The 256,605-nt window shown below is 39.0% G+C and overlaps 2 protein-coding genes across 3 annotated transcripts; one reads left to right on the top strand and one right to left on the bottom strand.

Moving 5' to 3' along the window:
- Positions 1-14,288: 14,288 nt before the first annotated feature.
- On the bottom strand, positions 14,289-197,485 carry LOC136858094 (sec1 family domain-containing protein 2). Of its 2 annotated transcripts, XM_067137367.2 has the most exons (12): positions 197,044-197,485; positions 196,420-196,659; positions 193,687-193,833; positions 184,332-184,541; positions 131,228-131,400; positions 112,860-112,932; positions 74,460-74,648; positions 48,837-48,965; positions 34,427-34,604; positions 34,121-34,223; positions 19,307-19,462; positions 14,289-14,546 (listed from the first exon to the last, which is right to left on the bottom strand). In XM_067137367.2, exons 1-12 carry the CDS (start codon positions 197,218-197,220, stop codon positions 14,333-14,335), a joined length of 1,989 nt encoding a protein of 662 aa, XP_066993468.2. In that variant the 5' UTR covers positions 197,221-197,485; the 3' UTR covers positions 14,289-14,332. The 2 variants fall into 2 exon arrangements, with proteins under 2 accessions (XP_066993468.2, XP_066993469.2); XM_067137368.2 differs by lacking the exons at positions 112,860-112,932; positions 131,228-131,400.
- A 140-nt stretch (positions 197,486-197,625) lies between these two features.
- RpS23 (ribosomal protein S23) lies at positions 197,626-226,404 on the top strand. The gene is made up of 4 exons (XM_067137366.2): positions 197,626-197,710; positions 197,948-198,107; positions 210,274-210,458; positions 226,270-226,404. Exons 1-4 carry the CDS (start codon positions 197,707-197,709, stop codon positions 226,350-226,352), a joined length of 432 nt encoding a protein of 143 aa, XP_066993467.1. The 5' UTR covers positions 197,626-197,706; the 3' UTR covers positions 226,353-226,404.
- The last annotated feature ends 30,201 nt before the right edge of the window (positions 226,405-256,605 follow it).

Here is a 256,605-nt window from a genome sequence, read left to right as displayed (position 1 = left end):
ATATGAGTGAGCTAGAGCTTTGGATGTACAAATTCCCATGTGAGAAACATGAATATCTTTTAGAACCTTATTCCTTAAAGTGGAAGGTATTGTAACCCTGTACCCCCAAAATAGTATCTCCTTTTCAGCATGTAGCTCATCTTTCATTCTAAAATATGGTAAAAGGTCACTTGATTTTAAAGGCCATCCTATCATAAGATACGTCTTTACCTTTTGGATGATCTTATCTTTTCTCGTATGAATTAAAACATCTTTATACATTAAGGGTAATGCTTCAATTTCCATGAAAACATAGTGAACAACAAGATCAGTATCGTCATCGACTTGACTATGACATGGAAGTGGAACGCGAGACAACCAGTCTGCAAAATTTTGTTTGGTACTAACCCATTCAACATCATAACTGTCATTAGACATGAATAATGCTCAACATTGTAATCTATTAGCAGCACAAATTGGAATACCATTTTTCGGTCCGTGCATTGCAACCAATGGATGATTATCATTAACTAAAATAGATTTACGTCCATATAAATAAAAATACAATTTCTTAACAACAAAGATTAATGTAGCTGCATCTTTATGAAGCTGTAAGTAACCTTCCTCTGCCTTAGTCAGTGTAAAACTAGCAAAAGCTAATGGTTTTCCATCTCCATTTATTTTCTGCGTAATTACTCCTCCTAATCTGCAATCATCACAACACATCATACATAACCATTAACCAAGCTCAAGGGAGATAAGGTCACTGTCCCTATCCTTCACTTGAGTAATTCTCGTCTGGTGCATCCACGTTGCGGGGGTGGGTATCCTCCACATCAGTAGGCAGGTGTGAAGGAAAGCTAAGTTCAGGCAGGGACCCAGTCACACAGAGTATAACGTGGAACCCATGCCCAGGGTTACGGGTGAAAACCTTAAGAGCATCTTATGCAGAGGAGGAGACCTATGGAATGGTGAAGATGGTGGATGAGGCAACCCATCCTCTCTGGGAAAAATTAGAAGAGAAAACCACTGCCTTGTGGAGAAGAGGGATCTTCAAAGGCTAAGGGAGTAAACCCCGAAAGAAAATCCTCAGATGCATTAGGCTTAGCAGGTCAGTAGATGAGTAAATTTATACTTGCTTTCAACTATAATACAAGCCTTGGATGGAAATTTAAAAATGGAATTGACAAGTCTCTGGCTACAGTTGCACAGTATGATGGTAATGCTGATGTTCCTGCAAGTGTTAGATCAGAGAACAAAACCCGATATTGAACAATAAATATTTTAACAATGAATGGGAAGGAAAATGAATTGATTGACCTAATGGAGAGACAAAAACTTGACATCCTGGGATTAAGTGAAGTAAAATGGAAAGGGAAAAGAATGAAGAAACTAAGAAAGGGGTACACCTTGTACTGGATGGGTAACAGTAAAGAGAAAAGAAATGGAGTGGGATTTGTAGTGAATCAGAATATTGAACCAATTGCTGAAGTTGAGTAGGTAAATGAAAGAATTATAATAATGCACACACATGTAAACAAGGAACTACTAAGATAGTACAGGTGTATGCTGCACAGACAGGGTGTAGCATGGAAGAAAAAGAAGAGTTCCTCAATGAACTGGAAACACATATTGTTGGAGATGGGATCATGATAATGGAAGATCTGAATGCTCATGTGGGAACTGATAGAATGGGATATGAGAATGTTCTGGGTCCACATGGGTATGGCAATAGAAATGAAGATGGAGAGAAACTGTTGGACTTCTGTATCAGAAATAATCTGCTAATAAAGAGCACATGGTTTATGAAGAGGAATAGCCATAAGATCAGCTGATATAGTTGGAATGGACAGTATGGAGCACTCATCAATTTTATAATAACAGACAGAGAATGGGGAAGATACATCATGAATACAAAGATAATCCCCAGTGAAAGTATGGAGGGTGATCATAGATTATTAATTGTGGAATGAAAACAAGTAAATATCCCTAAAATTGTATTGAAGAAACCAAAGATCAGGATTTGGGAATTGGAGGAAGAGGATAAAAGAATGGAATTCCAAGATAGTAGTGATTGGGCAACGCTCTCGCTCGAGACTGACGTCGCAGATCTCGAGTGTCTCGTGAGAATTTCGGGACTGATTCTCCTGTAGTGCGAGCTGTGCAACGTACCAGTAATTATGACTACAAACTTATATCAGCAGTTATTGCATGAAATAACGTTCTCATATGGAAGTGTGTGAGCCAATACATTTTGTCTAAAGCCTGGAAAAGTACTGCATGTTCAACTTTAAACCACTTGATACCATTAACGAAAGTGAAAACAGAATGTCAGTATCTTAAACTGTTCAAGACTTGTTTGGGGTGGATATCTTAGCTGAATAACCCTGCATCATTTGTGAATAACTGTAGATAGAATGTACACTTACTTGGATACTAGTGGCATACATTATTCGCACTTGAGACGGGGAAAGATGTGCTTTGCTATATATGCAACCACCATTACACATGAGTGGAACATGTAATCTAAAGAGTTTGCTCCAATTCTTTCGACACGGGTGATGGGCAACGCTCTCGAGACCGATTCTCGTGTGCTGCGAGCTGTGCCCAGTAACTACGAGTGTAAGCTTCATAGTATATCAGTAGCAGTTCTCATATGGAAACGTGTGTGACTATAAATTTTGTCAAAAGGCTAGGAAAGCACTGCATGTTGAACTATGAGCCCCTTAATACCATTAATGAAAATGAAAACAGAATGTCAGTATCTTAAACTGTTCATGAGTTATTTCAGGTGGACTTAGCTGAATAACCTGTATAATTTGTTAATGACTATAGATAGGATGTACATCTACCTGGATTCTTCGCAATCGACAGGGTAGCTTCTTGTGATGCAGACCGAGCCGGAGGTATTCTGTGACGATTCCTCTTCATTGATATTATGCGTTTTTAAGTGCTAGATCATCCCAGAAGTATTTCTGCCAACGTATTTTACTTCTTTTGAACAAGCAACACAGCGAGATGTGCTATGTGACATCTCTTCAAAATAACCGATATCCACGACTTACGCTGAGTTTTGGACATCGTCTTCAAGTTGTTGTGTACAACTAGACACAATTATACATTGCACCATCATATATCGAAATACCTAATTATGACATGAATACTCTATAACATTGTAAGGAATTATTTCCTTTGTCACCAAAATATCGGTAAGCACAAGCAGGGGTCATGTGATATTGAAGGTGGGGTCTGATAATGATGTACACCTACCTTCACAACTAAGTATTTTTTTGCTTAAGGCAGCTTAGTGTATTGACAAGGTGGAAAATAAAAAATACTCAGTTGTGAAGCTGTCTAAGTGCGATACGGACCATGAACCCGATTTTATGTAGTACACCTGCCTGTCGAAAGAATTGGAGCAAACTCAAGCATTTTAGATTACACATTCCACCCATGTGTAATGGTGGTTGCATATGCAGCAAGGCGCATTTTGTCTCGTCTCGAGTTCGAATAGTCCATGCCTCTAGTAACAAGGTATGTGCACCTACAGCAGCCGTCATTTTCCTGTACTTAGCCTATTCATTCTTGTACCTACTAATGCATACAATGCCAGAATTGCCTATCCTTTGTAATTATGTTATAACGTGTCAAAATAGACCTTGGTAGAAATGAACGCCTTAGTCGCTTGTTGACACACATTTACAGAATGGAGAAGGCGCGTGATTTGCTATTCGCACATTCAGCATAAACAGCATTCAGCTGCGACTACCTGTAGGCCTACGACACGCTGCTCCCCATAAAATTCAGGGCAACGCTCTCGAGATCTCTTGAAATTTCTCACGAGAAATAGTACCTGCGCTAGTCTTGAGAAATTTCGAGAAATCTTGAGACCTCGTCTCAAACTGCCCATCACTACAAGATAGTATAAAAAAGAAATTGCCTAACACGGAAATACAAAGTGGAGAAGAAGAGTGGGACAATTTAAGACAGACATTTGTGGAAGCAGCAATTCAGGTATGTGGAAAAACAAAAGCAAAGGTTAAGGGAAAGGAGACACGATGGTGGACAGACAAAATAAAACAAAAAAAAGCAATTTAGAAAGGAACAAGGTGAAGAAAGAAATGGATGGGGAAATGCAAAAAACGTATCGGAGGGATGAGGAAATGTTACATGTGGAATACAAAAGATTGAAACTACAAGTAAAGAGGAGTATCAAGGAAGAAAAGGAGAAATGTTGGGGAGAGTTCACCAACAAAATTGAGCAAGATAGTTGAGAAAATCAGAAACTATTATACAGAGTAATAAAATCAAAAGGAATAAATGAAGAAAAAAATCAAAGCATTAGAGAGAGAGACATGACAAAAAGGGTCTTCAGAAGGTGATGGCAAAGTATTTTGAAAAACTCTATAAAGAGGATGAATGCTCGGAGGAAGAAGGAGATTAGAAAATGGAAATAATAGATGGAGAAAAAAGAAGAGAAGTGACTTTTATCTTTTCCTTAGACTGTCCCCATGTAAATATGTTAATATAACCTTTGTAAGTACATACCCTAAAATTTTGATTCTGTTATCCTTCACAACTAGTAATTTACAGCCAACGGCTGATATGTTGGGATGTAGGATATCCAGTAATTTTACGCATTGGTGCCGACTATTTAGTCTATAAACTTATATTGTCAACTATCACCATTGTACAAGTGTTTCTCGCACTTAATTTTCCCATTGTGATGTATATTAATGTGTGCATGTTAAATACTAATCAGGTACCTGATTTTTGCCTTGAGGAGGTGATTTGACTGATGATACCCTCAATGAAGGGCGAAACATGTCTCAAGTGGAATTAATAATAAATTCCTAAATGTAAAAATTTATATGTATTGAATAGGTGACAAATAAACCATTTTAGCATCCTACGTTCAGTATCTTCAATACGGATTAACTATGACTTTTATCACTTGATATGTTGGTATCCATATTATTACTGAAAATTGTTTTTCTTAATGACACTCCCTACTGTAATATGTCAATAATATTTCTTAGTAATTATAATTTAATTACAAATCAGGTACCTGATTTATGCCTTGAGGTAGTATTGTGACTGATGATGCCTTTAACGAAAGGCAAAACATGTCTCATGTGGAAATAAAGATAAATTCCTAATTGTTTAAAAATTTTAATGTATTGAATAGGTGATATTATAAACTAATGAGCATCCTACATACAGTGGCTTTACCAAGCCCTCAATGTGCTATATCTGAAGATTGGCAATGGGGAAGCATTGCACCATTGTTCAAAAAAGGAAATGGGAAGAAATGTGAAAATTATAAAAATTATAAAGGTATAACCCTATTATCACATGGGCTAAAAATAATGGAGAAAGTCATGGGCAAAAGTCTGAGGGATATAATAAAAACACAGTTAGAGGAAGAACAATATGGCTTTAGACCGAATAGATCAACAATAGACTTGATATTTACACTGCGAACAATAATGGAAAAACATCTGGAAAAGAACAAGGAAATCATCTTCATATTTTTGAATTTGGAAAAAGCTTACGATACAGCTTTTATTTGTTCGGGTGTCGACCTATGAAGATCTTTTGCCCCTTATGATCCAGTTAAGAGAAAACATGTATGGGAATGCCTGCTGAAAAGGAATGTACCAAAATCATTAATTAACAAGATAAAAATGTTGTATCATGAGAGTAAAAGCAGTGTACAAGTGGGGAGTGGTGACTGAAACATTTTATATAAAAAAATGTCTCAAGCAAGGAAGTGCACTGTTACCATTATTATTTATTATATTTGATGGATGAAATCATAAAACGTGTAAAACAGAGTATCAGTAGTGATGAAGTGAATACTTTGGTATTTGCAGATGATGTGGTGATTTGGGGAAAGGGAGGAAAGGAAGTACAAAGGAGACTGGACGTTTAGAATGGAAATCTGAAGGGAGTTTGGAATGGTAATTAGTAAAAAGAAAACTGTAGTCATTCACTGTGGAAAAGAGAAAAAGGGAAGCCAAGTGAACATAAACGAGGAACGGTTAGAGAATGTAGAACAGTTTCCATATGTGGGTAGCATTATTAATGGAAGTAATGAAATCAACCCTGAAATTAATAACAGACTAAGTAAAGGTACACCATTTTATCATCAACTCAGAGAGCTTTTATGGGATGACAAAGTACCCAAGAGAACAAAATCTACTACTTCTACTACTTGAAAGATTTAAGGTTATGTTCTCAAAGAGAAAAGAGTAGAGGTATTGAGAGTAGCAATGTTAAATTCAGAGGGGTTGAGATAGATGTAGAAAACCAAGGCCTGCCACAAGCGGGAGAGCTTAGCGGTGCGAAGCGGGCGGTGGCCATAGGTACTATGTCGGGTGAGGAGCTGGACGTAACCATGGAACTACAGAGTACGAAGACTACAAACCAAAGAGTAGGATTAGAGGGGATGCAACTAGAAATTGAGAAGTTAGTCAAGTACAGTGAAGACTTATTAGCATTAGTTAAGATGACTCATAATACCAAAGGTTAGGAGTGATTTGGTGATGTTGCGACACAGGCGCAATTCAGTAACAGAGTGCTAGATATAGAGACTCTCTTGGAAGCTACATGCTTTGAAGATTTTGCGGAGCTCTTGGATAAGGAATGGTCCGACTGTGTTTACAGTAACACGTACGTCATCTCTGGAAATATAGGGAAATTGACTGATTGGGATATATCAATGGTGGTAAATCCCGAACACCTTACAGAGGAGGATGAAATTGTGAGAAGCATGAAGAATATGCATTCAGAAATCTCTGACTTGCTGAATGCTGACCTGGAGGAAAGTAAGATGGAATTCCTGTGCACTGTTATGCAAACCTACACGAGTCGAGGAGGAGAGCAGGAGAAGCTGCGATATTTGTATGTAATATACCATATTCATTTAATCAGGATGGGGTAAATGACCTGCAGAGCCTGTATTCATGTCTCATCCACTGGAGGGGGATAATTGAGAGTCATGCAAGAAGGAAGGTGCTGGCTGACAACTATCCCAGATAGTCTTGACTGGAATTAAAGAAGGAAAATTTTGGAATGGATGTTTTGTAAGAGTGACATTGAAATAGGGTGCTTGGAGCTGGGTAAAACACAGACAAAATAGGCTGCTTCTGCAGAGTTACCATTGAAAAAGAAACCCTTAAATAATAATATTCAGGAAACAGTTATGTGCAAAGCTGCTGGTAAAACATATGCTGAATTGCTTAAAACAGTAAAGGAAGGAGTGAACATAGAAAAAATTTGTGTTAAAATAAAATGAATAAGAAAAACAGCAAAGGATGATCTTTTACTTACTGTAGAAGGCAAAGGAACGGCTGCTGCATTACAACGTAAGATAACTGAAAATGTCGAGGAAATGGAGGTTTCAACAAAGAGGAAGGAGACAACAATTTTAGTGTACGGTATGGATCCGGATTTAAATTATCTTAGAGCAGCACTCTCTTTAGAAGCTGCTGTTGAAGATTCACAGATCAATATTACATTTGTAAGACCGGGGAGGTTTGGAAAGCTGAATGCTACCGTAATCTTGCCAATGGAACCATCGAAGATACTGTTAAAGAAAAAGAAAATACATGTGGGATGGGCAACCTGTCTAGTGAAGGGAAGAGTTACAGTTGCAAGGTGTTTTAAATGTCTTGGATTTGGAAATAAAGCACCATAGTGAGACGTTAAAGATGACCGGTCATGGAGCTGTCTAAATTGTGGACAAGAATGCAATTTGGTAAAGGAGTGTGGGAACAATTCGTTTTGCACCATGAGCCAAGTAGAAGGTCACTACTCAGATCAAATTAAATGTCCTCCTTACAGTAAGTTAATATTAGAGGCAAGAAAGTTGAATTTAAACGGCCAATAATGGACATACTTCAGGCGAATCTCATGAGGAAACCTGACAGTCATGATATTATGTATGCAACAGCCTTGGAAAAGAAAGTAGAGGGTATGTCAATAGAAAAGAGAAATGTGGGTAACTGAAAAATATGATTTGGCCAAGTCAGTCACCAGACTTAAATCCCATTGAACTGTTATGGGATGAACTTGACAGGGAGGTCCGAAAACTGAGGTCAACTAATGTTGAAGAGCTATGGAATAATTTACAGAGCTGTTGGACTGCAATATCTAAACAAACACTACAAAATCTTATTTCCAGAATGTCAAGAGTTTGTGCAGCTGTTTGGAGGGCAAAGGGTGGATACTTTGAAGAGGCTAAAATATAAACCATACTGTATTCTACTTAATAGAAAATAACGATGTGTTTGCACATTGAAATAACGTATCTAGTTTTGGGCATACGTGATTGAAAATGAATGTGTGTGTGTGTGTACAATGGGCAGAAATAGATCTTCGTCGGAAATTTATTTTATTTTCTTTGGTTATTATGATGTCATTGCCTTGAAACATATCTTCATCTACTTGTCAGGGCAGGCCGGTGCTGGATTGTGTTACGGCAAAGGTTAGTGGGTCAGTTATATTGTGTATTTAAATACTAGTGGTGGTGTACTGTAGAGTAGCCCAACTGGGACACCCTCTCTGTAGGTGTTATAAATATGGAGAGCCTTAACTCAGGGTTGCGAAGACCTCAGTGGCTTACACAATAGTGACCACCTTCAGAAAAATGAATGGAAGAGAAGGGGAAAAAAACACATGTCTTCAGTTAACAGTCACAAAGAATGCCTGTAGTTCATGTTAGAAGTGGGTCCAATTCCGCTACATACTGTAATAACTCTAAAATGCTTGGTGACAGGCTGTGTGATGAGTGGATATGAAAACATATTGTCACATCATATGGATATGAAAACATGTGGTCACATCATCATATAATACTCCCTAAATGATATTAGTCAAAAGCTACAACATCCCCAATGAATGCACTCATCACCAAGGTCTGGGCGATGTTATAAATGCGCAAGGATTACGGTAGCATAGGTGTTAAACAAGCTAACCTCTACATATTGTCTATTGTCAACATCAGCACTACGACTGGACAATACAATGCACTGGTGAAGATGTTTCCGAAGAGACACATCGACACCTGTGCATTGCAGGAAACTCATTAAAGCAGAAAGAAACCATATTAAAACTAAGAAACAATGTTAGGTTTTGGTCCACCCAATCAATACACATCACTTTACAAGTGAAAAACGAATATATTAATATGTTTTTCAATTAAATATACATCACTTCACAAGTGAAAAACTAATATGTTAATATGTTTTTAAAACAGTTTTTCACTTGTAAAGTGACGTGTATTGATTGGGTGGACCAAAACCTAACTGTATCAATACGGATCTATACAATGAAGTTTGAAAATTGTACTAAGGAACCATATGCCATCAGATGCAGTTATAATCTGAAATACAGAGGTACTAATGGAACAACAAACAGCATCAGTACTGCTAAATCAAAGTTCGACGTCCAGCTCCATAGCCAACTGGTTAGCATGGTGGCCTTTGGTCTGAGGGGTCTCAAGTTTGATTTATGGCTGGGTTAGGGATTTTAATCTTGATTGGTTAATTCCTATGCCTGGGGTCTGGAGTGTGCGCCATCTTCAACATTAGAATTCATTCTACGTAGGGCTCCATCCTCACAGATGCTGAGGTCACCCAAGGGCAACAACTCCAAAGACTTGCACAAGGCCTTTCGAGAGGCCCAATGCTATTATTACAGAAGTTTGATAGTTTGTCTCAGAAGTATGGTGGTATGTTTACTGTCTGATGAGGATGGGTCTACAATGCAAATGGAAGAAAAAGTCACTGGCCCTGCAAACAAGTCTCTCTGCACTGACCACAGGAGTCTTTTGGGAAAAGTTCGAGGAGAAGACCTTTGAAATGTCTCCACAAGACTACCTCATTGTCTCCATGATCTCAATGGGCATATTGGATATAGGAAGAAAAATCAAGCAGCCTACAGCAGACATAGATGCAAAGAGAATGACTGTGGCCAGTGAATCCTCAGGTACAAAGAAACTCAGGATCCGGTTAACACCAACACATGGTTCAAAAAAGTGTTGTCTACAGTTAGTTACATGCACAATTAAAAAAAAATTACGGGAACATGTTTTTGAATGTATGCCATGCTCCACAAAACAATACCTCACACCCAGGTATATTACCAAGTAAACCTTTATTCTTTACCGTTGAAGTATACAAAAGAACATCGATGGATTCGCGTTCCTACATTACACCTATGATTCACGTTCCTTTTCAGAACACAAACGGAAATGTCCAAATAGGGACGAAAACTAAGTGATAACAGTCCTCCAGGGTGGATTTTTATCACAGTTGGAGAGCTTTATTATGGTGTATGCCTCCATGAGCATTTATCACAACTTGGCAACTACGCGGCATGCTCCGTATAAGTCGACGGAGGTTACGTTGCAGTATCAGGTCCCATTAACCCCTCAGCGTCGCAGCCGTTTAAAGAGCTTCCTACCCCGCGGCCGGATGAGATTTCAACTACGCGCGACTGAAATACATTGATTCACTTAAAGCGTTACTACTAGTATAAGAGTAGCCCGATATTCACGAAATTTGGAATTCCTTATGGTAGAACTATGTACATGAAGATAATTACATAATTGTTTCACATTTCCTTAGTAATTTAGTTCCGTGTGATAGAGTTCGAAGCACTCTTCGAGACAGAGATCCAAGGCACACTCCTGGCAGCAGTACACCGATGTCTTCTTTTCACCGTGTTTTGAACACGCGATACAACGTCTCTGAGGTTTGGATTTCTCACTCTTGGGTGCTAATTTCCTGATAAAACGTATTTCCTGCAACCTTGGAACTGTATTATCTGATGCGCGCCGGCCTTGAATATTTCGTTTCCCGCCCGAGAAGCGTATTTTGTACTACGTAAACAAACCTTCCATCAGCTGAAACTGATAAGATAACTGCCGAATGTTTGTCCACTGTGACTTGTCTAAATATTATTGGAGAATCTAGGAATCATAATTCACTGTTGAAAACTTCCCTTTGACCTGTATGCGTATCTATAGTCTCCTACACAAAATTTCCAAGTACTGGTTCCTCCTCATCGTCACTCTCATCATTTACCACTGCATCGGCCACAGCCACATCATCTATTTCATTATCACAACTGCTAATACTGCCACTACTACTTCCGACTAAACTTTCATTTGAATTATACAACATTTCAAGCACGTTACTCTCAGCAGGAGCTATCCATTGAACGCGGTGCGTCACACAAGCTGATGAAGCTGCAGCGGGACCGAAAGCGGCAGGACGAAACTGAATGAGGGGAATAACATTTATGACGAATCAAACCAACTCGATACATATTTCAGATTAAAAGGTCGATACATCGTCTTTCAAACGAGATATATACCATGCACAACTGCTTCTCGTGTCGTATGACAGAAAGCAGCACTAACTGATGCCTAGACAGAGCACTCGTGGAGAGTTACGAAAAGACTTACAAGCTGAGAAATAAAGACAAATATAATAAATAAACCGCACTCTTAATACAAAATTAGAGCAAAGAACATCACACGAAAAGACAAACTTCTCAGATCATCACTTCTTTATTTTATTCTGTGGGAAAGAATGAAGCAAACGGATTATTAAAAAAGAAGGGATTGGTGCTCAGACATAATTGACAAATACTTATCCTTGCTAAAGCAACTACACTTTAACGATTTTCAATTCTTATTTAGAACACTGATAAACCCGAAAATGTCTTCTTGGAAACAAAACAATTTGCATATCCATAACACCAAAACTCTTCGCGCTATAGCCGTAAATGCGAAACAATGTATGGGTCTATACCACGTATAGGGGTCGGCGGCTATGGAAGAAAAGGGGGTCTATACCACGTATAGAGGTTGGCGCTGAGGGGTTAATCAATGAAAGCCTGTTTGAGGTCTTGGAGAGACTGTGGTGGAACTGGATGCCCACGAACACTTCTGTCAAGCCTATTCCACATATGCTCGATGTGATTAAGGTTGGGACTCACTGCTGGCCATTCTATCTCTTGAATGTCCAATTCTCGCAAGACAGCTCTGGTGATGCACGCTACATGAGCCGTGGCATTGTCATGCACGAGTAAAATTCAGGGCCAACACCGTATGTAGCAACCAATACATGCTGTAGCAGTATCTGCTCGATGAACCCCTCAATGGTAAGATTACCATGGACGACAAGATCCGTACGGCCATCAATACTGATGCCACTCCACACCATCACAGAACCTTTTTGGAATCGGTCGCCTTCCTGGACAACATTCGGCATGTACTGCTCACCACGGCGTCTCCATACACGTTGACGTCCATCTCGCTGTGTCAGGGGAAATCTGGACTCGTCTGTGAAAACACAGGTCTCCATTGGTGAAGTTGCCAGTTGACGTGGGTACAGGCAAACAGAAGGCAAGCTGCACGACGTTGCTGCGTTAAACAGGGCACTCAAACAGGATGCCTGGGTCGTAAGGACACTTCTCTTAACCTGTTCCTTACTGTCTGCTCAGACATCGTGACTTCAGTGAGCCTCCTGAGGTCTTGTTGTAGTTCTCTGGTAGTTGCTGAACGACGCCGCAACGCACAGATGGTCAGATATCGGTCATCCTGTGGGGCTGTCGTGTGTCCACGACCTTGTCCAGCCCTCCTTGTGAACTGGCCTGTCTCACTGTAGCGATTCCACAAGCGATGAATAACTGACGGAGAGACATTGAGATCCACAGCAACACGACGAAAAGTCCATCCTTCCTGGATCAAAAAAGTGACGGCCCTTGCAACTTGAACCTTACATGTTATAATTCTCATGTTTAGGTCCGTATTGAAATGTACAATGAAGTCAAATAAATATTAAAGTTTATTTATTCCTTGTTAAGATGTCTCATGGGATGTGCTGGTTTACATACAACGTGCTCAAATGACCGCAGTAGTCTGTGTACCTCACGATGACACACGGACGCACCGTTATTCACTTTGTTTTGAAGGGTCACCTGACAGTTTAATGTATGGCTACGCCTACAGATGGAGTAAACTTCGATTTGACATACCCTTAGTAGCTAAGGTCTCAAGGTACGCTGTATGACCATTGGAACCCCACCTACCAAATTAACATTCACATACCAGACATTACATAACAGGTTCCCCTAATTTTTTTTAACTGTGTACTGTATTATATTGGCACAAAGGCAACTAAAACTGACTACATCTTCATCAGGTGCCCATACTTCAGAGATGTGCTGTATTCAAAAGTTATACCATAGGAAATAGCCATGATGCAACATTGATCACCAAGTTACATGTAGCATGAAAAGGACTAGCCAAAATCAAATGGCAGAGGGAAAGAGACTGATATATTAGCTCAGCTCAAATGACACATTGCTGACCGCTCTGAACCAAAAGAGGTCAGGAAAAGTCACTGGTGCTGCCATGCAAGCAGCTCTAGGAGCTTCGAAAAACTCATTTGGCATCTACTAAGACTCAGCTGTATCACCACTTCTGTTCGTTCTTGTGATAGGCATTTTTACGGCAAAGCTGCACTAATTGATATGCTGGACCTTTCACTATGCTGACAATGTCATGCCAACAAGCTGAAAACAAGCTTGATCTCCTACGTCAAACTGAAAAGTGGAAAGATCGATTGATGTAATATAGGCTCAACTCAACTAAGAAAAATCTGAATACATGACATAACACCCACAAGAAATCAGAACAATCTATGCTGATGGACACACCTGCCATGAAAAAGTTTAAATATCTGATGATGGCCAAGTAATGAAAGAGGTGAATATGAGGATTAATGCAACCTGGATAAGCTGGCGAATGACAACAGGTATCACTTGTGATTGCCACAGGAAAAGTCAACTCAAATTGAAGGTTTATCGCACTGTTGTCATTCCTGTCGCACTCTATGGTACCAAATGTCAGCCAATTAAGACTAAGTGTCGTGGAGATGAAGATATACAGATGGTCAGACAGCATCACTAGATAGAATCAAATTTCCAATGTAGACATATGGAAGTATTATGATTCGGGAGAAAATTCATGGGAGTCAATAATGACGGTTTGCTGTGAACAAGAGTAGATATAATTGCAAAGATGAACTACATGCTACGAGTCACTGAAAAGAGACTCAAAGGTCGACCTGAGCAATGAAGGAGTGGCACGCTACAGAAAGACATGAAGAGTGTAAATCTGCACCCCAACCTAGTCCACAGTGGAATAAAACAGACAGTGAAGCAAATTTGGCAGACTCTGCCCACTACAAAGGGTAACGCTAATGAATACGATGATGAACTTGTTTGCATTTTCTTTTCTTTCATTATTTATTGAAAAATTCCATACATCTCATTAAATACCCTCTTGCATAAGCGAGTCTTTTACAAATACAGAATCAACAATATCTTCTGCTGTAATCAGGCTAGTTCCTCCAACCAAAATCTGAGTACCAGGCACCAGTTCCTGTATTAAACGAACTTCTTGTGCAGTCACACCACCAACTACATACACCAGCACCAGGGGATTCTCCAGGGGATGTTGCTGCCGGGGTCGATTCAACAAGATGCTGCAAATTATATCAATAACAATATGTAATTTGTTGAAAGATTCAATTGTCATAATAAACACTAATTTAAACTATGTTTGTATACTTTACACTGAATACATGTTATACAGTTTTTTGGTATAGAGATAACATGATAAAACTTGAGATCCAACTAGGGACCTCTTTCTATCCAAGAAATTACAGTAACTGCTGAGCTACCATGGCATACCATCCTGCTCTGGTGGCTAACTAAATACCGTATTTACGCGAATAATCCCCACATATTTTTTAAAAAGGTTTGAGGCATGAAGCGGGTGCAGGTTTTATTTGCATCAATGTTGGCAACATGCTCCTGGCTCACCTAGTTTTCAATATTGGGTGTACATTCATACTTTGTGTAACCGCAGATGGAAGAAAACAGCCGCCACGTCATATTTAACACGTTCGCGGCCGCTCGGATATCGGCAACCATTACCGTGGTACCGTAATACTTTTTTTGTTTAAAGGACTTCATTTCCGTGTCCTTATGCATTTTAGATTATTATTTTAATTATTTCAATATTATTTATGTGCATACGAGCCATGATGCACACGCTGCATCAGCGGCACTACCGATGAGTTTTTCGCCTTCGGTGCCATTTGACGCAGCATGTGCGTCATGACTGGTAATGAAGTGAAACGAGGAAAATAATGTTTTGTTCGAATATAGAACTTCTTTACAACAGAAAAATAAGTTTTTGAACATCTCACACAAAGATAATGTGCAGTAGAATCTAATTATTGCTGTGTGAACAATGTATAGGCCTATTTACATTAGGCCTACTCCATAAGCTGTACAATGTAACTAGTCAAAACAGTGTGCTACATTTCAATGACATTTCCTCGCAAAAATAACTCTTCTGCAAATGCGTTACATTCAGTAACAATGTTATTCAGCAAGTTAGCAAGCGAAAATCAATGAGTTTCGCGTCACTTGGCAGTGGAACCTTCATTCCCGGCCGACCCATAAAGTTTATTTGTTTCATTGAGGACAAATCTGAACTCCAAGAAATAACCCCTGAAATATTGCCCATGTTATTTGGCGGGAGATTTGGAGATGAGATATTGCTTACGTCTTCCTCATCTTCTGTAATGTGAGAATTGGGAACTCGACACACACATCCGTGATAAAGATTCTCACTCAGGTGGCTACAGTCACTTTTCACACTGTCATCACCATCGTCACTATCAATAACTGTCAATCACTGTTACTGGCGTTCAGGAGAGCTTCCAGACTATCATCATTGCCTGTTTATCCCGCTAAGACGGGGTTTCTTCCAGAGAGAAGGTCCTGAAACTTCACTGTTCTCCCTTGGCATCGCAGAAACATATGCCGACTTGTATTGGCTACAGGGACTGTAACTAACAATTGATCTGATGCCCGGATGGCGCATACATTTAATAACACCATAACGATGCACAGATAAGAGGTCTGTTTGTTTACATACATATTGGCGGAAATACGAGCTTTAATATTTGGCGCGGAGTGTGACGCACGTGTGTCGTCATCGGCACCGAATGAAAGTGTCGTCATCGGCCGCGAACGTGTTAAAAGGAAAACAATTCAGACATTTAATTTAAAAACTGCCTTTACATTACAAAAAAAAACCATAGTATTTTACACAGTAATTTAAATTCAAAATTTCTCCGTGTCAGTATAGAATGCATCTTCTGGATAGTGCAGGGGTAGCCTTCCGCACTTTCACTTACTTTGGTATGTTGGCAGTTTGTTTAATAGCTGCTAAGTTCGAGTGAAATCGTAATATTTTTTTGTATTCAGAGTTTTAAGGAACGCCACAGTATCACGTAACAGGCAGCGTGCGAAGAACCAGAATCCGAGAACACTGGCAATTATCTTTCGCGATGCCGACAGTTGGTGAAAAAGCGTGGCTCATAATTATAATCAATTTGAACGCAACAAACAATATTGTCAATGCCAATGAAACTGCATTGGCTTTTTTATATGCCTAGCCCAAGTGGACTTTTTAAAAGGAGATTGGGTCACTGTACTGCGTTGCAATGCAGACAGAAGCAAAAGACTTCTTCCACTCGTCAGAGGAAAGTTCGATAAGCCACGATGTTTTAAGGGCATTGGGTACTTACCGTGCAAATACAAGGCATCTCAAAATCCATACAATACAGTAATCCAATGAATAAAGTCCATGCACAGGGAAGCAAGCATAGACTTCTCGTCTTTGAATATTTTTTTTTTCTTTTGTTGCGCGAGGTTACTGTACATACTTTTATGTAGAAACACTCATAACTAAGCATGTGTCTACTTCTTTTATAATGTTAAACATGGCTACAAAGCCTTCATAAACATAACCCTACTGTTCAGACAAATATGTTACTAAAAGCTGATTATTATACTTCACTTTCAATACTTTCTCCTTTTTTAACTAAAATACTAAGGTGTACACCTTATAAAAACAATCTTTTATCGCACTGACTGTCAGCTTATATATGTACATACTTTTAATTATATTCATGTTTATATTCAATACTATTAATGTAATATTACTGTAGGAGTCACGATTAATGTAATATATCTTTGTATAGTTGTCCTGGCTGATGATGACATCAAACATTGTCGAAACCGGTACCAAATGTAAATAAACGTGATGTTTTAAATGTAAACCTTCACGTAATATATTGTATTGAAAAGGTGGATATTAACTTTCCCATTTCTCTATTGTGAGGTTATGTTTGTCAATGAGTTATCCAAGTGCATTATTTGAATGTAAATGTACCTTGTTGGTTACATTCTGGAAATAGTTCTTTCCCACTGCATTTGAAATGTTTAAACTGTGAATCAATGTTAACTGCATGCAGTAACGGATCTAAGAATACTTTTGATGTAGCAAGGGTTAGCATTTCTAAAGTACGAGTTGGCGATTAAAAAGAATTATCCACCATCGGTTGTGTTAATATCTGCTTAAAGAAAAGACCGCATGTGAAAAGTGTTTTAGACGTGGTGTGTAACAAATTTATAAGTAATTTAGGAGAGGATCCTGGCGATGCGAAAGACAACAAATCTATCGGATCTACAGGGAATCAAGCCTTGTGCAAGTTTAGATTAATGAAATACTTGATAATTTTCATGACAAATATATTTTATAGCAGTGATAATGTATTTCTCAAATATGTTTAGGCAAAGCAGCTATATCTTTAAATTTACATGTTCATAATTGCGTAAAGAACATGTGGACCTCGCAGAGTGATATGAAATGTTTGTTTATGCATATGTTACTCTTTCAATGGAAGGAATTTTAGTTCATTTAATTTTTTTCAGAATGAGCCTTCCCAAAATTAGGGTGCGGGGCTTATTCGAGCAAATACGGTATTTGTATGGTATATACTTAATGTACACTTCAGGATCTAACAAATGAAAAATCTAACTTGATGTTCACTATTTAATTCTATGTTATTACATTACATTGCAAAATTAGGGTATTAGGTTTGCAAGGCCCTTGTACCCTTCCTGATGTTTCTTAGATACTTTCCTTTCTCGAAGGATTGGACCTCTTCCGTTTTAATTTCTGAATCGAATTATGAGATGACGGTTGTCTAGCTGCACTTTTCCTTAAAACAATAATTTTTAAAAAACTGCTTTATGTCGCTCTGACACAGAGAGGACTTATAGTGATGATGGGATAGGAGTGGGAAGGGAACAGCCATGGCCTTAATTAAGATATAGTCCCAGCATTTGTCTGATGTGAAAATGGAAAACTGCCAATAGTTGGAATCAAACCCAATATCGCTCAAATGCAAACTCAGCTGTGCGCCCTGAATCTAATGGCAAACTTGCTTGGTAAAAAAACAATAATCACCACCATCCCCTTCAGCTCTGTTCAATATTACTCCTGTTTTATCTTTTTTTATTTAACAAGTTGCTTTACATCGCACTGACACAAATAGTTCTTATGGTGACGATGGGATAGCAAAAGGCTAGGAGTGGGAAGGAAGTGGCCGGGCCTTAATTAAGGTACCTGTAACTGCCTGGTGTAAAAATGGGAAACCATGGAAAACCATCTTCAGGGCTGCTGACAGTGGGGTTCAAACCCACTATCTCCCGAATACTGGATACTTGCCGCAATGGACTGCAGCTATCGAGCTCGGTCCTCTCATCTTCAAACAGACAGGTTCTCCCCTTTTGAATCCTAGTTTGTCTACTTTTTTCTTGCCAGTGGTTTAACGTTGCACTAACACATCGAAGGTTTTCAGCAATGCAAGGATGGGAACAGGCCAGATTCAGGATGGCTGTGGCTTTAATTAAGGGATATGAACCCACCATTACCAGAAAGGAAGCTCACAGCTATGTGACCCTACCCATGCAGCCAAAGCGCTCTATCAATTCTTTTAGATCCATTTCTTCTCAGGCTCTGATGAGCTTTTTTCTGCTTTGCAGTATCATCAGATGGATAGGCATCAATAATACTCGAGGGGCTGTCTTAGCATATCTCCACCTTAATGAGGGAAGTGGAGGATAAGAAGAAAGTTTGATACGGACAAGAAAGAGGAAGAGATAAAAGGTAAAAATGAATACAAGTAGTAAAAGAATAAGAACACAAAATAAACACTGAAGGAGAAAAGAACGCCAATGGATCAATATAAGTACTGGAAAGGAACAAAAAATTTTCCTTTTCAGTACTTATATTTTTCTTTTTCATACATTTCTCCTTTCAAGTCCTACTTTTGTTGCTTTCATCGTGGTCAGTCACAGTGTAGAAAATGTTACTGACCTGAAACCAGACTTGAGTAGTTCTTTGAGACCCGCAGATCGACAAGCAAGGTCAGGTATATCAGGTCTAGAAGAGTCTATTAAATCAGTTGCCAATCTCTGCACAAGTCCACAGGGAGTTGCAGTCTGTTTGTCTCCATGGAGATTCAATAGTGATCTATAAATAATAATAATAATAATAATAATAATAATAATAATAATAATAATAATAATAATAATAATAATAATAATAATACATATTACTTGGAAAACACACAAGGCATTAATAAGAGAAGTTGCAGTGACTGCCTTGAAATATTCAATCCAGATCCTGAAGAATTATATCTCCCAAACATTTTAATTAAACCACAGATGTCAAAAATACTAACCAACCATTATAATCAACTCCTCACAATTACTTTTAAAATGTATCTTGTTTTACTGTAAAATTTGTCCTCAGGGGGCACTCTCCAGGTGGGGAAAGTCAAAATAAATAACACAGCATCACCCAGGAACACACCAGGTCTCTCACCGAAGAGTCGCCAGGCACAGCTTCCCTGGTCGTGCTGCTTTGTAGTGCGCCCATACAGCAGAGAAATTAGTTAGTTAGCATTTATTGAACAAAACAGGCCTTCGCCCCATACAGTGTTCAACATCTTAATAAGCATGAGCAAAATGTATAAATTCCCCCCTTTAAAAGCAATGACCGAGTAACCATATAGTATTTAGAAACAAGAGACCTACGGTCAACTCACTGCCAGAGAGTCGTTGGCCTTTGGAGTAAACCAAATCTACCTTTATAGACAATGACAAGTGTAGTATAGTGGGCGCTGCATGCAGTGATCATTGCTCAGTGTAGCCTATAGATGGCGAAGCTACTCACCTTAATAATAAATAAAAATTAAAAAACACCGTGCATATGAGTGTAGTGATTACCAGATGTTAAATGATGCCAGGTGGCACGAGGTTTCTCACGTTACTATTATATAACAGGGATGATAATAATAAAAGCTCCTCCCAGTAGTGCTAACCGCTGGATGGAATCTGATGCTAACCAGAGAAATAAGAAGTAAGAAAGGTTGCGCATCCTGTTGAGGTTACGCAGCATGTAGCGGTAAACTACACTAATGAAAACTGCACTGCCTGCCATATCTGGCCCTGACCCACATTAAGGTTGCCTCAGTTAACTAGTCTGGAATTTCAATACCACTACCAGCAAACTTTGACTTTGCTGGGTGTATTCTTTTTTCTGCTGCCTCAGGTCCATCCTCAATACAGTTTAAATTCCTTTCCACTTGTGTGTTTACATGCTCACTATCACATGCTGACTTCACTTTTCTTTCACAAAGTTCCAACACAGCACATAGGAATGATTTCAGATTACCCTTGCTGTTCCACTCTTTGGAGATCCATGCAATGATTTTTGGTTTATCACCAATTCTACATAATTCTTGCTGTTTAACACCTAGGAACTTATTCCTCAACTTTTCTGTCTCTACACATTCACCAACTAGGTGTAATTCATCCGTCCTGTTCCCACATAGAATACACAGCGTTTTGTCATTTCTCCTTGTCCATCCCTTGCTCTTATGTAACCCTAAGATCCACCTCTTTTCCACCTTCTCTCTTCAAATCTTATGCTAATATTGGAGACCTGGACTACCTCATAAAATAGACTCAAATATGTTTTTTTTCTACATTCCTCCATCTCATCGTTGCCTCTGAATATCTTTTATTCTAGTCATCAGCACTCTCTGAGTTCTGCTCCCTTTCCCTTTCCCTTTCCCTTTCCGAGTCTCGAACCTGATATAACCCATACCTATATTTTCAAGATAGTTTTTGATTTCTGCTTGCCAACTTTCTTTATACATGTGTTTTTCTTGCTGTTTAAATGCCTCCTGAACTACTCTTCCTCCTTCTCCCTGTTTCAATCTGGACCAGTAATTTATCACTCTTCTGACACACTCTATTTCTATGAATTCTCCACATAATAGCAACACCCCCATGTTGGCTGTGCATAGAGAGAGGTAAACCCATAATAATCTTACTAAACTTATGGATAATTTGGTTTAATGTGTCCTTTTTCCGATCGAGTCCCCATAATTCGGCCCCATATAATGCTCTGCTTATGACTAGTGATCTTAGTACCATCCTCAGAATTTTACAATCTATCCCCAGGAATTTAGCTACCAATGTCTTGACCGCAGCTAGTGCTGCGATACCTCTCCATTTTGCCCTCTTGATATGGTCTTCCCACCCTCCTCTTCTATTTAACAGGACTCCTAAATACTCTATTTTATCTACTACTTCTATTCTTTCACCCTGGATCAACCAGTACATCTGTTTATTTCTCAATCTTTTCTTTTGAATAGCTGTCGCTTTCGACTTTTTGCTGTTAATTTTTAAGGCCCATTTCTCCGCAAACTCCGACAACTCATTCAGACTTTTTTGAAGACCCCCTCCTGTTAAGGCCATAAGAATGACGTCATCCGCGAAAATCATTCCTGGGATCTCTAACTTCGGTACTATCGGTACTGCCCATTTTGTTCCTCCGTATCCTTCCAAGATATCATTTATAAATAACAGAAATAATAACGGTGAAAGTTTGCATCCTTGTTTCAGACCAATCTTACGATCTATTGGCTCACTGATTACATTTTTTCCTATCTTAATACAACAGTATACCTTGCCGCCCGTATCATCTTCCTGGAGACTCCCACTCTACCTAATTTCCCAAACAGTGCCTCCCTACTGACCATATCTAATGCTTTCTCGAAGTCTATGGCAGGTACACACAGCCTTTTCCCCTTCTTAAGTATTTATCAATAATCGTCTTCACCGTCATAATATTGTCTGTAGTCCATCTTCCTTTTCAGAACCCTCCCTGTAGTATTGATATTATTTTGTGTTCTTCTGCCCAAGTCGTTAACCTTTTTGCCAAAACCCCTGTATATATCTTACTCGGTGAGTTCAGTAATGTTATCCCTCGATAGTTTCCTGGCAGATTTTTGTTTCCTTTTTTCTTATATATTGGGGAGATGATCCCACCTTCCCACCCTTTGGGTATTTCATCACCATTAAATATCCTATTAAACAGTTTTGAAATTCCCTCCCTTATCTGTCTGTATTTACCAATTTCCTTCCATACCTTGTTATTTATACCGTTCAAACCCCCCCGCAGATTTACTCTTAAGTTTGTTCAGTACATCCTGGACTTCCTCTATGTCAATCTCTTTGTCGAGTTCATAAATACCGACCTCTAGGTTTCCCCCTGGTCTCCTTATCCCCTCTTTCAACTTCCAGCTGTCCTTTCCCCCTAATAAACCACTGAAGTATATCACCCATTGGTCATAATCAATCCTGGCTTGGACCCCCCTATTCCCTCCTTTGTTAATTTTATTTATTCTTTCCCAAATTCTTTCCTCCTGGTTTAACCTGCATTCTTTATTAATTAAGCTTTCATTTTCTGCCACTCTTCACTTCATTCTTGCACTCCCCTCCAGCATTACTCTCTTTCACTACCAGCACGCTCGTCCCAGCACGTCTATGCTTGTAACTTGTTCATGCTCGACTGTGAGCGCGCCCATAAAGCAAGCCTCACTTAGCGACTACGGGAAATACTAACTATTCCTCTTGTTGTGTTGTCAGCATCAATAAATATACTTGAACGGAATATCGCAACAGGCTAATCTGAGGCTGTTCTATCAATTGGGTGCATAAAATTACACTTTAAACAACATTTTGTTTGCAGTGAGAAGCTAAATGACATTTTCTGTTGACACTGGATGTCGCATGACATATCTGATGAGCAGTCTTTGTTCAGGCTGACTCTACCCACAGATTACAAAAACAAAATCTTCTTAAACACCAAAGAAAAGGTGCCTCAAGACTCTTAGGTGAGACACCTCGTATATCACTAACAACTTTTTCTACATATGTGACTGAGAACACTTTGAACATAGTGTGCAAACAAGGGTTAGACCATTTGTAGACAGGCAGGGCTATTAATATGTAACCATTTAGTTGAATAAATTAATTGCTGGTCATTGTTAACTACTCAAGATATACCTAACCATAATGGTGTATTTCTTTTGCTAGTGGTTTAACGTCGCACTTAACACAGAAAGGTTTCCAATAAGGGTGGGAGAGGGAATAGACCCACCTTGTTTAGGCTTCTTTCTGAAGACAGAAGGTTAATATTTTTCTATTTTGTGTTGTTCCTAATGTAATGTACTCTTTCGTGTCCTTGCCTAAGTAAGTAATTCTTTCTCTCTCTACTTTCCTTATCTTTTACATTCTCTAAATACAATTTCTCGACACTATGATGAAGTATACAACATGAGGAAATGTAAACAGTTATCAAACATGATAGAAGGGTTGTAGCATCAAGTAGAAGTTTGAAGTTTCTCACATCCCTACATGTGACCTCTGGGTGGTGCTAAGCAAACAACAGTGATATGGCAGCCAGACTTGTCTTCTTAGTAAAGGCCTTCTGGTTACAATATACAAGCAATCAAACTTACATCTAAATGTCTCTTTTCAGAGATGCAAGACACAGAATATTGGACCTAACCTCTGCATTTTCCAGCTCAACATAGAAGAATAAAGCAGATCAAAACATGAGATACTCTCAGAGATTCTAACAGAAAAGAATATTGACATTGCTGTAATCCAAAAAACTCATTCTTAGATCAAGAGGCAGAATACCACTATATGAAGTACTTGGCATAGCATATCATATGAATCGATTATTTCAGAAACCAGTCAAGCACCAAGTCCGTCATTTTTGGGAAAATGAAAAAAAAAAAACCTGTCTAGCATCAGATAAAATGTTTTGGTAGGGGTTTTAATATTTTAGCTTGAAAGTATTATATCTTTTAATACTTTCTTTCTAAGGAAAAATATTTTGTGCTTATTAACTTTGCTGTAAAAAAATCCGAAAAAATTTCCACTTGACTGGTTTCTGAAATAAACTAGTGTTACAAACATATTTTTGAGATAATTCTGGAATTTTAAAAGGATTTTGTTATAAAACCCATATTTGTGGAAATAGAAATTATTTGAATAGGTTTAGACTACATTGCTGATACAAATATAATTAGTAAAAGGATGAAATCAGTAATGCCTGCTCATTGTGACTGGAGGTAATCAACCCTCATAAACAAACTCCACAGCACATTCTGTCTCTGTAGTAGGCCTTTGTAAAATGCTGTCATAAAAGGGTTCATCTCTCATCAGGTAAGGTTTTTAGGTATTTAGGTCACGTATATTATAGATATTGATGGGCACCTAAATCAAACAATAACAAAGCGTAATGTAGGGCTCAGGCCAATTACTTCCTTGCCTGAGTAAGAAATACAACCTTCTCCTTTTATCCTTACATTCCGAATAATATTACACGTGTGAGTTTGTTTGTCTACCACTCCTCGTTTCCTTTTAGATACAGGTTCGTCTTCTGAACTTTCAGACGTATCACTACAATTATAAAAACACTGCACTAAAAAAGAGAAACACTTTTTCAATTAGTTGTTCACAAAACTATGTACATGCGATTCCGGAATCACAACAATGACAATAAAAACAGCTGAACAGCTGGCTATTCTGGATTCATAGCAGCAGTGCCAACCAGCAAGGTGCGGTACATCACAAAATGTACCAGCAGTATACTGCAGAAACCAGCCAAGTGATGTCACTTAACTGGTTTCTGAAATAAATACGAAATTCAACGTAATACCCGACCATTATAGGAGGACATTTCTTGACTGTTTCAGTTGGAAAATGTGCGTATACTCTCTTAGTAACATATTCTGCAAATAACTCATTTTTTCATTTTTTGGCAGTTGACTGCTTTCTGAAATAATCTAGACAATACTTCTTGGTTGAGGCTCTGGTCATGGGGGATTCCAGTGTTAGACATGTGGGGAAAGTGTGTAGAGGAAAGGGAACCAAGGTAGTGTTATCCAGGAATTAGGTTGAGACAGATGCTGAGGAAAGTAGAAAAGAACGAGGAGGGAAAGGTGAAGGTGGTAGTGTTTAACGTTGGTACTAACAACGTAAGACAAGCAGGAGTAAGTACCACAATAATTGGGGATGTGTGGGATCTGGTAAATGCAGCACGGGTAAAGTTTAAGGAAGCAGGGATTGTTATCAGTGCAATACTGTGTAGGAGGGATACTGACTGGAAGGTTATTGGGGATTTAAATGAGACTATGGAGTGGGTATGTGGGAAACTGGGAGTGAGATTTCTAGATCCTAATGGGTGGGTAGGAGATGGGGATCTGCGCTCAGATGGCCTTCACTTAAACTGCAGTGGTACATGTAAGTTAGGAAATTTGTTTTGAAGGGTTATAGGGAGGTACATTCAGGGAAACGGGGTGACCTAGGGAGGGGTGATAAAAGTACAGGGAACTGGAAGTCAAGTAGGGATGACATAAAAATGATAGCGCTCAACTGTAGAAGTATTGTAAGGAAAGGAATCGAATTAAGTACAGTGAAACCTCGGAATGTGAGTGAGGTTCCGCAATACAAGCGTCACGTGTACCTACATTTTCTCCTCACCTGTGCCTTTGTTGAATGGATGAACGAGGTCTTTGGTCCTGTAGTGAAGAAATACCTTTCAGGAAAAATCTGCAGCTCAAAGTCTTGCTGGTTATGGACAATGCTCCTGCTCATCCTCCAGGCCTTGAGGACGACTTACTGGAGGAATTCAACTTCGTTAAGGGTAAGTTTCTTCCTCCCAACACTACTCCAGCCTATGGACCAGCAAGTCATTTTGAATTTCAAGAAGCTATACACCAAAGAACGATTTCAGTGATGCTTCGAAGTGACCGAAGGAAGAAACCTTACCCTCCGTAAGTTTGGGAGAAATCATGTCCCCATCGTGAACTGCCTAAAGATCATCGATAAAGTCTGGGATGGAGTCACCAATAGAACTCTCACTTCCGCTTGGGGAAAGCTGCGGCCTGACTGTCCTCTTGGACATGAGTTTGAGGGGATTGTTGGTGACAATGAGCCAACGATCGCTGATGAAATTGTGTCTTTAGGGAAGACTATGAGGCTGGAGGTGAATAATGTGGACATTCAAGAGCTGGTAGAAGAACATAGCCACGGACTTACCACCAACGAACTGATGGACCTGCATCGCGAACAACAGGAGGAGGTTATTGAGGAGATCTTGTCCGGGGAAGAGCAGGAGGAAAAGTCAATGGAATCTCTAACTTCAACTGAGATTCAGGAGAAGTGCAAAATGTGGGAAATGGTGCAAAATTTTGTAGAGAAACACCACCCGAATAAGGCTGTAGCAGTGCGAACGATGAATCAGTTCAATGACAATGCAATGCCACATTTTCGTGAAATACTCAAAAAGAGGCAAAAGCAACAGTCATTGGACAGGTTCCTCGTTAAAGTTGCACGAAAATGAAACAATTCCAGTGAGCCAACAGATAGCAGTGATTCCGTTTATGAAATTCGTGCTACACAGTAACTCTTCTCATGTCATCTCTTGTCTCCCTCACACCAACAATGATTCTATGGTAAGGTAAAGTGCACTTTAATTTGTTTTACGTTATATTTTGTTTTAGAAATGGTATACGAATAAGTATTTTTGTGTTGTGGATGAATCATCCGCGTTTCAATTGTTTCTTATGGGAAAAATTGCTTTGATATACGAGCGCTTTGGATTACAAGCATGTTGCCGGAACGAATTATGCTCGCAATCCAAGGTTCCACTCTATTTTAATAGATATATACTTACCAGATATTGTATTAGAAGTTGAATCATGGCTGAGAAATGATATAATGAATGCAGAAATATTCTCATGGAACTGGAGTGTGTATCGTAGAGATAGGATAGGAATGGTAAGAGGGGGAGTATTCATTCTGGTGAAGAAAGAATTTGTAAGCTACGAAAAAGTTGAAGATGACAAACATGAAATTCTAGGTGTAAGGCTCATTTCTAAAGATAATAGGCAACTTGATGTCTTTGGAGTGTACAGACCGGGAAAGGGTTGCGCTGACGCATATTCAGAATTATTGGATAACTTAATCAGCTATGTTGAAAACGATATGGAAAGGAATGTGATAGTAGCAGGTGATCTTAATTTACCAAATGTCAATTGGGAAGGTAATGCGAACGACAAGAAGCATGACCAACAAATGGCAAATAAGTTAATATGGGAAGGGCAGCTGACTCAGGAAGTGATGGAACCAACTAGAGGGAACAATATTCTGGATGTGGTGCTGGTAACATCAGATGAGCTCTATAGAGAAACTGAAGTAATAGATGGTATTAGTGATCATGAAGATGTTTTTGTTGTAGTTAAAAATAAATCTGAAAGATAGGAAGGTATTAAAATTAGGACTATTAGGCAGTACCATATAGCTGATAAAACAGGCTTGAGGAAGTTTTTAAAAAAGTAACTATGATCGGTGGAAAACTGTAAATAAAAATGTAAACAGACTCTGGGATGAGTTTAAAGCAATTGTTAAGGAATGTGAAAATAGGTTTGTACCTTTAAAGGTGGTAAGAAATGGTGAAGATCCACTTTATTATATCAGATAAATAAAGAGACTAAGAAGGAGGTGCAGCTTGGAAAGAAATAGAGTTAGAAATGGCTGTGGAAGTGAGGAGAAATTGTAAGAACTTACTGGGAAATAGAATCTAGCAAAGAAATCAGCTAAGGATAACAAGATGGCAAGCATAATGGGCGGTCATACAAATTTTAGTGAAAAATGGAAAAGTATGTACAGGTACTTTAAGGCAGTTAAAGGTTCCAAGATGGACATTCCAGGAATCATTAATGAACAAGGGGAGTGTTCATGCGAGGATCTTCGAAAGGCAGAAGTATTCAGTCAGCAGTATGTACAGATTGTTGGTTACAAGGATAATGTCCAGATAGAGGAGGTGACTAATACTAAAGAAGTATTCAAATTTACGTAAGATAACAATGACATTTACAGTAAGATACAAAAGTTGAAAACTAGAAAACAGCTGGAATTGATAAGATTTCTGGAGATATACTAAAGGCAATGGGTTGGGATATAGTACCATATCTAACGTACTTATTTGATAATTGTTTACATGAAGGAGCTATACCAAATGAATGTAGAGTTGCTATAGTAGCCCCTGTGTATAAAGGAAAGGGTAATAGACATAAAGCTGAAAATTACAGGCTAGTCAGTTTGACATGCATTGCATATAAGCTTTGGGAAAGTATTCTTTCTGATTATAATAGACATGTTTGTGAAATTAGTAACTGGTTTGATAGAAGGCAGTTTGGATGTAGGAAAGGTTATTCTACTGAAGCTCAACTTGTAGGATTCCAGCAAGATATAGCAGATATCCTGGATTCAGGAGGCCAAATGGACTGTATCATGACTGATCTATCTAAGGCATTTGATAGGGTAGATCATGGGAGATTACTGGCAAAAAATGAGTGCAACTGGACTAGACAAAAGAGTGACTGAATAGGTGGCTATATTTCTAGAAAATAGAACTCAGATTATTAGAGTAGGTGAAGCTTTATCTGTCCCTGTAATAATGAAGAGGGGAATTCCTCAAGGCAGTATTATTGGACCTTTATGTTTTCTTATGTGTGTATATATATCAATGATATGTGTAAAGAAGTGGAATCAGAGATAAGGCTGTTTGCAGGTGATGTTATTCTGTACAGAGTAATAAATAAGTTACAAGATTGTGAGCAACTGCAAAATGACCTTGATAATGTTGTGAGATGGACAGTAGGCAATGGTGTGATGATAAATGGGGTTAAAAGTCAGGTTGTGAGTTTCACAAATAGGAAAAGTCCTCTCAGTTTTAATTACTGCATTGATGGGGTGAAAGTTCCTTTTGGTGATCATTGTAAATACCTAGGTGTTAATATAAGGAAAGATCTTCATTAAGGTAATCACATAAATATGATTGTTAATAAAAGGTACAGATCTCTGCACATGGTTATGAGGGTATTTAGGGGCTGTTGTAAGGATGAACAGGAGAGGGCATATAAGTCTCTGGTAAGACCTCATCTAGAGTATGGTTCCAGCATATGGAACCCTCATCAGGATTATTTGATTCAAGAACTGGAAAAAATCCAAAGGAAAGCAGTTTGATTTGTTCTGGGTGATTTCCGACAAAAGAGTAGCATTACAAAAATGTTGCAGATATGGGCTGGGAAGACTTGGGAGAAAGGAGGCGAGTTTCTCGTGTAAGTGGTGTATTTGGTTAAATTAATAAACTTCATTGTTTGACCGTATTGAACCAAGATTACAACTTTTTATTATAATTTTGGGTCCACCTTATTCATTTCATAAAAATTGTTGCGTAGATGTAATTACAACATATAGTTTTCAATCAGTACTAGTTTCCGACGCCCCATGCATCATCATCAGCTGATAGAATTTTGTAGAAAAACTGACAATCATATAAGTTTATCAACGTCAAATTCATCACAATTTAAAACCATATTAACAACATGAAATTGTGTAAAAAATATACTAAGTTCATATTTTCAACAAGTCAAAGACTTGTGAGTCTTATGCCTTAAACTGATAAAAACATATGCAAACCGGTTTTGCTTACTTATGATATAAAGTGGATTTAAAAAAGAACAACAAATTATAAAATAGTTGCACTTCTTAAAACTTCACGTAGTATCGTAGTAGAAATAATTCAATACAAACTACAGTGGCCCTTTAATAGAGCAATCCTAATGAGTTGGAAAACGAGCACTAAGTCCTTTGAGATGTTATCAGGAAATTTTTTTTAAAAAGAGTATTTTAAACGAATCAGGTGCATTCCCACCAGCACAACATACAACAAAAATGTAAAAGATTTTGTTTAAAAACTGAGTTAAAATTTCTTTATAAGAAAAAAACCTTTCAGAATTAGCAATTATATGAGGCTCACCTCAGGTCCGCTGCCTTGCTTAGTAAAGCGCAATGGAACATTTTTCAGGACTCAGTTGAGATCAAATTAAATAACTTGCTTCCTGCTAAACAGACAATATTGGATAAAAAACTAGAAATACTAAAGAAAGAACTGACATCAAGTAAACCCATCTTAAGAACCAAACATTTTTCTAATAAAGATCTAATCGGGAGTTTTCATACACCAGTAATCAACCTTTCCAAGACCAGCTTGAATGAGAATGAAAGGCAAATTTTTTCTAAAGGCCCAAAACATAACTGGCCTAATTTCAACCTGGCCAAAAAGACCACAAAACTTGATGTTGAATCGGAAGTTGCAATTAGTAAATTACCACATGAGGTACAGGAGGAAGTTAGATTAGATCTAAAAAGAAAGTTGCAGAATAGTTCAGTTACTAATAATAAAGAGATTTCCGCTTGCAGTTCCAAGGACGTCAATATTGATCAAAAGAGTATTTTAGAACTTAAAAAAGCAGGTTAAAGATAAGGTGTTTTTTTTTATTTTTTATTTTTTGCTAGTTGCTTTACGTCGCACCGACACAGATAGGTCTTATGGCGACGATGGGACAGGAAATGGCTAGGAGTGGGAAGGAAGCGGCCGTGGCCTTCATTAAGGTACAGCCCCAGCATTTGCCTGGTGTAAAAATGGAAAACCATTTTCAGGGCTGCCGATAGTGGGGATCGAACCTACTATCTCCCGAATACTGGATACCGGCCGCAATTAAATGACTGCAGCTATCGAGCTTGGTTAAAGATAAGGAACTCATTATCACTAAAGCAGATAAGGATACAAAAACAAAAGATTTGAGTGTTTGATGACGTTTTTGACTCATTATGCCGAAGAAGGTGATGGCATGTTCAGTCAGAACGTAACAGGAGACGAAACATGGGTTTCGCATATCACGCTCGAATCAAAGTAACAGAGCATGGAACGGAGATACACACATTCACTTGTACAGGTGAAGGCCAAACAGACTCTGCCCCAGCACAAGATCTCTTGGTTATCGGAACAGGCGGCAAGTGTCTATGAAGAGGGTATTCAAAACTTAGTTGTAAGGTATGATAAGTGTTTAAACAAACTTGGTGGCTATGTTGAAAAATAGAGTACAGTATGTAGAATCTGCAAATAAATGTGGTGTTGGAAAATCGTCTTTCGTTGTGTAGTTATTTTCAAATGGCCCTTACTTAAAAAACATGCCTCATATATGATGTGCCCAAAGTACAGAATGAAGTAAAACAAACAGTACTGAAATGCCATATTTTGAACATCAAGATACGTCTTTTTTTTTTTTTCCAGTGGCTTTACGTCGCACCGACAAAGACATGTCTTATGGCATATGTCATCTTATCATGCAAGGCGACATGTATCTAACAGTGTCAGTACAGCACGTGTACAAAATGTTCACACTCACATCTCATGGATTGTTTGTTCATATTGTTCATAAGAGATCTGTATATTTCCAAACATGATTATGAACAAACGTTACCTATGTGTATTCACTTTTAAGGGTCCCAGGCATTCATTTTTCTCTAACTTGCCTCACATTTTCTTTTGCTGCATGGCCGCCTTAACAGGCAGCATGATAGTAAGTATCCTATACATTATTTTTTTTTTTTGCTAGCGGCTTTACGTCGCACCGACACAGATAGGTCTTATGGCGACGATGGGATAGGAAAGGCCTAGGAGTTGGAAGGAAGCGGCCGTGGCCTTAATTAAGGTACATCCCCAGCATTTGCCTGGTGTGAAAATGGGAAACCACGGAAAACCATCTTCAGGGCTGCCGATAGTGGGATTCGAACCTACTATCTCCCGGATGCAAGCTCACAGCCGCGCGCCTCTACGCGCACGGCCAACTCGCCCGGTATACATTATTTATTCCTGGTCATAATCATAGGTGAAATTTAATCCACAAACATTAAAACACATGTTCACATTTATATTAGTAGGGATTCATTTTTTAACAACAGTAAATTAAAGGGTAGAGAAGGGTCCACATATTCAATTACAGATGACGTGCAAATTTATTAGAAAACACTTTATAATATTGCCTGTATATTAAATTGCACCCCAGCCATGGGAGTAGATTGTACAGCCAATGACACAACGACTCTCCCAAGTGGCCAATAGCTTTGAGTACAGGAACTCCTTCAGGTAGGTGCTGGTTCCCTAGTGGAGGAAATGCCACTGAAATTCAAAATGCAATGTCTGTTCTCCTGGTTAAGGGCCATTGCAAAAGGTATCTGTTCTACAGGTTGGGTGAGACCTTACTGAAACCTAGTAGTTAGGTATAGATTGTCTTTGGATGTGACAAGCCCACTGTAATAATACCCTATGAAGGTCAATCAGTATAAACAGGATGTTTGTTCCTGAACATCAGCAGTTGGTAGGACTGGCCCCGCACTTCTGCTATGCTTAGATGAGACCGTTAGGAATGGGGAGAGCGTGTTGTTAGATATTTCCCACCGTTTTGTCAGTAACGCTCATGATATCAGAGCAACAGGTGCACCCCTCCACTGCGCAACGCATAATTATAAAATTTCTTGTTCGTGAAGGAGTTACAGCGGCGGAAATTTGCCAGAGATTGGCTGCACAGTTCGGTGATCAAACACTGTCAAGGACACATGTGTTTGCCTGGCATAAAAAGTTCAAGGAAGGACGAGAACGTGTGGAAAATCAGCAACATGATTGCCGTCCTTGGAGCAGCATTACAGCCAAAAACATTTGTGCGGTTAAAGACATTATTGACGACAATCGACGGACATGAGCGATGCACAATCAATGCTGCTTACTACTGCGAGCTGTTGAATAAGGTGAGGGTTACATATTGCCGCAAAAGACGAGACCAACCGATTCAACAAGTCATCCTCCTCCACGACAATGCGTGGCCCCATACTGCATCTCTGTCTCCAAGCTACAGGAACACTGGACTACACTTGATCATCCTCCTTACAGCCCAAACTTATTGCCCTGCGATTTCCATTCGTTCGAACTGCTTAAAGAAGCTACAGGAGGGCAACGATTTGAAGATGACGAGAGTGTGGAAGACTTCATGCGCAAATGACTGGTGACACGACCCTGTTCTTTTTATGATGAGGACATCAAAAAATCTGGCCATACGCTGGGACAAATACATTTCCAAAGGAAGAAACTATGTGGAAAAATAAATTGTAAGTGCCTTGTGTTTTTCAATAAATGAATTTATATAAAAAATAAAATCTCATTTATATTTGATTCCTCCTCATATATGCAGCATCAAAGTGGATCAGGGATGGAGGCTGATGATTCACTGTCCAACCTAGGAACTCCTGGACAAGGGTGAATGAGGAGGAGGAGGAGAGAAGAAGAAGACATTGGACAGAATTGCACATATTTATTTATGTCCCGCCAGCAGCTCATCAATGATATCGAACACCCTCACAAGAGATAACATTTGTAGTAGTTTGATATATCCTTCATTTTGCAGTAAAGGTGGAAAAGGAAGAGTAACTTATCTGGGGTTTTGTTTCATGTTATCATTCAGAATGGAAGAAAAGTTTGGTTTAAGCAATTTTGTATGGCTATTACAGCTTGGTGGAGTCCTTGTAAGTCAGGCACTCATAGGAATGTCAGCAGCATCTGTCATGGTAAACAGTGTGTTAATGTAGTGCATGGTGTGAGATATGCAGTAATGTTTTTGACATAACAAATACTCAGTCTCTGAGCCATAGCAACTGACCATCCGTGGTTAAAATCCCACAAGTTGGCCAGGAAACGAACCTGGATTACCATGGTCTGACAATAAGAATGTTGACCATTCTGGTACAGAGCTGAGGGGATTAGAGAGGGGGTGGGGGCGAGACTGACTGACTGCTGTGAAGATACATCAAATGTGCATTCTTATACAATACATAATATCTCCTAACAGCTACCAACCTGTACTTTGTGAGGTCATTTCTTGCACGTCCAATGCTGTGAAGTCTGTCCATGATTCTGACAACTTTCTCTTCTACTATGTCATCACTAGCAAATTCTGGCACTAAAAAAAAAAAATCACTATCATATGTTAGGAACTATAGTAGTTTGAATAACAAACATAGTATTAAAGTTTCAAACATAACAAGCTATAACAATGACATGAGAAAATAATTTGCATTAGTTTTTCCCTATGCTCATGTAAATTACTTCACTTACAACTTTCTAGAGTACTAGAGAACACAACACATCATTTCAACTACTTACATAATGAGTCATCTCTGTCTTGGATAATTCCCCATCGCAGGGCATCATGAAGCTGACGCTCTTCTGTTTCAGAGAATTTTAGAGTTGTTCCAGCAAGGGAATACACGTGAATCAGTAGTGACAGTAACTGACGTAATGTTAACTGACGCTCGTGACGAGTCTGTATCAACTTGCGTAGCTATAAATAATGGTTAACACAGTTCAATATTAATATTATGCTTCATTCAAATATACATCAGGCAGTGTTCCAGGGAATAAGCACAGCAACGAAAACAATGAAGCACAATTCAAAGAGAAAAAAGCAAACCATTGTAGGAATGTACTGGCATACTGAAGTATCTTCAGTATCTTCAAACACTTTTCTGTGTGAACGTTCTACAAACACTAGAGAACATGCTGACATTTGTAATATATCCTTTTACCAAGAAAAGAGATCTGTAATATGCCAATAAATCTACTAAAATTCCCTTTTATTTAAGCACTTTTAAGAACTGACTATGATGTAATTTCATCCTGCAACTATATGCACAGGAGGTAAGTGCTTAACCAACTGCACTACTCAACTGGCAACCATAGAACTATATTACTGCTTGTTCATCACTGTAGTCTCCATGTTACACAACTTCTAAATGAACCATCTGCTACACACAGTACCTGAAACTTCTGTCAATACACTGTGTTGTTCCACATGGTTGCTCTCGTGAAAAAATTAAAAAAAATATAAAGAAATAAAACAATCAATTAATCAATCATTGATATGCATTTACGATGCTGCTCAGGTACCAGAGCCCCTATCAAATGTTTACCTAGTTTTTTCAACGGGAGGTCATAAGCCATTTTGGGTTGAAAATACCCATTTTTAGATATTTTAATGATTTTGATAGCTGGAGGTTCATTTTATAATATGCATGGGGTTTTTTTGTTGAAAAAGTACCCCAACGCCACTTAACATCCATTTAGATACCATGTGACATAAGAGAGCCACACCTTTCTAGACATTTTCCTCCAGGCTTGAGAACTGCAGTATTTTATGTTTTGGTATTATTTCATATTTCTTTGGGAGGTTTGTGTGTTCTAGGGGAGTTTCGTGTTTTTTGGTCAGCCTGATAAAACAGACACTATGCTGCATTCTCTTGTTTGTTTGGCAGTTACATGTGCTGGTCAAAATTTGTGTTTATCCTAATGGTTGTGTGATTTGTATGTAATGCATTATTATGTCTATACCAGCAAGAATTTTCAAGTAAAGGAAAGTTCCAAAAATGGTATTTGTTTGGTACCAGACACTAATTCTAGATGTTAATGGTACAGTATTGACATTCAATAAGGGAAATTCTGGCATGTTCAAGAGCTGCAGCAGCTAAGTATTCAACCAGGAAGGAATGCACTGAAGATTTTCCAATATCTCAACAGGATGTGGGTTATTAAATGCAGAAAAGCTGGCAAAGAGGGCCAAAAAGATCCGGAGGTCCAGGAAGGGAGCCCAAAATGATAAGAACAACAGTGAAAATCCAGAATATGGGAGTGGCATGTATTAAATGTTCTGACAATTTAAAATCAACGCTTCTCAAAATGTTGTCATGGTAATATATTATTGCTTTTTTTTTTTTCCCCAAGAAGTTCTTTACCTTTATGTGTGATTTTTTTTTTTTTTTACAGTTATTCTATACTTAGTTGTAGTGTTAAACTGACTATTTATTTTCGTTTTGTATCTAATTTAATCATGGAGGGGAGGAAATTTATTGTAAGCCTACTATTTAAAAATATAGAATATAAACTTTTTTTTTTTTCAATCAATCAGTACTGATCTGCATTTAGGGCAGTCACCCAGGTGGCAGATTCCCTATCTGTTGTTTTTCTAGTCTTTTCTTAAATGATTTCAAAGAAATTAGGAATTTATTGAACATCTCCCTTGGGGTAAGTTATTGCAATCCCTAACTCCCCTTCCTATAAATGAATATTTGCCCCAATTTGTCCTCTTGAATTACAACTTTATCTTCATATTGTAATCTTTCCTACTTTTAAAGACGCTACTATCAGTTCTTCCCAGCCCAAACTTTGCAACATTTTTGTAACGCTACTCTTTTGTCAATATTTAAAAATTAAGAGTGTTCCTCCTATTCAATACAAAGATATTTATTAATGCGAAAGAATCACATATCGTTCAAATGAGGTACTAGTTTCGGCACCAGATATGTGCCATCATCAGCCACAAAGTCAAATCGGGCAAACACAATAAAACCCTAAAACAACTTTATACACACTATAACATCTGCATGGATGAATATGAAATATAACTTTAAAACAACTTTAAAAACACATTATAACATTTGCACAGATGAATATAAAATAAAATATGGTAGATGAAGTTGCATTCCATTTTAAAATCCGTTAAAATGATGACTCCGTTGTTGTACACCCATGGCGGTTTGTCCAGCTTATATATAACTTTAGTTTTCTAAAACTGTTAAATTATGCTGCGAGGTTTATTGTCATATGAAGTTGACACTATGTGTGTTCTGTAGTTTGGTTCCGGAAAATAAACGTAAACATGAACTTGGTAAGATCCAAAGAATTAATTCCCACTTCAATATGGGTTGAGGAACCTTGAGCAGCCTGAGTGATCGGCGGATCATGAAATTTCTAAATATTAATAACTCTTTTGTCGGAAATCACCCAGAACAAATCAAGCTGCTTTCCTTTGGATTTTTTCCAGTTCTTTAATGAATTATCCTGATGAGGGTCCCATACACTGGAACCATACTCTAGTTGGAGTCTCACCAGAGACAAATATTCCCTCTCCCTTACATCCTTACTACAACCCCTAAACACCCTCATAACCATGTGCGGAGATCTGTACCCTTTATTTACTATTCCATTTATGTGATTACCCCAATGAAGATCTTTCCTTTATACGAGGTGTGTTCAAAAAAAGACCGAACTGTGGCTAGAAAAACTTTATTATGTAGCTTACATCATTTCACAGACTGTCCCCTTCAAAATAGTCCCCTGCACTATCAACAGCGTGTTGCCAACGTTTCTTCCACTTTTGGAATGCTTCCTGGAATGCACTTTCTTTGATGGCGCGAAGTTGCCTCGTCGCATTCTCCTTGATTTCTTCAATGTCTTGGAAACGATGTCCTTTCAAGGTGGTTTTCAATTTGGGGAATAAGAAAAAGTCTGCTGGCGCCAAGTCGGGAGAATAGGGCGGATGGGGCACAACAGGAATTTGGTGTTTTGCCAGATAACTGCGGACCGAGAGAGCGGCATGTGCTGGCGCATTGTCATGGTGCAACATCCAGGATTTGTTTTCCCACAGTTCAGGCCTCTTCCTGCGCACAGCATCTCTCAAATGCGTTAAAACATTCTGGTACAGTTCTTTGTTCACTGTCTGGCCTCGGGGTACAAACTCGTGATGGACAATGCCTTTCCAATCAAAAAACACAATCAGCATCACCTTGATGTTTGAACGACTCATTCCTGCTTTTTTCGGTCGAGGAGAACCTTTCCCCACCCACTGTGATGATTGCCTTTTGGTTTCGACATCGTAACCGTACACCCACGTCTCATTTCCAGTGATGATGTTCTTCAGGAATTTGTCATCAGCATCTGCGTTAGCAAGCATTTCCTGACTGATGCTGACTCGGTTCTCTTTTTGATCGTCAGTCAGCAAACGAGGGACAAATTTAGCACTGACGCGCGCCGCATCTGAAGTTTTTCAGTTAAAATTGCATGACATGATCCTACGCTGATGCACACCTGATCAGCAACCTCTCGGACTGTCAAACGACGATTTCCACGAATCACTTCACAAACTCTCTCGACATGGCGGTCGTCTGTTGATGTGGAAGGTCGCCCAGGCCTAGGATCTTCAGTGACAGACGTTCTACCGTCTTTGAAACGTTTAAATCACTCGTAGCATTGTGTACGACTCATGCATTCCTCCCCGTATGCTAGCTTCAACATTTCAAATGTTTCCACAAACGTTTTCCCAACTTTGAAGCAGAACTTCACGCACACGCGTTGTTCCTCAAGCTGTTTCATTATAGAATTCGACGAACATGTGACACACGCAATCACTTCAGAGGCTCTAACTCAACTGATAATGCAGACAATGGAATTAGGAAAGCAGCGGTCTGTTGTCAGAAGTTGCCGCTAGGCGCCGCCACAGTCACAACTCGCTCAATGTTGCGGTTTGCGCGCAATTTACAAAGTTCGGTCTTTTTTTGAACACACTTTGTATTAACACCTAGGCACTTACAATGATCCCCAAAAGGAAATTTCACACCATCAAAGCAGTAATTAAAACTGAGAGGACTTTTCCCATTTGTGAAACTCACAACCTGACTTTTAACCCTGTTTATCAACATACCATTGCCTACTGTCCATCTCACAACATTATCGAGGTCACGTTGCAGTTGCTCACAATCGTGTAACTTATTTATTACTCTATACAGAATAACAACATCCACAAAAAGCCTTACCTCTGATTCCACTTGTTTACTCATATCATTTATATATATAAGAAAACATAAAGGTCCAATAATACTGCCTTGAGGAACTCCCCTCTTAATTATTACAGGGTCAGATAAAGCTTTGCCTACTCTAATTCTCTGAGATCTATTTTTTAGAAATATAGTAACCCATTCAGTCACTCTTTTGTCTAGTCCAATTGCACTCATTTTTGCGAGTAGTCTCCCATGATCCACCCTATCAAATGCTTTAGACAGGTCAATCGCGATATAGTCCATTTGACCTCCTGAATCCTAGATATTTGCTATATCTTGCTGGAATCCTACAAGTTCAGCTTCAGTGGAATAATCTTTCCTAAAACTGAACTGCCTTCTATCGACCCAGTTATTAATTTTGCAAACATGTCTAATATAATCAGAAAGAAAGCTTTCCCAAAACTTACATGCAACGCATGTCAAACTTACTGGCTTGTAATTTTCGGCTTTATGTCTATCACCCTTTCCTTTATATTCAGGTGCTACTATAGCAACTCCCCATTCATTTGGTAGCCTATAGCTCCTTCAACCAAACAATAATCAAATAAGTACTTCAGATATGGTACTATATTCCAACCCATTGTCTTTAGTATATCCCCAGAAATCTTATCAATTCCAGCTGCTTTTCAAGTTTTCACTTTTGTATCATATTGTAAATGTCACTGTTATCATATGTAAATTTTAATACTTCTTTAGTATTAGTCACCTCCTCTATGTGGACATTATCCTTGTAACCAACAATCTTTACATACTGCTGACTGAGTATTTCTGCCTTTTGAAGATCCTCACATACACACTCCCCTTGTTCATTCATTATTCCTGGAATGTCCTTCTTGGAACCTGTTTCTGCCTTAAAATACCTATACATACCCTTCCATTTTGCACTAAAATTTGTATGGCCGTCAATTATGCTTGCCATCATGTTATCCTCAGCTGCCTTCTTTGCTTTATTCAATTTCCTAGTAAGTTCCTTCAATTTCCCCTTACTTCCACAGCCATTTCTAACTATTTCTTTCCAATCTGCACCTCCTTCTTAGTCTCTTTATTTCTCTATTATAATAAGGTGGGTCTTTACCATTCCTTACCAACTTTAAAGGTGCAAACCTGTTTTCACATTCCTCAACAATTGCTTTAAACCTGTCCCAGAGTCTGTTTACATTTTTATTTACCATTTTCCACCGATCCACTTTTTAGAAACTGCCTCATGCCTGCTTTATCAGCCATATGGTACTGCCCAACAGTCCTACTTTTAAGACCTACCTCTCACATTTATTTTTAACTACAACAAAAACAGCTTCATGATCACTAATACCATCTATTACTTCGGTTTCTCTATAGAGCTCATCTGGTTTTACCAGCACCACATCCAGAATATTCTTCCCTCTAGTTGATTCCATCACTTGCTAAATCAGCTGTCCTTCCCATATTAGCTTATTTGCCATTTGTTGGTCATGCTTCCTGTCATTCGCATTTCCTTCTCAATTAACATCTGGTAAATTCAGATCTCCCGCTACAATCACATTTCTTTCCATGTCGTTTCCCACATAGATGATTATCTTATAAAATAATTCTGAATCCGTGTCACCGCTACCCTTTCCCATTCTGTACACTCCAAAGACATCAAGTTGCCTATTACCTTTATAAATGAGCCTTACACCTAGAATTCAATGTTTCTCATCTTCAACTTTTTCGCAGCTTACAAATTCTTCTTTCACCAGAATTAATACTCCCCCTCCCACCATTCCTATCCTATCTCTACGATACACTCTCCAGTTCCGTGAGAAAATTTCTGCATCCATTATATCATTTCTCAGCCATGATTCAATTCCTATGTCAATATTTGGTAAATATATATCTATTAAATTTCTTAATTCTATTTCTTTCTTTACAATACTTCTACAGTTCAACACTAAATTTTTTATGTCATCCCTACTTGACTTCCAGATATCTGTACTCTTATCACCACTCCCTAGACAACCCCGTTTCTCTGAATGTACCTCCCTATTACCCTTCCAAACAAATTTCCTAACTTATACGTACCACTGCGGTTTAAGTGACGGCCATCTGTGCGCAGATCGCTATCTCCTACCCACCCATTAGGATCTACAAATTTCACTCCCAGTTTCTCACATACCCACTCCATAGTCTCATTTAAATCCCCAATCACCCTCCAGTCAGTATCCCTCCTACACAGTATTCCACTGATAACAATTTCCGCTTCCTTAAAATTCACCCGTGCAGCATTTACCAGATCCCACACATCCCCAACTATGTTGGTACTTATATCAGCTTGCCTTACATTGTTGGTACCAACATGAAACACTACCACCTTCTCCTTCCCCTACTCCCTCTCTTCTACTTTCCTCAACATCTGCCTCAACCTAATTCCTGGATAACACTCTTCCCTGGTTCCCTTTCCTCCACACACTTTCCCCACATGTCTAACAATGGAATCCCCCATGACCGGAGCCTCAACCCTATCCACCTCATTTGATCCCCTCCCCCTCCTGGTCAGCCCTATCTTTCCTGATAGCTGCAGATACTACTTCGTCCTCCCTTTTCTCCTTCCCATGACCCTGTTCCACCTGTCTTTTCCTATCATCTACTCTACATTTCCCTTTCCTACCTTTTCCCCTCCTCCTACTTCTATACATCTCAGCAACAGTTCCCTGTTCCTCATCTTTCCTCTGTTGTTCTACCTGGAGTGATTTGTACCGATTTCGCACAGACACCTGTCCTTTATTCTGATCCTGAATAGAGCCTTTAGCCTGCAATCTACTTCCCCTTAGAACATTAGACCACCTGACTTCTACAACTCCCCCCCCCCCCCCCCGTTTCCTTCCTCTCCCTCTTCTACACCTACTGTGACCTGTACATTGTTTGAGGGAGGCCTATCTTCCTTCGTGTCTTCTGTGAGAATCCTAATTATCTCCCTCAAACTCTCCAACTCCTCCCTCATACCCCTCAATGCCTCGCCACACTCACATTTCCTATACTTGCGCTCCTTAGACATTCTTTATGGGAAAAAAATGAAAAGAAAAGGAAAAATAAAATAACTTATGTGCAAAAACAGAAACGGAGTTATATATCGTGTGGGATAGTACTCAAAGATCACACGACAATAAGGTAATTAATATACGACTACACTACAATACTACTTAGTCGAACTCTACTTTTATCCTACAACACCCTAACAGGATAAAAACTGCTGTTAATTACTGAATACCGAAAGGAATACACAAGAGTTACACAATTATAAACTGCAATTAAGCCTATCCTAATTACAACAACAGAATTTTTGTAAGAGAGTTTTTATGGATAACTCTACTATACTGGTACTACACAAATATTTTACAATAATAAAATATGAATGAAAATCCACAGCCTGTTTCCAGTCATTCGACCAGGTCAGGAATGAAATGAATGCCCCCATCTAGCGGCGAGGATATGAAGTGTGCCGGCTGTCGAAGCCTGTCGCACTCCTCTGGGGCAATGATTAATGACTGACAAATGAAATAATATTGGAGAGTGTTGCTAGAATGAAAGATGACAGGGAAAACCGGAGTACCCGGAGAAAATCCTGTCCGCATCCGCTTTGTCCAGCACAAATCTCACATGGAGTGATCGGAATATGAACCACAGAACCCAGCGGTGAGAAACCGATGCACTGCCGCCTGAGCCACGGAGGCTTTAATAATAAAATAAACACGCTAAATTCTAATGAGATATTACTTGTATACTACTGTACAGTACACTAATATAATTTAAAATGTTCAGACGTATCATAATTACAATACCAGTACCGTATGTCATTACTAAGCACAAACAGAAATGAAAATTGCAATTTTGAACTTTGAACTGTACTCAAAGATTACCAACAAAGCTAAATGCTTAGACAGGTTATTATTAGTACTATGCTCTAATAGATACACACAAAAGATACACACGAATATAGCATATCTAAATATACTGTATCTACACTACAATTCTCAGCTGAAATGTGGTTATATGAATATTTACCGCTGGTGGATTACTATTATTTTCCTTACTACGAGGGGCGGAGAATAAAAGTGTCCTTAAATGCTGAAAATTAAGAGGTTGTCTACAATAATTTCTGTCAAAACTACGCTGGGGGCTTGAACTGCAATATTATTGGGATATAGGAATTTGATTATTAACTTTTACCCGATGAATAAACGAAGGTGGAAAGTACAAAGTATGCAGGGAACTAAGACTACAAATTATCAGAATAAATTAATCAGATGATTTTGTATTTATTTACACAACTACCATGCGCATGTAGCAACAATCGTCAACAATTCTAATAGAATTCTAACAGAATCGTCAACAATCCTAAAACTGTTAAGTACCGTAATTATCCAGTGAAATTACCGTGTATTCTCTTTAACTTATTTTTAAGTTTACAGATATATCATGTTATTTAATTTAATAAATTATTACCTTCGTGATAGTCTGAACGGATATCTATACGAAATATCGGAAAAGTTGCAGTGGTAGTTACAATGAGTTACAACTCCTTATAATAATCTGCCTATGTAAGTATTATACGAACGAACCTACAGATATTTAAAAATATTGCTTTAAAATTGAATATTATTACCTAAAGTATTTTCTAAACCTAAATTTGAAACAAGGTACACCTAGCTAGCCTACTTAATCTAGAAAACGTAATCTACCCAACACCAACTGAATTCCTTGTTATAAAATTCAAATAAATATCACTACTCCCAATTTCTACCAACAAGCACTAAACACCAATATATAAATAGCACTAAATGGAACATACACACACAAAATTTTAACAATTCCAATAGGTTTTAACTACTTTAATTACTTTAGGTATGTTTTCTTAAAATTGATACTATTACGTATAAAATGTTACTTACTAACAGCGTCTGGCCAGAAATCACAATTGTAGACAGGTAATAAAGCAAATAAAACCTCGCATACAGACAATACAGAACTACGCTTATTAGTCGTGCAAGGAGGAAACATTCGGGCTCAGACAACTGTCTCAAAAATGTCCCTTCCCTGCCACAGAAGATATGCTACAATGACGAATTCCACAATGGCTGAATACAAATGAATGAAGAGGAAGGTATAGGGGTGCACAGTTTCGCCAGTTGAATGTAAAGAATTCCATTGTGTGAAGTATAACAGGCCTGGAGGAAATCTCCGTAAGCTACTAAGTGAGAGTTAATGCCATCGCTTTGTTTTTGTTCCTTTCTTCCCCCCATTTCCTTTGATATTTCATAATTGTATTTTAAATTAGTGAAGACAGTGATAAAAAATTATGAGGATGTTTCTGGATGCACTGGCAAGGCCATAAATAAAAATGCAGAAAGTTTAAAACAAAAATGTAGGATATGCAATAATGTGCTCCATATCCAGGTTTTGTCTGAAGAACAACTGTTATATGAGGTAGGGGATGACAATGATTTAATGACCAGTGATACTGTGTTGTTTTAAGTATGCCCAAATTAATTGTATCAATTAATGTAGAAACAACATTTTATACAGTACATATAAGACTCAATCAACTGGCAGTCATCCGAGTTTCAGTTTTGGAAACTTATATAAAGTGTTAATTGTATAGGTACTGCAACTCAGTAAGTGAAAATTACAGAACTAATTGCTGGAAACTACAGCAATGAAAATAATTTCTGTGCAATCATTTATATAAAAATGATTCAAAATTAAATAAATGATGGAGTGTACAGTCGCCTGCACTGGTACCTGAATTCAATTAAGTATATGATAATTATTAGTCTAAATCAGGGCCTCTCAGGGTGCATGTGCCTGGTGCATGCGCTGTGCAGGGTGCAAAAGACGACTTTGCTTGGTTGCCCAGAGTGCAGACCCCGACTCCTCGATTTGGAGCAATAGCGCTGTCTCTCTCTTTCCCCCTGTCTCCCTCTTCCACACTTGCTCTGTAGAGCTCCAAATCCGAGCCGAGTTGAGCCGATCTTAGCCAAGTAGCCCAGAGACGAAGCGCTGGTCCGAGCTGAGCCGAGTGGAACCGATGCACAGTGCACGGAGCTCTTGCGCCTCGATTTGCACGCGTGAGATTTTGGGCATTTGAGAAGCCCTGGTCTAAATAATAAAACATTCAAAACATTTTTCCAAATATTCTTTCTAGGTAATTATTTGTAATTTTAAGGCATTTTTGAAGAAGTTTCCAGTCATATATGCCTTATCTATATGGCATTTTTTGATATTCTATAGGTCATCAAAATCCTACCCTAGTTATCACTTGGACATGACAAGACCAACATGAACTCCACTGAATGTCAAGTTGCTCTATTAATAGATATATTCCTCTCTTCGTTGCCATCATCATCATAATCATAATCATCATCATCATCATCATCATCATCATCATCATCTTGAACCAGCTCCAGTTTCCTGGGCGCAATGAATGAATGAATGAGTGTTCTCCACTTACTTATTTCTGTCCATGTACATGTCTTCTTCCATAAGATGTTGCAAATCTAGACCTCGCCCAGGTAGATCATTTCTAATCTGATCAGTTCCTCTCTTCCTTGGTCAACCTCTTGATCTTTTGTCTTTGAGTTCGTTCTCAAACCACACTCTAGCTGTTCTTTGTGGGTCCATTCTTTTGAGATGACCAAACCATTTCAGCCTGGCTTCAATACAGATCCTACTAAGAGCTTGTTTCATTTGTACAAGATGGCATTTCTTATTTTCTCCCTCCTTGTTTTCTGAATCATAGTTCATGAGAACTTCATTTTCACTGTTTGCAGTTTGCTGATATTTCTGTTGGTTTGGATGCAGGTTTCTAGATTGTATGTGGTAACTAGTACAAAGATGGTTTTGTAGAGTATTAATTTTGATCTTAATGGAACTTGCTCATCCCAAAGAAGTTTTCTCACAAGATAATAAAACTGTGCCCGAATCTGTACTCTACTAGTGATCCAGAAGGTGATAGGCTATGTGTTATTATTACACTGCCAAGATAGTGGAACTGATGTACTTGTTGTAACTTTCATGCATCCAGAGTTACGTTGGTACAGATGTTCTGTCGACTAACAGACAACATTACCATTTTGGACTTGATTATATTGAGACCACTGCTTGAATATACCATTCCAGTCATTCAGCTTCTATTGAACTTTGGCCTTATTATCATTCCACATCACATCATCATCATCTGCAAAGTCAAGAGCTTTAAACTCAGAGTTGTTGTTGAGTATCTCAACTCTTTTCATTATTTCATCCATTACAGTGATGAATAAAAGTGGTGATAGTATGCTGCCTTGTACACCCTGCCTAGTCTCAAACCACTCTGAATATGCATCGCCTATTTGGACACAATTCTGGCAACGTTCATACAGCATTTTGACTTTATTAATTAAAGCACATGGTATAGATGCATTCAAGGCATTTCCAGATTTGCTGTATCTGTACACTGTTGTAAGCCTTCTCAATATCTGTGAAAATGACTCCTTTTTACCTTTTTTCCAGTGCTTCTCCAGAATCATCCTTACAGAAAATATCAGATCTGTTGTTGCCCTATTCCTTCTAAAACCATACTGCTCCTCTTCAAGCTGTGGTTCAATGATGGTTCTTAATCTCTGTTCTATTATTTTATTCGTTCCATTATTCCGAGTCCATGAGATAGAAGAGTAGTGCCCCTGCAGTTGTTGAGTTTCAGTCTGTGTCCTTTCTTAAATAAAAGAACGATGACTCCTTTAGTCCAGCTTTGGGTAGATTTTCTTCTTTCTAAATGGTGTTTAGAACTCTAAACGTCCACTATAATACTTGCACTCCAGTAGTCTTGATACTGTCAGTGCTTACCTCATCTATACCTGTTGCCTTGGCTTTACTCACGTTTTGTACGGCATTACCCACTTCCATCCACGTTACAGAGGACTCTACCATTTTGAACATTTTCTTTTGTTGAGGTCTCCTGTTGTTTGATAATTAACTTTTCACCATTATATAATTTTTCAAAATACTGTCCCATCTCTTCTCTTATTTCTTTACAACCTGCTTTACGTTGCACCGACATAGATAGGTCTTATGGTGACAATGGGATAGGAAAGCGCTAGGAGTGGGAAGGTATCGGCCGTAGTCTTAATTAAGGTACAGCTCCAGCATTTGCATGGTGTGAAAATGGGAAACCACGGAAAACCATCTTCAGGGCTGCCGACAGTGGGGCTCGAACCCACTATCTCCCGGATGCAAGCTCACAGCTGCGCACCCCTAACCACACGGCCAAATCGCCCGGTCGCTTATTTCTTTTTCATTCCAAGTGATGTTTCCATTTTCTTCCTCCAGTGCCTCTATTCCTTCATAGTTGTTTTACTTACTTCTCACCACTTGATATAGCAGTTTCTTGTTGTTCTTGCTGTCCTCTTCTAGTTTCTGTGCAAATTCAGTCCAGGTTTTCTCTTTCTCATTAAAAATGATTCTTTTCATTTTAAGCTTCAGGTCTTTTTGCAACTGACTGAGTAGTTCTTACTTCTCTTCATTCTTTGCCATGCCTTTCTGACATTCTCTTAGTTTTCTAATTTCATTTCTCTTCGTTATAGCTGTTCGGACAGTTTCATTCCACCATGGGGTTTCTTTCTCTCTTACTCTGCTACTTGTTTTGCCAACAATATTGACTGCAGTGTCCACCAGGGTTTTCTTATATTCAAGCTATTCTTTTTCAATTGTTCCTATTTCACATTTGGACAGCTGGTTCTAATTTTCATCTGGTATTCAAACTTTTCACGTTTTTCAAATTCATCTCTTCGTCCCTTAAGTAATAAGATAATGGAATTCCCTTCATATCCATTTAGAGTAATCAATTATAAATTGAGAATCCACATTACACAGTCTATATAGCACAATACTCACATAGTCTATACTATATTTGTTGACATTACTGGAAGTAATGATCTACTGTCAAAATGTATTAAAATATTCACATTGTAAGGACTGCAGAGCACATTAAATGAATATGAGTCACAATATATTTTTTGTGGTGTCAGAGATTAAGTTTATACTTGGAGGTATTGAAAGGAAAGTAATTTTAAGAATAGTACACAAAGAATATGATCAATGCCTGGGCATTGTTAATTTTTCTTCTTTTGCTATGAGCTTACTGTAGCATGTTTCGTGGATAGGCTTTTAGCAATGATGGGGTGGGAAAGGGCCAGGATAGGTAGGGAAGCAGTCATGGTCTTAATGAAGGTACAGCCCAGCATTTCCAGAAGTGAAAATGGGAAACCATAGAAAACTGTCAATGGTAGGGTCTGAACTCATATCTCCTGAATGCTAGTTTATATCTGTATGACCCATACTCAGTAGCCAACTTGTCTGGTAGCTGAAGATTAGTTAGCGATTAATTCAAGTAGTGAAGTTTGACTATATTTGGACATATAATGATGAGCATTTAGTAGAGATAGCTGCCGTTATGGCAAAATGGCGATATAGTCAGGCTGGTGAATGTAATGGTACAGTATGACACCTGACTGTGATGTCATCACACCTCATACTGGTCATGCAAGCAACAGTCGAACACAGGATGGGTAGGACATGAGATTTCAGCACCTTTGATTGTTGTTGTTATTATTATTATTATTATTATTATTATTATTATTATTATTATTATTATTATTATTATTATTATGAAAAGTGGATATAAAATACTTATGAGCTAAGTCATCAGCATGAGCATACAGCTTGTCTTCATCTTCTATATCAGCCACAAATCATCATTATGTTACAGGTGCACCGACTCCAACTTACATATTCTAAGATTAGGGTCAAGATGTTGGAATCAGGAATTTAAAAAAATTAAAAATTAAAAATTCTTAGGATGGTAAATGAAGGAGTACAGAAAAGCAATTAATAAATAATGAGCAAACTTGTACCTGCTCCTGCACATTTTTCATGTTCTTATCAGAGTTAAGGTTGAGAAACAGCAACTTCTCAAGGCTTAGAAGCTGATCAAGATGTGCAGTACGAGGAGATTTGAGCGCCTGGACCACAGCCAGAGCTTGCTAGAAGAAGAAGAAGAAGTACATTTCATTTAAGAAAAAATAGCATACTGATTTAAGTAATATATGTCAGAACATAAAAAGTGGAATAACACTATTTCTGCCACATATTTCAGTAAAGAGCTAATCAGTTCAATATCATACTTTTTATAGAGGTTAATTTTTACACCTGAGCTCTAGCACAAACATATTTGGAACGCACAGCAATATCTTATATTTGAAGAATTTTACAATCTCTAACAAGGATAATAATAAACACAAAAATACACTACTGGAATAGAGAAAGTCTTACAGACAGAAAATTATGTCACAGGAAGAAAATATGTTGCCCGTGGGAGGTATGTACTTTATCTTAGCAACAAATCAATGACGTGAAGGGAGCACAAGACATGGGCAGTAAGGGCACAGCTGACCCTATCAAGTCTGTGAAGCCAGAGGATGCCATGCTATGCCATAGACAGCAAGCATTATATCAGCATTTGGATCTATTTGAATCGGGCTGTATAACAGACCCACAGAAGGGCATTCAGTTGAACTCATTAGTAGCCCATTATGTAGGCTAAAAGTGACATGGTATATTCCAAAATGGCAACGTTTTGGAACCTATCGCCACACCATACACAGGGTATACAGACACATTAGGCAAGCAACAATGAATTCGCGTACCAAATTCATACAGATCAAGCGAACCATGAGACCGGTGCTAGTATCACCAATGTCTCAACAAGATGAATGAATAAAGGTGGAATACAGTCATGACATTCTCTGTACAGATAACCATTGACATCAATCCTGTATCCACTATGTCTTCTGTGGTGCAAGAGCACTGCCTTTTAATCAAGGCTAGTGACTTCTGTCTGGCACTGTACAGCAATTTTATGACTATCTATCTATCTACTAAATTTATTTATTTCAGTCATATTAGTAGTTTTCGAAATGGTTTCACTAGCAAAAGTTATTTCAGGCCGTGTGAATGTTCTATAATGTCTTAATTTTTCTGCTATCAATAAGCTTTTTTTAATTTATGTAGTCTTGATAATATAATTTGCTTTGTTCAATTTATATATTCTATTATGCCAAGCTGGTTTCTCACTAAGATTATAAGTTGTAATTTCTCCTTAACCCTTTTTCTCCCAGATATTTTGACAGGGTATGTGCAAGAAATCCCAGACCCTTTTCTTGCTTTACTGTAGTATTTTACTAAAATATGCATATTTCACTTATTTATTGTCCAAATTGAATATTTTAATGTTTTATTTGCAAACACATATTCTAAAAGATACTAAATGCAAAAATTAGGTAGTCATGCAAGAAGATGTATAATTTTCTAAAATCTACTGACATCAGAAAGTTTTTTTTCACATTTCTTCAAAATTTCAAAAAGAAAACATAGCTGGCCTCAAACTATCCATATCACTTAAAAGAACATTTAAAAGTGAATAAAACCACTAAATTTTAGAACTACATAATAGAACTACAAACAACAACGTTCACTTCCCTCCAACAACGTAGTCAGCTGGCGCACAAGGTCAATGCCTTCTAGCTTTTGCTCGCTTCTTTCGGCACTGTATACTATACTAAAGTTTGTTTAAGCAGTTGATACGAGTAGAACATTTCTTCCCGATTAATTTGGTGTATGTTACACGTATATTTGAGAGCGTATTATATTTTCAAAAAATTATTTACAAAATGTCCGTATATGCGGACATTGGGATTTCTTGCACATACCACCGACGTCCTTATATACGGATGTTGGAAGCGAAAGGGTTAATACTTAAATTTATCAACAATTCTGAATTCTAGTCCAACAACTGTTATTTTATTTACCGGTGGTGGATCAATAAACATCTCAGTTTTTTTCAAAGGATATCCTAAGACCTGTTTTAACACTAGAACAGCAGACCCACCTTCAATTTTTCTTTAATAACGTGCGCACTCTTGTGTAATTTCTCTTCAAATATCTTGACTTTTCATCGTTTTTCGTCCCGTTCATGATGCTGTATCGCGCCCAGCAAAATATTTACAATTTCATTGATTTCTGATACGGCATACCCTGGACAGTGGGAGGGGTCATTTTGACACTTGTACAATATTCCTTATTACAGCAGTTTGCATTGTCAGACAACAGTGTGTACCCGGCCATTATTAATTACTGAGCTCTTACTGTCAGATGAGTGTTCCAGTTAGCAGAATTATTGTATTCATCTCATCATTTAGAAAGTGTTCTTATAGACATTTCGTGCTACGGTCGTCTTTCTACTGACGAGGTGTCTTGTATGCTAGAAAATTCAGACAATGAGTCTGAAAGTGATCTATCCAATTCAGATGGTGATTTTTGCTTGAGACAAGCAAGAAGAATGAGGATGAATATCATAATGAGACAGAGGATGAATTATATGCAGGAGAAGTCGAAAATGCTGATCTGCCTCCAAACTCGCCCTAAAGGTCTCAATCTCATTTAGGTGTTTCATCAGTGAAGATGGTCGCCCGAGACAGAACAGAGTTGGAGGTCTTGGATTCAAACTCTTCATCTGGAAGGCAGGCTTCGGTGAATGTCCTGAGGGAGTGGAAAGGTCCCATAACACATTCTTACCAGCAAGTTGACAGCTCTGTCATTAGTGCCTTTCGTCTCCTCTTTGATAAATCGATGCTTCGTCTAATGAAACGACATACCGAATCAAACACTCAGAAAGAACTTCAGAACACAGACTGGACCGTATTGCTCGAGGAGTTGGAGGCTATGATTGCCATCATGTATACCCATGGACTTGCGTCTAGCCGCTGACAAGTGTGGTGCCTGCATCGTTGAAAATTGGCTATATTCGGTCACACTCATTACTGGCCTCGCCCACTCTATTGTACGAGCAACATCAGGAGCGGACATACGCGAGCAACGTGGCATTTGAAAGGCAGGCAGGAGCGGGAAAGATTTCAGATATTTAAATGTGAAATAACATTATTGTACTCACCAAAATACTGAAGTTGTTCAAGGCTTACGGATATATTTTCACGGTAGAATACACCGTTATTCAAAACACAGTTTAGGCACCACTTTTTCATGGGATACACTATCAATTAGTCACTTAAGAAATGAGAACGGTCTCCCAACACACTAATTAACACATAATATTACAGTAAAATCACAGTTTGGTCACTTGATTCTCACGGTAGAATACTGTACACCTACAGTCAGTCACTCAAGGAAAGAGAACAGTCTCGTAACGCACTAAATTAAACGTAGGCTATTATTAAAAATGTTCCACTTCAGAAATTACACATTATTACGTTAAAACTCACACATTTTAGTCACTTCATTCTCACGGCAGAGTACAGCAACTGTCAGGGAAGAAAAGAGAGCAGTCTTGTAACGCACTAAATTAAACGTAATATTAAAAAACAGTTCCACTTCAGAAATAAAACGGTACATATTAAAAAGTAACCTTAACACAATAATGTTAGTAACATGTAACTGTAAAATGTTTCGTGATTAAAGATTTACACCAACGTTCGACTGAATTTCCAGAAGTATCAACAACTATGCTGCAATATTATCCTGTTCATCGTTTGTAGGTCTGGAAAGAGATAAACATGTCTTCTTTTGAACTTTTTTGTTGAAAATAGCCTCCTTTGAGATTCAAATTTAGTGATTTTTGCTGCTGTAGACTCTGGTGTAGATAGAAATGTTAATTTTGATTTTCGGGCCTGAGAAGTTGGAATAATGGGCTTAATTTGTCTCTGAATAATATCTATGTCTTCTTCGCAGTCGGCTTGATCGAGAATTTCTTTGAAAGCATGTAGTAGAAGTTTTGCCTTACTTTGCTCTATGTTTGCACATTTTCTCGTGACATCTGTAGTTTGTAACTGTCTAAGAATAATATATTGCTCCTCAATGTGTGGCTGTTCTTGAATAATTAGGCTACTTTCTGAAAACTCGTCTCCTCCCTCTGTAGTTGTTGGTATCATTCTGCAGACAAGGTGAATATGTTTACACATATTAAATTTAATAGATGGATCAAGACAGCTGCAGGTGTATTGATGAACACATGCTTTGCATTCAGTACATTGTAAACTACAGCTGCAGCTCGGTTTGTCCGTCTTCCTCACTTCGTAAATTTTGTTCCTGTTTCATGATGAAACCCTCCATATTTCTCCCTTGCAGACAGCACTTTCCTCAGACAGCAGTAGTGAGCTTTGGTGCCGTTGTTGGATTGCCGACAATTTGCTGGTAATTTTACCTTTGTGTATGTGAATCAGTCTATCATAGAGTTTATCTCTCACAAAAGTCATAAGCGTATTAATTGCTATATCCAACCTCTTAGGATTTTTTCCACCCGTGTAAATGTGTTTCAATACACCATGCATTCGTTCAAGATGCATATTTGTGTTCAGTCCTGAATGCAGGCGGTGACAGTAGGCCCAATTCGAAACACATGGTTTGTACTCATTTTCGAAATACAAACCAAAAGCCTTGGTGCTTGGGTCTTTTTTCAACATGATTAAAACTTCCCTATCATTTTAGAAAATGCTATCTCGTCCCTCTCTTCTAGTAAAGTCCGCAGCAGTTTGTACACTTCAACCTGTTTCTCGCGACCGTTCACTTTTGAAAGATTTTTCCGCCAGGCGTGATCAACATGCCATGTACAAAAGAGGCGAAATTCAGGAGGTAGCATTACTGCAGATCAAGCCATCCCCTGTGTCAAGCTTACAAATCTCATTGGCAATATGATTAGCAACAGAAACTTTCAGATGTTCTCGGATGATGCAGTAAGCAAAATTTACAAACTGAATGATGGACTTCCACAAGGATCTGTTCTGGCACCCTTTCTTTTCAACCTCTATACTGCTGACTTACCAGCAACTAAGTCCAGGAAATTTATTTACGCAGATGATATACTACTGGTTAGTCAAACACCAAGCTTTCCAGAAGCTGAACAAATACTTACAGCAGATCTAAAAAAACTAGACACATATTTCCAAAAATGGTGTCTTCGTCCAAACCTCCAAAAGACTGTTGTATCTGTGTTCCATCTCAGAAATAAATTTGCCAACTACAAGCCTTCAATAACAATCAGAAATCAATCCTTACAGCATTGTCCCTTCCCAAAATATTTAGGAGTCACATTAGACAGATCCCTAACATATAAGCATCATATTAACAACACAGCCGCCAAGATTAAAAGTCGGAATAATATCCTTCAAAAATTAGCCGGCACCTCTTGGGGCGCAAACAACCAAGTGTTGAGATCTACTGCTCTAGCCCTTTGCTATTCAGTTGCCGAATACTGCGCTTCAACTTGGCGGAACAGTGCTCATACTGCGAAGATAGATGCTCAACTAAATCAAGCAATGCGCATTATAACTGATTGCATTCGCTCTACAAACGTGGCCTGGCTGCCTACACTCAGCAATATTCCACCGCCTTGCTTAAGAAGGTCTGAAGCTCTTCTAAAATTGTGGAAGAAGATCAACCAGGACTCCAACCTCCCCGTTCATCAAGATATTAATCAATTTGCCCCTCCACGACTTAAGTCTAGATCTCCATCCTGGCGTGCTGCACTTACACTGGAAGAATCTGGGTTCTCCATCACGAACGCCTGGTTACATCAATGGCAACAGTCTTCTGTTCCCAATCAACATCTTGTGACCCTACCTCATGTTCAACCTCCCGGATTCCATCTACCCAGACGTCAATGGAGGACTATAAACAGGATTAGAGTCAATCAAGGAAGATGCGGCTATACTCTTTATAAATGGGGCTGGCAGAAGTCTCCTGGGTGTGATTGTGGAGCTACCTCACAGACCATCTACCATGTAATTGTCGAGTGTCCACAGAGAGCATTTCAAGGTCCTTTGGAGGACATTCATAACGCAACTGAGGAGGCCTTAAAATGGATCAATGGACTTGATTTGGAACTATAGGCTTCTGTTTGTATACATTGTGTACTTATTTGCATACTTATTTATATAATCTTTCTGTGTACATCATACGATAAATAAATAATAAATAATAATAAATAAATAATAATACATTTCTGCCATATCTGACATAAATACTCTCGGTTGCAGAGCTTCTGACAGTGCATTTCTTATAACAGATAAGAACAGTGTCATAACACATGTGTCACTTCTACTAGAAAACATAAAAGCACATGGAAATCCCTGAGAAAGATCATCTAGAATGAGAAGAGTTGTAAGTTCAAATCCATAATTGCTGAGGCGAGTACCATCAAAACATACAGAATCGTTGCCATACTGCCGAAGCATTTCCCTCTGTGCTTCATTCATCATAATAAGAATGAAGTCATCAGCTTGTAATTGAGGATGGGTTTCTAGAAGAATGCCCTGTGGTTTGTAAAACATCACGATATCACCAGCAATCTCCATCTCATTAATCCACAATTCGACAGACGTACAGTCATTTTTGTGTTGAACTGCGGGTGATTTTAAACTGTACTGCTGCTCTACGTTAGAAAGATCCTTTCTAGTGAGTAGGTGGATATGTTCTAGCCCTGAGCCACCTAAGGAATCTCTAATATCATCCAGTATTTTACTGAATGGAACTTGCATTGCAATCTTGGCTGCAATGTCAGTTTTTTCGGCTTGTGATAGTCTTAGACGACCTAACTCTGGTTGATGACCTACGTGAGTTTTACAGTACAAAACTGTTACTTCGCCTGACGAATGAAAGCTTACATCAGTTTTTGCGGGACAATGTCCATTAATCTTGTTGCTCCCTAACATTTTACAGTGGCGTATATTTTTGCTTTCAGTCTTAAAGACACCATCTCGATGACATCTAAATGACATTTTTGCACACCCTTCTTTCTTATTAAGATATTTTGACCGCCATACTACAAACACACTGACTTCTTTTTCGGTTTCACTTTTCCATTTATAGAACTCCTCTTCAGTCGAAAACTTAATAGTTGTATTCACGATAGATATCTCGTTCTCTGAGGTGTAGTGGTGTATAATTTCATGTTTTGTAGCACGAGTCTCGTTACACAGTGGACACTTGATATTACAATTACTTTCTGACCTTGGTGTTGAGTGTTTTCCTTTCAAATGACGCGTCAAGGAAAATTTCGAGTCGGTTCTAAAATCGCATAAATTGCAGATAAACTGTGTACTCGAACCTGAATGCTTCAGCTTTATATGCTTCACCAAAGTTTTATTGTGACTAAAAGTCTTAGCGCAATGACTACATGCAAAGCGATCCATGTTTTTATTAAATATTTTGTTTAAACAGGATATCTACCCTACAATATAAGTAGAAATAGCACGTTAATATTCACACAAGGCAGATATACTGTACAGTACGGTAGCACAAATAGCAGCAGTATTACTCTAATTAAATCTTCACTCACATAACACAGGCAAAAACTGAAAAAACTAACTAATCAACTGTACACGTCAACTGTAAATGTAGCAGAAAACAGCATCATAACCCACACAAGAGATACAAGAGAAAACTATCAACTACACATGAGAGACAAAACTCAGAAAACTATGTAACAATTATTGGCGCGAATGCAGCTGATAAAAGGAACACCCACTTACGCAGCCGTAACTAGCATTGGGGCTCCGAATATTGCCGATTTTGAACGATGCAAGCACCACACTTGTCAGCCGAACTTACCCGACCGCAGCCGAAGCTATCACCATTGATCACCACAAAGAAAGCGCGGTGCCAGTACCGAGTGTTTAAGAACCTTGGAGTGTAACCGAATATACCCGATTTCCAACGATGCAAGCACCACACTTGTCAGCGGCTAGACGTAAGTTACCCACGGTGTCCTGTATTCAAAAGGTGTGTCTGTGGATGAACTATGGTCATGTTCTTGTGGACAGCAATTCATGAAGAACACAATGTCAAGAGATAGATTTTGAGAGCTTCTGAGATTCCTCCGTTTCGATGAGACATCGACCCGAGCTGAGCACCTGCAAGCTAACATGTTTGCTCTTGTCTCTGAAATCTGGGAAAAATTAGTGGAAAATTGCCTTCACTGTTACCGCCCAAGTGAAAATATTACAGTCGATGAACAATTACTTTCCAGCAAAACCAGGTGCAGATTTACCCAATTTATGACAAACAATCCCGACAAGTATGGACTCAAATTCTGGATTGCTGCAGATGTGAACTGAAAATACATCTGCAATGCCTTTCCATACCTGGCTTGGTGAAGTCAACGCGCGTCCGGATAAACAGCCTCTGGGAGTGTACGTGGTACTTCGCTTCATGGAGCCGTTTCTAAACCAAGGGAGAAACGTGATGACAGACAGCTTCTTTACATCGCTCCAACTTGCTAAGAAGCTCCAAGAGAAAAAGACTTCGTTGGTGGGAACAATTAACCCTATTCGTCGGGAAATCCCTAGTGAGGTGAAGAATTCCAAGTATGAATTGTACTCTACAACCATTTTGCGACAGACTGGGAACCCACACTGCACCTTGACAGTGTACCAAGGAAAGAAGAACAAGAACATCCTTCTCAGCATATGGCACGCTCAAGTAACGATCAGCATGGAACGAAAGAAGAAGCCAGAAATTGCAACTTTCTACAATGGCACAAAACACGGGATAGGTGTGGTCGACCAAATATCCCGCAATTTTTTTTTTTTTTTTTTGTTAGCTGTTTTACGTCGCACCGACACAGATATGTCTTATGGCGATGGTGGGATTGGAAAGGCCTAGGAATGGGAAGGAAGCGGCCATGGCCTTAATTAAGGTACAGCCCCAGCATTTGCCTGGTGTGAAAATGGGAAACCACGGAAAACCATCTTCAGGGCTGCCGACAGTGGGGTTCGAACCCACTATCTCCCGATTACTGGATACTGACCGCACTTAAGCGACTGCAGCTATCGAGCTTGGTCCCGCAAATATACCACCAAGGCTGCATGCAGGAGGTGGCCAATGCATGTCTTTTACAATATCCTAGACCTAACAGCTATCAATGCTTGGGTCATTTACAAGGAAGTAACAGGTAGGAATATAAAGCGAAAGAAGTTCATCCTCCAGCTGGCAAATGAACTAACAAGGTGAGACGAGCAAGGGCAACAAGAATAACAACAACAAGAGGAGGAGGCTGTGGGAGCGTAGTCCATCTAAAAGCAGGAGAAGTGCCAAGTTGGTCTGTGTTAAGGCAACAAGTCTAGCGATGCCTGCAGCAAGTGCCTCAAAGCAGTGTGTGGAAAATGTGCAGGAAAAGTAGAATTTGTGTGTGCAAAATGTGTTTAGCGTGTTTTCAATTTTCCTAAAGAGTTACAAAAAATGTATAATCGTTGCAATGTGGACAACTAAGTAAAGGTGTTCAATTGGTTAATGTTGTGAAAACTTCTTAGAGAAACAGAAACATGGTGCAGTTGGTTGTGATTATTCATGTGATATAGATGTTGATTCCCATAGGGAATCTGAAATATTTGTCCTGAATGAGCAAATTTATAATACCAATATAAATGGTCCGTTATTGGACATTATAAATTTTCCAGCTAGCTCATTCTTGGTTGCCAGCGTTTCGCCCTCATGTGCCAGGGTGGGCTCATCAGTTGGTACCTAGCACACTTACCAATACGCTGGCTAGTGCATACCGTGGAGGCCACTGCGTAGGCTAACTGGAGCCACCGGCAGTGCCAATGCACTAAGAGACTTTGTCTCATCACTAAAAATTGATGCCTGCTTGGCCATCAGATGATATAGATGTTGATTCCCATAGGGAATCTGAAATATTTGTCCTGAATGAGCAAATTTATAATACCAATATAAATGGTCCGTTATTGGACATTATAAATTTTCCAGCTAGCTCATTCTTGGTTGCCAGCGTTTCGCCCTCATGTGCCAGGGTGGGCTCATCAGTTGGTACCTAGCACACTTACCAATACGCTGGCTAGTGCATACCGTGGAGGCCACTGCGTAGGCTAACTGGAGCCACCGGCAGTGCCAATGCACTAAGAGACTTTGTCTCATCACTAAAAATTGATGCCTGCTTGGCCATCAGATGATATAGATGTTGATTCCCATAGGGAATCTGAAATATTTGTCCTGAATGAGCAAATTTATAATACCAATATAAATGGTCCGTTATTGGACATTATAAATTTTCCAGCTAGCTCATTCTTGGTTGCCAGCGTTTCGCCCTCATGTGCCAGGGTGGGCTCATCAGTTGGTACCTAGCACACTTACCAATACGCTGGCTAGTGCATACCGTGGAGGCCACTGCGTAGGCTAACTGGAGCCACCGGCAGTGCCAATGCACTAAGAGACTTTGTCTCATCACTAAAAATTGATGCCTGCTTGGCCATCAGATGATATAGATGTTGATTCCCATAGGGAATCTGAAATATTTGTCCTGAATGAGCAAATTTATAATACCAATATAAATGGTCCGTTATTGGACATTATAAATTTTCCAGCTAGCTCATTCTTGGTTGCCAGCGTTTCGCCCTCATGTTCCCTATGGGAATCAACATCTATATCATCTGATGGCCAAGCAGGCATCAATTTTTAGTGATGAGACAAAGTCTCTTAGTGCATTGGCACTGCCGGTGGCTCCAGTTAGCCTACGCAGTGGCCTCCACGGTATGCACTAGCCAGCGTATTGGTAAGTGTGCTAGGTACCAACTGATGAGCCCACCCTGGCACATGAGGGCGAAACGCTGGCAACCAAGAATGAGCTAGCTGGAAAATTTATAATGTCCAATAACGGACCATTTATATTGGTATTATAAATTTGCTCATTCAGGACAAATATTTCAGATTCCCTATGGGAATCAACATCTATATCATCTGATGGCCAAGCAGGCATCAATTTTTAGTGATGAGACAAAGTCTCTTAGTGCATTGGCACTGCCGGTGGCTCCAGTTAGCCTACGCAGTGGCCTCCACGGTATGCACTAGCCAGCGTATTGGTAAGTGTGCTAGGTACCAACTGATGAGCCCACCCTGGCACATGAGGGCGAAACGCTGGCAACCAAGAATGAGCTAGCTGGAAAATTTATAATGTCCAATAACGGACCATTTATATTGGTATTATAAATTTGCTCATTCAGGACAAATATTTCAGATTCCCTATGGGAATCAACATCTATATCATCTGATGGCCAAGCAGGCATCAATTTTTAGTGATGAGACAAAGTCTCTTAGTGCATTGGCACTGCCGGTGGCTCCAGTTAGCCTACGCAGTGGCCTCCACGGTATGCACTAGCCAGCGTATTGGTAAGTGTGCTAGGTACCAACTGATGAGCCCACCCTGGCACATGAGGGCGAAACGCTGGCAACCAAGAATGAGCTAGCTGGAAAATTTATAATGTCCAATAACGGACCATTTATATTGGATTATTCATGTGTCCATCAGTAACATAAAAGGTCCATACACTATGTGTAAAATAAAGTTATGGAAACCCAGTAGAAGAAAATGCATGTTACATTGTGTTCTATTTTGAATGATTCCAAGCATTTCTTATGATGGGTCAAAATGACCCCTTACCGCTGTTCTAGGAATGTTAGATTCCCCACCGTTCTAGCGTTAAAGAATAGGTTTGAACCCTTTGAAAGTGGTACTCATGAATCTGTAGGTAACAGCTCTGAAGTAAATTTTTTGGAATGTCGAAGTGAAAGTAATAAGAATCTTGTAAAACCAAGTTGCACAACTTTGCGGAAATCTGTGAAGATAAGACTTTTTGCCGATAGTCAGGGGAGGAATATTGCTACAGAACTAATTAGAAACAGTAAGCATGATGTTTCTGCTGTGATTAAGCCTGGTGCAAATTGTAATGACATAATCTCTGAAAGTCGAAAATACTGTGAACATCTAGGAGCTACGGGGGTTGCAGTTTATCTAGCAGGGACTAACGACGTGGGAAGAAATAATGCAAGAGGAATGCTCTCTTCCCTCAGGAGTTACATCACACCAATGTTGTGGTATTTTCTGTTCCTCACAGACATGATCTTCCGACATGGTCTTGTGTTAATACCAATATAAATGGTCCGTTATTGGTATTATAAATTTACTCATTCGGAACAAATATTTCAGATTCCCTATGGGAATCAACATCTATATCATGGTCTTGTATTAACAAGGAGGTAAACAAGGTTAATGAAGAACTTTTGAAAATATGTAGGCACTTCAAGAATGTAAAATATGTAGATATAAGTAATTTGGGAAGAAGATTTTACACCTGGCATGGTCTGCACCTAAATAGGTTGGGAAAAAGGTATGTTGTAAATAGTATAATAGAGTTTGCTAATTCAATTCAAGATGTAGAACGTGTAACTGATCCCATTCCTCTAAAATACTAGATAAAGATAGGTCGGTCTGTCAAGCTAGAGTTAAGGAATGGTATTAATACTCATTGTAGTCTATATAGGTTAGGTTCTTTTAAAACTATTGGGGAATAGTATTAATGTGCAAGGTAGACAGACTAGGTTAGATTCTTATCAGATCACTAAAATCAATGAACCTGTAGAAACAAAAATATCTACTAGTAGGCATATTGGGAAAAATGACATCCAAGATACTGACTGATAGTGTCCAGGAAACAAAAATTGACAATAGTTTACTGATTATCCCGCAGGTTAATATTCAATGTGTTAGAACTAGAACATTTCTGTAAAGCTGAAAAAATTGATGTGGTATGCATGTCAGAACATTGGCTCATAGAAGATCAAGTTGAATTCTTTGTGCCCAGTGGGCATATTATGGCAGATATTAACTGTAGAAGTAATAAGAAGAATGGGGGTGCTGGAATTTTAGTCAGTGACTATTTGAAATTTGTTAAGGTTGACTTAGGACAATACTGTGCAGAATTAGACAGAGAGTTTAGTTGTGTTAAAATAATACATCAGAATCTAATAATTGTAAGTTTGTATAGATCTCCAAAGGGCAGTGTGAAAGTATTTCTTGAGAATTTTGAAATAGTTATGAGAAAATTGTTAAAGTTTAATACTAAAGTAGTTGTCTGTGGTGATTTTAATATAGAAATTGCAAAATCAGACGAACAGTCTTCAGGAATATTCCTTAACCTTTTAAGATCGTTAAATTTAACCTGTACAAACAAAACACCCACACATGCAATAATGCATGCATTGATAACGTTATTGTCAATTTCTCAAGAAGTATGTATAATGTCAAGCTCGTTGGAAGGTCTTTTGCTGATCATGAACCATTGGTACTTTCTTTTTGCCAGAAGAATTTGTCTTACACAGACAAAAGAACAAATAGGAAGCCTGACATTTCATGGATGAGAACTCAGAAAGATTGTTATATTAACTTATTCAGGGAAAGATTGAAGAAAGTAAACTGGAATTTTTTATACGAAAATCAAACTGACAAAGCGAAGGCTAAAACTGCTATTGAAACTTTCTTTAAAACTTATGTTGAATTGTGGCATTCTTGCTCCCCCATGGTAAAGGTCAATAATGTGCGCACAGTTAGGAATAAAAAACTTAGCTGGTATTCTGATGAACTGACCCAAATAAGGGAAAGGATGGTGATTCTGTATAGAGTTTATAAAAATTCTTGGGTGCAAGGGAGTGTGCAGAAAGATGCATATGAAGTATATCTCAGGTGTAAAAAGTTCTACAGAACTAAACTTGCACATGAAAAAAAATTGGCATGTGAAACATACATTGAAAGTACATCCAACAAATGCAAGGCAGCTTGGGATATTATAGCGTAAGAGAATATTCCTAATCATACACATGATATATTACTGAACCCAGATACTATGAATGATTATTGAACACAGTGAAAGAAATAGGTGATAAAGTTAATCCAACAGGTACACCTGTTATCATTGGGTCTGGTCCAAATCAATTAGAGGGACATACTTTCCAATGGGTTGACATTACGTCAAATGAAATCATAAAGACGGTCTCAAAATTATCCTTCTAAAAGTATGGACTGTTATTGGCTGTCCAATTACATTATTAAACAAACAATACATCTGATTTGTTTACCACTAGCGTTTAGTATCAACAAATGTTTAAAGATTGGTATTTTCCCGAAAAAGCTTAAAATTTCAAAAGTTATTCCGGTCTTCAAAAGTGTTGACAAACATCTTCCCCAAAATTACTGTGCAGTCTCAACTGTTCCCACATTATCTAAGATAATTGAATCGGTTATTTATAGTCAATTTAGTAACTACTTTGAAAATCACGCCCTGTTGTCTAGTAATCAATATGGATTCCGACAGGGTAAAAGTACTACCTCTGCGGTTCTGGAAATTGTCAATCAAACTTTAACAGCTCTTGAAAATAGGAAAATGGTTTCTCTGGTTTTATGTGATATGAGTAAAGCATTTGACTGTATAGATCATGACATTTTGTTGGGGAAACTTCAGTATTATGGCATAAATAGTCTCACTTTGGATGTAATTAAGATGTATTTAAGTAACGGATGCCAGTTTTTTGCAATTAGAAATAGACATTCCACAATGAAAGATGTTATTACAGGCATTCCACAAGGATCTGTACTTGGTACATTTCTCTTTAATGTTGCTGTTAATGACCTACAACAAAATGTTATGTCACAATCAGTTGTATCATATGCAGGTGACACAACACTAATCAACATGCATCAGGACGTATAAAATCTGCAAGAGATGTCTCATGAAGCTCTTAGGACTGCAGTGAAATGGTTTTCATCTAATAAACTACTCTGCAACGAGAATAAAACCGAACATATTCTGTTAGGATTGTCCAATAATATAGAAATTCAGTCAGTGTACTGGGTATTCATATTGATACCAAATTAAGCTGGGAAGTACATGTTAATCATGTCTGTAAAAAGGTATCACGGGTCTCATATCTTATGTGGAAAATGAGGGAATCAGTAACAGAAGACTATTTGAGAATGGCATATTTTGGACTTTTCCAGTCCCATATTTCATATGGGGTGCTATTGTGGGGACATTCATCTTATGTCCATAATGTATTGCTAATACAGAAGAAGCTTGTTCATGTAATATGTAAAGCTGGTTCTTCTGAGCACTGTCGTGCTTTATCAGGCTTAAAATATTAACAGTTATAAATCTATATATTTTTATCTCATTATTGTATGTTAAAAACCATCTGAATAAATTTACCATCAGGGGAAACATCCATCAACACAATACTCATAATAAGGGTGATATTGATGTCCCAAGACATAGACTTGTGAAAACAGGTACCTCACATAAAGTAAATAGTATAATATTTTTTAATAAAGTACCATTCTCTGCACAGGATGTGTCCATCAATAATTTTAAAAGAAAACTGTATAACTGGATGTTGGAAAATTCACTTTATGATGTACAGGAATTTTTAGAAATGAAAACTGTTAATATTGACTTTTAATAACTGTATATCGATAATGGAAATAATACTGTAGTATTAGATGACAAAACATATTTCATGTAAATGATCAATGGTGAATAAATATTCTTATTCTTACTTTTTGTGTTATCTCTTGTAGAAATTTAATTTGCTGTTGAGTTTCCTGAATACTGTTGGACAATAGAGCAAGGTCATCAGCAAAGCCTAAATAAACTTCCAATTTTTATATTCTTTGGGTTGACCTTGTACTGTTCCCTCATTATATATTCTAATGCACAATTACATAGTAAAGGTGATGAAACAGTCTCCTTGTCTTAAACCTGTTTTAATATTAAATGGTTCAGAAACTTCTCATCTAAACTTTACTTTTAATTTGGTAAAGTTAAAGTAAGTTCTATTAGTTTAATTAAGTTTGTTCTAGTTGATCTTTAATCCTTCCATATAAGAACTTGGAAAAAATCTTATATGTGCAGTTCAAGATAGATAATCCTCAATAATTATCTGACTTATTATTATCCCCTTTTTTTTGTGTGTGTGTGAAGAGGGTGTATTAATGCCATTGTCCAATATTCTGGAAATTGTTCAGTAAACCAAATTTTTGTTAAAGCCATGTGTAAGGAAGTCCGAAATTTGTTACTTAAATATTTTCACATCTCTACAAAAATATGGTCTTCTCTGCATGCATTAAAATTTTTAAGCTGTTTAAGTGCTTTTTCTAATTCATGAAATGTTGGAGGGTCTATGTTATTAAGCTTGTTTTTTATTGAGGTATTGAGGTTCTTGTTGAGAATATTTATATATATTCATATGACTCTGGCTGAGCCACCATCAATAGCGCCACCTACACACTACGTTTTCTTTGTCCATTCTGACACGTCACGATTGTAATCTCCATGTCTATTGTTTTCACTGCATCCATCTGTGATTTACGTATGTAATAAATGGTGTCATTTTAATATAAACCGTGCTGAGCTTATTACTTTCCAAAACATCGTGCCTTTTCAACAGGTTACAGGCCCAGGATGCGCGTTTGGAAAGTGATTAAATGTGTAGTGATAAAATACACTGAAAAATAGACTCGTGAAAATATCGTGTCGCGCACGGTTGGCGAGGTTGAGTTAAACATTTAGCCAAGTGACTTCTGCGAAGAAATAGTGTGTGAAGATAAACACTACAAGCATGGTGCGCATCGAGACATTATCAAAGGACAACTTTGACAGTGGAAAATTCACATGAAGGCTGTGTTAGTAAAAAATCGTACATGGGTGTACGTAGCTGGGATAAAGGTTAAACTTGAACCGGTCAGCGAGAACGCGGCCACTATTATAGAATGGGAAGAATGTGACAGTGAAGCAATGTCGGATATCATCTTGGCGATACAACCCTCGGAATTGAAACGGAATTGTCACTTTGCACGAACTGTGGCTAAAACTAGAGTCGATTTACCAATCGAAGGGGCCAGTGCGGAAAGCAACATTATTAAAGCAGATCATGCTTCAAAGAATGAGTGAATATGGGGATGTACGCGATCATTTGCAGAGATTTTTCGACGCCGTGGACAAGCTCAATGGTATGGACGTGGCAATCAACGATGATTTGTTATCCATATTACTTCTGTATAGCTTGCCAGTCAGTTTCGAATACTTTCGGTGCGCGATAGAATCTCGCGACGAACTTCCAAAGCCCGAGGTATTGTAACAGTAAATGTGGTACTTCGGTAGACATGAGACGCAGGGCGTGTACCATTCGTTGAAGTGCATACAGCGGGAGAGGGTTTGTTTAAAAATAAATCTTAAAATTTTTCCTCTGAGTTTATTAGTAAATTCAAAGTCATGTCACCTCTGTACAGCAGATACAGTAGAAAATGTTCCTCGTCCTAGGGCTGGCAATGTCCTTGGATTCCGGCAGCTCCTCCTTTTCTCATACCAGTGAACCACCATTCCTCCCCCGATGGAAATTCTAGAAGATCCATTCGACGTCTTGAAGATCCATACGGTGCTGATGAAGGGCGTTGAGGTTGTCCTCGTGAATGATGAACGTGAATGAACATCGTTAAGCCTTGGGGCGAGTTAATGCAAAGACTGCTTCTGCACAGATGAGAGGAAAGTTTATCAATGGCTTAGACAAGGTTCAAACACAAAAAAAATGTATTTTTGAAAGTTTATCACACGGTGAAATGTCACTAAATTTTGTCCCGTGTTAAATGAAAAGAAGGCCACTAAACTCGAATGAGCATGTAAGTTTAATATTCATAAAAATAAAAGTCCACACGAAACTTATTGTCGAATTTTAACAGAGTCACTTGAAGTTTGTGGCACTTGGCATAATGTAAAGTAATGCCGCACGACTTAGTTCTTTTGAAGCACTGTTCAACGTAATTTAATTGGATTCGAAAATAAAGATGTTTCACTCGTGAATTCGAACTCATTCACGTATTGATAATAACATGAAATCAAAAGACGAAATTAATCGAGTATTGACAGTCCTCGGTTCGACTGTTCGTAAAAGTGAATGTTCGTAGAATTGAAAGGTGCTGTTTAGTAGAATTGAAATGCACAATTCACACATGCACAGTTTACAGTTCATGACCAACAAATATTTACACAGTTCATGAAATGGCAAATTATTGACGTAGTCATGCTTGCAACAGAGTAAATCTGGATTAAAACACAGTCTCATAAACTTGAAGTATTTAGTACTCTGTAAGGAGCAAACTGTTCTAAGTCCTGTCCATAACATGAAACTTCAAATTACGAGCACTCGAAAACATTCGCAAGTCTTAGACACTCGTGTAGAATAACAGTCACTCGATAATGTTCAGACGAAGCACAATTTATATCACGTCCCGTCGGAGTAAAAGTTTGTCACTCACAGTATAAAGAAATCCGTACAAGTCCATATTCAACGCGATTGGGTTAAAGTCCACGGACTCGAAGATTGATAGCCGCTTCACGCTAGATCACGGTCCTCGCGAACCGATTGTATGAACTCCACTGCCTAGCGTGCACATACACACTCTGGCCACGCACTCAGGCCACACACTGCCCTGCTGAGCGAAGCAGTACTGTATTTATATCTGATCTGGGCCTTCACATCTCGTTCCATAACTTCATCGCCTCATGCCAGATTTACGTGAGACTCGGCAGGAACATAGATAAGGGATCGGGTTACATGGTGATGTTGTTAAATTTGTTTAATTATTATTGTGGGGAAAGTTATTACCCATAGAAACTCGAAGAACATTCCACATCAGTCTAGGCTCTGTATCGCGGCGAGGCATGCTGTGACGTCACCCGCTCTCTACGTCACACGCACACAGCTGTTGCTCGTCGTCCAGTCAGTCTTTCGTAGCCGATCCGGAGCGTAACGCGTAAGTTTTTAAAATTTCTATTACGGGGACTTAGTTTTGTACCACCGTTACCGGTACAGTATTATGCATAAAAATTGTCGAAGAAAGTGACGCGAGGAGCAGTGATTGGAACAACATGATCCAAAACTGAATGACTGTTGAACGAAAATGTAAGAACAAGAATTATAGAAAGCCCACAGGCAAAGTCGATAAAGGCGAAAAAGGAGTATCCACATCTCTTCATTGCTATCATTGTAAAAAGATAGGTCATAAGGCGAAGGAGTGCGAATCGAGTAAAAATGATCATGACAATGCTCACAAGGCCGAAGGAAGTACTTCGCTATATATTACATCAGAAGTGAACTCGTGCAAGTTGGTGACGGATCGCGACGCAGATATAGTGTGGTGCCTCGACAGCAGCTGTACGTCGCACATGTGTAAAAATCTGGACTATTTTTCATAAGTAGAATCCAATGTTTCTGACAATTTAAAATTAACGAACAGTTCTACAATGAAAATAAGTGCAAAAGGTGTTGTGACAGTGTCAATGAACGTTGATGGTTGTGATAAAAGTTTCAACCTATGCGATACATTACAAGTACCTGATCTGCGTACTAATCTACTCTGTCGGGAAGATCGTAGACAGGGGTCACCGCGTAGAGTTTGACAAAACATCCGCTCGAGTTACAGATGCGAACAACAGTACCTTATTCATTGCACATAGAAAAGACGGACTTTATTACATTAATGGGTCATACGCCGAATAACAGGGAAAAATTGTCTGAGAAGATACGCGCAAAGGGACTATTATGGTTTGGCACATTCGATTGAGGCATCTAAACATAATGGATCTATGTCAGGCAGTGAAGAACAAAAGGATAGAGGGAATCAAAATCATCAACACTGAAGAGGATTTTGAATGTGAGATCTGTCTCCAAGGAAAGATGACACGTACCCCTTTTACGAAGAAGTCCGATAGGAGAATGGAACCAGGGGAATTGATTCATTCTGATATTTGTAGCCCAATAAAACGCTTGGAAACACAGAAAAACGCGAAGATAAAGATTTTGCAGTCTGATAATGGTACGGAATACGTGAATTCCCAATTTGATGAACTGTTGAAAAGCTGCGGGATCCTACGACGCCTGACAATTCCGCGTGACCCGGAACAAAATGGAGTAGTGGAAAGGAAAAACCGTACACTCGTCGAGATGGCCAGATGTTTATTAATGCAGTCCGGACTTCCTCCTTCTTTCTGGGCAGAGGCTGTTTCAACAGCGAATTACATTAGGAACAGATGTCCTACAAGTAAACTGGGTGGACGAGCTCCTTATGAAGCCTGGACTGGAAAGGTTCCAAATGGTTGTAAATTCGAAAAATTTGGATGTGAAACCTACTGCCTAAATCGATCGCCGAACATAGGAAACTTCGACCCTCGGGGGAAAAAGGGCATATTCCTCAGATATGCGGAGCAGTCCAAAGGTTTCAGAATTTGGATACCACAGGAACGAAAAGTGGAAATCTCACGTGATGTCAAGTTTTGAAAGGAGACAGAAAAAAGCAAAAATACGATCTTGATATTTTTCCAAGTCAGCACCCAAATGTAGAGCACTTTGATGAAGATCATCCCAGGATAGAGCCAGAGCAGGTCAATCCTTTCATCAATGTAAACATAACAGCTAGAGACACAGAACGTACAGAAAGGAACAAAGATCCGGATCGTTCTAAAGAAGAATTTTTTGGTTTTGAAAATGAACCAGAAATACGACAATCTTGATATGCTCCAGGAAGACCAAAAATGATCCATTCGGGAACTAGAGGCGGACCTTGAAAGCTTTACCAGGAACACGACGGAGGACAAATTGATTTGGTATGTCTGGCTGAGGTTCCAATTCAAATGGCATTTTCAGGTCCAGAGAAAAATGAGTGGATGCTGGTGATGGCAGACGAATTTGTCTCTATTCTAAAAAACAAGACCTGGGATTTTGTAGACCGCCCAAAAAATAGGATGACAATTTTTTTTTTTTTTTTTGCTAGTTGCTTTACGTCGCACCGACACAGATAGGTCTTATGGCGACGATGGGACAGGGAAGGGCTAGGAGTTGGAAGGAAGCGGCCGTGGCCTTAATTAAGGTACAGCCCCAGCATTTACCTGGTGTGAAAATGGGAAACCACGGAAAACCATTTTCCGGGCTGCCGACAGTGGGGTTCGAACCTACTATCTCCTGAATACTGGATACTGGCCACACTTAAGCGACTGCAGCTATCGAGCTCGGTAGGATGACAATTGGAAGTCGTGCAGTCCTTAGAAATAAGTACGGAGCAAATGGCGAGATCACAAGGAAGGAAGGCTAGAGTCGTGGCCAGGGGTTCTTCCCAGAGGCTAGGTATAGATTGTACTGAAACATTCGCACCAGTAGCACGACTCAGCTCAATACAAATGGCTATTGTGCTCGCTGCTCATCATGGAATGTATGTCCGACAATTCGATGTAGCAACTGCATACTTAAATGGAATTGTTGAAGAGGAAATCTTTATGGAAGTACCAAACTACACCAGAGAAATACTCGAATTCATCGTACAGGAAAGTAACGAAACATCCAAGATCATAGCTGAAGCCAAGAGGGTGCTGAAGATGTTGAACAAGGATTGTGTGTGCCGTATTAAAAAGGCTCTGTATGGCTTGAAGCAGGCTGGCCGCTGTTGGCACCAACGCTTGAACGAGCAACTACTAAAGCTTGGTGTCAAACCAAAATCCGGTGTTTCCAGCGTCTATGTGAAGGGTTCTGATGCTGATGCTCTCCTAATCATAGTTTATGTTGATGACATTTTATTTTGTCACGGAACTCAAGAGAAATTGACAAGGTCCACAAATTTCTACAAAAGTCGTTTGAGGTCATAGACCTAGGAGACATTAAGTACTGTCTCAGGATTGAGTTTTCTCAAGATGAATCTGGTATCACGTTGAAACAGAAAGGTTACGTTATGGACATCTTAGATCGCTTTTGAATGTCTGATTGCAAGCCCGTGGCCACACCAATTGAAGCTGGAATTAAACTGTCAAGATCAAGTACTTGGTCCAAGGATGAGAGGCCCCCCTACAGAGAACTCATAGGTGCTCTTATGTACCTATCAACTGCAACGCGCCCCGACACATCTCATGCAGTGAGTGTCTTAAGCCAGTACAATGATTCTTTTGGCAAAGAACACTGGCAAGCAGCAAAGAGGGTACTGAGGTACCTGAAGGGTTTTTCTGATGTGGGAATCACCTTTGGAAGCGATACCAGTAATTTAACTGGCTATGTAGATGCTGCTTGGGCTGCATGCATCAACGATCGCAGGTCGTACACTGGCTTTGCCTTCACAATGTATGGCGGAGTCGTATCTTGGGAAACAACAGACAGTGGCATTGTCCTCAATGGAGGCTGAATATATGGCCTTCAGTGAGGCTTCAAAAGAGGCAGTGCACTTACTATGACTAGCAAGGGAGATAGGCATTAACAGCGTGTCGACTGTACAGTTATATAACGACAACATTGGAGCTCAGAAGCTCGCTGGAAATCCTGTTTTCCACTCTCGGACTAAGCACATTGATGTGCGACATCATTTTGTACGAGAGGTTCTTTCATCTGGGGATATTTATCTCGAATACTTGTCAACTGAGAAGATTAACCAAGGGACTACCGAAGGATAAGCACTGGAAGTGCTTAGAGTGTCTAGGTGTCAGAAGACTGAAACGTTGAAGTTGGTTCAGCCTTCAAGCGGGGGTGTTGAGAATATTTATATATATTCATATGACTCTGGCTGAGCCACCATCAAGTAGCGCCACCTACACACTACGTTTTCTTTGTCCATTCTGACACGTCACGATTGTAATCTCCAAGTCTATTGTTTTCACTGCATCCATCTGTGATTTGCGTATGTAATAAATAGTCTCATTTTAATACAAACCGTGCTGACCTTATTACTTTCCGAAACATCGTGCCTTTTCAACAGTTCTTCACATTCAAAAGTTTACTGACTGCTTTTGCTAATCTCAGCATTTTCATTATTACTATTTGCCATCTTTCAACATTAATATAAGAGAGTCATATTTCTGTAGTTGTCTTCCAAAAATATTACAACAGTCCCTAGAATTGGTGCTATAATAATTATCTTCTTTATATCCTCATGAAATTCTCTCTTAATTCTTCTAATATTTGTGAGAATTTTTTCCTGATACTTTTTAGGTTGATAGCATTTTCTACTATTTTATTGGGTCTAGAACTTTAACCATGTCTGATATCTCTCCCTATGAATTTCATCACAATCTCTTGTCCACCAGGCATGTTTTTACGAGGGTTCAATGGAACTAAATTTTCAGCTCAGTTTTTGAGAATTGGGATCAATTCTTCAAGATCATCTCCCAATTTTATTGTTTGTGCGACTTCCCTATATTTGTCACTTTTTATTAACTAGTGTGGCTCATAATTCCACTGCTCTCTGCAAAGTTCAAAAAGTCTTTCGCTATTCTTGTTTATAAATTTATGTGGAGCCCATTTTCCAGTTATATCTTTCTATATTTTCTTTTCTCCCTAATTGGACATTATAGTCTCCTAATAAAATTTTAACATTATTTTTATTTACTTTGTTTATTATTTGTTCACAACTTAAATTACTTATATATCACCATTAATTCTTCTGGTAGTAGTACTGATATCATTACTAACAAGTGGTTTATACAGTATGTATAGCAATTTAAATTACTAGCAGTATATTTTATAAAATTTGCTTCAAATTATCACTCTTTAATGTGCAAGGTTAATGGTTTTATCTCCTTTAGAGCATAACTGGATGTATGGGATGATGTATTCCCCACTGTCATCTACTCACAATAACATGGGATGTACTAAATATGCAGTTACTGGAGGTGTAGTGGAATGTGTGATTGATTATTATTACAATTTCTATTGGGAGATGCTTGTTGTATGTCGATATGAAAGGAGGCAAAACCTCATCCTAAACTTTTTTTAAAAGGATGATGAACAAGTTTTATTCATGCTCAAGAAACATACATTATGTGATCAAAAGTATCCGGACACCCCCAAAAACATACGTTTTTTCATCTTAGGTGCATTGTGCTGCCACCTACTGCCAGGGTACTCCATAGCAGCAACCTCAGTAGTCATTCAACATCGTGAGAGAGCAGAATGGGGCACTCAGGGAAATCACAGACTTCGAACATGGTCAGGTGATTAAGTGTCACTTGTGTCAGAAGTCTGTACGCGAGATTTCCACACTCCTAAACATCCCTAGGTCCACTGTTTCTGATGTGATAGTGAAGTGGAAACGTGAAGGGACACGTACAGCACGAAAGCGTACAGACCGACCTCGTCTATTGATTGACAGAGACCACCGACAGTTGAAGAGGGTCGTCAAGTGTAATAGGCCGGCATCTATCCAGACCATCACACAGGAATTCCAAACTGCATCAGGATCCACTCCAAGTACTATGACAGTTCGGCAGGAGGTGAGAAAACTTGGATTTCATGGTCAAACGGCTGCTCATAAGCCACACATCATGCAGGTCAATGCCAAACAATGCCTCGCTTGGTGTAAGGCGCGTAAATATTGGATGATTGAACAGTGGAAAAACGTTGTATGGAGTGACGAATCACGGTACATAATGTGGCGATCTGATGGCAGGGTGTGGGTATGGCAAATGCCCGGTGAACGTCATCTGCCAACGTGTGTGATGCCAACAGTAAAATTCGGAGGCGGTGGTGTTATGGTGTGGTCGTGCTTTTCATGGAGGGGGCTTGCACTCCTTGTTGTTTTGCATGGCACTACCACAGCACAGGCCTACATTGATGTTTTAAGCACCTTCTTGCTTCCCACTGTTGAAGAGCACTTCGGGGATGGTGACTGCATCTTTCAACACGATCAAGCACTTGTTCATAATGCATGGCCTGTGGCGGAGTGATTACACGACAATAACATCCCTGTAATGGACTGGCCTGCACAGAGTCCCGACCTGAATCATATAGAAAACCTTTGGGATGTTTTGGAACGCCGACTTCGTGCCAGGTCTCACCGACCAACATCGCTACCTCTTCTCAGTGCAGCGCTCTGTGAAGAATGGGCTGCCATTCCCCAAGCAACCTTCCAGCACCTGACTGAACGTATGCCTGCGAGAGTGGAAGCTGTCATTAAGGCTAACGGTGGGCCAACACCATACTGAATTCCAGCATTACCGATGGAGGGTGCCACAAACTTGTACGTCATGTTCAGCCAGGTGTCCGGATACATTTGATCACATAGTGTATCACTAATACTATCTGTCTATGTGATATCGCTACTGGTTCCATAAGTTTTAAAGTAACAAAAGTGGGTGTAGCAATTTCTATGTCCAGCAGTGGATAAAGTCAAGTAGGTATTTACTAGACAACTTTACACAGAATCACTACAGCGGTTTTTGTGCAAGCCAATATATGATTCTGCGAGCAATGTTACAACTTGGATTGCACTACTAATCCCATTCTTGCTCGTGTTTTCATTTTCTAGTGGCTATAAACTTAGTGTAGAAATAGATGCATGTTAGAATATTTACTGTACTTAATCCTTATTAAGTGATGAATAATGCTGATTTTTGGTGAGATATACATGAATCGTCTCCCCACTGTTAACATAAGAATATACAAGATGAAGATAAAAAAGATGTGCTTTAGGAATCGTAACAAAATATAGAGGGGATAACAAGTTTCTACTATCTAGACAGCATTGTACCAGCTAATGGAGGTGCAGACAAAGATATAGACATGTATACATAGCAAAATATGATGTTGGTGACCACTACACTAACCTGCAAAAGTCCACAGCTTTGAGCAAGAGCATCTGGTTTGCCTTTAAAAGCAGCAACTTGTTTCTCTAAGGCATGTGGAGTAACACGGCGGACAGTATCTTGCACTCCATCTGGCATGACAGTTCCCAGCAACTGGTGTAGACCCAGCAATACATCCTTATGACGTGCAGTCACTAGCCATTCCAGGACCTACATAAAAGCACACTGTTACAGTATTCCATAAAATGATCATCACCGGCTAAAATCAGATCAATAGTACTTTACAAAGCTGTAGCACACCTTCCTCATCTTCATTATCTATATCAGACACAAATCATCACTATGTATATTATTATCAGTAACCTAGTATTACAAACTTGCATCATTATAGAATCACTTTTCCCAGAGTAGTTGTCTCAAAAATGGCAAGAAGTCTTATCATACCTCATAATGTCTTGTAGCTCTATCCCACTACACTACCACCACCACAACTACCACTATCTTCATCATCATCGAGCTTCTGCTGTAACGTAAGGACTTCGTTTGAAAGTATGCCTGAGACTTGAACTATAAATATTGGAATAGTGTTATACTTTTTTTTACTTGACGATATGCCAACAGTGGAATATATGAATACAAAGAGAAGCAATAATCAATAATTTTATGAAATACACTGTACTTCAGTATGCTGGGGGTGAAAATGAAAAGGTTATTGAAATATTATGTTATTGTTAGGTTATGGTATGGAGTTACACCTTCCGCTGTTTTTACATTCGTATACACTTAGGTACCAGTCATGGCATTTTGTACACCATAGCACTTTAAGATCCACTGCATCTGTCTGGGATGAAAGGAACATGAACAGTCGCTCTTCACATGACAAAGCATGGCTCTTAGCGTCATCAGTGGTTTCGCTTTTTGGGCGAAACTGATGACTGGGTTTTCCTTTTAACTGAGGATTGTGGTGAAATGTTAAGACAATGCTTTACCTTCTCAGACAACAAGACACATCTGGACTTAGACTGTGCTTAGGAATTTTGTAAGTCTTTAAAGTTCCCATCTGAGAATCCTTACTCACAATTTTGCTCCCAAATAAAGTAACCAAAGGGTCCCACTGCAGCAAAATCCTATCTAAACACCCTCTTAGTGATAACCATCAAGTAAGCACATGCTTCAGAATTTTCCTGATCTCTGTGCTCTGTTAAGTCTGAAATTCTCTGAACTTTTCTTTCCCCTTTGCACTCCTTTCCAGATTATAAATCATATCAATTATACCTTCATCTACATTTACAGGCAAGCATGCCGCACCCTTCTCTGCAGCAAAATTAATTAGGTGACAAGAACAGCCTACAATGATTATGTTACTGTCTTCCCGCTTCAAACATCCTGCCACACCATTCTCTAATCCTACACTGGAGCATTATCAGAACCAAGAGCTAGGCAATTTTTTAATGGAATGAAGAATTCCTGTAAAGTGAGCAAAACATTGGCAATGTTAGCTCCAGTAGCATCCCGTTCTAAATTAGGCACAGAGAGTAGACAATTTGGAATTTCATTGATTTCAGGCCTAAAAATTGTTACAATAGGATATATTTTCAAGTCGCTTTTATTGCTACCATCAGCTTGTTAAAAATGAAGCCATGTTTTCCAATGTTGACTTAGTTAAATGTAGCAAAGGCTTTTCAGTCTGTCAAACACATAGCAAATACAATGTAAATTAAAACACTAAAAGCATATCTGTAAAACACACACTAACATACAAAGAATGACATGTTTCGTTCTACAAGAACATCCTCAGATTCTATCAAATCACTTAAATAAGCTTATATATGTACAGTATTGTTTACGTAGCGTAAACTTGTCAATGATAGAGAGATGAGTGATAACATGAAACAATAATGACAAAAAATAAATTATATACAATTATAATATAGTGAAAAACTTACGTATATATCTAGACTGCCGATGTTAAGTCTGTTGTCACCAAACACTATTTCAGGACTGTGGTCATGGAAAGTTTGTGGTGAGCCACGCTGTGCGTGGGGAGGGGAGGGCAGGACAGGACAGGGAGGGGCCTAGTAGATCGATGTGGATCTTTCCTATTGGATGATAAAATCGGGTAGACTATAGAGTGGAGAGGGGGGGGAAGAGATGCAGGGCGGAGCGGCTGGAGCGCTGTGGAACTTTCCATCAACATTGGAGGGGGGGGGGGGAGATGTTGTTGACCTATTTCATGTTAATTGTACCTGTATGTAATATGGATGAATGTAATTATTATAATTTTTATTATTTATAATAGGTGAATGAAGTACGGAACGGTATTATTATTATTATTATTATTATTATTATGAAAAAAGCAATTCACCTTCCGTTAACATTGGAGAGGGGAGAGAGGTTATTGACCTTTTCCATGCGAATGTACCTTTATGTAATATGGATGAATGCAAATTAAAAATTTTAGTTGAATAAAGTAAGGGACGTTATTATTACTATTATTATTATTACTATTATTATTTACGATAGAAGCAATTTAAGGAGTAGGTGTTGTCAGATATTATGCGAGTAGAGCAAATAGGGGGGAAATTATTTAAATGTGTATTATTATTATTATTATTATTATTATTATTATTATTATTATTATTATTATTATTTACGATAGAAGCAAATTAAGGAGTAGGTGTTGTTAGATATTATGTGAGTAGAGCGAATAGGGGGGAATTATTTAAATGTGTGTGCTCATTCAGGTTATTGGCATTAGTATTTTTTGCGACGTAAATTTCTATTGCTTCTTTTATATTCAAAGATTTACTTTTATTTTCGAAGTGTAAAATTTTTAGATCAGTGTTGATGTCTGTGAAATGGTGTGAACAGTCGTAGATGTGCTCCCCGAAGGCTGAATGCCGATTATATCTGATCGCGTTTTTGTGTTCTTTGTATCTTGTATGGAAATTACGTTTTGTTTGACCTATGTATGTGGCGTTGCAGTTAGGTTCTTGGCATTTGAGTTCATACACTCCTGACTTTGAGAAAGGGTCCTTTTTGTTTAAGTTGCACCTGCTGAAGTGTCTCTGTAGTGTGTTATTCGTCCGAAAAGCTACTTTTAAACCTTGTTTCTTGAAAATGTTAGCTACTTTGTATGTGTTATTGTTAACATAGTTGAGAACCACGTAGTTCTCTTTGTCGTGTGTGGTGCTTTCCCGGCGACTTTTCTTATGTTTATTTAAAAGTTTATCCACTGTGCCTGGAGGATAGTTGTTTTCTTTCACGATTTGTTTAATTATTTGCATTTCTTCATTGAAATCTGTTGTGCTCATTGGTATGGAAATAGCTCTATGTATCATTGTATTCACTCCTGCTATTTTGTGTGTGTATGGGTGGTTCGAGTTGTTGTCAATAGTGTGTGACGTCTGAGTGGGCTTTCTGTATACCTTGTAAGATAGGTTGTCATTATTCCTGTTGATTGTGATGTCCAAATAGTTTATTTTCTTGTTATTTTCTGGTTCCATTGTGAAGCTGATGGATTTGTGTAAAGAATTTAGAGTGTTTAATAACTGGTCTGCATTAGTGACGTCATTATCATATATGCATATGACGTCATCCACAAATCTGCTCCAATGTAAGATTCCTTTTGAAAGCTGGCCCATTAAGAACATGTTTTCGAAGTTATTGAGAAAAATGTTTGCTATTATACCTGATAACGGTGAGCCCATGGCTAATCCTTCTGTTTGGCAATAGATTTTGTCGTTAAATGCAAAGCAATTTTGGTGTAGTGTTGTTCTAAGAAGGTTAATAATTTCTTTGGTTTCTTGTAGAGAGGTGTTTTCCTTAAGAAGGTTTTCGATAATTTTAATGGATTCATCTATTGGTATGTTGGTGTACATGTTAGTGATGTCAAAGGATATCATACGTGTGCTCTCTGTTATTTTAAGTTTATTTAATTCTTTAATTAGTTCTAGGCTGTTTTTAATTGATCTGTCTCCTTTAAGTGAAATTTTCTCTTTTAGAATGATGTTCAGTTGTTTGCTTACATTGTAACTTGGCGCACCTTTAAAATTTACTATTGGTCTAATGGGACAAAGCTCTTTGTGTATTTTGGGCAGGGCTCTTAGTGTGGGGAGTTTAGGATTTTTGATTATGAGGCTTTCTTTTTCTTGTTTCGTGAAAATTAAGTCTGTTTCCTTGATAGCTTGCTTTATTTGGTTTTGAAATTTATTTGTAGGGTCGCGTTGCAATTCTTGAATACCGTTGTTGTTGATAAATTCTATTGTTTTTTCTATGTATTCGTCTTTCTTCATTATGACTGTTGTGTTACCTTTATCCGCTTTCGTGATGATAAGGTTGTCGTTTTTAATTTTGTTCTTAACTGTTTTCATTGCCGAGTATTGAGTGGCGTAATTCGGTTGCTTAGTGGAATTTTCATGTGCGATTATTTTTAGGGCTTCGTTGGTGGCTACGTTTTTTATTATTTCTCTTTGTGGAGAGGGTATTTTGTCGCAGGCAATTTCTACGTCAGTGATGAGCTGTTTTATGTTGTTTTCGTTATGACGTTCCTGGCAGTTGAATTTGAGACCTTTCTCTAGCAGATCTATTTCATTCTTTGAAAAGGTAGTGTCTGATCTGTTAATTAATCTAGGGTGAAAATTCGCGAGTTTGTTGTGCTTAGCGTTATCTGGACTTTTCTGTTTAATCATTAGGTCACGTATTTTATTGTCAATAACCTTCTGTTTCCGGATTGCTTCCTTTTTAATGTAATCGTGTAAAAAGTTGGAATAGGATGTCCATTGTGTGCGGTGCCAGAAGTTGCTTAGGTTTAAATGGATGCGTAGAATTTGTTTATTGATTTGCTGTTTCTTTATGTACGCGAATTTGATTTCGTTTCTGATCCATAGTAACTGTGATTGAGATGTTGATATTTTAGCAGAAGTTGTTGTGGGTTTAGCTTTTATGGGTATGTACTTAGGAACGAGCTCTAATTCTAGACATTTCTTATTAAATGTGATTGACTTGTCAATGTTCATGATTTTAATTTTAAGTGATTTGAGCTTTTTGGCTTCGTAATTTGCCTGACTGGCCGAATAATTTGTTAAAAATGAAGCCATGTTTTCCAGTGTTGACTTAGTTAAATGTAGCAAAGGCTTTTCAGTCTGTCAAACACATAGCAAATACAATGTAAATTAAAACACTAAAAGCATATCTGTAAAACACACACTAACATACAAAGAATGACATGTTTCGTTCTACAAGAACATCCTCAGATTCTATCAAATCACTTAAATAAGCTTATATATGTACAGTATTGTTTACATAGCGTAAACTTGTCAATGATAGAGAGATGAGTGATAACATGAAACAATAATGACAAAAAATAAATTATATACAATTATAATATAGTGAAAAACTTACGTATATATCTAGACTGCCGATGTTAAGTCTGTTGTCACCAAACACTATTTCAGGACTGTGGTCATGGAAAGTTTGTGGTGAGCCACGCTGTGCGTGGGGAGGGGAGGGCAGGACAGGACAGGGAGGGGCCTAGTAGATCGATGTGGATCTCTCCTATTGGATGATAAAATCGGGTAGACTATAGAGTGGAGAGGGGGGGAAGAGATGCAGGGCGCAGCGGCTGGAGCGCTGTGGAACTTTCCATCAACATTGGAGGGGGGGGGGGGAGAGAGATGTTGTTGACCTATTTCATGTTAATTGTACCTGTATGTAATATGGATGAATGTAATTATTATAATTTTTATTATTTATAATAGGTGAATGAAGTACGGAACGGTATTATTATTATTATTATTATTATTATTATGAAAAAAGCAATTCACCTTCCGTTAACATTGGAGAGGGGAGAGAGGTTATTGACCTTTTCCATGCGAATGTACCTTTATGTAATATGGATGAATGCAAATTAAAAATTTTAGTTGAATAAAGTAAGGGACGTTATTATTACTATTATTATTATTACTATTATTATTTACGATAGAAGCAATTTAAGGAGTAGGTGTTGTCAGATATTATGCGAGTAGAGCAAATAGGGGGGAAATTATTTAAATGTGTATTATTATTATTATTATTATTATTATTATTATTATTATTATTATTATTTACGATAGAAGCACATTAAGGAGTAGGTGTTGTTAGATATTATGTGAGTAGAGCGAATAGGGGGGAAATTATTTAAATGTGTGTGCTCATTCAGGTTATTGGCATTAGTATTTTTTGCGACGTAAATTTCTATTGCTTCTTTTATATTCAAAGATTTACTTTTATTTTCGAAGTGTAAAATTTTTAGATCAGTGTTGATGTCTGTGAAATGGTGTGAACAGTCGTAGATGTGCTCCCCGAAGGCTGAATGCCGATTATATCTGATCGCGTTTTTGTGTTCTTTGTATCTTGTATGGAAATTACGTTTTGTTTGACCTATGTATGTGGCGTTGCAGTTAGGTTCTTGGCATTTGAGTTCATACACTCCTGACTTTGAGAAAGGGTCCTTTTTGTTTAAGTTGCACCTGCTGAAGTGTCTCTGTAGTGTGTTATTCGTCCGAAAAGCTACTTTTAAACCTTGTTTCTTGAAAATGTTAGCTACTTTGTATGTGTTATTGTTAACATAGTTGAGAACCACGTAGTTTTCTTTGTCGTGTGTGGTGCTTTCCCGGCGACTTTTCTTATGTTTATTTAAAAGTTTATCCACTGTGCCTGGAGGATGGTTGTTTTCTTTCGCGATTTGTTTAATTATTTGCATTTCTTCATTGAAATCTGTTGTGCTCATTGGTATGGAAATAGCTCTATGTATCATTGTATTCAGTCCTGCTATTTTGTGTGTGTATGGGTGGTTCGAGTTGTTGTCAATAGTGTGTGACGTCTGAGTGGGCTTTCTGTATACCTTGTAAGATAGGTTGTCATTATTCCTGTTGATTGTGATGTCCAAATAGTTTATTTTCTTGTTATTTTCTGGTTCCATTGTGAAGCTGATGGATTTGTGTAAAGAATTTAGAGTGTTTAATAACTGGTCTGCATTAGTGACGTCATTATCATATATGCATATGACGTCATCCACAAATCTGCTCCAATGTAAGATTCCTTTTGAAAGCTGGCCCATTAAGAACATGTTTTCGAAGTTATTGAGAAAAATGTTTGCTATTATACCTGATAACGGTGAGCCCATGGCTAATCCTTCTGTTTGGCAATAGATTTTGTCGTTAAATGCAAAGCAATTTTGGTGTAGTGTTGTTCTAAGAAGGTTAATAATTTCTTTGGTTTCTTGTAGAGAGGTGTTTTCCTTAAGAAGGTTTTCGATAATTTTAATGGATTCATCTATTGGTATGTTGGTGTACATGTTAGTGATGTCAAAGGATATCATACGTGTGCTCTCTGTTATTTTAAGTTTATTTAATTCTTTAATTAGTTCTAGGCTGTTTTTAATTGATCTGTCTCCTTTAAGTGAAATTTTCTCTTTTAGAATGATGTTCAGTTGTTTGCTTACATTGTAACTTGGCGCACCTTTAAAATTTACTATTGGTCTAATGGGACAAAGCTCTTTGTGTATTTTGGGCAGGGCTCTTAGTGTGGGGAGTTTAGGATTTTTGATTATGAGGCTTTCTTTTTCTTGTTTCGTGAAAATTAAGTCTGTTTCCTTGATAGCTTGCTTTATTTGGTTTTGAAATTTATTTGTAGGGTCGCGTTGCAATTCTTGAATACCGTTGTTGTTGATAAATTCTATTGTTTTTTCTATGTATTCGTCTTTCTTCATTATGACTGTTGTGTTACCTTTATCCGCTTTCGTGATGATAAGGTTGTCGTTTTTAATTTTGTTCTTAACTGTTTTCATTGCCGAGTATTGAGTGGCGTAATTCGGTTGCTTAGTGGAATTTTCAGGTGCGATTATTTTTAGGGCTTCGTTGGTGGCTACGTTTTTTATTATTTCTCTTTGTGGAGAGGGTATTTTGTCGCAGGCAATTTCTACGTCAGTGATGAGCTGTTTTATGTTGTTTTCGTTATGACGTTCCTGGCAGTTGAATTTGAGACCTTTCTCTGGCAGATCTATTTCATTCTTTGAAAAGGTAGTGTCTGATCTGTTAATTAATCTAGGGTGAAAATTCGCGAGTTTGTTGTGCTTAGCGTTATCTGGACTTTTCTGTTTAATCATTAGGTTACTCCCCACACTAAGAGCCCTGCCCAAAATACACAAAGAGCTTTGTCCCATTAGACCAATAGTAAATTTTAAAGGTGCGCCAAGTTACAATGTAAGCAAACAACTGAACATCATTCTAAAAGAGAAAATTTCACTTAAAGGAGACAGATCAATTAAAAACAGCCTAGAACTAATTAAAGAATTAAATAAACTTAAAATAACAGAGAGCACACGTATGATATCCTTTGACATCACTAACATGTACACCAACATACCAATAGATGAATCCATTAAAATTATCGAAAACCTTCTTAAGGAAAACACCTCTCTACAAGAAACCAAAGAAATTATTAACCTTCTTAGAACAACACTACACCAAAATTGCTTTGCATTTAACGACAAAATCTATTGCCAAATAGAAGGATTAGCCATGGGCTCACCGTTATCAGGTATAATAGCAAACATTTTTCTCAATAACTTCGAAAACATGTTCTTAATGGGCCAGCTTTCAAAAGGAATCTTACATTGGAGCAGATTTGTGGATGACGTCATATGCATATATGATAATGACGTCACTAATGCAGACCAGTTATTAAACACTCTAAATTCTTTACACAAATCCATCAGCTTCACAATGGAACCAGAAAATAACAAGAAAATAAACTATTTGGACATCACAATCAACAGGAATAATGACAACCTATCTTACAAGGTATACAGAAAGCCCACTCAGACGTCACACACTATTGACAACAACTCGAACCACCCATACACACACAAAATAGCAGGACTGAATACAATGATACATAGAGCTATTTCCATACCAATGAGCACAACAGATTTCAATGAAGAAATGCAAATAATTAAACAAATCGCGAAAGAAAACAACCATCCTCCAGGCACAGTGGATAAACTTTTAAATAAACATAAGAAAAGTCGCCGGGAAAGCACCACACACGACAAAGAAAACTACGTGGTTCTCAACTATGTTAACAATAACACATACAAAGTAGCTAACATTTTCAAGAAACAAGGTTTAAAAGTAGCTTTTCAGACGAATAACACACTACAGAGACACTTCAGCAGGTGCAACTTAAACAAAAAGGACCCTTTCTCAAAGTCAGGAGTGTATGAACTCAAATGCCAAGAACCTAACTGCAACGCCACATACATAGGTCAAACAAAACGTAATTTCCATACAAGATACAAAGAACACAAAAACGCGATCAGATATAATCGGCATTCAGCCTTCGGGGAGCACATCTACGACTGTTCACACCATTTCACAGACATCAACACTGATCTAAAAATTTTACACTTCGAAAATAAAAGTAAATCTTTGAATATAAAAGAAGCAATAGAAATTTACGTCGCAAAAAATACTAATGCCAATAACCTGAATGAGCACACACATTTAAATAATTCCCCCCTATTCGCTCTACTCACATAATATCTAACAACACCTACTCCTTAATTTGCTTCTATCGTAAATAATAATAATAATAATAATAATAATAATAATAATAATAATAATAATACACATTTAAATAATTTCCCCCCTATTTGCTCTACTCGCATAATATCTGACAACACCTACTCCTTAAATTGCTTCTATCGTAAATAATAATAGTAATAATAATAATAGTAATAATAACGTCCCTTACTTTATTCAACTAAAATTTTTAATTTGCATTCATCCATATTACATAAAGGTACATTCGCATGGAAAAGGTCAATAACCTCTCTCCCCTCTCCAATGTTAACGGAAGGTGAATTGCTTTTTTCATAATAATAATAATAATAATAATAATAATAATGATAATAATAATAATAATACCGTTCCGTACTTCATTCACCTATTATAAATAATAAAAATTATAATAATTACATTCATCCATATTACATACAGGTACAATTAACATGAAATAGGTCAACAACATCTCTCCCCCCCTCCAATGTTGATGGAAAGTTCCACAGCGCTCCAGCCGCTCCGCCCTGCACCTCTTCCCCACCCTCTCCACTCTATAGTCTACCCGATTTTATCATCCAATAGGAGAGATCCACATCGATCTACTAGGCCCCTCCCTGTCCTGTCCTGCCCTCCCCTCCCCACGCACAGCGTGGCTCACCACAAACTTTCCATGACCACAGTCCTGAAATAGTGTTTGGTGACAACAGACTTAACATCGGCAGTCTAGATATATACGTAAGTTTTTCACTATATTATAATTGTATATAATTTATTTTTTGTCATTATTGTTTCATGTTATCACTCATCTCTCTATCATTGACAAGTTTACGCTACGTAAACAATACTGTACATATATAAGCTTATTTAAGTGATTTGATAGAATCTGAGGATGTTCTTGTAGAACGAAACATGTCATTCTTTGTATGTTAGTGTGTGTTTTACAGATATGCTTTTAGTGTTTTAATTTACATTGTATTTGCTATGTGTTTGACAGACTGAAAAGCCTTTGCTACATTTAACTAAGTCAACACTGGAAAACATGGCTTCATTTTTAACAAATTATTCGGCCAGTCAGGCAAATTACGAAGCCAAAAAGCTCAAATCACTTAAAATTAAAATCATGAACATTGACAAGTCAATCACATTTAATAAGAAATGTCTAGAAATAGAGCTCGTTCCTAAGTACATACCCATAAAAGCTAAACCCACAACAACTTCTGCTAAAATATCAACATCTCAATCACAGTTACTATGGATCAGAAACGAAATCAAATTCGCGTACATAAAGAAACAGCAAATCAATAAACAAATTCTACGCATCCATTTAAACCTAAGCAACTTCTGGCACCGCACACAATGGACATCCTATTCCAACTTTTTACACGATTACATTAAAAAGGAAGCAATCCGGAAACAGAAGGTTATTGACAATAAAATACGTGACCTAATGATTAAACAGAAAAGTCCAGATAACGCTAAGCACAACAAACTCGCGAATTTTCACCCTAGATTAATTAACAGATCAGACACTACCTTTTCAAAGAATGAAATAGATCTGCTAGAGAAAGGTCTCAAATTCAACTGCCAGGAACGTCATAACGAAAACAACATAAAACAGCTCATCACTGACGTAGAAATTGCCTGCGACAAAATACCCTCTCCACAAAGAGAAATAATAAAAAACGTAGCCACCAACGAAGCCCTAAAAATAATCGCACATGAAAATTCCACTAAGCAACCGAATTACGCCACTCAATACTCGGCAATGAAAACAGTTAAGAACAAAATTAAAAACGACAACCTTATCATCACGAAAGCGGATAAAGGTAACACAACAGTCATAATGAAGAAAGACGAATACATAGAAAAAACAATAGAATTTATCAACAACAACGGTATTCAAGAATTGCAACGCGACCCTACAAATAAATTTCAAAACCAAATAAAGCAAGCTATCAAGGAAACAGACTTAATTTTCACGAAACAAGAAAAAGAAAGCCTCATAATCAAAAATCCTAAACTCCCCACACTAAGAGCCCTGCCCAAAATACACAAAGAGCTTTGTCCCATTAGACCAATAGTAAATTTTAAAGGTGCGCCAAGTTACAATGTAAGCAAACAACTGAACATCATTCTAAAAGAGAAAATTTCACTTAAAGGAGACAGATCAATTAAAAACAGCCTAGAACTAATTAAAGAATTAAATAAACTTAAAATAACAGAGAGCACACGTATGATATCCTTTGACATCACTAACATGTACACCAACATACCAATAGATGAATCCATTAAAATTATCGAAAACCTTCTTAAGGAAAACACCTCTCTACAAGAAACCAAAGAAATTATTAACCTTCTTAGAACAACACTACACCAAAATTGCTTTGCATTTAACGACAAAATCTATTGCCAAACAGAAGGATTAGCCATGGGCTCACCGTTATCAGGTATAATAGCAAACATTTTTCTCAATAACTTCGAAAACATGTTCTTAATGGGCCAGCTTTCAAAAGGAATCTTACATTGGAGCAGATTTGTGGATGACGTCATATGCATATATGATAATGACGTCACTAATGCAGACCAGTTATTAAACACTCTAAATTCTTTACACAAATCCATCAGCTTCACAATGGAACCAGAAAATAACAAGAAAATAAACTATTTGGACATCACAATCAACAGGAATAATGACAACCTATCTTACAAGGTATACAGAAAGCCCACTCAGACGTCACACACTATTGACAACTCGAACCACCCATACACACACAAAATAGCAGGACTGAATACAATGATACATAGAGCTATTTCCATACCAATGAGCACAACAGATTTCAATGAAGAAATGCAAATAATTAAACAAATCGCGAAAGAAAACAACCATCCTCCAGGCACAGTGGATAAACTTTTAAATAAACATAAGAAAAGTCACCGGGAAAGCACCACACACGACAAAGAAAACTACGTGGTTCTCAACTATGTTAACAATAACACATACAAAGTAGCTAACATTTTCAAGAAACAAGGTTTAAAAGTAGCTTTTCGGACGAATAACACACTACAGAGACACTTCAGCAGGTGCAACTTAAACAAAAAGGACCCTTTCTCAAAGTCAGGAGTGTATGAACTCAAATGCCAAGAACCTAACTGCAACGCCACATACATAGGTCAAACAAAACGTAATTTCCATACAAGATACAAAGAACACAAAAACGCGATCAGATATAATCGGCATTCAGCCTTCGGGGAGCACATCTACGACTGTTCACACCATTTCACAGACATCAACACTGATCTAAAAATTTTACACTTCGAAAATAAAAGTAAATCTTTGAATATAAAAGAAGCAATAGAAATTTACGTCGCAAAAAATACTAATGCCAATAACCTGAATGAGCACACACATTTAAATAATTCCCCCCTATTCGCTCTACTCACATAATATCTAACAACACCTACTCCTTAATTTGCTTCTATCGTAAATAATAATAATAATAATAATAATAATAATAATAATAATAATAATACACATTTAAATAATTTCCCCCCTATTTGCTCTACTCGCATAATATCTGACAACACCTACTCCTTAAATTGCTTCTATCGTAAATAATAATAGTAATAATAATAATAGTAATAATAACGTCCCTTACTTTATTCAACTAAAATTTTTAATTTGCATTCATCCATATTACATAAAGGTACATTCGCATGGAAAAGGTCAATAACCTCTCTCCCCTCTCCAGTGTTAACGGAAGGTGAATTGCTTTTTTCATAATAATAATAATAATAATAATAATAATAATAATAATAATACCGTTCCGTACTTCATTCACCTATTATAAATAATAAAAATTATAATAATTACATTCATCCATATTACATACAGGTACAATTAACATGAAATAGGTCAACAACATCTCTCCCCCCCCCCCTCCAATGTTGATGGAAAGTTCCACAGCGCTCCAGCCGCTCCGCCCTGCATCTCTTCCCCCCCCTCTCCACTCTATAGTCTACCCGATTTTATCATCCAATAGGAGAGATCCACATCGATCTACTAGGCCCCTCCCTGTCCTGTCCTGCCCTCCCCTCCCCACGCACAGCGTGGCTCACCACAAACTTTCCATGACCACAGTCCTGAAATAGTGTTTGGTGACAACAGACTTAACATCGGCAGTCTAGATATATACGTAAGTTTTTCACTATATTATAATTGTATATAATTTATTTTTTGTCATTATTGTTTCATGTTATCACTCATCTCTCTATCATTGACAAGTTTACGCTACGTAAACAATACTGTACATATATAAGCTTATTTAAGTGATTTGATAGAATCTGAGGATGTTCTTGTAGAACGAAACATGTCATTCTTTGTATGTTAGTGTGTGTTTTACAGATATGCTTTTAGTGTTTTAATTTACATTGTATTTGCTATGTGTTTGACAGACTGAAAAGCCTTTGCTACAGCTACCATCAGTAGCAATAGCAAATGCATTCACTTGCAAATGTGGTACAATTTTCGCCCTTTCTTCCATGCACATTTCTGTAACGATAGCCGCTGTTTTCGTTCTAGCACACCCATATCATTTAGCGATTTCTGAATCAGGAAACACTTTGCAAAACAAAGGCCCCACGTGGTCAGCACAATTTACAGGCAGATTATGTTCTACGATAAATGACGTAAATAAAGCCTCAGCATTCATCACAGGATTTACATCTTGGTTTTTACATGAAAAGGTTCAGTTCCTGATTTCTTTCTACATGCTGGATACTCTTGCTATGTTTTTTCATTTGCACATGTTTGAGTATATTGCACTTCCCGCCATGCGCAACTGAAAAATCACACCTAAATATAGTACAGAATGTGAACATTGGTCCCTTCCTGGATTCACTGAAACAAGGAAACTCTTCCCTATAAGCGCTTTTAAACACTGCATCATATTTCTTTTTTGACATTTTGGCCAAATTAAATATTAAGACATACAACCAAGAAGCACTACTTCATGACGTAACACGAGCACTTATGCAGGTCCCTCCCTGGGGAGACGTCTATGGCACGCTACTTCTGAGGTTAGGTTACTCGTTTGCGACTTCCACTTCCTATTATTAAGACATTTGAGTATTTGACTGTATTAAAGACCAAAGAGGAGCATATGGCTGGCCACGGTGGCCCATACTGCCATCTGGTTGTGATTATTAAAACTACTATCGACCAGCCATACTCAGCCATATATCGATAGAACGAGGAAACGCGCGGGAGTTTAAAATAATACAAAAATTACTGAAACTGCTCTGAAAATCGGGTGATCAGTCCCGGCGATCAGGAGATTGGAAAGAACGATGACAAATCAGGAGTCTCCTGCTTAAATAGAGAGATTTGGCACATCTGATAATAGCCAATGCATCGGGAACATTTATTTTTGATAAGGGTATGCTTCGAGACTGTATTAATAACTAGAGGACCCGTGCTGCTTTGCAGCAATCATTCTAAATAGATTAGACCGGGCAAGTTGGCCGTGCGGTTAGGGGCATGTGGCTGTGAACTCGCATCCGGGAGATAGTGGGTTCGAATCCAACTGTCGGCAGCCCTGAAGATGGTTTTCTGTGGTTTCCCATTTTCACACCAGGCAAATGCTGGTGCTTTACCTTAATTAAGGCCACGGCCGCTTCCTTCCAACTCCTAGGCCTTTCCTATCCCATCATTGCCATAAGACCTATCTGTGTCTGTGCAACGTAAAGCCACTAGCAAAAAAAAATAAATAAAAGGATTAGATAATCTGTCTTGATATAAAAGTGCTCCATTCGCTGCCCGGGTAGGATTTTGAAAGTTTACTTTTAGGATTTGTATTACCTGCTAATTATGTGTAAAGTGTATTTTGTACATTTCTTTATTGTGACATTAACTAATAATTTAAAACTTTTTTTCTTTTTTTTACAATTTGGTTTACATTGCACCAACACAGATAGGTCTTATGGTGATGATGGGATAGGAAAGGGCTAGGAGTGGAAAGGAAGTGACCGTGGCCTTAATAAGCCATTTGCATTTGCCTGGTGTGAAAATGGAAAAGCATGGAAAACCACCTTCAGAGCTGCCGACAGTTGGGTTCGAATCCACCGTCACCAAATGCAAGCTGATAGCTACGGGACCAAAACCGCGCAGCCACCTGCTCAGTTTTTACAAACTATTTTCTAGCTCTAGAGTTATTGTTGTGTGTTTGAAGTTTTTGTTTTAGATTATTTTTGTTTTGCGTAGAAATTTGTCCTTATGGCAGCCCAGATTGTCTGGGGGGTACTGATCATTTAAAATAATAACATTAATTTTATCAACAATTACAAAAATGCTGTTGAGGATTTTTTTTCCCAAAGGAACTTGCTAAGGACCTCCAGACCAAAAATGTGAAAATAGCAAGCCTATCTGTGAACTCCCAGGCATAAAGGCAGTGAAATGCAAAATAACGAGACAGCAAATAGAAAATAACATGTCAGGTTAATTATACGCCCTTTCCTCAATCTTATCATTGAAATTAAACTGATTTTTAAAAAATACATCATTTCGTATACATCTGAAATTGGACTTTATTGTAATTGATAATGGCACTTCATGGTTCTGGAGTTGGTGTTTTGTGTTTTTTCTTTTAAATATATTTTACACTATTATGATAGGTGTTGGAAAACATTTATGATTTTCAGTTTTGCTTGTTGTAGGGTTCTTTACATGAATCAAATATGAGTTCATGGTTTCATTTTTTTTTTTTACAATAAATAATATTATTTTGTGGTTTTTAACTTTGTAAACGCAGTTAATGTTGAATATATCTTTATGGAAATTATGAACATTATCAGCGTTAATTATTCTATCTACAACTTGCCTCACCTTATCTACCTTATAACTCCATCGCTTTACTCTTGTTTCACAGCAGACTGCAAATCCACGCCAAGGGCAATGGCCCAAGACAATTGCCATGTTGGATTCAGCATTACGGTGTGAAATAATGTAGTTGGTCTTACACCTTCCCGGCTGTTTGCACGTAGACTTTTTTCTCTTAGCAGCATGTACGTTATTAGGAACACTCTACCGTCTATTAAGCATATTTAGAAGCTGGGAAAGGTCAGAGAATCAAAGAGTATCTAGCAGAGAATAGCATTCTTCCATGATCAGAGGAAGTGTATACTCTCCGGCTTGACTGGTAGTAATCAAACATGGCTGCATGCAATAATATTACTAAGGATGAAAATCACATATATCAGAATATTAATGAAAGTGTTAATCGCTTAGTAACCTGCTAAGTAGAGAGTGTATTGTGGGTTGATTTTAGTATCACTCAAAGTTGACTGAACTTAAGAGACATATCAATAATACACTGGCAGGTAATTCCGGGGATAATAAGACAAAAACTGAATCAAATCAGTCCAGCAGAACGAATGGACAGATTGTTTTTGTTTGCTATTTTGCTTTACGTCGCACCGACACAGACAGATCTTATGGCGACGATGGGACGGGAAAGGCCTAGGAATGGGAAGGAAGCAGCAGTGACCTTAATTAAGGTACAGCCTGGTGTGAAAATGGGAAACCACGGAAAACCATCTTCAGAGCCGCCGACAATGGGGTTCGAACCCACGATCACCCGAATGCAAGCTCACAGCTGTGCACTCCTAACCGCACGGTGGACTGATTGGCCGAAGCTATTTTTAGTAAACTCTTTTAATATATAAATAGTCATGGATGAAAGTTGTTGTGTTTATGCGCCGATGCCCTTAAAAATATTGCTTTCTTGATCTGTTACAAATGTAATATTGCAAATGTGTTCATAACAAATATCTAGACCTTTCAAACAATCTTCCAACTCGCTACAAATATTTGCACCAGTTTTGCGGCAGTCTTAGAACACCCAACACAATAATACAGTATATATATATATATATTAAAATATCACTCCACATTTATATAGCGTATTCCTTTGAGATTATTTATCCACCTGTGATACATGCACAGATACTAGGCTAAATAGCATGCACTATATCGGAAATCATTTTACTGTTCGCTTTGCGAATGTTTGAACTTTCCTGGCTACTGTGACTGTGATTTTTAATGCCCAACGAGAAATATTTTTTTGTTCATTTCAATCAATCTTTGATCTAACTTAAAGAAATTAAGTAGCCCTCAATGGTGGTAAATGTTCTCAAGTCCACATATTTGTCAGTCATAAAGTTTTTGCCCTTTAAAAAAATATTTATTGGCAGTGGTAAGTTTTGGTCAAATTTGCAGACATGTCTGTAATGTACTTGAAAGTCCTGAATGTGTGCTAAGTGGCTTTAAAAAAAAAATGTATAACGAGGAACCTACTAGTTTCTTTGAAAGATGCTCATGAAAATGTTTCCATTGTTAGAGATAAGCTCTTTTTCTAGTATAAATCTATCAGTTCTTAATCACTCCTTGGTGATTGAAGTTGCTCATGTCCGTAGGTTAAACCTCACATTGCCCTACACATGACCCCCGGGTGGTGCTAAGCGAGCAACAGAGACTTGATGCCACCGTACTGTCCTCATCGACCTCACGGCAATGACACTCAAAGAGTTAGCCCTTTTCAAGGCGCAGCATCCTACACATGGACACTAGGCCCTCAATTAACCATCTGTCAACTAAACATTGAAGGTATAAGTAGAGCCTAAAGTGAATACTTATCCAAGATACTTCTGGAACATTCTCTTGATATTCTAGTGCTACAGGAAGCTCACTGTGAAGATGAACACCAACTGATTAACAGGGGGAAAATACCTGGGTACAAACTAACTACCGGACTTCATCACCCTAAATATGGCATCGCCATCTACATGAAGAACGATATTGACAACTATGAAGTTCTGCCAGCAGACTCCAGCCATAATATCTTTATCACATTCGTCAAGGTTCAAAATATTACTAACATAAACATTTACAAACCTCCAATCGTTAACTGGCCAGACCCTATCAAGCTAAAACCTACCGAAAATAGCTAACACTATTATTAATGTCTATCCATTGGAATAGTCTATCGCCATTCTCATCGCTATAATGTATGATGGCTGTTAAAGTCACCTAGGATAACACATGCCCATAATTTACAAAATCAGTCTGCAAATCCCAATAATTAGATCAACACCTAAAGCTCGGTGGAATTTTCAGAAAGCTGTTGGGAGCCTGTACTCCTTGTACACTGATGCTAATATTAAATGGGTAAAACCATCTCCTGAGAACTACGATTGTTTCATGGGATTAATAAAAGCTGCTGCTAAGCGAAGTATCCCGAGAGGATTCCGTAAAGATTGCATACCTGGGTGGATGGACTGAGGAAACTAGCGGTATATACAAAGAGGTCAAAAACATATCAGATGTAAGGCTTTTCAGGCGTTTGCTCTATTAACCAGCGTTTCGTCTTAGGTCTGACACCAGACTCATCAGAGTGGGATGTGTCACACCCTACCCACTGACGCTGGGGTGTATGCAGGTGAACTTATCAGAAGTCCTTATAAGAGGCACAGTCTGATAACTTCATATGGGAGATAAATCTCACAATGGAATTATTGCCCGCCTAGCAATTCCGAATGGAAAATTCTAAATTCCCATGGAGGGAATTGGATATTTTTCACCAATAGAGCATGTCAAAAATGTCAAAAATATATCAGATGTAAGGCTTTTCAGGCATTTGCTCTATTAACCAGCGTTTCGTCTTAGGTCTGACACCGGACTCATCAGAGTGGGATGTGTCAGACCCTGCCCACTGACGCTGGGGTGTATGCAGGTGAACTTATCTGAAGCCCTTATAAGAGGCACAGTCTGATAACTGCATACTGGAGATTATAATAATTCCATTGTGGAGATTTATCTCCCGTATGCAGTTATCAGACTGTGCCTCTTAAGGGCTTCTGATAAGTTCACCTGCATACACCCCAGCGTCAGTGGGTAGGGTCTGACACATCCCACTCTGATGAGTCCGGTGTCAGACCTAAGATGAAACGCTGGTTAATAGAGCAAACAGCTGAAAAGCCTTACATCTGATATGTTTTTGACATTTTTGACATGCTCTATTGGTGAAAAATATCTAATTCCCTCCATGGGAATTTAGAATTTTACATATAAAAAGAGTACGAACAAGACAATAGTCATGAGAAAGCTTCTGAACTGCTGGCATCCTTGGACAGTGCCAGGAAAGAAAAGTGGAACAAAACTGTTGAAAGGCTCAGCTTTACTCACTCAAGCCAGAAAGCATGGTCACTTATCCAAAAACTGGACTCATCAAACAAGCCAGCAAGAAAACGATCATATATAAATTTAGAGAACATTGCCAACTACATTGTCTCCCCACCCAGGCCCATGAAAGATTAGAAATACAGCAGAAAAATTCAATCTGAGCTCAAGTGGTTAAGACAAGAAGCTGAACCTCTTACCATCTACTCTCGACCATTTTCGCCAGAGGAAGTTCAGCATGGCCTGAAGTCCCACCAGACTGGTAAAGCAGCTGGATTTGATGGTGTATATCCTGAGCTACTGAAGAACTGTGGCCCCGCAACTGTACGCTGGCTGGTGTCCTTCTTTAGCCATATACTGCACTCTGGTCGTGTACCCCCAGTATTCAAGACGACCAAAATCATCTTGTACTGAAGCCAGGAAAGGATCCTTCTCTACCCCAGAGCTACAGGCCAATTTTGCTACTATGTGTTACATATAAACTAATGGAAAGATTAATTCTGAACAGGATAGCTCCTGCAATTGAACAACTAATCCCAATAGAGCAAGTTGGGTTCCGCCCCAAGCGAGACTGTAGTGACCAAGTCCTTGCCTTAACATTATATCTGGAGATTGGTTTTGAGAAATTTTTTTTAAATGTTTCTGTCTTCCTTGATCTGTCAGCGGCCTATGGCACTGTCTGGAGAGAGGGTATCCTCCTGAAACTCATCAAGATTGTACCTTGTCTTAAGGTGATTACTCTCATTGATAATGTATTGAGTAATCGATTATTCCAGGTATTCTCTGAAAATTCCAGGAGAAGATTTCACTAATTGAATAATGGCTTACCGCAGAGTTCAGTCTTAGCCCCTATACTGTTCAATTTGTACGTCCACGATATTCTAGAAACTACAGCACGGAAGTTCATTTATGCCGATGATATAAACCAAACAGTACAGAGATCTACTTTCAAGGAGGCAGAAGGTATACTGTCTGAAGATCTATGGGTGATGGATGAATACTTTAGGAAGTGGAGATTTCAACCAAGTCCTTTGAAGACAGAAGTAGCCGCATTCCCTCTCAACAACTTAGAGGCTACTTATCAACCTTGGATATGGTTCAGGAATCAACTTTTGAAATACAATAGTACACCAAAATACCTAGGTGTAACATTAGACAGATCACCGACATATCAAAGTCACACAGAAAAAACAGCCGCCAAAGTTAAGATCCGGAATAACCTGCTGAGCAAGTAAGCTGGAACTTCATGGGAAGCTGAAGCCAATAGTTTGCGAACTACCACCTTGGCCATGGTGTATTCTACTGCTGAGTACTGTGCCAGAATATGGTTAAATAGCTCTCACTGCAACCTAATTGATATCCAACTTCGCCAGGCTACGCATATTGTATGTGGCACACTGTACTCAACTCCAGTGCAATGGTTACCTGTCCTTTGTAATATCTCATCCCCTCATATAAGCAGACAACAAGCACTTACAAGCTTATGGTGCAGAATGGTGAAGAATGAGGCCCTTCCTATACATCAAGATATAAAGCAGCACCCTACAACTAGGCTGAAATCAAGAAAACCAGCGTGGAAGACAGCATTGGAGCTGTCATATCTTCAGTTCAATTCCAGGAATGCCTGGAGAGAAGAGTGGAGGATGTCGTCTCCCGGTGGCTTATCTCCGACACCACCATGAAACTGGCTGGCTTCAGTTTGCCCCGTGCTGTTTGGTCAACCCTGAATAGGATCCGATGTTGTGTTCGTAGGACTGGCGCAGCTTTACATCTATTGGAATGGGTAGATTCTCCCAGCTGTGACTGTGGTGCTCAAGTGCAGTCTATCAAGCACATAGTTCTCGAGTATCCCCTATATGCATTTCCTGGTTTTGTGAAGGAATTCTTTGAAATAACACTGGAAGTGATTACATGGATAAAAAAATTAGGACATTAAAATATAAAAGTGAAGTCCTGATGCTGTCACCAACTTGTATATTTGTATATTTTGTATTATTTTTGTATATTTTGATTGTCATATACACGTATTAATAATAATAATAATAATAATAATAATAATAATAATAATAATAATAATAATAATAATAATCACTCCTTGACTTCTGTTACAGGTGGTTTATTTTCCTGCTGCTTGCACTGCTAACAACAACTGAGAAGCGCTGAATGAAGTACGTAACTACAATAAGACATTTTTTTTACAATTTGCTTTATGTCGCACCAATATAGATAGGTCTTATGGCGACAATGGGATAGGAAAGGCCGAGGTGTAAGAAGGAAGCGACCGTGGCCTTAATTAAGGTACAGTCCCAGCATTTGCCTGGTGTGAAAATGGGGAAACAATGGAAAACCATCTTTAAGGCTGCCGACAGTGGGGTTTGAGCTCACTATCTCCTGCATGCAAGCTCACAGAGCTGCGCGCCCCTAACCGCAAGGCCAACTCACCTGGTACAATAACACATAGCAAGACAGTGATATACATACACTCTTGTCAAGTCTGGCAATCTAAACAGGTCCTGCAAAACTGGGCAGGCTTAAGAGAACCCAGGTTTGAAGGCTATGGCTTGTACACTCAGTATGCATGCACTCTCGTTTCGCTGATGCGCAAGCTAAGCTGCTCTGCTTGTTGCAGATTTGCTTGGAGCGAGTAAGCCTGAAGTAGAATTTGTACACCTTTGGAAAATCCTCAGTTATGTTATTGATGCCCTCCTACAAGATATTATCATCATCTCTTCAAAGCAGTGTGGCTTACTTAAAGGTTGCAAAACAACTGATGTGATCTATGCCATTAGGCTGCTGACAGAGAGACATAGGGAAAAGAAAGGACAGTCCACTTGGCCTTTCTAGATTTGGAAAAGACATCTGATTGCATCCTGCTGCTGGTATCTACTTTTCTTTTCCATATCTGAGTGAGTGTCCAGCAAGAATTTACTGTCGCCATATACTTTCATTCCGTGCATAGACACGTTAACAGATGAATTGCAAATGCCACATCCATGAACCCTCCTTTACACCAATGATGTTACAATGGCAAATGAGAACCAAGACGCTCTCAAACTGTTAGTCAACTAGCAGAGAGTACGACTTGAGGAATACGGAATGTAGCTTAACTTAGCAAAGACTGAATACACAGTGTGGCACTCAGATGGATGGCATGCTGTTAACTCACTAAGGTTTCTAATTTCCGCTACCTTGGTTCCTGTATTAGAACTGATGGGGCACACTCTTGGATGCACAATCACAATTCAATGCCACCTCGCTGAAGTGGTGACAGGTCATGTGTGTCTTTTGTGACCAGAAGAACCTGTTATTATATTGGGCTCTACATTCATCATTCTAAATTCCTTTTTTCTCTTATTCAGTTACAGACAACTCATAATTCCTCTCAAGGTTGAACAATGCACCAACAGGAACGTAAATTGACAAGAATGGCGCAATATTCCTAAAACTTTTATCAGATGAGCAACTAATGAATGATATCAACAATATGTTTACAACATACATGTTTTAACCTATAAAATATTACCGTCCAACCATGCTTCTTTCTAAAGGAATATTCAAACCCAACATGATCGGCTTTATACCACGGCTCCGGTTTTGTAACAATATACTTACGACATAGGAGGTCATAACCATCTTTGAATGAACCAACTGTAAAACCTTCAACCTAATATTCATCCATACAGTTGGAGAAACCCCATTTCACACTGTGATTAACCTCTAGTCAATATGAACACATTTGCATAAACTTTCATCCATACAGTAGGAGAAATCCATACACTTTGGACATTTTCTAGTCATTGTAAAATAAAATAATTTAGTTGCTTCCATGTTCACAAATTCTGGCTTTTAATTAATGTACATATTGTAAACTATGTAAATATCACCTAAAGCACAACTTTTGTAAAAAAAATGTATTTTGCATAAGACCATTGTATTTAGTATTATGTTCCAATGTTTAATAGATTTAAGACTTGACCTTAAGATTAGTATTAGGCTGAAGATGCCCAAAATTAGGCCGAAACATGTTCCTAACTAGTGTTTATAATTCATGTAGGATTTAATCACTACAAAATATAATTGTAGTGAATAGGTGGACACAGTAATTTTAATCTTGAAAGAATTTTATTTACAACGAGGCATGAACAAATATTCTCTGAGATGGAAATATGAATGCTGAAATGGCACTGGGAAAATCTCGCTTGGACCATATGAGGAATGAAGATGTCTACAAAGCCTGCAATCTCCCCGATTCCGGATAAGATGACAGAAGTGAAGATAAACCTGGGACCTGCGGCGAATAGTGCGTTTTCAGTTTACCATCAGAATATCTGCTCTCTTAAAAACAAAATTACTGACTGTGAGCTCTACCTACAAGAACTATCTTCTTTCAATATTGTCACCTTCTCTGAAAGTTGGTTAACTGACATTGTTTCCGACACGGAAATCCCTCTTTCCTACGTACTGATTTAAAGAAGTGACTGTGAAGCCGTTTGGGTAGAAGTGAAATTTCAGCATTCCAAATATCTATTTGCTTGTTTTTACAGACCACCTTGATCGACCCTCAATTATTCTGAAAATTTTCCCTCTTCTGTAATGAATCAGTCTGAATCCTAGTGTAATTATACTGGGTGACTCTCTATATCTTGGAATTCCCCTGCGCAAGGTGTCCGTTCTAATAGCCTCAACAAGTGGTATCTCGACCATTATATTACAGGCCTAGGCCTCCAACAGTATGTCCAAGAAGCAATGGATCTGTTCTATGATTGGACTTGTGCTGTGATTCGTGACCTTGTTCCCACTCGTAAAACATCTCCCAGATGCCCTCCATGGAAGAAAAGTGACACAAAAATTGCAGAAATTAATAAAACGGAAGCCTGGAAAGACTGGAAAAGGTCACCTATTGAAGCCAGCTATAAAACATTTTCTGACCTTCGCAAACACAATAAACAAATTCTAAAACAGGATTATTAGGACTACATAAACTCTGTCTGCCTAGAAGTGAAAAGTAATAGCAAGAGATTCTGGTCTCTGATAAACAACAGGAAAAATACAGAGCATAATAATAATAATAATAATAATAATAATAATAATAATAATAATAATAATAATAATGTTATTTGCTTTACGTCCCACTAACTACTTTTACGGTCTTCGTAGACGCCGAGGTGCTGGAATTTAGTCCCGCAGGAGTTCTTTTACGTGCCAGTAAATCTACTGACACGAGGCTGTTGTATTTGACCTTCAAATACCACCGGACTGACCCAGGATCGAACCTGCCAAGTTGGGGTTAGAAGGCCAGCGCCTTAACCATCTGAGCCACTCAGCCCGGCAAAAAATACAAAGCATGTGCCTGACACAGTGACTTGGGGTGATAATTTAGTCAGTGGTAGTAACAGACTGGAAATTTTCAACGATTACTTTGCGTCTAACTTATAAATAATAATAATTTTGTTGCACCTGTTCAGTTCCCAGACATTCTGTGTATTGATTCTGTTCCTTCTCGTAGTCTCAGTGATCTTTCCACCTCTGAGTCACAAGTCTATTCTTTACTTTTCTTGCTGCCAGAAAATAAATCTACTGGTTCGGATGGTCTCAGTCCCGTCTTCCTTAAGAATACCACTACGATTCTTGCCCATCCTATTGCTGTTATATTTAATCGTTGATTCTTAGCTTGCTACTTTCCTGACGACTGGAAAATCTCTAGCATCACTCTGCTTTTTAAAAGTGAAAGAGGTCATATGTCAGAGACTATCGCCCGATTTCTATATTACCCATCCTATCACTCATCTGTGAAAAGATTATTCACCAGCATGTCCTTTTCTTCATCCTTCCTTATATATCGTCCCAGCCACATGGTTTTCTTCCTGGTAGCTCCTGCTTAACTAATCTGGCTGTCCTTCTCCATCGTGCAATATCTGCTCTTAATGCTGGTTCTCAGCTGGATGTGTGCTACATTGATATTGCAAAGGCGTTTGATACCGTAGACCACGCACTTCTTTCCAATAAACTCTCAGAATGTTTTAATATGCACAGTCACTTCCCAACTCTCCTGAAGAGCTTCCTCAATACCAGAACTCAGCGTATGGTTCTTGATGGGTTCAGTTCGACTCTTGTTATGGTACATTCTGGCGTCCCACGGGGCAGTGTCCTAGGTCCCCTTCTTTTGGTCCTATTTATTGATGATCTCATTAATACTACACTACAGTCCAATTAATCCAAACCCCGTTAATCCAAAAGTCTGGTTAATCCGAGCTGAAATATTCAATTTAAAAAAAATCTCCTTATTGAAATGAAAGAACATATTATAGAATGAAGATTTACTTGCATTTTATTAGTCATATTTTACTAGAGTAACTTAATGAAAACATAATTACACATCATAAACCACCAATCACTGGTCGTTTATCTTTAAAAAGTCTGTCAGTTTCTTTTGCTGTTGTGATTGGAACCTACTCAAAGATGCAGTGTTAAACCAGCATCTCGTAAACATCACATCAGTGAGCGTAGCAGCGGAGTGTTGCTCAACGTAGCGTACAGCAAGTTCTAAGGCGGCCGCAGCATCTGAATGTGACACTAGTTGTTCATTGTGGACTTCTTCGTCGTCACTCTGTTCCTCATCAACTCCAGATTCTTCTCCACCATAGCTACAATTTGGGGGCCGAAGGGGTAGTATGTGGTCCTGAGGGTTCACTTCTTGTTGGTGGAAGTGTATTAATTAATTTCGTGTGGTTATTTCTAGCCGAGTGCAGCCCTTATAAGGCAGACCCTCCAATGAGGGTGGGCGGCATCTGCCATGTGTAGGTAACTGCGTGTTATCGTGGTGGAGGATAGTGTTATGTGTGGTGTGTGAGTTGCAGGGATGTTGGGGACAGCACAAACACCCAGTCCCCGGGCCATTGGAATTAACCAATGAAGGTTAAAATCCACGACCCGGCAGGGAATCGAATCCGGGACCCTCTGAACCAAAGGCCAATACGCTGACCATTCAGCCAACGAGTCGGAGAGTGTACTAATAAAGCACAGGAAATGCCATTTATTCCTACCAAGTCCGATACATGCATGTCCACGCTGTGGCAACGGTTACACTGCATGTACACGGCTAAGTCATGTAAGGGAGAAAAAGCGAGTTCCCGACGCTTCAAAATGGGGACTGACCAGCTAAGAGAGACAACCCCAAAAGAAAACATTGGCCCTCCAGGATTGCTGGGGGTTGGTGTTGGGCTGACAACCCAATCTGTAAAAAAACTCTCGTTACGAAATCTAAATAAGAAATAGCCGGCCTGACCTTTTTACGGCGACCTCGCAAACGTGTAAAGGACTTGAGAATTGGTTCATGGAATGTTTTAACTCTTTACCAAGCTGGAAACCTAAGAAAGTTGCCCGATCAGCTGGATGAGTATCGACTAGATATTACTGCTATTCAAGAAGTGAGATGGATTGGTGACGGAGTGATACAGAGAAAAAAATCACGTGGTATTCTATAGCTGCCACATAAAGGATCACATGTTTTAATAATAACGTTATTTGCTTTACGTCCCACTAACTACTTTTAAGGTCTTTGAAGACACCGAGGTACCGGAATTTAGTCCCGCAGGAGTTCTTTTACATGCCAGTAAATCTACCGACACGAGGCTGTCGTATTTGAGCACCTTCAAATACCACCGGACTGAGCCAGGATCGAACCTGCCAAGTTGGGGTTAGAAAGCCAGCGCCTTAACCGTCTGAGCCACTCAGCCGGGCGATCACATGTCTGGTACTGGTTTTATTGTCAATAAGCAGATAAAAACACCTTATCATGGATTTTCGGGCACAATCACATAGATTGTGCAGACTTAGAATTAGAGGGAAGTTCTTCAATTACAGTCTTATCTGTGCACATGCTCCAACTGAAGAGAAGAGCGACGAAGATAAAGATTCATTTTACGATGAGTTGGATGAAATTTATGAGTGCCTAAGAGCGGACTGTAAAATAATCTTCGGGGATTTGAATGCGAAGAAAGGAAAGGAAGACAAATACAGACCTTGTATTGGAAAATATAGCTTGCATGATATTTCTAATGATAATGGAATCAGGCTTATACATTTTGCATCCTTGAGAAATATGGTAGTGTGAAGAACAACTTTTAATCACAAGGACATATATAAAATGACATGGAAGTCTCCAGATGGAAGTACTTTTAACCAAAATTGACCATTTCCTAATAGATGCAAGACACTTCTCTAATTTGATGGATATTAGAAGTTATAAGGGAGCCAATTTTGACTCTGACCACTACCCTGTGGTAGCAACTATTAGAAACCGAATATCTAATGGAAGAAAGTTCAACAGTGCTTGGCTGAAGGAGCCCGAAACTGCTCTCAAATATGCTAGCTTGCTTAATGAGGCCCTGATGATTTCCCTAATAGTGAGAGTATTGATGAAATCTGGAAGAATCTTAAAGACATACTATTAAAAACTGCAAATGAAGTTAAGGAAGGGAAGAGAAAATCTGGCACAACAATTGGTTTGATGAAGAGTGTGCACGAGCAACAACCTTAAAAAATGAAGCATACAGGAAAATGCAACAGTGGAATCACACCCGAAAAGCAGTGGAAGAGTATAGAACTTCCAGAAGAGAAGAAAAGAGATTGCACAAGAAGAAAAAGAGACAGTATGAGAGGAAAGAATTAGAAGAAATGGAATGGTTGAAAGGGATGAATGATGAGAGCTTTCTATCAGAAGTTAAATAAAAGTCGTAATGATTTCCAGCCTAGAACAAGTTTGTGTAGAGATAAAGATGGTATAATACTGGGCAGTGAGGAAGCAATACTAGAAAGATGGGCCCAATATTATGATGAACTGTTGAATGAAAGTCCAGGTGATAACCAAGTATCCTTATCTCCTCTAAATACAAGAAAATCAGACATAGAAGTACCGATACCTACTATTGAGGAAGGTTAGCTTGGCATTAAGAAGTTAAAGAATACAAAGCCCTGAGAATGGATTTAATACAATCAGAGTTTGTGAAAAATGCTGGAAAAGAATTTGATAAACATTTTCACAAACTAGTGGCCAAGATATGGGTAGCTGAAACAATCCCTGATGAATGGAATGTAATACCAATATAAATGGTCCATTATTGGACATTATAAATTTTCCAGCTAACTCATTCCTGGTTGCCAGCGTTTCGCCCCTGTGTGCTAGGCTGGGCTCATCAGTTGGTACCTAGCACACCTACCAAGATGCTAGACAGTGCATACCGTGGAGGCCACTGCATAGGCTAATTGTAGCCACCGGCAGTGCCAATGCACTATGAGAGACATTATCTTATTATCAAAAATTGATGCCTGCTCAGCCATCAGATGATGTAGATCAACATCTACATCATCAGAATGGAATGTAGGTATCATCTGCCCGACATATAAGAAAGGTGATATCATGATGAGTTCTAACTATAGAAGTATCTGCTTATTATCCATTGCTAATAAAATATTTTCCAATATTCTCCTTAGCACATTGGTGCCTTATGTGGAAAATGCGGTTGGTGACTATCAATGCGGATTTCGCCAAGGAAGATCTACTATTGATCAGATCTTCACAATTCGCCAGATACTTGAAAAATGTAAATAATTTGGAATTGATACACACCGTCTCTTCATTGACTTCAGATCAGCCTATGATAGCATTGATAGAAGTAATCTCTATGTAGCAATGGAAGAGTTTGAGATCCCTAAGAAACTGATCGCCCTTGTGAAAGCTACCATGGAAAATACTCTGAATCAAATTAAGATCCAGAATATGTTATCAAGTGCTGTAGTGACCAAGAACAGAGTTAGGCAAGGAGATTCCTTATCATGCCTTTTGTTCAATATAGCTTTGGAGAAAGTTGTTAGAGATGCAAGTATCAACACAAGGGGAACCATCTTCTATAAATCAGTTCAAATTTTGGCAAATGCAGATGATATTGATTTAATCGCAAGAACACCAAGAGCATTGAAAGAAGCTTTCACAAGCCTAAAAAAAAAGCAGCAAGAAAGATGAATTTACAGATTAATGAAGGTGAAACTAAGTACATGCCAGTAACCAAGAAAGACTACCCTAGTGGGTCTACATTCATAGAAATTGGCTCGTATAAGTATGATGTTGTGCGTAGCTTTACCTACCTTGGATCAAAAGTTAATTCCAAGAATAATGTTAGTTCTGAAATCCAAAAATGTATACTGTCTGCTAACAAGTGCTATCATGGCCTCAAAAACATCTGAAGTCTAAGCTGCTGTTCAGGAAAACTAAAGTCCTGATGTATAAAGTTTTAGTAAAGCCTGTATTAACATATGGTGCTGAGACCTGGACACTCCCAAAACCTGATGAAAGACAGCTCAGTATATTTGAAAGAAGGATTTTGAGGCACATTTTTGGGCCAGTGGAAGAAAATGGTGTCTGGAGAAGAAGATATAATCATGAATTGTATACTTTATATAACGAACCAAACACTGTTAACTGTATAAAGATCAGAAGGTTGGAGTGGGCAGGACATGTGCTGTGTGCTAATGACAGAATGATAAAGAAGATATTTAATGCAGTGCCAGAAGGAATCAGGAAAGTTGGCAGACCAAAGTTAAGGTGGGAAGAAGGGGTGAAAGAGGATGTAAAGATAATTGGAATCAAGAATTGGAGGAGCTCCGCACTTAACAGGAAAGAATGTGGAAAACTTCTTCAGAAGGCCAAGGCCCACAAAGGGCTGTCACGCCAGTGATGATGATTATGATGATAGCTACAATTTCTTGGCCTGTTTGTAATTGATGACAGTCAGCTTCCATCTACTCGTTAATGTCATTTTCATTGGCTCATACCCAGGAAGTTGTTGAACGATTTCAAGGAGACTGACGCTTCCGCTGGACTCTGCCACAATTTCTTTCATGTTTTCCTCATGAACTGCTCACCGACACCCTCCCATGCCTTTGCTGCCAATTGGCAGGTTCAATCCTGGCTCAGTCCAGTGGTATTTGAATATGTCAGTCTCATGTAAGTAGATTTACTGGCACATAAAAGAACTCCTGCAGGAGAAAATCCCGGCACCTAGGCATCTCCAGAAACTGTAAAAGTAATTAATGGGACGTAAAAACAATAACATTATTATTCAAAAATATTTTCTGGTTAATCCGAATATTTCGTAATCCGAACAGACTCCGATCCCAATTAATTCGGTTTAACGAGACTCTACTGTATATCCTCCATTTCTTCTGAAATTCTACTATTTGCCGATGACTGTAAAATATTCAAACAAATTGATTCTTTATCCCATGTAAACTCCTTTCAGGTGCTCCACATGGCGTCTTAAGCCTAATCCTACCAAGTGTTCCTCTATTTCCATCACGCTTCGTAAATCCCCTGTTCTTAGTAAATATTCCCTCCTCGGTAATGGTTCCCATGACTTAGGAGTAATGTTTGACAGTGAACTGTTATTTGTCCCCCATTTACAAAAGATAACCTCACAAGCAACGTCACTTCTCGGTTTGTAGTTTAGATTTTCTGACATCACCGATATCCACGCCCTCAGAGACTACTATGTATCTTGATCTTGCAAGAATTCACATCCCCCATTTGGTGTACCTCTTCACCCACTAATATGAATCACAATGACCGCGTGCAGTCATTCTTCTGTGCCACTGTTAGAGCTAGAGTATCTGACTGTCGAAACTTGAGCAGTAATCAGATAATGGATAAGTTAAACCTTCGCCCGTTATATAGTCGCAGGAAAGTAGCCGACCTTAGATTCCTATATAACACTGTTAACGGTTTATTTTATTTTCCTGAACCTGCAACCTTCTTTTCCCTACATGTTCCAACTCACAAAACCAGGATTAATCCAACCTTTATATTCCATATTCCCGCCTCTCTCTTGTTCAAACAACTTTATTTATCCGCATACCAACCCTCCTTAACTCTTTATCTTCTGACAGGAACTTGGATGTATTTTTCGTCATATGCCTCCTTTAATCGATTCTTCCTTAAATTAACCTAACTCATTTTCTTCATATTAATTTTTTCTCCTCTTATTGCTGTCCCCTCTATTGTACATAAAGTAATATTTATAAGTAATATTTATTTATTTATTTATTTATTTATTTATTTATTTATTTAACTGTACTACACTGTTACTTATGTGTTATATCTGTATTTATCTTATTGTGCCTAGCTAGAAGTTCTTCTCTTTGTTTTTTTGTTTTTAAATGATATTTGTTCGTGGCGTCAACCCCCACGGATCTTTTGCCACTACCTGCACCATATGATATAAATCTGCGTGTAATTGGAATTACGGAAGTGTAGAGTGTTGAATGTGAGGAAAGGAACATCAAGGACAACACAAATACCCAGTCCCCAGGCCAGGGATATTAATTATTTACAATTAAAATCCCCTGACCCGGTTGGGAATCAAACCCGTGGCCGACAGGTGACAGGCGGACACATTGCCCCCTACACCGCGGGGCCAGACTTCTCTTTGTTTTACTTTCAATCTTTAATGTCCCTCATTGTTTCTTTTGCCTTTATGTTCTGTTGTTAATTGTTTTGCCTTTACAGTTCCTTTGTTATTTTTTAATTTTTTCTATTTTTATCATTATGGACTATGGAATTAAAGGTAGATTATTATAATCAATCAAAGGCATTTATGTTGACAATTGGGTTTCAGTGAGAATTGATGGTAGAATGAGTTCTTGGTTCAGGGTACTTACAGGAATTAGACAAGGCTGTAATCTTTCACCTTTGCTGTTTGTAGTTTACATGGATCATCTGATGAAAGGTACTGGCAGGGATGGATTCAGTTAGGTGGAAATGTAGTAAGCAGTCTGGCCTATGCTGACGATTTGTTCTTAACAGCAGATTGTGCCGAAAGCCTACAGTCTAATATCTTGGAACTTGAAAATAGGTGCAATGAGTATGGTATGAAAATTAGCCTTCGAAGACTAAATTGATGTCAGTATGTAAGAAATTCAACAGAACTGATTGGTGATACAAAGCTGGAACAGATAGATAATTTCAAGTATTTAGATTGTGTGTTCTACCAGGACAGTAATATAGTAAGTGAGACTGAATGAAGGTGTAATAAAGCTAATACAGTGAGCTCGCAGTTGCGATCAACAGTGTTCTGTAAGAAGGAAGTCAGCTCCCAGATGAAACTATCTTTACATCAGTCTGTTTTCAGATCAACTTTGCTTTACGGGAGCGAAAGCTGGGTGGACTCAGGATATCTTATTCATAAGTTAGAAGTAACAGACACGAAAGTAGCGAGAACAATTGCTGGTACAAACAGATGGGCACAATGGCAGGAGGGAACTCAGAATGAGGAGATAAAAGCTAAGTTAGGAAAGAACTAGATGGAATAAGCTGTGCGCATAAACCGGCTTTGATGGTGGGGTCAAGTGAGGCGAATGGAGGAGGATAGGTTACCTAGGATAATAAAGGACTCTGTTATGGATGGTAAGAGAAGTAGAGGGAGACGAAGACAACGATGGTTAGAATCAGTTTCGAACGATTTAAAGAGAAGAGGCATATAACTAAACGAGGCCAAAGCACTGGTTGCAAACAGATGATTGCAGTGACGTTTAGTAAATTCACAGAGGCTTGCAGACTGAACACAAAGGTATAACGGTCTATAATGATATTGTATATATGTTTTATTATTAGATGTTTTTTCCTCATTATTCTTCAACTTTTTTTTTTAATGTTTGCAGTGTGTTACTCCATTGTAAATATATTTTTCATTGCGGAACTCTGTAATTCGGCTTCTCGCTGTTTGGTTTCCCAAATAAATAAACCACGGGGATATGCCTCTTAATTTGAAGAATCCTACGTGCTTTAGCTGATATCTGAAATGTGTACATCTTTGGAAGAAGCCAGTGACAACGCTACTCAGCTATCATACTACCCTGTTATCTATCTCGCCCTATTCTTACATTTATACAGCATTTTTATTAACTATTTCCACATCAAGAAAGATGAATTGTAAGAACGAATGAGTTTAAACAACTGATTAAGAAGGGAAGCAGGAACAAGTCTGCTGAAGGCACACAACATACACCTGTTTCTATGTTTGAGTTTCTCTCTCTTCTTGCTCCCTCTGCCCACATTTGCCTGTATCTACACATTTCTTCCTCTGTATGTTTCTATCATCTTTCCAGATGATGATAATGTTGCTTGTTGTTTAAAGGGGCATAAAGTCTAGGTCATCGGAATGGTCGAAATGAGATGAAATGTAATGACAAATTAAAAGTCCGAAATCCTCCATTGACCAGAATTCAAAATGTAAGGACAAAAAATGAATGGGTGAATATGAATTTAATACAATTAGTGGATCCAACCCGCATTGCCTCACATTCACAGAAACTGACGTAAAGCAATAGTATTACTGACCAAGAAACTGCTTCTAAAGCTTAATACTGAATCGACGATGCTTGTAGTCTAAAGGAGTCCAAACCAAGCTCGATAGCTGCAGTCGCTTAAGTGCGGCCAGTATCCAGTATTCGGGAGATAGTAGGTTCGAACCCCACTGTTGGCAGCCCTGAAAATGGTTTTCCGTGGTTTCCCATTTTCACATCAGGCAAATGCTTGGGCTGTACTTTAATTAAGGGCACGGCCACTTCCTTCCAACTCCCAGGCCTTTCCTGTCCCATCGTCGCCATAAGACCTATCTGTGTTGGTAAGACGTACAACAACTAGCCAAAAGAGTTCAAAATCCATGTCATCAGCCTCTCATAATGGTACTTATCACTAGCAATGTAGAACCATGGTATTTTTCATGTTGCGGTACTAATCAAAAGTAGCGTAGGCTCGTGGTATTCCACACATTATGGTACTACTCACAGGTAATGCAATTCGCACATGTAATACAGACCTATGGTATTTTGCACATTGCGGCGCCATTTACAGGCAACGAAAACCTATGGTGTTCTTCACATACATGTACTAACCACAGGGACTCGCACTATCTCGTGGTGTTCCTCATATAGTGGATACTAATCATAGACAAACCAGAACCTCGGTGTTGCTCCTAAAGTGGTACTAATCACAGGTACTGTAAAAGCCAGCAACGCACTCTCTTGCTACTAATCACAAACCTATTTTGTAACCAACATAGTGGTACTACGCGCAAGTAAAAGCGACCCATGGTGTTCCGTGTGTGGTGGTATTAATCACAAGTAGTTTCATCGTTCAAATACAATCATCCCTTTGGCTGCCCCTTTTCGTCGCTTCTTATGACAGGCAGGGGATACCGTGGGTGTATTCTTCGTCTGCGTTCTCCACCCACAGGGGGTTGTGTGTTTGGTCTGCAAGAGGTATTGCATTTCCCTCAAGTCTGCCGGCAAGCCAGTCAGGACCTCCCTATCCGTACCACGTGGGAGTATCACCTCTCCCCCTGCTACGCCAGGGTAATAGGTTCCTGGATCATCTTTCCTAGCATCCTAACTTTGTTACTGTAATTTTCAGCATATCCTGCAGCAGAAAACCAAACCAAACCCAACCATGGCACTACAGCCCTTGAAGGGCGTTGGCCTACCAAGTGACCGCTGCTCAGCCCGGAAGCCTGCAGGTCATGAGCTGTAGTGTGGTCAGCACGACGAATCCCATCGGCCGTTATTCTTGGCTTTCTAGACCGGGACCGCTATCTCACCATCAGATAGCTCCTCAATTCTAATCACATAGGCTGAATGGACCTCAAACCAGCCCTCTGGTCCAGGTAAAAATCCCTGACCTGGCCGGGAATCAAAGGCAAGCACGCTACCCCTACTTCACGGGGCTGGCTGTAGCAGAAAATCCAGGATAAATTGAGACTTAATATAATCTTAAGAAAAACTTTCATGTTTCACTAGAATTTCTTTACGGTTTATGAGCAAAAATTTATTTTCAATTTATAATCATTTAATAAATATACTGCCTTTCAGTCTGCAACTCTTGGTCTCTAAATAATATTCTGCACATAATTAAAATCTCTACCTAAACATTTACAGTATGTCTTTTACCAACCACATTATCATCCTAAATAATGCCTGCCTGGTGACCACAATAGTTAAGGTGTCAAGTCTATATGATCTGACATCACGGTTAACCAGTTTGGGTCCTGTTGGTTGAAAAAAGTTTACCATCAGAATGTTGGCCAGCAGAGTACGAGAGGTGGTGGTGATATACAATTTCTGGATTCAGTTCCAAACCTCTCTACAGTATTCATACGGAGCGAGGGCATGATAGTGTTGACGGTGATTCATCTATCAGATGGGGTCATTAAGCCTTGAGCAGACTCTTTGTTGCTCAACAGGAGGAGGTTATGTGCCAGCACCGGGTTTTACCCTCTCTCTTCCTACTATCATATATCACGTCATTCGTTTAATCTCCTGATGAGGTCCACTGATGACGACGTTGGGAAGGGCATCTGATAGTAAACATTTGCTACAAAGATTCATCTCACTTCATCCTCACCTGCAAAGAAACGGTATAGGGGTTGGGTGGACGGAAAGACAGACGCACGCGCACACACTCTCTCTCTCGTATCATCCTGAATACTATGTATTTTTGGAAAGTCTGTTGAGTAGGCTTCTTTCAATAGCATTGTAATTACTTAACAAATTCAGACAAAATTACAGATAGTTCACAATGATTTGCTAAAGATAGGGATAGAGAACAGTGAAAAACAAACTGGAGAAGAAATTTTGGCAACTGGTTTTGCTTGGCTTTAAACCTCCTCCCAACACTTATGAACATGGTTGAAATGGGCTCCAAAATCAGAGGGTGTTATAAAAATGGGAAAGGTGCCAGATCACTAGAGCCTGGATTTTATGCAATATGAAAATGAGAAATATGTAACAAAACTTGGAAAAAAATTAGATAAAAATATAGGAAATAAATAATATGTAACTTAAAAGAGAAGCATTATTATTATTATTATTATTATTATTATTATTATTATTATTATTATTATTATTATTATTATTATTATTATTATTATTATTATTACTTACATACTGGCAAGGAATCAGAACAGAAAAAACACAACTGTAAATATTGTTCAATCATATTAAATTACTATTCTTTGAAGGTGCAATTGATCATTTTCCAGATTTTCTATCGTCATTGATTGCCTTCTGCAGTTAGAATGCTCTTATAAATTGAAAACTATCTTTCAACTTCACACAAAGTAACTGGTGCATATTTTAGATGAGGAATGATTCACTTACTCACTTATCCGGCGCTACAGCCCTGTGTGAGCCTTGGCCTTAGATGAATATATGGCCCAATTCAAGAGCAGAATGGTTGGAGGATAAGGACGAATGCTGAAATACAAAACATATTAGACCAGGAGGATATAGTTAGATTTATTAAGGCACAGAGACTGCGATGGCTTGGCCATGTGGAAAGAATGGAGGAAGATCGAATGCCAAGGAAAGTAGTTAAATCCCGAGTAGACAAAAGACGGCGACAAGGAAGGCCCCGTAATAGATGGAGTGATGAAGTTGAAGCTGACTTGAGGGCAATGAACATCCGCCTATGGAGACCAGCCGCTCAGGATCGAAGTAGATGGCGGACTATTGTAGAAGAGGCCAAGGCAAGTGTAGGATTCAGTGAAATGAAAGAGGAAACTGAATTGGGTCTAGTCTACATAACAATTATGAATGAAATTATCTGTTCACTACAGTTTAGCAAACAATATGTATGCAATCCCTGTCATCATATAGAGCTTGGGTATAATAAAACTGAGTGATATGAACACTGAAGCACTTAAATGACTTATTCATACCCATATGACAAGATCAAAATACAATACCTGAACAGAGTAATTGAGAGAATTAAAATAGATAGTGTTTTGGAGATAAGTACAAATATATTTTATGCTGGTAATTGGTAGAGTCCTGGATACAGATGTCAAAATCATGTCCTATTTCAAAAATGAAAAAATGAAGTTGAAACTAAGATGCATATAGCTAGGCAGTAATCGATGATTAACAATTTAGGGCTTTGCTGACATTACAATATTTTCTAGCGTAAAAACGTTCGCTTCTTATATGTAGAACATTTATATACAACTTATGCATGCCATACTATCTGAAGATGCAGTGCAGTGATGTACTTAGAATTGTTTCTTGCACATTACACATGCATAAAGCGTCCTGAAGCCACAGTGAAGTGATGTGTACAGCTGCAGTGCAATGATGTACTTAGAACTGCTTCTTACACCTTAGGCATATATACTACTTGAAGTTACAGTGAAGTGATGCACCTACGAAATATTATATGTGCAAACTGCCTGAAGCACAGTACAGAGGGTGGTATAAGCCAATGGGCAAACAAAATTACTACCTACCTCATAAACATGACACTCTACTACAAGCTATTACCTCAGACAAACAATTTTACAAGACCTTATTTTATGAACTACAGATATTTATCCCTACCTTCTGTAATGTTATTTGTACTTATCGCACAAACACTCCGTACAAAGGAAATTCTTATCCATAAGGAAAATAAGTTTAATTTACCATTTAAGCATTAGAATTTTTGAGACCCATGTAAAGTTAAGATATAAGAGTACCGGTAAGATTTAAAAACAATGAGAGATCTACCTGGGGACAGTGTTCTGCATCAGAATGTGCTAGACAGCCAGGAGCAACTATCATATCATCCAGCAAAGATGACCTGCATTAAATATACTTCAGTAAGATATCAGACAATGCATATGATCAATGTGAAAAAGGCTAAAACATATACGAGGGCGAAACAAAAAGTAAGTTACACTAGCTCGCTGCGAGAGCACGCTGTGTGTCGTGACTGTGGCCAATACGGAGTGAGCTACAGTAACTGTCGACACGTCCGATAGGAAGGTTGGTGTGGTATCTCGTCATGTTGTGTGAGCAGAGCAGACTAGGCTCAATGGCGCGTCAACCGGATGTTCACTCCAAATTGGAGGTGCGTGCAACAATCAGATTTCTATGGGCTAAATGGCTCAATTGCACGGACATTCATTGTGAAATCACTGCTGTATATGGTGAACGTGCAATTTCTCGCCCAGGTATTGTAAAGTGGTGTAAGCAATTTAACGCCGGACGCACGGATCTCACGGACGAATATCGCGAAGACAAGCCCGCAACGTCCAGTACCATTGCAAATGTTTACCGTGTGGATGGCATCATTAGGATCATTAGAGAGAATCGGCGCATAAAACTGCATGAAATTGCCAGCATGCTGAACATTTCGTATGGCAGTGTGCTCTCCATTGTTCACCAGCACCTTGGATTTCGTAAACTATGTCAAAGATGGGTCCCAACGTCCCCTCACCAATTTTCACAAAGGACAATGTTTTAATCATCACTGGCACTTTTGCAATGGTACTCTGCGGAGGGCAGTGATTTTCTGTGGTGAATCATCACAGGGGATGAAACATGGGTCCACCACTTCACCCACGAAACAAAGAGAACATCGATGAAATGGGTGCACACCATATCACCACCACGAAAGAAGGCCAAGGCCCTACCTTCAGCAGGAAAGGTAATGGCGACAGTGTTCTTTGACATGGATGATGTGGTGCACGTTGAATTTATGCTGAAAGCCACGACAATCAACTTGGCTTCATATTGCCAAATGTTGAACTGATTGCATAAGGCAATTAAAGAAAAGCGGCGGGAAAAACTGATTGCCAGTGTGATTTTGTTGCACGATAATGCAACACCTCACATGTCCGAACTGCTGCAGTGGTGCGAAGTATGGCAACATCCTCCGTACAGTCCAGATTTAGTGTGATGCGATTATCATGTGTTCGGTAAGATGAAAAAGGATCTCGGTGGACGACGATCCTGAAACGATGAGGAGGTGAAAGCAACCCTCTCCAGGTGGTTACATGATGCTGGAGATGATTTCTACACACCTGGATTTGAAAAGTTGGTTGACCGTTCCGAGAAATGTTTACAGTCTCTTGGGGACTATGTGGAAAAGTGAACTTACATTGTATGCTGTCCTATCTGTGTTGCCTATGTGTATGTGGTTTCATAAATGGCCATAACTTGGAAGTGTAATTTACTTTTTGATACGCCCCCATAAATGATAACAGAGAATTTTAAATGATATAAACATACATTTCCATGTGACAAAATCATCAAAAGAAACAAAAAGATGTCCTTTACATTAATAAGAATGTTACAAGTAATATAATAAAACAATTATTTTATTCATGGGAACAGAGCCCACCTGATGGTCATGGTTGTTAAGGCATCGATTCTATATGTGGTCTGACACTGTGGATAGCCGGTTCAAGTTCTGTTGGTAAAAAAAAAAATTCAGCATCAGAAGGTTAGCGAGCAGAGTAGGAGAGATGGTGGTATATTTCTAATTACTCGACTGTGTGTGTCAAAAGCTTGGATTAAATTCCAAATCTCTCCTCAGTGTTGATATGGAGTGAGGGCATATGATGCTGTTGATGGTGAATCATCCAATGGATGGGAAAGCCTTGAGCAGACCCATTGGTGCTATTCAAAAGGAGTAGGTTATGTGCCAGCATCAGGTTTCATCCTCTCCCTTCCTACTTTCATATATCAAGTCATTCATTTCATCCCATCTCATTAACTCCTATGATGAGACTGATGTCAAGAAGGGCATCCAGTTGTAAAAACTGAAATGGTGAAATATATTGGGAAGGTAGGTATGAAATGACTTCAAAGAGTAGTGTGGAAAGTTAGTAATGTATCTTCTGATTGGGTAAAAGCAGTAACTGCACCTATCTATAAGCAAGGAAACAGGAAGATTGAAATAACTATCAAGGCATTTCATTGATCAGAGTTAAAAGGCAGGGTGTTCACTGGCATTTTGGAAGGGAGGGTGCGATCACTGGTTGAGAGTAAGTTGGGTGAAAATCAGTGTGGTTTCACACACCACAGAGAAACAAGACAAGGGTTGGACATGCACTTATTTATGGGAACATCTGGGTCAATAAGTTAGTCACTTATATTAGTCGACATGATATACCCTTTTGTATAATGTTCACTCCATTTCTCTCTGTTTTTTTTTTTTTTGAAATGTTCCATTTCATAGAGACAAAATGTACAGGTTGCAATATACAGAGTGAATCATCCACCCCTATTTCATGGGATTTATGCAGTCAGCAATAAGAAGCAATATCTAGCAATGAAAGCATGCCTGTCTGTTAGGTCATCAGACCAGAAGCTGGATGGATCCTCAAATAGCACCACCAAAGGTTATGTGGTTATAGGGAAACTGCAAAAACCAATGGCTGTGCCAAAATGAGGCATACCAGACAATATGAGGAGTGAGGTAGTTTCCCATAGCTTTTCTCTCTGGCCCAGAAAGCACTATTGCAACATACCTATCATAACACTCAGATGCACTGATCATGCTCCGAATGTCATTACTCAGCACCACCAATACCCCAGCAGCTTCTATATTGTTACAGCCAAGGATGAGACTGGGACTATGGTGGAAGCTACATAGAACCATAAAAGGAATGCTCAGCATTTGATAATACATTGAGTTGACATTGAAATGTTATGGTACAAGAACAGTCACAACCAGTTTCTGTGTGGCCAAGGGTGTTAACGGGCCAATGTTCTGTCGCGTGTTTGAGTTTCAAAGCTGGTGGAAGCAGAATTCTTGTCATGCATTTCTTTCAATCTTACATGAACCATAATAATTAAGACCAATAGTATCCATGATCACATATAACATTCGACGTGCACAATTTATTGCGATGCAATGTGCACAGTATTGATGCCTGGCTGACGTTCATATCTTGTTCTATGGCTCATGAGCTGGTGTGTGGATTGCTCTGAATTGCACCATACACAGCATCTTTGTTATAATCAGGTGTCACTGGTGCATCCCAAATAGGTCCCTTCCAAATGACATAGATTCATGGAGCCATCTTTAAACCCTTTCAAAACATATTTCATCCAGGAAATCATCCTCCATAGAGTAATATCATATACAAATATGCATCACCTCACCTGAACAAGAAGTATGGCTTCAATGTACAGGCACTGTTCTAACCCTTCGCCATCCCAACATCACCAGAAACCTTCAATGTGTAAGTGCGCTGTTTAACCACTAGTAAAAATAAATTCTTTCAATGCCTTGAAACCCCTTATGGCTTGTAATTTCTTGGCTTGCTATCATGTGGAGATACAATATTGCGTGGTGTGGAAGCATGGCAAGGTGCAGTTCGAATGAAAGTTTATATTTCCTCATGTAGATCAATACAAAATTTGAAGCTCAATTATATTTAAAATACTAGTAATAGTTTCAACCCTTTGGGTCATCCTCAGCTAGATGCACAAGTTCTTAAATACTAAAAATAGCACTCTTTGATGCAAAATCTGTTATAGAATTATTAACAAATATCACAGTTGTTGTTTATAAAACGTTCACTATGGTTGTTAAAAGTATCTGGCACCGAGCTCGATAGCTGCAGTTGCTTAAGTGCGGCCAGTATCCAGTAATCGGGAGATAGTGGGTTCGAATCCCACTGTCGGCAGCCCTGAAGATGGTTTTCCGTGGTTTCCCATTTTCACACCAGGCAAATGCTGGGGCTGTACCTTAATTAAGGCCACAGCCGCTTCCTTCCCATTCTTAGGCCTTTCCCGTCCCATCGTCGCCATAAGACCTATATGTGACAGTGCGACGTAAAGCAAAAAAAAAAAAAAAAAAGTAGCTGGTGTGTTATGAAATGTTCATCAAAAATAGTATGAAATAGTACGAAGACTTATGCTTAAACTGTGTAGAAATACAGTATATACAGTGGTGTGGAACTTAGCTTAATGCAGGTGTTGATTGTTAAGTTGACCTGAGGGAACATCCTAGGTTGCAATGAAGATACTGGTAAAATTGAGAACTGTTGCCGGTTAAGGAACTGTCAATATGTGTATCTATTGCAAGTCTGGATTGGAATGAATGGGTGGATGTCTGAAAAGAAAGAAAACTAAAGTTGAAGAATGCTGTGTCAAATAGAATGCAATGTAGAAGATCAACGTTTAAACTTACTCCCTCAGTTCCATGTGAGCTTTTTCCCAGCAGCTGTTTTTGCGGTGCACAAAGTGCTATCCGCTGCTCTGAGCGAGCTATTACTTCGAATGCAAGAGGAAGGGAAGGGTAGGGGAAGGGGAGAGGAAGCAGGTGGAGGAAGCTGATGAGAGTATTTGTAGCACTGATTAGCAAACATTTTGGAATATGAATTAGCAATCAACGGGTTGTGTTAAATAAAATGTATGTTTTTTCCTGTTATTTCATTTAAATTATGGTTTGGGTTATCATACTGACCTAGATGTAGGAAGCATTCCTCAATGATATTAAGCAAGGTTCCTTCTTAATTCTTAAAATTTTTAAACTCTGTTCGATGGTGCAGAAATTATGTTCAAAATCAGCCATATTTTTTCCCATTGCAGAGAAACAGTTGTGTTTTAATGCATTAGTATGTTCAAGGTAGCAAATATTAAAACTATATAACTGGCCTCGCAATTGGAACACTTTAATCTAGAAATACTTGAGTACTGTAGTCTATATTTGTTAGGATTATTGACTGATTTTGAATTGTGGAAAATGGAGGAGTTCTTATTGGAAGTTTTGAAGGCCATTTTGAGACTGTGTTTCTTAAATAAATTAGTGATATGATGGATACTATTATTATTGAAAGTGAATGTTGAGAATTCAGCAGCTTCTTTCTGCTTTCTAGAAAGTTAGTGAAATGTCACGATAATTAACCTCTGATATCCAGAATTAAAGTATGGTTCCATTGTATGGGACCCATCAGAAGATTACTAGATATGAAAACTGAAAGTGATCCAAAGGGAAGCAGAACGATTTGTTGTGTGTGATTTCCGACAAAACACCAATGTTTCAAAAACGTGGGATCATTAATAAAATTTACTTTAGATGGGTACCTACTAGCATCAGTTTGCAATGTTTGGTTCTTCAATCCTGATGGCTTGCACTGACAACCGACGCCTGCTTCAAGAATTTGTAGTGCTCATTTCGGAGGGAATAAACCAGCTTCTTGGTTGAATGGACAACATCCAGGCCTTCGATTCTGAAGGCCCTGGGTTTGATTCCTGGCTGGTTCGAAGATTTTAACAGTGTATGGTTAATTCCTCTGGCTTGAGAACTGGGTGTTTGTGTTAGTTTTAAACACTTCTCTTCAACTTACAATACACCACACTACCAGTCACACAGAAACATGCAATAATGAATATATCCCTCCACAGAGGATTGGCATCAGGAAAGACATCCAGCAACAAAACTGCACCAAATACACACTAGTGCCGACCCCCATAAGTAGCGAAAAATGCCAGAAGAGAATAAGAAGATTTCATTGGGAACAGAAGGTCAGGACATCCCCAGTATGTTCCCAGCATTTTTCAAGACAACTGCTTCGCCTCAACCACCTTCAAAGATATACAGTATGAAAGAGACACAAAAGGAGTAAGGAGTAAAGTGAAGTTAAAGTTTGATTCAGGTTGAATCTTTGGCAAATGGTAGGACTACATTTACAAAGAATGAAATCACTGCACAGATAGATGCAAGTGAGTTATGATTTTGTTTTCTTGCACAATCAGTACTTCAACCCATCCCCATCTGCTATGCTTATAACACCTGGCCAGTTCAGCCAAAACTCCGTACAACCAATAGTGCTACAGTCCTCTACTACTGATCTCAGAGCTCTGCAACGATGTCTCTCACTGTCTTTGTATGTACTGTGGGCAGTTTAAACTCTTAATATCTTCTGACTTAAAGATTTTTCATTTAGGTACTTTTGTTGTGTTATTTTACAAGCAATTTTGCCAAGAAAGATTGGAATTGTTATTTTAGAAACTGTTCACTTCTGTCACAAAACAAGGTGCACATTAGTAAAGTGGATTTTTTCAGTACAGGCAGAAAAATGTCAGTCACACTTCCACACACTCTAGTAGACACAAACTCTGTAACTTCACACACGAATTGGGAAATTATGGTCATTACCCACACTAATTCTTTAGCTCGATAATGCAACTTATCTGAAGCATCACTAGTGTAAATTAAATCTGATAGTGGGGAACTAATTTTATTCTTGCCAGTGAACCAATAACACAACTTACACCAAGTTTCCTTTTGCATTTGATGTACTCTGAAACTTCCAATGTGCATCCTTACATATTTGCCGTAGTAATGAAACCAGGACCTGAATTTATATAAATGGCAAGTGCATGCTAATTATAATAAACATAATACACTGCCTGACAAAAAAAAACTGAAGCACCCAGAAGTGGAGGGGGAAATGATATGAAACTTCACATGTTGAGAGGATATGTGATGTTATTTCAGTGATTACAAAATCGAGTCAAATTTACAAAGAACTTGGCAGTATGACACCACTAATCAGTATGACATTGCACGCACTCGGACCTGGATGCATGCACTGATTTGGTTGGGAAGGGTGTAATAATGCTTTATTACAATGGAATTTATTTACCACCTTTTCCACTTCCCCTAGCGTAATTTCACCAACATCATTTTCCTCCTCCCCATGAGCTCCACTGTTCGCGACACCACCATGAAGATTTCCTTTTACGTTGAGAAGATTTTCAAAATATTCCCTCCACCTCTCCAGTGATTCCCTGGGATCTATTATGAGTTCACCTGAATTACCCAAAACACTGTTCATTTCCTTTCCCACTCCCTTCCTAAGATTCTTTATTACTGTCCAGAAAGGTTTCCCTGCTGCTAGACCTAGCCTTTCCAGGTTATTACCAAAATCTTCCCACAACTTATTTTTGGATTCAACAACTATTTATTTCGCTCTGTTTCTCTCAGCTACGTACAATTCGCTGTCTACATCAGCCCTTGTTTGGAGCCATTTCTGATAAGGCTTCTTTTCATGTTTAAAAGCTGCTCTCACTTCATCACTCCACCAAGATGTTCGCTTTTTCCCTTCTTTACACCCAGTTATTCCTAGGCATTCCCAGGCATTCCCTTGCCGTTTCTACTACAGCGTCCCTGTATGCCACCCATTCTCTTTCTATATCCTGAACCTGCTTACTGTCCACTGTTCGGAACTTTTCACTAATCATATCCACGTACTTATGTCTAATTTCCTCATCCTGAAGATTTTGTACCCTTGTTCACCGTTTGCAAACAGATTTCACGTCCTCTATCCTAGGCCTGGAGATACTTAGTTCACTAAAAATCAGATAAAGGTCTGTATCACTGAAAAATCCCTAGAAAACCCATACATTCCTAACAGATTTCCTGAATTCGAAGTTCGTTAAGATATAGTCTATTATGGATTAGCATGAAAGCAGAGGCAAAGGGTCAGGTGTTAACAGCATAGCTGATGGCGAAGCTTCAGCTAACAGTTCAATATTATATTTGCAATAATACACTGATACTCTTATAGGCCCCATTGCAAAAATTTTCAATTATTCTCAGATGTTTTTCACACCTTTAAATACTCTCCTCTCACCTTCAGAAACAGTAGATACACCTTTCACTGTATAAATACTTTAACAGAGACTTGTTTCAAACTACAGGTACTTTTAAAATAAAATACATCTATATTACTTTATATACCTCCCGATGGTATCACCACCTTGACGAAGGCAAAATACATTTTGCCGGGTGTTCTGGAGGCTTGCGTGTTCAAATGATCCTTAGAGCTATGCCGGCGGGAGCATGTGCTCCTGGTAGGGCCACCCAAGCCGGACAGGTCTAAGGTGATGATCCAGACTAAGAGTGATACCCTGGTCCTCCAGGTTGGGGGTTGGTACGTGGGGCTAACAACTCCACTACCACAAAACTACATATCGTTCAGAAACCAAATCGAGATAACCAGACGGTCCCAAACTTACGACGACTAAAGCGCGCTAAATGGCAACGATACGGATATATTGGAACATGGAATGTGAGAAGTATCTTTCAGGCCGGGGCTAGTAGAAAATTGGAGGAGGAATTACTTAAATATCAGATAGATGTGGCAGCATTACAGGAGATAAGATGGAAGGCAATCGAGGTGACAGATCTACAGCAGTACATTTTGTTCAATAGTGGGGAGGAAGAAAATAGAATAGGAACAGGGTTTATGGTCAAGAAATCGGTCAGTCATAATGTGATTGAATATGAAGCAATAAGCCCCAGACTATGCCGGTTAAGATTGAGAGGGAGATTTGCCAACATATCACTAATTAGTGTCCATGCACCAACAGAGGATGCCGATGAGGAAGAGAAAGAACATTTCTATGAAAAAATGGAGCAAGTATATGACAAGTTGCCCAAGTATGATGTTAAAGTTGTCCTAGGGGATTATAATGCCAAAGTAGGCAAAGAGAAGGAAAACCACCCAGTGGCAGGATATCATAGTAAACACCAAGAATCAAATGAAAACGGGTGGAAATTGATTGACTTTGCCTTTAACAAGGAGCTGGTGATTAAGAGCACATGTTTTCCCCATAAGGAGATCCATAAAGAGACATGGATATCACCAGATGGTCTGACAAAGAACCAGATAGACCATGTGCTGATAGATGCGCGACATGCCTCCAATATAATGGATGTGAGAAGCATGCGTGGTGCAGACAGTGATTCAGATCACATACTGGTGAGGATCAAATTCTGAGAAAGACTGGCAATTAAACCCAGGGACAGAGCTGAGCAGAGCAAGATCTATAATGTAGAACTGTTAAGGGATGAGAAGAAGGAGGAAGAGTATAGAGACCGGCTGCAAAGAAAGCTACAGATGGGCAGAAACGGAGATGTGGACATCAACACAATGTGGGAGGAAACCAAGCTAGCAATAAATACAACGGCGCAGGAAGTACTTGGAGAGAGATGGAAACAGAATAGAAATAAATGGTATGACGAAGAAGTGGATAAGGTTCTGGAAGAGAGAAATCTTGCCCGACAAAGAATGCTACAGAGACCCACTCGAAATAATATTGCAGTTTTTAAAGAGAAACGGAGAATAGCAAAGACATTGATAAGGAACAAGAAAAGAATAGAAGAAAAGGAGAGAGTGGATGAAATGCAGAAGAATTTTGAAAACAAACAAGGCAGAAAATTCTTCCATGGGGTTGGACAAGTAAAGAAGGGATATCAACCCAGAGTGAATATGCTTAAGGATGAGACTGATAGACTCATTGTTGGGAAAGAACGAATTCTGGAAAAATGGGCAAAACATTTTGAAAAATTACTTTCTGTCAGACCAATAAATGAAGAAAAAGAAGGATCAGACCGTATGGAAACTTCAGAGAGAGATGAGGAGGGTGAATATGGAGATGAGTGTGAGGAGGAAGAGATGGATGAGGAGAATGGAGATGAGGATGAAGACGATATGGGATCACCATCGATTGAAGAAATAAGAGATATTATAAAACAATTGAAGAGCAGTAAAGCCCCAGGGAGTGACCTCATAACAGCACAAATGGTAAAACATGGAGGAGAAGTGTTGGTGAAGAAAATACACGAGATAATTAAAAAGGTATGGGAAACAGGTACAATGCCGGAGGACTGGACACTAGCAAATATATGTCCTATACATAAGAAGGGGTCATGCATGCAATGCAAGAATTATCGAGGTATATCCTTACTGAGTATAGTATACAAAATCCTCTCTACAGCCATAACAAAGAGAGTTAGTAGTAGAGCGGAAAGAATTATAGGGGAGTACCAAGCTGGTTTCAGACCTGGAAGATCGACGATGGACCATATTTTCACCATGAGAATGACTCTGGAAAAGACATATGAATACAATGTTCGACTAGGGCATCTTTTTATAGATTTTAAACAAGCCTATGACAAAGTTAAAAGATCGACATTGTGGGAAAAAATGAAGGAGTTTAAATTCCCACAGAAGTTAATAAAATTGACTAAGATGACCCTGGAGAACAGCAGAAGTCAGGTAAAAGTGCAGGGAAGTCTGTCAAGATCATTCAGAACCGAAGAAGGCCTAAGGCAGGGAGACCCCTTATCACCAGTGTTATTTAATCTAGTGTTGGAGAAAGCTGTAAGATCAGTAACTACTAATCCGGGTGGTAATATTTACAATAGACTGATCCAAATTTTGGCTTATGCAGATGATGTGGTGATATCTGCTAGAAGTAACGAGGCACTTACAACTGCCTTGAGGGAGCTGAAAGATGTGGCTGGGTCCTTAGGCTTGGAGATAAGTGAGGCTAAATCTAAATATATGGTAACAGAGAGAAATGGAAGGAACACTGAAAAACTCCAAGTGGATGGTTACACCTTTGAAGCAGTAGATAGCTTCACATATCTTGGCTCAGTAATAACATCAGAAAATAAAGTTGAGACAGATATTGTAAATCGAATTAAGGCTGCCGACAGATCCTACAGGGCACTGAATCCCCTTCTGAGAAGTAAAAACTTAAGCAGGAAATTAAAAATGACTCTCTACAAAACAGCAAGCAAGCAAGCAAGCAAGCAAGCAAGCAAGCAAGCAAGCAAGCAAGCAAGCAAGCAAGCAAGCAAGCAAGCAAGCAAGCAAGCAAGCAAGCAAGCAAGCAAGCAAGCAAGCAAGCAAGCAAGCAAGCAAGCAAGCAAGCAAGCAAGCAAGCAAGCAAGCAAGCAAGCAAGCAAGCAAGCAAGCAAGCAAGCAAGCAAGCAAGCAAGCAAGCAAGCAAGCAAGCAAGCAAGCAAGCAAGCAAGCAAGCAAGCAAGCAAGCAAGCAAGCAAGCAAGCAAGCAAGCAAGCAAGCAAGCAAGCAAGCAAGCAAGCAAGCAAGCAAGCAAGCAAGCAAGCAAGCAAGCAAGCAAGCAAGCAAGCAAGCAAGCAAGCAAGCAAGCAAGCAAGCAAGCAAGCAAGCAAGCAAGCAAGCAAGCAAGCAAGCAAGCAAGCAAGCAAGCAAGCAAGCAAGCAAGCAAGCAAGCAAGCAAGCAAGCAAGCAAGCAAGCAAGCAAGCAAGCAAGCAAGCAAGCAAGCAAGCAAGCAAGCAAGCAAGCAAGCAAGCAAGCAAGCAAGCAAGCAAGCAAGCAAGCAAGCAAGCAAGCAAGCAAGCAAGCAAGCAAGCAAGCAAGCAAGCAAGCAAGCAAGCAAGCAAGCAAGCAAGCAAGCAAGCAAGCAAGCAAGCAAGCAAGCAAGCAAGCAAGCAAGCAAGCAAGCAAGCAAGCAAGCAAGCAAGCAAGCAAGCAAGCAAGCAAGCAAGCAAGCAAGCAAGCAAGCAAGCAAGCAAGCAAGCAAGCAAGCAAGCAAGCAAGCAAGCAAGCAAGCAAGCAAGCAAGCAAGCAAGCAAGCAAGCAAGCAAGCAAGCAAGCAAGCAAGCAAGCAAGCAAGCAAGCAAGCAAGCAAGCAAGCAAGCAAGCAAGCAAGCAAGCAAGCAAGCAAGCAAGCAAGCAAGCAAGCAAGCAAGCAAGCAAGCAAGCAAGCAAGCAAGCAAGCAAGCAAGCAAGCAAGCAAGCAAGCAAGCAAGCAAGCAAGCAAGCAAGCAAGCAAGCAAGCAAGCAAGCAAGCAAGCAAGCAAGCAAGCAAGCAAGCAAGCAAGCAAGCAAGCAAGCAAGCAAGCAAGCAAGCAAGCAAGCAAGCAAGCAAGCAAGCAAGCAAGCAAGCAAGCAAGCAAGCAAGCAAGCAAGCAAGCAAGCAAGCAAGCAAGCAAGCAAGCAAGCAAGCAAGCAAGCAAGCAAGCAAGCAAGCAAGCAAGCAAGCAAGCAAGCAAGCAAGCAAGCAAGCAAGCAAGCAAGCAAGCAAGCAAGCAAGCAAGCAAGCAAGCAAGCAAGCAAGCAAGCAAGCAAGCAAGCAAGCAAGCAAGCAAGCAAGCAAGCAAGCAAGCAAGCAAGCAAGCAAGCAAGCAAGCAAGCAAGCAAGCAAGCAAGCAAGCAAGCAAGCAAGCAAGCAAGCAAGCAAGCAAGCAAGCAAGCAAGCAAGCAAGCAAGCAAGCAAGCAAGCAAGCAAGCAAGCAAGCAAGCAAGCAAGCAAGCAAGCAAGCAAGCAAGCAAGCAAGCAAGCAAGCAAGCAAGCAAGCAAGCAAGCAAGCAAGCAAGCAAGCAAGCAAGCAAGCAAGCAAGCAAGCAAGCAAGCAAGCAAGCAAGCAAGCAAGCAAGCAAGCAAGCAAGCAAGCAAGCAAGCAAGCAAGCAAGCAAGCAAGCAAGCAAGCAAGCAAGCAAGCAAGCAAGCAAGCAAGCAAGCAAGCAAGCAAGCAAGCAAGCAAGCAAGCAAGCAAGCAAGCAAGCAAGCAAGCAAGCAAGCAAGCAAGCAAGCAAGCAAGCAAGCAAGCAAGCAAGCAAGCAAGCAAGCAAGCAAGCAAGCAAGCAAGCAAGCAAGCAAGCAAGCAAGCAAGCAAGCAAGCAAGCAAGCAAGCAAGCAAGCAAGCAAGCAAGCAAGCAAGCAAGCAAGCAAGCAAGCAAGCAAGCAAGCAAGCAAGCAAGCAAGCAAGCAAGCAAGCAAGCAAGCAAGCAAGCAAGCAAGCAAGCAAGCAAGCAAGCAAGCAAGCAAGCAAGCAAGCAAGCAAGCAAGCAAGCAAGCAAGCAAGCAAGCAAGCAAGCAAGCAAGCAAGCAAGCAAGCAAGCAAGCAAGCAAGCAAGCAAGCAAGCAAGCAAGCAAGCAAGCAAGCAAGCAAGCAAGCAAGCAAGCAAGCAAGCAAGCAAGCAAGCAAGCAAGCAAGCAAGCAAGCAAGCAAGCAAGCAAGCAAGCAAGCAAGCAAGCAAGCAAGCAAGCAAGCAAGCAAGCAAGCAAGCAAGCAAGCAAGCAAGCAAGCAAGCAAGCAAGCAAGCAAGCAAGCAAGCAAGCAAGCAAGCAAGCAAGCAAGCAAGCAAGCAAGCAAGCAAGCAAGCAAGCAAGCAAGCAAGCAAGCAAGCAAGCAAGCAAGCAAGCAAGCAAGCAAGCAAGCAAGCAAGCAAGCAAGCAAGCAAGCAAGCAAGCAAGCAAGCAAGCAAGCAAGCAAGCAAGCAAGCAAGCAAGCAAGCAAGCAAGCAAGCAAGCAAGCAAGCAAGCAAGCAAGCAAGCAAGCAAGCAAGCAAGCAAGCAAGCAAGCAAGCAAGCAAGCAAGCAAGCAAGCAAGCAAGCAAGCAAGCAAGCAAGCAAGCAAGCAAGCAAGCAAGCAAGCAAGCAAGCAAGCAAGCAAGCAAGCAAGCAAGCAAGCAAGCAAGCAAGCAAGCAAGCAAGCAAGCAAGCAAGCAAGCAAGCAAGCAAGCAAGCAAGCAAGCAAGCAAGCAAGCAAGCAAGCAAGCAAGCAAGCAAGCAAGCAAGCAAGCAAGCAAGCAAGCAAGCAAGCAAGCAAGCAAGCAAGCAAGCAAGCAAGCAAGCAAGCAAGCAAGCAAGCAAGCAAGCAAGCAAGCAAGCAAGCAAGCAAGCAAGCAAGCAAGCAAGCAAGCAAGCAAGCAAGCAAGCAAGCAAGCAAGCAAGCAAGCAAGCAAGCAAGCAAGCAAGCAAGCAAGCAAGCAAGCAAGCAAGCAAGCAAGCAAGCAAGCAAGCAAGCAAGCAAGCAAGCAAGCAAGCAAGCAAGCAAGCAAGCAAGCAAGCAAGCAAGCAAGCAAGCAAGCAAGCAAGCAAGCAAGCAAGCAAGCAAGCAAGCAAGCAAGCAAGCAAGCAAGCAAGCAAGCAAGCAAGCAAGCAAGCAAGCAAGCAAGCAAGCAAGCAAGCAAGCAAGCAAGCAAGCAAGCAAGCAAGCAAGCAAGCAAGCAAGCAAGCAAGCAAGCAAGCAAGCAAGCAAGCAAGCAAGCAAGCAAGCAAGCAAGCAAGCAAGCAAGCAAGCAAGCAAGCAAGCAAGCAAGCAAGCAAGCAAGCAAGCAAGCAAGCAAGCAAGCAAGCAAGCAAGCAAGCAAGCAAGCAAGCAAGCAAGCAAGCAAGCAAGCAAGCAAGCAAGCAAGCAAGCAAGCAAGCAAGCAAGCAAGCAAGCAAGCAAGCAAGCAAGCAAGCAAGCAAGCAAGCAAGCAAGCAAGCAAGCAAGCAAGCAAGCAAGCAAGCAAGCAAGCAAGCAAGCAAGCAAGCAAGCAAGCAAGCAAGCAAGCAAGCAAGCAAGCAAGCAAGCAAGCAAGCAAGCAAGCAAGCAAGCAAGCAAGCAAGCAAGCAAGCAAGCAAGCAAGCAAGCAAGCAAGCAAGCAAGCAAGCAAGCAAGCAAGCAAGCAAGCAAGCAAGCAAGCAAGCAAGCAAGCAAGCAAGCAAGCAAGCAAGCAAGCAAGCAAGCAAGCAAGCAAGCAAGCAAGCAAGCAAGCAAGCAAGCAAGCAAGCAAGCAAGCAAGCAAGCAAGCAAGCAAGCAAGCAAGCAAGCAAGCAAGCAAGCAAGCAAGCAAGCAAGCAAGCAAGCAAGCAAGCAAGCAAGCAAGCAAGCAAGCAAGCAAGCAAGCAAGCAAGCAAGCAAGCAAGCAAGCAACTAACTTTATATAAGAGGTGTGATCAACTGAAATCCACCTGGGCCCATTTACACAAACCAATACAATGACATTACTAAGTAAACACAAACAGACACAGCAATGTTTACGGAATAAAATAAATAAAAAGTATTCCTTTATAATGAGACATGTATCTCACTGCTTCACCAAGCACTGGACACCGTCTGAAAAGAATGGTATGTGGTTGCTGTTAGGACTACTACAGCACCACAGCCATGAGTAATCACCATTTTGGAAATGGGTGCTATTCTGAAATGTTTTTCAGAGGACTCAACAATGGAAGTCGGCAGGTGACAGGACAGGGCTGTAGAGTGGATGGTCTAGAAGCTCTCACCGTTTCTTTAGTAATGCTCCTTGCACTACCCTTGTAACACGTGCACTGTACACAGCATTCAGCCGGCAGCCATCCCACCACTGTCAAAAATTGAATCTCAGTACACGGATTCCGTTTTGATGGGTTCAGAATCAATGTCATGTTTGCTGCCAAATGATGCATGCCAATTTCCAACTGCTGGGGAAGATACTATCAAGTTACCTTACCCCTTCTCAACATCTACAACAGTTAATTGCTGTATCATCTTTCCCAATTTTCTTTGATGTAGCTTATTACTGCATGTATGGTGGACAGCAGTTAACCAATAATCAAACAATCAAATATAGTGAGAATATTATACTTAATATACTTAATTGAAGAATGTGGTTTGGGGGGGGTTCAGGATCTTTCTTACAACATGGCAGTTCAGGACAAAGTTTGGGGAGTACCAGGGCCTTTTGAAGTTGATGAGACATGATTTCACATGTAGACTGGAAATACACTATTCCTTCTGAATGTACCTGTGAAATCTGTCATTAATGCCAGAGAGATTTCTACAAGATGTAAGTAACCGACTGGAACATTCACCTGATGAGACTTGCATTGATGATATTAAGAAGCAGGATACTGTTACTTAACATGCCAAAGGGTAACCAAAAAAAAAGAGAAAACAATGACTGTACAAAATAAATGTCAGTACAGCAACTATAGGAACCTGATAAAGAAATTATAATTTTACTGCTAGAGACAAGATCTCATTCATAAAAATCCAAAGTGTTCACAATAATAATAGTTCACAGTAAATGTAAGTATTGGAAAGGAACAAACAAGTATCAAATCAAATCATATATAGAGAGACAGGCACAGAACAAGAAAGTATAATAGTATAAACCCAATGATGAATCAGTGTGGGAAGAGAGAGCAATAGAGAGAGGAGGAAAGGATAAAAATGGAGACACAAAAGGAATAGGACAATCTCTATTTCTTTCGTACAATGTCATCTTAAATTGACGGGTCCTCTTTTCCTCCATCATAGATGAGGTGTGTTTTCAACAGTAATGATATGTCAACATCCAGAATTCAAGGTAGAGATCTACTGAAAACCTATACGGAATGTAGTAACTGAGTGAGAGTATGGTGTACCATACCTGACTGAAGACTGTCAAGCCAAATTGATTGTGGGATGTAGTTGACATAACTGCCGGCCCTGTGGTGTAGGGGCAGCATGCGTGCCTCTCTCCCGGAGGCCCTGGGTTCGATTCCCGGTCAGGTCAGGGATTTTTCTCTCGACCTGAGGGCTGGTTCAAGGTCCACTCAGCCTACATGATTAAAATTGAGGAGCTATCTGATGTTGTGATGGTGGCCCCGGTCTCAAAAGCCCAGAATAACGGCTAAAAAGATGTGTCATGCTGACCACACGACCCCTCGTAATCTGCGGGCCTTCGGGCTGAGCAGCGGTCGCTGGGCAGGCCAAAGCCCTTTCAAGGGCGTTAAGTGCCGTGGGGATTTGGTTTGGTTTGGTTAGTTGACATAATTACTTACACCAAGGTATTTAGAGTTTGTGGAGCATCTAAGAGACATGGAACCCACCATCTCCAGAATGCAAGCTCACAGCTACGCAACCGACCTCTGCGGCCAACTCACTTGGTCAGCTATGTTGAAAACCAAGTCATGTCTGCAGATCTGTGGCCAATATAATCCCTCAATTTTACCAGTCCTTATGGTGCTACTGTCTTTTGGTATGGGCTAGAACAACTTTGTTACTTTCATGGACTGGTCTCAGGCTCGTCCTTGGCTTCGACAGTATAAAAGGGACTGAGGTATGGGCAACACTAGTAATGCCATTCCTTGTGCAGCCCCTCCCTTTTATGAACTTGTGAAATTGTTGCTCGCAGGGTTGGTTACTATGTGCATTTCAGGAGGCTTGGCAGATTGACACACTATAGCACTTTCTGGTTCAGTAAGAAAAGAACAGGAAACAACCAGACTTTTTTTTTTTTTTTTTTTTTGCTATTTGCTTTACGCCGCACCGACACAGATATGTCTTATGGCGACGATGGGATAGGAAAGGCCTAGGAATGGGAAAGAAGTGGCCGTGGCCTTAATTAAGGTACAGCCCCAGCATTTGCATGGTGTGAAAATGGGAAGCCAAGGAAAACCATCTTCAGGGCTGCCGACAGTGGGGTTTGAACCCACTATCTCCCGATTACTGGATACTGGCCGCACTTAAGCGACTGCAGCTACCGAGCTCGATCAGACTTCTTATTTCTTCAGTGTAAGTTTTCAGTGACATTTAGGCAAACCACATGACTGCTGGTGGTTGAGCTGTTGAGGATGCAACCAGCCTTTGGCTGAGGGCTCAACAAACAAATTGGTGCTATCTTAAAGAATGAGTTTTCCATAATAAACTTCAAAAGGCACGAGAGCTAGAGGATGGCACCACAAGAAGAATTAGAAACAATGTAGTATAACGTTGGGACATGCTAAACAAAACACTACATATTGCACCAAAATGTACGCAGGAATGGACAGCAATAATAAGCACCTTCTGTAATGAGAACATAATGAGACCAGATTCCTGCAACTTTTATAATGCAACCTACAAGAAGACATCATGTCCATATGACATGAAGAAATGCTCTCTAAGGAAGTGGGTAAATGGGGTGTATTACAATTTGTACCATATCTGTATGTGTGAAGAATATAAGTGGGATATATATCATCATCCAATGTCATATACTGCCCTCCACTTTATTCAACATTCTTCTTTGATCACTGTGCTGTGTTTACGTCTCTTACTTTCATATTCCATTATAGAATACTTTTCTCTCATTCAGGGTCATCCCGTAAGTTCTTTCCAGAGATTCATTTTCAATTTCTCAAAGACCTTCTTCCAAATCCTCTCGTTTTGCATTCACATCAGGTGTCAAAACAACCTTAGCTTTGACAGTCAGTTCTTTCTTGCAATTTATGTTCAACAACTCTTTCCTTTTTCTCCTAAGGTTCTACTGTCATGTCTAGTCTTTGCTTGTATGTTTCATCATTTCTACTCCTTGAATACTGCACTTGTTTCTCTCAGTCAAAGTCCAGGCTGCTGAAACATACATCTATACTGGTACAAAATAAGGTGAACACAGAGACTCCTTGCATATCACTGGTACAATCTGTATGTCTCTAGCACACTGAAAAAATCTCGTTGCTTGCTCAGTTCTTGAATTAATTTCTTTGCCCAATTTTCCATTGTGTGATATTGTGCTGCAAAGGTACCTACAACTCTCTTTTAATAAGTTATTTTAATTGACCTAGACATACGTACACTTTACTGTTAGTAAGAGGAGCTACATTCACAGCTACATCAACAGAGTGTCCTGGCAGATGAGGCAGTACAGCAACAATGCGATCAAGCAGAGACTCTGAACTATGACCGGTAGCAATACTCAGGTCCAGAGAACGGTCCACTAGAATAAGAGAGCACCGAGCACTTGCAGTCTGAAACATGAATAAAGGAAAATAAAAGTTTTGTTTAAATAATATCTTCAATACTTCTAAATTAACAGAATATCTATTGGCAGCTTTTAATGTTCTGGACCTTAATTTCAAATTATCATGTGCAATTCCTATTATGTTAACTATGAACAGCGACCCACAGAAATATGCTATCTACATACATAAAATAAGAGTTTTGTCTGTACATTGCTCAGAATTTGAAGAGAATGATATTTCTGTATCGGTCATGTCCACAGTAACAAGGAAATGCACTTTTTACCTTTCTGTAATTTCTGTCTGTCTGTATGTATGTATGTACACACATCACGAGAAAAAAGGCTAAAGAGAATGAAAATCGGTGTGTAAAGTCTAGGCTATAAATCATTTCATTCACTCTGAGTGAAATGGTAGTTTAGGGGAAGGCCTGAAATTTAATTCTCAAATATTTATATAATTAGTGGTCGTATCGATAAATACTACATAACTGAAGTTATATAGAATTAAATTTCTGATCATTTATGTCTTACACATTTTTACCGTACTGGCTATGATAACACAAATATTCATGAATTTCTATTTTTGTTGCTAAGTCCATATCAATGCCGAGCCATGAGAATATGGGTTAACAGAATTTAATGAAAATCAGTATATAGAAATCGAAACAGACTTTCAACGTATTAGGTCGTTTACATGTACTTAACATCTCTTCAACACGTACTACATGTACGTAACACGACCTAATACGTTGAAAGTCTGTTTCGATTACAATGCGGTCGTGAAGATTCAATATTCATCAGTGTATAGAGTCGGGAAATAAGAAACTACAGTCTAAGCTATAAACAGTTTTATTCATCCTGGAAGAAATTATAGTTTAGGGGAAGGCACCTAAAATTTAATTTTTAAATGCTTATGTTATTGGTCCTATTGAAAAGTACTAGGGGGCTACATAACAAAAGTTATAGAGAATACAATTTCCAATTATTTATGTTTTATTCAGTTTTACCGTACCGACTATGATGAGAGTGGTATTTTAGAGTTGGAAGAAAACTAATTGTGAAGGCCTACAATATCGGAAGTGCATAACATTGATCAACAATAACATTACATTGACCATTGTTTGCTGTGATGTTCTTCATCTCTTATGCTGCCACTTGACTCCGATAGATGGGATTACTGCTGCGTACCGAGTATAAAAGCCTGACTGAATATTGGCGGGAAATAGCTGGGGAGTTAGAAAACTTTCTTCTTAGCATGCCATTCCTCTGGTTCAAACATTTCCTGATACTGCTGATGCATAACACACTGGTTCATCATAGTATTCCAGCTATTCGATCCCTACTCTGATGCGCTGTTTTGAATGAGCAGTGTGCATACTTAAGGCAGAGGCTCAGTTAGTAGTAGTAGTAGTAGTAGTAGTAGTAGTAGTAGTATGACCTGGGCTAGAATTACAATTTTGGCCTATTCCAAATTATAGCACTACAATTCACTAGATAACTCAAAATTCAACCCTGAAAAGAGCCGTTTCTTAAGAAAAGCTTCTTCCTCTTCACTTTTCTTAAATTCTACATTTGTTTCATGCCAAATTAGCAGTGAAGAGGGGGTTTCTCTTCTGGCTTGGAGGACAAATTTGCCTCCAAGTGAGATATATTTTTTCACCGCCAGTGTATTGAATTGAGATTTTTCGATTCATTGGGTACTCCTAGGAAACAGATTAGTAAAAGGGCATAGTTTTCACCCTCCAGTATTCAACCCCCCCCGCTGCCGAAAAAGGACAGTGTGTTCATGGATCACGGTTATTCCAGGGTTGTTAGATCGGCAGCGCGCAGTTAAAACAATATTACTAAAATTTATTAGGTTCAACCTATTCAATACGATTGAGTTCCTAAACTTAGGATTTACATCTTATTATACTAAAATTTGAAGGGACATGTTTCGCCCATTATAAGGGCATCATCAGCCTTTCCACACTCATACCCACAAGATAAAAATCAGGATCCTGATTGTTTTGGTCAAAATATAAAATTAAGAATATAACATTGAGAATGAGTATTATACAATGTGAAATTGTTATGAGTTCTTAATTGATAATTTACTGTTGAAACTTGTTTAAAATGTTTGTGAAGAAATGAATAATGTTGGTATGATATTACACTGGTGATTTAAAATATCTTACAAAATAGACAACTAGTCCATATCCACATAATAATAAGAAGGTCTATGGCTAAAGTTTAATCTTGAGTTGCAGTAACATTGTAAAAGTGAAATTCGCTTAAAAGCAACTCGATTTAGATTTTGAAGAAAAGGTTAAAATGGACCTTTAGTAACATAATTAAGATGACATTGAAACTTTCTTATTGGAAACTTGTGATTAAACTGTAGTATGGCACTGTGTAAGTGATGAAGTTGTTGGATCCATTAATCCATTAATCTCATTGTTTACGAAGTGGGTCCATGGTCTTCATAGTTTTGTTGAAGTAATAAAAAGTTCACAACTAAATGTTGCCGTGTAGGTCTTTGCTAGCTTTCTCTTTTTCTCTTATCCTGATAGTTAAATGGGAACATACTTGCTTGTTGACATGATACTTGAGCCGCACCCCCTCTCTTACCGACAATCTACGTCACCATAAAACACACATGTTGGGAGATTCGAGGCATGGACCGCAACCAGGAAAGGCCAATGATACAGTCCTAAATTGGAAACGACCCTCATTTCAATGCAGAACAGGAACGAGACTAAGGCTACTAACAATAAAATTCAAACTAAATTTAAATGAGGGTTTATTGATATAATAAAATTTAAAAGAAAACAAACAAGAAATGAAGCCAGCAATTAAAAGAAAGGATACATACATGTGCAGAGTTCATCCAATTGGAGTCCTAACATTAATGCCTGAGCACAGCTTTTCAAACACCAAGCTTAAATTATTCATACGACGGGCTCACCATCTCAATTGCAATCTCGCTATATAATGTGATAACGTGAATGCAATCCACACGGATCAACTCGGTCATTCTTTCCGCGAGATTAATAAAATTCTTTACATACGCGTCTATTTAACTTCCACATCATCTTAACAATTACCCCAGATCAAAGTTCCCACGCAGCAAGGAGAAAAGAAAAAACTCAGAGAAGGTAAAATAAAATGTGAAAGATCATAACATAGCACAGAGAAACATCTCTGGACCAAAGAAACAATATTCAAACCCAAAGAGAAACACAGGCATGCGCGGCGCATAGCCTGAATATAAGAAAACATGGCGGCCTCGTGGGCAAGCAAACGGCCATGACGGAGACCAAGGCAAAATAAATATCACCGTACTGGCAACAAGCATGAGGCTCAGAAACAAGGTCAAAATATAAATTGAGCTGACCGATACGTCATCCTTTCTCTCCTTCCACTCACCAACACACACACCCAAACATTCACACATTGCCGGTATCGGCAAACAATACGAGCAGTTGCTCCAGTTAATAAGTTAAACACCAACTCATATAGTACGACTCTCATGGTCACAAACAAAGGTCTCACATATGTCAGAGATAGTGTGCACGGTGCAGACAATTAGCAGTAGGATAATAGGGACCCAGTGGTCATGCATAAACCCATCAGCTTACGCACTTTGTACGACACGAATGGATCTCTGTGTTGACACGCAGGGCGTACATTCACTCGATGGCAAAATACTTTACAATGTAGTGCACATAAATAAAATCAATCAGAGACCCAGCTATGAACACATCACAATCACGTCAACAACAGACACACAGCCCATTCTCGCTGTAGAGCAGAAGGATGCATATCAATCAGCCATCATTAAAAGAGGAGAATGGCAAAACAGAACAGTAGAAATAATATTAGTACAAGGATTACCATACCTGTAATATCAATAATCAAAATAACAAGAAGGATGGTAGTATGGGTCAAGTTTAAATCTATTAAATCTATTAAAACCGGGCGAGTTGGCCGTGCGTGTAGAGGCGCGCGGCTGTGAGCTTGCATCCGGGAGATAGTAGGTTCGAATCCCACTATCGGCAGCCCTGAAGATGGTTTTCCGTGGTTTCCCATTTTCACACCAGGCAAATGCTGGGGCTGTACCTTAATTAAGGCCACGGCCGCTTCCTTCCAACTCCTAGGCCTTTCCTATCCCATCGTCGCCATAAGACCTATCTGTGTCGGTGCGACGTAAAGCCCCTAGCAAAAAAAAAAAAAATCTATTAAAAACCCATTTATGGCATAAAAACGCCGCTCCAATCTGCGTGGGGTCCATGTTTATATTCCACACACATAACAATGCAAAGATTCGCTCCAAAGAGATAAAACAGTCTCGCCGAAAGAATGATCTTCCGTCCTCATGACCGAGGGAGCTGCTCTCTGTGGTACAATCATGGAAACACTTAACTCAATTGAGGTGAGGCCAATACAAGCCCTTTGCAATATGGGAAACAACATTTTTATGAACATGCCATTTCAGCATGGCTCATACTGTATAGGCTTTTGGACTTATGCCATGTCAAGAAAATAAGGTGAAATGTAAAGAATTTCACCTTATTCTCTTGACATGGCATAAGCCCAAAAGATTATACACAATCATGTTTATAAGTACAAGCTGTGAAAGCATCAATGGCAATATACTTGCTTGTTGTTGGCTGTAGCTTTAAATATAGATTGACTATTGAAGGATGTTTAGTGAAGAATCTGTAATGAAAAGAGGGTAAAAAGATATGAAGTTTAGAGAAAAATGGTTGTGTTTGACAGAATGCTATGTATTCATTTACTTACCTTCTTGATTTTTGTGGTGTGAACTGGTTGTCTGTGTGGTGTCAGAATGAGTGACATTGAATTTCTTGCATTGTATCTATGTGGAACTGAGGGAGGGGGGTGTAATGAAGAAGAAGAGATGGGCGGAGCATTAAGCTTACGTGCTGTTGGCTGTGGAACATTAGCAGGGGCGGGGACAGAGGGAGTTACCTTTAAGGGGAAGGTGGGAACTTTATTGGAAGTTAGTTTAAGATTTTTAAGAATTTTGTTTAAATTTGGATTTAAACTTTTTACTTCAATGGGATCATTGAGATTTAAGTTTTTATTGTAATGTTGATCTAGATATACGTAAATGTTTTCTAATTCGTTCATTAATTTTCCTTTGCCTATTATTTTGATGATTGTAAGGTCCTGTTTGATAGTTGTAAAATGATGACCTGTATCTTTCATATGAGAACTCATGGCAGAGAACTTGTTGTGTCTATTGGCATTATAGTGCTCCTGATATCTAGTAAGGAAGCTCCGGCCTGTTTGCCCAATATATGATTTTTCACATTGCGTGCATTTGAGCCTATACATGCCTGAGCTTGAGTAGATACTATTGTTTGTGTTGAGTGTGTTGTGATTAAAAAACAGATTACGGTTGGTGTTTGTTGTCTTAAAGGCAACGTTAATGTTTTGTTTTTCAGAGGGTTTGTTACTTGGTAAATGCCTGGATTATTGTAGGTGAAAGTGGCGAACTTAGATTTTTTGGGTTTATCTGGGACAAGGTTTGTTACTAGTTAATATTTGATTTTATTAATTATTCGGTTAACTACTTCTATTTTAAAACCATTGAATTTTACTAAATTCTTAATATAATGAAGTTCTGTTTTTAGATACTTAGGTGATAGAGGGATTTTTAAGGCTCTGTAAATTAAACTGTACAAGGTAGCCTGTTTATGGGAGTTAGGGTGTATTGATGAATTTTTAATTGTTAGTGGGGTGTGGGTGGGTTTTCTGTAAATTTAGAAATCAAATGCGTTCTTATCACGTGTTATAGTAATGTCTAAAAGGTTAATGGATCCATTGACCTCGTCCTCCTTAGTGAACTTGATATTTTGATTGAGGGTGTTTAAAAAAATCTAAAATCCCGTTGCTATTGTTGAGATTCATCGATTATTGCAAATGTATCGCCTACATATCTGAGCCACAGGCTTAGTCCCTTTATTTTTGAAGTTATTCTGTGGTGTTCTAACAAGTCCATGTATATGTCTGCCAAGATGCCTGATAAAGGATAAATTTTGCTGTTGAAAGTGAAATAGTTGTTCTTTAGTACAAAGTTCCGAGTCACAAGTCTCCAATAAGAAAGTTTCAATGTCATCTTAATTTTTTTTTTTGCTACATGCTTTACGTCGCACCAACACAGATAGGTCTTACAGCGACGATGGGACAGGAAGGGGCTAGGAGTAGTAAGGAAGCGGCCGTGGCCTTAATTAAGGTACAGCCCCAGCATTTGCCTGGTGTGAAAATGGTAAACCACGGGAAACCATTTTCAGGGCTGCCGACAGTGGGGTTCGAACCTACTATCTCCTGAATACTGGATACTGGCCGCACTTAAGCGACTGCAGCTCGGTGTGTCATCTTAATTAAGCTACTAAAGGTCTATTTTAACCTTTTCTTCAAAATTGAGTTGCTTTTAAGCGAATTTCACTCTTACAATGATACTGCAACTCAAGATTCAACTTTAGCCATAGACCTTCTTATTATTATGTGGATATGGACTAGTTGTCTATTTTGTAAGATATTTTAAATCACCAGTGTAATATCATACCAACATTATTCATTTCTTCACAAACATTTTAAACTAGTTTCAACTGTAAATTATCAATTAAGAACTCATAACAATTTCACATTGTATAATACTCATTCTCAATGTTTTATTCATTTATTTATTTATTTATTTATTTATTTATTTATTTATTTATTTATTCATATCAGAAGCAATACATCATACAAATTATTAATTAAGAATGTGAAATAATTAGATAGGCCTAACTGGTGAAAACATACTAGAGGTACATTCAAGTAACAATTATATCATAGTGGACCAGAATTTGGTGAGATCTCGACCATTTGGTGTGGCCTTCACCAAATCTTGCATGGTGCAAACGAGAGGGCAGGAGTTGCAATTAAGTAGGTGCGCCATGGTTTGTTCTTCTCCGCAGGCACAGAGGGCTAACTCTTCAGATAGACCCCACTTCTTCATGTTGTTCTTAGATCGACCGACCCCAGACCGCAGCCTGTTAGACTCTTCCATGTAGACCATGACTCTTCATGACCGGCTGGAAGAGTTTCAGATGGATCCATCCATCCATTGAGATGGAGGTTTCTAGATCTCCAGAAAGTTAGTCTTGGTGATTGAGGTGATTCCGAAAGGCACTCAGTAGAATGAAGAAAACTTCTCCTCAATTTCAATCGTTGTTAAGCAGGTTGATAATCATGTAACGGATGTGTTTGGTCAATGCCTACTTTAGATCTTTCATGTTTGGCAGCTACTTTACACCTGATATCAAACAAGGTGTAGATCTTAGGCAACCAGTTATAAGCCGGCAAGTTTCATTTAAAGCAATATCTACCTGTTTGCCATGACATGATCTATACTAAACAGGGCATGCATATTCTGCTGCAGAGTAACTCAGTGCTAAAGCAGTAGTTCTCAATGTTTGAGCTTGCATTCCCCAGCTGGTACCGCATAACTTGCGAAGAATGGAATTTCGCGTAGATACTTTGTGTTTCATGTTAACATAATGTTGTTCATACGTGAGTGCACGATCCAGAGTTACCCCTAGATATTTAGGTGTTGAGCGCCTTTGGTTGTGGTACCATACACAACCATTAACCCGACTCAAGGGAGATAGGGCCACCTTCCCTATTCTCCACTTGAGTAACTCCTGCCTGGCGCATCCACGTTACGGGGGTGGGCATCCTCTACTCCAGTAGGCCGGTGTAAAAGGATGGCTAAGTTCAGGTGGGGACCCAGTCCCACGGGGTATAACGTGGAACCCTTGCCCAGGGTTACGGGTGAAGACCTTAACGGCGGATCCAGCAGAGAAGGAGACCTTCGGAATGGTGGAAAAGGCGGATGAGGCAACCCATCCTCACTGGGGTTAATTAGTTGAGGACGTAAGACGGGGTAGACGGGACTCCTTAGTCGTGGTGAAGACAACCTGTCTAGGAGTAGGATGCTCCAAAATCAATGTCCCCAGCCAGTGGATAGGGTTGAGCGTGGGGTTAACGGCCTCACCTTGTAAAAAAAGCATTGTTCAGAAGACTTCTACAAGAAAACCGGATGGAAATCAAAGACGACAAAAGCTTAGGAAAAGGACACGAGTAAGGAAAGCGGATATAAACATGGCGACATGGAATGTAAGAACAATGTTGAAACCGGGAAAAATGCAAGAAATTGTAAATGAAACAAAAAGATTTGGATACGACTTAGTAGCGATTCAGGAAATAAGATGGAAAGGGCAAGGATGTATTGAAAAGAAAGATTATAACCTCTATTACAGTGGGCCGGAAGAAAGAACAGGACAGTTCTGTACGGGATTTATAGTACATGGGAAATTGAAGAAGAGTGTAATAGGATTTGAACCGATCTCAGATAGAATATGTAAGCTTTGGATTAAGGGGAAGTTTAGGAACATAACTGTTATATCAGCACATGCACCAATCGAAGATGCAGATGAGGAAAGGAAGGAACAATTTTATGATGAGTTAGTACAAACCGTTGAAGAGGGACCAAGATATGACATGACTATTCTTTTAGGAGATTTTAATGCCAAAGTGGGAAAGGAAGAGTGTATGAGACCAATAGCCGGGAAATATACACTACATGATGAATCAAATGAGAATGGTTTTTACTTGGGACAGTTTGCAACTACGAGTGGTCTTATAATTAAAAGCACCTGCTTTGATCATAAGAAAATACATAAAGGAACGTGGAAGATGCCAGGAAACAATGTGGTAAATCAAATAGATCATGTACTAGTGACAACGAGGCATGCAGCATCAATTATTGACGTAAGGACATGCAGAGGGCCAAACTGTGATTCTGATCATTATTTAGTAAAAGCAATAGTGAGGCAAAAATTGGCAACAGGACAGAGGAGACAACCTACGGAAAGAAAGAAATGGAATTTGGAAAAACTACAACAACCAGAAGGAAAACAAGAATTCCAGTCAAAAATGAATAATACTTTACAGATGATTGGACAAGTTTCTGGAATAGAGGAAAGGTGGGCAAAAGTTCAAAAGTGCATACAAAATGCGGCACAAGAAACACTGGGTATAGCCAAAAAGAAAAGAAATATTTGGTTCGATATGGAGTGTGAGGAAGCGATTGGAAAGAAGAATGCAGCAAGAGCAAAAATGTTACGGAGAGATACAAGGTCAAATAGGGAAAATTATGAGAAATGCAGACGTGAAGCTAATAACATCTGTAAGAAGAAAAGAGATGATTAAGAAGAAACTAGAGAGTATAGAGACACAAAGGTTACAGAAGAGGACAAAGGAATTCTATTATGAAATTAATTATTTCAGGAAAGGGTATAAGCCAAGATTGAATGGCTGTAAGAATAAAGAAGGTAAGCTATTACAGAATGAAGAGGAAATAAGTGAAAGATGGACCGAATATTTCCGAGAGCTCCTTAACAAGGAAAGAGAAGATGTGGAAGAAAGTGAACGGCATATGGAGCAGAATGGACCAGAACAATGGATAAATGCCCCCACACTGAAAGATGTAGAAAATGCTATTGCAAAATTAAATAACCATAAAGCAGCAGGAGAAGACGGAATAACAAGTGAACATTAAAAATAGTAGCAAAGAAATGCTAGGAGAGATTCATGAACTGATTATTAAGATTTGGGAGGAAGAACGGATACCTGATGAGTGGAATACAGGAATAATTTTCCCAATATATAAGAAGGGAAATAAGTATGAATGCACTAATTATAGGGGAATCACACTACTGAATATCATCTATAAAGTATTTTCAAATATCCTATTACAATATCTGACTCCATATGCTGAAGAAAGATTGGATGAAGTACAGTGTGGCTTCAGGCGAAATAGGAGCACAGTAGATCAAATATTTGTGGTACGTCAAACGATGGAAAAATGCTATGAGCATAATATAGATCTACATATGTTGTTTGTAGATTTTAGACAAGCATTTGACAGTATATACAAGGATAAGCTATATGAATACATGGAGACAATAGGAATACCACAGAAACTGATTAGGATGTTCAGAATCACTTTAGGAGAAGTAAGAGCAAAGGTGCTGGTGGATGGAAGAATTGGAAATGAGTTTGCCCTTAATACAGGAGTCAGACAAGGTGACGCACTCTCAGCTACTTTGTTTAATCTGGCAATTAACCAAGTCCTTGAAAAAATAATGGATACAGGAAATATTGTATATAAATCTAAACAAATTTGTGCATATGCAGATGATGTAGTGTTAATGGCCAGGAATGATAGATATTTGAAGGAAATGTTTCTTGAAATGGAGGAAGCAGGAAAACGGATGGGATTGGAGGTGAATGACAGTAAATCTAAGTATATGCATGTGACTGTTATAGAGGGCAGAAGAAGTCAAGATAATCTGACAATAAACGGCCATCATTTTGAGAATGTACGAAGTTTTGAGTATTTGGGAACCATGTTGACAAATAATAATAGAATAAGTGAGGAGATACATCATAGAATAATAGCTGGAAACAGGGCCTATTATGCTAATCTTACATTATTTAAATCTCGTCTATTGTCTAAACTTACAAAATTCAAAATATATAATACCCTTATTAGACCTGTAGTGACATATGGCTCAGAAGCCTGGAACCTTTTAGTTGATGACGCAAATAAATTAAAGATATTTGAAAGAAAGATTATTAGACGAATATATGGCCCAATTCAAGACCAGAATGGTTGGAGAATAAGGACGAATGCTGAAATACAAAACATATTAGACCAGGAGGATATAGTTAGATTTATTAAGGCACAGAGACTGCGATGGCTTGGCCATGTGGAAAGAATGGAGGAAGATCGAAAGCCAAGAAAAGTAGTTAAGTCCCGAGTAGACAAAAGACGGCGACAAGGAAGGCCCCGTAATAGATGGAGTGATGAAGTTGAAGCTGACTTGAGGGCAATGAACATCCGCCCATGGAGACCAGCCGCTCAGGATCGAAGTAGATTGCAGACTATCGTAGAAGAGGCCAAGGCTCACACAGGGCTGTAGCGCCAGATAAGTAAGTAAGTAAGTAAGTAAGTAAGTAAGTAAGTAAGTAAGTAAGTAAGTAAGTAAGTAAGTAAGTAAGTAAGTAAGTATTTAGGTGTTGAGCAATGATCCAACAGAGCATCTTCCCAGAAAATCTTCAGTTTTCTTCTTGCCTGAATATTCTTTAAGTGAAAAGCACAAATTTGCGTCTTTGAGGTGTTAGGCTTTAGATGGTTTTCTCTGTAGTATGGACTCAGTTCATCTAAGGCTTTGATTAGTCTCCGTTCAACACTCTCAAACTGATTGCCCTGGGTGACAATAGCTCGATCATCTGCATAAATGAAGCTTTTTGTTCCTTTTGGCAAGGGTTGATCATTTGTGTAAATATTAAACAATATTGGAGACAAAACACTACCTTGGGGTAGGCCACTCCTGAGGTTCTTCCAGCGACTATGTCACCCTTGGAAATCTACAAAGAATCTTTGATTTTCAAGAAGACATCAAAGAAATTCAGTCAGCTTGTTGTTCTTTGTCATCTTATAAAGTTTACTCAACAGAATTTGGTGACTAACTGTGTCATAGGCCACAGTTAGGTTGATGAAGACTGCATCAGTTATTTTTGGATTTTCAAAACCATCTTCAATATATTGGGTCAAATGGAGGATTTGTGATGTACAGTTCTTCCCTCTTCTAAAACCAGCTTGTTCTGCGATCAAAAGTGGTTCAGCTATTTTTTGTAAGCCTTACCAGAATCATTCATTCTAAGATCTTGATAAATGACAGAGCAAGGAAATTGGTCTGTAATTTTTAGGATCATGTGGATCTTTTCCTGGTTTAAGGAATGCTATAACTCTAGATTTCCTCCAAATTTTGGGTATTCTGCATGTTTGAATGCAATTGTTAAGAAGATTTAGTAGCCATTCTCTAGTAACAGGTCCAAAATTCTTGATTTGTTGAATACAGAATTCATCTACACCAGGAGCCTTTCCATTTTGACTGATATTTATAGCCTCATTCAGTTCTGCCACGGTAAAGGGATTAGAAAGCATAGTGGTCTCCGGTACGAATTTTGTCTTACAAGGGAACATCGGCAATGGTTAAGTTGCTGATCGTGATGAAACTTGGAAAACACATTGAGGTACACGTAAAAAAGATGTCAGCAGTAATTTTGGGTGCTGACATTCATTAAGGCATTAACTAAGGGGCCTAAAATTTGCAACATTGCAAGTTCCGCACGAACAGCAATGAATACCTGCTGGGCAATGCTTAGCCAGCACACTGTCCGCCTTATGCCACACCTCTGCACCTCATCCCCTTCATCCCTCCTCTGGTACGCCACCTTCTCCCCCCGCCTGCCTGTCTACTTAGCTGTCGGACAGAACCGGTGCTAATTTTGCATATATAAATGCACGTCTTTTTTGTTTTTCAAGGCTTTTCTTATTACGTGAAACTTTACTACATTCCATGTCATATTCATATCAAAGTTGTCTATGCATTAAATTGATTTATATTCGACAACTATTGCTGCAATTGAAATGTGTTGTGTCTGTCACTGCAAAACATAAATAAATCGTTCATTACAAGCACAAATAAAAACACTGCACCTATATTCCTCATATCAGAGTACGCAATACGGAAAATACCAGTAGTTTCAAACTTGGAGTTTATATTGTTGTTGTCCATAATTTCGTTTTGTTATAACAACTTTTTTTTTTTCTATTTGTTTTACGTTGCACCGACACCGATAGGTCTCATGGCGACGATGGGATAGGTAAGGCCCAGGAATGGGAAGGAAGCGGCCGTGGCCTTAATTAAGGTACAGCCCCCAGCATTTGCCTGGTGTGAAAATGGGAAACCATGGGAAACCATCTTAAGGGCTGCCGACAGTGGGGTTCGAACCCACTATCTCCCGGATGCAAGCTCAAAACTGCGCGCCTCTAACCGCACGGCCAACTCGCCCGGTCTATGACACAACTGATAGTGTACACAAAATGTTGGGGGGGGGGGGCATAAAAAGAAGGTCTGGACCTGTAACCAGGTTTTGATATCTTGAGGTATCGAATCTCATTATATTCATTGAGATCATCTACCCGGGCACATAATTTCTTTAAATAAAAATGTTGTTTAAAGGTGGGTGATTTATTTAATTGCGGGTGATTTAATTTAATTAATTTCATATGTATGGCCACTCTACAGGACAATACCGACAGCTTTAAGGCATTTTAGAAGTAAATAATATAAGCATAGGTCGGACGCGGTACCCCATCCCACGTTTGACCACGCCCGATGGTGCTTAAATCGGGGTTGTACCCACCACAAATGTGGCAACTCACCGGAATTAACAGGAATGAAAACATAAAATTTAAATAAAAAATGGGTACGTGAGTTTAGGTTATTTATTATCATTATGTGTGAAATGGAATGTTATTTAAAGGATTTCAATATTTACAGTACGAAAAGAAGCGAAGTATAGTGACTGTCCCATTCAACAGCTAAGCAGCCGGCACGCGTGGGGAGAAGGGGAACGAGACGAGCGGTGGTGAACCAGTTGGAGGGGGCAGGAGAAGAGGTGTGTTTCCAGGCAGGCAGTGTGCCGGCTTAGCATTGGCCAGCAGGTATTCATTGCTGATCACGCGGAACTTGAAATGTCGCAACTTTTAGGCCCCTTAGTTAACGCCCTAATGAATGTCGGCACCCAAAATTGATGCTGACATCATTTTTACGTGTACCTCAATGTGTTTAGCAAGTTTCATTGCGATCAGTGATTTAACCATTGCCGATGTTTCCGTGTTAGTAACATCCACTTTTGTTTTAGAACTGGAGTTTACAGACTGCCATTTTGGACAAGTTGGTGAGCAATTTGGTTTGCAGATATGTTACAAAGAGATGATGCTTTATTAGGATCATTACTGAGACGCCTGAGTAGCCTCCACGCCTTCTGACTACTCCTATCCGTAGGTAGTTGGAACTGAATTTCCATTACTGAACTGAACGTCAGCATTCCAGAAGCATAATTCTCAATGTTATATTCTTGATGTTATATTTTGACCAAAACAATCAGGTTCCTGATTTTTATCTTTTGGGTATGAGTGTGGAAAGGCTGATGATGCCCTTATAATGGGCAAAACATGTCCCTTCAAATTTTAGTATAATAAGATGTAAATCCTAACTTTAGGAACTCAATTGTATTGAATAGGTTGAACCTAATCAATTTTAAACTGATGTACATTTCAATACAGACCAGACATGAAATTTGTAACATGTAGCATAGTACTGTTCGTTAAAAGTGAGAAAATGTGAGGTTTTTCATTTGATTAAGTATTTTATGTGCAAGCATTGCTTTTAATCATGCCATTCCTACTGATGTCATTGTAATGACCTATGTTCATTTCAGTTGGGAAAATTACTAAAACAGTCTTTCTGAGGATGATTGTGACTGATGGTAGGCAAGTGAGCCTACCATTACAATGAAAATTCTCTAACCCAGTCTTCATATGAGAAAAGACGTTTGGTGACTTCCCCGTTGCGTTTCTAGGCTAACATTAAGAGCTATGCAATTTAATACAATCTTACTCACAACGTGTGCACTACCTAACCTAGAATTCTGTATACAATGTAGAATTCCGTAGCGAAGCACAGGTACATCAGCTAGTATAATTACATTACATGAATATCTTATTGGGACGTTTTCTCCTTCCATTTGTCTTGTTTCCCTCGTCTTGTACCATTTGTATTATCTTTATATCTTTTTTCTCTCTTTCCTTTTCCTGTACTTATCCTAGCATCACCAAAGCCTTCAATGTGTTAGTGCAACATTAAACTACTAGCAAAAAATATACAACTTCATAACTTACTGTCAAACAAACAAAAAAAAAGTCCATTTCTTGGCTTCTATGTTGTGGCATTGCCCTCTAGTATATCTCTCAGCCTCACCACTTCACTCGGCTTGCATGCTTCTTTGCGAACATCACATAGGGACCACTTTGGCCGTTGTGGCGCTAGCAGCGTCAGTAAATCTGTGCTGAAGGCACATTAGGAAACAATGTGTTTAGTGTCACTTCTTTATGTAGTTTACCGAGATTGTGTTAAGTTGTGATATTAGCAAAAGTACGGAAGATTTATTTCATCATAAGAAGGTATGAAATGGTAGTAATTTGTTAAAAGAAGTAATTACAAGACGTTTAAATCTCATGCACCATTCGAGTTTCACATATCCTTTCAACTAATTTCAACTTTATGGAAGGCTATCGTTACATATTTGTTTTAATGATATTGCCAGAGGCTACATTAACTTGGCATATTCCTTCTTGAGAAAATAGTGAATTTTAAGAAAAGCTGTCTCAGATGGACAGAATCCACTGTAAAACACAGTATAGTGTGGGAATGCATAACACCCAAAGTTACAAGTATGCTACGAAAAATATACCAAAGCTGCCTTCTAAGAGCATACTATCCAAACATATGGGTGATATTTCATGTGACGCAGGAGTAACGAACCTTGTGAAAGAGAGATTAACCCTAGAATATGAACATTTGAGGCTGAAAGAATATGTTTCTTGATAGTGGATGAAATGGCAATAAAACAGCAATTGCAATATGACCAAAAAAACAAAAACAAAAAAAACATTCTTTGGTCACAAAATCACATCTGTTTCAGATAATACTGTACTAATAAAAATTTTATTTGCTTTACGTTCCACTAACTACTTTTACGGTTTTCGGAGATGCTGAGATACCAGAATTTAGTTCCACAGGAGTTCTTTTATGTGCCAGTAAATCTACTGACACGATGCTGATGTATTTGAGCACCTTCAAATACCACTGGACTGAGCCAGGATCGAACCTACCAAGCCAGCGCATTAACAACAAACATCAAAATTCACAAATATCTCTGTTATCATGCATGGTATGGTAAAAATGTATAACACGTAAATGATCGGAAATTTAATTCTTTATAACATCAGTTATGTAGTATTTATCAATAGGACCATTAATCATCATCATCATCATCATCATCATCATCATCATCATCATCATCATTTTACAGTTCCAGTTCCCTGGGTACTGTTGGCGAGCCTCTTCCTTTCTGTCTTACTGAGATAAGTTCTGCTGTCAATGACTGTCCTCCAGGGTCCTTTCCCGATCTGCAATGTCCATCTTTATGATGTCCATCCAGTGCGTTCTTGGTCTTCCCACCATCCGCTTTTCCTGCCACATGTCTCTTAAAAGTTAACATAAGCTATCCTTGTTGACTCCATCCTCATTACATGCCCAAACCACCTCAATCTGGACATGCTGACCCAATCTAACAATGATATCTCAATCCCAGCTTCTTTTCTAAAAATGTCATTCCTTAACTTGTCCAGTTTTGTTTTCTGAATTGTGGACCTCAGGAACTTCATATAAGATGCTTACAACCTTGAAGAATCCTTCTTAGTGAGGGTGCAGGTTTTGATACTATAGGTGTCGGGCTGAGTGACTCAGATGGTTGAAGCAGGTTCGATCCTGGCTCAGTTTGATGGTATTTGAAGGTGTTCAAATACGTCAGTCTTGTGTCGGTAGATTTACTGGCATGTAAAAGAACTTCTGCAAGACTAAATTCTGGCATCTCAGCATCTCAAAAAACCAAACAAGTAGTTAGTAGGACGTAAAGCCGATAACATTATTATTATTATACTATAAGGTTAAGACTGGTATGAAGTAAAGTACTGATTGAACATCACCAGCTTTGATTTTGTTCGTACTTTGGGATCCCAGAGGAGTGTTCATACTTGCTGGTAAAAATGGGAGCTCTTCTGCACTCTATTTGCCACCTCCTTTGTGGCTAGTGTATCTCGAGATGTTACACTGCCGAGGTATGTAAAGTTTTCCACGCTTTCTAGTGGATGGTTTCCTAGCATCATGTTCACTTGTCGTCCCTCCCTGTTTATTGCCATCACTACTGTTCTGGGTTTGCTTATATTGAGATTCAATTCCTGGAACTTAACCTTCCATTCATTGAGTCTCAACTGTACTTGTTCCTCAGTTTCTCCCCAGATCATAACATCATCAGCGAAAGCCATTGCATTTAGTTTACCAGAGGTTTTCTTGATGTTCTTCACTGTGTCATCCATGATGGTGATAAACAATAATGGGGATAGTGCACTTCCTTGCTGGACTCCACTTTTGGTCTGGAACAAGATGAATGACCGTCACCCAATCGCACATAGCTGGTACAGTGCACATACAGCATTTGAACTTTCCTCACCAGTCCCTCCGACACATTCCTTTTTTTTCCGGGCATTCCCATATCTTCTTTCATGCAATGCTGTCATATGCCTTCTCAATATCAAGGAAAACCATGAACAGATCTTTGCATTTTCCCCCAATATTTCTCCATTAACGTACGGAGATTAGGTCTGTTGTGGACCAGCAATTGCTTTCAACACTTATACGAGCCTTGGATGCAAACAAAGAACTCTGAGTAGGACAATAAATGATACAAATATTTGAGAATTAAACTTTAGGCCTTCCTCTAAACTACCATTTTACTTAGCGTGAATAAAATTATTTATGGCTTAGGTCGTAGTGCATCATAATGATTTACATAATGATTTTCATCAGATTCTCTTTAGCCATTTTCTCGTGATACACATAAGTACAGACAGACAGACAGACAGACAGACAGACAGACAGACAGACAGACAGACAGACAGACAGACAGACAGACAGACAGACAGACAGACAGACAGACAGACAGACAGACAGACAGACAGACAGACAGACAAGGAAAATTAAAAAGTGCATTCCCTTGTTATTGTGAACACGACTGACACAGAAATACAAATCTTTTTAAATACTGAGCAATGTACAGACAAAACTCTTACTGTATACTGTATCTATCTATCTATCTATCTATATATAGATACAGAATAATATCACCCACAAAAAAAAGTCATATCTGAATCCAGTTCTTTACTCATGTTATTTATATATTTATAAGAAAACACCTCTGTTCAAGAAAAGAAAGCCGATAAAAATGTACTAATTACCGTGGTATCACACTACTGTCTCATGTCCTGAAAATATTGGAAAAAAATAATAGAGACCAGAATAAGAGATATTGTTGAACCAATTTTGGAAGAAGAGCAGTATGGTTTCAGACCAGGAAGGTCAACTACAGACCTTATATTTGCAATTAGGATGCTAATGGAAAAATACTGAGAGAAGAACAAGCCTTTATTTCTAATATTTTTGGACATTCAGAAAGCATACGATAGTGTACCAAGGGAAAGAATTTGGCAATGCATGAAAGAACTTCAAATGCGAGACAGCCTCATAGACAAAGTGAAAATGTTGTATAGTGGGAACAGAAGCTGTATTCAAGTAGGATGTGGTTTGTCGGACTGGTTTGAAACAAAGAGAGGAGTGCAGCAGGGCAGCTCATTGTCACCACTTCTATTTATTATTGTAATGGATGTAGTAATGAAATCTATTAAAAGGAAAGAACATGGAGATATCAAAGCCTTCACATTTGCAGACAATGTTGCGATCTGGAGTGACTCAGAAGAGGAATTGGGAGAGAGAATACAAAGCTGGAATGAGGAGTTTAAGAAATATGGTTTAAACATCAGCAAGACCAAGACGGTGGTGATGAAAGTGTATGGGGACGGAGCAGAACCAATAGTCATGTTAAATGAAGCTCAACTGGACAGCGTTCCAGTTTTCAAATACTTGGGTAGTGTTATATCAAATGACAACCTAGCAAAACACGAGGTGAACAATCGAATCAATAAGGTAACACAATTTTACCACCAGGTAAGACACTTTCTGTGGGATGAGCAAATACCCATGAAAACAAAAATGACATTGTACAAGTCCTATTATACACCAATTCTTACATACAGTCTCGAAACCACAACACTGACCAATAGAGATAATTCCAAACTTCAGGCAGCTGAAATGAAATTCCTACGCACTATGATCCAGAAAACCAGGAAAGACAAGATTAGGAATGAGAAACTTAGAGAAGAAGTAGGAATAGATGATTCTCTCCTCAATAAGATTCAGATATCAAGACTGAAGTGGTTTGGTCACATGAAGAGGATGCCAGTAAACAGAACTGCAAGGAAGGAATTTGACAGAAAGGTAGAAGGAAGATGACCCGTGGGAAGGCCATGAAGGAAATGGATAGATTTAGTTAAGAGCGATGTACTGCTGAGAGGTCATGATTGGGACAAGTTGGTGGAGGAAGAATGGTACAAGGACAGGATGAGATGGAGGAGGCTCATATACCACACCCGGGAAACTGCAGATGGTTTAGGATGATGATGATGAAAACACAGAGCTCCAAATATACTGCCTTTAGGAATTCCCCTGTTAATGATTACAGGATTAGATAAAGCTTCACCTCCTCTAATTCTCTGAGTTCTGTTTTCTAGAAATATAGCCACCCATTCAGTCACTCTTTTGTCTAGTCCAATTGCACTCATTTTTGCCATTAGTCTTCTATGATCTACCCTATCAAATGACTTAGATAGATCAATCGCGATACCCCTTTCAGACCGTGTACGCACAATTGTGTGAGTTCGTATTTTATTTATATCTGAGCTTATTTGACGTTTTCTTGGCGCCAGACTGGACTGCAGTGCTTGTGCGGGACACGTAGCATGTACTTCAGCTGTTTTTATTTAGTACTTGACCACCAGAGGGCAGGAAGAAGAGTTTAAAAATACAGTTCATTAGCAAGATGGCAGGAAGCAGTAATGCCTAAAGTAAGTATTTATTTATTGCATTCATATTAATCTAGAAGCTTTACTGAATATCAGAATATAATCAAAGAAGTGTGTAAATTGTGTAGCAAACGTAAATTGTGAACTTATAATATCGTACGTAATACCATGAGGTTTTGAATGTTGATACGCACATATGTGCGGGCTAGGTTTCCTTACAGGCAATGCATGCAGGAGTCCTGGGTGCTGTCACAAAAAGGACTGTGAAAGCAAAACTCGTACTCTACATGAGAAATGTAATGTATAAGATTTTAATTGTTTAAAATCATTCCACACTGTAAAATAGAATATTTGATCATGTACATGTGCATATTCACATGTACTGAGTAGAATTTTTTATTTTTTTTATTTTTTGCAAGTAGTGAATGAAGTCCTGAAACACACAATTGTATGGGTTCTGTTTTACAGCCGATAGTTCTTATTTTGTAAAATAAACTGTAAAAACATGTATTTGATAGCATTTTAGTAAGTTTTTGATGTTTTGACACCTCCAGATTTCTTTCAGATCTGACGACAAGTTGCTGCTGCCAAAAGAGCAGTAAAAGCAAAACTCTTCCTCAATGTAGAAAATATAACATTTACTTGTGTTTGAACGAAGATTTAATTGTTTTAAATTATTCCCCACTCTAAAATAGAACATTTGATCATGTACATATGTATATTCACATGGGTGAGGTAATTTTTCTTTTTTGTAAGTAGTGAATTAAGTTCTGACACACACAATTGTGCGGGTGCTTTTTACAGATATTAATTTTTATTTTGTAGAATAAACTAAAAATATATGTATTTAAGAGCATTTTAGTCAGTTTTTGACAAACAAACAAAAATTCACACCGCCAGTTTTATTTCAGGTCTGAAAGGGATACAATATATTTGACCTCCTGAATCCAAGACATCTTCTATATCTTACTGGAATCCTACAAGCTGGGCTTCAGTTGAATAACTTTTCCTAAACCCAAACTGCCTTCTATCAAACCAGTTATTAATTTCATATACATGTCTAAAATAATCAGAAAAAAAATGCTTTTTCAAAGTTTATATGCAGCTCCTGAATAAAGCCCTTAGCCTGCAATTTCCTTCTCCTTAAAATTTTAGACCACCTGTCTAGTACAATTCCTCCCTTTCCTTTCCCTCCCTTTTGTAGACCCATATCCCATACACTGTTTGAGGGAGGCCTACCTTCCTTTCTGTTGTACAGTTCTTCCCTTTCCTTCCCATCCCTTTTATACACCTACCATATCTCGTACATTGTTTGAGGGAGGCCTACCTTCCTTTCTGTCCTCTGAGAGAATCCTAATTATCTGTCTCAAACTCTCCAACTCCTTCCTTTAATGCCTGGCCATGCCCACAGTTCCTACACTTGCATTCCTTTGTCTTTCTTTATGGAATAATTAAAAAATCAAAAGCTAACTTATTCTGTGCAAAAAAAAAAAAAAAAAAAAAAAAATCAAAGGAAAGAAATACTGTCTAAGACCGTACAGAAAGATCACACGGCAATAAGGTAATTTACTCAACTACACTACAATACTACTTAGTCGTATTTTACTATTATATTTTTATCCTACAATGCCCCAACAGAATGAAAAGTGTCGTTAATTAGCGAGTATCGAAAGGAATACACAAGAACTACACAATTCTAAACTGCAGTTAAGGCTACCCTAACTACAACAACAGAATTCTAGTAAGAACTATATTTCTAGAGAGATATTTCTGCTACTACACATATACGAAGTGTGTTTTTTAAGTAAGGTCCCTTTTGTTGTAGACACTAGTAGTTCACGCGCATATCGCAACGAGCACGTGCGTCATGTACCGGCATGCCTCGGGAACAACTGTGCTCAGTTTCAGCTCTGTAGCTAACCTGTACGGTTCTGTTCAGTGCTTTCAAAATCTTTAAGACTATCAACCTGCCCGCTGCGTGTGAGGTTCAGTCAGTGATACGGTTTTTGTCAGCAAGGAACCTATCTGCTGCAGAAATTCATCGACAGATTTGCGAAGTGTACGGTGATACTGTTATGAGTGAAAGCGAAGTGCGTAAGTGGGTACGACAATTCAAAGATGGCCGTGACAACGTTCATGATGAGGACCGCTCCGGTCGCTCTTCTTTGATTACATACGATTTGGTGGCTTCAGTTGAAGCGAAGATTTGTGAGAACAGGCGCTTCACAATAACAGGTCTCTCAAACAAATTTTCTGATGTGTCGAGATCAGTGCTTTACATCATTGTTTCTGAACACCTAAAGTTTAGGAAACTGTGCTCCCGTTGGGTCCCGAAACTCCTAACAGAGGACCACAAAAACCAAAGATTTGAGTGTGCGATGAAGTTCTTGACTCGTTATGACGAAGAAGGTGACGGCTTCTTGAGTCAGATCGTAACTGGAGACGAAACATTGGTTTCGCACATCACGCCCGAATCGAAGCAACAGAGCAAGGAATGGAGACACACACACTCGCCTGTAAGGTCAAACAGACTCTGTCCCAGCGCAAAATCATAGTGTCAGTGTTTTGGGATAGGCATGGTGTTTTGTTGATCGACTTCATGCAACGAGGAACCATTATCAATGCAGAAGCATACTGCCAAACCCTGAGAAAGTTACGCACAGCGATTCAAAACAAAAGACGCGGCATGCTGACAAAGGGAATTGTCCTTCTCCATGACAATGCAAGACCTCACACTGCAGGTCAGACCCGCAATTTATTGGACAGTTTTGGCTTGGAAGTTTTAGACCACCCACCCTACAGCCCTGATCTTGCGCCGAGCGATTACCATCCTCCACCTCAAACAAAACCTCAGTGGCAACCATTACAATGATGATAACGACGTGAAAACGGCAGTGAACTCTTGGTTATCAGAGCAGGCGGAAAGTTTCTATGAAGAGGGTATATTAAAATTGGTTACTAGGTATGATAAGTGTTTGAATAAACTTTGCAACTATGTCGAAAAATAGAGTGAAGTATGTACTTTCTGAAAATAACTTTACTTGCTTGAAATAACCTTTCGTTGTGTACTTATTTTCAAACGGACCTTACTTAAGAAATACGCCTCGTATTTCACAATAATAAAATAAGCACACTAATCTATAAAATAATTTTTCCTGACTGATTAACTGACTGATTCATCATCGCCGAGCCAAAACTACTGCACATAACAAAATGAAATTTTGGGGATACATTCATATTAACATGTAGGTGCTTACTAAGGGAGGATTTTTGGAAATTCCGTCGCTAAGGGGATGAAAAGGCAGGTTAATTTTTAAATTGAGGTTATCTATATCTCAAAAAAAAAAAGTTTACATATGTAAAAGTGGTATTTGCGATCTCCTTTAAAAAAGAAATGTGCATTTTTTGGGTGGGGGAAAACCAACTTAACAGACGAGGGTGGAGTGAAAAAGGAGTTGATTTTTTGCTAGTTGCTTTACGTCGCACCGACACGGATAGGACTTATGGCGACGATGGGACAGGGAAGGGCTGGGAGTGGGAAGGAAGCGGCCGTGGCCTTAATTAAGGTACAGCCCCAGCATTTGCCTGGTGTGAAAATGGGAAACCATAGAAAACCATTTTCAGGGCTGCCGACAGTGGGGTTCGAACCTACTATCTCCCGAATACTGGATACTGGCCGCACTTAAGCGACTGCAGCTATCGAGCTTGGTAAAAGGAGTTGAATTCTTTTCATGAGCATACTTATATCTCAAAAACTGAAGATGTTACAGACATGAAAATTGAAATTTACTCTCCTTTGAAAATAAAGAAACACGTATTTTTATGGTTTTGGATAATCTGATAAATACGGGGTGAACAGGAGTGACAAGCGGGGTGAATTTTTACAAAGACTATATCTGCAAATTCTCTCAGACACATAATATATTACAGATTTGAAAACTGTTGTTTGTAATTTCCTGTAAATGTAAAGAAACATAAATTTTTTTTCAGAAAATCCATTGAAAAAGGGAGTGAACTCTTAAAATTAGCGTATATACAGTATATCTAAAAAACATATTGCAGATATGAAAATCGGTATTTGGAATATCCTTTAAAAATAAGGAAACAATTATTTGTATGGAATGAATATATACCAAAAGATCTAAAGATGTTACAACGTGAAAACTGCTTTTTGGAATCTCCTTTAAAAATAAAGAAACACGCATTTGGTGTGGGAATCAACTTGGTAGAGGGGGGATGAAAACGGAGATGAATTACTTTAACAAGAATACATATATCTCAAAAACTGAAGATGTTACAGTCGTGATTGTACCGGGCGGTACACCTCCACGCCGCTAATTCAAACCTTGCGCCAGTTGAAACCCCCCTTCTGGAAGAAGTCTGAACTTTGTCTTATGTGTTAATTTTCAAGTTATCCTGAAGATGTCACTACTTGGAAATTTTGAAGTTTCTGAACTGTGTTGTTTTCGACGTATTTTTGTTTTGCTTGTAGTAAGAAGTGTGAACATTCTCTTCTAGAGGACACTACTGAAGAACTACAATGGTGCACCCTAGTGCGAAGTGAAAGAACTGTTTTTTTGGAGAAAATTTAATTTCAAAAGTTTGTTCTTTGCTAAATTTCTTTCAGTCATTGTTTAAGTTGGCAATATTAACCCTTTCTTTCCCCTTGTTTTGAATTTAGCCAATCCCGAATTTCTTTAATTAATTTTCCACCAATAATGTGTTTCTTCTTCATCTTGTGTAGGGGTTTTCTTTATCCACCAATAAAATGATTGTGGGCGGATGTTTTCCTTCCTGAAACGCCTCGAACTTTCTGCGAGAGTATATAAACTGCTGATTTTAGGGTCTCTGTGCCACTTCAGTAACATCTTTCAGTGTGTAAAGTACATGGCAGGGGGCGGGAAGCGCCTCTTCCTTCGGGCAGCAGTTCAACAACAAGGTAATGGCCGATTAATAACTTCTTTTCTTGCTAGCTCAGCAGTTTAACTCTCGGGGCGGGTCCGAAGCTTTTCCACCATGTAACTTTCCCTAAAATGTAAAGAATCTTTGTATTTATTCTATCTTTTAAGCTTCATATTGGGATAGAGAGTGCTTAACCCTCTCGATCTCCCTCTCATATTGCATTGAGGTGAACTTATTTTCACAACCGTTTCTTCCTTAACGTAATGTAAATTGTTTCCTTCTAAAAGTCACCTCTTTAGTATGGGATTAGCCCTTGCATTAACGGCCTAGTGCCAAGTAGGTTTTAAACAAAGTGTATTAGGAGCGCAAGTTCACCTCCTCTCAAATTGGTATTTTAGAGGCCATGTAATTAAATTTTCTCACTTAATAGGCCTCAGTTGGTTGGGTATCGTTACCCCTGTGTTTATGTCCTTAGAGGACAACTTGAAGGTGGAGTTTGGTGTGGCCTTTGATAGGCTTAACCTTTGAGAGCAGATCGCTCTTTTGAAGTTTGTTTCTGCGCGCTTCGAGGAGGCTTTATGATGTAGTTGGGAGCAAGTGCTCCTGGGCATGATTGGGGTCTTCCGCCCCTTTGTTGAATTCTGTATATCGTAAAGTTGGGCTAATTGCTCAAGAATTGTGTGTCTGGCTCTCGGAGCCCCAAATCCTGTAATTGTACATTCTCGATTAGTGGTTTTGCTACTCTGTACCTGCCATTATTGTTATTTCTTGTTTTTTGCTAAGAAAATATAACCTTGTTAAATTTTAAATTCACTTTAATTTCGTAGCCTGAGACCTGTTCACCCCCCGCACCTTCTTTCACCTCTAACTACCACGGAAAACTCCGTAACAAGTGGTAGCAGAGCGTGGTTGAATGGGTCTCAATTTAGCCCCTTTTGATGGCTAAACATTGTTTTGATTCAAACTCTAACAATTTTCTCTGTTGCTGGAAATTTTGATTTTTTTCTTTTTCAAAATTGTTTTGTCATCATGCCCGGCCCTCGCGATGTTCTCCATCTCAACTATTTGCGCAAGGAGGAGTTGATCTATGAATTAACTATTAGAAATGTGCAATCTGGAGGCACGGTTGCAGTAGACACAAACAAGCTTAGAGAGTCCCTTGATTTGCCCATTTCCATCCCCACTTTGGGAGAGAAAGAAATTGACGACTCTCTTTCCACGATCACCGAGAATACTACTGGGCTAGCATCTGTAGTTAGTTTTTTTGACGAAAATGATCCTTCTCCTAATCAAATTAAGCGTGTGCAAGCCAGGCTATTTCATTTTTCAAATAGAGTTAACGATCTGTTGTCTCTGAAGTTGAATGACGTTCAGAGGAAGGAAGCTAGTACGTTGCTTGAAAGTATTTCTGAATTATCCAGTAAGGTTACCCAATTGTTAACTGGGGAAGTTCCTCCCAAAATCGATCAACCCACCACGGTGAATGTAGGTAGCGAGGAAGAGCCTCCTAAGGGAGAAGTCAATAGGATAACAGTTGGAGCTCAAACGATCTCTGCCCCATTGGACAACGAGTCTGAACACCGTGCATCGTTGAATAATGTACATTCTGAATTAACTTCTTTGCCACTGAAACCTTTACCTACGATGTCACCTGGGTTCAGCAGCTTGCCTCATCCATTGGCAATGTTGCTCAGAGGTATCTCGAAGTTTTTGGTTAACACTACCAGTGAAGTTATTTCTTTCTTAAGGTTTTTAGTTGAATTTCAGGATCATGCCCTTGTTTTTTCTCTTTCTCCATGTCAGATTTTGCAAATCATCTATCCCTATGCAATAGGTATTCTCTCAGACAAAATAGTAAGAGCCATAGCTGAACAGTCATCTATTGAAGATTTTCACGCACACTTGCTTGCAAATTTTATTCCTGCTCGCGCGAGGTCATCTCTGATTCAGAAGTACTATTATCGAGTACAGAGATTGGATGAAAATCTGGCTGATTTCATACAAGACATTAAGTTTTATACTAGGGTGTTTGCTCTTCATTTTCCTGAAGATCAGATTGTACAGGCTATTGTAGAAGGAATTTCACCATCCTATAGGTCATATTTGTGTTTCGCGGCGTGCCCGCAAACCTTCTCTGAACTTGAAGCATTGGCCGTCTCAGCGGAAGGAGTTAGATACGCCGATTCTTTGCGTGTCGCGAAAGAACCCCCGCCTTCTTTTAGTAATACTCGGCCTCCACCTCGCCGATCAGTCACACCTCGTAAATGTTACGCTTGCGGGTCGCCTGACCATCTTCGGAACAAGTGTCCATTGATCAAATCTAGTAGGGCAAATAATGGAGCTGGCTCATCACAAGGCTGTTTTAAATGTGGGGCTTTCTCACATATCGCCAAGAATTGCCCAAATTCAAATAGCACCCCCTCCTGCTCAACTTCTGGTGCAACTTCCACCAATGTCACTAATAATAAGTGACTAGCGGCTTCGGCTGAGTCGACTAATTCTGCTTCCCAAGGCTCAGCCCCTGGCAAACAGGTCGTAAATTCAGGGAACGTTCAGTCTTCAAATTCATCTTTTGAATGCCCCAAAGAGTGTCTTAGGATTGCGGCAGATACCCCCGCACCTGTTCCTTTTCTTAAAATTGAGTTAAATAATGAGCCTATAACAGCTCTATTAGATTCAGGCAGTGTTTGTTCAATTATTTCGGATCAATGGTATTCAAAATTGAAATCGGTTTGTAAACTACCTGACTATGGTTCATCTCCTGTTCAATATGTTTCGGCTAATTCATCTCCATTAGAAATTCTCGGTTCTGTAAATGTCAAAATTCGTATTTTTAAATTTACATGGAAAATTAAATTGTTTGTGGCTAAGCACTTGTCTTGCCCCATCATATTGGGAGCCGACTTTATTTCTCACACGGGTCTTGTACTCGATCTTCAGAGTAAGTCGTGCACATTCAAATTTGCTTCCAATTGTAAAATCCCCTTGTTAAAATGTAATTCTGCGTCATGTTCCTCTATTTCGCCTACCCAGGATGAGATATTGTTAGACCTTAGACATCTACCTGAGGAGCAGGCTGATAGTATTCGTAAGTTGTGTCAGTCGTTTCCAGAGGTGTTCTCTGATACTCTTGGTGTTACTGACCTTATCGAATACAAAATTGAGGTCACGGATTCGATTCCTGTCCGTTTTCCACCTTATAGGCTATCTCCACCTAAAATGAAGGCTCTGAAAGAAATCATCGATCAGATGTTGAAGGATGGTATTATTAGGCCCTCTAAGTCGGCGTATTCTTCGCCTATTTTTCTAGTCCCGAAACCCCAAGGGGGCTTCAGGCCTGTCATTGATTATAGGGCTCTCAATCGGAAGGTGGTGTTACAATCTGTGCCCCTTCCCGACCTTCACTCTTGTTTTTCATGGTTCCGTCAGGCCAAGTTCTTCACCATCTTGGATTTGAATCAGGCCTACAATCAAATTCCCCTAGCGGAAGAGTCTAAACATCTTACAGCGTTTGCCACGGATTGGAATTTGTATGAATACAACCGCGTGCCTTTCGGGCTCCCCACGGGAGCAGCTGTACTCACTAGGCTGCTAGATAGGGTCTTCTCCGACATCAAATTTGAGTACTTGTATCACTACTTGGATGATGTCGTCGTATTTTCGGAGACTTTTGAAGAACATCTAGATCATCTGCGAGAAGTTCTTAATCGCCTTCGTAAGGCTGGGTTAACTGTTAAGTTGTCCAAGGTTGCCTTTGCGAAGCCCTCTATGTCATTCCTAGGGCATATTGTGTCACCTGATGGTGTTGCCGTCGATCATTCTCGAACACAGGCCATCCGTGATTTTAAACCTCCCAAGGACATTAATGGTATCGCCAGGTTCATTGGTATGGTGAATTTCTTCAGGAAGTTTATTCCTAACTTCGCTAATAGAGCGGCGCCCTTAAACCTTCTTCGTAGGAAAGGCATCAAATTCGAGTGGGGACCTTCTCAACAAGCCGCTTTTGAAGATCTTAAATTAGCTCTCTGTAATGCCCCTGTCCTTGCTATGCCTGATTTCTCAAAGAAATTCATCGTCCAAACTGACGCGTCGTCGTCGGCGGTAACTGCAGTCCTTCTTCAAGAGACTGAACTAGGGAGGCGACCTATCGCATATGCATCTAGGACTCTATCGGCTCAAGAAGCCAAGTATTCCATCTATGAGCTGGAAGGTTTGGCAGTCTTATTTGCCTTAGAAAAGTTCCGTCTCTATCTGGAACATGTCAAATTCGACCTGGAGACAGATAATCAAGCCTTAAGCTGGGTCTTAGGTAGGCCGCGTCGTACTGGTCGTATAGCCCGTTGGGCCATCCGTATTTCTGCCTTCCAATTCGATGTCAGGCATATCCGAGGTACCGAAAATGTTGTTGCTGATGGACTCAGCCGTATGTTTTCCAACGAGGTCGAGACCCATGATCCGGTCGATAGTTCTTCACCTCCCGAGTCCATGCTATCTGATGTTAATGCCATCTTAACAGATGCTCCCATGCTCTTTAGGGATATCGAGAAATACCAACGTGAAGATCCGACGCTGGCTCCGATAATGGAAACCCTTTCTTCTGGGGAACATGTCGTCCCTTATGTTCTGAGGAATGGTGTTTTATGTTGCCCATCAAGGCATGATAAGATGATGAAGGTTGTCGTTCCAGCTGTTCTTGTACCTATGATCTTCAAGTACTATCATGAGACCCCATTAGGGGGGCATCTTGGAATCTTTAAAACTCGTGAAAAGATTCGTGAAAGGTTCATCTGGAAGGGTATGGACGGTTAAATCCGTGAACTAGTAAAAGCTTGTAAATCTTGTTTGCTTAGTAAATCAACCATGTCCACCAAGGTAGGCCTTCTGCCTTTGCATCAAGCGTCGCGCCCCATGGAACGCCTGTATATTGATTATGTAGGACCCTTCCCCCAGTCAAAGGGAAATGCCAACAAGTTCATCTTTGTATGCGTAGATGGTTTTACAAGATTTTCCTGGTTATTTCCGACTAAGCTGGCTACCGCTCAGTCCACCATTACTTGCCTAAATTCTATTTTTGCTTCTTTTGGTCCGTGCCAATATATTGTGTCTGATAATGCTAAGGCGTTTACATCAAATCTTTTTCGTAAATTCTGTTTTGACTTGTCCATCTCTCATGTGACGACTTCTGCTTATTACCCTCAACCATCTCTGGCTGAACGGGTTAATCGTAATATCAGGTCCGCGCTTATTGCCTATCATCATGAAGATCATTCTAGGTGGGACACGTCCCTGCATTGGTTAGCTTTTGCTTTGAATTCGGCGGTCCATGAATCTCACAAGTTTACTCCAGCTTCTTTGATGTTCAAGTTCGTTCCCAACACGCCGCTCTCTAACCTCTGGTCTCTGAGTGACATTCTACCCGAGACAATAGATCCGGATAATATCAAAGATCTTTGGAAGAAAGCTAAAGCCAATCTTAAGGTGTCTCATGAAAAGGTTAGGGAAAGATATGATCGTGGACGGAGACCCACCAATTTGAAGGTAGGTGACCAGGTGATGGTCAAGAACTTTGTTCCTGCGGGCAAGCTTGCCCCCAGATTTCATGGGCCGTGTATCATTCTCGATTTCCTTACGCCGGTTACGTTGTTATTAAGTAATCCAGCCACCGAGAGGATATTTAGGGTTCACCTGTCACAGGTGAAACCGGTGTAATTTTTGTGTTAACTTGCTTCATATTATTTTGAAAGAAATAGGAAGGTTATATTTTTTTTCTCTGAGAGGTTTCACTTTTAGGCCTTCTGCCCTTGCAACCTGTTTCCTTTAAGCGTAGTTATTTTTTGTAAACCTCCCCCGATCAGTTGAACTGCCATCCTGTCCTTGCCACGGCCATTACCACGCTCCCGTCTCCTGCTCCACACACACAGTGGCTTATAAAATGCCATGGATATCTGCACGCCACTGGCCCCTCAATCTCTCCACAAAGCCTGTGCCCTCAAAAAAAATTATGATGGTCCAACAAAATTCTGCCGCCTAGCTTTAATGTTTCAGTGCCCCCGCAGCCGCGCGGCGCCGTGCCGCGACTGGGATAGAGGAAGGGCCCCCTCTTCTCCAGCGAGGACGACAGGTGCACGGCGAGCCGGAGCCCTCCTCCCGGCCAAGGCTGATGTGCGGCGCACAACCTGTAACTGGCCCGCGACCTGCATGTTCACCGTGGGCGCGGCGTGCTTCAACACCACTGCTCCTCTCATAGTGCGGGCGAGCGGTATCTCAGGGTACTTGAGGGGTCCGAGCGGCCGCCTTTGGACACAAGCTGCAACGGCCGGTCTGGCCATCCAACTTAATCAACATCGAAATATTTAATCAACTACATGGACATTTACTATCAGCAATTACTACACTTGGGAATTCAACAGCAATATCTGGTGGACTTAGAAGATTTTTTTTTTTTTTTTCCTCAACTTCAAAAACTAAAATTTTCCTTCTGAATTCAACTTCTACAAACATAAAGACATTACTTCAACAGTTACTACAAGAATTTTGAAACTAGATCAGAATAAATTTAGAAAATTTTTATAAATACTTCTGCAATTAATCTCCGTATCAACATCATAACTTGGACCTTGTTTTTAACGAATTTCATGTGTCACCCCTGGATGGGACTTTTGTGGGGGGAGGTCTGTACCGGGCGGTACACCTCCACGCCGCTAATTCAAACCTTGCGCCAGTTGAAACCCCCCTTCTGGAAGAAGTCTGAACTTTGTCTTATGTGTTAATTTTCAAGTTATCCTGAAGATGTCACTACTTGGAAATTTTGAAGTTTCTGAACTGTGTTGTTTTCGACGTATTTTTGTTTTGCTTGTAGTAAGAAGTGTGAACATTCTCTTCTAGAGGACACTACTGAAGAACTACAACGGTGCACCCTAGTGCAAAGTGAAAGAACTGTTTTTTTGGAGAAAATTTAATTTCAAAAGTTTGTTCTTTGCTAAATTTCTTTCAGTCATTGTTTAAGTTGGCAATATTAACCCTTTCTTTCCCCTTGTTTTGAATTTAGCCAATCCCGAATTTCTTTAATTAATTTTCCACCAATAATGTGTTTCTTCTTCATCTTGTGTAGGGGTTTTCTTTATCCACCAATAAAATGATTGTGGGCGGGTGTTTTCCTTCCTGAAACGCCTCGAACTTTCTGCGAGAGTATATAAACTGCTGATTTTAGGGTCTCTGCGCCACTTCAGTAACATCTTTCAGTGTGTAAAGTACATAGCAGGGGGCGGGAAGCGCCTCTTCCTTCGGGCAGCAGTTCAACAACAAGGTAATGGCCGATTAATAACTTCTTTTCTTGCTAGCTCAGCAGTTTAACTCTCGGGGCGGGTCCGAAGCTTTTCCACCATGTAACTTTCCCTAAAATGTAAAGAATCTTTGTATTTATTCTATCTTTTAAGCTTCATATCGGGATAGAGAGTGCTTAACCCTCTCGATCTCCCTCTCATATTGCATTGAGGTGAACTTATTTTCACAACCGTTTCTTCCTTAACGTAATGTAAATTGTTTCCTTCTAAAAGTCACCTCTTTAGTATGGGATTAGCCCTTGCATTAACGGCCTAGTGCCAAGTAGGTTTTAAACAAAGTGTATTAGGAGCGCAAGTTCGCCTCCTCTCAAATTGGTATTTTAGAGGCCATGTAATTAAATTTTCTCACTTAATAGGCCTCAGTTGGTTGGGTATCGTTACCCCTGTGATTATGTCCTTAGAGGACAACTTGAAGGTGGAGTTTGGTGTGGCCTTTGATAGGCTTAACCTTTGAGAGCAGATCGCTCTTTTGAAGTTTGTTTCTGCGCGCTTCGAGGAGGCTTTATGATGTAGTTGGGAGCAAGTGCTCCTGGGCATGATTGGGGTCTTCCGCCCCTTTATTGAATTCTGTATATCGTAAAGTTGGGCTAATTGCTCAAGAATTGTGTGTCTGGCTCTCGGAGCCCCAAATCCTGTAATTGTACATTCTCGATTAGTGGTTTTGCTACTCTGTACCTGGCATTATTGTTATTTCTTGTCTTTTGCTAAGAAAATATAACCTTGTTAAATTTTAAATTCACTTTAATTTCGTAGCCTGAGACCTGTTCACCCCCTGCACCTTCTTTCACCTCAAACTACCACGGAAAACTCCGTAACAGTGATAATTGGGAGTGTGAAAGGAAGCAAAAGAAAAAAAAAAAATTCTTTTTGTGGAGAAATTTATATCTAAAACTGAAAGTTACAGATGTGGAAATTGGTATTTGGAATCTGCTTTAAAAATAAAGAAACACACATTTTTTTGGGTGGGGGGAAACTAACTTAACGGGCGGGGGTGGAGTGAAAAAGGAGTTGAATTCTTTTCATGAGCATACTTATTTCTCAAAAACTGAAGATGTTACAGACATGAAAATTGAAATTTAATCTCCTTTGAAAATAAAGAAACATGTATTTTTGTGGTTTTGGATAATCAGATGAATATGGGGTGAACAGGAGTGACAAGCAGGGTGAATTTTTACAAAGAATATATCTGCAAATTATCTCGGACATGTAATATATTACAGATTTGAAAACTGGCATTTGGAATTTCCTGTAAATGTAAAGAAACATACATTTTTTTCAGAAAATCTACTTAAGAGGAACTGAAAAAGGAGGTGAATTTTTAAAATTAGCATATCTACAGTATATTTAAAAAACTTAACATATTGCAGACGTGAAAATTGGTATTTGGAATCTCCTTTAAAAATAAGGAAACACTTATTCTTTGGTTTTTGGAAAAAACCCTTAATTGAAAAATTAGTTGAATTATTTGTATGGAATATATATATATATATATATATATATATCAAAAAACCTAAAGATGTTACAAACGTGAAAACTGCTATTTGGAATCTCCTTTAAAAATAAAGAAACACGCATTTGGTGTGTGAAAACGGAGATGAATTACTTTAATGAGGATACATATATCTCAAAAACTGAAGATGTTACAGTCATGATAATTGGTATTTGGAAACTCTTTTAAAGAAACGGGTACTGTTTTGTTTTTAGAAAATTCACTTGAGTGGGGAGTGTGAAAGGAAGCAAAAAAAACCTGAATTCTTTTTGTGGAGAAATTTATATGTCAAAACTGAAGATTACACACGTGGAAATTGGTATTTGGAATCTCCTTTAAAAATAAAGAAACACGCACTTTTGGGGAGAGGGGAATCAACTTAACGGATAGGAAGGGGGGTGAAAAAGGAGTTGAATTACTTTTATGAGTATACTCATATCTCAAAAACTGAAGATGTTACAGACATGAAAAATAGTATTTGGAATCTCCTTTAAAAACGAATAAACACTCATTTTTTTTTTTTTCAGAAAATCAACATAGGGGGTGTGGGGTTGAAAATAAGTAAATAAGGAGTTAAAATATATTTATGAGGATACTTTATCTTAAAAACTGAAGCTGTTAAGACGTGAAAGTTGGTATTTTGAATATCCTTTCAAAATAAAGAAACACGTATTTTTGGTTTTCGCAAAGACCACTTAAGGCGGGAGAAGGGTGGAAAGAAGTGAAGAAGATGAAGTTGAATTATTCTTATGAGTATACATTTATCTCAAAAACTGAAGGTTTTACAGATGTACAGGCATGAAAACTGGTATTTGAAATCTCCTTTAAAAATAATGAAACACGTATTTTTTTGTTTTTGGAAAATCCAGTTAAGGGCATGAAAAGCATTGGAAAAGCGGGTGAATTTTTAAAATGAGTACCGGTATATCTACATTATATGTCAAAAACTTAACATGTTACAGACAAGAAACTTGGTATTTGGAAAATACTTTAAAAATACAGGAACCTGTACTTTTTGTATTCGGAGAAGGCACTTAACAGTGGGTGAAAAGAAGTGAAAAATAGTTGAATTATTTTTTAAGAGGATACTTATATCTTAAAAACTGAAGATGTTACAGATGTGAAAATTGGTATTTGGAATCTCCTTTAAAAATAAACATGTATTTATTTTTTTGACTTGAGAGAACATGTACAGTTCTATGTCGCTTGGTCGTCTTAGCCCCAAAAGGTAATACCACAAACATGGTTTACAAAGAATTTCTGGGGTAAATGAAACTCAATTTTTGGGTGAGCTTTTATACTTTAGGAATTTTCAGATAATGTTTAAGTACGATGCCGAGGAACGAATACTTTGATCAAATTACAAAATCCACGCGAGCGAAGCCACGGGTAATTGTTAGTTTCTATTAAAATAAGTACACAACAATAATTTTAAACTGCGTTCAGACATTCTTAATTACAATAGGTTATTACCACACACAAATGGAAATGAAAATTGCAATTCAAATTTGGAATTCGCAAGAACTTCTCAAGGATTACCAACAAAATTAAAATTATTATTATTATTATTATTATTATTATTATTATATAAAAAAACAGAAACTAAACAATGCTAGATGATTAACAGCTAAGGAAATCAGGAGAGTTAAAAGAAATTATCAGAAGGAAACATTAAAATCCATTGACTTTGAAAAGGCTTTTGACTCAGTGAGCCACGCTGCTGTTATGCAAGCCTTAGCCGAACACGGCATCGATGCTGCCTACATAAGAGTACTCCAGCATATCTACGAAACCTCTTCAGCCTTCGTGAACGTCAAGGTGCCAACCACGGATTTTCCCATTCAAAGAGGTGTAAAGCAAGGCGATCCCATATCTCCCAAGCTGTTCTCAGCAGTATTAGAAATGGCCATGTCAAAAATCAACTGGCAAAATACAGGAATCAAAATCAATGGGAAAAGGCTGAATAATTTAAGGTTTTGCAGACAACATTACACTTTTGGCCAACGACATCGATGAACTATAAAGTCTAATACAAGATCTTGTCTCAGCCTGTCAAAAAGTGGGACTATCCATGAACCTTTCTAAAACCAAAGTAATGCTCAACAAATGGGCCCCAGCAGGAGAGCTGCATGTGGGAAACTCCACAATACAACAGGTCAATGAGTTTGTCTATCCTGGGCAGCTTGTAAACATGAAAGGGGACTTAAGACCGGAAATCTTCCGATGTATCAAACTAGGATGGCAAGCGTACGGAAGAAATTCTTCAATCTTCAAATCCAACATGCCAACCCACCTGAAGAAGATAGTCTTTGACCAGTGTTCTCCCTGTACTGACTTACGGTTGTGAAACCTGGACGAGCGAGTTTATTAAGCAAAAACTGAGAACAACCCAAAGAGCTATGGAATAGTTCATGCTAGGCTTCACGAAGAAAGACAGGAAGAGAGCAGATTACATCAGGTCAGTCACAAAAGTCAGTGACATTTTAGAAAGGGTGTTTACCCTAAAATGACAATGGACAGGCCATGTTGCTTGGAGAACTGATGGTAGGTGGACAAAGCTTGTGCTTGAGTGGAGTCCGATAGATCATCTGAGACCTAGGGGAAGACCACCGGACAGATGGGATAAAGATATCCGTAATTACTGGGATCAATTGGCAGAACATCGCTCAAGACCGTCCCAGATGGAGAGACCTCATGAAAACCTACCTTGCTTCGGACTTAAAAAGGCCACATCGTAAAAACGACTGAATATGGCTGATAATGATAGTGATGAAGCTTTCAATCGAAATAATTCAAGAGATTATAGGACATTTAAATAATACCCCAAAAAAAAAATTATACTCCCCCTACTCTTCTGATGAAATATAAGAATGGAAAGGTAGCCCATAATGATTATGACAATGCAATAATTTTGGCTGAATACTTCAAAACATTACTTAATAGTGATGAACCTGAAAAATATTTTGAATCTGATCTATTTGCCAGAAATAAAACACCTTTGGAAAAGGTCATACCACCGGTTTACGATGAAGTAGGTGCAGCTATTGATTCACTGAAATTTTTTTAAGTATTCCATCGCTAAGGGGGTGAAAAGGGGGGTGAATTTTTAAAAAGTGTATATCTCAAAACTTTAAAAGTTAACAGATGTAAAAATGGTATTTAGAATCTCTTTTAAAAAAAAAACACGTATTTATTTGTTTTCAGAAAATCCCAATAGGAGGGGTGAAAAAGGGTGAAAAATGGGTTGAATGCCCTTAATGAGGCTACTTTTATTTCAGAAACTGATGATATTACAGACCTGAAAATTGGTGTTTGGGATCTTCTTTAAAAATAAAGAAACATGTACTTATTGTTTTTGCAAAATCCAAATAATAGGGGGTGAAAAGGGGGATGAATTTTTAAATTGAGTGTATCTATATCTAAGTGTACAGATGTAAAAATTGGTATTTGGGATCTCCTTTAAAAATAAAGAAACACAAATTTTTTTGTTTTCGGAAAATTCCAAAAGGAGGGGAGAAAAGGGGTGAAAAACGGGCTGAATGCCTTTAATGTGGATACTTATATCTCAGAAACTGAAGATATTACAGATGTGAAAAATTGTATTTAGGATCTCCTTTAAAAATAAACACGTAATTTTTTTTATTGGAAAATCCAAATAGTGAGGGGGGGGGGGTTGAAAGGGGGGTGAGTTTTTAAGATGAGTGTATCTATATCTCAAAACTTTAAAAGTATACAGGTGTAAAAGTTGATATTTAATAGCTCCTTTAAAAATAAACACGTATTTTTTCGTTCTCTGAAAATCCCAATAGGAGGGGTGAAAAGGGGTGAAAAAACGGGCTGAATGCCTTTAATGAGGATACTTATATCTGAGAAACTGAAGTTATTACAGACCTGAAAATTGGTATCTGGTATCTCCTTTAAAAATAAAGAAACATGTATTTTTTGTTTTTGGAAAATCCAATTAATGGGGTTAAACAGGAGTGAGAAATTGCAGGGAATTTTTAGAAAGGCCTTATCTACAGTATATCTCAGAAACGTGATATATTACAGACGTAAAATTTGGTATTTGGAATCTTGTACAAAGGTAAAGAAACATAGGTGATTTGTTTTTGGAAAATCCACTTAAGGGGAACTAAAAAGGGAGAGAACTTTTAAAATGAGAATTTCTACAGTATATCTCAAAAACTTAACATGTTACAGAAGTGAAAAGTGGTATTTTTTTATCTCTATTGAAAACAAAAACGTGTACTTTTTGTTTTCGGTAAAACCAGTTTGTCAGGCGGGGGGGGGGTAGAAGTGACTGAAAATGGGGTTGAATTATTTTAATTAGGATACGGATATCTCAAAAACTGAAGATGTTACAGACGTGAAATTTGGTATTTGAAATCTGCTTTCAAAGTAAAGAAACACGCATTCTCGGAAAATCCAATGAAGGGGCGGGGGAGGTGAAAGAATTGAAAAATTCATTGAATTAATTGTAAGTTATGCGGATACTTATATCTAATAAAAACGTGGTTACAGACGTGAAAATTGGTATGTGGGTCTCCTTTAAAAACAAAGAAAAATGCGTTTTGCGGGGGGGGGGGGGCCGGGGGAATCATCTTGGGGAGTAGGAGTGAAAAGGAGTTTAATTCCTTTATGAGAACACATGTCTCAAAAACTGAAGATGCTAGAGTCATGATAATTGGTATTTAGAAGATCCTTTACTATTAAAGAAACAAGTATTTTTGCCGGAAAGTTCACTTAGGGAAAAGGGGGGGATTGGGAGATTGTGAAAAGAATGGAAAAGTGAAATATTTTTATGGGGATACTTACATCTCAAAACTGTAGATAACAGACGTTAATATTAGTATTTGGAACTCCTTTAAACATAAAGATTGTTTTTTTGGGGGGGAGGGGTAAATCAACTTAATGGCGGTGGGGTGAAAAAGGAGTTGAGATCTAATGATTTCACTGTTCATAATGCACTTATTAGGAGCCTCCATGGCTCAGGCGGCAGCGCACCGGCCTCTCACCGCTGTGTTCTGTGATTCAAATCCCGCTCTCTCTCTCCATGTGAGATTTGTGCTGGACAAAGCAGAGGCGGGACAGGTTTTTTCTCCGGGTACTCCGATTTTCCCTGTCATCATTCATTCCAGCAACACTTTCCAATATCATTTCATTTGTCATTTATTAATCATTGTCCCAGAGGAGTTTGACAGGCTTCGGCAGCCGGCACAATTCCTATCCCCGCTGCTAGACCGCTGACCCGGTCAAATGACTGGAAACAGGCTGTGGATTTTCAAAGTACTTATTTTGATCATAAACCGATCATTTTTAATCTTTCCTGGGTTCGTTTTCAAGAACCATCTTTTCCTTTGGAGAACGTTCTTAGATTACAGTAGATTCTCCTGGCATATAAATAAAAATTTTAACACACTTGAAATAAACGATAGGAATGCTATTGACGGTGCAATTGTTCATCTCTATAATAAGGTCAATAATGCACGGAAGTATATCATTTGTATCGCCAGAAATCCCACGCACTTGCTGACGCGTGACAATGGGGCTGGTCACATAGTCAGTATGACAATGGCAGCAGATGTAATTTACCGCCAAGTAGTGGTCTTGTATCTTGCTGTGGGGTCCTGAACATCAATAATAACAACAATAATAATAATAATAATAATAATAATAATAATAATAATAATAATAATAATAATAATAATAATAATAATAATAATAATAATAATAATAATGTTTTGGACCGTCGTCAAAATGTGTGGACCGCGCTGTAAACGGATCCTGGCCGGGTAAATGACTACGAATACAGTCTGGCCGTGGGTTCAGTACCGCCAAGGCACCCAAGACGACACCACACTGAATCTCCTTAAGGATTTGATCCATATTAAAAATGCTTATAGGAAAAGATGGCAAAGATTTAGGGACCCAGCTGACCGGGTGGAATACCTGGACCTATCCCGGGAAGTACGAAATCAATTGCTGGAAAGAAAGATTGAAAAATGTGAGGAACTTTACTGTTGTGCCCGTTCGCATCTCGTTGACCAGTTTCAAAATGGCGGCGTAGGAAGGTATGGCCCATGCGATCTACTAAGGCAATGAACTTCATATTAATACAGCGTATAGAAGGCTACGTACGTCACGGAGCGGATTAATTTGGAAGTCACTCCAGAACAGTAGAGGCTCATTTTGAATTGTTTAAAAAAAATATAGCAGCGGAAGGATTGTTTAAGAATATACTCAAAAAATTACATTCGGATAAGCAAGACGTAGTTACGAGCGAAGCTACATATTTGAAGAATATACTTAATTACTGAGGAGAATATTAACTATTTACAATCGGTGATAGCATACGACTAAATTATTAACCGGTGTATGCTAAGAAAAGAGGCGGAAAATTATATAAATAATTAATTTGTGGTAAGATACGACTGACTTGGATTCGTGAGCAGCCACTCTACGATTAAAGGAAAAGGAACTCACCATTTTACAATATTGATTATTTCATACGAGAAGATAGTTACTACTGTGGCAGTAAAGTTAATAATTATTTACGGAGAAATTTTTCCAAACAAAGAAAACTTCGACGATTACTATAAATAATAGAAATATGGAATATATTATGACTGATTGCTCCGCAAAAGGAATTTTCTTCGTTGTCTACAGTTTCGAAATGATGACTAACTGCTAAATCAACATGATGGACTGAACTGGGGATATGCACCGTCGAGCCAGATGACCAGCTGAGGATGATTGGACCGACCAACTAGTGGACGTGATGACGTGGATGAGCACCGGCCAGACAAAATACCGGATGATAAGGAGTGGACCGGCGAGCCATGTGACCAGCTGATGACCATGAACATGCAATCCAACCAGAGATCCAGATCCGATCGGAGGGTCTAACTGCAACCGAGGGATGGAGCAACAACCAGTCCAAACGTAGCAACTGACGAGCTAAGTCCATACATTTCTTTAGTAGAGTAGTTTCTTGTAATCTGCACCCTCAATCTAACTCGGCATGTGCTGAATATTTGGTGATATTTATGAATTATTTAAGAACGCGTGTGAAATATGAAGTGATGTGTGAGATATTTAAGGCTATAAGATAAGATGGAAGTGTAGAATTAGAATGCTATTATGACATATACAGGTAACCGCACGTGCATACATACAGTGGAAACTTGCTTGGATAAAAGAAAGAAGTGTTACTCGTGAAGACCTAGTAGCTATGAGTCTAATTTACTAGTGAAGTTTCGATTAATCTCGCTTACCTGTACATAGATTACATCACGAATTACCTGCGCGATACTATGAATATTGTCAAATTATGTATTCCTTTCTTCATAGAAAGAGGGCATTGAACTCGTACTACTGTTTTTAAGATAAAGGTTATTAACTACGTATTTTACAAGGCAATTCTAGAATGTTTAGCATATAGTTTTGGGAATAATGGCTATATGCATTCGGCTATATGTAAGCCGGTGTTATGTTAAGGTATATGTGGAATGGCATTGAAATGTGATTAGTTATTGGAGTATATTGATGAATAGTTAAAGTATAGAGGTTTGTATATGTTCTACGGAAAGAGTAAGAGTTGCCATTCGATGAGGAAAAGTGTATTAGAATTACAAAGTGAGTTTCTGTGCCATATTGGAAAGTATATGCTAAAGTGTGAACATCGCGCAGATGACCATTTTAAGGTAAGATTGACATGTATTATGGTAGAATTGTGTATCGTGACAGTTATATTTATGTCTGATTTTGGTGAATAACGGGTACAGAGTATATGAGAGTACTTTAATATGCAGTTCGCTAGACTCATGACTGAGTATACATCGGATATTCTTTAGTGCGGTGACGTTACAATATAATACGTAATAATTTCATTCTATACTATCCATACGAGTTGAGTAGCTCGTATACATATGAAATATTGAGAAAGAGCATATTGCTAGAGCACATCGAGCCGTTAATAGAGTTGGAAACTACTTGAATAGTTAGATGTTTATTTCTTTTCATGCAATAATGATTTCAATTGAAGTATTTTAAATATGAAGAATATTATAATGGTTAGTTAGGAGCCATATGTCGTAGGCTTTAGGGAGGTATTGTCTTAGCCCGTAAGTTGTTACTCGTGCGTACTCGAAATATGTGACCAAATAATCAGAGTTCAGATCTATGAATGATTATAATTTATGAATGGAAAGTTGGAGAACACTTTTACATTTTAATATTCACGCAAGAGTTTGTTTGGGGAATAATTACGTGAAAATATGAGCAGTTTTACATTTACAATTCGACTTTTTCCCATTTAATTTTACTACGTCTCAAGTTAGCAAACCATTCATTTTATCTCAGCAAGATGACTTAAATGTTGTGAGAACAATCTAAATAATTAATGTGACAGTATTCATAACGTATATTATTTTATTGATACCGTGATTGCTCAGTGATCTTTTGAATATAATTTGAGAAAATGAAATACTTTTCGGAACATGGCTACGAATATTGATATATATATTAATATGAATTTGAACATTAATTAAGAAAGAATGTAAATATTTTAAGCCTTAATTATTTCATTTATTTGAGCCAGCGCTGACTCTAATCCTTCATGTTTAAATATTACTCGAATAATACTACCCAGATTTCACTTATTTTACATCGAACATCATTTATTCAATAAATAATCTTATATTTTTCTTTTAGTAAGTGACTGTGTTTTAATTTCTGTTTGGGTAACGGCTAGTTTGTAAGTTAGTTAATAAGTTTTGTAGATATAAGCAATTGATTAGTCCTACAAGCGGTAAGAGATTCCTTTAAACTTATCGGCCACAGGTTTGTATTTGTGCGTGTAGGTACTCCCATGACACGTTTTCCAGCGGACTGATTCTCATCCGAAACCACGTAAAATAACTATATATAAAATCACAGATTTTATGAGCGGAATATGGATACCCTGAGAAGAAATGAAGAGCTACCGGGATAACTTGACACTGACCACCACATGGGCGGGTGCACTGTAGTCTCTCAAAAAATGAATCAGATCACGAATTTTAGCGGATTCTCTCAGAAAACGAGTCAGATTGCGAATTTTGGAGGATTATATATAAAACGTTAAGCATTCAATTATAAATTTCAGTATAATACCATAGCGAAGCACGGGTATCTTGCTAGTCTATATATATATATAAAAGAACATGTCCTGACTGACTGAGTCATTCACATCATCGCTGAGCCAAAACTACTGGACATAAGGAAATGAAATTTTGAAGATACATTTATATTACAATGTAGGTGCTTCCTAAGGGAGGATTTTTGGATATTCCATCGCTAAGGGGGTGAAAAGGGGGGGGGGGTTGAATATTTAAAATGACTGTATCTATATCTCAAAACTTTAAAAGTTTATAGATGAAAAAATTGGTATTTAGAACCTCCTTTAAAAATAAAGAAACGTATATTTTGTTTTTGGAAAATCTTACTAGGAGGGATGAAAAAGGGGTTGAATGCCTTTATAGTGAGGATACTTATAACTCAGAAAATGAAGGTATTACAGACCTGAAAATTGGTATTTGGAATCTCCTTAAAAAACACACATTTTTTGTTTAAAAAAATCTAATTAATGGGGGTTAAAGAGGAGTGACAAATGTTACAGAAGTGAAAAAGGTATTTTTTTATCTCTATTAAAAATAAAGAAACATGTATTTTTTGTTTTCAGAAAAAGCACCTGGGTGGGGGGTAAAAATGACTGAAAATGGGGTTGAATTCTTTTTATTAGGATACTGATATCACAAAAACTGAAGATGTTACAGACGTGAAATTTGGTATTTGGAATCTCCTTTAAAAATAAAGAAATACGTATTTTTTGTTTTTAGAAATCCACTTAGAAGGGGTGGGGAGGGGGGAAGAATTGAAAAATTAGTTGAATTATTTGTATGAGGATACTACTATCTCAAAGACGAAAGATGTTGCAGACGTGAAAATTGGTATTTGGAATCTGCTTTAAAAGTAAAGAAACATGTATTCCTTTGATTTTGGAAAATCCAATGGGGGGGGGGGGGGGGGTGAAGAATTGAAAAATTAATTGAATTAATTGTATAAGGATTTGGATCTCATTTAAAAACAAATTCTGGAGGTAGCCCAGGAAGTATAAAATCAATTGCTGGAAAGAAAGATTGAAAAATGGGAGGAACTTTGCCGTCAGATCGCGAATTTTGGCTGATTATATATAAAATGTTAGGCATTCAATTATAAATTTCAGTATAATACCATAGCGAAGCACAGGTATCTTGCTAGTATAAAATAATTATAATCTATCAGTTTCATGTCTGTATTGATACTTGTATTCACAATCACAAAGAATGGGTACTGTCCACCTAATCAATACTTTATTATGTCTTATTACTATGCAGTACCCTCACAGGGTCATCCTCAGCTGGTCACGAGATCCAAAGTTAACATATAAAAACATTACAAAATCTAATGAAAATAGTCATATGCTATGAGTGATAATATTAAAATATACAATGATATTATGTGTCCTCTGGTTTAAAAAACAAGCATCGATATTTTATGACATGCGTATGTTACTTAAAATTCTGGTGTACTGTTCGTGAGTAACAAATAATTTGTTAAAATACAATTTTTACACTTAAAATGTTTACAGCATTCTTGAGGTACACTTTGGAGTTTAATTCATGTTGGTAAAACGCTGCATACGTTCATGGATATGTTTGTACCAAGCATTCTAGAATATTCCAAGATATGGATGTGATAAAAGCTAGTAACACATAGTACATTAAACTACGATGTTCTATAACATAAAATCTTCACAGTATTCTTGCGGTACACTTTAGAGTTATATTAATGTTGGTAAAGCATTGTGTACATTCACAGATATGTTTGTACCAAGCATTTTAGAATGTTCAATGATGTGAATTGTTTATCTTGTGCATTCATACAGTTGAGAATGTTGGATGATTTACATTGAAATATTGTGGTGTGTTATTAGTTTCCTTGGCAATAATCTCGTTATAAGATATTGAATAGGTGCCGATGCTCGCTCCTCGTAGTTGTGTTGTTGGACATGTTAGTAATCTGCGAGAAGAGAGAAGAAAATGAAGTGTAAGAGTTTTGTCAATAGAATATCTATTGAACGTGTGGAATAAGAGCTTATTTACATAGTACTGTTGACTGGTTGATGTGTACAATTAGGGAGAACGTCGTGCACTGCTCCGTGTGCGTTTAGGGCTGGTACTAGCGGTTACGGAGAGGGGAAGTGGAGAGGCATGAGGGGTATTGATTGGGGAAGGTAAGGTAGTGGTGATGGAGAGGGGGAGTGGAGGGACAATAGGGGTAATGATTGGGGAAGGTGAGGTAGAGCTGGGCGTGTCTTCGGGAGATTCCTTGATATGTACTGGATTCTGTTTCTTAACTATTTTTATGTAGGGGTTTTTTAAAATTGGGATAACTGTATTAAAGAGGATATTAACTCTATCTGTAATTTCATTTAAGTTAAAATTTGGGTTTGCATATTGATCTATACTAATGTAAAATTCTTCCGTTATATTAAGTAGATGGCTCTTGGGGATCATACTTAGAACCTGAATGTCTTTTTCAATATTTGTAAAATGATGCTTATAATCCTCATTATGTTGAGCTATAGACGAAAAGTGATTATGTTTTAAGGTGTTAATGTGTTCATTGCAACGGATAAAGAAGTTTCTTCCAGTACATCCAATATAGCTAGCCTCGCAATTGTCGCGTTTCATTCGATTTACTCCTGAACAACTGTATCTATTATTATCATTAACGGAATTGGCATTGTGCGAAATGTTGGCACTGTTATGCATGGTTTTATATGCTATTTTTAAATTGTGTTTAAAAAAAATATTAGTTATGGAATGAACGTGGGTATTATTGTATGTGAAAAGTACGTAAGCCTTCTTGGAGTCATTAGCTCTGGTTAGTCTTGATTTGGGTTGATATTTTATCTTTTGAATTATTTTATTGACCATTTCTCTATTAAATCCATTTTGATGGGCTATTTCGTAAATCGTGTTTAATTCTTTCTTTAGCTCTTCCTGCGAAAGAGGTATATTGAATGCTCTTTGTACCATACTGTAATAAGCGGCTTTTTTGTGGGCGTTAGGATGGATAGAATTTATTCTAATTGTATTGGAGGTTTGTCTGGGCTTCCTATATACTTGATATGCCAGGTGATCGTGCTGTCTAGTGACAGATATATCTAAATAATGCAAGGTGCAGTCATTTTTTTTTTCCTACTGTGAATTTTATATGTGGGTCTATTTCATTTAGCTGTTCTAATGTATTTGTCCCACTGGTGAATCTATTGTCCATAATAACAAAAATGTAATCTACAAATCTGCACCAGAAATTCTTGGAATATTCTAGAATGCTTGGTACAAACATATCCATGAATGTATGCAACAATTTACCAATATGAATTAAATTCCAAAGTGTACCTCAAGAATGCTATAAACATTTTAAGTGTAAAAATTGTATTTTAACAAATTATCTGTTACGAACAGTACACCAGAATTTTAAGTAACATTTGCATGTCATAAAATATCAATGCTTGTTTTTTAAACCACAGGACATATAATATCATTGTATATTTTTAATATTATCACTCATATCATGTGACTTTCTTCATTAGATTTTGTAATGTTTTTATATGTTAATTAACTTTGGATCTTATGACCAGCTGAGGATGACCCCTGTGAGGGTCGAAACCGGTACTGCTTAGTAATAGGACATAATAAAGTATTGATAAGGTGGACGGTACCCATTCTTTGTGATTGTGAATAGTATTAAATAATACTCAGAAAATTAAAGTTGTAAATAAATTTAAATTTCTTGGTGAAATTGTCACTTAGAATGCTAATGAAAAAGCATCCGTAGATAATAGAACTCTAAAATTGAGACAAACACAACAAATTACATGGCCAAGTTACAAAAAACAGCCTCTTTCAATTAATGCTAAATTTCGCCATTATAACTCCGTCATCAAACCAGAAGCAACGTATGCAAGTGAAACATTATTTAAACTAAATATCCAAGCAACAACAGACAAACTGCAGAAAGTGGATAGAAGAATTCTCTGGACAAATATTAATAAAAAACATCAGGGGGATAGCCAGTGGAGACTTTTACCCAATTCAGTAATTTACAAGGAAAGTGAATCAATTATTGACACGATGAGAAAATGGAGGATTGCATTTTTTGGACACATATACCGTTTGCCAAATTTTAGACTCCTGAAACAGCTTTTAGATTTCTTTTGGAATAGTAAAACAAAAAACACTTGGTTTAAAGAAATATAAATGGATTTGGATGAATTGAAAATTACTACAGAGCAATTTGAAAATAGAGAAGAGAAGATGATTCTAAACAACAAATATACAAAACTATCACTTAAAACATCAAAACGTAAGCAGAGAATGGGCTGCAAGATCATCTAGAATGAAGAAGTTTTGGGAAGAGAAAAAAATTTCAAGTGTTAAAGAATGAACTTATTTTTTGAAGATTTTATTGTATAAGGTTAATTCTGGTGCTCCAATGTGGGTGTCAACAGTGTAAATAATAATAATAAAATTATTATTATTATTATTATTATTATTATTATTATTATTATTATTATTATTACCCCATTATGCTCTAATAGAAATGAAAACTGCCATTTAATAAAATGCTGAAATATCGAAAGGGTTACCATACACAATGATACACATGAATATAGCAAGCAAAATACTATCTAATCTAATATCTGCACTACAATTCTCAACTGCATTTATGTGTGCCCTAATTATAACAGGTTGCATAAATGAAACAATAGACTGGAGTTAAAACTAAAATACTTGGTACTTAATCGGGTTAATATTCTTTTCCTACCTACATGCTAATAGAAGAGAGAATTTAATCCTACTATTTAACCCTGATATTCTGCAATCATGAAAATACTCTTGCATCAGAACTCCTTTCCAGCAGTCTTCAGATACCGATGTACTGCTTTCTGACTTCTGTCATCTCATAGCACTGACCTCAAATCTGATCCTTCACAAAACCGAAAAGATAATAGTCAGAGGGTGCCATGTTATAACTGTACGCACGGAATGGCAAAACTTCCCAACCCATTTTATCAGTTTTCTCCTTGGTGTATTGAGCAGAATGAGGGGCGCATTTATCATGTTGATGGATGATAATCTTGCCATGGCATTTATCATGCAATGCAATGCATGACAGAGCTTGTGATATATCTGGATATAATGATGAGCATTCATGGTGCAACCTGTTACAAGAAATTCATGTTCAAGAAATTCAACCAGAATGCAACCCTCTACATCCTAGAAGATATTATCCATAACTTTCCCAGCAGACTGCACTGTCTAAGCTTTTTTCCTTTTTCTCAACATTCTGAAGGTGCCATTCAATGTTCTACCATTCATTTTTCTGCTTTATATCAAGAAAACCAATTTTCATCATCTGTCACAATGCTCAATAAAACAATCACCACCTTAGGTTTGATATCTCTGAAAAAATTCTTGAACAATGGCTTTTTCAGGACTTATATTCTGTCAAACAAGTAGAAATCAGTGGTTACAAACTTTCTGATAGCCTAAGCTAGCAATGATACCAGTGTGTTCTACTGCAAATTTGCCTGTATTGTATTCACAGTGACATGCCTGTCTTCTGTAACAATGTTGTCAATGCTTTCCATGTTGCATTCAACAAAGGGAGTTTGAGGGTGACCACTACAAGGTTGACCTTGAATGCCTCAAATGCACACTGAAATCTGTGGTGAACTTCAGCAGCAGGAATTTTCTCTTTATTAAGGAATTCAATGACAGAATGTTGCTGAAACAAACCATCACTGGCAGCAATATTGTAACAACTGACTCTGCTCATGTGGTTGAAGCTAATGATGTCACAATACATCAATGCATTATGAGCAGTCTGTAGATTGTTTGGTGTACTTGGTTATATCAATGGATTCTGATTTCTTTTTCTTTTACAGTTCATTAATTTCAATATGATCCTTGTATATGACAAACATAGAAAAAATTTAATATTTTCTGTCTCAAGATAGACTACTTTCATTTTATTGAAAAAAGCTTTTAATGAATTCCTTGTTAGAAAATGTTCTTAATAATTAGCTCTGGAATTTCTTTTAATACCTTTTCCAAGACAGGTAAAATTCTTCCTAGAATTTTGCTCAACCGCCTGCAGATTATTTCCAAGAGGACCCTACCCAAGTCACAGTGTGGTTTTTGAACGTCCAGATGCACAACAAATATGATCTTCCATGCAAGGCAAATCCAAAAAAAATTCAGAGAACAACAAACTCCTTTGCACCTAGAGTTCTATGACCTGGGAAAGGCTTTCGACTCAGTCCCAAGACCAGCACTGTGGACATTGCTGAAACACTTTGGCTGTCCACAGCATTTTGTAGATCTGGTCAAGACTCTCCATGATAATGCATCTGGGAAATCATTCATCAAACTATTATCTCTGATCCATTTCCATTGGAGTGAAACAAGGATGTGTGCTTGCTCCAACACTCTTTGCTCTTTATCTAGCTGCCATACTATATGGAACATCTACAGACAACCAAGGTGGAAAGGTCAGATATCGCTTTGATGGGGAACGGCTCAATCTGGTTAGACTTCTCGCTCCCAAAAGCTTAAAGACTTCCTCTGTCACAGAATTGCAATATGCAGATGACGCTGTCGCACCTGCTCTTACGCCTGAGGAGCTGCAACAGTCAGTTGTTTCAAGAGTGCTTGCGATCATTTTGGTTTCTCCATTAATGTTCAGAAAACCAAAGTACTTGTACAGTCTGCACCTGGGTCGAATATCCCAGCTTTCAATATCTCCATTGCGGGTACTACACTTGAGCAGGTCGACTACTTTTTATATCTAGGAAATACCCTCTCCACAAATGCTAATCACTCATAAAATGTGGACAGGTGAATTGGTGCTGCCCACTCAGCATTTGGACGTTTATCCCGTCGTGTCTTCATGAATAAGGACCTTACAATGCAAACCAAGATTATGGTTTACCATGCTGTTGCCATATCAACTGCTTTACGGTTGCAAAACTTGACTCTCTACTGTCAGGATACCAGAAAGCTAGAGCACTTCCATCTGCAAAAACTTAGATCCATCTTGAACATCAAATGGGAAGACCTTGCAGTTCTTGAGAAAGTGCATGCTATAAGAATTGAGGCTACCATCACTGGCCACCGTCTCAGATGGATAGGGCACGTCTGTTGCAGGAGTGAAACCAGGCTTCCTCGTCAACTCCTATATAGTGAATTCTGCTCCTGCACAAGAGTTCATGGAGCCCCTTTGAGGCATTTCAAGGACCAGCTAAAGCATATCATGAAAAGAGCTGGAAGTAACACTAAGTCCTGGGATATGCTTGCTGAGAATTGTACACTTTGGTGCCACACTGTTTCTACATCAGTTACAGTGTTTGAAGATGAACAACGACAACGTGAAGAGGATAAAAGGCAAGCACGGAAACTCTGTCAAGCTCAGACCCGCCCTTCCCCGGCCATTTTATGTGATCTGTGTGGATGTATGTTTCATGCCAAGATTGGGCAACTAAGTCATATTCACATCATATTCACAAACCATAGTGATTGTGAAAATGTAAACTACCATATAATCTCAAATACCACCCGCACTGCTTTTTCAAAAATACCGCTTCCAAAATTGGGTGCGGGTCTTATTTAAAATTTTGGGAAATTTATCTTTCCGAATGTGCGTAAATTGGGCATCACCGCCGGCGCGGTTTGGCAACAATGCTCTCTCCGCTCTCAGTATACGCTACTTCCACGCATGGCGTCAGTCTCACGCACATTCTCGGAGTATCAACATGAATTCCACAAAGCGTTTGCGATCTTTTACTGCGAGTGAGAAACTGAAAGTAGTTCGGGAAGCCGAAATTATTGGAAATCGTACCGCCGGTAGGAATTACGATATTGACGAGTCGTGTATTTGCGACTGGAGAAAGAAGAAAAATGTGCTATTAACATGTAGTGGTGATTGTAGAACTTTTCGTGGACTGAGTGTACAGTTTCCAGAAATTGAAAAAAAACTTTAAAAAATATGTGACAGAAAGGCGGGAATTGGGATATGGTGTGTCAACCGAAATGTGTCAGCTAAAGGCATTAGAGATTGCAAAGGAACTTTCATCGGAAGGGTTTGAGGCAAGCCAAGGATGGGTTTGTAATTTTTATAAAAGAAATGGGTTGAGCATACGAAGGCGTACCTCAATTTCACAGCGTCTTCCTGGTGCCTACGATGAGAAATTGTCATTTCTGCGTCACATAGTTCGGTTGCGGAAGGAAAATGCATATTTGCTTTCCCAAATTGGCAATGCAGATCAGACGCCAGTCTACTTTGAAATGCCAGTGGACAGGTCTGTGAATGTTCAGGGTGCGAAAAGTGTTACCATTGGAACAGGTGGTAATGAAAAACAATGGTGTATGGTAATGTTGTGTATTCTCGCCAACAGAACCAAATTCAGCCGTACATTGTTCTCAAGCGAAAGACGCTTCCTAAAGATCTACCCGCTGGTATTATCGTCAGATCTCAGAACTCAGGCTGGATGGACAGTTCACTTGTAGAAGACTGGGTAAAGTGAGTCTGGCAACGTCGCCCTGGTGCATTATTGGGACAAAAGAGCTTGCTTGTTCTTGACAATCACCGCGGCCACACAACAGACGCTGTGAAGAAACATATCAAGGATGGGAAAACTGACCTAGCAGTCATTTCGGGTGGGATGACGTCTATTATACAGCCGCTGGATGTCTATGTGAACCGTCCATTTAAAGCAGCCTTGAAACAGCTCTATACAGAATGGATGGCGGCTGATAATCACACACTGACGCCAACTGGTCGCATTCAGCACCTGGAAGTTCACCTGCTGTGTTCGTGGATTTTGATGGCATGGAATCGTATCCCTGGAGACCTCACACGGAAGAGCTTCAGGAAATGTAGCATTTCTAATGCTATGGATGGCAGCGATGACATTTTGTGGGAAGGTGATGGTGATGAAAGCTCCGAAGTTGGTACTGATGATGATGATGATGATGATGATGATGAATGAACTCGTTGTATATCGTTCTGGAAATGTTTGTTTACTTTTATTTGTATTTTCTAATCATAGTAAAGATTGTAAATAATTTTGACTTCACTTTTTCTTAAAATTTTGTTCTTTCAAAATAAGGGTGCAGGTCTTATTGGGTGGCAGATGGTATTTGAGATTATATGGTAACTAACCAAACTAAACCCTTAACACTACAGCCCTGAAGGGCCTTGGCCTACCAAGTGACCACTGCTCAGCCTGAAGGCCTGTAGATTTAGAGGTGTTGTGTAGTCAGCACGACGAATCCTCTCGGCTGTTATTCTTGCCTTTCTAGACTGCGGCTGCTATCCCACCGTCAGATAGCTTCTTAATTGTAATAACGTAGGCCGAGTGGAGCTCGAACCAGCTCTCAGATCCAGGTAAAAATCCCTGACCTGGGCAGGAATCAAACCCGGGGCTTTCGGTTAAGAGGCAGGCACCACGGGGCTGGCAAAAATGTAAACTACTGAAGAATATATGTTTACTCAGATATGAGTTGCAGCTGATGATGGCAAGACATGAACTTTTGTTATATTTTGTGTACTTAAATTGAAATGAATTAAGTAATGGAAGATGAACAAACAATTCTACAAATAATGACAGGCAGCTTTGTGTGCCTTCCGATATTCCCATACTGATAAATGTATCATAAGCTGATCATTTGTGCATTAAAATGGATTTTAATGTTAAATATTTTCGATACTGACATACCAACATTACTTGCACAAATGAAACTCTCTGTGTTCTTCGAAGAAATACCATACCATGGATTATAAAATTTATAAATGGCAGACAATAATTTTGTATGTTTTGTTTGCACTGTAAATCATTAACGCTGAATCAAATTTTTAAAACAGAACCATTTGGGCAACAAAGAAAAATTCAAATTTCAGCCAGATTTGTCAGCCTCAATTTTCAACAATATTTTATAGATACCAGAAATGTAAAATCCAGTAGCCAGATCTAAAAACAAATAGAGTGATGTAGCCTAGAGAAGACTGTTCACATCATCCTTCCAGACAGGTATATATCAATGAAGATCTTGGAACATTACATGGCTATACTGTAAACAAGTGTCCTCCCATAGTTTGGAATCTCTGTTCCCATCCAATATCCTATCACAAATTCATACTTGGTCCAGCTGTTCTTTCAACGTGATACACTCAGAAGAAAAACACTACAAAGTTACAATCTCATATATTTTACTAAATATTTGGTGCATTCATATCACCAAGCATCAGTTCTAACAGAGCAGAAATACTTTTCACTCAAATTTTTGCATCAAAAGGAACTAAGAATCAGCAGTGCTAACCTTTCTTCTATTGACAGCCATTGGGAGTGTGTCAAGGATCCCAGCAATGAGGCTACTGGTTGTTCCCATGGTGAAGATATCCTCCCGGACATCCAGAGCACTGAACAAGGAATGTAAGGAACAAGCCAAGTGTCTCAAGGTAACTTGCAGCTCAAGAGGTAGAACAGACACTTCTAATGATGACAGCAAGTCCACCATAAAATTATCATTCTAAAAACAAAGATACAACATAATGTACCACACAGATAAGCATCAGTAACTTAATAACAAACTACATGGTTCCTAAAATTCCACTTGGCAAAATAGCAACTTGATAAAATTATTTACCAAGAAAACACACAGTATCAAATTAACAGTCAAAGTCTGTACAGACAACTACAACACGGTTCAACCCAAAAATTAAACTAAATAATTCTTCACACCGTGGAAGCTTCACCTCTAAGATAACAGTCAAAGTATTTACTCATACATCTCTGTCAAAGTTGTGTTTAACCATATGGTTAAAAACTTTTAACATTGTCACATAAATTTCTTTGCCTTTCATGAATTCAGAAAAAAGTTGTTTACAAGAATGGCCTTCTACTAACATTTCTGATATTTTCCTTTCCACAAACATACTTTTTATTTATTTTGTGTTTCTAGGAGAGAACAATAACAGGTAAGTGACATGAATTTGAATTAAATGTGTCTTCATTTGTAAGTATTTCCTAAACTGCAATGCAAATAAAGATAGTGAATGATAAATATGTATGATGTTCAAAATATTGTAACTAGCTGTAGTATCCATAGCTGATGGGACAATCACAAAGCATGTGCATGATTAGGCTACATTTTTTCCCATTCCTCACATTGTTTGCCAGATTCTGAGGGACACAAGTGGGCATGCCTCTCCCTGTCAGCGGCTTGTCGTGACGTACTCACTTCATTGCTCTCTGGGACTCTTTGCAGTCTCATATTTCTTTACTTTTTGCTGATCTTGATTTGATTTCTTCCTTCTGGTATAAAAGAAACCAAAGTATAGGGTTAATATTTAAAAAATTCTGACAGGTGTACAAAACCTTTAAAACATTGCTGAAACGATCTCCATAGTGACTCTCTTTACAGTCTATGGAGCTAGTTATCGGTTCTTGGACTTTCGCATGACACGATATTTACCTCATTATTCACTGTATCGAAAAAGAAAAAAGTATATATCATCGCCATAAGACCTATCTGTGTCGGTGCAACATAAAGCCAAAAAAGAGTATTGAACAAAAATTTGCAATGAACTATTTTTGTGTAAAACCAACCGTAAGAGAGATACATGAGTTTTATTCTTTACACCACTTGTGAAGCACCCCCTCCTGGTGATACTTTTCAACAACTTATAGCTAAGACCCTACTGAAAATTTTTCAAAACTGTAATAGCAAGTTTCATTAAAATCCACCCATCCATTTTAGACTGTTGCTGTAACACACACAGATAAATATTAGTGTATCAGAAAGAGATATAGAACAAAAGTTCACCATGAGCTATTTTCGTGTAAAACCAACCGTAAGAGACATACATCAAGTTTTATTCTTCAGGCCCCTTCTGTAGCACTCCCTCCTGGTGAAAGTTTTGGACAACTTATAGCTAAGATCCTACTCGACCTTTTTTGAAACTGTAATAGCAAGTTTCATTAAAATCCATCCCTCCACTTTCCCCTGATGCTGTAACAGACACAAACACAGGTTAAAGTGAACTCGACATAGGTCATTACAATGACGTCAGTATTCTTGTCAGAATACAATATTAACGGACTGGCAGTTGCGGTTAAAAACAATGCTATTGTTGAAAAGTTCGATTAAATGAAACACTGCACATTTTCTCACTTTTAACGAACAGTACTACTCTGCCGTTCTAACCTCTATGGTATTCCATTAAGTGTTCACACTACTCAATCCAAACAGCACTTCAGAGTAGGATCAAATAGCTCGTATACTATGATGAACCAGTGTGTTACATACCAGTAGTAAGCAGAAAATGTATGAACCAGAGGAATGGCATGCTAAAGAAGAGAGAGATCTAACTCTCCAGCTACTTCCCACCAATATTCAGGCAGGCTGTTTTACTCAGGACACAACAGCAATCGCCTCTAGCGGAGATGAGTGGCAGCAGAAGAGACAAAGCACATCACAACAAGCAATGGTCGATGGCATAATTGGCGGTCATACACATTCTAGTGAAAAATGGAAGGGTATGTATAGGTACTTTTAGGCAGAAACAGGTTCTAAGAAGGACATTCCAGGAATCATTAGTGAACAAGGGGAGTGTGTATGCAAGGATCTTCAAGAGGCAGAGGTATTCAGTCAGCATTATAAGATGGTTGGTTACAAGGATAATGTCCAGATAGAGGTGGTAACTAATACTAAAGAAGTATTAAAATTTACCTGTGGTAACAATGATATTTACAGTAAGATACAAAAGTTGAAAACTAGAAAAGTAGCTGGAATTGATAAGGCTTGGGGCGATATACCAAAAACACTGAGTTTGGACATAGTACCATATCTGAAGTACTTATTTGATTATTGTTTGTGTGAAGGAGCTATACCAAATGAATGGAGAGTTGCTATAGTAGCCCCTGTGTATAAAGGAAAGGGTGAGAGACGTAAAGCTGAAAATTACAGGCCAGTCAGTTTGACATGCACTGCATGTAAGCTTTGCGAAATCATTCTTTCTGATTATATTAGACATGATTGCAAAATTAATAACTGGTTTGATAGAAGGCAGTTTGGGTTTAGGAAAGGTTATTCCACTGAAGCCCAACTTGTAGGATTCCAGCAAGATATAGCAGATATCCTAGATTCAGGTCAAATGGGCTGTATCGCGTTTGACCTATCTAAGGTATTTGATAGGGTGGATCATGGGAGACTGCTGGCAACAATGAGTGCAATTGGACTAGAGAAAAGAGTGACTGAATGGGTGGCTGTGTTTCTAGAAAATAGAATTCAGATAATTAGAGTAGGCGAAGCTTTATCTGACCCTGTAATAATTAAGAGGGGAATTCCTCAAGCCAGTATTATTGGACCTCCAGAACCACGAGACACGAAAGAAAATACAGGGTGCACATCAATATACATGGATACAAATCACAGACGCAAACATAATCGCGCAGTAAAGACAACAAAGGCAGCATATGACACCACAAAACAGAAAATAGAAAATACCCAGTAAGAGTCCACAAGTCGGTGTCCAAGAGGGTAGAGCGGCAGGATACTCCGTCGACCACTGCCTAGATTGCACCACCAGAGGCCCTACCACGGGCTTCGTGTGCGCCTCGGCCCCTGCCTCGACGGGAGGTGCCTTGGCTGACCACGGGCGCCCGGTTGGGCTGTTGGAACTGGAACCCGGGAGGCAAAGTCACCAGATCATCCCCTGTAGCAGACGCGAGCTGTACTGTTCCAGCCTCAAGTGAGGGCAATATTGAAAGATAGAAACTTCATTTTGTTCCGTACTGAACTGGGATTACAGTGAAATGAAAATGTTAATGGTCCACTTTTTCAATACCATGAATGTTTATTCATGTATTTATTTTTCAGCCAATCAAACGTTTCTTGTACCTATTTTATCTGCCAATAAAAATGAGAGGTTGTGTCCGGATTTAGTCCATAGCCTTCTCGAAACTTACTCTCGGGTATAAAAGCTGTCGCAATTTTGGGTTAACTTGTCTTTCTGATCGTCGTCTTACTGAGTGTGTGTGTTAAAGCAAGGAGGTGGGGGCCTCAATCTTCGGCAAGCAGAACATCAGCTAAGATAATGGCCAACAGTTTGGAGTAGTTATCTCAGCAAGCTGACCTGAGGGGAAGATTCCAATCTTTAACTATGTAACAGTCTATTCCTAAAATGTAAACTTTCTTCTTTCTGATGTTAAATTTCATGTAAGTCATAAGGACTTAAACTGTAAATCGAGGATAGAATTCCCCTTCAATTAATCTTGGGATGACTACGATTTGTAACGGTTTTTCTCTTGTAAATCATAATTAACTTGTCCTTCTAGTCACCTCAGTCGTGTGGGATTAGCCTCTGCATCGTCAGGCTACAAGCCCAAGTAGGGTTTTAATTTCTGATTTTGAGGAGTGCAAGTGTATGCCTTCATATATTTTGTGTTTGGGCCAGTAATGTAACCTGTTCTTCTTCACGAAGGCCTGGTAGTATGGGTACTAGATACCCCTGTGTAATCTAAAAGGTAATTAATATGGCATTGTAAATTGTAGGTTGTGCCTAGAGAGGCCTAGAAATATAATTCTATTGAGCAAAGAAGCTCTAATCCCTAATGTAAACTTAAAGGTTGCCTTAATCAGGCTGTAAGGGTTGGGAGCGCAGTCTCCTTGGTTGAAATTGTAGAGCATGTAAGCTCTTTTCTGGTAATGTAATAGATATTTGTGTGGTGCTTTTGGAAGGCCGTAACTTGTAACCGTTGGAGCAACGTGCTCTTGAAAATTGTGTTTTGGGAGATATCTCTCCTTTTCTACCTGTCTAATGCAACAATTGTGATGTTGGGACCTTGGTAAATTATGAGCTTGAAGCTCAAATTGTAACTAGTCTTTTCTGAGTTTTTCCTATTTTTTCCTATTTTGTACCTAACTACCTGTACCTGAAATGTTGTTTGTTAAAATTTTATTTCTGAAAAGAAAAATAACCTTTATTTTAAAGTTTTAAATTACTCTTTGACTCTCGTAAATAGACCTATTCCAGTCCGCACCTTCTTTCACCTCTGCGTTCCACAGATAACCCCGGAACAACAACAACAACAACAACAATAATAATAATAATAATAATATAACCCTTGCCTACGTTGTTCTTCATAACATATGTATGCATTGCATACCAGCTGTTGACTTTACTTACTTAAAGTTTTAGGCTCCTTTCTTTTCTTCACAGAACTACTACTACTTGGTTGAGTATCACTTGTGGGCACGGAACCACTGCTACTCTGTTGAGTATCACTCGTGGGCACCGAACCAGTACTATTCGGTTGAGTATCACTGCTACTGGTGCTCGGTTGTGGATCGTTTGTGTGCACTGGTAGATTTAATTCAGGATCTTTTGGTGCATTCATTTCCAGGTTTCACTATCACGCCCTCCACATTATTGCATGAAGCTAAGTGAAGAGCAATACACTTCACATATATTAATTTTAAAAAAAGAAAATATTACAGGACATTCAAACAGCGAATTGTCTGAGCTGAAAAAAAGAGACTGACGTCTATTTAATTAGAGGTGCATTGACAGTAGAGTTGTAAGAAATTCTGTTGGGAAATGGGAACTTCCGTTTAAAAATTATTACCGTCATAAATAACCCCCTACAGGGTAAGCGAGTGGCCGAGAGATCAAACATTTGCTGAACTGTTTGAATGCCGGTGGGTATGCGTTGCCCGTCTCAGTTATATGTATCCATTATTTGTGACTGAACTTTTACAGTATATCAGAACACAAATTCTTGGTGCTCTTCCTCAAGTAAATATTCTATCATAGACATTAGATAAGGTTTCTTTTCAGTTGTTACTCTGTTAGACAAACCACTTAAGTGAAGTTCAGCCTTTCTTAAGTCGTCTAAAATAACCCCCTTTTTGAGAAATGAGATCTGTTTCCAATCGCTGATCTCATTAAATGCATCTCTGATAAAAACCATGCCAGATGACTTTGATGTAACATGTATCCACACAGCAGAAATTATACGTATTCAGTTCCTTAGTAGTAATAAACTTATCAGCTACCACCTGAAAATGAATAACGTAACATTCTTCTATTTTGAGGACGGTGAAAGGATTGCTGAGCTTGGCACACTTTACAACACTGTGCAGATCTAGGGGATGTAACTTTCTGCAAGCCTGTTTTGTTTTTTCGATTAGTGCAAAATCCGTATCACACTGCATGAACTAGGCTATGCCCACTCACAAAAAAATTATGATGTATTTGATCAACACATTGGCAAGGAGAAATACATACAAGAAAATCAGCATCCTGTTCTTGTTCTGGCCAATGCAGTTGTCACTCCAGAGGGTCATATTATTCATTTTATGAATTATTTATATATTTATTTATTTATTTATTTATTTATTTATTTATTTAGCATATGGCCCATACAATCAAGTTGAGTTCAGATATAAATTATATACATATTTACATAACAAGAAAACAATGAACAAGAAAAGGCTCCCTACAACTGAATGTCAAGATCACTGATCCACTGTATTGCTTCTGGAGTTGCCATCTGGAAATCCACTTTGCTGCCTGTGTATGCCCGCATTTCACACTCTCTGACAATATGATGTATGGTTTGTCGTGCAGCTCCACAGTCACACGCGGGTGTCGGCAACTTGTTCCATTTAAACAGCATGTCTCTGCAACTGCCATGGCCTGTTCTTATTCTGTTCAGAGCAGACCATGTTTTACGTGGTAGTTGGAATCCACTTGGAAGTTTGGCATTTGAGAACATACTGTGCAGGTGCGTCTCCGTTGCTGCTTCCCACCGTCTTTTCCACTCTGCAGTTGGGTTGTAACTTCTAGCAACCATGTCTAAGGCTTTACGTAAAGTTGGATGGCGTGAACGTAATCTGTTTCGGTTGATAGTTCGTAGATCTTCATGTACAGGTAGATCGGGATTCCTTAAGATTTTATTGAATTCCTTGATAAGAGCGGTGGATCTGCGTAAATCAGATGGCATTATTCCAAAATGTCCATATTCACTACTTTTAAGAGACATGATTCATTTTCAATGCCCCCTCTCCCTCCAATTCCCTCATGCCACATACACATGTAAGAGGATCCAGTATCACAAAAATGAAAAACAAAATTGTATCAACTAAGTTGTCATTTGTAAAACATGTCTGAATGTGCCAACTTTTGGAAAAATACCACCTGCTGTGATGTGCTACTCAAATCACTTCCAAGCTCTTGACATTTGTTTGCATTATTTTTCATTTCTGTGTATGCTTTATGGGCTTTTCTCTGATGAAGCTCAACTTGTATCAGAACTGCCTTATTATTGGGTGACTTTTCAAGATGCACTTTGTTCTAAAGTTTATAACACTTTATACAGGTGACACTCCACAGTCTACGATATTTCAAATTTAGAAATTCTTGAAGAAAACTCTTCTGGTTGCATTGTTACTAGGGTGCCTTTCATTAAATGCTTTCACAAGAAGGTTCAAATTCAAATCTGAACTCGAATATTTCTTACTGGTTCTTAGTCTTGAATAGATAATGACCATCAACAGGAAAGGCACAGATTTAAACATTTTCCTGGAGGGAACTCTGTTATAGTCTGTTTCTAACTTCAAATACCTTGGAAGTATAATTTCAAAAGATAATACAGTGAACCAAGAAATACTTAATAGGACTCAGAAAGCTTCTCAATTTTATTTTCACATGATAAGTCTACTCTGGGGTGATAAAATACCACAGAAGGCAAAACCGACCATGTTTTATACCTACTTCATTCCAGTTGTCACATATGGACTTGAAACATGTACCCTGCATAACAAGGCAAATAGTAAAATCCAGTCAACAGAAATGAAATTCATCAGAACAATGAACCAACAGACCAGGAAGGACAAGATTAGAAATGAAGCAAACAGAAAGAAGGCCGACATCAAAATACCCATTACCGAGCTTTTAGGAAGACTCAGGCTACAATGGTTTGAACATGTTATGAGGATGGACTGAACGAGAACAGCAAGGAATTACTTTGACATAGATGTGAAAGGGGAGTGGCCAGCATGTTATGAGGATGGACTGAACGAGAACAGCAAGGAATTACTTTGACAAAGATGTGAAAGGGGAGTGGCCAGTTGGGAGGCCAAGGAATCGATGGACAGACACAGTGAAATAGGAGGTCAACAAGAGGAATGCCAAGTGGGAGGACATAGAGGAACAGAAACTATACTTTGACAGGAAGAAGTGGCGAGCACTGCACACCACACCCAGGAAATGGAGCTGGAAAATGATGATGATGATGATCATCATCATCATGTGGAAGGGAATTTACATGGTCAATAATGCGTTGCCTACCAGAGACCGTATATTTCGCTTCTTTGTGACATGTACGTCCATCTACAAAGCTGGTCTTGTCTTCCTTTACCTTATGAACAAGAGTTTCAATTTCCTTTCTGCTTGGTGTGAATATGTCCATAAACATTGTTTTACAAACTTCCTTCAGATGCCCTCCACCATCTGGATCCCAATATGTTACCGTACCTTGTCTATGATGCCCTTCATTAACTACATTACGTTTGCGTCACCTTCAGACTTCAGTTATATTAAGCAACCCCAAATGTACATGCCTTGTGCTTTTCTGTCTTCTTTATAGATTTCATGAACAGATCTTGTTTTGCACTGGAATTTGCAGCTGTACAATACTTGGAATAAAACACAAAAATTAGAACATATGCATTTTGCACTGTGCACACCACATTTATGAATTTGCAGATTTTATTTATTTGTTTATATTTACCTCTAATGAAAGTTGTTTCTTTGCAGGCAAATGTTATTTTTCGAGGTTACATATTATTTTCCTGCTTTTTTTTTTAACACCTTCCTCTCAACCTGATCACTGTCAGAGCCTTCAGGGTTTCTCCTATTCATACAATTTGTTTCCATATTCAATAAATTACAGTGCATGCAAGTAATTCTTAACTACAACTTTCACTAACTGCTTAAACACAACAGATCAGCTGCCACAGAAAGCCAGAGTGGAAAAATTAATGTGCCAAATGAATTGCTACTTGACACCTTTGTAAAGAAATAACTCTCTTATTTACCGGTCATGCTCTCTGTCGAACAAATTACAAACCGCAACAATTAGAATATCACTTGGCGCTTCTGTAGAGCAATGGCAGATGTCAGGTAACACCATTTTACAGTACAAAACTTTGACGCTTAGCCCTTTTGTAAGGTTATTCAATTATCCTTGTATCATACAATTTACAGTGGTATTTACAGTCAGATGCAACCCTTGAAAGGCATACCTTTCATTGAGGGCAGGTGGCATCTGCAATTTATGGGGAAATGTGAGTTATTGTGGTAGGAGATTATGAGAGTTACAGAAATTATGGGGACAGCACAATCACTCGGTTCCTGACTACTGTTCTATGAATAAAGTCTCACAACCCAGCTAGGAAACTAACGCAAGGCTTTGATGTCCAAAGACCCAGACAATGACCATTCAGTCATGGAGCCAGACAACTCCCACTGTAACCTGAAAAAGATACACAACTCTGTCCTATGTGATGTCATTTTAAAGGAAAAATAGATTCAAATATTTATACGTTAAGTTATAATATACAAGTGATTCTCAGAACCAATGTTAAGCGTTAGCTTATAGCATGTTACCTTGGTAAGTCGAGCGTGTAGTTGCTGAACACGAGGCAGGTCAGCATCCAGGAGGGGGAATAAATCTCGGAACGGTGGAGTGAGAAACAGGTGCTCTGTCACAGAAACTAGAAAGAGTGGGATGTGGAAGATCTCCACAGTGAAGTTCTACAACAGAATAAGAACAGCAGCATTTATTTACTAACATAATATAAAAATTTATCAACTTTTTTGGGTAATGAGTTTAGTCATAATTCTTGAATCATCTCAACAAACACACTCACTCACTCACTGAACATGAAAAAAAAGCAGTTGCACACAGTACCGTACGCGCACCTTCTAGCGATACATGGACACCCTAGTGTTAATTAGGTCGACCTCGGGTATCTTCGAGATTCGTATTGGCAACCTTTGAAACACAAACTATGAATCACTTATGCATCGATGTGTGACATCTGGCGTACACTTTACGTACTAGTACTGTTGTTGTTTACACAGCAAATCCAAACTATAGAATTCATGCTAGGAACAAGATTTGCATTGAGAAATGTTATATAATGTGTGTATGACACAGTTGTTGGCTTAAGATAATAAACGTTTAGAAAATTCATATTGATCGATCATATTATTGATTCAATTCAGATTTCATTTCCAATCAGTTGGCAGTATTGCCGGAACCGGGAGAGCTTCCTCCTTACTCCTCCACCCCGTACAAAGAAATATCGCTAAAAGGTATGCGGACTATACACAGTAGGCCCTAATTAGGCCCTATCAGAAATACACACACATACTGTAATAGTATTTTAAAAAAAATAATAATTCTTAATAATTATACTCTTAAGGGTAAAATGTCCTGTCAACTGATCATCATCATCATCATCAGTTTACAGCTCCAGTTTCCCAGGTACTGTTGAATAGCCTCTTTCACTCTCTTCTATTCATGACTGTCTTGTTCTTCATGACATCATCCTGTGTCCTTTCCCTAGCTGCAATGTCATTCTTGATATCCATCCAGCAGGTGCTAGGTCTTCCAATCTACCATTTTTTTCCTTCTACCTCTCTTTTCAGGTGCACTCAGGCTGTACCCATAGGCTCCACACTCATCACGTGTCCAAACCACTGTAGTCTGGATGTGTTGACTGCATCCAGCTTTCTACCTTGCTTCCTAATTTCTTAACTTGTCCATCCTGGTCCTCTGGATAGTGGATCTCAACCATCAACATAAAAGGTGAATGTTTCACCAACAATTACCTGCCTACATCATTCTTCTACACATAAGAACAGAAACCATTAGAAATACATATACAACAGAAACTGGTTCAGATGTCCTTCTCTTGTGTGTTTCCCTGGGTATTATGCCATTATTCCAAAGTTCCAGTCCATGTCCTTTAAATCCTACATGCTAAAGTAACCTAGACAGCACATTTATGTCACTTTTTAGTATGTTCGTAACTCCCGCCATATGGAATTAAAATCAGCATTCCTGGCCATGTTGCACACATGACATGCCAGCAACAACTGGCCTGGATAAGGATTTGATAGAGAACTTAAGTTCTGCAGCCCCAGACAATGTAGCACAGTAACATGTCAGCCAACGGCTACATGGAGCATCAGTCCCAAGCCAGTCTTTGCTGTGGTTGTTTGGATCATGCAACACTAGCTCACCTGATGTGTTGATGCTGAATTTTACATTTGTATGTGAATTGTACAACAACATACATAAATCAGGCCTACTGTGCTTACGTATAGTGGTTTGCAGAACATTCAGTTATAGAGAGAAAGAAAGCAAGACAATTTACAAATGATGAAAAATTTCATCTTATCAAGAAAGTGGATGCTAATCCATACATGAAATGTGCAAATCGCCCAAATATTGGATATTCCTATGACGGCTTTAAACACAATTGTAAGTAATCGAAAGGAGTTTGAGGATGCTTGTCTGGCAGGAGGAAGCAGCAAAATGAAACTTGTTTATAAAAGACAGTTACCATATATAGAGGATGTTTTTGAAGAAATTATTTAAACAAGCTCGGGCTTTGAATATTCCTATTGATGGAACAGTGATTCAGGCCAAGGCATCACATTTTGCTGCCAAAATGGGATTATGTAACTTCAAGGCACCTGATGGATGGCTTGAAGGTTTAAAACAGAAAGGAATAAACTTTCGTACAAATCTGTATGTGAGGAGGCTGCCTGTGTCAATATCGATACTGTTCAGATTTGGAGAGATACGACCTGTCATGGCTATTTTTTCAGTTGTACGGGACCCACACAAGGATTGCTTGATATATATGAACTGGAAAAGATCCAAAAGAAAGGAGCACGATTTGTTCTGGGTGATTTCCAACAAAAGAGTAGTGTTACAAAAATGTTGCAAACTTTGGCTGGGAAGATTTGGGAGTAAGAAGACAAGCTGCTCAACTAAGCGGTGTGTTCAGAGCTGTCAGTGGAGAGATGGTGTGGAATGACATTAGCAGATGAACAAGACTGAGTGGAGCTTTCAGCTTTTATGGGAGATGTTTGATAAATTTCCATGTTGTTTGAAATCATTTAAGACTAGGTAAACAATTGGTAGGGAATCTGCCCCTGGGTGACAGCCCTAAATACAAATCAATGATGAATGATCAACTGACTGCTTTCTTGACTTAATGTGGAACAGAACAAAAAAATGATGGCCTATATTGAGATGGATGCTAATAATGAATAAGTTAAATCAAAAGTATCGTATCCTAAGTTCTTTTTAGAAGAACCTACCATATTACCCATCCACTGCAACATATCTGTTTCAAGGCTGTGGAATACAGACATATCAGTTTCTCCTTCACGATATGTTCCATACTTGGCCAGATGATGAACACTGGGGTGGACTGCTGTCATAAGGACACAGTACTCAAAGTAGCTGCTCTTAATCAAGTCACGTAGAATCACTCGACTTGTATTCAGTTTAGGAGAGGATGTAATGAATACAGCCTTCTTCTGGTTCTCTTCACCTTTCTAAAAAAAAAAAAAAAATCATAACGTTAATCAAAAGTGAATGCAAATAACACAAACTTGTAACTGTCACTAATAAGGGAGTATATTTAACACTGAAATAAAATAAGCAATTTAACAATGAAAAAAATGATCCATGCAGGCCTAGATTAGAAGTGTAAGTCACAAACACCACTAACAAAAGTGGAAATTCTGTAAGAATGATTGGTCAACAGTTATTAGCTCGAAGGAGGAGGTCAGGAATGAGCACATGATCAAGTAAAAAATAATTATAATGACGAAAGGGAATGAACATAATATTTCATGGGTAAATAGGATTTAAGGGGTCAAGAGAGGAACATCATAACCTCTCCCTGTAGTGTATTTTCAGAAGTATTTTACACCTACCTCAAACGAAGAAAATTCTTTGACACAAGTAGCACCAGACGATATGAGTTCGAAAAGACCACCATTCCAATGAAGACACTCAGCTGCTTCATTATCAATGAAAACTACAGCTTTTTTAACCTTCTTCAAAACTTCCTTCCACCAAGTCTGACACAACCGACGAGGATTCACAACCATATTCACTCACAACTATTCAATGATAAGTGGTGATCACAAAGCATTCAAAAACATCAAAAATTAAAAGTTATTCATTTACAAGAGTTATTAAAAATAGAAGTCTAAAATGCTAGGTTATGTCAGATCCTCCCATCCATAATCGAAATGTCACAGCAAAACGTGCAAGAATAATTATATCAGAGTCATAATTTAATTAGACCCAATATTAATTTAAACGAAAAAACGATGTAAACAATCGAGATACATTGCTTCATCGGGACTGACATGCCACTGACATGTCACATTATTTATTTCTCTTTGCTTTAATTGATATTCAAGATTATGAATATTAGCAATTACGATTTACATTCACATCTTCATGTTCAGCTTTATCTTCTTAGAAGTAAAACATTTGCAAACTTCCGCTTATCGTGGAAGACTGGTGTACCCGTGAGTCTCTTCTGTTTCTTTCCGGTTTGTTGTCCTCGTGGTGAACTACCTGGAGACATGGGTTGGTAGATTTTTCAGTTTCAAAAATGTTGTTTTCTTTCATATTCTTCCATATTATCTCCATATTCTTACATACTCTTCCTCTCTTTGATTTAAAAGTAGATTTATCAATATTGAATTCTGTATTTGAATTTTCCGCAACAGTAGGAACTACCTGAAACTTCCGAAACGTGTTCCTTTCATGGATTATTTTCGTGAACTTGCTATTCGAGCCATTTATATGATATTCTTATTACAGGTAAACCTCGTGGTTTGAGAACTGCTCGTAAGCACGTTAATCACCGCCGAGAACAAAGATGGGCCGACAACGACTACAAGAAGGCTCACCTTGGTACGCGATGGAAGGCTAATCCCTTCGGTGGTGCGTCTCACGCTAAGGGAATTGTACTTGAGAAAGTGTAAGTTGTATGTAGAGAAGAAAAAGTTATATCTGCATGGATTTGGGAATGTTTTATCAATCTTTCACATAAGTCTAGTTTCTTATGTTGTCTGACAGTACCGTATGGAGAATTACTGAAGCATACCAGAGTCTTGGATTATTGTTTCTTGGCCATCGCCTAGTAGATTTAAAAAAATCTGAAACTCAAATTGGCAATGGTCAATCAAAGCGATCTCCACAGATGTGCTTTTAAGGCAGTCACCCAGGTGGCAGATTTCCTATCAGTTGTTCACTCTTTCTTAAATAATTGCGTAGAAGTTTGAATTTATCGAACATCTTCCTTAGTAAATTATTCCAGTCCCTCTTTGGTAATTGTTCCGTAAGCGGGCCGGGTATGGCACAGCTTGGATGATTTCAGATTAAATTAACCCTCTGTCGGTCATGCTCTGATTTCGACAAGTCGCGCGGCATCTAGGAGGCGCCATTGTGTTATTAGTTTTAAAAATACATTACCTGTAGACATTTTTGGATATAATTGAGTTAAATAATGCTGACATTCCTTTTACTCGTATTTCCAATGTTAACAGCAACAATAAAGGCATAGCAAAGAAAATAACCAGTGGACGTGTGGTATTTCGGGCTACGTTGTAACGCGCACACATTTTATCCATGACATCTACTCCACCCTTTGTCCCGTTGTAGCATGTCATAATTATAGGTTTGGCATTTTCTCCAGTTCCATCATCAATCGAGTCGTCATCTAAATGATGACTGGAAACGAGCAGGACAATTCTGTTTTTCTTAGGAACATAGGAGACTAAAGTGGCATGTTCATTTAAACCAAAGATTGATGACTTTACTGTCCTTTGTTTCCCATTCGTAAGCTCAGCTGGCAGACATCTTTTATTCTTTCTAATTGTGCCGACGTAAGATAATCTCAAGTCGAAGTCTGTGAACCAATTATCCGTTGTAATATTACGACCTATGTTATAGATAGGCTGTGCCAACCGCTTAACAACATCTGTCGGTTTATTACTAATATGAAACAGCTGCTCTGGTTGTTTCCCTGAGTAAATTTCCAAATTATGACAAAAGTTTTTGCATCCAGTAGGGCGTATATTTTTATCCTGTTTTTGGCTGGTTTTAATGCGATATACTGCTTAAACCGGCATCTTCCACGAAAGGCTTCACGCTTCTCATCTGTTATCAATGCCCCAAGGCAATAGTTCTTCTTACAGTTGTCAACAAATGAATGAAATACTTCCCAGATAGCGGCCAAGGTGTCTAACATCTTACGATCCTCTCTTGCAACCCTGTCATCAAAACAAAAGTAACAAAGCAAAAATTTAAAACGTCTCAAATTCATAACAAGACTGAATATTTACACTCCATTGCCATCCGTGCCCCACAAGTCCTCCAGCATTATTTTGTTTGCATATAAAGTAGGAGCCAAATAAAGTCCTAATGTCAGTCACTTTTCGCATCTCTTTCCCTTTGAAAATGTCCTTTAACGTGTTCTATATACTGATTTGTATACCGAACGACATTTTGTAACGTTTCGTCTGTTATAAACAATTTTCTACACTCGCCTTCATCTTGTACTGACGTGCATCACCAGTAACTCCTGGCAGTTTGGTGAGCAAATTATGTGGGGGTGAAAATTTGCAATCATTGACAGTGTTCTCCTTCGTACCAACAGATGGTGTCATTGCATAAACCTCACAACCCACCCACAACTGTCATTAAACTGAGTTATGGGGATGTTTTGTTCGCACGCTACCTTCGATGCCTTCATTTGTAACATTTTCATGTGATACACTGCAGCCAGTGTTACGTATTTCATTGACGTACACGAACACTTCGTCAATTTTCAAACGCTTTCCTGTTTGTAGACATCTAAACGCGTCTAGAATAGTTTGTGTTTTTTTGGTGGCGGCATTGGTAATCATTAGTAAAGATTGAAAAGGAACGTTTTACAGTACCTGGAGTACCAGAGAGGAGAGGTCCTTCCTCTACGCTTGCTATAATTCCACTGTCCCGTCCTTAAAAGTATTCTTTCTTATATAGGAAAATTGAAAGCAAGACAGCATGAAAGAAGAAATTGCCACCATTATCTTTACTCCCATTGGCCAGCTGCGATCAGCTGTGAAGAAGTCTCTGTAACTTTTTCCCACTAGAGTTCGCATGTGCGCCACACCAACCCGTGCAAAATTAAAACACTCGCTCGTCAAGAAAAAATTTAATTTAGTAGCTGTAACATGTCTTTGTAAATCCAGGCCAGGCTCTGTCATGAGAACAGTGGCCCCTTTTGGGGGCCACATTTCCTTCGAGAGGCTCTTAACTATCGCCGTGGCGCATGCTGCCCGCACGGCAAGAAAATTTAGTGGTTGTAACCTATCATCACATTTTCTCAACAGTTGGTGACAGCATCACCCGCCGCCAAGCCACCGTGTGTACAGCGAGCGGAGTATGAGGCGCGCCATGCCCGGCCCGCTTGTGGAAGTTTTACCGTGTTGTTAGCTTCTTTTCATTTCTTCCAGTCACGCACAAAGTTTCCACTCGCCGAAAATTTTCTTTCCACAGCTGTTGCCGTGCTGTTCAGCGAAGACTATCACCTTTAGCTTGAAGGCCGCTGTTATGTTCTGAACGCTACTAAATATATTTATTCAATACTTATAACATTATTTTATTAGTATATGCATTTGTTGCACAGCGTGGCGTATCTATATCATTACAGTGAAAGTCCCAATGAGAAGAACAGCTGTTGTTCTCTCCAGAGAGTATACATCTCTGTGTCGTTACGCTGTTGTTACTAGCGCACTCACTGTATTTTAATACACTACAGCCACAGCAAGGTTTATGTAATTATCTATAATTACAAAAATATGCTTTCCGCTTTAATGTGTTGCTATGTAAATTACTGCCGGGCTGAGTGGCTCAGGCGGTTGAGGCGCAGGACTTCTCACCCCCAGCTTGGCAGGTTCAATCCTGGCTCAGTGCGGTGGTATTTGAAATTTCTCAAATACGTCAGCCTCGTGTCTGCAGATGTACTGGCACATGAAAGAACTGTGGGACTAAATTCCGGCACATCAGCATCTCCAAAAATTATTTTACCCCTCGCAGCCCAGTACTCACTACAGTCGGCTGCGCGCGGAACGACTGTAGTTTGTTTACACGCTGGAAGGATGTTGTCAAAAGGTGCTGAGTGGTGATTATTGATACACGATTGGTCTGGACTGGTTCTTGCCGTGCGGACGTTAGGATAGGATCTGGACTGGTTCTTGCCGTGCGGACGGTTAGGATAGGATCTGGACAAGACTGTTGGTCTGGACGGTTAGAAGCCGCAAAGTGGCCTGAGGCCTCTAGTTTTGTGTGGAAACACAATTGGATGTTTTTTGTTTGTGCTTTTATTCAGCTGGGGTTGGTCATCATCATCATTGTCCCACTCCAGTCGCCTGGGTGTGGTTAAGAAGCCTCCTCCACTCCTTTCTGTCCTTCCACTTTTCCTGCTCCATTACTTCCACCACATCCAATCCAGCTTCTCTAATGTCCTTCCAAATCTGATCCATCCACCTTCTTCTCGGTCTTCCAACTGTTCTGTTTCCCTTAACTTCTCTTTCCAATTCGCTTCTTGCTACCCGTTCCTTTCTCATTCTTTTTATATGTCCGAACCATCTCGGTCTTGCTTTCTGTATCTTCTGTACTAACGGTTCTATATTTAGCTCTTATCTTATTTTAATATTTTGAAATCTATCTCTGGTTACATCGCGTATTCCTATCTACGAAATGTCACTGTAAAATTTGTCACAAATGGAACATAATAATTACTTAAATGAAGTGAAAAATCTGCGGTAAATTAAGAAATACCGTCGTTGTTAGAGAAATTTGAATGCATACTTAAGGCCTGTAGACAACTCCTTTGTCGTATTTCGCTGCTGGTGCCGTCTTTTGTTAATTTCTTTAGGTCCAGGGCTAGCACCGAGAAATGGGAGTGCTATGTCTGTGGACTCTCATCTTTGTTCATATCACTAGAGCGGCCAGTTGAAACAGCAAAATGGAGGTCAATAGAATTCACGATAAGAAAAATAGCATGATCCCTGGACCAATAAATTACTAGTCCACAGAATTATTCTTATGTACATTGGCCATAGCCTTTTGTCGCCTATTAAATCTTGCATATCGTGACACAATTCAGGAAATGATGTAATTGACACCTGAAGCAATAAAACGAAAGCAAAGCACTTCAATGAACAGAGACATCGCACACGAAATTGTTGAAAGTGTAAGACAAACAAGACATTCGTGTGTTACTGTAAGCGTAGTACCAAAAGTACTTGTAAAGTAGTAAAGTAGGTATACATAATATTCACCAAAAATAAAATATTTCTTAATTTACTGCAAATTTTAGACTTCAACTGTGTAAGAGCAATTATTACGTTCCATTTGTGACAAATTTTACAGTGATATTTCGTAGATAGGAATGCGCGACGTAACCCTATCTCTTCTTGTCTTTTTAATCGATGTCCTTAAAAAATTCATTTCTACTGCTTGGATCTTACTATCTTGTCTCTTATTAGTTGCCAGTGTTTCTAGTCTGTATGCAGTGGTGCCAACTATTACGGATTGTCCGTAATTATTACGGATTTCACCTCACGATTACGGAATTACGGTCAAAGGGGAAATTATTACGGAAAAGCTGACATAATCAGGAAAAATAATTTTCAACGAAAAAAAAAAAGAAGGAAAAAGGCTCGAAAGTATTGAGCCTTTCTCCTAAATCGTCCTCATTTCAATGCTTGTGAGTTGACAATGATACTTATTCGATCGTGACTTCCTTTTGCTACCCATAAGCGTTGTAAAATTCATTGTGAATGAAGGAGCTCAAGCGCTGCTCTTCTCCACTGTAAATCCTTCAATAATGTTGTATTTGCTATGGTAAGTGCACTGACAGTTGACAGAAAGATTGAGAAAGAAGTGAGGCCTACATTAAGAGCATCTGCACTGGAATCTCTTATGGTTCAGAAGTCGAAAGTTTCATCGGAGTGGAAAGGATGCTTCCAGAAAACCTACACTGAAAACCTGCTTCTGCGTGAGAAACAAGCTACAAGGAATATTTTGTTACAGAACTAACAGGTTGTGTGCAAATGTTATTGTGTAATATGATATACTTTGGAATATATTGCTAGAGGGAAGGCATAACGGGTGTCATTATCAAGAAGGGAGGAGCATGCTTTTAATTTTACTCGAAATTTTTCTCGGGGTGGCGGAGGGCGATTACTGATATTCCACTTCAAAGGTTGGCACCTCTGTGTATATTACAATTGGTATGAAATACTGTTTATATAATGTTAATTTTGTTCTCTTGGGTACTTGGTCATCCCATAAAAGTTCTGACTTTGATAAAATGTTGCACCTTTATTTAGTCTGTTGTTAATTTCAGGGTTGGTTTCATTACTTCCATTAATAATGCTACCCAGATATGTAATCTATGTTCACTTGGCTTCTCTTTTCCACAGTGCATGACTACAGTTTTCTTTTAACTAATTACCATTCCATACTCCCTTCAGATTTTCATTCCAAACGTCCAGTTTCCTTTGTACTTCCTTTTCTCCCTTTCCCCAAATCGCCACATCATCTGCAAATACCAAAGCATTCACTTCATCACTACTGATTCTCTGTTTTACACATTTTATGATCAAATATTAAACAATAATGGTGACAGTGCACTTCCTTGCTTGAGAATGTTTTTGTATATAATGTTTGTCACCACTCCCTACCTGTGCACTGCTTTTACTCTCATGATACAACTTTTTTATCTTGTTAATTTATGATTTTGGTACATTCCTTCTCAGTAGGCATTCCCGTGCATGTTTTCTCTTAACTGTATCATAAGCTTTTTCCAAATCCAAAAATACGAATATGATTTCCTTGTTCCTTTCCAGATGTTTTTCCACTATCGTTCGCACTGTCAGAAGTGCCAACTATTGCGGAGTGTCCATAATTGTTACGGATTTCACCTCACGATTACAAAATTACGGTCAAAGGAGAAATTATTACGGAAAGAAATCGTCGTTTCAATGCTTGTGAGTTGGCAACAATAGTTATTCGATCGTGACTTCCTTCTGCTACCCATAAGCGTTGTAAAATTCATTGTGAAAGAAGGAGCTCAGGTGCTGCTCTTCTCCACTATAAATCCTTCAGTAATGTTGTATTTGATGTGTTAAGTATACCTGAAAGTTGACAGAAAGATTGAGAAAGAAGTGAGGCCTACATTAAGCACATCTGCACTGGAATCGCTTATGGTTCAGAAGACGAAAATTATATCACAGTGGGAAGGATGCTTTGAGAAAAACACTGAAAAGCCACTGCTGCCTGAGAAGCTACAAGGAATGAGCAGCATTTAAAGTAAGATTTTATGTAATAATCCTTGCGGTATAGCCTATGGAGTCCTACCTGTTTTATCAAAGAACTTACAGGTTGTGTGCAAATTTTATTGAGTAATATGATATACTTTCGAATAGATTGCTAGAGGGAAAGGCAAAACGGGTGTCATTATCGAGAAGGAAGGAGCATGCTTTGGACTTGTTGATCTGTTCCGTGTAAAGTCATATTGTTCTTCCTCTGTGTTTATATTATATCCCTCACCCTTTCGTCTATGACTTTCTCAATTATTTTTAGCCCATGTGATAGGGTTATACCTCTAATGCCCGAGTGCACCAAGCTCGGTAATTATCAGCCTTTACGAAACCGTGGTAAAACTTTTACCGTGGTATTGCCGTAAAAGCAGTGCACCATTACTATCGCCCGGTTTCGTTACCGCGGTTTCTAGACGCTTGATTTTCTCGCTATTATTCCCCTCGGAAGAAATTCGAAGTAGTATTCAGGAAGCAGTGATCATTTCGATAGTCACTTGTCTTTAGTTTATCCAGCCGGCAGTGATCGTTTCGACAGTCACTTGTCCCTCGTGTTTACATTTTGTGACAGCGCAAGCAAGTTATCGACTCCTTAAAATGGAAAATAATGTTCGACATGTTTTGAATGTTACATCGAAGACATGGAAGGGGACCTCCTTTTCCACACACAATATTGTCTCTCGACAACATTCCTTGTGGCAATATGGGCTCTGTTATATCGTTGTTCTGCTGGGGAGGTGGGATTCTGAACAGGTGTAAGGAGGAAGGATTTACATGGGTAACCTCCATCACCCAAAATATAGCCATTAGCTATTTCTCTCGTCTCGAGACGCGCTCCCAGCCGAGAATTGTGAAATATTGTGCTAACATGAGTCGACCTTGGCCATCTTGCTACAATATCTCGTATCGTGAGGTTCGAATCGCTCACAGTTTGCATGTTTAGCGAGAAATAACCTTTCCTATTTCTAAATACCTCCCCATTTCCACCTCCGGGAGACTATTCGCACATGAGTGCAGTCCAACGCACGCAATACACCAAGGAACCCAGCTATTGTATGAAACCCTTCCATAACCTCTCTTTGTTCTTGCTGCGTAAGTGAAAGTTGAATGAACTGTGGCGATAACGACGCAAGTAGATCAGAAACCTTGTGTATTATGCGGCATACAGTTCTGTCAACATCACAGACGTCACTCCTTGAAATGTTCCAGTTGCTTAGAACCGCAGCGCTATTAAAAGACGATTTCTAGGCGACATAGGTCAGTTTCTCCCAGTCGGGCATTCCAATTGTTCACCATTTAAATCTTCTCTGGAACGAAACATCGCTTAATTCTTCAAATAAATCGCGTCTCTCTTCTATAATTCTCCCTTCATTTCTTTCAAACTGATTAAGATACTGGAGGTATAACCTATATTGTTAAGCTCCATCTTGGAATCTTTAACCACAGAGCACAAATAAACTTTACCGCGGTTTTCTTAGTTAACCGCTCGCTCACGCGCGGTAAATATTATACCGCGGTAAAATGTCAGTAAACTCGAAACCGAGCTTGGTGCAACAGAAATACGACTTTACCCTGGTAAAATTGTGAAGTTTACCGCGGTATTCTCTTTACCGAGGTTGGTGCACTCAGCCATAAATTTTACATTTCTTCCTATTTCCTTTTTTGAACTATGGTATCCTTTCATCCTTCCATATGGCATTGAGGGCTCTTGTGTAGCCACTGTATTCCATTGCTGCCTTAATCATACCAAGCTCGATAGCTGCAGTCGCTTAAGTGCGGCCTGAAAAACGCCTGAAAAGCCTTGCATCTGATATGTTTTTGACATGCTCTGTTGGTGAAAAATATCTAATTCCCTCCATGGGAATTTAGAATTTTCTATTGAGTATCCAGTAATTGGGAGATAGTGGATTCGAACCCCACTGTCGGCAGCCCTGAAGATGGTTTTCCGTTGTTTCCCATTTTCACACCAGCCAAATGCTGGGGCTGTACCTTAATTGAGGCCACGGCCGCTTCCTTCCCATTCCCAGGCCTTTCCTATCCCATCATCGCCATAAGACCTATTTGTGTCGGAGCGATGTAAAGCAAATAGCCTTAATCATATCAGCATTGAATTTGTCTTTTTCCACTTGCTTTACCTTTGGAAGTTTTTCAAAATACTTTGCCATCACCTTCTGAAGACCCATTTCGTCATGTACTATCGATCTATCTTCTTTCTCTAATGCCTTGTGATCTTTTATTATTCTTTTCGATTTTACTACTCTGTATAATAGTTTCTGATTTCCTCGACTATCTTGCTCAATTCTGTTCGTAAACTCTCCCCAACTTTTCTCCTTTTCTTCCTTGATACTCCTCTTTACTTGTAGTTTCAATCTTTTGTATTCCTCATGTAACCTTTCTCTCTTTATTATCATCCCTCTGATACGTTTTTTGCTTTCCTTATCCATTTCTTTCTTCACCTTGTTCCTTTCTCTTATTTCTTTTTTATTTCGTCTGTCCACCACCCGTGTCTCCTTTCCCTTGACCTTTGCTTTTGTTTTTCCGCATACCTCATTTGCTGCTTCCACAAATGTCCCACTCTTCTTCTCCACTTCATATTTCCGTGTTAGGCACCTTCCTTTTTATACAATCTTGGAATGCCATTCTTTTATCCTCCTGCTCCAGTTCCCTAATACTGATCTTTGGTTTCTTTTTCAATACAATGTTAGGGATTTTTACTTGTTTTAATTCCACAATTAGTAATCTGTGATCACCTTCCGTACTTTTACTGGGGATTATCTTTGTATTCATGACATATCTTCCTCATTCTCTGTCTGTTATAAAATTGATGGAGTGTTCCATTCTGTCCACCCCAGCTATATTGGCTGATCTTATGGCTATTCCTCTTCATAAACCATGTGATCTTTATCAGGTTATTTCTGATACAACGCAATGTATTTATCAGCATTGATGGCAATGACGTCACATTCTGTTCATGTTGACCATTGAAAATGCAAGTAGCTACTTCAGCCATGGCCGATGGTGGGTGCTGCTCTTTATTAGGTTATAAAAGTAAATGTACTTCTTGGGGCGGGGTGGTGGATTCCTAGACATTGCAATGAATACCTCTCCACTAAAAGGAATTCCAAATAAGATTTGCATTATTTTTGCTTTCTTATAATGTTATAAACACTGGGCTGCCGAGTGTAAAATTATACCTCTCCGAAAACCATAAAAGTAGTTACATTATTATTATAAATTACTGTCCGTAACTGTTCTGTATAATTAAAAGTTGAGAACTCGTGTATAAATGTACACTGTCTTATGACCATATCACATGCTTGGTATGTATACCAGTATTGTTAAACTTTGGACGTGCAACGAAAATTTAAAATCCGATTCTTGTATTGATGATAAAGGATGCAACGATTATGCGGTGAAATACAGTACTTTTCAGCCTGGACTTAGACCATTGGTCTGGACTAGTTAGGGTAGGGCCTGGACAAAACCAGTGCTATGGGGAGAAGCAAAGGAAGTCTGGGGGCATAAGGCCTCAGGTTAGAGCTGCAGAGCGACGTTTCAGTTCTCTAGGATCCTATGGAAAGACGGATGGTCTGGATTGGTTAGGTGAGGGTAGTGTCAAGACCACGAGTGTGCATTGCTTAGGGTGGGATTGTGGCAAGACCATAGGGGTTCATTCATACCGTATTGTGTGGTTTTTTGAGAGGCATATAATTGTTTTTATTTTAGGATGTATTTGAAGTCTTGTATTTGGAAGAACAGGTAGTCATCGCTGTAAAATGTAGGGAATTACAACACCAACTGATCTGCATATGTTCCTAAGTAAGGACAATAAAGCAGATTTGCAGCGTCTTCATTTATTGCCACCCCTTGGGGAATGCAATCACTGCAGAAAAGGGCTGAAATTGTGGGAAGAACACCACCAGTAAATTCGGGTATACCTGTATTTGTCTGCAGTGTAGCCATAAAAAACTTTGTTTTACGGACATTTCTCAAGAATACGCATCTACCACTGGTGCATTAATTGGTCTGTTTTGGCCTCTGTGTCATTGGCTGGTATCTCTAGTTGGTATTCAGTACTACACATTCTTCTGGGGCATTAATTTGTTCATGGAAATCCAAAATTTTCAGTTCGACGGACCTGGTGTGACTGTCCAAATTGATGAGAGTAATATCAAGACTGAAATATAATAGGAGTCGTATAGTCCGAGAAAGGTGGGTATTGGGTATATACGGTACCCAACTAAGCTGAGGTATGGTGATGTGTGGTTAGGAGGAATTAGTGCAAATTTAATCCCAATTATTCAGCCGTTTGTACTCCCTGGGTGAACGATTTGTCAATGAATGGAGAGCCTACCGTGGACTGAGTAATGTGTGCATCATACAGTAAATCATTCACGCCATTTCATTGACCCCATCACAGGAGTGCATACTAACAATGTTGAAAATTATTTTTGATGTATTGAATCAGGTGGATCCAAATTATAATAAAAGTTGAAAATTATTGGCGTGTTCCGAAGGCTTTTCTGAGAAAAATTGATGTTCTGTAAAGTGCCCTACTGCCAAAGCATATTGAGGAGTTTCTATGGCGTCAAACATACTGTAGGGGTCAAAAAGAAGCCTTCAGCACACTGATTTCGCATATCACCAAGAGATATCGTGTGTGATTTGTGATATTAAATTGTCCAATGACGTAAACCGAAATGAATTCTCTACAAACTGTCATTTGTCTCAATATCGTGTGTAACTTATAATATTCAGTTGTCTGAATGATGTAAAATGAACTGAAGAGAAACCCCTTATTCCTTGGTAATGTAACTTCCATGCTTTGTTAATTCTAATACAGAGGTTTTTTCGTATGTGCAGTATGTTTGTTGACATCTTTGGTTTCAAAATGGCGTGAAAACAAAACCTCCTGCCCGTATATCACACCTCTTACGTTCTCAGTTCAATATGGATATAAAATGAAATTCTTAAATTTAAATATCACACATTATGGCAAACATAATTGTCAAATGTTTTAATGATGTAAACTAAACCGAATTCTTTACAAACCGAAGAGAAATCTTTTATTATTCAGTACTGTAACTTCCATACTTAACTAATTCTACTACAGTGCTTTTTTTTGTTTGTGCATTCTTAATGTCATTCATAATTGGGAGAGGAGCTTATTTGAATGTGGGAACCAATCTGCCTGTTTTTTAATAAATAAATATATACACACTCAAAATTAAACTTAACATTTAAAGCGCTGTCCCAATAAGCAAGGAGGAGGTTGGTGTTTTGGTGTTTACAGTCTTGGTGGGATATTTTTAAGATATGAAATTCTAATAATACTATTGTCATGTGTATTAGGTCATGTCTTCAAAATCATGGTAGTGAATTTGTATGATTGAAAGGCAGATTGGTCTGCTGTGCCGAGTGAAGTGCTTTGTTGCAACTTGGGTGCAAGCATGATGTGTCAAACCATGCTGCCTCTAATTAATGATACCTAACCATATAGTCAGTGACCTCTCTTTCTTCCGTAGCATTCAGATTTCAAATATACACTTTAAATTCATGGAGCTATTAGATAAGATGAATCTAGCCTTTTATATGAAGCTTCAGCAAACATGATAGCTCCAATGGACTGGCAAAAATATTACTTACAAAACTTGTGTAAGAAGTTGAGTTCACTTATACTCAAATAGATCTGAAACAAGGGCAGTCTTAATGTTCAAAACACTATTCTAGAATTATTTTTAAAATCTGCATTTTTGTATTTCTGATTTTCAGGGGTGTTGAAGCCAAGCAGCCAAACTCTGCTATCCGCAAGTGTGTAAGAGTTCAGCTCATCAAGAATGGAAAAAAAATCACAGCTTTCGTTCCACGTGATGGTTGCCTGAACTACATTGAAGAGAATGACGAAGTTTTGGTTGCAGGATTCGGTCGTAAGGGTCATGCCGTAGGTGACATTCCTGGTAAGATGATTCATTTTATATTTTCATTTGACAGTATTGAGTAGGCCTGTGCACTATAACTAAATTTTTGTCCTGAAATGTTGTAACTAGATTTAGAATTGATTGTAAAAATATGCAATTTTTTTAGTAAAACTAGATCTTGTAAAATACAGTACCCATTATATTGTGTAATATACTTTTAATCTGGTTATCTTCCTTAGAATATCTGTAGAATTATCTAAAATGCAATACATTTTCTTTCTGTGGATGAAACACTGCTATTGTGCCTATTTAAAACATTAACACACACTTACTCCAGATAGAAAACTACACAATCACTGCTTCCTACCGAAATAGTCTAGAATCAATCTCTGTTCACATTTTTAATACCCTCTCCTTGTTCTTCAAGTTCATAAAGATTATGAAAATAATGTTCACCCCCTTCCGCCCCCTCTACAGATGAAAAGAAGTACATAAAATGTCCATATACTTCCTTCCTCTGCAGTTATCATAGCATCATCCGCCCAAGGAAAGTTTTTAGTAGCAAAGTTTGACTGCAAAATTCACTTACATCAGGAAGCAGTTCTTCTTTTTCTTCTTCTTGGAGCTGAAAGTTTCAGGAAACAATTTGAGATAGCAGTCTGCTTCAAAGCCTTCCAAGACTTGGCACTGAAGTGAAGCGAGTCCAGGATTGAAACTTTAAACAATGAATCCCTTCCAGCATCCATAAGGAATAAAATTCTCTGCACCAGGCTCTTCCTATAAAGTGACTTACAGGAGTGTATAATCCCTAAATCCATGGGCTGCAACTTGCTTCTGCAGGTTTTTTTTTTTTTTTTTCCCCTTACAAGTTGCTTTACGTTGTGCAGACACAGATATATCTTATTGTGACGAAGGTATAGGAAAGGGCTAGGAGTGGGAAGTGGCAGTGGCCTTAAGGTACAACCCCGGCATTTACCTGATGTGATAATGGGAAACCGTGGAAAAACTAAATGTTCCTCAAATGAACATCCATGGGATGTGCAGGAAAAGGAAAATGGTCTTGCTATTTTTGCATCTGGTACAGCCAACTATCAAAAAAGCTCTGCAGTCATCCAAGTTTTACGGTTGGCATCATAGACCGTTTGGAATGATTGCATTGGTTGAAGCAATGAGGCTTTTTAGTTTTCTGTATCTCAAATGGGTGGAGGAGGTCCTCGGAGGCATCAGCACTGGCTCCCATCACTGTGGGCCTCATTTTTCTTTGTTTCCTATCATGGCATTTGTCCCCTTTGAATGCCAAAGTATTGCTGGGCAACACACTGAAAAATAGTCCGATATTTTAGGTTAAAAATGTTGGGTTCATATTTGTTGGTTAGCTCCTGCAATCATCCATTGACCCCTCTTCCACAGTTTTGTCACCAGCTGCATTTGATTGCCCCCAGACATTGGATGTTGAAATTTACAATGTCAAGAATGTTCGCCACTTTACGTGCATTTTCGTTTCAGAGCACACCACCAATTGCAATGCCTTCAGCTCTTGAAGTTTCCAAAAACCCCTTTACATTTTCCAATTCCTGATATTTGGAGTAAGACTTTTTGTTGTCCACATTCTGAAGTACTTGATATGCTTCCTCTATTTTTCACCATTGTATTCAGCGTCGATGTGGATACAGAGAGCTGCAACTCAAGTGCCAGTGCAATACATGTTTTACTGAACAAATAAACATTTTCCAAGGTTTGAACTAGGGGCCTTATTTTTTGGTAACGATATGCACGAATTTTTTAAATATCTTCTTCCTTGTCTATATATGACTTCCCAGGTACTAAAAAAACCATTTTAGCAAAATCAACTCGCGAAATTTGATTTATTGCGCGAAATGCTCAAATAATCACGAAATATACACCACTTGGTGTGAAAAATGCGAAATGGCACCGGAAGAGCTCTCCAATAAACGTTTAAATGCTTCTGAGAACTTGACTATCGTAGTTTCCTTCTCTTTTGCTTGATAGCGCTGTACATTCTCCACAGAAATGCATACAAAGCGGCACGCACTGTGTATCGAAAGCATGTGTAATCAGTTCTGCGATCTCTAAGGCAGTCGATAAACAAGATAGAAGACCAGTCGTAGATACAGCAGTGCGCAATGAGAGTTCGTTACTTACCAACATTTATCGGCAAATGTCCAACATTTAAGTATAAAAATGCCGAAAACTGAAGTCACAACAGATTTTCCGAGGGCTGAAGAATACAACAGTGAGGGGTTCTATGTATTTAATGCTGCAAGAAAGATTCTAATGTATCAATAGTGTACCGGTAATATTCTTAAAGTTGAAACGTGCGATATACACTGCAGAGAATCAGAATGAAGCAAATGAATATAATTATAAGGTAAGGGTTATTCTGCCCGAAGGCAGGTCCGAACCTCCGCAGAGGTGTTCCTGAGCCGGAGTTTACGTGCGGTAGGGTAGCCAGTTCCTTTCCGCTCTTCCATTCCCTTACCCCCCACCAACAGCACATGGCAACCCAACCAACTCCTGACCACGCCCAGTGTTGCTTAACTTCGGAGATCTCACGGGATCCGGTGTTTCAACATGGCTACGGCCGTTGGCAATACAATTATAAGCAGCAAATAACAATCGGCGATACCTTACAGATCGTAAAGGTGTTGAAAAATTATAGAGAGCAATTTGTAATAGTCACAAAAAAAGCATTCGTGCAAGCCAACATTCCTCTAGAAAAATAGGGTAATCCTAGCATGAGGAGGAGAATGAATATAAAAGGAAAGATAAATAATACTGTCTTTACTGTAAAATATGACGGTATTGGCAGGCCTATGGTAAATAAATCGCCTGTTTGAGTAGTAACAATGTTATTGTTTTTATGTCCCACTAACCACTTTTACGCTTTCCGGAGACGTCGAGATACCGGAATGTTGTCCCGTAGGAGTTCTTTTACGTGCCAGTAAACTAGTGACACCAGGCTGACGTATTTGAACTCCTTCAAATACCACTGGACTGAGCGAGGATCGAACCTGCCAAATCGGGGTCAGAAAGCCAGCGCTTTAACCATCTAAGCTACTCATCCCCGATCGGGGAAAAAGAACATATCCATGAACATCTTCCAGAGCTATATGACTTTGCAAAATGTAATGAAAGCACATCTGGTTGAGGAAGTGAAAGAAGACAGTGTTAGCAAAGTTTTAGGAGGTTTTACAAAAGACCACAGTGAATTTGCATCCACGTGTTCGCAAGCATTATGGTTTCCGACATCTAATGTGGTCAGCGAGGGGAGCTTCTCTGCTTACGCGACACTTTCTGGCTGTCGCACAACCCTGCATCATGATATTGTTGAAACCATGCTTAGTTTGTACTTTGGAAACAAGTATTGAACGTCTCAAAATGTAGGCTATGTATAAATATGTATCACAGGGCAGATCACCTAACTTCATTTCGAAGAATCAGTGATTAATATATTTATTTCTATAACAATTTGCGTATTTGGTTTTTCTAAGATTTAATAACAATGATACATTACAAGAGTTTACTTTAAAATCCCTATCACAAAGTTAGTTACATCTACCCCATTCGCTACTACAAGGAAGATTTCGCAGGAAACGTCGATCAGTATAACAATTTATTTCACGAAATACCTACTGAAATATTGTCAGTTTTAACACCGAAATAAACAGTTTTATTTCATCAAAAAATAAGGCCCCCTAGTTTGAACCTTGTCTTCCACAGTTAAATTTTCCTTTCCTTCCATTTTCCCTATTATTAGCCAGAAAAGCAAACATCAACAATAAAACAATAACCAAGAAGGATAAACAAATGACGTGACAAGATCGCGGCAAATGACTTTGGCCGCTCTACTGATTAGAACAAAATCTTAACCAAGAACAAAAATACTTTATATACGCAAATAACACGTGCCATCAAATAATCTGTGCGCCTTAATATTAGGAGAGAATTTTAAGAAAAGAAAATAGGCTTTACTTCGTGTTTTATTTGCAAAAATTTAATACACTATCATACTTGCCAACTTTCCCTATTTAGGCGTGAGACTCCTGATTTTCGACAGCGTTTCCCGCCTCCCGATTATTCTATTATTTCTCCCGATTCTAGCTTATTTTTTGGTGAACTTCAAAACATTTTTTCAAATCCCGCCATTTCAGCATTGTACGCAAGTGGCCGGACGTCCTTCGCTCATTGCCACTTGCAAATTAAGTATATACGTTGATAGAGACGAGAATGTGCAATGTTTATCCAAACCTGTACATCACGACACGTATTTCGATCATCGTTCTCGCGTGCTATGTTTGTGTTCGTTCACATCAGTCTAGTCAATTCTAGAGACTAGTCGCTAGGTTTGGAGTTTTTTAATAAATTAGTGACAGAATTTCAAAGATAGCAACTAGTGACTTTTCTAGAGATTTTAGGAGCCATTCGGAGACAATTCTGGCGAATTTTAATTTATCACTTGAAAAAAATAGTATTGTGATTCGCATAATTGCGCGGGCGCTTGATGCAATATATTCTATACACTTGCTAAGTAATGGCATCTACAGTAAATGCATGACTGATCCACACACGTAGAGCATAAGTTCATACGCTTTTCGGAAGACTTATCAGAAGCAGATCTCACTTGCATACTTCCTGTGAGGGACTAGAAATGTGCAACCTTGTATAGCAACAGTCATGTTTTCAGACAATAAGTATTATAATATACCACAGTACTCCTGTATTGCGCAAAATATGTAGAATAAGCGGTTTTGACCAATTGTATCTCCCGATTTTCATATCCAAATCTCCCGATTTTTGGTTTTGTAAAGTTGGCAGGAATGCTACATAATTACATACTCCAAAACTGGTTAAAATATGAATTTGTTGGGTAGGTAACCCACTAGTCAGAATTGTTGTGTGGTTTGCGTAGTTTCCCTTGTAATCAGCTAGTTTCACCTATGTGTTGTCATAGTGTGTGTGCTGTTGAATTTGGTCATCATGCCGTGGTTACTCAAAGCGTTATAAGTTAGTTGCGATGTCATTTTACGTAAATTTGAGGAGTTTAATATATTGTGTGCATAGGAAATCTGGGGGGACCAACAAAAAATGTTGTAAACAGAAAAACATTGAATACAGGAACGTAAAAGCAGGGGAATGCTATATAGTAATGTTGGAAAGTGTTATAATAATGTGCAAACATGATTTATCTTGCCTCAAACATTTCAGGATAAATATGTTGAAATACTAAAGATGTGCTAACTTGTGATTCTGTTATTACCAGCAAATTTGGCAAAATTCAGATTAAATGTGTTGAAATACTGGAAATGAACTAATTTTAAATTCTGATATTGCCTTTCGAGAGAGGCTATGTGTGCGCCTGCACATCACAAATTTTCACTATTACAGTAGAACTTCGTTAATCCGAAGTCGTTGGGACTAAAAAATCGGACTGTGAATTACGCGATTTCGAATTAACCGCCAACTTGTAATTCAGAAGTGCCAACCCTTGCCCCGTCACAAAATATTCTAAGGCTCGTTACCGCATGCAGTTAACCTTGTTTCACAGTTTAAACCTTTCAAATGTCATGGGGGGAAAAGCTATTTCCTAAATGTATCCAAGAAGGTGCATTTACACTATTCAATTAATGCATTTAGATAATTTGCTTACAAACATAACCTCACGAAAGAAAACATAGCATGATTCAAAGACGAGGAGAAATCTATGCTGGCCTCGATATGCAAGTGCATTATTCATTGGATTACTGTACAGTATTGTATGCATTGTAGATGCCATGTAATTGCACGGAAAGTACCCGATGCCCTTAAACCATCGTGGCAACTCCTGCGGATTTCCAGTTCTATTGATATGTGGCTGAGTATGGCTGGTCGATAGTAGTTCTAATAATGATGCCAGATGGCAGTACAGGGCACGGTGGCCAGTCATGTGCACCTCTTTGGTCTATTTTTGAGTCCAAACAAAGTGTGGAGAAAAATGTTCACATATTTGATGCACCCATTTCTTTGAAAATCCATCATTCGAAATACACATGTCGGCTACTCAGGTAGCAGTCTTCCTATTGTGAAACCGGGCATTCCAAATAATGGGCAACATTCTGTTATCTGGCGGTAGCAAATACCGACGCGAAATCGGGAGGTTGTGGGTTCGGGTCCCACTGGTGTCTGGTTGGCCATTTTTGTTCTGTACTTAACATCTCTTCAACACGTACTAAATGTACGTAACACGACCTAATAGGTTGAAAGTCGGTTTCGACCACTGCACTAGTTCAGTGAGAGAATCAGCGCAGAAGTGACTAGTGACCCGCTCTTCCAGTCTGGTACAAACGTATTTTAAGACTGTTTCGGGTACGGGACATGCGTTTTCTCTGATCTCGAAATCGTTTTAGTCCATAGTGAGCAAGTATTAGTCTAATATAGCATCATGTAAACGGTGATCAGTTACGCCGAAACATACGGGAATGGGCTGCAAGTATTTAGCGTCCGAATGCAACGTGCTCTACCGCGGTAACAGAGAAGTTCACATCAAGCGACCAACAAGTCTCGCAAAGCATATCGTGGACCAAAAAGCCACAAGTTTCCGAAAGTAGGGGAGGATATGCTTAAATATGAAGGGTCCATGGGAAGAACATGCTAAGTCCATTTTTCATTCCCCCCCCCCCCCGATATTACAGCCATCTTGTGGCTCTAAGAATGTAGTTTCAATCCTCTGTCCAATAAAGGGAAGGAACCTGTTAAGTGAAGAACATGGAGTTTTAGGGCCGATTGCAGAAACTGTGTTTAGACGATGTCTGCAGTTAAAAAATGCCAAAGTATGGCTACCGCATTGCAAAGATGTTATTTATCACTTAGACAATGTCTAAAACCGATGTTCAACCGGTCATGTTTAAACACTGCCGAGAGCACTGTTTAACCTCAAATAAGAGGAGTGAATCACAATCAACCATGAAACATACGCAATTTGTATTATGTTGCGACTATTCCGGGAAGAAAGGTTAGTCCGACGGCCTCTCTGTGGGTCGCCCGCTGATAAATCGCAGCAATTCCTTTGACGTGTGCGTGGTGATAGTAAAATGTTTAACTTTTCAGGAGACTTTTTTCTTGATTCTCGGGCTGATGACCTAGATGTTAGGACTCTCTAAACAATAAATGTCGTCATAATTTTCTTGAGCCTGACCAAGGGACAGTCCGGTAACTGTCAACTTAAATACAATTCTTGGCAACTGATATTATTTTATTATATACATGGGGTAATTTCTATGAAATTATAGGTCACTTTGACTACTTACATATCAAAATTACGTGTCACGATCGTCAGAGAGCTGTTACATCAACCGGGAGGGAGTCACTTGTATTTACTGCCAAGTAAACACACACAATAGTGAAAACTAAATAGTAGTTTGTATGGGGTTTTTATATGTATAATTGTATAAATTTTCGGCAACTATCAGATAGGGAAAGGTAAGTGGTGATCATGATGATGGTTATTGTTTAAAGAGGTGGGTTGGGGAAGAAGAGCCGTGGCCTTAATAACAGCCCTAGTATTTGCCTGGTGTAGAAATAGTGAAACTGTGGGAAACAATCTTCAGGGCTGTCGATAATGTGTTTCGAACCTACGATCTCCAGAATGCAAGCTTCGTCTATACGGCCCGTACAATGTAGTCGGTTACACATTACTATTGCTTCATCTTCCCTTCGTCTAAGCTACCGTATTTGTGAGCAGATTACACTCACTGTAAGAACGCTATAATCAATGCTACACTTCCCCGTGCAGTGGCGTGTCGCTTTAGTGTTGATAATATTACGAGATTTAATTTCCACCGAAAGCGATACTCTTTATCTGTGGGCAAGTCATACTCATGCTTAGCCATATTTCATTAATGTGTAGGCAGACAGCTGACTGGCGTTTGGTGCGCGCACCGACGAATTTCATTGGTTGTGACAAGTGAAGAGTTGCATGAAAGATACTTCTATCCCCATTTTCAAAACAATATTGAAACTTTGAATGAGTTTTATAACGTGTGAAATGACCTATGTGTCGGTGCGACGTAAAACAAGTTGTAAACAAAAAAGCCATTAAAACTGATTTATTTACTCAATGGATGAGGCTGAGGAAGAAACAAAGTAAATATTTATTTATTTATTTATATCGTGTCAGAAGCATACATAAGTTTAAAATTAAATATAAGGAAAAAACATAATATAAATACTTAAGTGACGAAGAGCCACATTAAGCTATGTGAGCCCAAAATCTTGCAATATCAGGTGCATCTGGCTTCACTTTAACCAGGTCTTTTAGGTCTTTTGTTGTGCAGCTGAATGGGCATGAACTACATTTTTAATTCTGATATTCTGCTCTTCTCCACATACGCACAAGCCACTGTCCACTTCGAAACCCCATTTCTTCTGGTTTGCCCTGCACCGCATAACACCAGAGCGCAGTCTGTTCAGTGCTCTCCAATTCACCCAATCTGTGACATGGCTGGGAGGGAGTTCCTCTTTTGGGGTCATCCATTGACTGATCCTTGTGTGTTGACTCCTGACACGCCATTCTTGAATTCTTGCTTGCTGCGCTGTTCCTGCAAGTGTTTCGATTACTTTCAAGAAGCTTTTCCTAGACTTAAGCCTCTGGCGTAGCGGCTCATATCAAAACAAAGGGTGGGCTTCCGATGTCGACACCTTTCTCTTTTCTTTCTTGGCTGCCACTTCATGGCGGATATCGGGAGATGCTATCCTTGCAGGGCAGTACTCTTTTTCCAAAGGTGTAGGTCTCAAACATCCAGTAATAATGCGGCAGGTTTCGTTGAGTGCTACATCAACTGCTTTGGCATAGCAAGATTTGTACCACACCCGGCATGCGTATTCAGCTGCGGAATAGCAGAGCGGAAGGGCAGATGTCCTCACTGTGTCTGGTTGTGCTCCCCAAGATGTTCCAGTTAGCTGCCGCACAATATTGTTTCTAGCAGCCACTTTCTGCTTGATGTTCAAATAATGTTTTCTGTAGGTTAAGGCACGGTCCAGAATGACTCCGAGGTATTTCGGAGTAGGATTGTGTTGTAATGTTATGCCTTGCCAAGTGACCTTCAGAGTTCAGGAAGCTCTGCTCTTGTTTAGATGGAAAACACAGAACTAATCAATCTTAAAAAGTAAATATTAAACTGTGCTTAATTATCAGCATGTTTTCTTCCACCTTTTATCTTGAACTTAAAAACTGTGGGTTACTGTAGTCACGTCATAGTTTGTGAACCATGGGCAACGACTGAGTGGCCTAGTAAGTGGTCCTGAGAGTCGGGATACCAGTTGCTATGGAATGGAGTGGGCATCTCGGACATATTCTGAGTCGTGGCCCTCCTTGTGCTCAGGCGGCTAGGACTATACAACTCACCGGTGGTCCATAACCCGTTAAAGGAGAGATCCTCACTTGGACTATGTGCAAGTAGGGCAGCATCCTGCTTCGTGAATTTACCGAGCTCAGAACACTTTAAGCAAGCCTCGGACCTATGGGAGTAATGGAGTCCCACTCCCATTTGACAGGCGAGGGACTCCTTGGAAACAACTTGGTGAACGAAATGGAATTCGATGGGGAGCTATCAATATTAACGGGGCTTATGGAAGAAAGAAGGTAGAACTGGCTGAGTCAGCGAAGAGGATGCATCTGGATGTGCTAGGAGTAAGTGATATTCGGGTAAGGGGAGATAATGAGGAAGAGATAGGAGATTATAAAGTGTACTTGACAGATGTTAGAAAGGGAAGGGCAGAGTCTGGGGTAGGGCTCTTTATCAGGAATACCATTGCACGCAACATAGTTTCTGTTAAGCACGTAAATGAGCGAATGATGTGGGTAGATTTGTCAGTTGGAGGAATTAGGACAAGAATTGTGTCCGTGTATTCACCATGTGAGAGTGCAGATGAGGATGAAGTTGACAAGTTTTATGAAGCATTGAGTGACATCGTGGTGAGGGTCAACAGCGAGGATAGAATAGTGCTAATGGGCGATTTCAATGCGAGAGTTGGGAATAGAACTGAACGATACGAAAGGGTGATTGGTAAATGTGGGGAAGATATGGAAGCTAATGGGAATGGGAAGAGTTTGCTGGACTTCTGTGCTAGTATGGGTTTAGCTGTTACGAATACATTCTTCAAGCATAAGGCTATTCACCGCTACACATGGGAGGCTAGGGGTACCAGATCCATAATAGACTATATCTTAACAGACTTTGAATTCAGGAAATCTGTTAGGAACGTACGAGTTTTTTGCGGATTTTTTGATGATACAGACCACTATCTGATCTGTAGTGAACTAAGTATCTCTAGGCCTAGGGTAGAGAAAGTGAAATCTGTCTGCAAACGAATGAGGGTAGAAAATCTCCAGGACGAGGAAATTAGAAGTACATGGATCTGATTAGTGAGAAGTTTCGAATAGTAGACAGTAAGCAGGTTCAGGATATAGAAAGTGAATGGGTGGCATACAGGGATGCTGTAGTAGAAACAGCAAGGGAATGCCTAGGAACAACTGTGTGTAAAGATGGGAAAAGGCGAACATCTTGGTGGAATGATGAAGTGAGAGCAGCCTGTAAACGTAAAAAGAAGGCTTATCAGAAATGGCTCTAAACAAGGGCCGAGGCAGACAGGGATTTGTACGTAGATGAAAGAAACAGAGCGAAACAAATAGTTGTTGAATCCAAAAAGGAGTCATGGGAAGATTTTGGTAATAACCTGGAAAGGCTAGGTCAAGCAGCAGGGAAACCTTTCTGGACAGTAATAAAAAATCTTAGGAAGGGAGGGAAAAAGGAAATGAACGGTGTTTTGAGTAATTCAGGTGAACTCATAATAGATCCCAGGGAATTACTGGAGAGGTGGAGGGAATATTTTGAACATCTTCTCAATGTAAAAGGAAATCATCATGGTGGTGTTGCAAACAGCCAAGCTCATGGGGAGGAGGAAAATGTTGGTGAAATTATGCTTGAGGAAGTGGAAAGGATGGTAAATAAACTCCATTGTCATAAGTCAGCAGGAATAGATGAAATTATACCTGAAATGGTGAAGTATAGTGGGAAGGCAGGGATGAAATGGCTTCATAGAGTAGTAAAATTAGCATGGAGTGTTGGTAAGGTACCTTCAGATTGGACAAAAGCAGTAATTGCACCTGTCTATAAGCAAGGGAACAGGAAGGATTGCAACAACTATTGAGGTATCTCATTGATTAGTAAGGGCCTTATTTTTTGGTGAAATAAAACTGTTGATTTCGGTGTTAAAACTAACACTATTTCGGTAGGTATTTCGTGAAATAAATTGTCATACTGATCGATGTTTCTTGTGAAATATTCCTTATGGTATGGGGTAAATCTAACTAATTTTTGTGATTAGTGGTTTTAAAGTGAACACTTGTAATGTACCTATTAAATTGTTATTAAACCTTAGAACAACCAAATATACAAAGTGTTATAGAAATAAGTACCGGTAGGCCTATATAAATCACTGAAACCTCGAAACGAAGTTAGGCGGAAGTTAGGAATTTATACATAGCCTACACTTTTTTGCCGGTCATGTGGTGTAGGGGTTGCGTGCCTGCCTCTCGCCAGGAGGCCCCGGGTTCGATTCGCGGCCAGGTCAGGGATTTTTCTCTCGACCTGAGGGCTGGTTCGAGGTCCACTCAGCCTACCTGATTAGAATTGAGGAGCTATCTGACGGTGAGATGGCGGCCCCGGTCTCGAAAGCCCAGAATAGCGGCCGAGAGGATGCGTCGTGCTGACCACACGACCCCTCGTAATCTGCAGGCCTTCAGGCTGAGCAGCGGTCACTGGGCAGGCCAAGGCCCTTTCAGGGCGTTAAGTGCCGTGGGGTTTGGTTTGGTTCTACACGTTTTTACATTTTGAATGACTTGTCTCCAAAGTAAAAACTACGCATGGTTTCAACATTATCAGGATTCAGAGTTGTGCGACAGTCAGAAAGTATATTTTTGTAAACAAAGCAACCCCTTTCACTGACCACATTAGACGTCGGAAACCATAATGCTTGCGAACACTTGGTGCAAATTTACTGTGGTCTTCGGTCGAACCTCCTAAAACTTCACTAACAATGTCTTCTTAATTCTCTTCTATCAGACGGGCTTTCACTGCATTTTGCAAAGCCATATATCCCTGGAGGATATTTATGGATATGCTGGTGCTGCCAGGCCGGGGATGAGTAACTCAGACAGTTAAGGCGTTGGCTTTCTGAGCCCAAGTTGGTAGGTTCAATCCTGGCTCAGTCCGGTGCTCAAATACGTCAGCCCCGTGTTACTAGTTTTATTGGCGCGTAAAGAACTCCTGTGGGACAACATTCCGACATCTCGGCGTCTCCGAAAACCGTCAAAGTAGTTAGTGGGACGTAAAAACAATAACATTATTACAACTCAGCCAGGCGTTTTTTTTTTTTTTTTTTTTTTTTTTTTTGCTATTTGCTTTACGTCGCACCGGCACATATCTGTCTTACGGCGACGATAGGATAGGAAAGACCTAGGAATTGGAAGGAAGCGGCTGTGGCCTTAAGGTACAGCCCCGGCATTTGCCTGGTGTGAAAATGGGAAACAACGGAAAACCGTCTTCAGGGCTGCCGACAGTGGGACTCGAACCCACTATCTGGATTACTGGATACTGGCCGCACTTAAGCGACAGCAGCTATGGAGCTCGGTGCGATTTATTTACAATAGGCCTACTAATATCGTCATATGTTATAATCAAGTCGGTATTATTTATCTTTCCTTTTATATTCATCCATGTCCTCATGCCAGGATTATCCAGTTTTTCTATAGAAATGCTGGTTTACATGAATGCTTTTGTTGTGTCTATTACAAATTGCTCTCTACCAGTTTTCAGCTCCTTTGCGATGTGTAAAGTGTCGCCGATTGTTATTTGCAGCCTAAAATGATGTTCATTTGCTTCATTCTTCTTCTTTTTGTGTGTTTCTGATTCTCTACAGTATTTATCGCACGTGTCTCTTCGTTTTCACGTAATGCGAACATTACAGTACTTACACATTAGAATCTTTCTTGCAGCATCAAATACATAGAACGCCTCACTGTTGTATTCCTCGGCCCTCGGAAAAACTGTTGTGACTTTAGTTTTCAGCATTTTTGTACTTAAATGCTGGACATTTGCTGATAAAGTTTCATAAGTGGCGAACTCTAACTGCGAAAGAGTATAATGCCCACTGCTGTATCTACAACCGATCTTGCTACGAACACAACGCCATTTGCTGTAATCGATAACATATATCGATTTTTAATGATTGCCTTAGAGATCGCGGAAATGAATACACATACCTCCGATAAACAGGGCTCATCGCTTTGTGTGCATTTGTGTAGAGAATATACAGCGCTATCAATCAACTGAGAAAGAAACTACTAGTCTATAGTCAAGTTCTCAGAAGCATTTAAACGTTTATTGGAGATCTTTTCCGATACGATTTCGCATTTTTCGTGCCAAGTGGGGTATATTTCGTGATTATTTGCGCGATTCGCGTAATAAATCAGATTTCGCGATATTTCGCGAGTTCATTTCGCTAAAATACGTTACGGTACGGTACCTACAAGGTCATATATAGGCTAGAAAGAAGATATGAAAAATTTCGTGCGTATCGCTATTACCAAAAAATACGGCCCCTATTGATTAGTATACCAGGCAAAGTATTCACTGGCATCTTGGAAGGGAGGGTGCGATCAGTCGTTGAGAGGAAGTTGGATGAAAACCAGTGTGGTTTCAGACCACAGAGAGGCTGTCAGGATCAGATTTTCAGTATGAGCCAGGTAATTGAAAAATGCCACGAGAGGAATATGCTGTTGTGTTTATGTTTCGTAGATCTCGAGAAAGCATATGACAGGGTACCGAGGGGAAAAGATGTTCGCCACACTGGGGGACTATGGAATTAAAGGTAGATTATTAAAATCAGTCAAAGGCATTTATGTTGACAATTGGGCTTCAGTGAGAATTGATGGTAGAATGAGTTCTTGGTTCAGGGTACTTACAGGAGTTAGACAAGGCTGTAATTTTTCACCTTCGCTGTTTGTAGTTTACATGGATCATCCGCTGGAAGGTATAAAATGGCAGGGAGGGATTCAGTTAGGTGGAAATGTAGTGAGCATTTTGGCCTATGCTGACGACTTGGTCTTAATGGCAGACTGTGCCGGAAGCCTGCAGTCTAATATCTTGGAACTTGAAAATAGGTGCAATGAGTATGGTATGAAAATTAGCCTTTCGAAGACTAAATTGATGTCAGTAGGTAAGAAATTCAACAGAATTGAATGTCAGATTGGTGATACAAAGCTAGAGCAGGTCGATAATTTCAAGTATTTAGATTGTGTGTTCTCCCAGGATGTTAATGTAGTAAGTGAGATTGAATCAAGGTGTAGTAAAGCTAATGCAGTGAGCTCGCAGTTGGGATCAACAGTATTCTGTAAGAAGGAAGTGAGTTCCCAGACGAAACTCTCTTAACATCGGGCTGTTTTCAGCCCAACTTTGCTTTACGGGAGCGAAAGCTGGGTGGACTCAGGATATCTTATTCATAAGTTAGAAGTAACAGACATGAAAGTAGCGAGAATGATTGCTGGTACAAACAGGTGTGAACAATGGCAGGAGGATACTCGGAATGAGGAGATAAAGACTAATTTAGGAATGAACTCGATGGATGGAGCTGTACGTATAAACCAGCTTCAGTGGTGGGGTCATGTGAGGCGAATGGAGGAGGATAGGTTACCTAGGAGAATAATGGACTCTGTTATGGAGGGTAAGAGAAGTAGAGGGAGACCAAAACGACGATGGTTAGACTCGGTTTCTAACGATTTGAAGATAAGGGGTATAGAACTAAATGAGGCCACAACACTAGTTGCAAATCGAGGATTGTGGCGACGTTTAGTAAATTCTCAGAGGCGTGCAGACTGAACGCTGAAAGGCATAACATTCTATAATGATAATGTATGTATGTAAAAACTGAGTTTCACAAATTATGTTCCACTGTTTAGCAATTATCCTGCGAGCGTCAAAATAAGGCCCTCTAACCTCCTCTCTCTCCCCCCCCCCCTCCCGAATGCCCTGGAGTTCATGAATATTATCTTCAGCTTAGTTTCTTCTACCTTTTATTTTGAACTTAAATACTGAGTTTCACGCATTTACGTGCCACCGTTTTCCCGTGATGCTATTGAGCATAGCCGTTCGATATGGCAACCTTATTGTCATAAGAGCAATGCGGTTTTCTTATCATGGAATGAGCTGTAAGTAAAGAAGCGACAATCTGCTTCTTTACTCAAACGAACCCTGTCATGTCTGCATTATTCAAATTGACTATATTACAACGCTTGAACTCTAAATATTCTTATCACTTGAAGAGTCTATTGCCTACGGTTTGTGACATACATTCTTTAATGATCTTTGAAAAAGGGAATAGAAACTAATCAAAACATATTGAGGTTGTGACTATTAGAACAAACTTTTACAAAATGCATAGAGGATGGTTGCCCAGTTGTACTTCGTCTTAAAACAGTCACCACCACTCTCGCCACTTTACATGCTATAAAATGCAGCTCTGTAGATCTTTCAAGAGTTCTTACCGAGAAAGAGATTCTTTGGTGAATCTGCTGCAATGGATTTGCCTATTTTGAATGTAATGTACCCAGTACTTGTAAAATTTCAGTTTTTAGACCAGTTCTAACTTACTCTGAAGTATCTTTAAATGCTTTGGTAATTTGCAGCAACGTATTGAAATTGTAATGTGGTGAAGAAAGGACTTGTAATACACTATTTTAATGTTGTGCTGTATGCTCTTGTATGGCTTCTAATTTAAATCTGGTTTTCTTTTTCAGGTGTACGTTTCAAGGTAGTTAAGGTGGCTAACGTATCCCTCCTTGCTTTGTACAAAGAGAAGAAAGAGAGACCTAGGTCTTAAACCTTTCATGTAATGATTTGTTACTTATATCAATAAACCTGTGGTAAAATTATCTTGCTTACAATTAATTTGACCCCATCCCTAAATAGCTGTGTTGTATTCGTCGAAGTTTCCTATTGGTACTTTAGATTGCTGGTATGCATTCAGCATTGATTAATTTTTGGAGGCTTAATTGGAGATATTTACATTAAACTGACTTGTATTCTTGTAACTTCTTGTTCACAGATGTGACAGGGATGGCAACTGCAACAACTTTGCAACATTGGGCTAGTAAATATATTTAGTTTTCCAGTCCCCCAAACACAAGACATACTCCACATCTTAGTTCACTCCTACCTTCATGTACATGAGGTTTTACCTGCAATTCCTCACAGCACCCATCAATCTTGTTTTTGCTTCCTCAAGGGGGGTTGGGGGCTCTTGACATACCTGTGGTGTTGGTGTGGGGAGTGTAAATTAAATAGAAAGCTAGATTAATTCAGAGAAATAGAAGGGACAATAAAGAAAAATGTTTATAAAAGTGATATTTGGCTGCTGTGTGCTCAAGTTTTGGCGTTCTAGAGGTCGGGGATGGTGGAGTGCTGCTTCAGCGTTCATTTTCACGGTACTGCCAACCCCAGAGTGAAACAAATGTGATAACATAGTATATCCATTTCTGAACAGTATTTACTTCATATTTACTTAACATCTGTTAATGAAGAGAAATGAAATGGAACATAAAAATTTAAAGAATTGGGATACTGTAGACGTTTGTGGCTGTTGTGCATGCATTTAACAGTCAAGAAATCTGACATTGTAATTCTGCATTGTAACATGTAGAAGTAGTGTGAGCTCTTATGCTTTTACCCCTAAGCCAACTAAAGAGAGTTATGGCCTCGCTGTACAACATTAGCACTGTCATTTTTGATGGCCATACACTTGAATCGGCATAAGTGCGTGGTCATAGTTACCAAGTTTTCATAATACCCAATATTTTTTTTACTATCCATTGTCAGTGTGAAATCTTATATGCAGTGTATTTGTCCCCATATTTCTTAACCCATTCAATGTCAAACCCATATATATATGATATTGAACGCCATGCTTCATGCGCCAAACCTGTAAGTAAAAGTTTTGCTGCAGTGTCTTCTATGCCGAGCTCATATACGTGTGGGATATTGTGCCCGACATAGTCAGTCTACGAACACGAGACACCCCAGGGGTGCTCAGTTCGGTGGCTGTAGGCATATAAAATAAATGAATGTGGCAGGATTTTCATAGGGTTCATCGAATAAGCACATTCCAGGTATAGAACAAATATGACACTTTTATTTAATGAAATGAAATATTGGCCATCCTGAAATCTGTGATTATGACTATGATCGCTACGTTATGAAATTTAATGTGGCTCTTGATGTAACAAACCTAGGTGCAAACAAATGGGATGGTACACGGCAGTTGTTTCCCTAACATTCTAACAGAGTATTTTTACATGGTGAAATTTTTTTTTATCGTCTTTAAAGTTATTAAATAATTTATTTAAAGTTGAACTAAAAATTGTCGTTCAGAAAAATGAGGTCTGGGCCAAGCCTTCATCGACAATCTGGAAAAAATGCAGTAATGGTAAGAACGAGTATCATAAAGAAATATCCAAGATTCAAAAAGTTAACAATTATAGCAAAAATAAAATTTTCAGTCGTTATCTTAACAATTTTGTAATTATAAAATGAAAAGTTGAATTTGCCTTGGTTTTCTCTAAGTTAATCCGAGACGTCGGATATACCTGTTCACGTCATCTCACATCTCGTTTCGTGAGAATTAATACTGAACTTTAAGCATCTGATCAATCATTAAACAAAATAAAACGTCTTCTGGGTAAATGGGGAGAATATCATCCGTGTAGAAATCCCGTCCACTATCAATCGATAATGTCAAAGTGTCACATATTTTCAGAACAGAACACATAGAAAATAATTTCTAACTACTAACAAATTACTACTTCTACAGCTAACTACGGAAATTGTCAAGAAGACTGTGATTACCAAGAAGAAAATATCTACACTATGTACATGTCGACGAGCGTCGATCAATCATATTACTCTCCTGTTAACAGATTTATTGAATTACAGCAAGATTGAGTTACCTCATGAGAGCGAAAAATTGCACCAACGAATGAGCTTGCATAGTCACGAATCAAATATTATTTAGATATTTCGTCGAGGACCTGTTCTTCAGACCTAAGGCCTTCTCGAACGTTCACCTGTACCTTCAACTTGAAATTATTGAATTACTTGAGAAAAGTTGGGATATTCCCACGAATTAAGAAGTACATCGATTAACATGGACTTTCATTTTCTTCATCTGAAGACACTAATATTAGACTACACTGCATTCATCGCGAATAATCCATTAACATGTGAAAAGCTCAGTTTCACGAAGATTCATGTCATGCACAATTATTCCGTATACTCTACACGTACAGTGTACTACCATGACGACTAATTTGTCGCATCCTAATCTCAAATATGTGTAGCCATGAAATATCAGGACCTACCATCGTCCTACAAATACCTAATATCCACTTAAATGTGTCTCGATGATTAATTACTCTAACTAATTATCACATGCCCCCGATGCACATATTCACATTAAATTCGTATATAGAATTCAGACTCAATATCCCGATGACACGTTATCTCAAACACGAGGTACAAGTAGAAGTTCCATTACAAGAAAAATATTGAAAATATGGACGAAATATCCTACCATTAAATCCATCGGACATAAATTAATTCATATTCGTGACGAAATTCACTCAGTAAGCAAAGATGGTGTCGATAACACATGGATAATTCTATCAGAACCCTCACTGTCAAATTCATGGCCACATGGTCATCAAGCAATCGCATGTGTCAGTTTTACGACATATTCGAGCAAATATACAACCATAAAATGTGTCAAAATAGCTTGCTAAGAAGAAAGAAAGAAAGAATAGAACAAAACTACATAGAACAGATATAAATGAGACGTAATCGACTTAACTTAAGGAGAAATCTTCACGTCTGGAAGTCTGGGTTCTCAATCAGCCATGCTAGGATGAAAGAATCTGCATCCCGACGCCGCCAACGGTGGTCGAAGGTTTAGAACTTCATGGTGAAGCACTGGTAATCCATGATGCGAAGTTCCGTCCTCTTCTGGAAATGATCACGTCCACTCGTGAGAAAGCTGAAACTTACACAAAGTGCTTTAGAATAAGCTCCAAACACACACGTAACTGTATTTTGGAAATGACACGTACTTAAGGGATTAATATCTGTGCATTCGACGTCTGATCACAGCACTGTTCTAAGTTGTATACAATTATCAGAGGTGTAGAGCACAGGAGTGAAGCCACTATTCTTGACGACAGTATTCACGACGTTCCACGCTGAGCGACTGCAGATGATAGTCCAGGAACACGCCAGTGTGTGTGAGAGTGAGTACTTGTATCACATGACTTAAAAGTCAATTTAGATACTAAATTCTTCTACTGTACGAATATACAACTTCATTACCATTTTAGCCACAAGGTCGTGTAAATTATTTCAAAATTTCAGTTTTTAATTTATATCCTCTAAATGTGCTATTTTTTATCCAGTTTATTTTAATTTAATCCTTGAGCCTTCCGTAAATATGCATGTCACGCCACCAAAGATATTATAAGTATTTCATTCATATCGTTCCTCGCAATTACAGGTGACACGCGCTGGTATCTCTCTTTCTCTCGCCAACCTTTTTTATTTTTATCCTGTTAGCCAGTCGGCCGCCCTCTTCACGTAAAAAAACTCGTTCTCGTCCTCAAGGTCGCGCACACCCCATCTCGCCGACAAGCGAACACAAGCCATACCAACACCTGTCTATTCAGCTGTGGCCTCACGGTCACAATATAGTGTCATGCTTTGAATTTCCATGGACCGGGCGAGTTGGCCGTGCGCGTAGAGGCGCGCGGCTGTGAGCTTGCATCCGGGAGATAGTAGGTTCGAATCCCACTATCGGCAGCCCTGAAAATGGTTTTCCGTGGTTTCCCATTTTCACACCAGGCAAATGCTGGGCCTGTACCTTAATTAAGGCCACGGCCGCTTCCTTCCAACTCCTAGGCCTTTCCTATCCCATCGTCGCCATAAGACCTATCTGTGTCGGTGCGACGTAAAGACCCTATCAAAAAAAAAGAATTTCCATGGAAATGTTCAAGGATGTTCTGTACAGCAGATATACTACTCCATTTCATGTGTTTTGAAATAAATCTTATGTTATTTCGGCTTCGTTGGAGTGAAACCTCTTTCCTACTATCGTGTAGCCATCATCACGTCTCGAAGTATACATTCATCTCTTGTTGAAGAAATTCTTTGTTTCCTCATAAATAATGATTCTGGAGAGCAATATTTTGATGGATATGAAGAATATCTAGGGAATGTAATGATCAATAAGAAATTGTCAAAGTGGTAGTAATGAATCTGATGAGGAATTGTCACCACCTCAGATATATATCATTTTTCCAAATGTTCATGATTTTGATGATACCAGTTCTGGAATCATCAATATTTTACTGTATTAGACTTCAGTAATAGTATCACAGAGTGGATTAGCTGTAAATGTTAACATGCTATGGTTGTGGAGCAAAGTTCTGCACGCGGGTGGCAAGTGGGTTCCAACCTCACCCTGGTCTGTTCCTTCATTATCTTCTCAATTGAGGTTATCTTTAGGAAGGGCATCCGGTTATAAAAACATTTAAAATATCATCCCTGATCCTGTTTCAGGAAACTGGGCTAAGGGGAAGATATACGTACATTCTATTAATAGTATCAGTAAAAACTTATCTGTAAAAGTGCTTCTTTAAAATAACCTGGCCCAGAGGGTTTGCCTGGTCATGACAAATTGGCATTGAAGAGGTTAGTTGGTGAACATTACGTTTAAAATTCATTCTGAATGAAGAGAGCGGTGTGGGGAAAATAGGTACTGCAACACACCCACGTGTTTCATATTCAGACGTATATCTGGATGTGACGTAAACATTCCTTTAGAGCACATAAAGACAGCCATTTTCTTTCGAAACTGATGAAAGCTATCCCTAGAAACTCCAGAAAACCAACTTAATTATTTTGCGTGTGATATTTTTTCCATTTAAATCCTTAATAAAAGTATAGTAGATATATTCAGAAGTGATAGCTGAAAGAAGCTATTCGTTCATCTTACCAATTTGATAATGGTGGCTGATCAAAGGTAAGCTTGCTGCGAATTTCTTCCCGAGTTGTACTTATGATTTTGGCACTTTGAAAAATAGGGTGGAATCTTTTGGGGGTGAAGGGAAATGTAGTTTTTCATTCGACTCTTTATTGTAACCCAACTGTCACCCTGGTACACAGCAAGTTGTAAGCATATTAATTCACATGCAGTAGTAATTTGAAACATGCCGAAGCATACACCCTACTTCTCAAATATTTAATATTTTTCAGTTCAAAAGTTTTGGGGCACTTACAGCTACCGATAAAAGACTGGAAAATGTTTACATGCTTCCACTTTAAGCTCTCAAAACTTTTTTTTTTGCTAGGGGCTTTACGTCGCACCGACACAGATAGGTCTTATGGTGACGATGGGATAGGAAAGACCTAGGAGTTGGAAGGAAGCGGCCGTGGCCTTAATTAAGATACAGCCCCAGCATTTGCCTGGTGTGAAAACGGGAAACCATCCTACTATCTCCCGGATGCAAGCTCACAGCCGCGCGCTTCTACGCACACGGCCAACTCGCCCTCACAAAACTTGCACCTTCTTGTCTTTAGATTGACAACAGTGCTGCTGGCGGTGGAAAACATTCACACTGTGCCTGGTAACCCTACAATGCTTACCAGGCTGATGCGTCATCCCAATGTATCTATCTCTTTTGCAAGGTGGTCGTTTGTAACCATTGGCTTCTCCCATCCACAGTAATCTAACAAAGGTGAATTGAATAACACCAGCAATGTTATACTGGGATCTACTGAACACAGCTGCAATGAGGACTTTTTGGAGGTGGTCAGTAACCCCGGTAAGCATTTATGAATGTCGGATATTGTTCAATGCATGAAGCCTCTATGGTATAGCAATAGCACTTAAGAGTGATTGATAAGAATTTTACTGACATGGTTAGCACTATCCTAGATGAGTGTTTATAAAAATGATGGAAGACAGTTTTGAAATGTATTTCCATTATCTATCTGAAGTCAGTCCATGAGAGGAGTTTATGTCATCACTAATTGTCCTGTAGGCACCATGAAAGTTCGAAATGACTATATTTGGTCTACTCCTATTCAAACCCACACTCCTATAAATAATATTTATTGTGCAGCTGTATGGCAATCAAATGTAAGGATATGAAACACAACATTTCATTTAGGTACTATGGTTCAAGTCCTAACTTGTTCAAATGTATTTCAATCGATTTCTCTCATACAAAATTGATTACATTTATGAAGTTTATATTTTGACAAACTAAAATCAAAATATGAATACAAACATTTTTTTGCCATGATATTTGATTTGTGAAATTTAATTTTAAAAAGTTATCTGTTTATGTTATTGACTAAAATACATTTCTGAATTTGTTCAAACTTAACGCTTGTGCATTACTTCTATTTAAAATACACATATTAGCAAAATCGTAATTTCACCCAACCTTTCCAAAAGGACAAGGAAACTTTAGGGGTGACTCATCTTCTCTGCTAAGCATTTGTGGTTGGAGAAAAGTGGTTAAGCATTCTCATTAGAGATGGTCGATAAATCACAGCCTGTTACTTCGTCACTAATATATCAGATACACTGTCATGGAAGTATCTGTGACAAAATATTGTTCAAATTGTGTACTTGGATCATGTTCACAGGGCTGTGTTCTCTGCTGTAGCTCAAAGTCTATATCAGTTTTTCATTTATCAGGTACCTACGGCGATATTATCATAGTATATTGTTACGGTTCAAATACCATTAAAAGCATTCATCTGTATTTTATATGTAGTACTATTATCGTTATTTGTATTATTATTTTATCTGTGTTGTTGTTGTATCTGTATTATTATTATAACTGTTAATTGTTTGATTCAATTCTATAATCTGATTTTGCTATGTATTAATTCATTATTGCTTGCTTCATTGTAGTTGGTTTATTTGTGTGTATTAGCATCAAAGTAATGTAGAGTGAGAATTAACTGCCTAATATCAGATACAGATATGTTTTGTGAAACCTTTTGACATTGAACATATGGTGTAATACTGTTACAGTACTGTTGAGTCATTGCTCTGTCATTGTATGCATTTATACTATGAGATAATTTCTGCGAGTTTCTACTTTGCCTGAGGCTATTTCATCACTATATGTACAGTAGGACCTCGATAATTCGAAATCGGTTAATTCAAAATCCCGCCTAATTCGAAGAAGCTCTCGTTCCCGGAAACGTGAGATACAGTTTTGCATGTTATTTCAATTATTTAATTCGAAATACGGATAATTCGTAATTCGAAGTACAGTGTCGGCCCCGTTACCGAAATTCAGACTTTTAATTCGAAACTGCCTTTACATTTTAAAACAATAGTATGTTACAGAGTAATTTCAACTCGAAATTTATCCACTCCGCTTCATAATAGAACGCGCGTTCCGGAACGTGGTAACTTTCGGCACTTACACTCACTTCGGTGGGTCTACAGTGCGCTTCATGATTGCTAAGTTGAATGAAATTGGAATTCTTTTGCATTCAACCTTTTAAGGAACGCCGTAATATCACGCAACAGGCAGCGTGCGGGAAAACAGAATCCGCAAACACTGGCGATGCCGATAGTTGACGAAAAAACGTGGCTCATATAATAAATTCGTAAGCACCGAACAATATTGTCATTACCGGTAAAACTGCATTGCTTTATTTTAATGCGAGCCTAAACGGTCCTATTGTTTTAAAGGAGAAATTGCCAGCTGGTAAATCGTACAAGGGTGAAGGATGGGGGTCATAGTAGTGCGTTCCAATGCACATGGGCGCGAGATACTTTATCGCCTCGTCATAGGAAAGTTCGATAAGCTACAATGTTTTAAGGGCGTCGGGCACATTCCATGCCAGTACAAAGCATCTAAAAATGCAGACAGTACAGAAATCCAAAAAGATAATGCATTTGTACAGGGGAACCGGCATAATTTATTCTCGTCTTTGAATTGTGCGATTTGTTTTTCTTTCGTTGCATGAGGTTATGTTTGTCAGTGATTTATCCAAGTGTATTATTTGAACATTGTAAATGCACCTTGTTGGATACATTTCGGAAATAGTTTTTTCCATGGCATTTGAAAGGTTTAGACTGTGAATCGAGGTGATTGCATGTATTAATGGGTCTTAGAATACTTTGTGAAGCGGCAAGTGTTTACATTTCTGAAGTACGAGAGAAGTGCCATGGCAGAATATCGTACAAGTATAGAGTCATAGGAAAATTCGATTTTAAGGGCATCGGGTACTTTCTGTGTAAATACAAGACATCTAAAATTCATACAGTATAGTAATCCAATTAATAAAGCACTTGCATATGGGAGCCAGCATAGATTTCTCCTCGTCCTTGAATCGTGTTTTTTTTTCTTTCGTTGCGTGAGGTTATGTTTACCATTGAGAAATCCGAGTGCATTATTTGAATACTGTAAATGCACCTTCTTAGATACATTTTGGAAACAGATCTTTTTTCATGGCCTTTGAAAGGTATAAACTGTGAATCAAGGTTAACTGCATGTAGTAACGGGCCTTGAGAATATTTAGTAACGCGGCAAGGGTTGGTACTTCTGAATAGCGAATTGGCGGTTAATTCGAAATCACGTAATTCGAAGTCCGATTTTTGAGTCCCAGCGACTTCGAATTAACGAGGTTTTACTGTAATAATTTGGAGCTGGGTGGCAGTTACATTATATACTCTTTTAGAAATGACGTGTGACAACTTATGTCTGTATAAAGGGCTGTATCCTATAGCGGCAGTTCAGTTAGTTGGAAGGAGACTTGCCGTGAAGTCAATTGGAAGGAAACGGATGGCGAACAGTGATATGGATGCGTAATCGTCGGTGACCAAATGGATTATATGTTCGGAGTGTGTTTCTTGTATCTGTTCGATCAAGTTCTTGTGTCAGTTTGATGACAGCTGAATATTGAGTTGTAATGCAGACTAACAGTTATCAGTGAATTAATTTTAAAGCTGATTGTGAAGTGTGATTATATTTTCAAGCCACGATATATCTCGTTTGTGAAAATAAAAGGACACATCACCAAATTAGGTTTGAGATACCTACAACTGATACCAATTCAGAGGAATACGTTGTAATAACACTCAAAGTGTTCAAGATACAATTAAGTGATCCAGTGAGGGATGAATTTCTTGTACAACTTTTAAGTGTCCAGTCAAGAGGATTTCAAATTTGATGCCTAGTTTCTTTCAGTTGTTATTTCAGAGTTTTATATTATCATTGATATTATCGCAACAAGTCTCACCCATTAAAGTCAGTTCTGTATTTAAAGAATATAGGGTAAACCATACAGTGATTGGCCATCTTATGATCTCTCTGCCTCTTGTACTCTTTGGATACAGTCTGACTACAGCTGATGCTACTAGATAGCAGCTGTGTACCTTTGTTGTTGATTCCAGCTTACATTCCTTGTCACCAGATGCGTGATTGAGTAATGGCATATTGCGTTTCTTGATGTGAAACTCTTTCTGAATTTTAAGGTATGTCTTAAATCTGTGGTGTGGTTCTAAAGGGCCCAATGTCAAGATTTATCAAAACAAGGTTTTATTGGTGTATGTCGTACAGTTTCACGTGCTCTTCATAATGTTAAAACGGCCAATGTCTGAGCCACATATGATGAGAGGATACTGGGGCTTTAAGATGTAAGCCCCAAAGTGTTTTAGCAAGTTTCTCATTAGCAAAAATGGGCCTATCTTGACATTGACCCTTTTTCTTATTTTACAATTCTTTTAAGAAGGGCCAGTGTCGACATTGGCCTTTTATTTGCTGACAGATAGTTTCAGCAATTTAAACAGTGCTGTGACAATTAGACTCAATAATAAGAGTTGTTCCTTTAACAATTCTCCTAGCCATTTGGTGTACTGTCAATGAGGGATTTAGATACTCTTGTTAGGCGCAAACATAATGTTTCACAGAGGCCAGATTATGGTATCTTTGTGTCAGATGACAGGCTTTGACATCAGTGGTAAGTAAATCTGTTCTTTACAATGATCACAAATCTCCTGTCTTACATGTACGATAGAGTAGTTGGGTTCATTTTGATTAAATATTTGTAGTTCGGTTTCTTATTTGTTATTTTTTCTTTTCTTTAGAACAAGCTTCAAACGATTTACCAAAAAATGATCGGTCAGATGTCACAAATGTAGTACATGAGTGGACAACAAAATGTACCAGATAAATCACGACTTCAGTAATCATTCTGTTTTGAAGGTAGGAGTACAATGATAATGTTGTAAGGTGGAAGTGCAATGACAGCAACATTTGGATTTAGACCAGGATGCTTACGATCAGAAATAAAGTGATCAAAAGAAAGCTGAGCAGAATTCTAATATTGTAACCCTGGCCTTTGATTTGCAGAAACGTCTACCCACTCCTTTTCTATGTTGTGGTGTGGCATTGTACAAAAGACAACTTTGGGCCTTCAGCTTGAACATCTATGCAGAGACTTCAGGAATGTTTTTCAGTGCATTGCATTTGGAATGAAACAGCAGCAGGAAGAGGTGGCCAAGAAATAGCTTCTTGTCTGCATGATTATTTATTGAAACTGACTGACGAAATTGTGGTGCACCTGTATAGCGATTCATGTACCGGACAAAACAGAAATATATTTCTTGCCACCATGTTTCTGATAGTATGGAAGAATTCATGATTCATGGAAGACATTTGGAAATCAACCACAAGTTTCCTGAAGTTGAACATACTCAGTTGGAAGCTGATTCAATTCATGCAGCCATTGAGAAGACAAAGAAAACAACAAATGTTGAACTAGAACTGCCAAGAGAGTGGGCCAAATTAATAAACAGGGTTCGAAAGCCACCCATAATCGTAATGAAAGACTTTAATATTACTTATCTAGACTCACAGAGCGCGCTGATGCTATGCGGAAACACTTTTGCGCATCGCCATGTTGCGGGCGCTTCAGCTTCGAATGCATGGGTAGCACATGATAATATTTACAGTCCCGTGCATGTTTTCGATTTTAATCATGTCTGTTAGTGGATCTATTGTAGTATTATATGTGACGGAGTGATAATATATTGTCAAATATTTTCAAGAAATGTGGGAGCTGATAGATTACGATAGTTAAACTGATCGGCAATATGGAATAGAAAGGTATTCACGAATGTGAATTCGTGTGCAGCCTTCATTTGTACAGATTGTTACCAGAAGGGATCTGGTATTTCTTTTCACATGCGAGTAGAAATTGAACTGTTATAGCCAGGGGCGTATTCTCCTTGAATGCAAGGCATTCATTGCATGCGTTATGCTAACACAAATAATTGTCTGATGTACGATTTTAGGTTGTTTCAAGTCGAATATTAACGATTTCATCTCTCAGAAGTTCAAAAGGTCCGCGCAACTGTTCTGGTTCCGTTGCTTGACTACGTGTGGTGCTGGTGTAGTCTCGCCGTCTACACCACTCTAGGAAGAAAGAGACAGCGAATGGACGAGTTCAGGAAGAAAGGCATTCAATCTTAAAATTGCATTCGATGGCAGACGTAGTTCTGAAACCCTCCGAACGATGTCGCTGCAATTGAAACTTGGTCAGAATTTGTCACCCTATAACCGTGCTACCCTCTGCCATCTGTTAGCAACTTGGAGAAAGTCGGCATCTTTACAGCGAACGGGACCCACAGATTACCCCCCAGCGAGAACCCAACGTGACGAAACTGACCAATGCCACTGGAGTGACTTACCTCCAGTGCTTACCTCCAGTGAGTTAATTCATTGTATTTTCGGTGTTTTATTATATCTTGCGCAGATGTGGTATTAACGATGGATGAGTCTAAAACGGATATAATTGTAAATCAGTTTGAAAAGCCATTTACTGGCCGTTCGTTTGATGAAAAGATTCAAATAGTTAAAGCCGGGAGACCTCAACCTTCGCTCGTAAATTTCTTCCTCTTCTCCTTCTTAATCTGCTTACCCTCCAGGGTTGGCTTTTCCCTCGGACTCAGTGAGGGCAGTGTACTGGAGCTTCAGACTCTGGGTCGGGGGATACAACTGGGGAGGAAGACCTGTACCTCGCCTCACCTGCTATACTGAACAGGGGCCTTGCTGGGGATGGGAAGATTGGAAGGGATAGACAAGGAAGAGGGAAGGAAGCGGCCGTGGCCTGAAGTTAGGTACCATCCCGGCATTTGCCTGGAGGAGAAGTGGGAAACGGAAAACCACTTCGAGGATGGCTGAGGTGGGAATCGAACCCACCTCTACTCAGTTGACCTCCCGAGGCTGAGTGGTCTCCGTTCCAGCCCTCGTACCACTTTTCAAATTTCGTGGCAGAGCCGGGAATCGAACCCGGGCCTCCGGGGGTGGCAGCTAATTACACTAACCACTACACCACAGAGGCGGACCCTCGTAAATTTAAAAACAGAACACAAGAATTGTGTACGCACGTTCAATCCAGAAACTTACAGTAAAACTGTTTGGCTCGAGTTCACCTACATGTAATTAGGGTGAGTAGAATTGAAATTTACTTAATACGTTGTGTTAACTGCATGGTTACTAGTTGCATGCCTCAGTGGAGATTCCAGGATACGCCACTGGTTATAGCCTAAAATAACTTTCAATTAACATAATCGAGAACTAAACAGGTTATAAGGTGGATGATTCAAAGAGCAGAACGACATAAAATTTAGAATTTTTAGGCTTCTTTTTCTTGTTTGCCCTTTCCAATTCATCGGGGATAATTGTTTAGAACTAAACAGCTGTTCCGAAGAAGACTACGTGAATTGCACACAGACTGTGTAGAGCTTCCGTTATTACAAATTTGATAAACCTGGGCCTAGAATCCGTAAGACATGATTGATAAAGCTTGATACAACGCTTTTAATATTAGGGTAAAATACTGTTTCAAATTATTATCAATTATCTGAAAAATGATTATTAGTATCGTATGTCTTAAGTTCTCAATTTTTTAACACTTGCTTTATAATAAAATAATACAATAATTGTTAAAACGCTATTCCATAAAAATTTGACAATGAAAAGTAAAAATGAAAATCCACAGCCTTTTTCCAGTCATTCGACCGGGTCAGGAATGGAATGACAATATAAAGTCTAAATAAAGTTCATTATAAGCTTGTCAATCCTAGTCTGTATAAGGAACGCTAATCAAAATAACTGTTTAACTATGATATTAATCTTCTTGCAAGTGTTTTAAATTCAACTTCATTTTGTTCTGGTGCCCATATTCGAAAAAAATTAGAAAGCACTTTCAATTTTTATTTGTGCTCAGATAATGTTAATTCAAATTGAGTTTATAAAAGCAGTAATACGGGTATTTAAAAAGAGGAGGGTTTCACATCTTAAATTATAACTTTCTTACTTAAGCCTAAACGACTCAGATAAACTCCGACCAACCCTAGACATTTGTTTCCTTTTAAGAAATACACAATAGAGGCAGACTAGCGCCAGTGTAATGAATGTCAGGCAGCATTTATCTAATTCTAAATCACATAGAAATGACAATTTAACTTATACTAATCCAATTACGTTATTTCATATCCAAACCAAACCCCTTGACCTACCAAGCGACCGCTGCTTAGCCTGAAGGCCTGCACGAGGTGTCGTGTGGTCAGCACGACGAATCCTCTCGGCCGTTATCTCGCCGTCGGATAGTTCTGCAAGTGTAATCATGTAGGCTGCGTGGAATTCGAACCAGCTCTCAGATCCAGTTCAAAATCTCTGACCTGACCGGGGATTGAACCGCAGGTCACAGGGTAAGAGGTAGACACGCTACCCCTACACAGCGGAGCCGGCATTTCATATTCAGAAAATGACAAAAAAATGTATCTGATCGTTTTAGAAAGATTTCTGCAGCCATGTACTTTTTAAACTATATGTTCAGAGAATTGAGTAAAATTTGCTGTAATGGCTTATAAAAGAGGAATCATAAGCTATGTACCTTTCATAGAAAGATTTCATTTCACAGGTTTCCTTTTTTGTTGATATTGAAGATTATAGCTATAGGTACAGGAGTTTTTAAATATTTAATTTGGCCTCCAGTCTGCTAAAAGACAGGCAATTTTTATCTCACAATATGTAATCGTACTTAAGTTGTAGACTGCTGTCATTTGAACATGTCTTCGTATTTGCAATATATGAAAAGTGTAGAGCCTAGGTTTCAATTACATGTATCTGTTCCGGATGTTCAAACAAAACAGTTACAACATGACTCTTATATTCAAATGAGCGACATGGTCATTTATGAGGTACCCGTAGGCCTGCATACTGTTTTTTCTGTTTTCGGGGACTGAAATTCAAATGTGTGTTTATATATATATATATATATATATATATATATATATATATATTTATTTTTGTAATAGTGTATTTTTCAGTCTTCTTATTCAGTCTCCTAAAGTTTTTTATGTGCGCCACCTATGGGCTATCCAAAGGATTTGTGTAGATTGTTCAGTTTTTTATACAGAAGTACCTTTTAATATCACCACGGTCTTGATATTATGTATATTTATTGCGTGTGCACACGGTAGTCGGTATAGGCTGTCATTAATTTACTAGGGCGGGTGTTTTCATATGTGCGAAATGTATGTTCATGCATGAATTCCATACGATCTCCTCAAGCTGAGGAGCGCCCACAACATGGCGGTACGCGCATGGACATGACCTCCCTGTCACACGCTTCTGCGCAGCCAGCGGTGTGGGGCCTTGATTTTAAAAGAGAGGGAACAGAAGTACTGTTACAGCTTTACAGATTTTATGAGAAGTCATTATCTGCACAAAAAATTAACACAGAAGGGAATCCTGTTGTTTGGAAAAATATGAAATGGATGAAGTATCACTTAGATATGCCAGAAATTGTCTCCTACAAACACAGTTACTCCTCAGAAGAATCATTCAAGATGATAGATCTGAACAGAAAGAAAACTAGAAATTTGTTGATGCCACAACTCGCACCTATTAAACTACTTAAGGGATCTCCTTCCATACCTCAACATAAGCAGTCGACCATTCTACATGCAGTTCATCAATCACATGAGAGCCAATCCACAGTCAGGAAAAAGAGATGAATTGTTATTTTACGAAGGGGAGGATGAGGATGGTGATGAAACGAGTGATATGTGTTTCATTTCACCTTTTACAATCTCAACCGTAGTGTATGCAAATTATCTGATATTAAGAAATGTGAATAAACAGTTTATCCCTGATATCGAGACTAAGCAGTGTTTTCATGATTTATGGTGACAAAGTATGATTTCTGGAAGATGTAACAGTTGCTATCAGTTATTAAATTATTGACGAATGAATAAATGATTTAATAAATGGATATAAAGAAATAGTTATCTAAAAATGACTTGTTTCTGGTTATCCAGAATTCCAGAGGGCCAATGTCAAATAATTTAAGAAAGTTCATGATATTAAAAAGAGCCAATGTCCTCTTAAGTCCTTTAAATTTAGAAGAATTCTAGAAATTCAGTATTTAAAAATAAGCTTTAGTTAAGTTAATGTATAATAATGATAGCAACAAATAGCCCCAAATAAATTGTTATAATTTGTCAGAAAATGAACTGTTATAATTTGTCAGAAAATGACAGAAAATATTCAAAAGCTTATAACTTAAAACTAAGATTTTTGATATTGGCCCCTTTAGAACCAAGCCACAGAAATATTTGTTAAGGGTTGAGTTATTTATTCGGCCATCTCATAGGAGAATGAATTATTCTGAAGTAGTTATATAGTATGTAGATGGTGATTAAAGCATGGAATGACGTTTAGCGCAATTGAAATGTCATGAATCACAATGTTACATGCAGTTTTGGGGTGGCCAATAATGTGTGTGAATAATAGTGTAAAAATAGTTATTGGCCAGGTGGCCAATCACTGTCATTCGTGATGGCTAATAACTGTGTCCAATTGTTAACACAGGTGCAGCCAAGTTAGTATCCAGCATGCCCAAGGCTCCCAAGCAGGCTTAGAATGCAGAGGCAGTGGAGAGAGCACTGGCTTACGTTCAGTTAAAATAACTCTTCTGTACGTGCTGTGGCTACAGTGTTTGGTGTACCAAGATTCAGTCTGCAGTTTAGAATAAAAAATCCAGGTCATGAAGATACATTTGGTCCCACTACAGTTCTGTCAGATGAAGAGAACATTAGTGAGATAGGCCTTTATATTTCGTCCTCTTTAGTGTGCTTACACCGTATTTTATAACAATGCCTACATCATTCTCAGGTACTCCTTATTACCTTATTTCGGGTGGATAATAGAACTCTCGGAAAGGTTTCTCAAGGAAAAAAGAGAACTTAAAAACAAGCGTCCAGCATTTCCTGGTCATACATCAACGTCCTAATACGTTTAGAAATAATCGTTCTGGAGATGGCCGGATGAAAGTAGTATAGTTTTACACAACTGGAATAGAGTATGAGCTAAAAAATCCCTTCTTAACATTCAGTGGGTATCTTCAATTTCAAACTTAATCTAAAACTGCACTCTATTTACAGACTTTTTTGAGGCGTCGTCCTGAAGTGACTGAAAGAAGTGACCTCGTAACCTATAATCTTCATTTCCGTATTGACGAGTTGCACAATTAAAAATAGGAGAGGATTTCCACCAATCAATACTTATTTATTGCATATATTAAAGCTACAGGACCGGTTTCGACCTCATATACAAGGTCATCTTCAGCTGAACCATAAATACATATTTATATAATGAAGCTTTGATTAAGATTTTGTTGTTAAAGGAATGCTATATGATGATGATGTACATCATCGAAACCGGTCCTGTAGCTTTAATATATGCAATAAATAAGTATTGATTGGTGGAAATCCTCTCCTATTTTTAATTGAGAAGTGACATCAGCAAGTTCATGTGTTAGTGGAAAGGATATAAGAGGGTGGTTTAGAGAGTTTCAGATGTTCATAGATGAAAAATAACACAGGTATTTTAACGGCGATAAGAGTAATTTTCAAATTTGTCCAAGTGTTGGAAAAGTAGTCGCACCGAAAGGTTCCAAGCATGTGTATTCAATAGAGCACGGTGCATCCAAAGATGATTTGACCGTAATGTTTACTTTTCGGCAAGTGGATTAGTTTGTTGGACTATGATCGTTTATGCATACCAAAGAATACCTGAAAAAATTGCTGAGTCCATTCCAAATGGTTGGGGTTTAGGAAGAAGTGATAGTGATTGGATGGCAGCCGAGATTTTCTACGAATACATCTGCAATGTTTTCCATCCCTTCCTCTAGGAACAACAGATACAATTCCCAGTGGTTCTCTTCGTTGATGGACACAAAACTCACTTAACTTACCAAGTAAGCGAGCTGTGTTCAGAACTGCTAATTCAACTCATTGCTCACTATCCTAATGCAACTCGCATTCTACAACCAGCAGATGTTTCAGCATTCCACCCACTGACAGTTTCTTGGAGAAGGGCTGTTAGGGAATGGTACTCAAATCAGCCCGGTGAACTTATAAACAAAGCAAACTTTGCACCTATTTTGAAGGAGGTTGTGCATACAAGTATAAAAGAAAAATGTTGCTTTTGATCCAAACAACACCGCTCTGGTAGCTCATTAAATAGTTTAAATTGCACTGAATAAAAACACATGTTTATTTGACACTATAGATCACTTAAAACTAACAAATAAATCAAGCCAACACGCGTGCCTAGTCGAGCTCCTCCATTCATATGCTGACATTGATTCTTTCAAAAAACACGTAATGAGAGAAAGAGCACAAGTTGATGTAATTCACGGAGAAATTGAACAAAACTTTCCAGAACCGGATCGAAAGAGGGAAAATAATGATATTTCTCCACATAGTAGACGAACAGTATCAGCCAAAGAAATATGCGACGTGGTTTCAATGCAAGTATGAGAGAGATTTTCGTTTACTGGCCATTTGGAAGTTTCTGTTTTATTGAATTATGTTCACTTTGATGCACATTCTACCAAGTTCCCACAGGAATCTTTTAACCATGACTGTTCATTTTATCCCATGCTTGAAAGAGAAAAACTCAAAACAGAACTTCAAGTTATGTACCGAAGAGAAGATTTCCGGAGTATTAGAGGAGCAAATAAGTTGTTTAAATTTCTGAGGGAAAATAGATTGTCAATGGGAGTGTTCTAGGCGAACTTCGTGTTGCCGCCACAAGAGTGCAGTAAGGACCGAAGGGGTCCTGGTGCGCACGAATGGGCGGGCATGCTTCATTCTTTCTAATGCAATCAGCTGTTCTGTCAGGCATCGAAATGAGTGAAAAAAAAAGGCACATCCGGCGATCGTGCGGGGCCGTCGTAGAATCGTGTGGCACTATGAACGCCGAGCATGCGGAGATCGGTCTGGATGGCCTCGTCGGAGATTGCAAGGTCAACATCACGGACTATACAGATATAATACATGGCGGGAAGGCCGACTTCCAACTTGGTGTCTGGCCGATATGCTTTGTTGGGTCGGCTGGGTGCGATGTTAGAGTTGCTGTGCCACCCGGCCGAATCAAAAATAGTTTGGGATGAGGTGAAGGAGAAGACAGTCCACTGTAGAGACAGACAGCGAAAAGCGTGTTGTCGAGAATAAGAATAAGAAGAAGTGTCTCCTACCCTCCTTCTGATAATGATCTGTACAATTAAGAGCAGCACAAGACCTCACCACCCTTGAGTACTTCTCCACTCCACACGCAAGGCCTAACTTATTCTCCTTTAATATTGTCGATTAATTTAACTGCTACATAAGCTCTCACTTATTCACTTAAAACATTTGCCAGTACCGTATATTATAACTCCACCACGTATACAGTATTACTACAACACGCCCACTAACCGACACGATTCAGTATGAAAGCACGTAAGCAACTGTAAACAATACTACGTGCCAACCATGCATTCGCAGCTGAAGTGCCCATAACATGGCGATGCACGAATCTGTTCAATATTCCTCATAGCACCAGCGCGCTCCAGTAGGGGCGATTAGGAAGGGTAGTCGCACCCCCCCCCCCCATAATTTGTGGAGAAAAAAATTCATTTTTATTCCATTTTAGCCACCTGACTTTGTAAGTTTCGACAGATTGAACAACCTAAGAGTTATTAAAAGATCTCCTGAAACTAGAGATTATAAAAAAGCAATTTGTACAATCCCTATTGATTTTTCAGCTAATCCCTTCCTCTAATTCGTTAGTTATTAAGAAAAAGCTTAGCGGAAACACCGGATGTATGCATAAGTCTTTTCCGGTTTCGATATTGGCCAGTGGCGGCCGGTCAGTACGTGCTACCGGGCTCCAGCACGTAGCTTGAAACTGTAAGGAATATTATTTATGTACAGTAAAATTATCCTGGTGCCTTTTCGTTTTGAGTACGATATGAATTTGTGTTTTGTGAAAATCAGGACGAGATCTGTCGAACACCTAGCGCCGTTCTCCCGGGGAACAAGGCTCGTGCTCATGTGAAGTGAGCCCTTGCCTGTAGCCTGGAGGAAGCAATACGCAGGCGCAGCCAAGCTTGCAACACTCCCCCTAGCCGGCGGAGTATACCATAAACCGGGATCAACTTTCACTGATCCCGTCTATAGTTACTTCCTCTCCCGCAAGGGGGTAGTTTTTATACTCGATGTCTCCTGCTACCTTGATGTTCACGGCCGACTGGATCCCTCGCTGCGCTCCTTAGCTAGCTAGAGGACGCATCAAGTCGGCCGTGTGATGTTGAACGTGGTAAGCGAGTCTGCCACTAGAGAGTAGCATCGTCTGGGCTCGAAAGTAAAGCGTAAGCGGAGGCAATCTATCTCACACATGCTTATTAAAATATCCATCTTCCTTTTGTGTCAAAAATAAGGAATTCGTAGGTGAGTCAAAGAATCTTTGAGTGACCCTAAATGTGATCCCGCATTACAATGTAATTTACTCTGGTGAAATGAAATAGCGTATGGCTTTTAGTGCCGGAAGTATCCGAGGACATGTTCGACTCGCCAGATGCAGGTCTTTTGATTTGACTCCCGTAGGCGACCTGCGAGTCGTGATGAGGATGAAATGATGATGAAGACAACACATACACCCAATGATGGTTAAAATTCCAGACCCAGCTGGGAATTGAACCCGGGATCCCTGTGACCAAAGGCCAGCGCGCTAACCATTTAGCCATGGAGCCGGACATTTACTCTGGTAATAGGGGAGGTCTCAATGAATCAGTTGGCAGCTCTTTCAGTTGCTTTGTGCAGTTTTTAATCTCGCGGTTATATTACTGGTGCGTGTTTTTTCTGTCATTGTGTTAGTGCTCAAGTTTATACGGAGATTTATCAAATTATTTATCCACTGCAGTGTATATAAAGTGAAATTAAATTAGTGTTCTTAGTGGGGATCTATATTCCCACGATTCTATTTGCACTGATGTAAGTTGCGCCATTAGGTTAGTAAAAACAATATTTCTCGAATGAATTATTTATCTCGTAGACAGTTGTCGAAGAATTCATCTGCTTCCAAATTAATGTTGTTTTTGTTTGTTCTGAGTTATAAATTGTGAGAAAAAGTTGTATTATTATTATTATTATTATTATTATTATTATTATTATTATTATTATTATTATTATTATTATTATTACCAAGTTTGAAGTATGCGTTGTTCATCATGGCAATATGCAGATTTAAAACAGCGTATTTAGCTTGTTTTTTGTAGCACGTAGGACGATTTTTTCACGAGCCGCCACTGATATTGGCGCTAGCGAACAGTACGCAGAGTATGAATTTGACACGTCAGTTTATTCGTCTGACATTAACCTACCAACACACACAAGTTGATTCCGCCAAACACTAGCACCTGTGTTGTATCGTTCAGTGATCATGTCGACGTTTATGCCTGAAAAAGAACATTTGTGGCATTGCTTTTCTTATTTAATCAAAAGAAAAAGGCTGTGGAAAGTCATCGTTTGCTGCAGAAAAATGTGGTGAACACACTCCATCGATTAGAACATGTGAGACAGTTTCGACAGTTTAAATGTGGTGATTTCAATGTAAAAGACACTGTGCTCTCTGGTAGACCACAAAAGTGCGAAGACGAGAAATTGCAGGCGTTACTGGATGATGACCCAGTCCGACTCATTGGCTGAATGGTCAGCATTGAGGCCTTCGGTTCAGAGGGTCCCGGGTTCAATTTCCGGCCGGGTCGGGGATTTTAATCGCCTTTGATTAATTCTTCTGGCCCGGGAACTGGGTGTTTGTCCCAACACCTTCCTCTTCATAATCAGACAACACACTACACTACCAACCACCACAGAAATACGCAATAGTGATCACATCACTCCATGTAGGGTTGGCGTCAGGAAGGGCATCCCGCCGTAAAACATGACCAAAACCCCCTTGTGCAATACAGTTTACACCCGCGACCCACAGGTGTGGAAAAACCGGTAGAAAACGAAACGTTAACGACTGGATGATGATCCAATTCAGACTCTACAGCAATGATTAATTTAAACCACCCATTGATCGAAAGACGACCGGAATGTACTAGAATATATGGCAAAGTGATTTTGTTACACGACAATGCGCAGTCTCACACAGCAAAACCAGTAAAAGACTCCTTGAAATCGCTTGGATGGGACATCCTTCAGCACTCGCCGTATTTTCCCGACCTGGCGCCATTTGACTATCACCTCTTCGCAGAGCAGCACTTCAGCACAAGGGCGCCCATGTCCGGGAGGCAAGGGGGACGCGATCCTCCCCCCCCCCATATCAGGGAAAGAAAAATCTAATGTAGTCTGGTGTTTTTCCTTCAAGAAAATTATTTAAAAGTTGGTGTTACGTAGAAGTGGTGAGGGATACCTTGGGTGGTATTCTACCGTGGAATAAAAGTCGCCATTCATCTTCCAAAATATTAAAAATACTACATACCCCAAGGTATGCCCCCCCCCCCCTACAAACTATGTTGTGGGCGTCCTTGGTGTCTAGATCTATGTGTGTTAGGGAAGGGGAGGGAATGATGTGGCCCGCCCGCAAATTAAGTTGAGCACTCCTGACCTCATACAGCAATCACTACAGTAGCGTAGCCAGGATCTCAGTTAGGGGGGGGGGGGAGGCATTAAGGTAGTTATTCGTCCAGAATTTTATTTTGATAGGTGTCCAAACTTCCAAAATTTAGGTGGTCTAGGATACCTAAAAAAGGAAATGAGTGTCCTTGGATCCAAGTAAGAGTGGTGGATTTGTGCGGATTCCGGAAACTAATACAGTAATATACATTATTTATAAAAGGCTGAATAAAAGTGCATTAGTTAAAACTCCTGGAGTGTCTGGACTCCTTGGACTCCCCCCTCCCCCGCCAACCTCTGTTATTCCCATCCCAACATAACTGCAGTATTTGATATATTCAGAGTACAAAAGGAATGAATGCAAGAAAAACAGTTTGAGTAAAGATGCAATAGATGCAACAACTAGCCGAGTGCAGCCCTTGTAAGGCAGACTCTCCGATGAGGGTGGGTGGCATCTGCCATGTGTAGGTAACTACGTGTTATTGTGGTGGAAATAGTGTTATGTATGGTGTGTGTTTTGCAGGAATGTTGGGAACAGCACAAACACCCAGCCCCGGGCTATTGAAATTAACCTATGAAGGTTAAAATCCTTGACCCGGCCGGGAATCGAACCCGGGACCTTCTGAATCGAAGGCCAATAAATTGACCATTCAGCCAACGAGTCGGACAATAAATACGGTAATTTTATTATAATAATGCTCATGTGATAAGTTGTAAAGAAGTGACATTTTAATACAAATAATGCGGTGATATAAAAACACACAACAGCTATATAGAATGTAAGGGTTATTGTATAGATATTTCGTTAGTTAGTAAAGAAAAATACACGTCACAACATATGCTAGGTAGTGTTTACCTTGTCCTATTAGTTTCCCTCGCAAGCCTGGGATACAGAATATAGTGGTATAAAGTTACATTTTTGTGACGCTAATATTCGTATGCACAACTTTTATTAACGTGCCAGAAACCAACGACATGGAGCTGTTGCCATTTCATCACCGTTTAAGGACTACCGACCCAAGCCGGGATTTGAACCTGTGAACTCTGACTCAGAAGGACAGCGACTCAACCAACTGAGTCACATGAAAAGGAGGCGTTTGTGGTTATTGTTATAAATAAATGCAGCAAGTACTTTTACAAAGGTTTTATGACGAACATTTATTAAAGCGCATGTTTTCCAACTGTCCTAAATGCACGAGACCAGACGGAAGAACTAGCTGGAAGCTAAAGAACCTTGCAGGGATGTTGCTTCCTTCTTTGTTTACTTTTCCAAACTAAACTCCATGGCATTACAGCCCCGAAGGGCCATCAGGCTCGCTCCCACCTAGTGGAATCGAATCGAACTGAACAGCCGGAATGTCCACTCGACCGCTCACATCTAGCGGAACAGAATCGAACTGGATTCTACGGGAAACTTCAGGCTTGCAGTGTACAGTCTGATAGAAGTTGTGAGGAGGTAGAAAATTACGAGAGATCGGAGAAGTTTCTGGGCGCATGAATTTAACAAGAGAGCCGAAAGAAGAGTATTCAAACTTATCTGAATGTTTATTGCGCGATGAAGCTAAGTCTCGACGCTACTTCAGAGTTAATGTATTGCAATTTCAACAACTATTTCAGATAGTAGTATTGAATAGGAAAGTTCAATTTTACAGGAGGAAATGCTACCTCAGATGCAATGGGAGTCCGTGATCATTTTCTGAAAAAACTTTAATGCAGCAGATTGTGTCCTGTGGCAGGATGAATTCATTAATCGAGGTATCCTCAGCATTATTTTTTTTGCAATTTGCTTTACGTCGCACCGGCACAGATAGGTCTTATGGCGACGATGAGGTATGAAAGGGCTAGGACCGTGGCGTTAATTAAGGTACAGGCTGAGTATTCGCCTGGTGTGAAAATGGGGAAACCGCGGAAAATCATCTTCAGGGCTGCCGACAGTGGGTTTCGAACCCACTATCTCCCGAATGAAAACTCACACCTACGCTAGCCTAACCGCACTGCCAACTCTCTGTAACATTAATTAAAGACCGTGAAGTGTATTTATTGTATACGGTAGCCTACTATTTGTTAGAAACACATATACGACATTTTGAAACCTAGGTAATGCCACTTAGAAATCGTTCACTGTAAATATAATAAACACTTAAATATAGATCCCATATGAGATGTGGTGTCAATTATCGTACTGATATACCGTATTTGGACTCCAGCATAACATGATTTTGTGATGATGTCAACAAAAATTATGAAATAAATTGTATATAGACTACAGTAACTGACCACAAAATTGAATATTCTAGTAAGTTAGGTTTTTCATAGCCTTCCTCCCAGGCATTACTTTATACGTTGTTGTAGTAATGCTTGTGGGTCTTGTAGTAGAGGAAATTATATTTTTGAATTAAATTTGTAAGTTTTTCCGTGTCTTGTATTAATAAATAAACTAACACAAAAGAGAAAGTTCCCGACCGTATCCAAGAAACAGCTGACTTTCTAGCCGAAGTTGATACACATTTGCCGCCAAATGGTCGTCTACGAAGTTACACGAATCTTGATAATTCTGTTCGATTCCACTCCGCTAGTCGAAAAAATATTCTTGGCAGAGAATCCTGTTCCGTTCGATTCGATTCGATTCGACTCGTGGCGATCGCCATCTCTATCTCCCATTTAAACACATGTTCAAAAGAAATTCTGTTCGGTTCAATTCGATTCCATTCCACTATGTGGGAGCGGGCCTATCACCTGGCTAGCAACCACTGTTCAGCCCGAAGGTCTGTAGGTCACGAGTTGTCGTGTGGTCAGCACGAGGAATCCTCTCCGCAGTTATTCTTGGCTTTCTAGACTGGGGCTGCCACCTCGACGTCAGATAGCTTCTCACTTATAAGCACGTGGGCTCTGAGTGTACTTCGAACCAGCCCTCAGATCCAGGTAAAAATCCCTGGCCTGGCCGGGAATCGAACCCGGGGCCTCGGGTAAGAGGCAGGCACGTTACTCCTACACCGCGGGGCCGGCTGTTTACTTTTAGGTCTCCTTATTTTAGAATTTGACTTAAGGGAACCTGCATTAGATTCCCGGCACTGACGGAGTTAAGAAAGGCATGGGATGGGGAAGATACTGCCCTGCTTGTGGGTGCAGTAGAGCTGGCCTTGAGTCTCCCGTAATCGAAATATCTACGACCTGGAAGGTAGTCAGGCACCTTCACGGGGCGTAGTACGAAAGTGGCTCCTTTTTTCAAGAAGACGAATTAAATGAAGATTCTACTTCCTCACAAACGAAGAGCGATATTATCAATTTTACGAACAGTTTCAATAATGCAGCCGATTTATGTTAAGGGTACGGAAGCTATGATTTCGATTGTTGGATATAATTACATGGTAACAATCAAAACCATCAAAATCTGCTGAAGATCCGTCACCGCACTTGATACGATCGGCTTTCTTTTCATATGCACCGGCGGTTAGGGGCGCACAGCTGTGAGCTTGCATCCGGGAGAAAGTAGGTTTGAACCCCACTGTTGGCAGCCCTAAAGATAGTTTTCCGTGGTTTCCCATTTTCACAGCAAGCAATTGTTGGGGCTGTACTTTAATTAAGGCTATGGCCGTTTCCTTCCCACTCCTAGAACTTTCCTTTCCCATCGTCGCCATAAGACTTGCGGTGCGACGTAAAGCAAACACTAAATTAAAAAAAATATTTTCACAACCCCTTCCAAGGAAACGTTGTATCCACGCTACTGGCCTGGACTCATACCCCACCCACTGAAATGATTTCGTGGGTACGCCACTGCATCCACTCACCATTTAAGATACAAGGTAAGCCCGAAGAATGATTGGATACTCAAAATACACCAGCAGAAATGATGCGGTTATGGCTCAAAAGTACTAAAGAAAGGTAAGGGACGAGATCTAGTGTTTTAAGTAGAATCCGAAACAATAGAACGTAACGTCGCATTTTAAAAATGTTTGATGTATCGACTGCGATTCAAGCCTCGGCCATCTTGATGAGAACATAGAACCATTGGAACTGAGTTATCACGCCCGATAATTAAAAAATAGTTACCCGCAATTTTGATGGTGCCATTTGAGGTTACAAGCAGTCCCCGGACATTTAACAAAATACACTAGTGTCCAAAAGTTAAGCATAATCACTAAACGAGGCCATGCCACCTGATAGGAATGTCAGACGGATTGCTGAACAAACGGAAGCTGACTCACACACCATATCTCACACAACTTCTCGAAAAACAAAAAACAAAAAACATTGTCAGAGAGGTTCTGATAGCTAAGGTACACCTTTGACAACAACTAACAAAACTTGGCAATGTCTTCCACAACAAAATATGCTATTAATAGGGTGTATGGTTACCCCTAACGGCCACACATGCTTCGCAGCGACGTGGCATGCTCTCTGTCAGATGGTCTATTGTGGCAGTCGATCCCATTCCTCCGAAAGGGCAATTGGGTCTTGGAGGCTCCCCAATGAATCCCACTTATGTTCTATAGGATTCAGATCTGCACACCTCGCTGGCCAGTCCATGCGATGAATGTCTTCCCCAGCCAGAAATGCATCCACCAGAGCAGCGCAGTGCGGTCGGGCATTATCATCCATTAAGAGGAAGTCTGGGCTAAACACACCTCTGAAGAGTCGAACATTTGGTCCCAGTACCTCATCCCTGTATCTCCGAGCGTTAACAGTGTTCTTCGGACCACCCATGAAGATGTGCAGGTCCGTACGGACATTCAACATGATGCCGCTCCACACCATGACGCCACCACCACCATACTGGTCCCGTTCCACGATGATCATGTGGTTGTATCGCCTACCCGGTTCTCTCCAGATTAATGTGCGACGGAAATCGTTCTACAAACTGAAGCGGGATTCATCAGTGAAGAGCACATGCCTCCATTCATTCATGGTCCAGTTTCGATGTCGACGGCTCCACAGTAAACGGGCCCGTCTCTGTGCTAGAGTGAATGGGACGCACACCGCTGGACGTCGGGCAAACAGCCCTGCTGTTCTGAGCCTCCGGTACATAGTTTGCCGGGAAACGGCAACCCCTGAGACGGCTGCAAACTCTGCCGACAATTGTCTCGCAGGTGCACTCCGATTTCGTCGTGCTGTTAAGGCCAGATATCGGTCCTGCTTGGTCGACCTGGTAATGGCCTACGACTAACATCTCGTGTGTCTCGAAATCGTCTCCAAAGCCTGAAAATGACACTTTGTGGCACATTCAAGGATACGGCGACTTTGGCCTATGTCTGGCCTGCTTCCAGGCGGCCGAGTATTCTATCCTGTAAAACGGGCTCCAAATGGCGTCGTTGTGCTATTATGTTGTCTCGTTCACCAAGAGGCTACACTCCGCACACTATAACAGGGCAAACACGACTGAGGGAATATGGGACACAGGCACTGGCTGTGTTTACCTTGCGGTTACGCCGGTAGTCAAAGCAGGTAACACCCCTTTCCTATACAGATCGAACACGTAAGGTTGGTAGGTGCATATGTCATGTGATTTACGATCTATTTCTTGTTGCCCTGCTTGCACGTAACTTATGCTTAACTTTTGGACACTGGTGTATATAGGCCTACATACTTACGCACACATCCGCGATCTGTCTTGTTACTGTTAGAATAATAAAAACTCTCTTCATAACTTACCGAGGATGCACATAGTTTTGGCTTATTTATGACGAAACTTGTTTTAGGTTTGAAAGTAGGGAAGACCAAGAAAACGCTGGATAGAGACTGTAAGATCAGATGTGGAGGAGAGAGGACACATATGGGATCATGTACTGGAACAGAAGATATAGTATGAAAGCAGAAGGAGATGGCGAGCGCTTGTACACCACACCCGGGAAACTGGAGTTGGGAAATGATGATGATGACGATGATGATGATATTACGATACGGTCCATCTTCAAAGAAAAGTTACTTAAATGGTACAAAATGCGGAACTAACGTGCAGCTCACAATCCTGTCACAGTCTTCCCAACATTGCAACTTAAACACAACACATCTCTCAACCACGGTACAACCCCAGGTTTCCTAGGATATAGTTGTTTCCTGGAACCGATGTGCAAAAGCTGATATGATGTTGTAAGCTTGCAACTGTTTCTGGCCGTGGCCCTTGTTATCTCGGTTGTCACGTTCCTGCCCCCTATTGAGTTAACCCCTTGCGAATTACCCTTTTCCTCATCTCTTGACATTTGTCAACACACGCTTGCATTCCCAATACTGGGGCCTCTACAGGGAAATATCCCTGCGCATCACAATCCTAAGTGTTTTCCGTCCGTTCAAGCAGTGTGAATATGGAGAATTATGTACGGCCCCACTGAGCCTTGCTAGTAGATTCTTTGTTGCTACGTCAATTTAACATTTCGGCGTAAGTTTTGAAGTCGTTTGTACCGTACGTAAAACAACGGCTGATCCTCGCTCTAATTTCAGGAAATATTTTGGCGGGGCCCGGACCCCCTGCCCTCCCCACCTTGGCTACACCAGTGAATCACTGTCATGGTGTATTTACAGGATGGAAGGTGCGATAAATTAGATGCTGATTAAAATAGTGTATTATTTTGGTGGCTTTTATATGAAGAGGTTCTGATCTGAATAACATTGTAATTTATTCGATTTGAAACCCTTCCAAATTTTGTGGTCTTCTCCAAAACGCACTCCTTGCCAACATTTGGATCTCCAGGATGTTGGACCATTCAAGGTTTATCCGAGCTTCTTTGTCAAAGCCAACATCTGTTTTGTCCGATCTGTACAGGTGCCAGAAATGTCGGCCCCCTTTTCCTCACGGTCTCCGAGGACGTTCTGGTAGACATCTTTGTTGCTTCGAAGTTTTCAGCCGTCTTCAGTCTGGACTGTGCCCATGGTTTTTCTAAGACTTCTCCTTTCTATGACCTCCAGCTTCTCTAGAACGTAGCCCATCGAAGGGCATTAGCTGGTATATAAATATTCAGTACTGACCAGATTATTATTATTATTATTATTATTATTATTATTATTATTATTATTATTATTATTATTATTATTATTATTATTATTATTATTATTATTATTATTATTATTATGATACCAAGCTGAGTGGTTCAGACGGTTGAGGCGCTGGCCTTCTGACCCCAACGTGGAAGGTTCGATCCTGGCTCAGACCGGTGGTATTTGAAGGTGCTCAAATACGTCAGCCTCGTGTCGGTAGATTTACTGGCACGTAAAAGAACTCCTGCGGGACAAAATTCTGGCGTCTCCGGAAAACCAAAAATGTGGTTGTATGTTTGAGTCATCAGTCCATAGACAGGTTTGATGCAGACCTTCATGCCACCCTATTAACCTTTTCATTTGTACGTAACTATTGCAGTTAGTGGGAAGTAAAACGAATAACATTATTATTATTATTATTATTATTATTATTATTATTATTATTATTATTATTATCATTATCATTATTATTAGCCACCTGGCTGCCATGATCATGGGTGACTCATTCACATCAGACTCCTCACGTTCAACATAGCCTGTCCGAACTTCCCGCCAGTTTGTGGCCATCGTTGATTAGCAGTCGTTATTTTTCACGCCTTTCCTGCCTCTTCCATTTTCTCCTCATTTAGCGTTTACAGAGGAAGATCGCCCAGTTGTACTTGCTCTTAAAACTACCGCCAAATGAAGCTCACGGCCGAGTTGTTAATGCTTTCTAGGTGAGAGACCACGGAGCTATCTTCATTCACAGAGGCTCTGAAAGCTGTGATGTTATCTGTCTAAAACGAAAAATGTGCATAGCCTACTGACGATCAACAAGCGTTATAGAGAACAATCACAAACCAACAATACTTATGTTTATTTCTATGGTAATGGCCATTTGACTGAGGGGTTGGAGACTTTATAATAATACTAAACATGGAGCTACATAACGTCACATATTGAGTTACACGTTTCAGAATTCAATTAGCGATGTCCCGTTTACCACAATGACTAATGAAGGATCGGTCATAAAGCAGATCACAAGTAATATGTCTCCTATCTGGAGTGGAGATGTGCTGTTCAACTCATCTAC

The sequence above is a fragment of the Anabrus simplex genome, chromosome 1 (assembly GCF_040414725.1).
Source record: "Anabrus simplex isolate iqAnaSimp1 chromosome 1, ASM4041472v1, whole genome shotgun sequence".
In the NCBI taxonomy this organism is placed as follows: domain Eukaryota; kingdom Metazoa; phylum Arthropoda; class Insecta; order Orthoptera; family Tettigoniidae; genus Anabrus; species Anabrus simplex.
This window is presented reverse-complemented; position numbering and strand designations above follow the sequence as displayed.

Bases quoted from the DNA above. Each gene is read 5' to 3' on its own strand.
- LOC136858094 (XM_067137367.2), bottom strand. From the start codon at position 197,220: ATGGTTGTGAATCCTCGTCGGTTGTGTCAGACTTGGTGGAAGGAAGTT. The intron at 196,660-197,043 runs GTAGGTGTAAAA...TTTTTTTTTTAG, and splicing joins AAGAATTTTCTTCGTTTGAG to AAAGGTGAAGAGAACCAGAA. The intron at 48,966-74,459 runs GTTAGTGTAGTG...TTCTTCTTCTAG, and splicing joins AAAGCTGTGGACTTTTGCAG to CAAGCTCTGGCTGTGGTCCA.
- RpS23 (XM_067137366.2), top strand. The intron at 198,108-210,273 runs GTAAGTTGTATG...TCTGATTTTCAG, and splicing joins GGAATTGTACTTGAGAAAGT to GGGTGTTGAAGCCAAGCAGC. The intron at 210,459-226,269 runs GTAAGATGATTC...TTTCTTTTTCAG, and splicing joins TGCCGTAGGTGACATTCCTG to GTGTACGTTTCAAGGTAGTT.